We start from the raw sequence: 288,358 nt of genomic DNA on the forward strand, positions 1-288,358 counted from the left end.
TATAGTTAAAATAGATAACCAAACATGACCTACTGTATAGCACAGGAAACTCAGCTCAATATTCTGTAATAACCTAAATGGGAAAATAATTTGAAAAAAGAAAGGATACTTATATGGGTATAACCAAACCATTTTGCTCTACACCTGTGACAAACACACATAAAATTATACAAAAATTTTAAAATTAATGATTTTTTTAAATTTAAGGAGTTATTGCTACATTCAAAATTCTCTTTTAGGCAGATTTTCTCCACATCAGGCCTTCCATGTGGCTGTTAATAGGGCAATATTTTTTTTTTAAGATTTTTTGTTTATATGGACCATTCTTAAAGTCTTTATTGAATATCTTACGATATTGCTTGTGTTTATTTTTTGGTTTTTTGGCAGCAAGTTATGTGGGATTTTAGCTCCCTGACCAAAGATCAAACCCACACCTCCTGAATCGGAAGGCAAACACTCAACCATTGGACCATCAGGGAAACCCTAGGGCACTATTCTTCAGTGACTTAAATCCCTGTTGTGTTTTAAAATTTTAAAAGGTATTCTAAAATACATTTGGAATGAGAAACATCAATAGATATTTAAAAGGCATTTTTCCTCTTTAAAATAGTCCATGAGGTCCTAATTAAGATTTTGGAGTCATAACCATGACTTTCTCTTCTGTCTGAAACATTCTTTGGACAGTTTTTATATTTGATCTTTTTCTTGAAGGTCTTTCTGATTTTTAGAACGTTCTGCTGTGAAAGACCTGAGATGAGAACTAGTTTCAATTTTGTGCCTAGAAAGTCCTGGCCCATGACCGATGTTCATAAAACCCTTAGGATACCTTTTGTGTAGCTGAGAGCTTCAGTGGAGCGCTGCCTTAAATCTTTCTAAGTTCTTAATAGAATGTCTTACTGTGATACCCTTAGGATTTTTACACCGAGATCTTGAAGTACCATAAAATTTATATTTGCCTTGAGGACCTCACTCCTTTTTTTGTTTGAACCTCTTTTTCTATGTGGAGAGCATAGGGAATAAGATAGTTTAGATTTGATCCACATCTTGAGCTGGAAATATGTCATCCATATTCTCATTGAAAAGTGAACATTTTCTTTTCTAGCTTATATTTATCTTCTTGTGTTTTCTCATAGGAAGCATGAAGAAGTCAATTTGTACTTTCTATACTCTGTGTAGAAATATATCCATGCAAATATACTACTCTGTTAGGTACGCTGTCTATTTTCTGTATTATCACGAGCAATCATCTTACCAAAATTTTGACCATGACGTGTAACCGAGGTTCCTTTTCTCAATCTCCAGTAACATTTCTTTAGTGTCCTTCAAGCTCTCATTAACTTCTCTCAAGCTGTTTCCAACCTTTTAGGATGCATTTCCTCAAGACCTTTATGCTTGCGCCAACTACAAAGTCCCAAAGCCAGAGCTACATGAGAGATTTCTATTATGGTATCACACAGATTCCAGCACTAAATCCTACTTTGGCTCATCTCTACTCCATGACGCCTGTGGCCTTTGCTGAAATGGCTCTAAAGGCTGGGGGCTGAGCCAGTTGAACTCCATCCTGTACCTGTTTCTACTGTCCCATAAAGTCTCCCAGTACGGCTAGTTGTGCTTCCTCGCAGCTTGGCAAGGGAGTCAGCTTTCCACTATGACTTGGTGCTCTAAAAGGAATCTAATAGAAATTCTCAGTCCCCTTAAAGGACAGATGCAAAACAGGTTTGAAATCACTTTTGCCACATTAGTTGTAGAAGCCACAGGTCACCCCAGATTCAAGTGGAGAAAATACAAATTGTGCCATTTGGAATAAGATTTGTCAGAGAACCTTATCTGCTATTTATAATGGAAAGCTATGACAAACCCAGACAACATATTAAAAAGCAGAAGGATCACTTTACCGGCAAAGGCCTGTATAGTCAAAGCTATGGTTTTCTGAGTAGTCATACATGGATGTGGGAGTTGGATCACAAAGAAAGCTGAGCAGCAAAGAATTGATGCATTCAAACTGTGGTGCTAGAGAAGACTTTTGAGAATACCTTAGACTGCAAGGAGATCGAACTAGTCAATCCTAAAGGAAATCAACTATGAATATTCATTGGAAGGACTGAGCTGAAGCTCCAATACTTTGGCCACCTGATGTGAAATGTTAACTCATTGGGAAAGACCCTGATGCTGGGATGATTGAAGGGAAAAGAAGAAGAGGGTGGAGAGGATGAGATGGTTAGATAGAATCACCAACTCAGTGGACATGAATTTGAACAAACTCCAGGAGATAGTGGAGGATGAGGAGCCTGACATGTTGCAGCCCATGGTGTCACAAAGAGTCGGACATGACTTAGAGGCTGAACAACAACAACACATTTATCGTGCCTCATTTCATAGATGAGTAAGCCATTGTTTCAGTTTTCACCTTTACAAATACAGCCATGTAACAGCCATCAACCCAGAATATTAAGTCTGGCTACTGTGGATAATTGGCATAATTAAGAAGTCTGGGACAGCTCCTGAGTGTCTGTTATAGGCAAGGGATTAAATGACATTTATTAGCATTTATCAGCTTCCCTGGTGTTTTAGAAGATAAATAATCCATTTGCAATGTGGGAGACCTGGGTTCAATCCCTGGGTTAGGAGGATCCCCTGGAGGAGGGCATGGCAACCCACTGCGGTATTCTTGCCTGGAGAATCCCCAAGGACAGAGGAGCCTGGTGGGCTACAGTCCATGGGGTTGCAAAGAGTTGAACACAACTGAGTGACTAAGCACAGCACAAAATTTATGGGATACTTGGGAGAATAAATTTTAATTTTATAGATAAACTGAAATACCACACACACACACAGACACATACACACACACACAAATATCACCAGGTTTATGTGCACTTATATATATAATAATAAAATTAAGAATAGGTTACTTTCAGTCATCTCTTTTATGGAATTTGTATTTTCCAAAATCATTCATTTGGCAAATATTCATTGACTGTCTACTCCCAGGAAGATACTTCTTCCTGGCATTAGGAATATGTCACTGATCAGAAAATAGCCAGCTCCTACCCTTGTAGATTCTATTCTAATAGGAGAAACGTGTGTGTGTTCAGTTCCTCAGATGTGCTGACTCTTTGTGACCCCATGGAATGCAGCCCACCAGGCTCCTCTGTCCATGACATTCTCCAGGCCAGAATACTAGAGTGGGTGCCCTTTCCCTTCTCCAGTGGATCTTTCCAACTCAGGGATCAAACCCAGGTGTCCGGCACTACGGGCAGATTCTTTACCAGCTGAGCTATCAGGGAAGCCCAAGAGTCCTGTAGACAAAGTTAAATCTAGACACTTTTTCAGGAGTTTGTTATTTTCTAATACTAGAAAAATACTCTAAATTGGAGAAAACTTTTACTTGAAAACAAAAGTTGCATAAAGCACATATAAAATTTCCTGTTCTTTTCCTCAGTAAAAGTAAAAACCTTATTTAAAAACAAAAGCCAAAACATTATTACCTTTCACATAAAGCTGTAAACCTGGATCTAGTTATATTTTCTTCTGCTTATTTCACAGTAAATACAATCCTTTAAAATAATGATTATAGCGTAAGTCATTATACTTCTCAGTTTCAAAATTTCAATAAAATGCACTGTTTTACTCTGTGACTCCTCAGTATGCTGATACATACAACTTTCTTTATAAGCATAGGATAATAAAGCAGGACTGTACTTTCAAGAATGTGGTAGAAAATTTATAAAGTAAGTTATATGTGAGGAAATATTGTCTCAGTATCTATTTAGGAATGTATTAATAAAGTATCATGTCAACTCTATGTTCTTCCAAGAAGTATTTCAAACAGAGTATAGGTATTAAAAATGCAAAGAAAGAAAAGAATACATATACAAAGACTTTTTTTTTTTTTTAATTGGGGTATAGTTGCTTTTGGGCTTTCCTGTTGGCTCAGATGCTAAGGAATCTACCCTCAATGGAGGAGACCCAGGTTTGATCCCTGGGTTAGGAAGATGCCCTGGAGAAGGGAATTACAACCCACTCCAGCATTATTGCCTGGACAATCCCATGGACAGAGGGTCCTGGTGGGCTGTAATCTATGGGGTCTCAAAGAGTCAGACACGACTGAGCGACCAACACTTTCACGTTCATATTTGCTTTACAATGTTCTGTTAATTTCTGCTGTACAATGTAGTGAATCCACTATATGACTCTTGGTTTTTAATTTCTTTGTGTACATGCACAGATGCACTCGTTTTAGAGAATATAATATTTCAGGCACTTGAGTGAATTTGAAAAATAAGATACTATTTGTATAATTTTTCATTGCTGATGTAGCAAATTACTACAACCTTAGTGACTTAAAGCAACAGAAGTTAATTTTCTTACAGTTTTGGAGGCCAGAGGTTCAGAATCAGTCTCAGTGGAGTAAAATGAAGACCTGAGCTTCTTTCCTTTTGGAGGCTTTGGGTATAATCCCTTTACATGCTTTTCCCAGCTTATGGAAGCAGCTGCCATTTCATAACTCACAGTCCCTTCCAGCATTTGCATCCCTTTTGCCTCTGCTTTTGTTATCATATCTCCCTCTCTAACTGTGACAGTCTAGCCTCTTTTTTATAGGAACCCTGATGAGTAACTTCAGCCTACTCAGGTAACCTGGCCATCTCAAGGTCTTTAAATTATTCCTATTAGCAAAGTCCCTTTTGTCATGTAAGGTAACATACTCACAGGTAAGGTAGCATATTCACAGGTTCTGGGGATTCCAACAGGGATATCTTTATGAGGCCATTGTTCAGCCTACCACCTAATATTATTATTGCAAATGTAAATATCTCCTTCCAAGTATTTCTGCTGGTTACTAGAAATTTTAAAAATATCACTACATGCTTTCTAAGAGGAAAACATAGGCAGTGCACTCTTTGACATACATCACAGCAAGATCCTCTTTGAACCACCTCCTAGAGCAATGGAAATAAAAACAAAAATAAACAAATGGAACTTAATTAAACTTAAAAGCTTTTGCACAGCAAAGGAAACAATGGTGAAAAGGGTGTACATGCTTGATCTATTGTACTTTTTTCAACCCCAGGGGCTGTAGTCTGCCAGACTCCTCTGTCCATGGGATTCTCTAGGCAAGGATACTAGAGTGGGTTGCCATTGCCTCCTCCAGGGGATCTTCCTGATCCAGGGATTGAGCTGCAGCTCCTGCATTGGAAAGCAGACTCTTTACCACTGAGTCACCTGGGAAGCCCAAAGGAAACAATAAAGAAAACATAAGATTAGAAGACAGTCCTCAGAATGGGAAAAAATAATACAAAGGAAACAACTGACAAAGGATTCATCTCCAGAACATCAAGGCAGCTCATAAATCTCAATTTAAGAAAACAAACAGCCCAATCAAAAAATGGGCAGACGACTTAAACAGACATTGCTCCAAAGAAGACATACAGTTGGTCAATAAACACCTGAATAGATAATCAACATCACTAATTAATGGCCATTGTAAAAAAAAATCTACAAACAATAAATGCTGGAGAGGATGTGGAGAAAAGGGAACCTTTCTACACTGTTGGTGGGAATATAAACTGATACAGTCTTTAGGGAGAACAGTGTGGAGATTCGTTTAAAAAACTAACAATAAATCTACCATATGACCCATCAAGCCCACTACTGGGCATATACCCTGAGAAAACCACTATTCTAAAAGATACCTGTGCCCAAATGTTCATTGCAGCACTATTTACAATAGCCAGGACATGAAAACAAGCTATATGTCCATCAACAAATGAACATAAAGAAGTTGTGGTAAGCAATGGAATATTACTCAGCCATAAAAAGAACAAATTTGATTCTGTTGTAGTGAGGTGGATGAAACTAAATCCTGTTACACAGAATGAAATAAGTCAGGAAGAGAAAAACTAATACAGTATATTGATACACACACAAAAATATGGAATCTAGAAAAATGATATCGATGAAACTATTTGCAGGGAAGGAATGGAGGTTCAGATGTAGAGAACAGACTTGTGAACACAGTGGAGGAAGCAGAGAGTAGGATGAATGGAGAAAGTGGCAGCAACACATACACTCTATCATGTGTAAGATAGATAGCTGGTAAGAAGTCGCCGCACAGCACGGGTAGCATAATCTGGTGCTCTGTGATAACCTGGAGGGCTGAGATGGGGAGAGGAGAAGGAGGCACTGGAAGGAGGGGATATATGTATAATTATGGTTGATTTGCATTGTTGTATTGCAGAAATCAGCACAATATTGTAAAAATTAACAAAACAAAGCAAAGTAAACAATGAGATAATTTAAAAAAAAAACCTACCTAAATGTGGGTATTTTGTGCAATTGTATGCACACTTGTGTACAATTGTATGCAAATGTGTTTTGCAAATGTCCTATATATTGCATATAAATACGAGACAGCATTGCTTTTACCTAGCTGTAAGGGAGCAGTAGGATTTTTCAATGACTGTTTGAAGTGGTTCAGAAAAGGAAAGTAAACCAGTAGGCTTTTTCCAAGGCATTCATCACTGGCAAAGCATTAAGAGATCCTTATGGGAAATGTTTACTTTTATATACCAACACTCAAGAGACAATACTTATGCTAGAATTCAAAATCAAATATAGTTCCTCACATTCATTTTTTATTTGAAATAAAAAGCCCATGTTAGTTCATTCTTCTCTTCCTACTAGTGATAAATTGGTTGTGAAAAAGCACATTTTTAAAAAGAACACAGAATATAATAAAAATAATTATGGCTCAGTGGAGTATAAACCACATTTAATTGTATAGTCACAAATATAACAGTACTATATTTTATTTGGAAATCAAGAGAGACTAAAATTTCATTCATTTCATAACTTTCCTTGAAAGACTTTGCAGAATAAAAATGAAGAGAGAAATTCTTAGTTTCTGCGGAAATAGCAACTCTAGCACTGTCAGTCTAACTTCAGGTATCATTATTTGTAAAGCTGTATTTATTCGGATACTGTCTTAATAAGTCCAGGCACTATGACAAAATACCATAGATTGGGTGGCTTTGACAGCAAATACTTATTTCTCACAGTTCTGGAGGCTGGGAAGTGCAAGATCAAGGTGCCAGCAGACCTGGCAACCGCTTGGTTTACAATTTTCTTTGTTGTGTTCTTGACACATCCTTACATGGTGGAAAGTTGAGAGAGTGGTCCCCTCTCTTGTGTCTCTTCTTATACGGGCACTAATCCCATTCATAAGGACTGCATCCCCATGGTCTAATTACCTCCCAAAGACCCCAACTCTAAATCCCATTGAGGATTTAAGCTTCAACATATGAATTTGGGGAGATCCCAAACATTAAGTCCGTAGCAGATGACAGTTTCCACAAACTTTACATCTATCCAGGAAGAGAAAAACAACCTGAAATCATTGAGAATTTTACAATATTAATTTCAGCCACAGATTAGACTATACTATATTTATTTCTGATAGGTCAAAAACAGTTGAATGTTGAAGCTTCCTAAAATTCGTTTGAATGCAATAGGAAAGTAGAAGAAAGAGACAGTGAGCAAAGATCCCAGTTAGACTATAACTTCCCAGTTCAACAGACTGGTTCCAAATTGGGAAAAGAATACATCAAGGCCGTATATAACCATCCTGCTTATATAATTTATATGCAGAGTACATCATGTGAAATTCAGGGCTGGATGAAGCACAAGCTGGAATCAAGATTGCTGGGAGAAGTATCAATAACCTCAGATGCACAGATGGCATGACCCTTATGACAGAAAGTGAAGAAGAACTGATTCCTACAATGTCAATGTTCACTCTTGCCATCTCCTGTTTGACCACTTCCAATTTGCCTTGATTCATGGACCGAATATTCTAGATTCCTAAACAATATTGCTTTTTACAGCATTGAACCTTGCTTCTATCACCAGTCCCATCCACAACTGGGTGTTGTTTTTGCCTTGGCTCCATCCCTTCATTCTTTCTGGAGATATTTCTCCACTGATCTCCAGTAGCATATTGGGCACCTACTGAGCTGGGGAGTTCATCTTTCAGTGTCTTTTCTTTTTGCCTTTTCATACTGTTCATGGGGTTCTCAAGGCAAGAATACTGAAGTGGTTTGCCATTCCCTTCTCCAGTGGACCACATTCTGTCAGACATCTCCACCATGACCCGTCCGTCTTGGGTGGCCCCACATGGCATGGCTTTGTTTCATTGAGTTAGACAAGACTGTAGTCCATGTGATGGGTTGGCTGAAAGTGAAAGTGAAAATGAAGTTGCTCAGTCGAGTCCGACTCTTTGTAACCCCATGGATGGTAGCCTACAAGGTTCCTCCGTCCATGGAATTTTCCAGGCAAGAGTACTAGAGTGAGTTCCCATTTCCTTCTCCAGGGGATCTTCCAAACTGGGGATCGAACCCAGGTCTCCCACACTGCAGGAAGACACTTTACCATCTGAGCCATGAGGGAAGCCTGATCAGATTGGCTAGTTGTCTGTAATTGTAGTTATATCTACTACTGTGGGAAGAAATCCCTTAGAAGAAATGGGATAGCCATCTTAGTCAACAAAAGAGTCCAAAATGCAGTACTTGGATGCAATCTCAAAAACGACAGAATGATCTCTGTTCGTTTCCAAGGCAAACCACTCAATAATATCACAGTAATCCAAGTCTATGCCCCAACCAGTAACATTTGAAGAAGTTGAAGTTGAATGGTTCTGTGAAGACCTATAAGACCTTCTAGAACTAACATCCAAAAAGGACATCCTTTTCATTATAGGGGACTGGAATGCAAAAGTAGGAAGTCAAGAAACACCTGGAGTAACAGGCAAATTTGGCCTTGGAGTACGGAATGAAGCAGGGCAAAGGCTAATAGAGTTCTGCCAAGAGAATGCACTGGTCATAGAAAACACCCTCTTCCAACAACACAAGAGAAGACTCTACACATGGACATCACCAGATGGTCAAACCAAAATCAGATTGATTATATTCTTTGAAGCCAGAGATGGAGAAGCTCTATACAGTCAGCAAAAACAAGACCTGGAACTGACTGTGGCTCAGATCAGGAACTTCTTATTGCCAAATTCAGACTTAAACTGAAGAGAGTAGGGATAACCACTAGACCATTCAGGTATGACCTATATCAAATGCCATATGACTATACAGGGAAGTGAGAAATAGATTTAAGGGACTAGATCTGAAAGACAGAGTGCCTGATGAACTATGGATGGAGGTTCATGACGCTTTACAAGAGATAGGAATCGGGACCATCCCCAAGAAAAAGAAATGCAAGAAAGCAAAATGGCTGTCTGAGGAGGCCTTACAAATACCTGTGAAAAGAAGAGAAGTAAAAAGTAAAGGAGAAAAGGAAAGATATACCCATTTGAATGCAGAGTTCCAACGAATAGCAAGGAGAGATAAGAAAGCCTTCCTCAGTGAACAATGCAAAGAAACAGAGGAAAACAATAGAATAGGAAAGACTAGAGACCTCTTCTTCACTAAGAAAATTAGTGATACCAAGGGAATATTTCATGCAAAGATGGGATCAATAAAGGACAGAAATGGCAGGGACCTAACAGAAGCAGAAGATACTAAGAAGAGGTGGCAAGAATACACAGAAAAACTGTATAAAAAAGTTCTTCATGACCCAGATAACCACAATGGTGTGATCACTCACCTACAGCCAGACATCCTGGAATGTGAGGTCAAGTGGGCCTTAGGAAGCATCATTATGAACCAGGTAGTGGAGGTGAGCTATTTCAAATACTGAAAAATGATGCTGTGAAAGTGCTGCTCTCAATATGCCAGCAAATTTGGAAAACTCAGTAGAGGCCACAGGATTGGAAAAGGTCAATTTCATTCCAATCCCAAAGAAAGGCAATTTCAAAGAATGCTCAAACTACTGCACAATTGCACTCATCTCACACGCTAGTAATAAAGTAATGCTTAAAATTCTCCAAGCCAGGCTTCAACAATATGTGAACGGTGAAATTCCAGATGTTCAAGCTGGTTTTAGAAAAGGCAGAGGAACCAGAGATCAAATTGCCAACATCCGCTGGATCATTGAAAAAGCAAGAGAGTTCCAGAAAAATATCTATTCCTGCTTTATTGACTATGCCAAAGCCTTTGACTGCAAGGGTCACAATAAACTGTGGAAAATTCTGAAAGAGATGGGAATACCAGACCATCTGACGTGCTTCTTCAGAAACCTGTATGCAGGTCAGGAGGCAACAGTTAGAACTTGATATGGAACAACAGACTGGTTCCAAATAGGAAAGGAGTACATCAAGGCTGAATATTGTCACCCTGGTTATTTAACTTATACGCAGAGTACATCATGAGAAACGCTGGGCTGGAGGAAGCACAAGCTGGAGTCAAGATTGCTGGGAGAAATATCAATGAACTCAGATATGCAGATGACACCACCCTTATGGCAGAAAGTGAAGAAGAACTAAAGAGCCTCTTAATGAAAGTGAAAGAGGAGAGTGATAAACTTGGCTTAAAATTTAGCATTCAAAATACTAAGAAAATGGCATTCTGTCTCATTACTTCACGGCAAATAGATGGGGAAACAGTGGGTGACTTTATTTTTCTGGGCTCCAAAATCACTGCATATGGTGATTACAGCCATGAAATTAAAAGAAGCTTACTCCTTGGAAGGAAAGTTATGACCAACCTAGACAGCATATTAAAAAGCAGAGACATTATTTATCCACAAAGGTCCATGTAGTCAAGGCTATGGTTTTTCCAGTGGTCATGTATGGATGTGAGAGTTGGACTATAAAGAAAGTTGAGCATCGAAGAATTGTTGCTTTTGAATTGTCGTGTTGGAGAAGACTCTTGAGAGTCCCTTGGACTGCAAGGAGATCCAACCAGTCCGTCCTAAAGCAGATCAGTCCTGGGTGTTCATTGGAAGGACTGATGCTGAAGCTGAAACTCCAATACTCTGGCCACTTGATGGGAAGAATTGACTCATTGGAAAAGACCCTGATGCTGGGAAAGATTGAGGGCAAAAGGAGAAGGGGACGACAGATGATGAGATAGTTGCATGGCATCACTGACTCAATGGACATGTGTTTTGGTGGATTCCAGGAGTTGGTGATGGACAGGGATGCCTGGAGCACTGCGGTTCATGGGGTTGCAAAGAATCGGACACGTCTGAGTGACATAACTGAACTGAACTGAACTGTAGAACTAAAGAGCATTTTGTTGAAAGTGAAGGAGGAGAATGAGTAAGTTGGCTTAAAACTCAGCATTCAGAAAACTAAGATCATTGTGTCTGGTCCCATCACTTCATGGCAAATTGATGGGGAAACAATGGAAACAGTGAGAGACTTTATTTTTTGGGAGGGCTCCAAAATCACTGCAATTGGTGACTGCAGCTATGAAATTAAAGGACGCTTCCACCTTGGAAGAAAAGTTGTGACCAACATAGATAGCATATTGAAAAGCAGAGACACTACTTTTCCAACAAACATCCATCTTCAATGCGATCGTTTCTCCAGGAGTTATGTATGAATGCAAGAGTTGAGCTATAAAGAAAGCTGAGTGCTAAAGAATTGATGCTTTTGAACTGTGGTGTTGGAGAAAACTCTTGAGGGTCCCTTGAACTGCAAGGATATCCAACCAGTCCATCCTAAAGGAAATCAGTCTTGAATATTCATTGGAAGGACTGATGATGAAGCTAAAACTCCAATATTTTGGCCACTGATGCAAAGAACTGACTCATTAGAAAAGACCCTGATCCTGGGAAAGTTTGGAGGCAGGAGGAGAAGAGGACGACAGAAGATGAGATGGTTGGATGGCATCACTGACATGATGGACATGAGTTTGAGTAGGCCGTGGGAGTTGGTAATGGACAGGGAAGCCTGGCATGCTGCAGTCTATAGGTTTGCAAAGAGTCAGACAAGACTGAGCAACTGAACTAAACTTCTCAAGTCTTTCTATTCCTCATAAAGTGTATAAGAAATTTTGATAATGTAAAACTCAATAATAAAAACATACAATACTGCTGAAAGAATTAAAGAATCATAAATACTGCTGGGGAAATTATTAATTTCTTGTGAAAGAAAATGAAGTTATATATTATGCAGCATATTTTTTTCCAAATGGATCAAAGGGCAAATTTGAAAAAATTAAAAAGCATAAAATTTGTAGGAATGATTTATTTATTACAAAAGTAAAAACTTTGATTGAAAAATCTACATATACAACCACAGAAAGCATACATTAAAATGTCATAAGCAGTATTAAAAGAAAAATAGCATATAATGTGCAAAAAGATGACACCAAAAGTTAATAAAATTAATCATTAAAAACATGGATATCAATAAGGAAATGCTAATAATCACATAGACAAATGAAATGTCTTATATCTGTTGAGTAACAGGTTGGTGTTTAATTTTTTTTTTTCAAATTTGCCAAAACTTAATTAATAGATAACACACACATTAAAATGCAAATAACTGACCATAAGAAAAGAATTCTTAATATTAAAAAGCACAAATTAAGCACAAATATATAATGATTTAAAAATATTCAATGCATAACATTGTTTGATTTAACTTTCATAAAGTTTATACTATAGTTAAGAAGGAAAGAATAAAATTTGCTCATAATAGAACTATAATATTCCAAATAGAGTATCAGCCTTGTTTCTGACAGAATGTACTCAAGACAGCACCACAGCTCCAAAATAATTGCCTGTGCTTTCTCCACAGTTATTGCTGATTTCTTACTAAAGATATATAAAATCATACATCATTTTGCCCACTTCCTTAGCAAAAATAAGACAATCAACCAGTGAGCTGTTCCCACTTCCTTATAGCGTCTAAATAACCCTCATATCCTTGATAATTCCCTAGAATTATTCAGCTCATACGCAGACTTTACAAAAGTCCTTTCTTTAATAGTCTTTTCAGAGATGCCACAGACTTCCTCTACTTGGGTTAGCCCCTAGTGCCACAAGCTAAATTCATTTTAGTTCAAGTATGAAAATGTTTCCGTGTTTTTGACTGGTGTGCTTCTGTTAGGTGTTCTTTCTGTACTTTTATATTCAGGAGATGACTACCTGGTGATTTTAAATTATTAAAATATTCAGGGAGAAATATGAACAGGATAAAATTTTAAGGATTTAAATCTGTCTTTTTTTTTCTTGTTGAATAATATATATTTCTGAAATAATTAAGACAAAAAAGACATTGTTGAATGTATGAAATCTGGATAAAGAAGCTAATAATTTGTCACAGTGTTCTTTATATTTTTAAATTAATCCTTAAGCATACACAGACATGTATAGTTAGATAAATATGATATAGCCAACATAACATCAGGAAACAAAGGAAAATGTGTGAAAATTTTGTAGGTCACTGAAAGAAACTGGGAAATTAAAATGCCATATTCTGACGAATTTGCTGTAGAAAACCAAGTTCATACCCCACATGAGCCTTAAACCTTAGTTTTGAAGTTTGTTTTTGAATAAATTTATAGTAAATCTATTCTAATTATCTTTCATCAGCATTTATGCTGCTTTTAGATTTTGAGCATACTTTGCTTTGGCTATGTCTTAATAACATGATTTTCGGTTCATTTTGAATATTAATGCTAAATAATGGGGAAAATTAATTCTGTGAAGCACTAAATTATTTAATTAAAATTTTACTCAATATATGATTGAGTTATAACGTCCTATGGTACAGTACCGGAGAAGGTAATGGCACCCCACTCCAGTACTCTTGCCTGGAAAATCCCATGGACGGAGGAGCCTGGTAGGCTGCGGTCCGTGGGGTCACTACGAGTCAGACAGGAATGAGCGACTTCACTTTCACTTTTCACTGTCATGCATTGGAGAAGGAAATGGCAACCCACTCCAGTGTTCTCGCCTGCAGAATCCCAGGGACGGCGGAGCCTGGTGGGCTGCCGTCTATGGGGTCGCACAGAGTCGGACAGACTGAAGCGACTTAGCAGCAGCAGCATAGTACAGTGCAAAAGACTAGTATCTTAGAAAAATTAAATTTAAATATTTATTATATATTTAATTATACAATCAAGATATAAATATTATTGAGATATTAACACAAGTTTCAAAAAATAAAGATGAAGACAATTTCCTTCTATCATCTTTGTTGCCAATCCCCATATTCGCAGTACCTACCCTTGTAGTTTGGTTAGGTATCTTTCCAAACATTTGCTTATATAAATCATGTATGTCCAGGAGATATGTTAGAACATATTCATGTATAGTTATGCAGTGTAATTGTATTACAAACTAAGATCATTCTTATAATGTGAGTACTATGTAACTCTAAGCCTTGACACGACTTTCTTGCCTAAGATAATGAAGTTTCAAATAACTATTGTTTGTTTCAAGAACTTCTTCAAACTCTCTTTATCTGAAGAGAAGATCATCATCTAGCTCTTATGCAGGTTATATCCCCTTCTCCAAACAGCAGAGTGTCTATTTAGCTTTATCAAATGAATTATCATTCTTCAAGTCTTACTTCAAAAGACTCATCTTGCTAGGTCTGCCCATATAAAATATACATTATATATATATTTTATATATTGAAGTATATATTGTATTTGCCCAATCCCAATCCATCACTGTTTTGGAAAGTCTTCTTTATAGACGATTCTGGAAACTTTAAGATTTTCTCAATCTTGGCCTGTGACATCCAACACCAAACTAAGAATCTGTCATGGTACTCATCTCATTTACTATAGGTAGCAATAAGCTTGACTTTAACAGGGTTTTTTGTGTTTTGTACTTTTTTTCTCAGGGAAGTGAGGAGGTCCTTTTCAGCGAGTCAGCAGTTCACAGTCCACAGTGATATACAGTGAAAACCTCTGTCCTCATGGCATGAGATGTTCACCTCAGAAGAATATACTACCCAGGTTTTTGAACCTACCACTCAGGGATTTCCCCAATCACTGCATATAAATATGTCTTTTTTAAAATGTTTTTTTTGTTTGTTTGTTTTATACACAACTTTCAAATGTCTTTTTTATTTTGTATACAATTTCTAAAGGTTATTTTCAATTTACAGTTACTGCAAAATAATGACTGCATTCCCCATTTGTACAATACATCCTTGAACCTGTCTTACACCCAGTAGTTTGAACTTTCCATTCCTCTACCCCTATATTGACCCTCCACACTCACTAGCTACCACTAGTTTATTCTTTATATCTGTGAGTTTGCTTCTTTTTAATTTCATTCACTAGTTTGTTGTGTATTTTAGATTCCACATCACTGATACCATACAGTATTTGTCTTTCTCTGACTTACTTCACTTAGCATAATATCCCCCAAGTCCATCCATGTTGCTGTATGTGACAAAATTTCATTCTTTCTATGGCTGAATAGTAGTCCACTGTAAGTGTTGTGTGTGTGTGTGTGTGTGTGTCTTTATCCGTTCTTTATCCATTCGTCTGTTGATGGACACTTAGGTTACTTTCATGGTTACTTTCATATCCTTTTTTTTTTAAATTTGAGGATAACTGCTTTACAATATTGTGTTAGTTTCTGCCATACATCAACATGAATCAGCATATGTATACATATGTCCCCCCCTCTTGGCAATTGTAAATAATGTTGCTGTGAACATTGGGGTGCATGTATCTTTTCAAATTAGTGTTTTTGTTTTTCTTCAACTACATACCCAGAAATAGAACTGCTTGGTCATATGGTAGTTCTATTTTTAGTTTTTTGAGAACCCTCTGTACTGTTTTCCACAATGACTACACCAATTTACATTCAGGAGAGTATGCTTTGCACTGGTTCTGCTCTCTAATTTGTTTTTGTCAGTAGCTTCCACTGTGAATCCATTTGCACTTTTAGGAATAAATAATAGTTTTCTTAGAAATTCTTTGATTACCTACACAAAATTTTTAATTCCTGGTGGAAACCTGCTAATTATTAACAACCCTATATTTTGTGCTTGTCTGTCCTTATCATCTTTGTTGTGAATGTAAATAAAAACAAGTTTCATAGAAAGTAGGATAAGCGGAGACAAGAAATTTATCTGCAATACAGGTCCAAGGACCAGGGTGTCCAGGAGGTCCTCTCATATAAGCATCACTATAGCATTTTGCTTTGAAACTCATATCAAAAGCTTTTGAGACCATTCCTAAATTTTGTGTCATTTTGATGCTGGGTGTCTGGTTCTAGCAGAGCTCTCTTCTGTACACTTTCTATCTTCTGGAATTCAGAGATGGTAACATTTAGAATTACGACAACTATCCTCTAATTAAAGAGCCCAAGACATGAGGTCACAAATGAAACTTTGAGTCAACTATTGCCAAACTCCAGGGGTCTGGTTTAGTATAAGTGTGTATTCCCTGTCAACTAGACTTGTGCTCATTACAAAGCCTACATTTTTCTATACTTCATAATTAACCAAAGCTATAATAACTTCCTAGTGACTATTTTGAAGAATTTTAGTTATAAACATTGTTTACCCATTTAAAGATATTTTAGAACAAAAAGGGGGCGGAATATCCAATTGTCCTTCTATTTGCCTTGGTATGAAAAAAGTTAAAAAAAAAAAAATTGCAGATTCTAAAATTTTTAAATTAAAAGACTTATTGGCCAAAATAAAAAATTTAAATGTGAAAAGCTTACAGCCTTTATCTTACAATCCCTTTGCCCGCATCAGTTGTTTAGTTAGTAAGTCATATCCAACTCTTTGTAACTCAACGGACTGCCATAGGCCAGGCTCCACTGTTCATCACTATCTACAAGAGATAGTGTCCACTGAACCACCTCATCCTCTGCAGCCCCTTTCTTCTTTTGTCTTCAATCATTCCCAGAATCAGGATCTTTTCCAATGAGTTAGCTCTTCACATCAGGTGGTCAAAGTACTGGAGCTTCCGCTTCAACATCAGTCCTTTCAATGAATAATTAGGGTTGATTTCCTTTAGGATTAACTGATTTGATCTTGCTGTCCAAGGGACTCTCAAGAGTTTTCTCTAGCACCACAACTTGAAAGCATCAATTCTTAGGCCCAAAGCCTTTTTTGTGGTCCAAATCTCATATTCATATATGACTACTAGAAAAATCATAGTTTTGACTATGTAGACCTTTGCTGGCAAAGTGATGCCTTTGCTTTTCAATATGCTGTCTAGGTTTGTCATAGCTTTCCTTCCAAGGAGCAAGCATCTTTCCATTTCATGGCTGCAGTCACCATCCTCAGTTATTTCGGAGCCCAAGAAAAGAATATCTGTCACTGCTTCCACTTTCCCCCATATATTTGCCATGAAGTGATGGTACCAGTTGCCATGATCTTAATTGTTTGAAAGTTGTTTCAAACCAGCTTTTAGCCTCTCCCATCTAATGATTTTTTATTTCATTCTGCTCCTACTCTTTATTTTGACCAGCTTACATTCCCTCCTAGGTGCCCAGGAAACCTCAAATCTCAATTTTCTATTGAAGAAAACCACACCAGAACAGGACAATCAGCAAAAAATTATTATAAGCTCTGTTCTCAACTTGCAGCCCCTGTAAAAAACTTTCTAAAGCTTAAATAAGACAGAAATTTAGAGTAGTTCTAGGAATACAATCCTAGGTATCCCAGTTCTATATTTATTAATTTTTGTATAAGTGGGGAGCACAGATGTAAATAGATGAGGAAAAAGAGAATGGGAAAAGCTTGACTGTGTTAAGAGACCTCACATTGCATTGTACAGAAACTTAGAGGACATCAGGAAAAGTTTTATATGTTATACAAAGTTTTGTTTTGTTTTGTTCTTTTCTGGAGCCTATCATCCCTGAAGTCTTTTCTGTGAAACTAGATTAGTCTATGATTCAGTTCTATATATCAGTGATCATCAAACTTTTTCTGTAAAGGGCTAGATGGTAAATAATTTAGGTTTTTGTTTGCCATCTGGTGCCTGTTACAGCTACTAAACTCTGCTATTTTAAAGTGAAGACAGACACAGACAAAACAAATGTAGGCGTATGGCTGAATTCCAATAAAACTCTGTTTACAAAAAAAAGTAGAAGGTATAGTTGGAAGATGCCTGTGATAAGCAAAGAAAAGATGTACACATTGGAGACTTCTGGGATAAGCTAAGTAGACAGTATTCATTAGTATATTTTGAAGCAAGTGTGACCCATTATCTCCTCACTTTTTATGTATGTATATGGAGCAACAGAGGATTTAATAGGCAAACAAATACTAAAATGGAAAACAGGATGATTGCTAAATTTTCATTCCTTGGCTGACCATTTTGAAGAAACCTTAGGAAAAAAGGAACATAAAAAATAAATAAATAAATAAGTTGACAACCTTATAGATAATGTAACTGGATGTTCCCACTCCAGTCCTAGAACACCATAGTAGGGAATCTCTTGGTAAAGACACTTGGAGATGCTGGAAGCCAAACAGATATTGAAAAATCAGCTATCCTGCAATACCCAAGAAACTGAAGAATAAAGGATAGAAGTGTCCAATGTCCCATTTTACCCTTAAGTTCACAGGGATAATTGTTTTCCTAACTATAAAGGACAACCTTGAAAATTTAAACTGATACAGGCACATTCAATGTTAAACCTCACCATGGTTGCAACTTCTTTCTTGTAGTCAACAAGTTAATTCAGCACTGAGAATCTCTAAAACTGCCCAGAATTCTTTTCCTCCTTGCTCATCAACTAGATCTTTACCCAAGAAACATTCTTTCTCGTTTTTGACACACAAGGTCTAATTTAATAATAAAGAATCTATTATACAACTGTGCAAAGAAAATTCCCATATTAAATCTCCACTGATAATTTCTTTCCTTAAATCTCTGAGGAGTCTATATTCAAAATGAGATCATGGACAACTGGGATATTGACTTATTAGTACTACTGGTCCAAAATAATACTAAAAACAAAGATTTCAATGAGTTTCTGGGTTCTTGTTCACACAATTTCTACTAATCTTGGTACAATTATTGGAGTTAAAACCATAAAGATTCTGATGACTCCAAATATAATATGCACAATATTTCTCCTAAACCACATAACCAAACAGATAAAAGATTTCTCATACCTCAGATTAGCTCTTGGCATATAACAATTATTAAGTCAAAAGTCCAATGAATGTTGATGGGAAGATCTCATGGGGAAGGATGTGGCTACCCACTCCAGTATTCTTGCTTGTGGAATCCCATGGACAGAGGAGCCTGGTGGGCTACAGTCCATGGGGTTGCAAAGAGTCGGACACCACTGAACAATTAACACTCTCTTTTCATAGATTTGTTCAGGATTTGAAGCCCATAAATAGAAGGGTCATTTTCTCTTTCCCTTAAGTACCAAATCCAAATATTCTCTTTTGTTTTCAGTGTTTCATGAGGCTACATGCTTTACAGTGTATATATGTTGTCTTTTTAATGTTCCTTAAAATTGAAGTTATTTGATTATTTTTTTCCTGTAAAAAATTAGCGATATACCTGGACAGTTAGTTCCCAGGAATTTGTCGAGTCATCTTTCTGACTGCAGTCTCCGTCAGACATTAAGAACCAACAGGATTTAATGTGAGTCAGACATGTAGAAAAGCAATTGATATGTTTCTTGTTTGTCTTTATCTTAAATTAGATATATTATAAAAACTACTTCATTTGAAAATTAGAGAAAAAAGGTTTGTTTGTCAATTCCTCCCAGTTGAAGATATAGATGAGTACATTCCTGGACATCTCATTATTTGGAAAGGGTTTATGTTATCTTAGAAAATCTTGCTCACAGGAAATTAGGTGTCCATACAATATCAGAAGGGAATGCAAGACTGAGATTTTCTCCCCACAGCACAAGAGGAAACACCACAAGAGGGCATGGGAGAAATGCAGGTCTAGATCGTTGGTTTACAGCAGTTAGTGTGTACATATGTCCAAGCCAGCTTATAGAAGATAACCTGTAGTCTAGGGAACTGTTATGTGTGCACAGAAATCAGATTTATTTTTAATTGCAGGGGTGAGGGAAAGTAGATTATGATTTTATATGAGAAAATAGACATCCCTTCCACAATGGTGCAGACCAGAAGAAGGAAGACAGCAGGACTTCTTCTCCCTGAAGATAAAAGGCAAGTGGTCTTGGACTGTGTTGCTTAATGGAGATCAGTGGGTCCTTCACACTAAGGAGTTTAGCAAATCACTCTGGTATCAGTAATGGGCTGATGGTGCTAACAATGACAACTTATTCTCAAGATGTCAATTTATCATTTCTTCCTAATTTTATCTGGCTGTTTGTTCCTCTGTTTTTAAGTTGCAATCCAGTGCTAGCTCAGTTTTTAGGCATTGAGGGATGAGAGAGACAGATTATGACTAGTCTTAAGAAAATCAGCATGGAGGTAAGTGGTGTAGAATTTAAAAGATAGCAAGAAGTGATCAGCAGAAGATGGGCCTACTCCTAGTGTGGAGTACACTGTTGCATGATTGATGTGAATCAGTAAGGAAATAGACAAGGATTATTACAGACAAGTAAACACTGGAGAAAGGTAACAGGAAAATACTGGACTTCTCAAAGTGGATGGATGATTTCCACCCACTCAGTTGTTCCTCATGTATGCAAACTTTGTAATGTGACTTATTACAAATGAAAGAAATGAAAACTGATAATTCAGAAATATTTGTGTGGCATCATTGATAATTAGCTTAATGACAAAATCAAGAAATTGGCTTTCATTTGAACAGAACTTATTTTTCTTCTCTCCCCTCAGTGTAGATGATAAGATGAATGTTGAATGGCCCTGAATAGTATCATTATAGGTTTAATTTTGAAATTTTCAGGTAGTTTTGTATTGTATGAAATGTTTAGTAGCACACTGAATAATATATTCTGCATCCTCCTTTGGATATGTCAAATATATTTTACAAATATACTGTAGCATAATTACATATTTTATAATGTATTCTTACTTTGTTTATGTATGCTATTTAAACAGGTCCACAGATTGACACATTCACAATCTGAATATTTAAGCACAGCTACACAGATATATAAAACAGAATTCAAACAATGATTAGGACTTTATGGAAGAAAATTATATGAACAGAAATTTACTATGAAATCTTTATTACCTCAGCGAATTTCTTTCATAATGAACAAAAATGATGATGTGCATTTCTTACATATTAGACTTAGGATACAATTTTCATTATAATTCAAAAATTACTATTTGTATGAAACATTTCATTCTAATTATTTTTGTATTTATACTTCTTAAGTGACTGATTTGCTCTATATTTTAGCATATAATTTTTAGAAGTTTAGGTTTCCTGCATGGCAGTTAAATATTTTGACTGAGAAAAAGTAACCTATGATGTGATCAAAAGCTTTTAGTTATTTTTTCAATTAATTTTTCATCTTGCAAGTTGGATTTTATCTTTCAGAACTTTTATTTCATCTGAATTATTATTTCACTTAAGGTCCTATTTGTATAACATGGAGTGATTCTATTTGTAGTTTTCTCTTACTCCTGGAATTTAATTTTATGGGATTTTAATTAAAGCCTGGAATATGTAATGGAGTTTTCCTCCTAAGTAGTACCTGAAATGTAATATTTTTACCCCAAGATTTTCAGTTGGATAATATACCTGCTCAGGTTTTCACTTTCTTGGCTGTTTATTTGGAGTATTGACTTGAAATTAAAATGGTGCCAGACATTAAACTCAACTCTTCGGAGCATCCCTTCTCCTCAGAATCTTGGTCCTATAATTCTTCAATGACTTGAAATTTCTCCAGTGCCTTCAAAAGATTTTGTTTTGAATATTTTTGATTTGGATTTCTAATAGTTTTCAATTATATTGTTAATCTGAAACAAACTGGTTGTGGGAGGCTTCCTATAAAACAACTCTTGAAGGTTGCTCCAAACAAGGAGAATATATCAAAAGTGATAGGATGTAACTTCTGAGGTTAGTTTATCAAATATTGTGACTTCCTTCACAATTTTACTCATTCTCTCTTGCTGATAATTTCTCTTAGGTGCTCCATGCTTGACCTTTCTGATCAACCAAGCTGTCATGCTGGAAAGAGCCTTGTGACTGGGTCTGCTCCCCAGACATGTAGCAAAGTCAATCTACTGACACCAGGTTATGGTGAAGGAAAATGCAGCATTTATAACAGGGTGCCAGGCGAGGAGAACAGATTGCTTATGTTCAAAAGACCCATTTTCTCCAAGGCTTTCAAGGAAGAATTTTTAAAGTATGAGGGAGAGAGAGGGTCATGCACTGTGATCAGAGTGTGCAAAATTCTCTGAATGGTTGATGGTAAGATGTCATGGTAATATTTTGAGAATTTCTATTGTCAACTTTCTGGTTTCAGTCCGTTTGGGTTCTGTGTGCTGTAGTCAGCATTTTCTACCTGGTGAGATTCTGGTTTCTGTTCCTAAAAATGTCTTAGGAATGTGCCTTAGACACTGAGGATATCAGTTTCTTTAGGGAAATGCTAAAGGTGCTGTGACTCTGCTATATGGCTGATTTATATTTAAAACTGTTACCAGTTCTCTTGCTTGAATACACTTCTTTGTCTCTGCATGTTCTCATTTCTCTGATCATTAACACTTGAGCCAGACTTTTTGAAACTCAGAAAGTTCAGTAAACAAAAGTTTTTTCTGTAAGCAAGAGGTGGAAACCCAAAGAGAAAAGTCTTTCTGAGGATTGCTCAGTTTCATGACAGAGAATTGAAGATAAACTAATCAAGAGGGAGGAGCTGGGTGTCTTAATCCAACAGAACCATGAGAAACTGAATCTTGCCAAAGCTCATGTGAGTGAGCTTGGAAATGGATCTATCCCCAGTCAAGGATTAAGAAGATAACAACGCTGGCCAAACCTTGATTTCAACCTGTTAGAAACTCTGAAACAAAGGGCCCAAATCAATGACACCCAGTTTCTTGACACACAGAAATTGTGAGAACATACATATTTGATATTTTAAGGTATTAAACTGTTGAGTAATTTGTTATGCAGCAATGAATAAGTAATATATAATAACTCAATTCTGGAAGGAAAAAAAAGACAATTTCTAATTTCAGTACCCATCTTAATTTGTTAAGTCTTGCCCAATATCTCATGATTATGTTTTTCTTTTTTTTTTTTCCCATGTCTGATGATGTTTGCTTTTTCTTCAATTATTTAAACATTAGCTGAGAATAGTCTTGTTTCATGGATTTTTTTCCCCTCTCTTAGAATTTTGTGTTCATTCTCATGTTCTCGTGTGACTTTGAAAACTGTTAAGAAGAAATCTGAGGCCATGCTTAGTTTTGGTTTTACCAGTCATCAAATTACATAAAATTGTTTCTTTATCTACATTACTAAATAATGTCCTCTTTGTAAGAACTCTACAGAACAAGTCTTACCATTGAAAGCTTATCTATCTATCCCTCTATCAATAAATGTTGAATGTTCAAACTGCACCTTCAGTTCTCTTGTCCAGGACATTTCATACATTAAAATTCAGGATAGTTCTCTATTTGTTTAGTCCACTCTACTTTTAATTTTCCTTTGAATTAATTGAGATTATTATAAGCATCTCATTTATGTAAAGCTTCCAGCTCTTTCTCATTGATTTAATTTCCTATAATGGCAGTGTTTTTGGTTCCCTATTTGTTTTGTAAAACCAGCTCTAAAACCATGTCTTTTTCATGTCAATCAGCTGTTTATTATATAATTACTAACTCTTACTGAGGGCTGCGAGGTGCTGCAGCAACTTTGAAGAGATACCCCACATCCAAGGGCAGAGAAGCCCCAGCAAGACTGTAGGAAGGGTGAAATTAGATTGAGAATCAAACTCCATACCCACCAGAGATGCTCAGAGGGTTCAAACAAACTTTGTGCACCAGGACCCAGAGACCCCACAGAGACTAGGACAGAACTGTGTTTGAGTGCCTCCTGTGGATGCATGGGTGAGCAGTGGACTGCTGCAGGGGCAGGGGCTCTGGGTGCAGTAGGCCTGGGTATGGCATAAGACCTATAGGAGGACGTCGCCATTAACTCCATCATCAAGCCACCAAACTTACACAGGACTGAGGAAACAGACTCTTGGAAGGCACAAACAAAACCTTGTGCCCACCAGGACCCAGGAGAAAGGAGCACTGACACCACAAGAGACTGACGCAGACTTGCTGATGAGTGTCCAGAAGTCTCTGGTGGAGGCGTGGGTCGGTGGTGGCCTGTTTCAGGGTTGGAGGCACTGCGTGCAGCAGAGCATGCATTGGACCTTTTGAAGGAGGTCAACGTTGTCTTCATCACCTCCACCATAGTTCGGCCTCAGGTCAAACAACAGGGAGGGAACACAGCTCCACCCATCAACAGAAAACTGGATTACAGATTTACTGAGCATGCCCCCACCTATCAGAGCAAGACCCAGTTTCCCACTCAGTCAGTCTCTACCATCAGGACAGTATGAAAAGGGGAAAAGATAGAAAACTTAAAGATGAACTCCCCAGGTTGGAAGGTGCCCAAAAAGCTACTGGAGATCAGTGGAGAAATAACTACACAAAGAATGAAGAGACAGAGTCAAAGCAAAAACAACATCCAGTTGTGGATGTGACTGGTGATGGAAGTAAAGTCTGATGCTGGAACAGCGATATTGCATAGAAACTTGGAATACTGGTCCATGAATCAAGGCAAGTTGGAAGTGGTCAAACAGGAGACGGCAAGAGTGAACATCAACATTTTAGGAATCAGTGAACTAAAATGGTCTGGAATGGGTGAATTTAACTCAGATAACCATTATATATACTACTGTGGGCAAGAATCCCTTAGAAGAAACAGAGTAGCCAACATAGTCAACAAAAGAGTCTGAAATGCAGGACTTGGATGCAATCTCAAAAATGACAAATCTCTTTTTGTTTCTAAGGCAAACCATTCAATATCACAGTACTCCAAGTCTATGCCCCATCCAGTAATGCTAAATAAGCTGAATTTGAATGGTTCTATGAAGATCTACAAGACCTTCTAGAAATAACACTCCAAAAAGATGTCCTTTTCATTATAGGGGACTCTAATGCAACAGTAGGAAGTCAAGAAATAACTGGCATAACAGGCAAATTTGGCCTTGGAGAACAGAATGAAGCAGGGCAATGGCTAATAGAGTTTTACCAACAGAACACACTGGTCATAGCAAACATCCTCTTCCAACAACACAAGAGAAGACTACAGATGTACATTACCATATGGTCAATACCAAAATCAGGCTGATTATGTTGCTAGCAGCCAAAGATTGAGAAGTTCTATACAGTTAGCAAAAACAAGATCAGGAGCTGCCTGCAGCTCAGATCATGAACTCCTTATTGCCAAACTCAGACTTAAATTGAAGAAAGTAAGGAAAACTACTAGGCCATTCAGATATGGCCTAAATCAAGCCCTTATGATTATACAGTGGAAGTGACAAAAAGATTAAAGGGATTAGATCTGACAGAGTGCCTGAAGAACTATGGACAGAATTTCATGACATTGACAGGAGGCAGTGATCAAGACCATCTCCAAGAAAAAGAAATGCAAAAAGGCAAAATGGTTCTCTGAGGAGGCCTTACAAGCAGCTGTGGAAAAAAAAAAAAAAGAAGTGAAAGCCAAAGGAGAAAAGGAAAGATATACCCATTTGAATGAAAAGTTCCAAAAAATAGCAAGGAGAGATAGGAAAACCTTCTTCAGTGATCAATGCAAAGAAATAGGGGAAAACAGCAGAATGGGAAAGACTACAGATCTCTTCAAGAAAATTAGAGATACCAAGGGAACATTTCATGCAAAGATGGGCTCAATAAAGGACAGAAATGGTAGGGACCTAAAAGATGCAGAAGATATTAAGAAGAGGTGGCAAGAATACACAGAAGAACTGTCCAGAAAAGATCTTCATGACCCAGATAATCACGATGGTGTGATCACTCACCTAGAGCCAGACATCCTGGAATGTGAAGTCAGGTGGGCCTTAGGAAGCATCACTATGAACAAAGCTAGTGGAGGTGATGGAATTCCAGTTGAGCTATTTCAAATCCTGAAAGATGATGCTGTGAAAGCGTTGCACTCAATATGCCAGCAAATTTGGAAAACTCAGCAGTGGCCACAGGACTGGAAAAGGTCCGTTTTCATTCCAATCCCAAAGAAAGGCAATGCCAAAGAATGGACAAACTACCACACAATTGCACTCATCTCACACGCTAGCAAAGTAATGCTCAAGATTTTCCAAGCCAGGCTTCAACAATAAATGAACTGTGAACTTCCAATTGCTCAAGCTGGTTTTAGAAAAGGCAGAGGAAGGATAGATCAAATGGCCAATATCTGCTGGATCATTGAAAAAGCAAGAGAGTTCCAGAAAAACATCTATTTCTGCTTTATTGACTATGCCAAAGCTTTTGACTGTATGAATCAGAATAAGCTGTGGAAAATTCTTACAGCGATGGAAGCATCAGACCACCTAACCTGCCTGCTGACAAATCTGTATGTACATCAAGAAGCAATGGTTAGAACTGGACATGGAACAGCAGACTGGTTCCAAATCAGGAAAGGAGTACGTCAAGGCTGTATATTGTCACCCTGCTTATTTAACTTATATGCACAGTACATCATGAGACATCTTGCTGAAATAAAGATTGCCGGGAGAAATATCAATAACCTGATATGCAGATGACACCACCCTTATGGCAGAAAGTGAAGAAGAACTAAAGAGCCTCTTGATGAAAATGGAAGAGGAGAGTAAAAATTTGGCTTAAAGCTCAACATTCAGAAAACTAAGATCATGGCATCCGGTCCCATCACTTCATGGCAAATGATGGGAAACAATGGAGACAATGAGAGACTTTAACTTTTTGGGTTTCAAAATCACTGCAGATGGTGACTGCAGCCATGAAATTAAAAGATGCCTTCTTCTTGGAAGAAAAGCTATGACTAACCTAGACAGCATATTAAAAAACAGACACATTACTTTGCCGGCAAATGTCTGTCTAGTCACAGCTATATTTTTTCCAGTAGTCATGCATAGATGTGAGAGTTGGACTGTAAGGAAAGCTGAGTGCTGAAGAATTAATGCTTTTGAACTGTGATGTTGAAGAGTCTTGAGAGTCCCTTGGACAGCAAGGAGTTCCAACCAGTTTATCCTAAGGGAAGTCAGTACTGAAACTCCAATACTTTGGCCACCTAATGGGAAGAACTGACTTATTTAAAAAGACCCTTATGCCGGGAAAGATTGAAGGCAGGAGGAGAAGAGGATGACAGAGGATGAGATGGTTGGATGGCATCACCAGCTCAGTGGACATGAGTTTGAGTGGGCTCAGGGAGGTGGTGATGGACAGGGAAGGCTGGCGTGCTGCAGTCCCTGGGGTCACAAAAAGCAGACAGGACTGAGCAACTGAACTGAACTGAATTCTCCTTGAATTGAATTTCTGTTTATTTGAAATCTTTCCAGGTTTAAATCTTTTTCAGAGAATGCTATTATCTTCCTTCCCCCCAGACTGTATTCTTTGCATGTGTTCTATATTCTAGACAATTTAAAAATCTTATTTTTGTTAGTGTTTTTAAATCTTTATTAAACTTATCATCAGATTTTACCAAATAGTTTATTACTAGTGAATTAATTTTTCTTTACTTCCATTTCATCATATTTAATGCAATTTGATTCTCTCAGCTACATTTTGAGATCTATTCACTGTCATGAAGTTTGATGGGGATAAGCAACTAAACTAAATTTTTCTGATTCTTTCTTGTAATATTTTGTTTCTGCTATTACATTTGTGATTTGTTAAATTCTTTCCACAACTTGTTTTTTTCTAGATAACAGAGAATAACTAGCTTTTTTTTTTTTCTGGCTTCAAGTTTTTATCAGTCTAGACAAAGTCTCAGTGTTTGTCACTTTTGCATAGAGTTCATGCCAAATATATCTTGTTTTGCCGGTCTTTTTCCAGCAGTTGTTTCTGCCACCCAGTTAACAAAAGCAGAAAAAGACACAAGAAAATGTTTTCAGACATTAAAGATTTGGGTATGATAGGGATTACTTGAAATCTTTTAAACTCAGCACTAAATCACACTTTAATGTCATATATGCTATCTTGTTATTGTTCAGTTGTTAAGTCGTGTCCAAATATTTAGTCATTTTTAACACCCATTCAGGACTTATTTCTCTTTTACCCTCTTACCAAAGTTTTTTACTTTGTCAATATTAAACTTGTTGGGCTTTGGTTTGTCATTTTTTCTTTTAATTTTGTTTAGTTTAATTCATTTAAACTTTATCTGGTAAACTATGTATTACTTTTGAGATTAAGGAAGAATAAAACTAAAAGCACAGCTAACCACAGTATCTATGATAAGCACTTAAAAAGTCTTCCCTGGTGTCTCAGCCATAAAGAATCTCCCTACAGTGCAGGAGACACAGGAGATATGAGTTCAACCCCTGGGTTGGGACAATCCTCTGGATGAGGAAATGGCAAACCATTCCAGTATTCTTGCCTGGAGAATCCCATGGACCACAAAACCTGGTAGGATACAGTTCATGTGGTTGCAAAAGAGTCGGACATAACTGAGCAAGTGCACACACACATATACAGAAAAGGGATAAATGGCCAATTTTTAGTGAAAATGCATAGAAGGAAGAATTATCACCCTCATTATTGTGTTTACCTATCTATCTTAGGGATAGAATTTCCTCAGGAAAACTAAAAAAATAATGCATTATTTCTGCATTATTGAATATTCCATATGGTAGACTCTAGATTTAAATGTCAATCTTAATCCATAGAAACTCTGGAATCTAAAAAATAGTCCATATAAATTAAAATTTTCAAAATTTTATTATTATTAAAATATGCATGCACAGTGCATATATAAATTAACTTCACATGAAAACTTCATTCCAGAGCATAACTGTAAGTTTCTTCTATCAAAATATGGTGATTGATTGTAATTAGATGGGTGTTCAACAAAAGCTACTTGAACAAATTATGAAAGAAAAGGAAATCATGTCAGAATTAACTTGAAACAAAATTGTAATAAAATGAAGCTCACCTTTTAATTCAAATTTTATAATTGACTGAGTTATTTCATTTGGTAACCTTGATCCTTTCCCATTAATCAGAATAGCTTTTCACAGAAAGAGCCAATGAAACTTCAAACACTTAATAACAGTGACTTATTCAAATAGCAAACTGCAAGAGATGGTTTTAGATCAAAACACACTCACCAATGTACCATGGCTTATTTTTATAACAAAATAAAAGCTAGAAGTCCATAATAATAGCCTAACACATTATCGCATAATCGGATCGGAATGTCGGATTCGTACATTCGTACATTCGTACACGTGTCGGAATCTAACTCAAATCTATATACTCCAAATCTGTGTTCTCTATGGGTACCATGTTGTATTTATTTCTAATTGCCATTTCCTGCTCCTTTGAATTATTAGTTGAACTTATTTTTTCTTTATGTGCCCACTTGTGAGTCGTTTCAGTTAAATTTTTAAGATATGTGCTATCTGAAAATTATAAAAAATGAGAAGTCCAATTTCTGATGGAGTTAAAATATAAATATGTACACACACTCACACACATATGGATGTATATATAATAGTGCTGAGTAACTTTGGGTGAATATTCTCTTCAATTTTAGACACTGGATTATAAAAATACCACTCTAGTTAGATTGTTGTTGTTTTTCGGTTGTTAAGTTGTGTCTGACTCTTTGAAACCCCCTGTAGCACTCCAGGCTCCTCAGTTCTCCCTATATCTCTCATAGTTTGTTAAAAACTCATGTCCACTGACTAGTTAGATTAGAATTTGGATATAAAGTAAAACTCAACCCTATAGCTCAATTTTTAAAGACATAGCATTACTACAAAATGCCATATTGAAAATGATATCTAAACTTTAGGCAATTCAACCTATTGGTACTAAACTACATGAACTTTCTTGTTGCTGAACATATACTCAGTTAAAATAATAAAACAATGAAAATTTCACAGTAGCAAAAATCTCCATGTTGGCATTTAAATACAAAAATTTTTTTCTTATTAAAGGTTTTTCTTTAAGACTGTATGTGCAGAAATTTTAGTGGACTAAGTCTATGACATTTAAATATTGCATCCTTGTAGCAATTCATAAAGTGGAAATAGGACTTGTCCACTGAAGGCTTAGGAAAGTGAAAGCTGCTCAGTCATGTCCAACTCTTTGTGACTTCATGGACTATACAGTCCATGGAATTCTCCAGGCCAGAATCCTGGAGTGGGTAGCCATTCCCCCAGGGGATTTTCCCAACCCAGAGATCAAACCCAAATATCCCTCATTACAGGTGTGTTCTTTACCATCTGAGCCACCAGGGAAGTCTGAAGGTTTAGGAAAGTCAATTTTAAAAAGGTGGCTTATGGGATTATTATTGGCATTCTTGGTTCTTTTTTTTTTTCCCAAATAATTAATTTATTTTGACTAGAGGATAATTACTTTACAATATTGTGATGGTTCCTGACATATAACATGAATTGGCCACAAATATACATGTGCGCCCCCCAATGCTGAACCACCCTCCCACCTCCCTTCCCACCGTATCCCTCTGGTTTGTCCCAGAGTGCCCGCTTTGGATGCCTGGCTTCATGCATCAAACTTGTACTGTTAATCTATTTATCATATGGTAATGTACATGATTCAATCCTATTCTTGCAAATCATCCCACCATAGCCTTCTCCCACTGAGTCCAAAAGTCTTCTTTACATCTATGTCTCCTTTGCTGCCCTGCATTAGCATCATTGGTACCATCTTTCTAAATTCCATACATATGCGTTCATATACAGTATTTGTCTTTCTCTTTCTGACTTACTTCACTCTGCATAACAGGCTCCAGATTCATCCACCTTATTTAGAACTGACTCAAATGTGTTCCTTTTCATAGCTGAGTAATATCTCATTGTGTATATGTACCACAACCTCCATATCCATTCATCTGCCAATGGACATCTAGTTTGCTTCCATATCCTAGCTATTGTAACTAGTGGTGCAAAGAAGATTGGAGTACATGTATCTCTTTCAAGTCTGATTTCCTCAGGGTGATTGCTGGGCCATCTGGCAGTTCTAGTCCCAGCTTTTTAAGGAAACTTCACACTGTTCTCCACAGTGGCTATACAAGTTTGCATTCCCACCAACAGTGTAAGAGGTTTCCCTTTTCTCCACACCCACTGCAGCATTTATTGTCTGTAGACTTTTTGATGATGGCTCTTCTGACTGGTGTGAGTTGATACCTCATTTTGTAAACCCAAATTCTTGATTAGGTTTTTTAATATCTTAGAAGTAAAAATGTCAACATGTTGATTTATATATATATACATTTACAAACTATATATTATTTTTGCATGCACACATATATATACACATTTGGTGTTTCTTCAAAAGCCTATGTGTGTTTATTTTCTTTCAAAAGGTAAGGTCTATTGAATGCTCAAAAATATAATAATGAGTTGGATAGAGCACCATTTCATTTCAAATTACATTTTCAGGAAAACATGACTAAAAACAAATCAAATTGGAGGACAGCATGCTTGTATTATACAAAGAAACAATATTATTTTTATGCTGAATATATAATTCCTAAATATTGATTTAGAAAGTCAATAACATAGTCAAAATATCAAATATTAAATTTTTCTTTCATATATCAAATATTTATTGAACACACATAATATAATATGCACAGTATTAAGTACTGTATATTTATCAATAACAAATTGCCCTGCCCTTCTTTATTCTAGTGGGAAATGATAAATGGTCTTGCAAGTTGTATTAAAGAAAATTTATGAGTAGTAGAATTGATAATTGAGACCCAACTAAAAAGTAATCTCATTTACAAAAATATCTTGTCTTCTTGGTCAGTGAAATTAACCTGTATTTTGGAAACATATCCTCAGTTCTAAGTATTTGCTATTTATATATAATACCAGTTGAAAACCTTTCAACTATAATTATTATTCAAACAAGCCATTCATCTTACACACAATAATAAAAGTAGAGGATGACATGAAAACAAATGTCCTTCTTGGTTAACAGACATTAGATTAGAAAGACTGATAATATATTTTTATACAGGAAAACATGGTATCTATAAAACAATTATAAAGCTAACAACAACACTACATTTGTAGTTGGTATAAAAGATCTAAGAGCTTCCTGGATAGTTCAGTTGTTAAAGAATCTGCCTGTGATGCAGGAGACCCTGGTTCAATTCCTGGGTTGGGAAGATCCCCTGGAGAAGGGAAAGACTACTCACTCCAGTATTTTGGCCTGGAGAACTCCATGAACTACAGTCCATGGGGTCACAAAGAGTAGGACACGACTGAGTGACTTTCACTTTCATGAAAGATCCATGAGGAAAACACCCATTTCATCACCTTTCCAAATTAACCCCAACCTCCAACCTCCTACCAATTAAACTGTCTTTCCCTCTTAAAGGAATAGAGAAGATTAAAAGCAAGATAATTCTGGGTAAATTATTCGGGTAGAACTCCCTGCTTCTTTCTCATAAGATTTTGGTGTCATGTATATATATACAACATTGTCAAGAACAGCCTGAAATACTCCAGTTCTCATGGGGATGGAATTTCTTGATAATGACCACTTTCCTTTGATTTGCCATCCATCTGCAGACACATTCAGACTGTTACATTGTTTATTATATATAGTTTTTCTTGGAACGTTCATAAATTTTTGAGGTAATAAACATATTGTTGGAAACTTTCCTAGGAATGAATGTAAAATATGTTTGTTTGAATGTTATAAATATTCTTTCAATAAGTACATTAAATAATAAATGATAATAATAGATTTCACCTGCAGCTTCCCATTAATCTGGATTTGTTTGGTAGGTAACGATTCATATTAATTATAGATTTTGAGGCACTTTGAAACAAAGGTTAAATCTCAGTATAATAAATATCTTTAAAATACAGATCATTGGATAATTCAGTATTTCTAGTTATCCATATTTCATGTGATAGAATAATACTTGATAAAACTTTAATATTTGAATGAGATATGAATTGCATTCTACTGACTTAGTCATGTATTGCTATCTTTTCTGAATACAGCTTTGTGCTGGCGCTAGTAGTAAAGAACCTGCCAGTCAATGCAGGAAGACTAAGAGACGTGAGTTCAATCCCTGGGTGGGGAAGATCCCCTGGAGGAGGTCATGGCAACCCACTTCAGTATTCTTGCCTGCAAAATACCATGGGCAGTGGAGCCTGACAGGCTACAGTCTATAGGATCACAAAGAGTTGAATACAAATGAAAAAACTTCACAGACACACCACACATGTCCAAGTCCAAGCCTACTGATTGTAATTGTTTTTTGAGTAAATTCATATATTTGTGGACTCGATGTTTCCTGCACTTTCCCTGGCACTTCTGTTATAAAATGTTATCAAGGTATTTTGTCATGTTGTGGTCAAAATCAGAGTGTAACTCTTCATGTGTGGGGCTAACAATAAATAATACAACCTAAAATAGAGTAACTGGTCCAACTGTTTTCTGAAGTGAGGGCCATATTGACTTCGATAACATCTTCAAATTACTTTGTGCCCATTATTAGACTTTTTGACAATAACGTTTGAAATCCAAAGAAAATGGATACATAGAAAACCAATTTGTTTGTACCTTTTAGAAACTGTTAAATAACAGAGTGTCAAACAGATAGGGACCTCCTATTTCCTACTTCTCCTCCATCTGGGTTTCCATCAAGGATAATGACTGGAGTATGACTCATATCCAAGCATCTCAACTAACTCTAACACTCGTACTGTTACATAATTTAAAATTTTTCATAAAATACTTACATGCAAAGAGTTACAACTAAATGATTATATATAATTTCTCAGAAAATATATTTTAAACAAAATAAGTCATATCTACTCAAATATTTTCTTTGTGCTTTGTAAGTGAAATGAGAAAAGGAAAGGAAATGATACCTTTTTCCTATTTCCTGCAAAATTCCTTTCCAGAGTAACTAAATGCACACATTAGGCAGTGTCCAGAGAACCATCAGGTAGGTCTGAATCCCACAGGAAATAAATGTGAGAAAAGAGGAGAGAAGGCAATTTAGTGGACAGGACAGAAAAGTGTCCATACCATTCCAAAGCAGTTTTTAACTCTCTTCAAAACACGGGAAGGAAATCAAGGCTTCCACAAGAGAATTAAAATGTTTGTTCCCCATATTCCACTCCACATCAAACCCTGATTTCATTCATCATTCTCTTTGTCCACCATTCCTCAGCCAGCTGCTGTTTTCACTCCAAAGCAGAATTCTAGGTCTGTAACTTTCAGATATCCAGCCAGCTCTATAATGTAATATTTTCAGCAGCACATGGATGTCAGCTCTTCACTTTGTTTGTTCTTTCCCCTTTTATCATCCGTAGAGCTCAGATGCTGACTTTACTAGCAGAAATGCATATACCATGTGTTTAGTCCTGATAATGACTATCAATGTTTAATTATATTTTAAAATCATAATGGAAATAAATTATTAATGAATTGTGGTAACCGTACTAGGTGAAATCTGTAACAATGTGGTGCTGACATTGTCACTGAATTTTATGACAAAGTTACCAGATTGAAAATCAGTCATGTGTGCCCAGAAAATTTACACAGCTCTTTGCCCAACACAAAAGAGGCGAGTCATTTTTTAACACTTGGATATGATTTCTTGCTCTGCCTTGGACTGGTTTTCTGACCTTTGGCATACCAGTTATGATCTCTATAAACTCAGTTTTTCCGTTCAAAAAATTAACACGAAACAGATTGCATAATATCTAAAGTTTCATTCAGGTTTATTATCCTATTTCTCTAGCTGGATAAAGACATCTTTCAGAAGGGTTCTACAAAATAAACATACTTTTCACATGTCATTTTTTGACATGAATGTGTTTGCTTCATTGCCATTTATAAGTGATATTTATAAATTTGCAAAAGTGGTAATTTTGAGGGTTACAGATGACAGTTATGGGAGATTTATACATAGCACAACGTGAGATAAAATATATCCTTTTATTATTGACAGTTATATTTTAATAAAGAATGGTGAGGAAATTTCCTCTGTCTTTACTGTTTCTTCAAGTCTTCATTTTAATTAAAAAATAACTGACCTCAAAAATTCTTTTATCTTATTGCCACTAATTAAGTTTTAAGATCTGATTTATCTCTAATATCAAAGAGTGGAAAGTTTAATACACCACATAGACTGTAATTTAATTCTTCATGGCTATAATGCAATTCATAAAATGAAATGTTGCTACTCCATGAAGATTCTTTAAAAAAATAAAATTGAGAGAGTTTAGTGTATTTTTCAAATATCTTATACATTTGTTTAATCCAATGTATAAACTAATATCTTCTTAAATTAGTGATATCACAGATATTTGAATGATAGTTAACACTAATAAAATCATACATTCTGAATTTTTAATATAAACATTGATAAAGCAGATTTATTTAAGCCACAGATGCTTACTGAACAGCTATAAGACTTTTACTAAGAAAAAAAAATCACTTTCTACCTAGCAAGGTATTAAAAATTAATATGCAATGATTTTACTTTCCAATGCCTGGGATAATAAAAGGAATCATGATGAAATTCTAGAATCAAAATGTTGATTTAAATATAAAATTCATTCATTAATGAATTTGTATATCTTTATACATGATTTATATACCCTCTTTTATTGATTCCCTGGTTGTTGTTGCTTTAATGTACATTTCAAATCAAGCTGAGAAGCTTGGTAAATTCCATCATATACTTTCTTTTTATTTGTTTATTTTAATTGGAGGCTAATTACAACACTGTAGTGCTTTTTGCCATACACTGATTATCATGAGCTGTGACAATCATTTAACATAAAAGCAGTTCTAATCATTCTACCTCCAATTCATGCAACTTCTCAGCCCTCATTGTTAGAGATCATTTCCATAACCTTTTATTAATGTATTATTACACACTCACATCAACTTTTCTAAAAATCTCAAATATGTTCTCCCATCAGCTTCAGTAACTGTGATCACTTCACTTTACACTGTGCTTTACCCATGTCAAGGTTTTCTGACACAATTTCTTAATATAATTCTAAATTTAACTTCATTTTTCCAACAAACTTGAAATGTTATATCTTTACTAGGAGAATACTTGAAACTCAAGACGTCTAGAGTTTCATAGCACACCTTTACCCTCATTCTTTCTGTTCAGTTCAGTTCAGTCACTCAGTCATGTCTAACTTTTTGCAACCCCATGAACCACAGCACACCAGGCCTCTCTGTCCATCACCAACTGCCAGAGTCTACCAAAACCCATGTCCATTGAGTCAGTGATGCCATCCAACCATCTCATCCTCTGTCGTCCCCTTCTCCTCCTGCCCTCAATCTTTCCCAGCATCAGGGTCTTTTCAAATGAGTCAGCTTGTTGCATCAGGAGGCCAAAGTATTAGAGTTTCAGCTTCAACTTCAGTCCTTCCAATGAACACCCAGGACTGATCTCCTTTAGGGTGGACTGGTTGGATCTCCTTGCAGTCCACGGGACTCTCAACAGTCTTCTCCAACACCACAGTTCAAAAGCATCAATTCTTCAACGCTCAGCTTTCTTTATAGTCCAACTCTCACATCCATACATTACTAATGGAAAAACCATAGCCTTGACTAGATGGACCTTTGTGGACAAAGTAATGTCTCTGCTTTTTAATATGTTGTCTAGGTTGGTCATAACTTTCTTTTCAAGGATTAAGTGTCTTTTAATTTCATGGCTGCAATCACCATCTCCAGTGACTTTGGAGCCCTCCAAAATAAAGCCAGTCACTGTTTCCACTGTTTCTCCATCTATTTGCCATGAAGTGATGGGACTGGATGCCATGATCTTAGTTTTCTGAATGTTAAGCTTTAAGCCAAGTTTTTCACTCTCCTCTTTCACTTTCATCAAGAGGCTCTTTAGTTCTTCTTCACTTTCTACCATAAGGGTGGTGTCATCTGCATATCTGAGGTTATTGATATTTCTCCTGGCAATCTTGATTCCATCTGTGCTTCCTCCAGCTCAGCGCTTCTCTTGAAGTGACAGGGTGGCAATATATAGCCTTGATGTACTCCTTTTCTGTAGTCCCCTATTATTCCATATGTTCTAAGTGTTCTCCCACTTAAGAAAGACTCATTTTCTTCTTTAGTTGGGTACAGTCTTCTGTATATGTTCTGTACGTTATGTTGATTGATAGAAGTATTCACATCTTCCATATCCTTACCTACTTTGTTTTCATTTTATCAGTTCATTTCAGAGAGGCAGTATTAGAAGCTGCCGACTTCGCTTTATGTATTTGGAATCTTTTTTAATGAGTGTATATGCATGTGCTATTTTTGTATTCTCTTGATCAATTGACATCATGAGATGTCCTTTTTTTAATTTTCTAGTGATATTCTTGTCTTGAGACCTATTTTCTCTAATATTAGAATGGTCATGTCAGTGTTCTTTCATATAGTTTTTGCAAGTAATTTTTTTTCTGTGTTTTCTCTCAATCTATGTGTGTTATTAAGAGTCAATTGCTGTTTTTTTTAGTAAATAATGCATACAGAGTTATTATCTAATTAAATATAACAAGTTTGCCTTTATTTGGGATTTTATTTATATTTGATGTAGTTATTGATATGTTTGGATTTAAATTCACTTCTTGTTATTTGATTTCTATGTGTCCCATTTGCTCTTTCTTCATTACTTCTCTTCTGTCTTTGTAACTTGAATCAAATACTACTTTTTGTTCTATTTTATATCTTCTAATGAATTTTTAAGTTAAGCTTCTTTGAGTTTTTTTAAGGATTTTAGTGTACCTGTAACTCGTTTGGTCTGTGTTCAAGAGAACTCTATTACTTCATGACTATTCTAAGAACTTTATGATAGTCCCTCAATGATTATATTGTCTTTCTACCCCATGTGTTCTTATGTTTATATTTGTAGCTCTAGAAATGCACATTTATTTAAAGAACCTTATATATATACACATGTGTAAATAAATGTATAGACAGATAGATACATAGATATAGACGGATGGTGGTGGTGGTTTAGTCACTAAGTCACGACCAACTCCTGTGACCTCAAGGACTTTATTTAGCTCACCAGGCTCCTCCGTCCATGGGATTTCCCAGGCAAGAATACTAGAGTGGGTTGCCATTTCCTTCTCCAGGATCTTCCCCACCCAGGGATCGAACCCAGGGTTCGATCTCTTGCATTGAAGGTAATTCTTTACTGCTGAGCCACCAAGGAAGCCTAGATAGATAAATAGATCAATAGATAAAACATATATCTTACTTCACATCTTTGAAAAAAGATATCATCTTCTCTAAAAAGAAAAAGAACTTTTTTTTTGTTGTGCTGGTAGCCAGAGCATCATGCTATATAATATAACTACACCGCTGAATTTGACTGCATGCATTATATGTAGAACACTGGAAGTGAATCTAACCTTACCTTACCTTACTAAAGTAAGGCTAATTGTAAAGAGACAGCATTACCAAATGTCAGAAATATTCTTATAATTTTTAATCTCAAATCCTTTGATATCACATTAGAAAATGAATGAAGGTAAAAGTCTTGGTTTGAGTGATGTTACTGCCTGCTGAATGTATCTGAACCAGGTGCCTCCACTAGGGGAAGAAAAAAAAAAAGGGTGAAAATAGTTAGAATATAAAATGGAAGGAATATGATAGAAAAGGGAAAGAAGATGCAAAGGAGGATCATGATGCCAGGGAAAGATGTAGTAGCTCTTTACCCAAAAGCATATCAAGAAAAAAATAGCAATATTCCAACTTTTGTCTCAGATGTAGAACCAACAAACAACTGATGCTAGGAGAGTCTACTTGACCTGTTTTGTCTGGAGAAGGGAAATTAAATTCTGCTGATTTTATGTTCTGCCTAAAGACTGTATCCTGATGATCTTGAGTATAGATGTGAAATAGAACCCCTTTGTGACTTAAATGGCAGGTGGTAAGTTGTACCTTTCATTGCCCTTGTGATTAACTAATCTTTATTTATTACTTTTGAATCTCACAGGATGGATGATGCTGACCAGTTGGAGGTGTAGCTATGAATAAAGGTGTCCCAAACCTGATGCAGTTATCTAGGTGTGATGGGGAAACAGATTGCTGTCATCCACAAAGTACATTAGAGATTGTTTTTGACTATGACAAATGAAAGAGTGTGCATGCACTGGCTCTACATGGCAGGAAGTTTGAGTAGTATCAAAAAGTTTGGATAGAGCGGTATTAAGGGGTCATATATCTTCTGGGATTTGTAAGGAGCTACATCTTTGAAGCCCTATGGCACTCTAAGACTGAGTTGTACTGGGGAGTATACTATATTGATTAACACTTTCATTGGACAAGCAATACTTTTAGGAGAAACAATGTACCCAAATTGTATCCAAGTTATGAACATATGTGGTGTCCAAAACTGGCAGCAATAAATGTATTGACATAATCAGCAATGACTCTACTAGGCCATTCATAAGTAGGATAGATTGTTGCATTCATGAAATCAAACTCTTCACAATAAATTTTGTTATTCAAGTCACTTTGGGTTTTTCTAATTATGCAAATAGAAACATTGACAGATGAGTTTTATTCATGGATCTGGTCTTCTCCAAGAGGACAGTTTTGATACAATTTTTCCACTGGTCTCAATGTGAATAGGATACTTTAGTATTATTGTTTTATTTCAGTCTAAACCAATAAACTACAATAAAGAGGAATTAAGTTCTTAAGGAAGTACATTAAGTTCATGCTTAAAACATGTTTGAGTCACTCAGCCTATAGGAAAGTAATCATGGGAGGCAATCTACATTCTTATTCCTGTCCTCGAATGCTAGATTAGAATGCAAAAGAATGGCAATTAGATGAGGGAGATCATCTTTAAATAGAAAACTAGAAAGAGCAAAAGATGGCTTTTATGAGAAGTCAGTTTTAGTCTATTGGAATGGGAAAGGGTGCTTTCAGAATGCTGAAGTCACTAGGTATTCACAAGCTCCTTATTGGAAGGAACTGCCCTGGGCTAATTGCCAGATGCTGTGTTAGAGCTAATAGAGTTTTATACTAAGTGCCTGATGGAGCTTGTTTAAGTAATGGATTTTCCTTTAGGCCAGAAGAAATCCCGAGATACTTTTCCCTAAATAGGAGAAAGGGTGATGAAGAGATGGAAAAGAAGGAGAACAGGACTGTAAAATTTGTGAGTAAGAAAAAAAGTAAAGGCTTGATAAATGGAAGGAGATTGAAACATTACTTTGGTTTTCCATATCTATAACCTGGAGTAGCTTTACTTATGTTGTAAAAGGCTAACTGAATAAGTAATTTTTTTTAGAATTTTAATACCATGTGACACAATTTTATAATTATGCTCCAGTCAAAACAGTAGTTTTTATAAAGTTACCTAAGAACACTTTTTATTAAAAGTGTTGCTACTCTTTTTTAAATGGTTTAAGGTTCTACTTTTATTCTATTAAAGCAATCATTCAACCTTAATATTAGACACATTTAAAAATAGTATCGATTATTGTTTTTAAAACATAATTATGGATTTCCCTGGTGGCTCAAATGGCAAAGAATCTGCCTGCAATGCAGGGGACCTGACATGCTATATTAATTTACTGTACATATAAATTCAAATGTTTATATCTAGATTAACAAATATTTTCTTTAAAATATCTGATTAGAGGACGTTAACTACTTTCCTATTCATTAAAGCCTAGGTGTTTGAACTCAAATTTCACTTAGGATAGTGATCAGCTTTGGGCGAGGTAGAAAATAGAAGGATACCATGGGTGCTTTGCAGATACTGATGCTAGTGACTTTGCGATGTGTCATTTGAGCTACGTTTCTCAGAATTCCCTTTTCTCTGTTTCTGGTAGAGTGGACCCACAAGAGATCCTCGGAGTTGAAAAAGAAGGAACAATCGTTTGATTTTTACTTTACCATGATTCAATCAGGCACTTTTACATCTCATACATATCATTCCTCATCTCTTGGCTTGCCTGACTGCTGTGGGGCATTAACTGGTCTGAAATTGCTCCAGCTTCCGCGTTCCTCGGGGCTTCCCCACCTCCTGGGCTGGTTTAAGGCAGACAGGGAAATCCGCAGTGTGAAGGCTGGAGAGACTGGACTTGACATAGATCCCTGTGCCCCTGTGTGGGCTCCAGACTGCCACAGCTCTCAGCCACTTCATATCTATCTTCCCTTCCTGACAACTTGCCCTGTGGTCTTCAGTCCTCAGCATCACACATAAAGACAAGAACCTTACAGAGACTGTTTAATCAGCTCACACAATTGAGCAAGTTCAGTCACTATACTGAATCACGTGCTGGTGTGTGTTCATTCACTTCTGTTGTATGCGACTCTTTGCGATCCCATGGACTGTAGCCCACCAGGCTCTTCTGTCCATGGGATTCCAGGCAAGAATACTGGAGTGGGTTGCCATTCCCTTCTCCAGGGGGTCTTCCCAACCCAGGGATTGAACCCAAGTCTCTTATGTCTCCTGCTTTGGCAGGTAGGTTCTTTATCACTAACCCACTTGGGAAGACCTAATGAATCTTAATATATTTAATTGATCACTGTCAGATGCATTGGTCAGATGTGTTTCTTGATCAGCTTGTATATTATGCAAGTATATTCAGTTTCTGAAAATACACCCACCTGTACATTTTTGATGCATATATTCTATGAATATCATAAGTTAATAATGAATTATTTGGAAGTTCTGAAGATTTATTCAGGATAAGGTACCAGTCTTCATAATCATTTATGTGTTTGAGAAGTGGAAAATATGTCTGAAAAATTGTTGTCATCCAATATGCTTTAGTTAATTGTGAGCACTATGTAAGAGTCTTTATAAGAGACAAAGTACACTTTCTCTCTCTACACACACACACACACACACACACACACACACACACACACAGTATTTCTTGTTAGGGGCTTTTCTGGTTGGCTCAGTTGACAAAGAATCTGCTTGCAGTGCAGGAGACCTGGGTTCGATCCCTGGGCCAGGAAGATCCCCTGGAGAAGGAAATGGCAACCCTCTCCAGTATTCTTGCCTGGGAAATCCTATGGAGAGAGAAGCCTGGCAGGCTATGTATGGTCCATGGGGTTGTAAATTGTCAGATACATCTTAAGGAATAAACCTCCACCACCAGTCTTTATAGTTACATGCATATTCATTGGGCTAAATAATTACTGAAATCATGGTAACTTATCTATATGTATTGTAACTTAATGTATATTTTTAAAATTAACAATTACAATATATCAAATGGAGTTGGTTTGCAATTATTAAATACACAATTAAAACAGATTAGGAAGCCAAGTTCTCAATAGGACCTTTAGGTTAGCAATAGAAGATGTGAATGCTTTGAGGTCATCATGATCATTCCAGCAGCCTTGGTGCTAAGAGGCTACCTCGGTAGGAATGAACAGAGAAAGAAGCATGAAAGAGGAGGAATGGGGTTGTGAGAAGAAACTGACAATTGGGCAGAGCTCGCCCTTGAAGTGAGCTGTAAATTTCCAAAATGTCCTGATGCTAAGAGGTTTCCTATAGGAAATAATACTCATGAAGATCCAAACTCAGTTTTGTAGATGATTTCGGGGGAGGGTAGTAAAGGCTTTAAATCATATAAATAAGTTGGAAAGGGAGTCAGATAGAAACTGATGATGAATAGAGGAGGTGAGAAGAAAAGGATTCATGAGATCACTAGAGAGCACTTTGTTGATTCAGAGACTGGTCAACCAGAGAATAGCACATGTGGCAACCAGGCTTCCAGTTAACCTGTCTCTGAACAGAAGCATGACCTCATCTGCTGGACAAAAAGATTCTAACCAGAAGCTAATGGTTTATGGAGACACTGCTATGTGCTGCGTAGTGTGTAAGTTTATAGAGGTTAACTCTTTAATGCTTCCCATTTTTTCTTTCTACCCACCTCTTTACACCTCTACACACACACTTTACATCTATGGAAACACAGGCTCTGATACACTGAATACCAGTCCAAATGTCTCTGGGTCAAAAATGGAGCAAGCCCCCAAATGCAGTTTAATGTGATTTCAACGATCCTGTTCGTTTCTATAGCACACAGAACCTGTGACTCCAGGCAAGTTTAAAAGCCAATACCCACAGGGAGTATAAAAAGGAAAATCCTGGCAAAGTATGCTCATATGCCCTGGATCAGCTGCTTCATCTTTAGAAAAAAAAAAAAAAAAATTCCACGTTCTGTTTCAAAGCCAGAAAATTCTCAGCCCCTGAGGCTTCTGCTGTGCTTCTTGATCTGGTCATCATATTGCTGCACTGAATCAGGAAAGAACCTCAGCCATTGACAACAAGGTGTGTGATATTTTTCTATAATTTAAAAATCTTCATACATCTCAATAGATGTATGAAAAATAGATGAAAATAGAAACTAGATGAAAGTTAGAAAGTATATATTGTCTATAGTAAAAATTTATCATCTGATATTAAAGCATGCTTCAATTTTAAAAGTTGATTTTTCATCAGGTCAGGGCACAAAAGTAATCACTTAATTTCCAGTGCTTCAGTTGACTTTCCCTTAACTACCTTGATTATGTAACCTTCAATACTTGTTCAGAGCTGAAATTTCAGGGTAAATCTTTTTTTTTTTTTTTTAAAGGCTAAGAGTTAATTTTCTGATAAACTTTCACTGATATTTTTAACTTTGTTTTTAAGCCATTTTCCCTCTGTTAATTTTGGAAGTGTGTGAATTACAAGTTGAACTCGGAATGAAATAATGAACAGAGTCCTAATTAAGAACTTGTGCTCAGGAGTCAGAATAAATTGAAATTCAAGCTCCACCGATCATTAACTGTGTAATTTTTAATTTGTTACTTGAGAGTCACAATAAAATGAGGTTCTTATCACAGTGCTGTATGGGAATTAAATGAGCAAGCATGTATGATCAGCCTACATGTTTGACATACTATAACTATTAACAATTATTTTGGTAAGAGAAGTTTGGTTGTTTTATTTATTTATTTTTAATTTCCTTTTTATTATGATTCTTTAGGGCTTCCCAGGTGGCTCAGTGGTAAAGAATCCCCTGCTAATGCAGGAGACCCAGATTTGATCCCTGGGTTAGAAAAATCCCCTGGAGGAGGAAAGGGCAACCCATTCCAGTATTCTTGCTGGGGAAATCACATGGACAGAGAAAACTTTTGGGCTACAGTCCATTGTTGTTGTTCAGTCACCCAGTCATGTCCAACTCTTTGAAACCCCATGGACTGCAGTTCACCAGGCCTCCCTGTCCCTCACCAACTCCCAAAGTTTGCCCAAGTTCATGTCCATTGCATTGGTGATGCCATCCAGGCATCTCATCCTTCTCCTTCTGTCCTCAATCTTTCCCATAAACTTGGATTTTTCCAATGAGTTGGCATTTGCATCATTTGATCAAAATGCTGGAGCTTCAGCTTCAGCATCAGTTCTTCCAAAGAGTATTCAGTGTTGATTTCCCTTAAGATTGACTGGTTTGATCTCATTGCTGTCCAAGGGACATTCGAGAGTCTTCTCCTGCACCACAGTTCAAAGGCATCAATTCTTTGGTGTTCTGCCTTCTTTATGGTCCAGCTCTCACAACTGTATGTGACCACTGGGAAGACCATAGCCTTTACTATATGGACCTTTGTCAGCAGAGTAATGTCTCTGCTTTTCAATACACTGTCTAGGTTTGTTATAGCTTTCCTGCCAAGAAGCAGTCATCTTCTGATTTCATGGCTGCAGTCACCACCTGCAGTGATTTTAAAGCCCAAGAAGAGAAAAACTCTCACTATTTCCATCCATCTTTTCCCCTTCTACTTACCATTAAGTAATGGGGCTGGTTGCCAGGATCTTAGTTTTTTTTTTTTTTTTTTTCATTTATTTGTATTAGTTGGAGTCTAATTACTTTACAATCGGAGAAAGCAATGGCACCCCACTCCAGTACTCTTACCTGGAAAATCCCATGGATGGAGGAGCCTGGTAGGCTGCAGTCCCTGGGGTTGCAAAGAGTCAGACATGACTAAGCGACTTCACTTTCACTTTTCAATTTTATGCATTGGAGAAGGAAATGGCAACCCACTCCAGTGTTCTTGCCTGGAGAATCCCAGGGATGGGGTCGCACAGAGTCAGACACGACTGAAGTGACTTAGCAATTACTTTACAATATTGTATGTTGTATGTATGTTTTTGCCATACATTGACATGAATCACCCATGGATTTACATGTGTTCCCCATCCTGATCCCCCCTCCCACCTCCTGATCCCATCCATCTGGGTCTTCCCAGTGCACCAGCCCTGAGCACTTGTCTCATGCATCCAACCTGGGCTGGCGATCTGTTTCACACTTGATAATATACATGTTTTGATGCTATTCTCTCAGATCATCCCACCCTCGCCTTCTCCCACAGAGTCCAAAAGTCTGTTCTGTACATCTGTGTCTCTTTTTCTGTCCTGCTGGCAAGGAAATGCAAGAAAAAGCATACATGTGGAATTATGGAAGAAACAGGATCCTCCCTGATAAAGGAGAAACTTAAAGGAAGAGAAATCTCTGTACTTTCCTTCACTTCCTTTCTTGCTTTGCCTAATGTTCAAGCCTCTAAGTATGTCAGAGAAGCTGGATTAAAGGCCTAAATCCTTGATGACACTGTTGAGTCACCAGGACAGTAGCAAGAGAATATACCTTTGGACATCTTGGTAAATGGATTATACATGCCTATGGCTTCAGGTAGGACATTTTTATATGTGCCTGCTTCCCTGGTGGCTCAGCGGCAAAGAATCCACCTGCAATGCAGGATACCATCTGAAATGCAGGAGTCTCAGGTTTGATCCCTGAGTCGAGAAGATTCCCTGGAGAAAGAAATGGCAACCCACTCCAATATTCTTGCCTGGAAAATCCCATGGACAGAGAAGCTTGGCAGGCTACAGTCCATGCAGTTGCAAGAGTAGGACACAAATTAGCAACTATACCACCACCACCACCATTTTTAGATTCATTACTTATTGAATGTTTGTACTGATTTCATCAAAAGCAGCCCAATGGACCCAGTTTTCAAACCTGTATTTACAAAATGTATTTTAAAAGTCTTAGAATGTTTTAAAAATCTACTCAATATCTCAGTTAACTGGCTAAAATTTTGAGGAAATAGCAGCAATAAAAATCTACAAGATCAGATACCGTGCACATAATTTCAGAGAAGATTCCATAGTATTATACATGGTAGGGGATTTCTACCATAATGTAATAGATCTGCAGCATCCAAACCACTCATTTCTTAAGACAAAGTTCACTAGTATGACTATTATATATTTTGCATGTTATTTTAAAACAGAGCTGTTCATATTTGGGTTTGGCACATCGATACCATTAAAAGTAGTTTGTGTATGTGTTGTTGTTGTTGTTGTCAGAATGTGACATTCAGATTGAAATCCAAGTTTCTCTTTGGAAAAGTGTCAATGGTACTTTCCTCTAGTTCTCCTAACTTCTATTCAACTTATACCATGTGCCAGTAGATGCTAAATTATTTTGGATACATTATGTCATTTAAATCACATAACACTAGGAAACATATTTTTGCCTTTTCCATTTTTATAGATGAGGAAACTGAAGTTGAAAGATGATAGGTAACTTACCCAAGCTCACAAAGCTGAATAACGAGCAATGCATTAAGAAGTGTAGCTTTCTGAACTGACCACAAGGTCTGAGATCCCAATCAACATAATTTACTGTGATATTGCTAGATCAAATTAATTCTTTCTATTATGCCATGAAGTACTGATACATTTGAAGATCAGAAAGCAAAAGGGATGCACTAGGCTTAAAAAAAAAAAAAAAAAAAAAAAACTAACAATGAATGAACAATTATTCCAAAAAGAAGAAATACAAATAACCAGTATGTGTAATGTGTGTTAAGATACATTCACTGTTCTCAGAATCCAAAAAAAATAGAATCGTGGGTGTGTGTTGTGTGTTAGTTGCTCAGTCATGTCCAACTCTTTGCAACCCTATGAACTGTAGCACACCAGGCTTCTCTGTCCATGGAATTCTCTAGGCAGGAATACTGGAGTGAATTGTCATTCCCAACTCCAAAGGATCTTCCTGACCCAGGGACTGAAGCTTGGTCTCCTGCATCACAGGCAGATTCTTTACCATTTGAGCTATAGGGAAGTCCTAAAAATGAAATTTATAGGAATCAATATCAATACCATATCTTGTTCTTTCTACCACAAATTTTAATAATTCTAATGAGAAGTTGCTGTAAAACAAGACTCCTAATACGGCAAACCACTTCAGTATTCTTGCCTTGAGAACCCCATGAACAGCATGAGAAGGTAAAATGATAGGATACTGAAAGAGAAATTCCCCAGGTCGGTAGGTTCCCAATATGCTACTGGAGATCAGTGGAGAAATAACTCCAGAAAGAATGAAGTGATGGAGCCAAAGCAAAAACAACACCCACTTGTGGATGGGGCTGGTGATAGAAGCACGGTCCAATGCTGTAAAGAGCAATATTGCATAGGAAACTGGAATGTTAGGTCCATGAATCAAGGCAAATTGGAAGTGGACAAATAGGAGATGGCAAGAGTGAATGTCGGCATTCTAGGAATCAGCAAACTAAAATGGACTGGAATGGGTGAATTTAACTCAGATGACCATTATATCTATGACTGTGGGCAGGAATCCCTTAAAAGAAATGGAGTAGCCATCATGGTCAACAAAAGAGTCCAAATTGTGGTACTTGGATGCAATCTCAAAAACGACAGAATGATCTCTGTTCGTTTCCAAGGCAAATCGTTGAGTATCACGGTAATCCAAGCCTATGCCCCAACCAGTAATGCTGAAGAAGCCAAAGTTTAACGGTTCTATGAAGACCTACCAGGCCTTTTAGAACTAACACCCCAAAAAAGATGTCCTTTTCACTATAGGGGATGGAATGCAAAAGTTGGAAGTCAAGAAACATCTGGAGTAACAGGCAAATTTGGCCTTGGAGTACGGAATGAAGCAGGGCAAAGGCTAATAGAGTTCTGCCAAGAGAATGCACTGGTCATAGCAAACACCCTCTTCCAACAACACAAGAGAAGACTCTACACATGGACATCACCAGATGGCCACCACCAAAATCAGATTGATTATATTCTTTGCAGCCAAAGATGGGGAAGCTCTATACAGTCAGCAAAAACAAGACCTGGAACTGACTGTGGCTCAGATCATGAACTCCTTATTGCCAAATTCAGACTTAAACTGAAGAGAATAGGGAAAACCACTAGACCATTCAATATGACCTAAATCAAAGCCCTTATGAATATATAGTGGAAGTGAGAAATAGATCTAAGGGACTAGATCTGATAGACATAGAGGCTGATGAACTATGGACGGAGACTTATTACATTGTACAGGGGACTGGGATCAAGACCATCCCCATGGAAAAGAAATGTTAAAAGGCAAAATGGTTGTCTGAGGAGGCCTTACAAATAGCTGTGAAAAGAAGAGAAGCAAAAAGCAAAGGAGAAAAGGAAAGATATTCCCATTTGAATGCAGAGTTCCAAAGAATAGCCAGGAGAGACAAGAAAGCCTTTCTCAGTGATCAATGCAAAGAAATAGAGCAAAACAACAGAATGGGAAAGACTAGAGATCTCTTCAAGAAAATTAGAGATACCAAGGGAACATTTCATGCAAGATGGGCTCAATAAAGGACAGAAATGGTATGGACCTAAAGAAGCAGAAGATATTCATGAGAGGTGGCAAGAATACACAGAAGAACTGTACAAAAAAGATCTTCATGACCCAGACAATCATGATGGTGTGATCACTCACCTAGAGCCAGACATCCTGGAATGTGAAGTCAAGTGGGCCTTAGGAAGCATCACTATGGACAAAGCTAGTGAATGTGATGGAATTCCAGCTGAGCTATTTCAAATCCTGAAAGATGATGCTGAGAAAGTGCTGCACTCAATATGCCAGCAAATTTGGAAAACTCAGCAATGGCCACAGGACTGGAAAAGGTCCATTTTCATTCCAATCCCTAAGAAAGGCAATCCCAAAGAATGCTCAAACTACCGTACAATTGCAGTCATCTCACACGCTAGTAAAGTAATGCTCAAAGTTCTCCAAGCCAGGCTTCAGCAATACATGAACCGAGAACTCCTGATGTTCAAGCTGGTTTTCAAAAAGGCAGAGGAACCAGAGATCAAATTGCCAACATCTGCTGGATCATCAAAAAAGCAAGAGAGTTCCAGAAAAACGTCTATTTCTGCTTTATTGACTACGCCAATGCCTTTGACTGTGTGGATCACAGTAAACTGTGGAAAATTCTGAAAGAGATGGGAATACCAGACCACCTGACCTGCCTCTTGAGAAACCTGTACGCAGGTCAGGAAGCAACAGTTAGAACTGGACATGGAACAACAGACTGGTTCCAAATAGGAAAAGGAGTACGTCAAGGCTGTATATTGTCACCCTGCTTATTTAACTTATATGCAGAGTCCATCATGAGAAATGCTGGGCTGGAAGAAGCACAAGCTGGAATCAAGATTGCCCGGAGAAATATCAATAACCTCAGATATGCAGAGGACACCACCCTTATGGCAGAAAGTGAAGAGGAGCTAAAAAGCCTCTTGATGAAAGTGAAAGAGGAGAGTGAAAAAGTTGGCTTAAAGCTCAACATTCAGAAAACTAAGATCATGGCATCTGGTCCCATGACCTCATGGGAAATAGATGGGGAAACAGTGTCAGACTTTACTTTTTTGGGCTCCAAAATCACTGCAGATGGTGACTGCAGCTATGAAATTAAAAGACACTTACTCCTTGGAAGGAAAGTTATGACCAACCTAGACAGCATATTAAAAAGCAGAGACATTACTTTGCCAACAAAGGTCCGTCTAGTCAAAGCTATGGTGTTTCCAGTGGTCATGTATGGATGTGAGAGTTGGACTGTGAAGAAAGCTGAACGCCAAAAAATTGATGCTTGTGAACTGCGTTGTTGGAGAAGACTCTTGAGAATCCCTTGGACTGCAAGGAGATCCAAGCAGTCCATCCTGAAGGAGATCAGTCCTGGGGGTTCACTGGAAGGACTGATGCTGAAGCTGAAACTCCAATACTTTGGCCACTTCATGTGAAAAGTTGACTCATTGGGAAAGACCCTGATGCTGGGAGGGATTGGGGGCAGGAGGAGAAGGGGACGACAGAGGATGAGATGGCTGGATGGCATCACTGACTCGATGGGCATGAGTTTGAGTAAACTCCGGGAGTTTGTGATGGACAGGGAGGCCTGGCATGCTGCAATTCATGTGGTCGCAGAGTCGGACACAACTGAGCAACTGAACTGAACTGAACTGAATGCACTGCTATAGTAATTGTAAATTGGAGTGAATTTCCCGAGGGAGGTTTCCAATATTCCAAGAGTCTTTAAAAATGCTCAAGTAATAGTTTTTCTAGAAATGTTTCTTTTTTGAGTAATCAGACTTGTCTCAGAGTTTATATAACAAGATTTTCACCAATAGAAGTACAAATAAGTGCCACGTGGCACGTTTACTTAATATACTACTGAAATGTCTTTGTATATAATTAGTGACATTGGAAAATAAAGCACAATTACTAAATAAAGCAAAATTTTAAAAAATGATATATGTTTGCATTTATGATGTATTACAATATTCTAAGTAATTAGCTCTTCACTCAAATACTTACATTGCCAGACTGACAGAAAGACTGACTTCGTATGTTCTTAGTTCTCTTCTCAAGTATTTCTGTATTTCTCACTGTATTTCTGGGCTTTGACCATTCTTGTTGTTTCTTTGCTGGATCAATTCTTTTGATGGCTCCCCTTGTACCCACAGTCTTAAAGTTGTCAAGGCAACTGACTTTACCACTGCCTGAGAATGATCTCACCCATTCTTACATCCCCTGATAAAGAGGGACAGCCAATAAGGAAAGCTGTTGATGGTTTTACTTGTCTTCCATGGCTGCTTGCAAATCCTACAAGATGATGCTGTGAAAGTGCTGCATACAATATGCCAGCAAATCTGGAAAACTCGGCCATGGCCACAGGGCTGGAAAAGGTCAGTTTTCATTCCAATCCCAAAGAAAGGCAATGCCAAAGAATGTTCAAACTACCTCACAATTGCACTCATTTCACAGGCTAGCAAAATAATGCTCAAAATTCTCCAAGCCAGGCTTCAATAGGAAGTGAACCATGAATTTCCAGATGTCCAAGATGGATTTAGAAAAGGCAGAGGAACTAGAGACTTGGAAGTGGATATGGAAAAACAGACTAGTTCCAAATTGGGAAAGGAGTACGTCAAGGCTGTATATTGTCACCCTGCTTACTTAACTTAAATTGCCAACATCTGTTGGATCATCAAAAAAGCAAGAGAGTTCCAGAAAAATATCTGCTTCTGTTTTACTGACTATGCCAAAGCCTTTGACTGTGTGGTTCTCAACAAACTGTGGGAAATTCTTAAAGAGATGGGAAATCCAGACCACCTGACCTGCCTCCTGAGAAATCTGTATGCAGGTCAAGAAGCAACAGTTAGAACTGGGCATGGAACAACAGACTGGTTCCAAATTGGGAAAGGAGTACATCAAGGTTGTATATCGTCACCCTGCTTATTTAACTTATATGTAGAGTACATCATGAGAGATGCTGGGCTGGATGAAGCACAAACTGGATTCAAAATTGCCAGGAGAAATATCAATAACCTCAGATATGCAGATGACACCACCCTTATGGCAGAAAGTGAAGAACTAAAGAGCCTCTTGAAGAAAGTGAAAGAGGAGAGTGAAAAAGTTGGCTTAAAACTCAACATTTTGAAAACTAAAATTGTGGCATCTGGTCCCATCACTTCATGGCAATTAGATGGGGAAACAGTGGAAACAGTGAGAGACTTTAATTTTTGGGTCTCCAAAATCACTGCAGATGGTGACTGCAGTCATGAAATTAAAAGATGCTTGCTCCTTGGAAGGAAAATTATGACCAACCTAGACAGCATATTAAAAAGCAGAGACATTACTTTGCCAACAAAGGTCTGTCTCGTCAAAGTCATGGTTTTTCCAGTAGTCACGCACTGATGTGAGAGATGGACTATAAAAAAAGCTGATCACCAAAGAATTGACGCTTTTGAACTGTGGTGTGGGAGAAGACTCTTGAGAGTCCTTTGGACTGCAAGGAGATCCAACCAGTCCATCCTAAGGGAAATCAGTCCTGAATATTCATTGGAAGGACTGATGCTGAAGCTGAAACTCCAATACTTTGGCCACCTGATGCAAAGGACTGACTCATTTGAAAAGATACCGATGGTGAGAAAGATTGAAGGTGGGAGGAGAAGGGGATGACAGAGGATGAGATGGCTGGATGGCATCACTGACTCGATGGACATGAGTTTGAGTAGGCTCCAGGAGTTGGTTATGGACAGGGAAGCCTGGCATGCTGCAGTCCATGGGGTGACAAAGAGTCAGACACGACTAAGGGACTGACAAGAACCGAACTGCTGCTTAAAAAAGCTGAAAAACACTACCCAGAACTGTGTGATTGTGGGGGCCCACAGGGTTACACCCCTGAGTTCAGTGAGATAAAGGACAAGAAAGAGATGGCAGATTAACTGCTCAATCCTCATTTACTCTCTTCCACAATCATTGAACTGTTTTGAAAGGCAGTAGTTCTAAGCAGTCTCTTGGGAGACACCCCCCCCCCCCAAAGTGTCACAGGAACCAGTTGCGTTTTGATGTTAAGCTGTCACCAGCTTGGTGATGCATCACTTTGCATTTGCTTTCCCTCCTTCCCCATCTCTCTCCCTATACCCCTTATTCTTATTTCCTTGGCGATGCACCCTGTCAAATAATTGTTAGCAAACAGGCTGTCTGCCTCAGGCATTTGTGTGTGCATGTGAAACCCAGATAGTCGTGTTTATTCTTCATGAATTTATCTGCTTCTTTATATACATACCTAGAGGTAGGGTGTGGTTATCACTGCTGTTAAGATACACAAATCTTCCTCTTTTCTCCCTTTCCCAGACACTTGCTCTATCTTTCTGCTTTGACTTTTTACTCTGGAACCTGGGCCTCTTCTTCAAAAGACAGAACTTCTGTTATCAACTTATTCACGGAACAAACTTTTATAATAAAGAAAAGAAAAGGAAGAGAAGCAATGAAGATTATATCAACATTTCACCCAGCTACTAACGTATGCAAACAAATAGACATAGGGCACAGAAGTAGAATTTAAAAACTAAGAAAATATAATAAAGTAGTTCCTTTAGTTAGTAGGATAGAAGTTAATATCTTTTCCTCTTTTTTTTTTTTTTTACAATTAGCTCTTAACTATAGCGATAAAATTATGTTACTGATTTTGCTATATTATTTTGCTATGTTATGGGAAGGGAACTGATGAGGAAAGGAAATCAGTCATAGGGTCCTAATCATAAAGAAAATTTTGATGAAATGGGAGGAACACATAGAATTATACACAAAAAAACATAAATGAATAAAGAGGGTTAAGGAGAATAAAGGCAAGTACTGGAGTGTAGAATGCTAAATCTCTTCCTGAAATACCCTCACATACACACCCTAAAATAACATTTTTTCAGTTTTCTGACTATTCCTTAACCTGTAAAGAAGGCACATAAATTAACCATCACATTGTCTACTGCTGCATTCCATGGGGTCACAAAGAGTCATACACGACTTAGCAACGAACAACAACAATTCATTTGTAACACACAATTGATAGTTTTATGTGCAGAGAACCAAATTAATTAGCAATCTGCTAGTTATCTGTATTTTCTTGTAAAGTTCTTATAACTTGCCATAAATTTTACTTATGAGCAGGTCGCAAGCTTATGCTCAACCTGGTCCAATCTGAATATTTTAGTTTGCTAGGGCTACAGTTGCTAGATGGTTTAAGCAGTGGAAACTTATTTCCTCCCAATTCAAGAGGCTAGAATTTTAAGATCAAGATGTTGATGATGTGTTTGTTCTGAGACTTCTTTTTTATTTTCATTTATTTGTATTAGTTGGAGGCTAATTATTTTAACTTAATTACTGTCTCTGAGATGCTGGAGGTTAAAACTTTGAGATATAAATTTGAGGGGGCACACAATTCACTTGAAACACTGGAATAAACTGGCTTCACTATTAATGAGCTATGTGTCACTTCATCTCCTTGATCCTCATTATGTACATATTTGAAATAAGCAAATGTGATAGCATGTTGTAAGGAGGAAAGGATAAAATATAAACCACTTTGTAAAGTGAAATAGTCTAGGTGTTAGAGAGATGTGCTCTTTTCCGATAAGTGCACATTTCAGAGAAATGGTAGCTTTAATCAGCATCGGTCAGTTCAGTTAGTTCAGTTCAGTTGCTCAGTCGTGTCCAACTCTTTGAGACCCCATGGACATGCCAGGCTTCCCTGTCCATCACCAACTTCCGGCACTTTCTCAGACTCATGCCCCTCAAGTCGGTGATGCTATCCAACCATCTCATCCTCTGTGGTCCCCTTCTCAGCATAGTATGTCAGTGATAGTTCAGATACCATGTAGCAGGGGTATTTTAACATGGGTAAGTGTACATATCATTATACTCATTTATTTTCTCTTACTGTCACCTTTAATCAGGATTTCCACATTACTGACAAGTTATGATTATAGATTGATATATAGTTTCTAGTCTGTGATCACCATAGAATTAGGTAGTTTATCTGACTTGTCTACGATTATAATTGGAGCATCTGGTATGGTGCTCAAATAACAATTGAGTTAATAAGTTACCTTGTTTCATACCCTTAATGAATCAGAATAAATGCATATAAATATTTTTAAAGATATTTAAAGTGCTTATCACTGTAAATGTTTGTATTCTACTAGATATTTACATAACCATGAAACAAAATCTTCTTCAAAATAGAGTTTGCATAATCTTAAAAACATACAGTAGATGTATGCATACAAATTTGTTGATGCCCATGTAAGAATTCTCCTTTCGAGGACAGAAACTTAATGATATGAGTATTTGAGTATTCAGGACCTATGTCCAAAGTTACCTCTAATGTGAGACTGATGGAGACAGTGAAAAATAATTTAGAATAATGGTAATAAAAATGATCCCAAATCTTGAAAACAAAATGGAGTTACAGATAAATAGCCCGGAGACAAGGATTGAGAAGATGCAAAAAACGTTTAACAAGGACCAAGAAGAAATAAAAAAGTCAATTTAAAATGAATAATGCAATAAATGAGATCAAAAACACTCTGGAGGGAACCAACAGTGGAATAATGGAGGCAGAAGATAGGATAAGTGAGGTAGAAGATAAAATCTGGCAAAGTTTTAACAACGTTATGTTTTGTCTGGCTAAACTGTATAAATATTTTTGATAAAATTTTCCATTGGATAAATAAATTTCCTACCCCAGAGAATTTCCTGTTACTGTGCTTCAGAGACAATTTGGAACATCTGCTTCCAGTGCCATTGATTGCATTCACATTGTAATATTGAAAAATGTTTTTATTATTCCTATGCCATTATTGAAGTTCTCCAGAGATTTGAAATTATCTGAACAGTTTGATATACAAAACTCAGTACATTCATTTACCACTATCTTTCCCTAAAATCCAAAGTACACAAACTAAATCAAATGCAGTTCTTAGACTTTTGTGAGAAATGGAACAATAATGAAACAGGGACTTTGGCTCATTTCTGAAAGGTCTGAGGTAGTTAAGTTCCTGTTGAATGATATGCCAGAGTATAATTGGCCACAATAGGAACCAGAAATTGGAGAAATCAATGGAAGTGAAGTTATTTGTTCCCTGTTGAACCCTGGAAACACTCTAATTTTTGAAGTCAGTCTAACAAATGGAAATGGGCTGGTTAAATTCCTTACTAGTAACGAAGCTGGTGGTGATTTGATCGCTGTCGTGTCTGACTCTTGTGACTCCATGGACTCTAGCCCGCCAGGTTCCTCTATCCATAGGATTTGCTAGGCAAGAATACTGGAGTGGGATGCCATTCTCCTCTCCAGGGAATTTTCCTGACCCAGGGATCAAACCCCCATCTCCTGCATTGCAGGCAGTCTCCTGAGTTGAACTAGGATTCTTTACTGCTGAGACACCAGGGATGCCACTAATAACAAAGAATGGTATCAATAACTCTGGCCTGCAGCTTAAAGCTGATATTTCCTTTCTAAAGAGCTTGTGCATGATTGAATTCCTAACATGCATACAGGCACTTTAGAGTTAAGTCATGTTTATTTGGGGAACACATGCTGGGAAGTGGAGGGAGCATAAATATGTATGTCCAGTCCATATATCCTTAAGTGAAACCAATCAATCAATATGTCTCACAGAGGCAAAAGTCAAGCTGTACTTTCAGGGGAGAGGCCACATGAGTAGCAGAATTTTGCAAGGTAAGACCAATCTAATCAAGCCCTTAGAATGAACAAGCAGTGGTTTTGTTTTTAAATAGGGAGAGAAAATAATTTTAATTTATGTATATGAGGAAATTTAGTAACATGAAAGATAACTAACTTTAGAGAAACCTGAACTCATCCAGGGAAGAGATAAAACCTAGAAAGTACTAGTTAGAATTTTGGAAGATTGTGAAAGGTAACATGGGGCTTCCCAGGTGGTGCTAGTGGCAAATAACACACCTGCCAATGCAGGAGACATATGGGTGCAGGTTTGATCCCCAGGTTGGGAAGATCCCCTGGAGGAGGGCATGACGACCTCCTCCAGTTTTCTTGCCTGGAAAATCCCATGGCAGAGGAGCCTAGGGGACTACAGTCCATAGGGTCACAACTGAAGCAACTTAGCATACAGACAGGCACATATGTAATATCTGTAAAATAAGAACAGTCTTCTCAGGGAGGCGGGGGTGGGGGGAATCAAAAACAGTCAAAGACTGTGATACCATTTGTGGAATTTAGGGTTGTTACAGTAAAATATCTGGAAGAAGGACATCTAGGAAATCGAAGGTGGGAAAAGAATGCTAGGAAATATCTCATTATGTAGAGCAAAGGGTGGGAAAAAAGAAAAAAAAAAAAAAAAAGAAGAAAAACCCAAGACAATATTTGAAAAGAAATTTTAAGATGAAGCTACATGGAAGAATAACTATGAAGTTTTCAAATTTTCTAATAGATGATCCAGAGAGAGAAATTAATAGGAAAATGGGAGAAATAATCAAGGGAAGGAAAAAAAAAATCCTAGATGGAAAAAAAAAGCAAGAAACTTCCGATTGAAAAATCTCACTCCTAAACAACATCCATCATAATAAGTGATAAGTGTTTTAGCACATTTTTTTCTGAAAATTTAAAGCACCAAATTAATTTTTTAACTAACAGTTTATCTGTAAAAGATAAAGCAAGTATTCTAGGAGAATTTTCATTAGTAATATTAGCTTTTAGAAAATAATGGAATTTGATATTTAAATTTTTTTTGAAAACACAATATAATAACTAAAATCAAGATCCTGAAAAGCAAATATTCAAAATATTAAAAATAAATGAAGATATTTGCAGAGATAAGCAATTAGAACATTGATGTATGGTGTGATCTGAATGTTTGTATGAAATGATTGTATTAAGAGACAGGGCCTTTGGGAGGGTGGAGCCCTCATGAATGGGATTAGTATTTTTATAGAAGAGGCTCCATAGAGACTCATAGTCTCTTGAATCACCTGAGGGCACAGAGAGCAGAGAGAAGTTTCCAGCTATGGGCCAGGAAGAAGGTCCTTAAAAAAAAAAAAGTAACCATGCAGGCACCTTGATCTTAAACCTTCTAGACTTCAGACCTGTGAGAAATAAATTTCTATTGTTTATAAGCTACCCGTAGTGAGTGTTAGTCACTCAGTCATGTCCAACTCTTTGTGACCACATAGACTATAGCCCACCAGAATCCTCTGTCCATGGGATTCTCCAGGCAAGAATACTGGCATGGGTAGCCATACTAAAATACTGATGTGGGTAACCATATTCCCTTCTCCAGGGGATCTTCCTGATGCAGGGATCGAACCCGGGTCTCCAGAATTGCAGGCAGGTTTCTTTTCCATCTCAGCCACCAGGGAAGCCCTTTGAAGCTACTAGTCTGCAGTATTTTGTTATAACAGCCTGAACCGACTAAGACAATGTACCATTTGCACTTTCTGATACAAAGAGGTGGGAAAGAAAAAAGAATGTATTCAGTCAAACAGAAAATAAATTCAAGAAAGAAAAACATAAAAAGTGATATGACACAGGAATATGAGGAAAAGGAGCCTTGAGAAGAATGGCTCTCATTCTACATCAGTGAGTCTCAGATTTAGAATGAAATATCAAGGAAAAAAATGACTATGTTGCTGTTGTTTTTAATTAATAATTTAATTAATAGAATATGTCAAAGTCTTTCCTATAGTCCCTCTCAATGCCTTCTCTTTTCTCCAATAATAAAAGTTTTACCTGAGCACATGGTGGTGAAGCAAAAAATATGTTAATTTCTTTGCAACAAACTCTGGTCATGCAATTAATTTCTGGACAGTAAATGACAAAGTTAACACAGTAGTATTAAAGAATTTTATCATGCCAATTATTTTACTGTGTCAGGTACTATTCCAAATGCATTATAAGTGTTAACTCATTTAATTCTCAATCCATCCATATGAAGTAGGTGCCAGCGTACATGCTAAGTTGCTTCAGTCACGTCCAACTCTTTTTGACCCTATGGATTGTAGCCCACCAGTCTCCTCTGTCCATAGAATTCCCCAGGAAATAATACTGGAGTGGATTGCCATTTCCATCTCTAGGGGATCTTCCCAACCCAAGGATTGAACCCATGTCTCTTATGTCTCCTGCATTAGCAGGTGGGTTCTTTACCACTAATGCCACCTGGGATTTGCATATGAGAAGGGCTTTAACATCTTTCACAAGTTAACACTAAATGTCTTAATTTATAATATATGTGCAGCATGAAAGGCAAGTCTCCTACCCTCCTCTTCTTCCTGGCTCTTCCTCTCCCATGGGATGGAATGTAGATATTATACTAATAGTTTGTGCAGGTCTCTTAGATTTGAAGATGCAAACCTAATCATGAAGGTGGAAGAGGATTAAAACCAGCAAACCTGAGTCCTTAAAACATGGAGGTGACCTACTCACCTTTGTTTCTTAAGAGTAAACTATTAAAGAGATTAAAAAAATTTTCTTTAATTACTGTTATTTTGATTATTGTCACAACAACTTAAACCTGCATCAAAATGTTAAGTAGTTAGAATAAGAAAAATGAGTCCAAAATGGTGTTGGCTAAAAGACAAAGAAGGGAAAAGCCTACAAAAGTAGAACAAAGGAATGTCCGAAGATCTGAGTGAGGACCTCAGGTAAAACAAACAGTCCTCCAGGCTAGCCCAATTTACATAGGTCAGGCTCAGGGGGAGGAGAAAAAAACATTGAAAAAGGAGCCAAAATTGAGCGGGGGTCTTCTCTTCTCTTGAGTCTTTTGGGTGAGCCCGCCCTGCCCTCACTTCTTTAGAATGTATTTTCCTTTGCTTGCCAATAAAACTGAGCTATAACACTGTCCGTCAGTCTCTTCAAATTTTTGCTGTGGTGAGACAGAACCAAGGAAACGACACACTCCCCTGACAAAAACTAGCACAATATTAAGAAAATAGGTGTTAGCAATATGACAATGACATATGATTCTTTGGTCAATAAGAAAGCAAAACAATTGCAAATTTCAGAAAAAAAAATGTTCAAGTGTCATGGGGCAAACATAAAGTAAACTAAAATGAAATGCTGATTTTTAACAACATACAGAATGTAACAGTTAGGGAGGGGGATTTGTCCTTGACATTTAGAGTCTATTCCTATTTGCATCAAAGAGCACATCTGAATAACAAGGAATTACATAATGTTTATTTCTCTACTGGTTCAATCACATTAGTGGTTTTCAGTAATACAGAAGATGTTCATAATAATTTATGCTCTTCTTGAATGTCTAGACTTAACCTATAAAGACAGCTTCTGACCAACTTGTTATACTTTTTATGTAAAATTATACACCTTGGCAAAGTAAAAACAAACAAAAATGGCTTGAAAATTTTGAAAAGTAAAGGAACATACTAGAAACTAAGAAATTTTAGTGTGCAAATGTCTGCATTTTACTTAAAAAGAAGCCAAGACACACTGCTTGCAGTTGATTTAACAAGAGAAAAAAGCATGAGTATCTTACATAAAAGACTAATTAATGAGAGAAATTAAGAAAAATATTACTAATCGATTTAAGAAGGGGAAATGGGATTTATTTAGAATTATTTTTCCATAGTAAGGGATTAATTAAATCTAAGCTGACAAGAAATGGAGTTAATGTATTTAATATATTGTGATGCAGGGAATGAAGAGATGAACCAATAAGCTGAGAAAGCTAAAATGTGTTTTTTCTGGGCAGTGACATAAGACATCTTTAATATTTCTTTTTTATTATGTACATATATTTATGTTATAATAAAATAGTTCATGAGGTAGAAATCTCGTGTTTTTAGTTGTCCCAGTCAGTAAGAGGTCTCTGCCAACATAAAGTGCACTGTACTTACCAGGGATCTGTTTTCCTGATTTCGAACAATTGTGATAATTCACCTTCAATTGTTCAATCAAAAGAAGCCAAAGTAATCAAGACTTCTCTTTATACTCCAGAAAGCGCTCTTTACATGTCAGCTACAGAGTTTCTTAAACTTAAGCTAAGATAAATAGCTCAGCTGTAAAATGAGCAGTAATGCCCTTGGAATGCTTTCAATTTCTCCACAAATCTTGTTGGGGTGAATTCTGGAGACTAATGTATTTAAGAAACTGTTTCTGGATAAAAAGAATTGCCACTGTTACATTTAAACAATTGGCATCCATAACATAGAATATAATTAGATTAATGCTTTTGGTATTTCAACCAAGCTTTATGTTCTTAATCATTAATTAGATATTAAAAAAAATTAGAAGTCAAGTGTCAATTTAGAGAGAACAGGGACTTTTGCCTTTTTGTTGTACATTTATAAAGTAATTGTTTTTTTCTTAAAGGTTTCCCTGAAGATGTTGGTATCCTTACAATAAGCTGGTGTAGTAAATTGGTATTTAGAAAATATCATATCAATGTGAGAGACCTTGGTTCGATCCCTGGGTTAAGAAGATACCCTGGAGAAGGGCATGTCATCCCACTCCAGTATTCTTGCCTAGAGAGTTCTTATGGGTAGAGGAGCCTGGCAGGCTCCAATCCGTGGGTTCGCAAAGAGTTGGACACAGGACTGTGACTAAGCCCACACATTTGATACTTGCACAATCATCAGTGATAAAAGGTGAGCTGTGCCTCTGTAACCCATATATGTGTGTGCCAAGTGGCTTTGGTCATGTCCTATTGTGTGTGGCCTTAGGGACTGCAGCCCACCAGGCTCCTCTATCCACGGAATTCTCAAGGCAAGAATACTGGAGTGGGTTACCATGCCCTCCTCCAGGGGATCTCCTGACCCAGGGATCGAACTCATGTCTCTTAAGTCTCCTGCATCAGCAGGAGGGTTCTTTACCACTAGCGCCACCTGGGCAGCCCCAACCAATACGTAGCACTTATACAAAGCATTTATAAAGTGGTTAAACTTGGACAATTATACAACACTTAAGGTGAATAGTGTCTTTTTTTTTTCCCCCTGTATTCTAGGAGATAATTTTTACTTAGGCCTAAACTACTGTCATAAATTTTAAAATTTGTTGTTGAGGAACAATGTGCCTGTGGAAAAACTCATGTACACTAAATATATAACTTGATGAATTTCAGTCAATATTTTAAAAGTAGAGTGCTAAGACATTTGTGGTTGAACTCCGTAACAGCTGAAAACTCTCTAATGAGAGAAAGTATTTAGAAAAAAATTGAGATCCCTAAAATCACAAGTGGGTTTCCCTGGTGGCTCAGATGGTAAAGAAACTACCTGCAATGCAGGAGACCTGGGTTCGATCCCTGGGTTGGGAAGATCCTCTGGAGAAGAAAATGGCAATCCACTCTGGTATTCTTGTCTGGAGAATCCCATGAACAGAGAAGTGTGGAGGGCTACAGATCATTTGGTTGCAAAGAATCAGATATGACTGAGCAAGTAACACACAAAATCACAAGTAGCTTCAACATATGATGGTAAAGATGAAAAAATGTGTGTTATATACAAGTACCATGGAAAATTACTTGACGAATTATTATATGCTGTGAAACTGAGCTTTTCAAACTTTAATTTAATATAGAATTTTATGTTAAAAATAAGTGTTTATTTTTCTATTTGACATGGAAGAGTTGAGAATGTGAATGAATTATAACCTCTTCTATTTGTGAACCTTTTAATATAATGACATTTCAGGATGAAAAAAATGAAAAGACAGTTTTAAGAAATATCACAACTTTTTCAAGATATGTATTTTTCAATATTATAAGAATGGAGGGAAAGAAGAAAGATAAATTTCATGCAAATGCCAAGAAAAAAGGAATAATAATCAATATGAGCAAGGGAGTAGGTAAAGAAAGCCAACACTTATCACCAGCAACTCTTGAAATTTTTGGTAGGATTGCCATTTTATCTATTAATTAAAAAGTTTATTTTCACCAAGAGAGTATGTTCAAGTCAGACATAAAGCAGACACTTTTGATAATTGTTCCTTAGTTGTTCAGTGACTCAGCTGTGTCTGACTCTTTGTCACCCCATGAACAACAGGCTTTCCTGTCCACTCTCTCTCAGAGTTTGCTCAAACTTATATCCATTGAGAAGATGAAGCCATCCAATCATCTCTTTCTATGTCATCCCCTTCTCCTCTTGCCCTCGATCTTTCCCAGCATCAGCGTCATTTCCAATTAGTCAGCTCTTCACATCAGGTAGCCAAACTATTGGAGCTTCAGCTTTAGCATCAGTCCTTCCAATGAATATTCAGGGTTGATTTCATTTAGGATTGACTGGTTTGGTCTCCTTGATGTCCAAGGGACTCTCAAGAGTTCTCCAGCACCATAGTTTGAAAGCATCAATTCTTCATCGTTCAGTCTTCCCGATGGTCCAACCTCTCAAATCTGTCCATGACTACTGGAAAAACCATAGCTTTTTATTATATGGACCTTTGTTGGCAAGGTGATGTCTCTGCTTTTTAATTCACTATGTTTGTTATATTGTTTTTTTCTAAGAAGCAAGCATCTTTTAATTTCATGGCTGCAGCCACAGTCTGCAGTGATTTTTGCAGCCCAAGATAATAAAATCTGTCACTGTTTCCATTTGCAAACACAAAAAGTAAATCAGTATTTTCAAGTTTAAAAGAGATAAAGGTGTTGCGATAGATAAAAACACAAGATTTTTATAAATATTTTCCATATGTTATTGGAAATAGAAAAATATTTTCCTAAAAATCTCTGTCTCCTTAAAGGGTAATATTTTCTCTCTCTTTTTAAACTGTTTTTGTCCTGAGTTATATTATGAAAATGTATTTCTTTATGGCTAAAGCCCTGAAGGAGCTGTAACTCTTGATGTCAAAAAACCTTTACCCCTAAGCAAGCTAATCTTCAAATTCCATATTCATAAAATGACATTTATCAGAACTTTCAGCAACTTTTAAAGTATGAATAAACATAAATTCAAACTAATTTTGGAGCTACTGATACATACTAAAACTGTGACAAACATTTTAGCGTCCTGAAGACCCCTGGAGTATGGAAGGGGCAACCCGGTCCAGTATTTTTGCAGGGCGGACAGGAGCCTGGGGGGCTACAGTCCATGGGGTTGCAAAGAGTTGGACATGGCTGAGTGACTGAGTGCATACACACACACAACATGAATATGCATAAAATTATAGAATTTTAAATTTCATTCTTAAAAATTTGATTAGTTTCATGTGATTTATTTACTTCTCAAAGTGAGAAAGTTTGCCATGTTATCACAAGGAACACGTTGTGTACATTAAATGAAATTAATGATGTTTTATTCAATTTTTAAAAGTGAAGACAAAGACTCGTGTAAATTAAACACATTGAAGAAACAATCTAAAAGGTTCAAAATTATCATTTGACTATTGAAATGTTTAATATTTTCCCATCAAGTACATATTCAAGTAAGTTGAATTGTGTTAGTTTTTCTAAATGCACTCTGTGTCTGTAAAGAAATCCCTATTTTTACTACTTTTTAGGTACATAAAGTGCAAATATCATAAAAGTAGAAATTTTGAAAATTTTGTAGATTGACACTTTTATTAATAAGTTTGGACATTGTTGGTTATTATTTACTTGAATATTGCCTTTTTTGAAATATCTCTTTTCTTATGGAAATGTATTATATCTATTGTAGAATTTTCATATTTTGGTCCTCAGGTGGTGCTTAGGCTCACGAATCACAAAGACAATTTGGTATATGTAAAAAATGGACTATTAAATCAGCCATAAGTAAAGAATGAAATCTTTCCATTTGCTACAACATGGATGCATCTAGATCATATTATACTAAGTCATTTATATCAGGCAAAGACAAATACTACATGATTTTACTTACATGTGGAATCAAAACAACAAAGCAAATATACAAAAAAAAAATTGAAAATAGACTCATAGGTGTGAGAATAAACTGGTGATTACCAGAGGGGAGTGGAGTGGGGGATGGGAAAAACAATCAAAAATAATAAAGAGGTACAGACTTCCAGCTATAAAATATCAATAAATGAGTCTCAAGGATATAATGTACAGCATAAGAAATATGGTCAATAATACTTTAAAAGAGTTTGAGAACAGATGTTTACTAGGCATTGTGGTAATCGTTCTGTAATGCATTTAAATGTTGAACTACTATATTGTACACCTGAAACAAACACAATATAGTATATAAAGTATATTTCAATTAAAAAAAAAAAGACTCAAGTCATATAGCTTCAGAAACTGCCAAATAACTTAAGGGTAATATTGTGGTTTTCTTTCTAATATAAAAACAAATTCACAGGGAAGTTATAAGTACAGTACTATCAAGAATTATTTTTCCCTAAAGCAGTTGATAATGAGTTGCAGATCTGATGACTCAAATAGATTAGTACTGATTTTGCTAATAATTATATAATATTATATAGGACATTTGCTTGTATAATACAATCACCTCTACAGTATGATCATCAAAAAATACTCAATATTAATACATTAGTACTATATAATACAGAGACTCCAATCTAATTTGACAACTGTGACAATGTTGTCATGATAACAAAGGGCTCAGTTTTGAGTTCCTTAATCTTATCTTGATTTTCTTGACTTTGACCCAAGATGGTTACATGTGCTTGTTTTTTTCAGAATTTTAGAAGTGCTTCTTTATGAATAATTCAGGTTATATATATTTTTTCATGAACATCTTAGAAACGATGTTTAATTTTTCTGAATGTATTCTTTCAGATGGCATATAGTTTTAATTTGTTCTATTGCTGAGAATATTCACTTATGTCACTGGATTATGGTAATATCTGCTGGGGTTTTTTTCAGTGTGAAGTTACTATTTGTTTCCTTTTGTAAGTAGTAATTATTTTTATTTAGAAACACTTTTTGAAACTGTATAAATATCCATTTTATCATACATGTTTTTATTTATTTATTTTTCTTTGTATATTCATGGACATTTTGTTCTGTTTTAGCCATATGTTATAATATATTATCTTACATTGTCTTCAGTCTGACCAGTGATACCTTTCTCAAGCTGATTTCTGCATCCTTTCAACTTACCCCCAACTTTATTTTTATTTTTAGCACATTCTTAGCTTCTGATACAAAATATTCCCATTATCTTCTTGTACTTTTTGTACCAGACTTACAATCAGTCATTTCTCCAAGGAGCTTTCCCTTTAGTGGAAAATGACATAGAGAATCCAAGATATAGACACTAAATAGGCTCAATGCTTTTAGACTATTACTGCTCTTAGGCCCTCTCAAGAGACAAAGCTAGAAATCAAATGAATTTGGGTATCTATATATGAACACATAAATTTTAATCTCTGTGTGTGTATTTACAAATCTACACTGATACCACAATTCCATAGTTATGGCATATAATATATCACTATTCAGAAATCTCACATATACATCAGTCAGATCCTGCCATCATTTAGCAAAATATTTGGATTGATTTTATTCAGATGGAAAAATAAAAATTGCTACAAACATTGATTCAAAGCACACAAATTTCAATGTGAAGGTACATAATAGTTCATACTCATAACCATTTCTCTAAATATCACTCCAATATATGTGTAAAAATGTGAATAGCTATTAGTTTATTGCATTCAATTTGTCTATGTAAGTTCACAAAGAATCAGTAAAGGATGTGATGCTTGACTAATTTTCTACTGAGTTAGTCTAACAAGCCTCAAAATCTAAACATATGTAATGATAGAAAATTATAGCATTTATTGTTTTTATATCTTCATCATTGAAAGTTTCTCACATTTTGCTTGTTGGAAAGAAAATACACAATTTTACAAGATGTTTGTTTCAATTTACATAGATCTTGTGTTCAGCAGAGGAACAGATTGTTATTTTCTTCTACTTTTTCTAATTCTTTAACAACAAACCTAGTGTTTTAAAACTATAATTACATTATAATTTGATTTAAATAAAGCAATCTGAATGCAGTTTTCATTTCCTTTCCTAGGGAAAAAAAAAACACAGAGTATTCAGTAATGGTATAATTCCAGTGCTATTGTATTCGATGTTTGGGCTTGACACTGTGACTCATTATGCTTTTATATGTCATGGTATTTTCAGATATGAGAAAGAATATTGATAAATATGTTATGTATTTTGTTTTAATTACCCACTTAAAATTTCACTTTAAGAAAAAGAAAATATATCATCTTAAACTACAATAAAAAATCAAATACTAAAATAAACTGTTAAATTTGGAAGAAGAACTAAAGAACCTCTTGATGAAAGTAAAACAGGAGAGTGAAAAGTTGGCTTAAAGCTCAACATTCAGAAAACTAAGATCATGGCATCCGGTCCCATCACTTCATGGCAAATAGATGGGGAAACAGTGGAAACAGTAACAGACTTTATTTGTGGGTGCTCCAAAATCACTGCAGATGGTGATTGCAGCCATGAAATTAAAAGATGCTTATTCCTTGGAAGGAAAGTTATGACCAACCTAGACAACATATTAAAAAACAGAGACATAACTTTGCCAAAAAGGTCTGTCTAGTCAAGCCTATGGTTTTTCCAGTGGTCATGTATGGATGTGAGAGTTGGACTGTAAAGAAAGCTGAGCTCTGAAGAATTGATGCTTTTGAACTGTGGTGTTGGAGAAGACTCTTGAGAGTCCCTTAGACTGCAAGGAGATCAAACCAGTCCATCCTAAAGGAGATCAGTCCTGGATGTTCATTGGAAGGACTGATGTTGAAGCTGAAACTCCAATACTTTGGCCACCAGATGCGAAGAGTTGACTCATTGGAAACAACCCTGATGCTGCGAAAGATTGAAGGCAGGAGGAGAAGGGGACGACAGAGGATGAGATGGTTGGATGGCAACACTGACTCAATGGACATAGGTTTGGGTGGACTCCAGCAGTTGGTGATGGACAGGGAGGCCTGGCGTGCTGTGGTTCATGGGGTCTCAAAGAGTCAGACACGACTGAGTGACTGAACTGAACTTAACTGATGTAAACTTTCAAAGCTTAGAAATAACTTTTATTTCTAAAATAACAATAATAGTGCATCTCTTAAGTTGTGATATTTTTGATTGAAAGTGAAGTCGCTCAGTTGTGTCCGACTCTTTGTGACCCCATGGACTGTAGCCTACCAGGCTCCTCCATCCATGGGATTTTCCCAGGCAAGAATACTGGAGTGGGTTGCCATTTCCTTCTCCAGGGGATCTTCCCAACCCAGGGATCAGACTCGGGTATCCCGCACTGCAGACAGATGCTTTAACCTCTGAGTCACCAGGGAAGCCTGATGTTGTTGATTACATATGTCTAATTTCCAAGGGTGTTTTAAATTTGCACTTTGTTTTCAGATATTTAGGCAATTTTCAGAATTATTGAAAATATTCTACTCCTGTCAGGAAAAAAAAAATCTATTTTAATTTATACATTTATTCAGCTCTTTGCTTATTTCTTCATTCACCCCTTCATTGTTCATATTTACTGACTACATAATTTTTTCCAGACATTATGCTTTGTTGTGTATGAAGGTGGAAAGAGGTTATTTGTTCCCAACAAGACCTCAGTTCAGTGAAAAAAGCAATAATTAGCTATTTTATTCAAAGGCTACTTTCTGATTATCATCACTCATAAAATAGTTACAGCTTTCATGCTAATTTCATATTAGGTCTTTCATAATAACTCCCAATATTTTTACTCAATAAGACATTCTAGTCTTGTCAAGGAGAGATCTTAATCTTCCCTCTTTATATCATACTCATACTATTTTCTGGACTTTGCTTATTTGTTTCTTAACCTGGTACACCCAGCTTCCTCATCTCTATCTGCAAAACTCTTAGTACTTCTTCATGAAAGCCCTTCCCAAATTTCACTTACTTTGAAAATTCTTAATTATCTCTCTTATTTGATCTCATTCTCAATGGCTCACCATTTAGCAATTAGTTATTATCTATTGAGATGGATAATTATTATGTATTATCTTTGCCATCTTCCATTACTAGAGGATTTTCTATCTTATTATTCCTTTTCTAAACTGAGTGTCATAACTTGGATTTTCAGAAAGTTTCATCTGCTCTAAAATTGCCTAATATTAAGGAAAGTAATGCATAATTTAATGGACATTTTATAAGAATTTTCTTGACCAGAAGTTAAAATAAGGCATTATGAAGTCTCTGTAAGCCTGATTATTCCACTGGTCTCCCATCTATCGACGGTAACTTCTGCAAAGCAACCGAGATTGCTATTCCACAGTATTTATACCAACCTCAAACAGACACCTTGAAAAGGCAAAACACACTCAGACGGTGGTTTAAATAATTCTAGATCACATCACACTGTAATTATAAGAATTCTCAAATTTATGGCTTCTTTGAAACTATGGAAAATAGAAAGAAATTAATTAAAAACCCAAATAGGATAACTAGAGGATATAGCAAGGAATTGTATGTAAAAGGAACTTACTTTTCTACTCTATTTTTGATGTTCAAAAGAACTAGAGGCTAAGTTTCATGAATGTAAATGGAACTTAATAAGCATATCAGTTCAGTCAGTCACTCAGTCATATCTGACTGTTTGTGACCCCATGGGCTGCAGCATGCCAGGCAGTCACCAACTCCCAGAGCTTACTCAAATTCATGTTCATGGAGTTGGTGATGCCATCCAAATATGCATACTCTTAAAATAGGATAGAAAGTTTTCACCAATAGACAAATATTAAAATATGTCAGAGAGAGCTATATTGTACTCAGAGAACATAATTGCATTTTAAAAGCAGCAAAAATTGTTACAATGTAAACTGTGTTTATGTTCCATGTTTTATAATCGTTATGTAAAATTCTGGGATGTGTGTGTGTTTGTGAGAGACAGAGAGAGAGATTGTCTTTGTGTAATTTATTTTCTAAGTGATACTTGATGTTTCTAACCCCAACTTTAAGAGGAATTCAACTTCTGTTATTTATAAGGCAATTGAAAAAGAATTACCATGATAGCCTAAAAATGTGAGCCTTCATTTATTTCCCATTTTCTCTTCATCCACTTGGAACTTCAGTGCAAACTAGATGTCATTTTAAAACCCATTATTGTAAAGCTAAATTGCCAGCCAACTCGGTATGACGTCTGAGTACACATGAAGAAAATGTAATTAAGAAACATATTTTTGTCAATATTTCCTACACTTCTAATATCTGTGTATAATTTTATATTTAATATGACATCTTATTGATGTGGTATAGAAACTGGTATAAACTTTCAGCATATATTCACCAGCTTTTTCAATTAAAATGATCAAATATGTAGACAATTGAATGTTTTCATTCATTACTACTTAGTTTGCATTATTATGGATAATGAAGTCAAATAAACACCAATGTTTAATATCATTAGTAAAATGTGTCAATACTGATTCAAATTTAGTTAATAAGTTTTGATTAGGTAACTTTAAGAATTTTAAGTTTTTACCCTGGAACTTATTTAACAGTTCATTAAAAATGCATTGATAGTATTCAAAAGTTTCTCAGGCCAGGATGGTAAAAAGGTAACTGTGTTCCCTCACTATGATTTGTAAATATTTGAAACTGACAAATATTTTAAGGTTCAGATGACTAGAAGAAATAAAATACAAAATAAAAGAAATAAAATCAAAATGAAAGGCAAATATATTAAGCATTTATTGAGTACATCATTATTTTTAAAACTACTTATTAAGCCTTGTTTTCAAATAAATGAAAAAGTGAATTTCTTGCTATAGAATCACTGTACTTTTATTCTTTATTATATTCTTGATAAATCTGACTTTAGCATATATTTCAAGAGTAAAAATAAAAGTATATAAAGCATACTTTTTCTAAATTTTAGCTCTTACAATAACTGGAATATTTCAACTTTCATATGTAACCATGATCACTCTGGGAAATTATTATTGTATTTTCAAATGTTTAAAGTAACAGAAAGTTTAAAGAATAGTACAACAAACTCTAGTAGTCCCTTACTTAGAGTATTAATATTTTGTTACTGCTCATCTCTTTTTATGGAAATATCTTTTTTTCTCCTGTACTATTTAAATACAAACAAATATCCCCAGGTCATTCACCTTAAAACCTAAATAAAGAAACAAGCAATTGGCCAATCAGAGGTGTAGAATCGGTACAGAATTCAAAGACTCAAGAGACAGTTTTCTATAACAGGTTAACCTGGGGTATCCTGTAATGCACATTAATGAAGTCTCCTTTGTGTACAGTTGGGAAGGTCCCCTGGAGGAGGAAATGGCAACCCACTCCAGTATTTTTGCCTAGAGAATCCCATGGACAGAGGAGCCTGGTGGGCTACAGTCCATGGGCTCGCAAAGAGTCGGACACAACTGAGAGACTAATACTAATACTAATACAGATATCTAAATCTTTATCCCTAAATATTTCAATGTGTGTTTCCTAAGGAAAATTACATTTTTCTGTATAACCACAAAATGTTACCATATTTAACACCAATTTAAGAAAATCATCAATTGTATATGTCTGATCTCTAAACCATTACAAAATATGTTATTCAAAATATTTTTAAGGATTCAAATAAAATTCTTGCATTACAATAGTTTTTTTTTTCTTTCTTTTTTTCTTTGTCATTTTTCTCCCCAAATCTAGAACAATTGCACATTTCTGTATTTTCTTAATGCCCTTGGATTTTTGAAGGGTCTCAGGCCAAACATCCTGTTGGGTGTCTCACATTCTGCACTTTTCTGATGATTTACTCATGTATATATTTAACACAGAGATTTCTCAGCAGCTGCACTACACAAGGGCATAATAGGAAAACGGTTCTTGAATTCAGGGCTAAGGAGAATTCTGTAGCTCCAGCCACATAAGACTCAAAAACATTACCTGGGATTGCTTTACTCTGTTACATGACTCTATTTTTTCCATCAGCTACGGCAAGTAATGCCACTGCTTTATACCCAGGCCTGTTTCTGACAGCTGAACAGTAAGGGAGAATATGCCAACTGGTTTTAGACTTCAAAGGTCTGGATTTGCTGTAAGAAATTTAGAGGAACAAAAGGGATTATGTTGAGGAGTGGAAAAGGAAAACATTGCATTTATATAAAATTTAATTACAGTTAAACGTTGATTTTTCTGACAATTATTTTGATAAATAGCCATGATATTTAGAAAGTGTCAGTCATATCTGACTCTTTCCGACCCTATGGACTGTAGCCTACCAGGCTCCTCTGTCCATGGACTTCTCCAGGCAGGAATACCGAAGTGGGTTACCATTCCCTTCTCCAGGGGATCTTTCTAACCCAGAGATCAAACCCTGGTATCCTTCACTGCAGGCAGATTCTTTACTGTCTGAGTCATCAGGGGAAGTCCTGTACTGAGGTTATATATTTAAAAACTGTTGTTATAGTATTTTAATTTGTCTTATGAACCCTAAAGGGAACTAGAAACTATCAAATTCTTATAAATGTATGTATGTGCATGCCAATGAACATTTGAAACTATATTTTTATTTGTCTCATGCACATCACAATTTCAATAAAAACTATATTGTTTTCATAATGCTTTCAAATAAAATTAATTTATAGATATATTTATTTTTATAATTTATTTTTTATATTTATATTTGTATTATATATTTATATTATATATTATATTATAATTCAGTTTATTTTTATAACTAAAGAAATAGAAACTATTTAATCCTATGATTTGTGAGTCAGTGATCATAAATCATGATTTATGATTAGTTTTATGAATTAATTAAAAAAAATTACCTTGTCTCAAATATCTTTGAAATAATAGTACTAAAATCAAATGGTATGATGTAGATGAATTGAGCAAATTAGATATAATATTGTTTTATATTTCTCATAATTACAGTCTATATAGTTGCAAAGTTCATTGTGGTTCAACATTTAAAAATCACTTAGATGAATAAATCTAACTGATTTTAGATTCAACAGGATTATTTTTTAATATAATAAGGTTGCTAAAACTGGAAATTTTCCACTGTAATATATTGGCCTGATTTATCCTAATAGAATGCTCATTTCAGTAATACTTTGAATATTTGTATATTTATTTTGCCAGATTAAGTTATTTTTTTCATGAACTGCTTTTTTTTTTTAACACACTTTTCATACGATAGTATTTTAGAGTCAGGCATGCTACATAATGATTTGATATTTGCATGTATTATGAAGTCATCACCACCATAAATCTTACAACAATGTTAAACTTCTTGTGCACAGTCTTGTGGGACTGTTTGTGACCCCATGGACTGTAGCCTGCCAGGGTCTTCTGACTATGAGATTTTCTAGGCAAAAATACTGGAATGCGTTTCCATTTCCTCCTCCAGGGGATCTTCCTGACCCAGGGTTTAAACCCATGTCTCCTGTATCTCCTGCATTGGCAGACAAATTATTTACCACTGAATAATACTATTGAATATATTTATTATGCTGTGTATTATATCTTCATGGCTTAAAAGAAGTGGCAAAGTGGGATCCTTGTCTCGCTCCTGATCTTAAAGGAAATATTCTTAGCTTTTTATCAAATGTGATGTTGGTTAAAATTTTGTTGTACATGTTCTTTATTATGTTGAGGTGTGGTTCATCTGTACCCACAATTTGAGAGTTTCTTTTCATAAATATATGTTGAATTTTCTCAAAAGCATTTTGGCATAAAATTCATATGATTTTTATTCTTTAATTTGTGAATATGATGTATCACATTTACTACCTTGCAAAACCATCCTTGAATCCCTGGGCTAAATCCCACTTGACACTTTTAATGTGTTCTTAAATTTCATTTGCTAATGTATTTTTAAGAGACTTGCATCTAAGTTTAACAGCAATATTTGCCAGTAACTCTAAAAAGAACTCTAACCCAGTTATAGTTGCTCTACAATGGTAACAATGAAAAATGTTTAATGTGCTTTAAAAATTAAATACTCAATACTAAAATTTTATAGTGCTGTTTAATATAGTTCATTTATTGCTGCCATACACCAACCCACCATAGTTGATTTACTGATAAAATAGAACTATAGCTTACTGAGAAAATTAAAGAAAATTTATCTAAATATTAAATAATTACACCAGAGTGAAAGTTCAGCTCAGTTCAGTCACTCAGTAGTGTCCGACTCTTTGCGACCCATGGACTGCAGCATGCCAGGCCTCCCTGTCCATCACCAGCTCCCAAAGTTTACTCAAACTCACATCCATTAAGTTGGTGATGCCGTCCAACCAACTCATCCTCTGTCGTCCCCTTCTCCCACCTTCAATCTTTCCCAGTATCAGGGTCTTTTCAAATGAGTCAGTTCTTGGCATCAGGTGGCCAAAGTCTTGGAGTTTCAGCTTCAGAATCTGTCCTTCCAATGAACATTCAAGACTGATTTCCTTTAGGATGGATTGGTTGGATCTCCTTGCAGTCCAAAGGACTCTCAAGAGTCTTCTCCAACATCTCATTTCAAAAGCATCAATTCTTTGGTGCTCAGCTTTCTTTATAGTTCAACTCTCACATCCATACATGACTATTAGAAAAACCATAGCATGGACTAGATGGACCTTTGTTGGCAAAGTAATGTCTCTGCTTTTTAATAAGCTGTCTAGGTTGGTCATAACTTTTCTTCCAAGGAGCAAGCGTCTTTTAATTTCATGGCTGCAGTCACCAATATAAAAATAAAGTCTATCACTGTTCCCCCATCTATTTGCCATGAGGTGATGGAACCAGATGCCATGATCTTAATTTTCTGAGTGAAAACTAAGAGTGAACGTATATCTCACTAATTCTTATATTTTAAGAATTACTGTAATCTCAGATATGCAGATGACACCACCCTTATGGCAGAAAGTGAAGAGGAACTAAAAAGCCTCTTGATGAAAGTGAAAGAGGAGAGTGAAGAAATTGGCTTAAAGCTCAACATTCAAAAAACTAAGATGATGGCATCTGGTCCTATCACTTCATGGGAAATAGATGGGGAGACAGTGGAAACAGTGTCAGACTTTATTTTTTTGGGCTCCAAAATCACTGCAGATGGTCATTGCAGCCATGAAATTAAAAGACAGTTACTTCTTGGAAGGAAAGTTATGACCAACCTAGATAGCATACTGAAAAACAGAGACATTACTTTGCCAACAAAGGTCTGTCTAGTCAAGGCTATGGTGTTTCCAGTGGTCATGTATGGATGTGACAGTTGGACTACAAAGAAAGCTGAGTGCCAAAGAATTGATGCTTTTGAACTGTGGTGTTGGAGAAGACTCTTGAGAGTCCCTTGGACTGCAAGGAGATCCAACCAGTCCATCCTAAAGCAAATCAGTCCTGGGTGTTCACTGGAAGGATTGATGCTGAAGGTGAAACTCCAATACTTTGACCATCTCATGTGAAGAGCTGACTCATTGGAAAAGACCCTGATGCTGGGAGAGATTGGGGGCAGGAGGAGAAGGAGACGACAGAGGATGAGATGGCTGGATGGCATCACCGACTCGATGGACATGAGTTTGAGTAAACTCCAGGAGTTGGTGATGGACAGGGAGGCCTGGCATGCTGCTATTCATGGGGTCGCAAAGAGTCAGACATGACTGAGCGACTGAACTGAACTGAACTGAAGAATTACTGACAAATATCAACTTTAATATACAATTATTTTGGCCATAGGAGAATTAAATTTTAAGATACTATTCAATTAGACATTTTTCTTTAATATGTATTTACTATTTTATTGAAATAAGTGACAATAGGCTGACACAAGGATTTGAGAATTAGTGTATATTTAATTTTATCCCTTAAGTCATAGTTACGGAAATGTAGATATGAAAAAGATTATAAAGATCATCAATACAAATAAGAAAGATGAGAAGAGGGAAGGAGATCAGTAACAAATTAATCTGAAACCAGTCTCTTATACATTCATTTATTATATTTTCTGAAATACATTTCTATTTGAATACACAATAAATTCCTATTTAAACAAAATGAAGAAGAACTTGTTTTCTATTTTAAAATCAAAGGTGCTGATTATTTTAGAGTCACCATCAGAGAAGAATATACCAAGAAACCAAAGAAGTTTATGTTTCTCAATCTTTTATGTGAATAGGTCTCCATGATTACAGTACCCCCTCCCCAACCTTATTTGCAGAGAATTCATTCTAAGACCTCTCCTGGACACCTGAAACATCATGAATAGCACCAAACCTTGTATATACTACAACATTTTTTTCTATAGATGCATGAAAAGTGAAAGTGAAAGTCACTCAGTGGTGTCCAACTCTGAGACCCCATGGACTGTAAAGTCCATGGAATTCTCCAGGCCAGAATACTGGCTGGAATGGGTAACCTTTCCCTTCTCCAGGGGATCTTTCCAGCCCAGGGATTGAACCCAGGTATCCCACATTACAAGCAGATGCTGGGCCACAAGGGAAGCCCATAGATGCATACTTATGACAAAATTTGATTTATAAATTAGGCACAATAAGATACTAACAACAACAAATGATAAAATAGAACAATTACAGCAACATACTGTAATAAATGTTGCATAAATGTGGTATTTCTCTCTCAAAATATTTTATTTTAATTGAATGCCTTTTCCACCTTAACTAAACACATCTTGCACTACAGTTGTAAATTTTGCAGCTTGAGGTGTGATAGCAAAATTAGCACATTGTTTTTTTTTTTTTTTTTCTCCCCTTTTTGCAATTTAACAGATTTGTTCTTACTGTAAATATTAGTAACTTCTGTATGTGATTTTTTCTTTCTTTATTAAAGTTGAGAACTTCCTCCTTTTCACTTAACGGAAGCACTTTACGACTTCTCTTTGGCATATCTGAATGGCCAGCATCACTATTGCATTTGGGGGCTATTATTAGTACAGATGTATTTCTTTCATTTTGTGTTTTAGCTATGGTGGGTCTTCCTTGCTGCATTCAGTCTTTCTCAGGTTGCAGAAGGCGGATGCTACTCTTCATTGTGGTGTGCGGGCTTCTCCTTGTGGCGGCTTCTGCTGTGGAGGGTGGGCTCCAGGACCTGGGCTTCGGTAGGTCCAGTTTGTGGGCCCAGGGGTTGTGACTTCCAGGCTCTAGAGCACTGACTCAGGGGTTGTGGTGCAGGGGCGTGGTTGCTCCGTGGCGTGTGGGATCTTCCCAGAGCAGGGATTGAACCCTTGTCCCTTGCATTACAAGGAAGATTCCTAACCACTGGACAAACAGGGAACCTCTGAGGCCACTATTAAGCAAACTAAAAGTTATTTGAACATGAGTATTATATACTACAAATGTCTATCCTATAACCAAGAGGGCCATTAAGTTACTAACAACCTATATACACTGAATAATGGGTTGATTCATATCCCAGGTGGAATGCAGTGTGGCTTCTCAAGATTTCACACTACTCAAAACGACACATGGTTTAAAAATTATAAATTGTTTATTTATGGAATTTTCCATTTAATGTTTTTGGGCTGTGATTTACTATGGGTAAACTGGGGTCGCTGGGAGTCGGAGGCAAATGAGCAACTTCACTTTCACTTTTCACTTTCATGCATTGGAGAAGGACATGGCAACCCACTCCAGTGTTCTTGCTTGGAGAATCCCAGGGATGGGGAGCCTGGTGGGCTACCGTCTATGGGGTCACACAGAGTCGGACATGACTGAAGTGACTTAGCAGCAGCAGCAGCAGCAGTAACTGATATCATAGAAAGTGAAACTGTGGTAAGGGGTAACTAGTGCACTAGGTTTTGTTTATAATTGTGGAATATTCTAGATGAATTGATTGTAGTCAAAGGATTTCTTTGCAAGCTTCTCTGGTAGATTATAGTAATTTTTTGTAGTTTTCATTTGTTATTCTATATAAATATTTGCTATTTTATTTTTTATTCTATATAAATATCTTTTTTCTTTAAAGAAGGCCTCCCCAAAGTATATAAGCTTCAGGTTCCACTAATCCAGACCTGCCCTATATTACCTGATAGCTCCATATTTTGAAAAATATTTTGATACTTAAATTGCTTAACTAGAAAACAAAATTTAATTCTTTACAATTATTTATAACATATTTTACACTTTTCTATAGAAATATTTGGGCTTCCCAGGTGGCTCAGTGTTTAAGAATCTGTCTGTCCCTGCAAGACTTTCAGATGTGTGTTCAACCCTGGGTTGGGAAGATCCTCTGGAGGAGGAAATGGGAACCCACTCCTGTATTCTTGCCTGGGAAATCCTATAGACAGAGGAAACTGCTAGGCTATAGTCCATGGGGTCACAAAGAGCTGGACATTACTGAGCATGTGCACATATACTATTATTTAAATATTCACAACTTGGCCATTATTGTGAATTTAAGTAGTTATAGAAATACACTAAAAGTATAAAAGATATGGCAAAAACCACTACAATATTGTAAAGTAATTAGCCTCCAACTAAAATAAATAAATAAAATTTTAAAAAAGATATAAACACTTTGGGATCTGTGATGAATTCACAAACTCAAGAACTTTAAAAAAATGCTTACAAACAACAGAAAATTTAACTCAGCTTTTTATAGTTTGATATAAAATAGAAATGTGAAATTATTAAATGCTAAGATTATAATTGAAGGAAATATATATCATGGAAAAGAAATAATAGGACAAACTGCAGTTATCATATTAGGAATTCTGTTTAAACAAAATTGTTCTGTTATCTGTCATTGAAAGTGATGTAACTATGTATTTTAATGGTTATTACCAACATCAATTAAAACAATAATAATAGATGTGCAGTGCTAAAATCCATCACTTGGACCACAGAGGAAGACATGTAAAATAAGAGCCCTATAAATTTGTTATTTTCTTAATAAATCAGTGCATCAGGCTTCTCAATGAGCAAGGAATCTTCCCCTACTTTTTCAGATTCTGTGATTAAGTTAAGTGAAGTCACTCAGTCGCGTCCAGTTCTTTGTGACACCATGGGCTGTGGACTGCCAGGCTCCTCCATCAGTGGGATTTTCCGGCAAGAATACTGGAGTGAGTTGCCATTTTCTTCTCCAAGGCATCTTTCTGACCTAGGAATCGAACCCGGGTCTCCTGCACTGCAGGCAGACTCTTCCATCTGAGACACCAGGGAAGCCCCAAATTAGGGTGGTAGCATGTGCTATGGTTTACCTAATAAGTCTTATTTTAATTACAAGTACTTGGGTCAATTACAGTTTCTTTTTATTCACAGCTCAGATGCTAGCTATAAATAAGTATAAACTGGTAGTTGGCAGTTGTTAGATAATTAAATGTCCATGAGTCATCATGTATGTTTGTTTGTATGTATGTGTGTTTTTGTGAATTTACCTACATGTACACTGTGTACCCTTTTTCATGTAGGCAGATACCTGGTGAATTACAGATTTTCTCTCTAGCTAACATTTAAAAAGAGAGCAGAATTATGAGTACATTACCATGTATTTATTTTTAGTTTTCATTTGCCAAGGCAAATTGCTTTGATTATAGCAGTAGTAAATTTAAACGTGGTTCTCTTTCATAATTCTTGTACTTTTTATTCCAAGAGCTTTGGTCACCAAGAAACTATCAGTGGCAATAGCATGCAGAGGAGATATATATGATTTACTCATTAGTTATAGGTAAATTGTCATATATTTTTGTGTGGCAGCTATGCCTTCCTCTTACCTTACTGGTAAAGTCTGAATTTGTTCCAGTATCCACATTTACCTGATTCATAGGCAACTTCTCATTAAGTCAAACTTAGTTCTATCCCTTAGAAGGTAACCGGTTTTGGGGATAGTGATGTTACCAGTTTCTGTCCAATGAGATGTGGTAGAAGTCTGCTAGAGAATGGTGTGTCTTCTACAAAAGATCTCCTAGCTCTTGAAAACATACAAAGGATGTCTAGCCTTTTATCTGACTCCTAAAATTCTAAGGTCTTGATGTGGCATCTTGTACAACAACTTAAAGATCAAAGCAGTGCATTGAATATGAGACTCATAAAAGATGAAAAGCATTTCTGCTAATGACATGATGTTGACAAGATGTCTAATCAATATGCTGAATAATATAAATATCTTGGAACTTCTTGTTATATGTGACAATGAGTGTTGTCATCATTTAAACCACTTTGATGTGCACATTCTCCTGCATGCAGATGAGTGTCCCCTATTAAAATATATCTTAAGTGTGCTCAAATGCATTTGTGAACACACATATATAGCTCACATACTATGCCACATACTTTTTTTGTTTTTGCCCCTAGCTTTTGCCTTGTTTTTTTTAATAAATACTAAATTATCTAGATGATTACTTAAAATACAAATATAAAAATATATATTTTTATATCAGAAAAAATATAGTTTGCTTTATGAATCTTTGGGCCAAAAAGTAACAAAAGGATTGCTGAACAAGCCCATGCTATTACTTCCAAAAATCAACATATTCTTTTATAATTTATCTTATGTGTCCTCCTTAGCTCTAAGGCAAGACATCTCACAGAGTTTTATGATCTATGCATTTTTCATAACTTAATAGTAATTCCCTAAAGTTTGTTTCTAATTTTTCTTGTCACTGCTGGATTAATATCCCCTTAATCATTGCCACACTATTATGGTTATCTTTTTTAACAAAATTTAGTTTCTTTCACTTGTGACTGTAATATCAAGAATGAAATACTTAACTTACTCCTAAGACTTCTACACTTTGACTTATCATAGTGAATTTACTGGTAAAATATTAGATTCTTTAGAGAAGGCATCCTAGATGCTATCTAAAATAATGTAGAATAAATCATGTTTACTTCTATAGCATCATTGTCTAAAGATAATTTATCCTCTAAGTACAATTAATAATGAGGCATTTCCTTATTATTAAGCCATCTCTAATACTTGACTCCATGGGAACTATTTATTATTTTACTAGATCCCAGATTGCTTGTAATTCTTACCTAGTTGGTTTGGCATCATACATAATCATCCACTGTTTCTTTTAAATGACAGCCATCACATATTAACTGGCAAATTTTATATGTTTTCTCAACCTTATCTTTCCATGAAAGCCATCAGTAGTATAATTAAAAGTTAATGTATAAAAACAACTGGCAAATATAACTTCAAAAATAGTTTTCACAAACATCACCTCATTTTCTAGTCATTCCTCAAGTAACATAATTTCTAGACTTCCATCACTATTCTGTGTACAAAATATAGGAGCTTGCATTTTCTAGTAAGGCTTCACATAGGAAGCTACACAGTTGGCAAAAGGTGTAACCCAGCGGTACCATGTCTCAGACTAGTCTTCCTATCAGCAAGGTAACCTTCATGTCTATGCTCCATTTCTACCTCTTGAAATTTACTTATACTGTTTACTAAATTAGAAACATTTTCTGTTTCCTCTCTAAGTAAGTAAATCCTACATGTCATTAAACACTGAGATCAAGTCAAATTTCCTCTTCTAGCTTTTCTTCTTTCCTGTATCTATGTGAATATTTTCCTTTTCTGATGACTCATTGTTTTTAAGCCCAAGTTGCACACTTTTAAGTACCTACAATCTATCTTTCTTTCTTTCTTCACCCTCTTTCCTCTCTATCCCTCTGTCTTTTTCTCTGTGTTACACTCTCATTCATTGTTTCTCCTTCTCTCTTTGCCATTATCTCTCTTCTTTTGTTGAAAGAATTTTGATAAAAGGGAAGTTTCTTCACGTTTCTTTCACCGCCTCCATTTCGAAGGACCTTGCGGGAGCCTCCAGTGTGTGCTCAAGAATATCAGTAACTGTAACAATAGCTGAAAACTATCTGCACTTATGGATCAAAGACGGTGTGATTCAGAAACAAGAAATTTTGATGAAAAAAAAATTTTTTTAAAGGTCCTAGTCTATTAGTGCTAAAGCCTTGACATTTAAGGAATCCATTTATTAAAAGAGAATTACCTAATGCTTTGTAGCAGTGATTAAACTTCCAGGGTCTCTACAAACTGTAAGGTAAGCCTGTTCTTCTTGACCTAAATGTAGGGCAATCAATAAACATGATGCCCAGGGACAAAGATCACTAGACTTAAGTACCCTTTCCCATTTATGCTGTCATTTATGCAAGGAAATCTACTCTAATTTGCTAGATGGATCCAGTTAACTCTGTCTTTAAGTATAGTTGAAGAGCCAATTTTACTAACCATGGGGAAAATCAATTTATATTCATAGAACAGGATCAGCTAATAAAACATTTTTCTGCCTGGTAGATGTCATGAGTTAAGTACTGTATTGCATGTACCTCATTAAGTGCCACCACCTTGAATGTCATTTAGGTAAGTAGTGATATTGGAAATCCTCCAAAATGTAAAGTACCTGTATGCAACTCATAAGCTGAATCTGGTAAATGCTAGCATCTTTGCTGAATCTACAAAAATGCTGCTATATTTTATTTAAATTTAAAGAAAAGATGTTGTATATCTATGTTTTAGGAGTAGTTCTACAAAACAGGATGATGTGTTCAATGACTATAAAACATTCTTTGATTTTTTAAAAAATTTGCCTCATTGTTTGTAAAATGCATGTTTATGATAGAATTCCAGTATATGAGACAGTGATGAAGTTTTATCCTTGCTGAAATGAGACGTATATAGAAATTATCTAAGACAATTGTTCATAGAGATGATAACTTGGAATATTAAGCTTTCTTCTTTTCCAGATCACATAGAGTTGTAAGCAGATTCCTTCTGATTCACTACAGGTTGAGGCCAAAAAAGGGAGCTTGGCATGATGGGAAGTGCAGGGACACCTAAGTTAGATAAAATCAGTCTAAAATGTTCACAAATCCGAAGAAGTATCCCTCAAGATGGAACTGAGAGAAAAAAAAAAAAAAAATTAATTACTATTCAGAATTTTAACTTGCAAGAGATACTCCTGATAATAAAAAAGGACAAACTGAAGGAAATAAGCATTGAGTTTATGTCATAATAGAACTCAAATTGAAATATAAAATGAACTAGACTTTCCTGGTTTCAGGAAGATACAAGAAGAGTTCCTTGGGTATAGGTAGGGAGGAGGGGATAGCAGCTGTCCCCTGAGGTGGAGCCAAAGACAAGAGGACCATATTTAGAAACACTATAAGCTTCCCCTCTGGACAGAGCCCTGAAATATAAGTAATGCTCTGTCATTAAACCTCTATTAGCGATGGGGTGTGTGCCTTCATAGACAGTTTCCAGTAATGTGATTTTAAATTTTCTACCAGAATAATGTCTATCAATGCCCCAGATTGGCTAAAACTCATCTGAACTTTTTAAAGTATATGTACATTTTTAGTAACCCATTCATTCAAATCCTCATGCTTACCAAATTAAATGCTTAGGTACTTGATACACAAGAGCAAAGACAAGGTAGAAGGGAAGGTCTTGGCATTAATACTGAGCAGAATTCCATAGTGGCAAATCCCTCCCCCAAACAAACATTTTACCAATATATTTGCATATGAACTTTTTACATTAAATTATATTTATTTTTCATTCATCTAAAATATATTTTATACTGGATAAAATAAACCATGTCAAACTTGAAATATTGAGCTCTTTTATCTATATTATTTTGGAGAGTTCATAAGAAATTTAGCATATTAGCCATGCATTTATAATTCAGAATGAATATTGTGATTTCATGTTTTTAACTTCATCACTCTCTCCAAATACATTACAATAATAGACAGAAAAGGAAACATATCTGCCTGGAAAACCAAATTTTAACTTCTTACAAAACAAGAAACAAAAATTAGGAGCTCAAATTACTGAATTATGGTTCATAAATTGTTCTAATTTGATTTGCTAGTTAATTACTGAAATTTGTCTGGAAGCAGTATCCTAGAGAAAACGTGCATTCTCAAATTTAAAAAAAATTAAATCTAGATGTGTTATAAGAGTGTAACAAACATTAGTAATGAGAAAATATCAAAACCTGGAAGTGATAAAAGACATATTATTAAAATGAACCCCAACACAAAAACAGTAAGAAATGTACCATCCAGAGCACTCATTGAAGAAACTACTGAAGAATATGTATCAGCAAGAAGAAAAGTGTGTACACTGGAAAAAAGTACAAAAATAAAAGAGATAAGCATAGAAATGGACACATGGATACTGGAAATATTTGTGGGAATAGATTTTAAATATCCTAGGACATGGATACCTGAGAATTGTGGGCAATTATGAATGTATCAGTATAAAAACAGAAATGGCTGACAGTGTTGGCTATCTGTCCTGTTATAATAAGAAATATAAAGGTATCTAGGTATCTGTAGGATCCTTGATATCATTCTAGGCCCCAGATTTAAAAGAAAAAAAAAAAAATAGGCCAAAACTTGCATGACCAAATTCCTAATAGCAGAGGACATGTTATTCCTCCCTTAGGGATGAATAAGATGGACCATTTGTTAACTTGTATATTTGTAATTTAGTTTTGGATTTTCTACCATAATAACAATAGATTATTTTCTTACTTTTCTTGACTTTTATTCCCCAATTTTTCTGAGCTTCACTTTTTTTTTTTTCAGTTTCATCTTTCTTCAAAGGACCCATGAAGATCAGATTTAAAACCCACAATTACATCTGTTGAGAAAATGTAGTTTATGTCATTGTACATTATGCCCTTCATTGTCATGGATGTAGAGCCCACAGCAGGGGGGTGGGGGGGGGGGCAGAAATAATTCCAGAAATGTTTAGGTTCTCCAAAGGAACATACTGTACTAACGCTATAAGCAATGACAATATGGTTAAAGCTTTTCTTAAACTTTTAATTTTGTCTGCCTATGATCTAAAATTCAAATATGCAACTCAACCATGTGTATCCCAATCCCTGTCTCTATCTCTCTGGGTGTGTAATTTCTAATCTGTGCTTTGTCATTGCTCTGATGTTCCATTCTTTTGCACTTTTTATTTATATAAACTCTTCAAATAATTTGGGGTAGTAATTGGTTGATGTATTTTTCAATTCATATAATCAAGTGAATGAGAGTTGATTAAAATCTCCTCTCAAAATAGAGGTTTTGAGGAGGAGGTCAGATATTTGGCAACAGTTGCAGGTGGTTGAAATTAGCAGGCACTAAAGTTCTGAATTAGGTGCTGCAACTGCTTCTATCTGAAGCAAGCCGAGGAGAACATGGATGCAAGCAAGAATCCAAGGCATCCATAAGTGGTTTCAGATAAAATGTGCTAACAGTAACATAAGATATATTTTAAACCGAAGTAAGTTTTCTCTCACCAAAATGAATCTGCTGTCCTAACTTACTTCCATTTACCTAAGTTTGGAAATTCTTTACCAAATTTTATTCTTTTCTGTCTCCTCTCAATAGTTCTTTGCAGCATCTTACTTCCTATTTGACTTAGACACTGTCAATACACCATTTGCAAGTGCAACTGTGCTTCTCTACCAGATCATTGTCATACCCCCTATCTGTCTCCTGCCCCTGATCCATTTCACTTCAGTGTTACACGGTATACTGTTTTCAGTCATGTTTTTCAAAAACAGCTTCAAATTATTTCCATGTAACTAGTGGGAGCCCAGTTTATGAAACTAATCAGTATTCTTCAGTCTTTCAAGCAGGGTCCTCCATTGCAAGGCTATGACTGCTTCTCCTTCCACGCCTCTCCAACACATGGTCTTCCTTTTCTTGTAAGATGAGCCTTTCTTCTGTTTTTCTTTCTTCAATAAATTCAACTGCTTCCTGGCTTATCTCATCTCAGATCCTTCTGCATTCAGTTTCTTCCCCTAGAGATCTATTCCTCCCAAGACCAATGTGGCTCAGGATTTATTTCTGTATAACTGATAGATGATATATGTTTGTATTTGTTTATATTCATATCTACCCATTGGAACTTTGTATTTCTTCTCTATTATGTTATGTACCCAAATGAAGGGTTCATGTTCTTCACTGATACTAATAAATTGATGTTGTTAATGTAATTGTTTCCAGACTCTTGTCTGGCTATCTCATTCATATCATTTATTTTCAGAAAAAAATCACACATCTTGCTTGTTCTTGCTCAAACATGCTCTGTATTTTCTTACTTCTACACTCTTATTATATTTTACTCTGATTAGGGGTGTCTTTTCCCCCAAGCACCACATCCTTTGAAATTATTTTAATTCTTCAAGTCATATTTCTTAAAGAAACTACTCCTTATTCTTCCCGCCATTATGACCACATATTCTCATAATATTAAAAAAGGCATAAATCCCTTCATGACATATAATATCATTTATTGTTTTATAGTTATTTCTGACTTTTCTTTTTGCCTTTTAGTAAATGATAAATTCCTTGGTAACAATGCCAAGCACTAAATTTCTGTTATAATTCTTAGAACTTCTGAGACAAATGATAGTATTAAAATGAATCTAAAATATTTGAGCAATAAGTTAGAAAGAATGTAGCAGTTTAATTTGAAATGTTATTTTATGCACTACTAGAATATGTGAAATTGATATTTCAACGTTAAACTGGAGATCTTTTGAGTTTGCTAATAAAATTTATTAAATGCATATTAATTTGCATTGCCTCTCAACCAGGTAAGGTGGGAAAAAAATACATGCACACATTACAAATCAATAAATTTCATGGTAAGCAGAAGAATGTTCTCAAATATGTCCAGGGCCTAATCCCTGAAGCTTCTTAATGTGTTACACTACATGGCCCAAAGAACTTTGTAGATATAAGTAAAGGTTACGGATCTTAATATAAAGAGATGATCCTAGATTATTGGAATGGGCACAGTCTAAATACATGAGCCATCAAAGGCAGAATTTTCTCTGGCTGGAAGTGGTAGAGAGGAAGGAGGCAAAAGGAGAGGTCAGAAAGAACAAAAACATGATAAAATGTCAACAAACCAGTGCTGACTTCGAAAATGAAAGTGGCCAGAATACGAGGGTGTCTTCTAGGAGTAAAGAATCATCCTCATCTGACAACCAACAAAGACGAAGAACCTCAGTCCGACAACTACTTGGAACTTAAATCTGCCAACATCCTGAATGTGTTTGAAGCAGATCCAATCCCAGAGCTTCCAAAAAATAATGCAGTTCTGCTGATGTCAGGCTGGTAAGACTCCAAGCAGAGAATTCACGTGAGCGATGCAGAATCTGGACTTCCGACCTACAGAAACTGAAATAACATTTGTTTTATTCTCTGTTGATAGCTTTGTGGCAGTTTTGTTTAGGCAGCAATAGAAGAACTATTATACCTGATAGACTATATTCTAATGAGAGAGGGCAAAATATACAACTTATGAAAAAGAAGCAAATGATTAATATTAATAATAATTTGGTTTTAATATTTTAATTGTTATTTATTTGTATTTTTAGTTGGAGGATAATTGCTTTACAGTATTGTATTGGTGTCTGCAATATATCAACATGGATCATCCATCGGTGTACATATGTCCACTCCTTCTTGAGCATCCTTCCCACCTCCCACCCCATCTCACCCCCTCTAGGTTATTACAGAGCACTGGATTTGAGCTCCCTGCACCATGCAGGAAAGTTCCACTGGCTATCTAATGTTACATATGGTAATGGGCATGATACGATGTTACCCTCTCAAGTGGGCCCATCCTCTCCTTCCCCTGCTGTGTCCACAAATCTGTTCTCTATGTCTGTGTCTCCATGGCTGCCCTGCAGACAGGTACAGTAATTTACATGGGAGTAAGGACTATGAAGGAAAAGAAAGCTTAGGAAAAACAACAGTGAGTGTAGGAAGAGGTCAAAGTGAACTAGAGGTCAGGGAACAGCTGAGGTACACAGTGTAATCTGAGTACAGAATGAGGGAAGCGGGTTGAGGGAGAGTCCATATGGATATATTCCGGAAGATTCCCAGAAAAGGCACAGCTGGTGCAAAAGCATGATGTAGGAAGACAGTTGGCGTGTTCCAGGTTCTATTATAGGATCAGTGTGACTACAACTGTATGAGGGATGGAACGAGTAATAGTATATGAGTTACGAGAAGTAAGAGAAGGCCAAATCATTTTAAGCAATTTGGCTCACCATCTACTTTGAAGGCAACAGTGGATTATGAGCAAGAATGACTCCCAGTTTTAAATATAGCAGTGTGTATATGTCAGTCCCAAACTCCCTGAAGTATAGCACGTGGAACTCTGCTCAATATTACGTAACAATCTAAATGGGAACAGAATTTGAAAAAAAGATAGATATATGTGATATGCATAAGTGAATCACTTTGCTATGCACCTGAAACTAACACAAAATTACTAACTGACTATATTCCAATACAAAATAAAAATGTTAAATAAAAGAATGACTTCCAATTGAGAGGCTCACCCTGGATGCTATGGTGAAACTTAACTGAAGGGAAGAAGGACAGAAAGAAGAGGCCAGCTGTGAGATAGTTTCAATTACATAGGCAAGATAATGGTGGCTTGGAGGAGGCTGAAGGCAGAGAAAGACATGATAGGTGGTGGGGCTCTGTAAAAGATAGTGCCTTTGTCTGCTTGAACTGTCATTAAAAAAAAAAAAAAAAACATATCACAGAACTAGGCACTGTTAACAATAAACATTTGTTTTCTCACAGTTCTGAAGGATAGGAGTCCAAGATCAAAGGACCAGAGTTAGTTTCTGGTGAGACTCTTTTCCTAGCTTGTAGATGGCTGCCTTCCTGTGATAACACATCACCTCTCATCTGTATCTGCACAAAGTAAAAGAGAAAGATACTGCCACTCTTCTCTCATATTTCTGATGTCTCTTTCTCTTCTTATATAGACATCAGTCCTATCAGATTAGAACCCTGTGTTTCTGACCTTCCTTAACTTTAACTACATCCCTAAAGGTCCTATTGCCAAATATAGTCACATTGGAGGTTAAGACTTCACCATATTAATTTGGGGGTGTGGGGGGAGCAACTCTGTACATAACAGATAATATGAACAGGACTGCTGGAGCCATTGCATTTTATAACAGCTTTATTCATAATTTCCAAAACTTGAAAGAGTGTTCCTCCATGTCTTTTCATGGCTTGATAGCTCATCTTTTTTTAGATCTGAATAGCATTTCATTGTCTGAAGGTATTGTTATTTGCTTATCTATTCATCTACTGAAGAACACTTGGCATTTTAGATGGGAGAGAAAGGAGTCCACGGTGACTCTAATATTTTTGGTTTAATAAACTGGAAAATTTAAATTTGATTAGCTAAGAAAACTATAGGAAAAGAATTACTTGTGAGAATGTGAGTTGGACTCTCTGAGTTGGCTATTTGTAGTATTGAAATTGAGATACTGAATAAGTATTAAGATACAGGAGCAGAATACAGTAGAGATGTCTGAGTAGTAGAGGTAAATTTGCAAATTTTCACGTGTGAAGAATAGTTAAACCTCTGTGTTTGTGTTTAGTCACTCAGTTATTTCTGACTCTTTTGCGACCCCATGGGATTTTCCAGGCAAGAATACTGGAGTGGGTTGCCAGTCCTTTCTCCAGGGGATCTTCCCAAACCAGGGTCCAAACCTGGGTCTCCTGCATTGCAGGCAGTTTAGTACCATCTGAGACATCAGACAATCTTAAACCTCTAGATGTAGTAAAATCATCAGTAGAGTGAGACTAGGTAGAAACAGGAGAAGTTGGCAGACTGTTCTTTGGAGCACTTTGTTTGATGTGACAGAGGCAGGAATATGAGGAAGAATCTCTAGAGAGACAAAGCAGCAAAGGTCCAAATGATGAAGGTCCAGCGAGTTGAGTACAATTTAGTGTCCTAGAAGTCCTTGGAAGGAAATATTTCAAGGGAAGAAAATTATCAACTGTGCTAAATTTTTCCCTTTCATATTTATGCATCTTTATAAATGTTTCTAGATTATTCCTCACATATTTAAAGATCATTATTAATGTAATTAAGAGTGCAAATATATATTTATTACCCAAACAAATGTAATACATTTTTTATCACTGCTCTAGATCTTTTACTTCAGTGGAAAACTTTGCAGATGCTATAGGACTTCTCAAAATTTTGTTGACTACTTTATAGAAAAGTTATGTGTTTGAGGGAAAAAAAGCATCAAAACAAGATATCTATTAAACATGCAGTAAATATCCTGTCAGTACTAATATCGATGTGTTATATATTCTTTAATTGTCAATCTGATTCTAACTTTTTGTTGGGTTTTTCAAATATTGAAAATATCAGAACTTGATATTTATGGTGGTAATAAAATTGAAAAAAAATCTTGCTAATGAATATCTAGTATATATTAGCAACTTTTGATCCAATACATACTAAAATTGTGTTAATTCTATTAGTATTTCATCTCTTCCCAAACATTGTTCAATAACTAAGTGTAGTACAAACAATTTAAGCATTGGATATTATATATCTGTGTTAGAAATTGTTTTTAAAACTCTTCAGGAGTTCATGTGAATTCGTAATTGAATCAGTTGGTATTTCATGGCAAAATAACATATTCTGAGAAATATTTATATGTTCCTATGTTATATGTTCCTGCGGAGAAGGCAATGGCAACCCACTCCAGTACTCTTGCCTGGAAAATCCCATGGGCAGAGGAACCTGGTGGGCTACAGTCCATGGGGTCACGAAGAGTCGGACACGACTGAGCAACTTCATTTTCACTTCTCACTTTCATGCATTGGAAAGGGACATGGCAACCCACTCCAGAGTTCTTGCCTGGAGAATCCCAGGGACGGGGGAGCCTGGTGGGCTGCCGTCTATGGGGTCGCACAGAGTCGGACACGACTGAAGTGACTTAGCAGCAGCGGCAGCATGTTATATGTTCCCACTAAAAATAGTCCTATCTGTGCCTCCATTTATAAAATTATTGTATATTCAAAACAACTTATCATATAAAAATGGAAACGACTTAGAGAGCAGTTACTCATCATACTTGTGTCACTGTTGTAGGAAGAATTCTGGGTTTACCAAACTGTATTCAGTTTGGTTTCTTGTAAAGCCTTAGGCTAAAACTGCCTGGATGAATGAAATTTTTTTTTTTTTTTTTTTTTTTAAGTTAGGAAAGCAAAACTTGTACGTCAGGCTTATGGAGTAGTAGAAGAAAATGCCCTATTTTTGTGTGTGTTTAACCTGTAATGTTCTTTACTCGTTAAACACTGGCTCTGTATTCCTATTCATTATGTGAGCATGTATTTGCATACAGAAAACAAAAAAGATTTTTATAACTTTTAACCCTAGTTAGTGAAGAAACATTTCCCCAAAATTTCCCAGCTAACTTCACTTGGTTTGAATCAGGAAGTCATGTGCCTATTTCTATGCTGACCACTGGAAAAAGAATCACCTTTGAACACATGGCCTTGAAGAGTTGACCACATCTCACAATTGTGTCTCTCCTTTCAGCTGCTTCAATTCTTATTAAGGAGACTTCTTCTCAGGCCACTTAGAGGCACTCTGGTTAATTATACATAAGGAGGTTTTTAACTCCACAAGTTGTTACTCTTTGAGTTTAAAATACTGGAAGCACTATTTATTTATTTTTTTAAGTCAAGTATCAAGATACAAATATTAATTTCTCAACTTTATTTTTAAACATCCTGAAACTTATATAAATAAAGCCCATTTTTTATGCTTTCCTTGAAACTGAATTTAGGAAATTTTAGACTCATTTTTTTCAAATATTTGTAGAATAATTCTCTCAATTTTTAATGCCACTATTCAGAAGATAATTTCAATAGAAAAACACCAGAATTATTTACCTAAATCAAATATTGAATAACACAGTGTTTTAATGATAATTGAAACTGTGTTATCAGTGGTTCCTCCAGTTAATCACAGAAAAAGCAGAATAGATAATTACACTATTTTTTAGCATCTCAATAAAGATAAATGGTTATTTGTCATGTATACTTGACCAAAAGCAAAAACAGAAGGTAGAAATATCCTTCTTCAGAGGAAGGAAAAAATATATTATTTTCATGTGCTAATTATGAAGAGGAAAATTGCTTCATCTAACTGAATATTCTACTAGTTTGCATTTTGTGTTTCAAAGCATGTGATATTTCATTTTTGGAGCAGCACTTTCATTAGAACAAAAATAATGTTTGGGAAGAGATGAAATATTAAGTCTTTGAAGAAAAAATATGTGCCCCCAATTTTTCAAAATGATTTTTTCTCTTGTTTTCTTTTTTTTTTGTTAAACATACACACACACACATCTCAAGTCATAATCATAAAGAGAGCATCAAGTATCTCACATATGAGACTCGTATCATGCCCTGATGTTTATTTCAGTTTTACAAAGTGGAATCACTTTTTGATTCATTAATCATGGAAGTTAGGATATATTTAGGAACCCAGTTTTCTGGAGCAAAATGTACTTAAACATTCCAAAAATCCTATGAAGGAGAGATTTGGCAATTGATTTATGACTGTTGGAACATGGAAATGTCTTTCTAAATTGCTCCTTTTTAAGAATCTAACAGAAACAGTGTCACTGCACATAGATAATGTATTTGCTATTTTTAAGCAATAAAACAACATAAAGAAGCTAATTATCAATAGTGGAATTTCTAGATATGAAAGTAAACACTAAATGGGTCTACTTATGTAAATCTGCACGAGTATTCTCGTAGCTGATGAACAGGAACAGAATTAGAATGTGGCACAGCCTGTGCTGAGACTAATTGAAATGGTGATATGTTTTGTGTTCATTTTAAGTGGCACTTTAAAGGCAAACATAAGAAGTGCTATTTTTCTCTTTCTTTTTCTAATGGTCTTCTGTTGATTTGCCTCTCTTTCAATCTTATTGAGCATTTCAGATTTTTTCTGTGTATGTGTGTGCATTGCTGATTTGCATGTGTCCCAAATGATATTTGGATAGACATCAACCACACACAGGCCCTTTTTCCTCACTCTCCTCATGTTCTTTGTAGCTGCTTAGGAAAGTGAAAGTGAAGTCGCTCAGTCGTGTCCGACTCTTTGCGACCCCATGGACTGTAGCCTACCAGACTCCTCAGTCCATGGAATTTCCCAGGCAAGAGTACTGGAGTGGATTGCCATTTCCTTCTCCAGGGGATCTTCCGAACTCAGGCATCGAACCCAGGTCTCCCCCATTGCAGGCAGACGCTTTGCCATTTGAGCCACCAGGGAAGCCTGGAATCTAAATGATACTTTTCTGGGCATTGTCTCTGAGCTCAGGCTCTGGCCCTGTTCCTCCCTTAAAGCTTTGTATGATGTGTATCTCAGGTGATGACATATTCCGGCATTCAATTTATACTGAAGCCTATAGTCACAGTGATCATGGAGATATCATGCTTCAGCAACGTTAGTTCTTGTGATTAATTTTGTGTATGTGTGTTTCATTGGAAATTGGAAAATGACATAGAAATAAAAAACTGTTAAAGCTTTTGCTGCATACAATACAAAATAAATAAGCTCTCTCTGGTGTTTAATTTTTCACCATCACCTTCTGATGCAGCAACTGAAAATTTGGTATCTGACAGCCTATTTATAAAAAGATTTCCCCCGTTTGAAAAATTATTTTTTATTGAAATATAGTTGATTTACAATTTTATATGTTATAAGTGTACAGTATAGTGACACATTTTAAAGGTTATACTCCATTTATAGCTATTATAAAATATTGATTACATTCTTTATATTGTATAATATATCGCTGCAGCTTACTTTATATATAATTGCTTATACCACTTAATTGCACACCCATATATTGCCCATTCACCCTTCCCCTCTCCCCAGTGGGAACTGCTAGTTTGTTCTCTAAATCTGTGATTCAGAGTTCCTGCTTTTTAGCTGCAACCTTGTACATATTACATACTTTTCACACTATAATTAGTAAGCATGCTAACAAATCACTAGGTTATTTTGAAAATTGTTACATTTATTTAAACCTTGTCATGATACATAAAATAGAATCGTTAAATTGAAATAATTATTTTACTGCAATGAGTCATTTTTCAGCACAACAGAAATTATACCAAACCGGTATTTATATAGAGTAAAATCTTTCAAATGTGTTCTTTCAAAAAACAATATTTTCACACAGTGGGCTTTCAACAATTCTTTTGTAAATTCTTAATAACCTACTGAAGACACTAGCATGTGGAGAAAATAATAAAAAGCATGACATTGAACAGCAAATGAACTTTCTTTGTATAAAGTACAATTCAGACCATTAAACCTGGCGCTGTGATATGGTTATATTTAATAAAGTCAAACTGTCAAGTTATCTAGGAAAGCTAACGCATTATACATTTGTATAGAATTCAGGGTCACTAATGAACCACAAGCAGTAACAAGACATTTCAAATAGGAAAAATGACCAACAGTAGAAATATATTAAATTATTTGTGAGTAGTGAAAAGAAAGAATAAGAATACGGCAACAATAAAATAGTTTACATCAGGTACTATTTTTCTTTGCCCAAATAAACTAAGTGCATTTTGATGTTTGCTTATTTTGGAATTCTGTTACTTTTGCTAAGAGAATCTGAAGCTTACCCTTAATTCATACACAATAGTTGCCAGATTTTTAGACATTCCTACCATAGACATTCCTGCTACTTTGTCATATATAAATGTGGTTACTTTGAAATATACTTTCTTAGAAATTTTTGTTTAGATTAGTCACAGCAGAGAAACTTTCAAACAAGTTTGTTAATAAGAAACATTTGTGCATTATCAATTGTGGTTTAATTAGGTGATATTTCTGACCCAATTATTATGAACTATATTAACACACCTAGACTGAAGACTGCTCTGCTGTGTGCTCAGGCGTGTCTGAATCTCTTGACCCTACAGACTGTAGCCCACCAGGCTCCTCTGTCCATGGGCTTTTCCAGGCTAGAGTACTGGAGTGGGTTGACTTTTCTTCCTCCAGGGGATCACCAGACCTAGGTATTCAGCCAGAGCTTCCTGCATTTTCTGCATTGCAAGCAGATTCTTTACCATTGAGCCACCAGGAAAGCCCAATTGAAGACTGCTATTTATACTAAAAAGTAAAATTTGCTTGTATACAAAAATTTTGTGAACTTTGATATCTGATAGCATCAGATGGTATCTTCACATATCATAAAAAGCACCCATGTTATAGATTTTAAAAGATTGAATTTATGTTATGTAAATTATACCTCAGCTCTGTAAAGAAAGCTGAGCATTGAAGAATTAATGCTTTTGAACTCTGGTGTCAGAGACTGCAAGGAGTTCAAACCAGTCAATCCTAAAGGAAATTAGTCCTGAATATCCATTGGAAGAACTGATGCTGAAGCTGAAACCCCAATAATTTGACCACCTGATGAGAAAAACTGACACAATGGAAAAGACCCTAATGCTGGGAAAGATGGAAGGCAGGAGGGGAAGGGGACAACAGAGGATCAGCTGGTTGGATGGCATCATTGATTCAATGGACATAAGTTTGAAAAGCTCTTGGAGTTGGTGAAGGACAGTGAAGCCTGGCATACTGCAGATCATGGGATTGCAAATACTTGGGCACCACTGAGTGACTGAACTGAAATTATATCTCAATAAAGCTGATACTTAGAAAAATAATTTAGACTACTGGTAAGAAACTTGGTTGGTAGTGGGCCAAAGCATAAGGTTTCAGGCTTTTTGGGCAAGTAGTCTCTGTCACATACTCTTCTATTTATTTATTTTTTGCAGGAAAGAGATGCGAATACCAGAACACCTGACCTGCCTCCTGAGAAATCTGTCTGCAGGTCAAGAAGGAACAGTTAACTGGACACGGAACAACAGACTGGTTCCAAATCAGAAAGGAGTACGTCAAGGCTGCATATTGTCATCTGCTTATTTAACTTAAATGCAGAGTACATCATGCAAAAGCACAAGCTGGAATTAAAATTGCCAAGAAAAATATCAATAACCTCAGATATGCAGATGACACTATCATTATGCCAGAAAGGGAAGAAGAATGAAAGAGCCTCTTGGCATGCTGCAGCCCATGGGGTCGCAAAGAGTCCAGATACCAAGTGACTGAGCTGTTATGAAGTTAACTATGGAAACCATTCCAGCCCAAACAGGCTATGGGCCAGGTGTGACCCATTTGCTGTAATTTTCCTACTCTTCATCTAGAACATTAGTTCTGAGACTTTATCACTGAAATCACCTAGAGCTTGAACATTCAGGTGCCATAATTCCACCCTTTTGTTCCTAAGCAAACTGTGAGAATCTTTAAACGCTTTCCTTTGAGCATCTTAAGCATATACGTACATAAAAAAGACACAAAAACCTAAACTAGTATATATATTGTACTTAATTTATTCCTGATGACACAAATTATCTTTCAGTCTGGCTCACAATTCCTTCCATAAATCATGATACCAATGATATCAGAACCAGAGCCTTCTATTTTCTATCCATGTTTTGCAGTAGAAAATAATTGCTCTTTACATTAAAATATGTCAGCATACTTATTTTTACCTTTTTACCTATTTATTATCAATTAACACCATATTTTCCTAAAAAAAAATTGCCCTTACATTCAATTCAGTTAGTTCAGTCGCTCAAGTTGTGTCCAACTCTTTGAGACCCCATGAACTGCAGCACGTCAGGCCTCCCTGCCCATCACCAACTCCCACAGTCCACCCAAACCTATGTCCATTGAGTCAATGATGCCATCCAACCACCTCATCCTCTGTCATCCCCTTCTCCTCTTGCCTTCAATCTTTCCCAGCAACAGCGTCTTTTCAAATGAGTCAGCTCTTCACATTAGGTGGCCAAAGTGTTGGAATTTCAGCTCTATATCAGTCCTTCCAGTAAACACCCAGGACTGATCTGCTTTAGGATGGACTGGTTGGATCTCCTTGCAGTCCAAGGGACTCTCAAGAGTCTTCTCCAACACCACAGTTCAAAAGCATCAATTCTTAGGTGCTCAGCTTTCTTTATAGTCCAACTCTCACATCCATACATGACTCCTGGAAAAATCATAGCCTTTACTAGATGGAATTTTGTTGACAAAGTGATGTCTCTGCTTTTTAATATGCTGTCTAAGTTGGTCATAACTTTCCTTCCAAGGAGTAAGCGTCTTCTAGTTTCATGGCTGCAGTCACCATCTGCAGTGATTTTGCAGTCCAGAAAAATAAATTCAGCCACTGTTTCCACTGTTTCCCCATCTATTTGCCATAAAGTGATAGGACCGGATGCCATAATCTTAGTTTTCTTGTTGTTGAGCTTTAAGTCAACTTTTTCACTCTCCTGTTTGACTTTCATCAAGCAGCTCTTTAGTTCTTCACTTTCTGCCATGAGGGTGGTGTCATCTGCATATCTAAACTTTATTGATATTTCTCCGGGCAATCTTGATTCCAGCTTGTGCTTCCCCCAGCCCAGCATTTCTCATGATGTACTCTGCATATAAGTTAAATAAGCAGGGTGACAATATACAGCCTTGATGTACTCCTTTTCCTGTTTGGAACCAGTCTGTTGTTCCATGTCCAGTTCTAACTGTGCTTTCTGACCTGCTACAAGACCTTCTAGAACCAACAACCAGAAAAGATGTCATTTTCATTATGAGGGACTGGAATGCAAAAGTAGGAAGTCAAGAAACACCTGAAGTAACCGGCAAATTTGGCCTTGGAGTACAGAATGAAGCAAAGTTCTGCCAAGAGAACGCACTGGTCATAGCAAACACCCTCTTCCAACAACACAAGAGAATCACTTGGACATCACCAGATGGTCAACACCGAAATCAGGTTGATTATATTGTTTGCTGCCAAAGATGGAGAAGCTCTATACAGTCAGCAAAAACAAGACCAGGAGCTGACTGTGGCTCAGATCATAAACTCCGTATTGCCAAATTAAGACTGAAATTGAAGAAGGTGGAGGAAACCACTAGACCATTCAGGTATGACCTAAATCAAATCCTTTATGACTATACAGTGGAAGTGAGAAATATATTTAAGGGGCTAGATCTGATAGACCGAGTGCCTGATGAACTATGGATGGAGGTTCATGACATTGTACAGGAGACAGGGATGAAGACCATCCCCAAGAAAAAGGAATGCAAAAAAGCAAAATGGCTGTCAGAGGAGGCCTTACAGATAGCTGTGAAAAGAACAGAAGCGAAAAGCAAAGGAGAAGAGGAATGATATACCCATTTGAATGCAAAGTTTGAAAGAATAGCAAGGAGAGATAAGAAAGCCTTCCTCAGCAATCAATGCAAAGAAATGGAGGAAAACAATAGAATGGGGAAAACTAGAGATCTCTTCAAGAAAATTAGAGATACCAAGGGAACATTGCATGCAAAAATGGGCTCAATAAAGGACAGAAATTGCATGGACCTAACAGAAGCAGAAGATACTAAGAAGAGGTGGCAAGAATACACAGAAGAACTGTACAAAAACGATCTTCACGACCAAGATAATCACGTTGGTGTGATCACTCACCTAGAGCCAGACATCCTGGAATGTGAAGTCAAGTGGGCCTTAGGAAGCATCACTATGAGCAAAGCTAGTAGAGGTGATGGAATTCCAATTGAACTATTTCAAATCCTAAAAGATGATGCTGTGAAATTGTTGCACTCAATATGCCAGCAAATTTGGAAAATGCAACAGTGGCCACAGGACTGGAAAGGTTAGTTTTCATCCCAATCCCAAAGAAAGACAACGCCAAAGAATGGACAAACTACCACACAATTGCACTTGTCTCACACGCTAGTAAAGTAATGCTTAAAATCCTCCAAGCCAGACTTCAGCAATATATGAACCGTGAACTTCACTTGTTCAAGCTGGTTTTAGAAAAGTAAAGGAACCAGAAATCAAATTGTCGACATCTGCTGGATTATCGAAAAAGCAAGAGAGTTCCAGGAAAATATCTATTTCTGCTTTATTGCCTATGCCAAAGCCTTTGACTGTGTGGATCACAATAAACTGTGAAAAATTCTGAAAGAGATGGGAATACCAGACAACCTGACCTGCCCTTACATTAGCATTTCCCAAAATATTTGCTAGAGCTAGACCTAGACCTATGAAACATTGCAAATAAGTTTAGGAAAGTATTATATAGTGCATTTCCTATTGGAAATGTTCCATATCTGTTAAACAATTAGAATGTCTTTGCTCTCTTGGAAAAATCTACTTTATTTTAACACATTATGTCTTTCACTTTTCCTCGTTATTCACCAGCATCTCCCTTTAAAAAGCATGCTTATTAGTGTCTTGGTCACATATTTTAAGAACTCCTTTCTTAGGTATTTTTTAGGGATATTTAGCCTGACCTGAGATTAGAGACTATAAATACTATTAAGATAGAATTTATCCACTTCATATTCATACACGTATCTGCTGAAAACTAAGACAGGGCTAAAAAATAAACAGCACATTTATTAAAAATGAAAATATGAGCATTAATCTTCTAAGACTAGAACCAATTCATTTATATCTCAATAAGAATCTATGAATTTAAGAGGAAACTAAACATTTTCTGCATCATTGAATAAGGAGTTTCTTCATCAAGAAAATAATATGGAACTGAAATCTCAGTATTTCTCATCTTTTTAAAACAAAACACAATCAGTAACATTCTCTCAGGGTTCATTCTCTGTAAAGAGGGCTGCTGCTTGAATACTTCCAATTTCAGACAAAAATAATAGATAATTATATTTGAACTTGGAAATATGCAAACCATGAAATAATCTGTGAACACTGCTTTAATCTTAAATAAGTGTTTTAAATAATTTATTTATTTCTTAATTTATGTTTTTGGCTGCACAGCATGTGGGATATTAGTTCCCTGACCAAAGGTAAAATCTGTGCCCCTTGCATTGTAAACATGTAGTCTTAAACACTGGACCACCAGATAAGTCCCAAAGAAGCCCCCGAATATCTTAAGATATTAAATTTTTATTTAAATCTCCAGAATAACTCTAAATGAATAAAGAATGTACTCAGACATTTATTTTAAGATATGGAAGACATAAAGAAAAGTCTCTGTCATTATTGTGTAGAGTTATTACTTCACTGAATTTTCTTACATTTAACAAATTATAGAAAAAGATACCTTTGATATTTGTTAATTAAACTAACAACTATTTCAAATCCAGTGTTTTGCTATGTATAATTTACTAGAGTTAAATTATTATTTAATAATGTAATTGATGTGAAAGTACATATAAAGTTAACATGATGAAGTACATATGAAGAATCATATACAAATGTAATCCCTAGTGACATATATTTTAGATGCATTATGGCTCAGATGGTAAAGAATCTGCCTGCAGTGAGAAAGACCTGGGTTCAATCCCTAGATTGGGAAGATCCCCTGGAGAAGGGAATGGCAACCCACTCCAGTATTCTTGCCTGGAGAATTCCGTGGACAGAGGAGCCTGGCCGGCTATAGTCCATGGGGTCACAAAAAGTCAGACATGACTGAGCAACCAACACTTCACTTTCATTCATTTATAAAAAGTACAGACGTCGTGAAATGGATATCATATATTCTTTGCACATTTACACTGTAATTATCCCTTTCTGCAATTGAAGTCATTGAAGACCTAGATTTTTCATTAACTGATTTTCATTACTTATTTAAAGAATGGTAAAGCATAAAGGAGTTTCTAAAATAAAATTTTTTCTCCTCTAGTTTTCACAAGTATCTGTTGATTCGTTAAGATATGAAATCAAAGCATATTTATAGTACCATAACTGATTTTCTGTTTTTCATTGTCTATGGTAAGTAGCATATAATTTGCTAGATAAATATGAATTTAAAATTTCTAACAATGTGGCACAGTGACATGGGCTACTGCTTTCTCCTTTTTCAATATACGTCTGGAAAACCAAAATAAGGACAAAGTCCTAAAAATAACTCAAAAAATTCCTATGACTTTCTTATGGCTAGTTAATATGAATGACACTAGGCTGGTGGGAAGGTGGTTTTATAAAAACTCTGGGAATGAGAGGAGTTGAAATCCAGGGAGCAAGCATAGGCTGTAAAAATATTTGCCTGCCCTAAGCCTGGTTGAAGGAAGAATTTAATGAACACCCACCAAGCTCTAGGAACCTGGACCCTCACTAGAATGAAGGGTACACAAAAGGGAAAGCGATTGCTGGTAAAACTAAACCCTTTCTTCCCCTATTTCTGACTTCAAACCTTGAAGATCAGAATATTACATTAATCACAGCTAAAATGTAAACTCAATTTCATATGAGGATGAGTAAACAGTTCTTTAGAAAGTTCAAATGTAAAAATAAAGATATGACCTAAACTGATTGAGACAAGGAGATAGGAATATAAATGTGAGCTTTTAGGGGGTTTGGTGAGAAAGTCTAACATTTATTTGCTTGGATCTAAGAGAAGAAAGAGCCTAAATAATTCTGATCCCTAACATGCATCACTAAAAGAGAGAGAAAGATTTAAAGAATAGTCACAGTTAGAAGGAAAAGAACTCCAGCAAATATAGCACATAAAGAATTAACAGCAAAGTAATTCATACAGTCAAAAAGAAGGAAAGCACAGGAGAAAATAGACTAAATGTCTGAAGAGATATCTGACAAACAGATTGCATAAATGATCTATAAATGTATGAAAAGTTGTCAAAATGTGTCAGTGATCAGGGCACTTGAAAATTAAAGTCCACCCATTAGATTATCAGAAAAAAATATTAAAAATTTAATGGGGCAACTTTGATTTTGATAATAAGTTTGAATTCTTGAAACATTTATCCATTGTTGGTGGGAGTACAAACTGGCATTACTTGGCATAGTTTGACCATTCCATATATCATGGCTGAGCAATTTAACTATAACACAGGATATATAACTTAAGTAAGTATTGCACTGGAAGGTTTTCACATATACTCAAAGACATGTGCTGCTTGTAAAGGCATAAAACCAAAAATAGTCTATATATCATAAAATGGAAATAACAAAAATAAAGAAATACACTGTAATATGCTCATGCAACAAATTTCAGCAGATGCCTGAATGCATGGAATGAGAAGGCTGTACATATATCTTAGGTTAAAAGCCTTTCAAGCAGAAGGAATAGCTGCAGCAAAGGTACAAAAGTGCAACTGCACCTGGCTTATAATAAAGGATCTATTAAATAGCCAGAGAATTACAGGAGAGTGGGAGGTGCAGAAAGGTGGAAGGACAGGTCAAAGTGGTAATGAGAGAGAGGCAATTTCTATAAATCTCTGTGGCTTATTTTGAGAAGAGAATCTACTGCATAGTTTTGAGCAGAAGCGTGACATTGTCTGATTGAAGTTTTAACAGGATCATATCAAAACAAAACCACAGTGTATAAGGATGTAAATGTATGTCCAAGGGAAGTAGCTCTGCAGTTACTGAAATAAACCTGTTGGGAGACAACAGGGATTTAAGATAGTAGCTTATAAAAAAGAAGCTGAAAAGATGGTCAAATGAATATAGTTGATGAATGGAAATGCAATATGAAGAGTTTGGATGTTTGAGATAGTTGGACCTACTGTGACTCTGTATTCTAAAACCAGTAAACTTTGAAGGGTCTAGGATTTAGCATTTGTACATTTCTTGCACACATATCAATCGTCTATGTACTTTTTGGGGGGGGGGCAGAAGTATCTCATCCAAGCAGTAAAGTAGGGATCCCCGCTCCTCCACTCTATAGCTCTGCCTTTGTCAGACACACTCTGGAGTTGTCTCTATACCACCCATCAGAGCACAAAGGAGCAGAGAGGATTCCGAGTGTTGTTTATTTCAAGCTAGAAGTTGAAGTGGCATAATTCAATTCTGCACACATTCTGATGACTATAATTAGTAACACTGTCTCATCTACCACAGTGGAAATTGGAACATACTGTCTATAAAGAGGCAGTAAGTTTTGTTGGTCTGTTAGGCACACTTCTACCTCAGCTTAAGTAACTGACTGGATGAAAGTGCAGTTTACTGAGAAGAGTGCAGATGGAGCTGCTTCTTGTAGGGAAAGATTGAACTTTCGCTTTGGAATGTGGAGCTGTAGAAGCATTTTAGATGTCTTGTGTTGAGTGGAGATTTTGATGAGGGACCTGGATGTGTGTATCTGCAGGAGAGGGAAAAGCCTTGGCAACTCATTAAGTTGGCAAACGTATCATGTAAATGATACTGAAAATCACTGATAGAGTGAGCATTGAAAGGAAGTTGAAGATGGTACTATGATGCACTCCATTATTTGAGTCCGGAGAAATGAGGGTCAGTTCAGTTCAGTTCATTTCAGTCGCTCAGTCGTGTCTGACTCTTTGCGACCCCATGAATTACAGCATGCCAGGCCTCCCTGTTCATCATAAACTCCCGGAGTTTACTCAAACACATGTCCATCTAGTCAGTGATGTCATCCAGCCATTTCATCCTCTGTCGTCCCCTTCTCCTCCTGTCCCCAATCTCTCCCAGCATCAGGGTCTTTTCCAATGAGTCAACTCTTCACATGAGGTGGCCAAAGTATTGGAGCTTCAGCTTCAGCATCAGTCCTTCCATGAACACCCAGGACTGATCTGCCTTAGGATGGACTAGTTGGATCTCCTTGCAGTCCAAGGGACTCTTGAAATGAGGGTAAATTAACTCAAATGTCTGTGGTAATGGAAGATTGAGATCACGTGCAAGCTTTTTTTTTTTTTTTTCTTTTATTCATTGTTTTAAAATCCATCAGTGAAAAAGAAATCAAGGTTATTAGTTGAAATGAGACTAAAGAGGTATCTGAAAAGGGGAGATAAGTATAAATTAAGAAAATGAAAGAGTAAATGGACTTGCCGAAATACAGTAGGATTGGCATCAGCAAGAGCATAATTGACGTTATAGTTTCTGGATTCAAAGTGAGAGTACCCCACAAGATTTTGTATCTTCTGAGCCACCCACTTTTGCTAGTCCTACTGTGGACGTATATTGGGCTTTTCCCACATTATGAAAATAGTGGTTGGTTGCCAGGTAATTGTGGTTGTGTGTAAATGGGGTTTATGACGGTGAAATATGGAATCTGAGCAGCCCTAAGACAGATGCTGAAGGGGCTAAACTATTAAAAAGAAAATTAAGATGTTGGAAGAATGTATGTGTAGGGCAATACAAAGTTGACAGAATTTGAAACTTCATTGCTATAAAGATGATAAAATGATGAGTAAATGAAAAATTTGCTTTCTTCATTGATAAAACAATTTCAGATCATATTTTTTATTTCATACTGATCTACAGACTAAATGTAATCCCTGCAATAATAATAGCAGGACTTCACTGATGACCTCAAACATCTTACTCTACTAATTTTTGAGTGTATAATGATCCATGCATAGTTGATTGCCACAAAATCATATAGACCAAACAAGATAATCCTGACAGTGAAATTAATAAATGATGATACAGTATTGGAAGCTTAGTACTAGATGCACACACATATGGGAAAGGGTGACATGATAGATGGGATACCACATATCAGTAGGAAAAGGATGAATTTCTAATGAATCATCTGAAGAAAAACTTGCCATTTAAAGAAAACTAGAGCTATACATGGACAGAGGAGCCTGGCAGGCTGCAGTCCATGAGGTTGCTAAGAGTCGGACATGACTGATTGACTTCACTTCCACTTTTCACTTTCATGCATTGGAGAAGGAAATGGCAACCCACTCCAGTGTTCTTGCCTGGAGAATCCCAGGGATGGGGGAGCCTGGTGGGCTGCCGTCTATGGGGTCGCACAGAGTCAGACATGACTGAAGCAGCAGCAGCAGAGCTATACATTTATGCTAAGGTACATAGAAAACAAACTCCAATACTGCAATGATGAAAATGTAAAAGGGAAAAATGCTTGTTTAATCAAAGAAAATTCAGAGAACTTATTTATTAAGGGTAGAGGTGGATATATTAAACAAATCCCAAGATAAGATATCATAAGCAAGACTATCAATTTGACTAATATATAAAAATTAAGAATTTCTGTTCAATGAACAACTATCCTGAATAAGAGACACGTAACAGACAGGTAAGAGAAGATATTTGCATCATCTAACTGAACAGGGATTAATCTCTAGAATACCAAAGTATTCCTTTGTACATTCAGCTTTATTATTAGAAAATTAGGGATAGTGAATAAACAGGAAATCTGTAGAGTGTTAACTCCACTGATACTTTGGGAAATAATTGTCATATATTGCTTGTGTGTCTGTGGAGCAATATAATCATTCTGGAGATCAACCTTGGAAAAATGTAATGAAATTAGGCAAATATTCACCCTACAAGCCAGCATTCCATCTTACATATATACAAATGGAAATGTTTGCCTTGGTCCACAAGAACACTTTTGGAGGTTTTCCTTTCAGTGTAATTTTGCCTAATTGGTTATTGAAAGTCATACGTGTTTCTTCAGTAGGGGAAAGAATAGTTAAAATGTGATGAGTGCATACAAAGCAACATTCTCAGCAATTATAAGCAATGATTTTATAAGTAACGACGTGGCTGGAGAACGTAATGGTACACACATCACCTGATGTTGAATAGATTACATAATGTTATGTACATAACCCCGACTGATAAACTAAAACAGAAGAACAACAAAAAAAGAATGGTAAGTATTTTCCAACATCATACATTAAAATTAAAAACATACACACAAAAATCATACTCTGTTTTTTAATGGTAGAGATGTATTCTAAGATGTTTACCCAACACATTGAAGTAGTATATATTTTGAAGAAGAGGGAAACAGTAATGTGGATAACTGAAATAAGATAAAAAAGAAAAGAAAACTAGGGTATACTTGCACAGACAGCAGTTTACTTGTTGCTGTTTTGTTGCTAAGTCGTCCGTGTTCGACTCTTTTCTGATCCACAGACAACGGGTGTATGACATAAATTGAGAAAAAGAATTATCAAGCTGTACATATCTAACATCCAACTAAAGACATACTTAACATATACATAAATTTTACTGCTTTTTTTCTTATTTTCCAGACAAAACCATATTTTCTATACTTAACTCATTTGGAGAATATTTTATTTCTAGATTACTGTACAATGATTTATGTACATTTGAACTAAAATTATAGGTTCTTTTAAGAGCAGGATATTTATCAAAATTGGCATAATTTACAAGTCTGCCTGTTGTTCAAGTAAGTCATTTTTCTTGCATCATAACTGCATTAGATTTCTTGTTTTGCTCTTTGTGACTTTTAAATAGTATAAATAAAATTAACACTATTTCAAAAGATTTTTAATATTTTCTCCTTTTAGATTGCATCCAGTTATCTCAAATGTGCTTTAAAAAGAGAACATTTTCCCTCTGATTTTCTTTTTTTTAAACAATGAGTGTCTGAGGCAGCAGGTGATATAAGTACATCTTATGATTTCAAATTTAAATTTGAATTTCTTTAATCCCCAGCCTTTAACAATTCTAGAACTATTTCCTGAGAAAACCGAATTTAATATGAGTTCTGCAGCTCAGTATCTTTGCAACCACCAGCTTATCTTGTATTCCTGGTAGTTGAAAAATGTTTCTAATGTGAGAAATATGGTTTTAATAATACGTGAACGGTATTTTCTTCTACAGAATAAATTAAAATTTAGCTATGCTTATATTGGTAGATTCAACCATATAGTTAATATTTGGAAATATTTCAATATGTTTTTCACTTAGAATTACCCCAAATAATGAAAGTTAACTATTAATAGAACTTTTCTTTTTGACTTTCAAATTGCTTTTTCTCTTGTCTTGAATTTAGAAATGTCAGATTCTCAGTAGAGGTAAAGGGTAATTTCCCACAAGACCTGGCTAATTTATAGCTTTCAACACACCAATGACCCCTGCAATTTGGCAGTTGTTTCATTAATTCCTTTACACCTGCCCCATTTATCTTGCCAAAAAAAAGACAGATAAAGGCAGGATACTCTCTCATCGAAGCTATTGTGAAGGAAAAGTCCTTCTTGTCTTCCTGAAGTGAACTGTAACCAGCTCTGTGGAGAACAAAAAGACAATAATTTCAGATGAATGTTCCCAGTTTGTCACTGGAATGGAGAAGGAACGTTTGAAAGGCCATATAGTTGGGGAAGAAGTTTTTTCTACTCTTTGAAGTGCTATGCCTGTTCAAAGGAGACTTCAGCTTTCACAAGGGACTGCCACTTGCTTTACATAGTTTTAGAACTAAAGAAAAGTAAATATAAGAATAGTCTGAGAGATTTTTTAAAATAATGTATCCTCATACTTTATGTTAAATTATATAGGCACCCTGATCACCTATTATCTACCTACCCTGCTACTTATCATCTATATATTTTTAAAAAGTAGACACAGTTTTAGGTTACATATATTTTATGTTTTTAAAATACCAAACAATTTATTCCCATGAGATATAAATTATAACATGGTTGCTTCTAGCATTATAGAAAATGTACAAGGATTTACATTAATTAAAAGTGAAACATCTTAATGTAATATTTAGAAACTCATTTAGTTAGCTAATAATCTAAGCACTTTTTTTTGTACTATAGTTTTTTGTTATTATTTATTTTTTTCATAGACTGTAGACTCCATGAAAACACGTGTGATATTTGTTTTTGTCACTATTTTAAGGTAAACAGATTGTATTCTTGGGCTCTAGTAGGTGCAGTACATTTTAAAAAAATAATTAGGAGAATTAATAAAAATATATTAATAAGAGCTCTTAATAACTTGTATTATTGATAGATAATATATAGATATTATATAGAAAATATATAGATATTAAAAGAGGATATAAATACAAGTTAAGTATAGGAATAAGTTTCTACCTCAATTTCATTATTATTTTATTAAATATAGTTGATGATTGATAACTACTGCAGACTGTGAGTGTTTAATTATTTGGTAAGATCTTCATGCCAGTATTGCCAAGACAAAGGTTTAATTTACACAGAAGCAGTTTCCATTCTTCTATTACCTGGCTATCATATCACTGATATCAACGAAAACTGAACAAGAAAATACTACTAAATCACATCACCTCCATAACCGTTAAAATGGGAAAAACTGAAAAATCACACATACTTATTCAGCACTAGAGCTTTTTTATAGCTCAATCTATATTATTTAGTTATAAGATCACAAAATACGTAATCAATATTTCAGGTACTAGAAAATATTTGTAGCATATAAGATTTTAAAAATAACTCATAAACAAGATTACTTTGTTTAGAGTAACAGGAAAAAGAGAATAACAGGAAAAGACAAACATAATACATATGCATGTCTTGACTTTTCATTTCTCTCTATTCTTTACTGATTCAAAATTGTTTCCTAATTTATTTGTTTATTTATTTTAATAAATGTATTGATTTAGTTTTGCCTGTGCAGGATGCATGGGTGCTTTGTTGGTGCATGGGTTTTTCTCTAGTTGCGGCAGGCTTCTCAGATCAGTGGCTTATTTTGTCAGGCAGTAAGGACTCTAGGGCATATGGGCTTTAGTAATTTCAGCAGACGGGATCAGTAGTTGCAGCTCCCAGGCTCTGGAGCACAGGCTCTGTAGTTGTGGCATATGGGCTTAGTTGCGGCGTGTGGGATATTTCTGGACCAGGCATTGAACCCCTGTCTCCTGCATTGACAGGTGAATTTACCACTGAGCCTCCAGGGAAGTCCTCCTAACATAAATTAAGACACTCTGTTAATTGAAATAGAAAGAAAGACAGAAATCTAATTCTTTTATAAGCAGAGTATGAAAAGACTGATACAGCTATTAGCAAGATGATGTTGTAGCTATGACTTAAATAAATTACATCATTTATAAAATTGTGATTTTTATAAATGGAAACTAGTTGATGGAAAGATTGTTCTTTTCAGTGTGAGACCAGAGTGCTTCTTTAGAAATAATTTCAACTAGATGACTTCTTATGAAAGAAGTAACATTTCATATAATTATTTCAAAATGCCATTCACTCTTTAAGTTAGACTCTATTAAAATGTTCATAAAAGACTTTTCAGTCACAATAAATCATGCAGTTATGGTAAAAGATTCCATTTTTATACCCAGAAGTTACTTAAATATAACAATTGTACATAAAGAAATAAAATCTAAAACAGATACTTATCTCATCTGGAAACAGTAAGCTACCAATGGACCAGAATGATGACTAGAATCTATAGTCTAGAACAAGGAGTAGGATCTTGGTATATAAGTTACCTATTGCTGTGTAAAAAACTAAACCTAACGTTGTGACTTGATATCTGGAAGACAATGCCAATTAACTTCACTACTTCCTCAATTCTTCCTTTTTAGAATTGTCTAGACACTTCTTGACCCTTTGCAATTCTATATAGAATTTAGAATGTTTTCACTTTTCTAGGAAAACCTATTTTTTAATTTCTTCATTATTTTTTTGACTTTCTTTCACTTAATTTTTGAGGTGCTTGTCTTGCTTGCGTGTTTTTAATTTTTTATATGACAGTTCTCTGTCTGCTAGAATTCTCTTCCAGAAAGGATTGTCCATGAGGTATATGAACAATGTCTATGAGTTAGCTTTTCATTGTTCACAGACCTTATAAAACTAATCTCACATTAGCAGTTAATCTCTGGACTCCTAATCACAAAAAGCTCATTTTCAGAGTTGCACCAACAAGGGACCAATATCCAGTCTTGGATTTTGTAGTGATTGGTTTTACCTTAAGTTATGGGCCAGCTCTTTGCCAGATTCACACATCGGCAAGTAGATTTATCCCAAATGGTCTATAAACCCTGTTCATCAGGATTAATGAATTATACTGCAGTAACTTTCTACTCTGTAGGCTGTAAAATTTTAGGAGATATTGCTATGGACTTTCCCTTTATGGATCACAAAAATGTATTTTTCTTATATTCACCTATATTTTTCTATCTATCATATTTTCTATCTTCTTTTCAATGTATTTGAGCCAAGTAAAGTTTCATTCTGCACTCCAACATCTGCTCATGGTGGATTTACAGCAGGCTAGATGGGGTGTTACAAATATTAGAAAATCACTTGCCTATCTTGCTCTAAAATTCTTATTAAAATATTATAAAATCAGATACCAATTTATGAAACAACTCAACTAATAAGATGGCAAAGTATCTTTTAAATATCTATAAAAGTATTTTATCTATAGATACATATATAATATCTATATATAGATACATATATAATATATAGATACATATATAATATCTATATAATACATATATAATATCTATAAAAGTATCTATTAAATATCTATAAGATATTTAATAACAATAAACGTACAATATGGGTTGGAAAATGCTAATAATCCAAATAAAAAGAGAAAAAAAGGAGTCATTTTTTCATACAAAATAGAAAAATAGAGATAATTAAACATGTAAGTAGAACCCAGCCTCACTAGTAAACTAAGAATTAGAGAATTTGAATTATAATGAAATAATAAGTTTTAGGAGTTTCAGGCTACCTTGTATAAGAAGTACCCCTACTCTTCTTATAGTTTCTGAATATTTGATGAAGTAAATGGAATACTCATCATTTCCAAAATGCTAACTTCAGTACTGTTGAAATAAAGCTGTTTATACACTGTTGCTGCTGTTTGGTTGCTAAGTCATGTCTGGCTCTTTTGAGACTCTTTTGGCCTGTAGCCAACCAGGCTCTGTCCATGGGATCTCCCGGGCAAGAATACTGGTGTGGGTTGTTCCCTTCCCCAGGCGATCTTCCTGACCCAAGGGTCAAACCCGTGTCTCCTGCATTGGCAGGCAGATTCTTAACCATTCAACCACCTGGGAAGCCATATATATTACGGGTTGCAATAAATGTCAAATAGACCAGGTAGCTCCACTCTCCTCAGTGCTATCCTTGGGAAAGCGCTTTCAAGACAGATGTGAGTCTACACTGTAGACAAATTCATTCAAATCTTTGTCTCCTACTGTTTTGGCAAAGGAATACATAGAAATGCATGGAATGTTTGCAAACTAGTCTCCCTAAAGTAGGGGGCCTAACATCAACATGAATACCCTTGGGATAAATTGCTCCTCAAGAAATCTAGTGAAGTAAATATATCACTGCCATATTTGTAAAAATAATAATGCATGATGTAAGAGGGAAGGAAATTACTAGAATATACTTCGGATAAATGTGTTACTTCTTTGAAAGTAATTTTAATAGTATGAAACTCAAATATGAATATATTCAATGACACTGACTATCTTCGCCACATATTTTAGATAGTATTTAGCTGTGTGTGCATTCTTCATTATGTATATAATTGTTATATGCAATAAACTTGAGTTTGCTTTCTAAAGAAACCAAATATTTATAAAACACTCTAGTTTAACAGAAAAAAAATATCTTTAAGTGTAAATTTTTACCTGTTACCATTGGTTTGAGATTGGTGAACATATTATGAGAGTTAGTTTTTTAAAAAAGCCCTTCATGAAATTATTTGCCTATTTCATTTTTTTCTCAGTTTTACGTATAGCTAAATTGTCAGATACATAACTATTTTTTACACTTTGACTAGTCAATATATTAAATTTTGATTTAAATAAATTCCAGGACTTCACATTTGTAGCTACTTTTGAAAATCAAAATAAGAAAATGAAGCTAACCAAGTAAGATCCAATAAAGACTCCTCTAGAAGGTTCAGAATCAATGCAAAATTCAGTCCTCTGAAGCAAAGCGTGAATACTGAAAGTTTGACACTAACTTGTGCTACATTCTTATCTTTATAGGTTTCCAACTGAGCTGATCAGAGCATAAACTTTAAAGATAGCTATACATTCTGATAAACTCCACAGGGAATAAAGAATGATGAAAAGTGATTCCCTCATGTTCCAGCATTCAAAGAGACATAAATATAAAATTGTACCAAAAGATATTAGCCAGAATATAAAAAATATTTTTAATTCTATACATCACTTTTGCCTTTTTATGACAAATGCAAATATATACGGCTACATAAGAGACAAAAATATATTTAACCTTAAGAAAAGTGTTTCATGAATATTCAGGAATTCTTCTTCTGTGAACACAAAAGTGCAAAACTGTATGCAGAAGATGCAAAAGAATAGAGTTTGAATTAAAAATGAAAAATGCCAAGTGCTCCATACTGTTATTTATCTGGAAAAATTAATGCTTAAAAGTACTAATAAAAATAATAATACTTTCTCCTTGGAAGAAAAGCTATGACAAACATAGACAGCATATTAAAAAGCAGAGACATTACTTTACCAGTAAAAGTCCATCTAGTCAAAGCTATGGTTTTTTCAGTCATCATGTATGGATATGAGAGTTGGACCATAAAGAAAGCTGAGCGTCTAAGAATTGATGCTTTTGGGCTGTAGTATTGAAGAAGATTCTTGGACTGCAAGGAGATCAAACCAGTCAATTCTAAAAGAAATCAGTCCTGACTGATTATTGGAAGTACTGATGCTGAAGCTGCAATACTTTGGCCGCTGGATGCGAAGAACTGATTCATTGGAAAAGACCCTGATGCTGGGAAAGACTGAAGGCAGCAGGAGAAGGGGATGACAGAGGATGAGATATTTGGATGGCATCACTGACTTAATGGCTATGAGTTTGAACAAGCTCCAGAAGTTGGTGATAGGGAATCCTGACGTGCTGCAGCCCATGGGATCACAAAGAGTTGGACACGCCTGAGTGACTGAACTGAACTCAACCATATTCAGTTATTTAGCTGGAAAAAATTAATGCTTAAAAGTAACTAATTCATATTAGTTCTCTTTAAGGTAGATAATGATGGGGGAAAAAATTGCCCTTATTTATTCTCAGTCATCTACTCACTTATATTGTCACTTCTTCCACTATTCCCAACACTACCATTTCTTCTCCAGATATTACACAAACCCCTTGATACCCTTCAACTCACCAGTAATCTTTAAATACAATGTACATAGTTACTTATGTTTATATTATTCTATTTTTCTATTTAGATTGTATAAGCTTTCAAACATTTACAGCCTTTCTCTTGGTGGAAATTTACATCTGCAAGCCATAGACATAAGGTGTAGTCATTTGATTTACAATAACAGACTTTATTCAGGACACCGAAGTTGAAGCTATATCACATTTTGTACCTCTGTTTTAATTTATTTGAATTGAGTGAATTATTTGCTTTTGAAACTAAGAAGATAAGAAATTTTCTTTAAAGACAGCAAAGGCACAGGAAAAAAAAAATCTAGGGAAAATACAGGTTTTAAACCTATACAATACATATTTTTAAAATTAAAGCAACTCAAATAAAGATTAAATTAATTACCTAAGGAGCTGTCTATTTGAAGACATTGATTATGGAACAGAAAGAAACTGTACAAACAGGGCCAAAAATTGGTTGAGTTAAACTAAAACCTGGTCCTGTGCCAATTTTATATTAATAACAATATAGCATCAATAATAACAAATAAAACCACTAAATGACAAGATACAGCTGTAAATTGTGAAAGACCAGGTTAGAAGGCAGGAACTACATTTAGTGAGCATCTACTATAAACAAGGATCTTAATGTATATCTTCCTACTACATTATGTGATTTAATCCCACAGAGATGATTCTTGTTGTACCATTTCAATATGAACAAAGTGATGCTCAGACTTCCCTTGTGGCTCAGTGGTAACGAATCTGCCTGTCAATGGAGGAAATTTGGGTTTTATCCCTGGGTTGGGAAGATCTCCTTGAGAAGTGAATGACAAACCACTCCAGTATTCTTTCCTGGAAAATTCCACAGACAGACGAGTCTGGAGGGCTACAGTTCATGGAGACTCAAAGAGTCGGATAGGACTTAGCGATTAAACAACAACAAAATCGATGATCAGAGAAGATAAACCTGAAGATTCTGCCTACCTTTAAAATTTATATTCTTTATGCCAAATATCCTCATCTTTAATTTTACAAAAGACTGACTAGCAAACAGATTTTTAAGCTTAAAACATTTTCACTTGTGTGTTATAAAAACACATAAAAATAAATTCAAGCAGGTAATGAAATCAATGTTTTGTCAAAGCAACCCATCCTGCTAAATTCTTTATTCTAGAATTTAGTAGGAAATTCAAGTTTAGGGTGCTTCACCCTTTGTTAAAACAGAATTCTTTATGATTTTGGAATAGAGTATAAAAACCATGTCTAGGAAGTGAATTCTCTATGACCTTGGGGGAAAAAATCAATGTTTTTATTTGTTCCTCAATTTCATCCTTAAAAAGAATATGTTGACCTATGTAAGACTGTCACTTAGCAGATGGTCACTCAAGGGGGACAAAAGGAGCACAGGCTAAAAGCTTATAAAGTGGGAGTTTTGCTAGATAATCTTTCCAGTGTTGTGATTTCTTGTTTGCTTATTTTACTTATATTTTATATAAGTCTACTACTAAAATAAACACTATATTTAATAGTCTCCTCATTTTTGAAATAGGTTAAAGTATAAATAAACTAAACAAAACTGAAATTTATAAGTGGATGGGCTTAAAAGTAACTTGGAAAATTAAATTTGTTGCTTGTCAATTTAATAAAATCAATCCTTAGCAAACCCAGGCAGAAAATTATGAATACTAAATTGAAGCATGTAACAACAATCTTAGGAAGTCAAATAACCGTATACCACTATTACCTAAGCAGATGCATATTGAATCCAAGATTGTTACTACTTTTTGCCCAACATTTAATATAAATAAAAATGTCCACACAAGCATGCTCTCAGTTACACTTCAAAACACAAGGTCAGGTTTCCTGAGTACTAAATGAGACCCAACAGTGACAGCAAATGTGGTTTAGATACGGAGGCAAATTTTAACAGATTGTAATTTAACTAAAAATATAAAATTATCATATTTTATGGAGTCTCATTTAGAATGTCTGCAGGTCACTATGTAAGAAGGTGTGGATGATGATGGTGACATATATAAAGAAGAGATTCTGCAAATACCAATACCCCAAAACTATATTTCTGAAATAAAACTTACAAATTTATAATGTCTTAACTTAAAAAAAATATTATTTTTTTCAGAGATTGCTTTTTGCACTCGATGCCTTGATTTACTGATAATTTTTTTTTTTTTTACTTTTGATTTACTTTTCTGGATCTAGAAGAAAAGACAGAAGAAGATAATTTAATCAAAATATAAAATATTAAAAAATATTGTTGGTGCTTAGTAGAAAAAGAAATCACATAGAAAATTATTTTCTAAAGCCAGAATAAGCAGCTTATTTCAACTTTCCTTTTTTTTTTTTTGGTCAGTACTTAGAATGAGGACAACAAATTATTTACAAATAAATCTGTAGGGAACTGCTGGATAATTTTTGATATCTTTCTCTTCCAATTAAACCCCAACTATCAAACAAAATCAAAATACAAATGCTCCAGTGACTTTTATTCATATGCATATGTAATGAATGAATATATAGCTTAGTGACTAAAATAGTGGTCATAGAATTAAAAGACTAACTACACTAGTTTTTGAAAGATAATTGAGATCTACTTTGACTATTGATAATAATTTAAATTGGCTTTAACAAATATACAACATACTTTAAAATGAATTATTTATTGTGAGTACAAAAATACACAATATACTTAACTATTAGTATTTATTATTTTGTTCAATGTCAGGTTTTTACAAGAGTGGCCAGTAATAGTGCTGTCCTATGAAAGGCTTGGGTATCCCTGGTGGTTCAGATGGTAAAGAATCTGCCTGCCAATGCAGGAGATGTAAGAGCCAAGGGTTTGATCCCTGGGTCATGAAGTTCCCCTGGAGGAGGGCATGGCAACCCAGTCCAGGATTCTTGCCTGAAGAATCCTATGGACAGAGGAGTCAGGCAGGCTAAAGTCCATACGGTTGCAAAGAGTTGGACATGACTCTTTTAGCATGCACACATGCATAAAAGGCTTTGTTTAAATCCTATTCTCTTATAGTAGTGGTTGGTTGATATTATTTATTGAATAACTATAAATCCTTCAGCAAAGTCTGAGTAATCAGAGAAAATTAACTAGCCTTTGCAAAATGTACTCATCCACCCCCTGCCTGCAATCTCCCAGCATTTTCATCATCTCTTTCTTTGATTTACTCTGATGAATAAAATTTGGAAAGTACAGTCAGAGTTTGCAAGCTCAGTTTCCAGAAGAAAATTAATATGGAGGTATGTGGCCTGCAAGACAGATGAAGTGCAATGAAATTTGACACATTCCTCATAGAATAAATGACAATAAAACTCACAGAATAAAGAACAATAAAAGTGGACTAACTGAAGATGCTAACTAGAGAAAATTCTTTCATTCTCAGCCTGTTTGGTGTACAACCAGTATAGGAAAGTATGCCATACAAGAAATAAAAGGTATGTTCTTAATGTTTTATATATATTTTTCCTTTAATATTTACTCCTGTCTTAGAGTAGGAATGCAATTATTGTCTTCATTTTACAAATGAGGAAACTGACAGATGAATGATTAACTAATAGGTAGAACTAGTAATGAAAATTCTTGGGTTTAAAATTAATAAATATAATTGCCAAGTCCCTGTTGTTAACTGCCATACTAAGGATTATAGGTATAATTGGAGTTCAAGGAAGGGAAGGTAGATAATCTGACAGAATACGAACAACTGAAGAGAAAAGGCTAAGAATTTTCAAAAACTGATCCACAACCATAAATAACAGGTTTTAGGGGCTCCTTTATAGGAAATTTGAGTAAATAAAAAGAAAAACTCCCCAAGGCACATAACAGTAAATATGATGAAAATATATCTTATAATGAAAGCTAAAAAAATAAAATCACATTATTTTCAAAGAAGAAATAATAAAACTGATGGTTGATTACCAGATATAGAACTAAAGGCAGAAGGTAATGGTACCCTGTAAAGTGCTGAAAAAAAAGAACTGCCCACTTAGAACACTATGTGACTTTCCCTAAAAATAAATCTTTCAGAGGTGAAGGGAAATTAAGAATATTTTTCCAACCCAAAATGGAGAGAATTAATCACAAGCAGCTCTGCAGTCAAGAAAAATGAGATAAAAGAAATATTAAATGGAAGCGTGGATGTATAGAGAGCAAAAAGAGAGTGCTATATGGAAATTATAAACTATAGTAGACTATATGAAATAAGACTTCGTAGAGGCTATATATGTATAAAAATAAAATATACATAAAATGTCATGCAAGTTTAGTGCAAAATATCAGTGTTCCATGATCACTCAATTTTCAATAAGTGATGGGAGTACTAATTGATATAAGACTTTAGCAGCTAAATGGGGCATGTCATAATTTCTAGATAATCACTAAATGAGCCATGAATAATGCATTAATTAATATGCTATAGAAGGAAAAATGAATAGTAAAAACAAGTAATCCCAAAGAAGGCAAGGGAGATTAAAAAAAATAACATGAAATAAGTAGAATAAAAAAGTAAATTTGTAAATATATTAAAAATGTGTGTCAATAATATCCAATTTAAAATACACAGAATAAATAATCTAGTTAAGATATGCACAATGTATATAAAGACCTAGAAATGTTGAAAGTAATAGAATGGGAAGAGGGGGACCATGCATAACTAACTGTGTAGGCTGAATAATGCCTCTCCTTGAAATGGCCATGCCCTAGTCTCTAGAACACGTACATTTTACTTTACATGGCAAAACAGACTTAGCAGATTTAGAGATGTGAAGATAATGGAATTTCCAGGTGACCCTGTAATAATCAAAGGCGTCTTTATATAAAGGAGCCTGACAGATCAGAAGAACAATAGGGAATGTAATGACAGAAGCAAGAAGATATAGTAAGGTCAAGAAAGGACCATGAGCCAATGTTCACCCAGGTGGACATTAGAATCTTCGAAAGGGAAGGAAACAGTAGTTGTCTTAAATGTTCCTCGCCAACACCTTGACTTTAACACACCAAAGATGACTTTTGTATATCCAACCTTCAGTACTATTAGAGAAATGAATGTGTGTTTTAGTTACTAAGTGTATGGCACTTTGTCACAGCGTGTGTGCTAAGTCACTGCAGCGTGTCCAACTCTGTGTGACCCTGTGGACTGAAGCCCACCAGGCTCCTCCGTCCATGGGATTCTCCAGGCAAGAATACTGGAACGGGTTGCCATTTCCTCCTCCAGGGCATCTTCCCAACCCTGGGATTGAACCCAAGTCTCTTAAATCTCCCGCATTTGCAGGTGGGTTCTTGATCACTACTGCCCCTTTGTCCCAGCAGTAATAGATAGCTAGGACACTAACCAAAAAAAAAGTAGATGCTGTCTGGTGGTTCAGACAGCCAACAATCTGCCTGCAATGCAGGAGACCTGGGTTTGATCCCTGAGTCAGAAAGGTCCCCTGGAGAAGAGAATGACTACCCACTCCAGTATTCTTGCCTGAAGAATCCCACGGACAGAGGAGCCTGGTGGGTACAGTCCATGGGGTCACAGAGAGTCAGACACGGCTGAGCATTAACACTTCCACTTTTATACACTAACCAAAACAAAGTGAAAGTTGCCATAATAGAAGAAAGAGTAGTCTTCAGACTTAGAAAAATTACTAGATATATAAATGGATATTTCTTTAAATTAAATGTCAGTCCACCAGAAGTACACAAATTTAAATCTGCATTCCCCTATAGCATAACTTCCAAATAAACAAAGAAAAATGGAGAAAACAAAAAGAATAGACAAATTTGGATTCACAGGTTTTTTTTTTAAACTTCTCACAATAGCTGATAGACAAAGAAAAAAAAAATCATCAAATATAATATGCCATGAACATGATTCACAGAATGTACATAATGGTATAAATATAAAACATTACTTGTGACATGGGATAGTAACAAAATGTTTTATATAGTGGGTCAAAAAGCAAGTTAAAATAAGTTTTAAAAATTGAAGATATATAAAATATGAAAATGTAGATGCAAGTGACAAATTAGAGTAACAAAACAACAAAGCTGACTAAAAATTATGAAATCTAAATAGATGTGCACTATTAAATAAATTAAAAATATAAAATCTTACAAAGTAATGTCCAGGACCTAAAGTGGAGAATTCTTATAAAACTGAGTAGAACAATTAAGCTAATACTTTTTAAAAACAGAGAAAATAAATGTCAGAAAATCTATTTCTTTAAATGAGGCCAACATATAATACAAAAGGATATTGCACATAATACATAGCAATTATTAGAGGCTAATGTCTCTTATGAGCATGGGTTCAAAATGGTGAATAAAAGATTAATAGAGCAAATTCAATGTCATTAATTATTCATGTTGATGTCAAGTTTATTTCAAGAATGTAAGGGTCATTTAACAATTGAAATTCAATCAACATGATTCATTATATGATAGTCATAAGGATAAAAATTATATTAGAATAAAATTTTAAATTAAATTAAGGATAACATTCTGATAATATTGGCTAATATTGGACAAAAAGCAAATAATTTATAAAATTCAACAGCTAGTCAAGGTAAAAAAAGCCATGAAAGCAAGGAATAGAAATAATTTAGGAATATCCTTAATGTAATACAGAGTAACTACACAAAATCAAAGCACATCTTGCCTAATTATGAATTATTGACAGTTTTACCTCTAATGTTACAAACACATAAAACATTTATAATTAGCATATTTATTCAGTATTATATTCTGACTTTACCAAGTAGAATAAAGCAAGCAAATAAATAAAAATTCAAGGATTGGTATGGGTGTGTTAAAACTACTATGATGTAAGACAACATGATTGTGAATGTCTTTATGCAAAATAATAATAATAATTAGAAATAGAATATAGAAAGATTAAACCTACTTATTTATAGCAGTAAAATTTAAATTAAAATGTAAAAATTATTCCATTTGTGATCCATAGGCATAAATATAATGAAAATTGTGCAATAATACTACTAAGAAGATATCAACATATTAAAAAAATTAAAAGAGACATAAACAGCAGAAGAATATACAATGGTAATGAATTAAAGAAATTCAATTTTGTAAAAATTTTCCCAAATAGACATATAGGTTTAATACAATTCTATTCAAAACCCCAGCTGTTCTTCTGAGGAAATTTACAGACTTATTCAAAAGTGAATATAGAAATGCAAGAGATATAATAGCCAAACAATCTTAAAGTAGGACAAATTTAGAAGATTTAAAAAGCTAGATGAAAATAGTATGAAACTGTAGTTATTACGACATTAGTTCAAATATAGTTGGTAAACCAATGGAAAAATAATAGAATTTAGAAAGAAAACTACATATTCAGGGATACTTGATTTATAACAAAATGGACATTGCCTATCAGTGAACAAAGAGTCAGTTGAATACCTAAATTAGGGGAAAAAGGTGACAAATCAGTTCCAAATTTCATTACTATGAAAATATAGTACATTTTCTAGAATGGGCTTCCCTGGTGGTTCAGACTGGAAAGAATCTGCCTGCAATATGGGAAACCTGGGTTCAATCTCCGGGTTGGGAAGGTTCCCTGGAGAAGGGCATGACAACCCACTCCAGTAATCTTGCCTGGAGAATTACTCAGACAAAGGAGCTAGAATAAAACCTAGAATATCCTTTAAAATAAGTTAAAAAAATTTAAAACAAGACTATAATATCAGTTACCATAAAGAAGGTAACTGATGAACAGAACTATATTAAATTTAAGAATGCATATTTATTAAAGGCATTTTTTAAGAAGTGAAATGACTGTCTACAAAGTGGTAGAAGATAGCAATATAAAAGCAACTATCTACTATCCAGTGTCCCCTGGTGGCTCAATAGTGAAGAATCCTCCTGCCACCGTAGGAGGCAGGGGTTCAGTCCCTGGGTTGGGAAAATTCCCTGGAATAGGAAGTTGCAACCCACTCCAATATTCTTGTCTGGTTAATCCCATGGACAGAGGAGCCTGACAGGCTACAGACCATGAAGTCACAAAAGAGTCAGACACAACTGAGTTACTGAACAAGAACATTCTAGTATCCAGAATACATAATAGCTCTTGAAACCAGGAAGGAAGATGGATAAATTTTAAAAACTAGGTAGAAGTCTTGAGTGGTACTCTTCCTCCCAAAATAGAAATATAAAAAAGACAATAAGCGTATGAAAAATTCTCAATCTCATTAATCACTAGGGAAATGACAAAGAAAACCTCAATGAGTGTAATTGTACACCTACTAGATTTATGTAAAAAAAATGTCAATACCTAGTATTGACAAGGATGTGGGCAGGAAGAGAACACTTCACAATCATGTCTTAACCTGAATTTAAGTGGCGTTTTGTGGATACTGTCCCTGTCATCTCCTTTTGTTGGATTATCTTCTATAGGTTTCAAGATTTCGAGTTTTAGATAATTGTTTGATTTTCATTGCACAAGCTTCTGTGAAATCCAGGCTTTTTTTTTTTTTCCCCCACAACACCACACCATTAACATTCAATCCACTTCACTATTTAGACCAGCAAAATATATCAGAGCTACAGAGGTATCAATACCTGCTAGCCATTTTTTCTAACTGTACATTTTTGTTTTAAAGTAATCTTCTACATTTTTTTCCAATTGTGCGTGTATAGTAGAAATTGTAGTTGCACTTTTGTGACGGACTAGGTGTATATAAGTACATCATTATTCCACTCCTCACTGGCCAAGCTGTTTTTTGTGCATCTGTTGATTGCTCAGCCGTGTCTGACTCTGCAACGCCAAGGATTGTAACCCACCAGGCTTCTCTGTCCATGGAGTTTTCCAGGCAAGAATACTGGAGTGAGTTGCTGTTTCCTTCTCCAGGGGATCCTCCCAATCCAGGAATTGAACCCAGGCCTCCTGCATTGCAGATGGATTCTTTAGCATCTGAGCTACCAGGGAAGTCCTTCGTGATCTTAGGGCTGGTGTATATATCTTGTGTGCTGACTGCTTTTGTAAAGACTGCTTAAAGCTGTGGCTGAGGTTAAAGGTAGATCAGTCCAGTCAGGGAAGAGAATAGTGCATGAAAAGAGGTTCCTGAAAGCAATTTGTCCACCAGGCTCAAGCAGCCGAGTGTGTAAATACTGCAAGAGAGGAGAAGGGTGCCCAGGATGTAGCCTCTTGCTTTGCTTGTCTTCCACAGCCAGCGGATCCACTCCAATGCCAAGGTAGGTAAAGAAGCTGCACATGCCTCGTTCTGTGCCACAGTTAAATACTTCAGTCTCTCTCCTTTAATGTCAGAAATACAGAGCAAGGCATGCCTGAGGGCCAAACGAATCACAAGCTTAAGCCTCAGAATAGAGGAGTACGCATCCAGTCTAGGACAGGGCAAGATGCTCACACAGCGGAAACTAACACAGCATTGTAAAGCTCTATACTCCAATTAAAAAAAAAAAAAATGATGAGCCCAGCTCAGGCTGTGAGGGCTCCCTTTCTCTTGGTAAAGATGTGTTCCAAGTTCAAGGCTCATTCTTAAAAGCCTTGGCAGAAAGACTGTGCTGACCATCTTTTCAGTAATCATGATCGCCCTGGTCATACTACAGACAAGGGTCCGATAAAGGTCTGTATAGTCGAGCCATGGTTTTTCCAGTAGTCATGTATGGTTGTTAGAGTTGGACCATAAGGAAGGCTGAGCACTGAAGAATTGATGCTTTCAAACTATGGTGTTGGAAAAGACTCTTGAGAGTTTCTTGGAGTGATCAAACCAGTCAATTCTAAAGGAAATCAATCCTGAATATTTGTTAGAAGGACTGAAGTTGAAGGTCCTATACTTTGGCCACCTGATGTGAAGAACTGACTCATGGTAAAAGACCCTGATGCTGAGAAAGGTTGAAGGCAGGAGGAGAAGGGGATGACAAGAGCATGAGATGGTTGGATGGCCTCACTGACTCAATGAACATGAATTTGAGCAAACTCTGGGAGATGGTGAAGGACAGGGAAGCCTGGCATGCTGCAGTCCATGGGATCACAAAGAATCGGACACAATGAATGACTGAACAACAATACTAGTGACAGGACTGTAAGGAAGTCTCACAAGTAATGTTCATTATTTTGGCAAACTTACCAAATGCTGTGTTCTTGCCATCGATTCTAACTTTCTTCACAGCACCAAAAATGTCACATCTTTACAAAGAAAGAAGATCATATTAATAAATTTCAAGAGAAAACTTTAAAAATACCATTTCTTAAATATGAGAAGCAATTCCTACTTGCACAGAAATACTCACATGTGTTATGACTAACCCTTTTTTTCCCTGGAAGAAACAGCATCTTGCTTGGCACATATGGATATAAGCAAATTGACATAGATTTTTTTCTCTGTATTTAATGTCAAGAGGTGAAGCATCTATCTCCTCAGTAGGGTTGGGCCAGGTAATGAGGCAGTCACTTAAATCTATAAGTCAAGTTCTTCTTTTAACAATGTCTCTTGCTTCTTCAATTTTTCCCCCCTATGATTTTCTGTTTGAATGAGTCCCTCTCAATGGAGCATTTATTTTTTATATATGTTAATTACTTCAAACAGTTAAGAATCTAGATCAATTGCTTGAAAGATGTTTCAGTTTAAAACATATATTTCTAATTGATATAAAAGTGCATTAGCTTAAAAGTTCAACTCTTAGAAAACATCTTTTGTATTATTCATATTTTCTTCTGAATTCTAAGGAATATACAATATAAAGCATAATTTTCTTGCCAAAAAATGAGAAGTCCTAATCCTTCTTACTGTCTGCAGGTGCTGAAGAAAAGGTAACTAGAACTAATTTAATACTTCTTCTTTACTGCATAGCAATATTATTTCACAGTATCTCATTTAATCATTACTATGACATGAAGGTTTGTTTATTATTTTCACTTAAGAAATTAAAGGTCATTCCCCAAAGTCAAAAGTCTCATATGATCAAATCAGCATATGAACACAGGAAGTAGCACTTATGCATGCAGAACACTAAGCAGGGTGTAGATTTCATAAATTTAAACACACACACACACACACACACACACACACTTTAAGTGTCTATAATAGCAGCTGTACTATTCAGAGCTATCAACAGTGGAATTGGCTTTCCCACTTAGTAAGAAACTATCAATTTACTGGAAACCCTTACCCTGGAAATGACTTTGTCATTACTTTCATAGATGTATTTTACTTGGAACATGCATTGTCTCTGGACACCTGGAAGAAATATGATTTCTCTTACTGTATCACCATGTTTTATAAGACATGTGACATTGTGGGATAAAATGAATGTCTTTGGGGTCAGACTATATTGTTTCAAATTAATATTTACCTACCTAAACAGCAGGAATAGATAACGAGAATAAAATTTCTGTCATTAAAAATTAATTCCAGCTTTTAATTACGATTTACACTGCACTATGGGAAACTTGAAGTTAAAGGGTTGCAATTTTTCTTCTTTAACAAGAGAGGTGACCTCAACCTCCACTAAGTGCTTAGTGGAAGCATTTAGCACAGCAAAATTGTAAGAGCATCCCAGGAGAAAATGAACTGCCATTGATACCAATGCCCTTTATAGAAAAGGAACTTCAAAACACATTTTACCTAAGTAAAAGAATGGAGATAGAGCTGATTAATTCCAAAGTAATCAGAAGAGTTGTCCAAAACTCTAAGTGGGATATTCTCAAAGCTTTTTTTAAACAAAAGTAATCAGGAATCTGTATCATGGTAACGACTTTTATTACAAAGTTCTGAAATCTCTGTACATTTAGTCAAAGGAGTTATTTAAAGATATAGGCTGCCCTTAGCTTGTTCTACTATGCACTTGCCTTTCACAGTAATACCAACACAGAGTTCTAATTTCAGAGTGTACAAAGAACTTGGTTAAAAAACTGCAGAATAGAAAAATATTAAAGCTATACATGAACATCTGTGTGTATCTATGTATTTATTGATATATTTATGTGTGTGATTTGACAAATGATCACAGGAAAAAATAAAAATTAGTCAAAGTTGGAACCAAGAAATAAGTTGAAACTGTTTAGTGCTATAAAACCTCTTGAATACTCAATGGAGATCTTATCTTTAATATAGACCACTGGAATTCCAGTGAATTATTTCCCTGAATATCACTAGTATAAGTTAATGGTTATCTCATAATAAATCTACAAAAGTAAATGTATTTGATCCATATTATCCTTTTAATAACCTCACAGCAGTTACAAATGTACCCAAATCTAAGTTCCTACTTTTCAACTTAAAGGTGTTTTCCAAGAGATATGAATATTCAGTTCAAAATTGTGATGCTAAATAGCCCAAATCCATTCATAACCTCTGGCTATTATAAGGAAAAAAATGACAGGGCTGAAGATTCTTTTTATTAATGACTTTGCTGCTTAGCTTGTGTCTTAGTTATTCCACTTCTTGCTTACAATTAATAAAAATGAAATTAATTAAGTAAAATTACACGAGGTTCCTCAAAGGAATCTCCTTGAATCCAAGAGGAGGTACATAGTAGGGCCTCAAAAAGGGGTTAAACTAGAGTAAGCTGTCAAAATAAGTGTCACATCCTGAGGCACTTTTCATCTTTTACCTGACGTGTGTGGTTTTCCATGCACATGCTATGAACTATACTTTTTCTCTATCTCTCTTAGCCAGAGGACAATCAAAAGTGTCCGACTCTTAGCCTCCAACTAATAAAAATAAATGAAAAAAAAGAAAAAAAAAAAGTGTCCGACTCTCCTAGACACAGTTTCCATATTGTGAGAAGCTTCATTGTACTAGAAAGGTTTACCACTTTTTAGCTTTCTAATAATAACTTTTTGCTATTATTTTTCTTCCGCTTCTTGACAGTATCTTGCTCTTCTTTCTTCAGTTTCTCAAATAAGAAACTTAGATGATTGAGTTTAGATCCTTTATCTTTTTTGAGCACTACTTTTGCTGCATCCTGCGGATTTTGATAAGTTCTATTTTCAATTAGTTCAAAATATTTTAAAGTTTATCTTCTTTTGTCCATTTGTTATTTAGAAGTGCCTTCTTTAATCGCCAAATATTTGTGGATTTTTGAATGTTGCCTGTGAGTTTGAGAATTTGTATTCTGCAGTTGTTGGACAAAGTAGTTGATCAACATCAGTTGGATAAGGTTGATTGATGAGACTACTCAAATCAACTACATTCTAAGTGGTTTTCTACCTGCTTAGCCTATCAATTATTGAGAGAGGTATCAAAGTCTTAAACAATAGTAATGGATTTGTCAATTTCTTCTTGTAGTCTTATCAATGTTTGTCACATGGATTTTCACATTCTCTTAGATACAGATACTCCTTTATAATTTGTATTTATTCTTGGAGAATCGACCACTTTATCATGGTATAATGCCCCTATTTATCACTGATCATTTTTTTTACTCTAGAATCTACTTTGTCAGAAATTAATACAGTAACTCCAACTTTCTTTTAGTTAGTATTTACAGAATACATATTTCTCCATATTTTTAGTTTCAACCAACCTGAACCTTACTTTAAAGTGGTGTCCCTGTGACAACGTATAGTTGGTTCTTGGTTTTTTTGATTTCCTATTATTTCTCTGTGTTATAATTGCTATATTTAGATTATTCATATTTTAGTGATATTAATATTGTTGAATACTGTAACAATTTTCCCTTAGTTGCATTTTTTTTTCTTTTCCTTTTTGTTCCCTCTTTTAGATTTTCTTTGATTTCAACTGAACATGTTATATATGTATGAGTGCATGCATATGCTCAGCTCTGTCTGACTGGAACCCCATGGACTGTAGCCCTCCAGAATCCTCTGTCAATGGAATTTTCTAGGCAAGAATACTGGAGTGCCTTGCCACTTCCTACTCCAGGGGATCTTTCCAACCCAGAATTCAAATCCTCCTCTCTTGTCTCCTCCATTGACAGGCAGATTCTTTACTACTGGGCCACCTGGGAAGCCCTCATGTTATTTAAATGATTCCACTTTTTCTCTTCTCTGTAATCTGTTTTAAAAATAATTTTAGTTGTTGTCCTAGGGTTTGTAATATATCTGTATACATATGTGCAATCTTTTTTAGATTTCTTTCCATTTTAGGTCACCACAGAGCATTGAGTAGAGTTTCTTATGTTATAGAGTATGTTCTCACTAGTTATTTAGTTTATGCATAACAGTGTACATATGTCAATCCCAGTCCACCATTTCATCCCATCCCCCACCCCCTCCTTGGTAACCATAAGTTTAGAGAACAAACTTAATAGGCATTTGTTTGAGACAAACTTCTGGTCATACTTCACAAGGTTTATTCTTTTTTTCCCTTTACCAGTGCCATGAGGGATCACATGAGGACCTACCGGTAAACCCATAAAGTTGTGAGGAGTGTTTATACACGGTGGGCCCCAGAAATTTCTCCTTCTCGTTAGTCCATACTCAGATTTCAGCAATTGGTCAAAATTACTGTATAAGTTTTTCTACAGTTCATGCCTTCAGGTAAGCAACTTTTTGCTGTAATTCTCAGTATTTATCTCTCTCTACCAATTTCAAGGTGGGGATTTGTCCTACAATTCCAGTTCTTGAATAGAATAAAGAAAATTCATTGACCTCTCATTTGCTTTGCTTTTTCTTATTGTAAGAGAGTGGTGACTTCTCTGCATCTTCTCTCTCTTCTCTTTCTTATTTCCAGTGTTTCTACTTAGCTCACTTGGCCATCTGCTCTCAGCAGACTTTTTTCTGTAGAAGTCTCTATCCCCTCAAAACAGAGTTTTTGTTGGATGCCTTGAGATTTTTAGCCATACGTGACCCCAGGATTTTCAGATATTCCACAGTAATTTTTTACTCCTTGTTGCTTATCTATTTTATTTATTTATTTGGCCACCCCCGAGGCACGTAGGATCCTAGTTCCCCAACGAGGGATCAAACCTGGGCCCCACACTTTGGAAGCACAGAGCCCCACGAGACTACCAAAAATGTCTCTCCACGGTAATTTTGACATAATTTATAGATTGGAACTGTGAAATCTTTTCCTTAGTTTTGATTGTCTCTTTCTGATCCACTTACTGAATTGTCTACTTGCAATTTTATGAGGGAGAATGAATAAGTACCATAGGAAACTTCTGGGTTCTCTGGGTTAAGTTTAAGACCATCATATTAACTTTTCCCCTTCCCTCTAGACTCTCCTATACTGCTGTGCAACTTGACCTTGTCAATATCTTGACATCATACCCCCCCACCCCCATATTTATATTCTGGCTTCACCATGTTTTGGCTTGGGGTTCTTTTTTTATTTTGGTTCTACTTGCTATATAATTGCTTTGCCAGTGTCCATGAGGGAATTTATGTATTAAAAGATAATTCCATCATAATCATTTAATTGTACACAGAATCTAACCATTGTTTTATGGTTATTTTATTTTTGTAAAATGAAAATTTAGTATATTGATTTAGTTGGGAATTGTTTATTCCTGTGAATATATTACAGACCAATCCTTTTTACTTTCAAGTTATTTTAGACTTGCAGAATATTTTAAAAAAGATAATACAGAACTCATACCCTTCATTTAGCCTCCTCTAAAGTTAACATAATCACAATCTAATTATCATTGATGATAGTGGTATTGATTATATTAACTAAACATAAGACCGTGTTTAAAATCTCAGTCTTTTTTTCCTAATGTTCTTCTGAGGTTCCCAAATTTAATTTATTGTTGTATCTCCTTATTTTCCTCCAGTTTATACCCATCCCACAGTCTTTCCTTGACTTTCACCATCTTGATTCTTTTGAAAAGTAGCTGTATGCATTTTCCTTCAGAATACCTCCTGATTTTTGTTTTTTCTAGTATTTTCTCATGATTAGATGGAGGTTATATACATATTTAACAAGAATATCACAGTATAATGTGGTGTCCTTCTTAGTACACCTTATCAGAGGTTATTTGATGTTAATACGTCATTAATAATGATGTCGCTTGGTCTTCTGAGTTTCTTCATTTCAACATCAATGTTCTCATTATAATTGGTATCATGTCAGTATACCTTGAGGCCATCATATTATGTTTGTTCCAAATCTTTAGTCCATTGATTTTTAACATCTCCTAAAGGAGCTTTGTCTGTAACAATTATTATTGTAATGACCATTGTATTTTAGTAATGATAAGGATTTTTAGTTCTAATTGAATTAGTTTATTTTTTTTTCCTTTTCTCAAAAGATCATTTTGGGTTGTTTAAATCAAATTACTGTGTATGCTTCAGTCCTTTATCTTTTTAGGAATTTTAAATTTCTTTTATTTTCTTATATGCTTTTGCTGTTTTTGACCTCCTTAAAAATTCCTCTTCTTAAACAGATGCAATATCAAATAAATTATTAAGTAATATTAAGTAGTTTAATATCATAAAAATATATAAAGCATATAAAAATTGATGATAACAATAGAAATAGGAAGCCAAACAGATTTATGGAACAGTTTTTGTGTAATGGTGTTGGAAAAAAGAAAAAAAAATAAATGATAAACAATGGATCAAAATCAAGGTGACCAGCCTCATGAAGAAATAGTATACCTCAACCAATCCCCTCAGCCCTAGTTATCAATAATAAAATGCTTTTTGAGCTACAGTAGTTTTCTGTTCTCAGTTTGATGTGACTACACAATAAATTCTTCTAGATTATTTGAAAACTCAAGATATCAGACCATTTAATTCTTTGGATAAATAATTGCAATCTTTCTCACATGCATACACAAAAACCACAGAAAAGTGATATTGTTCTGACAGAACTTGCACAAACTTTAGCATTTATTTTTTGTGAATACAAACTTTCAAAATGTTTACTTGTAAATCCTGAAATCCACCTGCTAATCTGAGAAAAATCACTGTTTACCATAAGACTTTGCCTAATCCTGCTATCTTACTATGTAACCTCAGGTATACACAGAAATCTCTGTATATAAGAAACAGCTTTGAGTAAATATTTAAAATAAATGAAATAAAAGTTTCTGAGTGCCAAATATTTTTGAGAAAAAAATGGTTTATATGCTATTAATTTTTAAACTGTATCATCTATTCTTCTGGGGAATGAAAATGATCAACATCTTATAGGCTCGAAGCTTTCTCCCAAGTTTGACGTGGACATGGTGGCATATCATTACAATTATTTAGTCATCTTTGTTTTGTTTCATTATCATTTTGTAACTTTCATTATATAAGCCTTGTACATCTTTTATTATATTTAAACCTAAGAATTTAATCTTTTGGGCAATTGTAACTGTTATTAAGTTTTTAATTTTAGTTTCCATATGCTCATTGCTAGTATGTAGAAGTACAATTGATTATTATATGTTGACTTTACCTCAATTATTAGTTTTGGAAGTTTTGTGTACATGCCTTGAAATTTTCTCTGTATATAATCATCTCATTTATGATTAAACACAGCTTTATTTATTCTTTTTCCAATCTGTGTACCTTTCATTTCCTTTTAGCCTATTGCTCTGACTAGGACTTCCAGACTATGTAGAGGTGACAAAGAATATTTTTCTTTGTTCTTGATCTAAGAAGAAACATTTATTCATTAAACATTTAGTCACCTAGTCATTATTAAATATGTTAGCTTTAGTTTTTTCATATATGTCCTTACCAAGTTGAAGAAGTTTCTATTTTTAATTTATTCAGAATTTTTGTCACTAGGGGTTACTGATTTTTGTCAGGTACTTTTTCTTTATATTTGTGTGATTTTTATACTGTAACTTATTAACATGAGAAATTATATTGATGGATTTTAGAATACTGAGCCAAGTTTGTGTCTCTGGAATAAAATCCCCTTGGTCATATGTTATAATTAATTTTTCATATTGCTAAATTTGATTTGCTATACATTTTTGAGGACTGATCATGAGAGATACTGATTTACTGTTTTATTTTGTTTTTGAACTGTCCCTGTCTGATTTTGGAATTGGGATGTATGGATTTATAAAACAAATTGGGAGTATCTCCTCCTTTTTTCCAGGAGAGATTGTGTAAAATTGGTGTTAATTATTTGGTAATCTTTTAGTAGTCTTCTTTGGTGCAACCATCTGTATTTGGAGTTCTTTTGGGGAGAATTTTCTAACTAAAAAAATTCATTTTTAAAAATAGATACAGACAATTTAATATTGGTTGAATTTTAGTAGTTAACACCTTTTAAGAAATTGATTTTTGACCACCTGAATAGGTTTCTGTTTTATTTGAACCTCAGTTTCTCTTTTATGTAATTTCCAAATGATTCTATAACCTTTCATGATAAACATGGTATTCGCATCTATGTTTTTTGTTTACATTTTGCTTTGCTTTGCATTTCTCATTATAGTTTGAATTCTTGCCTTATTGAGACTCCATATTTTCAACCTGCTATCCACTTACAAAAAAGACAAAAATTTATTTTCCCCGTCATGTTATCAGAAAACTATATTTCATACTGATGTCTCATAACAGAAACACACTTTCAAACTGATTTTAAGAAAAACCTTATGGCATGTTTGTTCCGTTTAAAAGAAAGGAAAGTACAGAAATGAAACAGGAGCCATAATTGGTGGTTGATTTCCTTTATGAAGCCAACATTTCTCTGTGGTGTTTATCCCAAATTTTACACAATAACATGAAAGTCAGAAAGCCTTTGCCATCAGGAGAAACAGCAAAATACTAAATCAAAACAGAAAAAAAAAAACCAACAAAAAACTTTTCTCTTTTTGAACGTATGTAGTTTTAATGTTTAAAGGGTATTTGGCTCTTTAATATCCTTGCTTTAAAATTGAAAGTGAAAGTTGCTCAGTCATGTCTGACTCTTTGTGACCCCATGGACTGTATAATCCATGGAATTCTTCAGGACAGAATACTGGAATGGGTTGCCTTTCCCTTCTCCAGGGGATCTTCCCAACCCAGGGACCAAACTCAGGTCTCTTGCATTGCAGGGGGATTCTTTACCAGCTAAGCCCCACAGGAAGCCCAAGAATACTGGAGTGGGTAGTCTATCCCTTCTCCAGGGGATCTTCCTAACCCAAGAATTGAACTGGGGTCTCCTGCATTGCAGGCAGGTTCTTTACCAACTGAGCTATCAGGGAAAATATACATTATTTTTTATTACAATGTTACTTAGAAAATTTTACTGAGTTTGTTCAACTGGAATTTACAAATAGAGGGAAAAAAGTCTATGTAAATATCGTTAATATTATATCCAGCACCTATTTGTTAAATAAAAAAAAAAATGCAATATATAAACGCAATCAAAACAAACTCAAAAAATTCTAATGCTAGAACGATAGGTAATCTACACAAAGTTGAAGTTTCTAACTACAGAGTTTTTTGTTTAGAGAATGAAAATCAAAGTCTTAGATTTATACAAATGTGTGAACATATAAAAAGATGCAAGTTGGAATTCCTTAATAAAATCAGATTTAGTGAAGGGCAACTTTATTTAATTGCACCCATATTTAACCAAAAAAAAAAAAAAATTAAATGTTCCACCTACTTTGGCATTATTTTTCTACTTCTTAAATAAGCATATGTGAAAAAGTAAAACGAAAGTAATAATTTAGATATGTATCTGTTTATTTTTTCTTTAAATTGAGTATGCCTGGTAACTGGACCTAAGTCTTTGTAGTAGTTTGCACTAGTCATAGCGTCACCGACTCAATAGATATGAGTTTGAGCAAACTCCAGGAGATGGTGAAGGACAGGGAAATCTGGAGTGCTGCAGTTCATGGGGTTGCAAAGAGTTGCACATGACTTAGTAAATGAACAAACAGCAACAAAAGTCACAAAAATTCAGTGACCAAAAAACAAACAAAATTAACCATCCCCAAATTCAGTACTTACAACAATCATCATTTATCCTCATAGATTTTCAGATCAGCAGAAGGTAAGGTGGTCTAATCTGGGTTTAATTTGATAGTTCTATTGAGCTTTGTGTTCCTACGTATGCCCAAGGGTTCAGTGGAAATTAGTTATGGTTTGGCCGATCTAGATTCCCCTCTTGAGAAAAACAAATTACATCAGGCATGTTTTTCTCATGACAATTTCAGATGCCCTGAAGTGTGTGCATGCTAAGTCCCTTCAGTTGGTGTCTGACTCTTTGCAACCCTTGTATTGTAACCCATCAGGCTCCTTTGTCCATGGGATTCTCCAGGCAAGAATATTGGAGTGGGTTGCCATGCCCTCCTCCAGGGTAACTTCCCAACTCAGGGATCGAACCCAAGTTTCCCGCATTGCAGGTGGATTCTTTACCATCTGAGCCACCAGGGAAGCCCAAGAATACTGGACTGGGTGGCCTACCCCTTCTCCAGGGGATCTTCTTGACCCAGGAATTGAACCATGGTCTCCTGCACTGCAGATGGATTTTTTTACCAGTTGAGTTGAAACCCTCTGTTTCTCTGGAGAACCCCAAATAATACAAATGCATTGGCCACTGCAGAAGTTTGCCATTAAGTCAAGCCACTAAGAGAAGAGCCTCTGCAGAAACTGGATCATAGAAATGAGAGGTGTGAAGAGGTGAACAGGCGAAGCTAGAGTAATTAAGGACCCATGAAATGGGGAGGTCTCTCATGTGGGGATTTTCAAAGAACTCATACAGGTGTGTAATAGGAAGCTACATATTGAGCCATTTGATACCTGGAGGATTGCCTCAGGTCAGCAATAACAAGCAAGAGGAGATGACTTCACTCCTAGTTAGGTAAAAATTTTGCCTCACTTTTAAAATCCTTCTCATGAATCCCCAGTGCTGTAAAGGTTGAAGCATCCTGAAGAGAAAATTGTGGTTAAAGGAAAATGCATAATTCATGCCCTCTAACTGAGTGTTTCCTAAGGTTTGAGGCCTCCCTGAACTTTGAAGAAAGAGGAGAGGGGATGAGTATTGAATTGAGTGAGCAATTTCTATTTTAAAGTGGTTAATTTTGTTGTAACTTTTTTCTATCCAGTTTATTTAAATTAAACAAACAAAAAATATTTCACTCACCTCTCCTACCCCAAACCCCCTGCCTCTGCATGTACGTGTGTTTAGTTGCATTCAGCTCTTTGAGACCCCTTGGACTGTAGCTCACCAGGCTCCTCCGTCCATGGAATTTTCAGGCAAGAATCCTGGAGCAGGGGGGGTCTTCCCAATCCAAGGATCAAACTCACATCTCCTACATTGGCTGCTGCTAAGTTGCATCAGTCGTGTCTGACTGTGTGCGACCCCATAGACAACAGCCCACCAGGTTCCTCTGTCCCTGGGATTCTCCAGGAAAGAACACTGGAGTGGGTTCCTACATTGGCAGGGAGGTTCTTTATCAGCAAAGCCACCATGAAATACCCTGCCCTGCCTTCGACAACCACAAATTTGTTCTTTGGATTTTTGAGTCTTTTTTTTTTATTATAACTTATAAAAAAGTTTAATTGAACAAAATTTTAGTGTTTTAAAACAAAAAGTTTTCCATAAAGGGTTTCTTTTTTCTGTAACTGATATAACTTGTAAAACTAAAAGTTTCCAGAAAGTTATAGAAGCCACCCAAGAAATAGGAAAGGAGATATTAATAAGTATGATCAAAAGCAATAATTGGACAAAATTAAAACATTATGGTTATACCCCCCTTGAGAGGGAAGAGTCTACAATCCCCAATACTGGCTTGACTGAAGAGCTTTGTGAAAAACTGCTGCAACCAAATTGTAAGGCAGTCAATTTACTAGAGAACTGAATGTAACAAATCAAGTCACTTATCTATCATTATATTAGCTACAAGCCAAGGCTGAGGCTTTGGTGCCTGACAATGTTAGAAGAGGGACCAATGTTCTTTCAACTATGAATATTCATCTGGCAAATAAGACTGAAGCCAAGGTTCTGTCATTTCATTAACTATTGAAACTAGCCCCAGACGATGACGGGGAAGTGACTTGTGTTTCACCAATCATAAACCTTAAAGTCAATAGTTTAAAAGGAGGAACCTCTTCCCTAGACACCGGTGTCCTTTTCTGCTACCCAAGTATGCAGACTGAAAACAGAAAGTGGTTCTGAGAAACAGAAACTGCTTCTGTCTCTCATTGTAATCCTATTTGTATTTTTTTCCTGGAAAATCCAATATATGCCCCCCCCTTTACTGACGACTCATATTTTAAAAATAAATTATTCCACCACTGTATTCACTCCAATGTGAATCCTGCTTGCCTTCCATCCTTTCAATCAAATTCATGACTAATGATCTTTTATTTGCCTTCATTCCAGTATGGATTTTCATCTATCAGAGCATCTGTAATGTTAATTTGTAAGACTGTTCACTTGTTTGCGTGCTTTATTTATGTACTGTGTTTTCTGACTCTTCTGTAATTAGATATTTGATTTTAGCAAATGTGTTCAGTATATTCATATTCTGAATGACTTGCTTGATAATTGAAATGTAGAAGTCCAATATATTTGGGTGGAATGCAGTGGTTTGAGTTTCCTTTTTTTTTCTTTTGGGGCACTTACCTTTTGTCAGTCAGTGTGTTGAGGAACTTACATATCCTCACATTATAGTGTGGGCTTCCCAGGTGATGCAGTGGTAAACAACTGGCCTGCCAATGCAGGGGGCCCAAGAGATGCAGCTTTGATCCCTGGGTGGGAAAGATCTCCCGTTGAAGGAAATGGTAACCCACTCCATTGGGTTGCATAGAACATTCTATGGATAGAGGAGGGATGTAACCATTTTGGGTTTACCCAAGAAAGGGTTAAATAAGAGATGCATGGTGCAATTTTGTATAGAGAGTAATCAAGTAGAAGCTTTCTATAAGGCTTCCAGGAAGAGTTTGATGTTATAAAGCAGTAAAGTAAAAGCCTGACTCCTAGAATTGCTCCACCATCTTGAATTGCTATGAAATCAAGAAAAAAGTCCCATGGACAGAGGAGCCTAGCGGGCTACAGTCCATGGGTCACAAAGAGTCAGACGACTGAGCCACTAAGTACAGTAACAGCATGACAGACTAAGGGTCAGTTGGAGCACTAAAGCAGTAGAACAAAAAAAGCAAACTGGGTCCCTGGTAAAGAAACAGAATTAAATTCTGGAGGCACATTTATGTCATGTCTTATAATATTTATAATGGCAATATTTTTTAAAATTTTTCTTTCTATTTAAAAAACATTATTTATTTATTTTTTAGTCGTGGCTTTGCATGGGCCTTCTCTAGTTATGTAGAATGGGGGCTCTCTCTCTCTCTCTCTCTCTCGTTGCAGTCCAAGAGCTTCTCAATGTGGTGCTTCTCTTGTTGCAGTGCACAGGCTTCAGGACTTGCAGCACATGGACTCAATAGTTGGCAGTGGGCTCCAGAGCGCTGGCTTAATAGTTGTGGTACTCAGGGTTAGTTGCTCTGTGGCATGTGGGATATTCCTGGGCCAGGAATCAAACCATTGTCCCCTGCTTTGCAAGGCAGATTCTTAACCACTGGACCACCAGGGAAGCCCCTCTTTTTTTTTTTTTTAAACCAGTGAAGGCAAAATTCATTACTACATTATTTTTACCAGCACTCTGAATGTAAGGATATTAAAGTACAAGGTTGAAGTTAGCCATCTATTCGGACAAGTTCAGAACAAGAATTCAAATCCAAGTCTCTCTCTCCAAGGCCATTGTTTTCCCAGGGTACCATAGCATTTGTAAGAAATCTCAGCATTCTAGTGAGTGGCTGCTCTAATTCCAGTGCAATGTTCTCTGCTTTTCTAAGCATAGCTACACAAGCATAAGTAAAATAAATAGCACATCTCACATATTTTTAGAAATTTTGACTCGTTATTCCATCAAATTGATACCAATGTTAAACCCAAACCTTTCATTAGTGTTACTAATTTTTAACCATCTCTATTTTTAAATTAATACAAGTTACACTTTTCATTCTTGGCTAGCCTGGGTATAGATTTTTTTTTTTTTTTTAGTGATAACATTCAAAAGAAGTAATGACCTCCTAACATGTGAATAATGTGATTAATCATTTACTCTGTAGTATATAGCAAGATTCCCAAAGTAGATTTAATGATAGCAGAGATATGATAAACAGATTTAATGATAAATTCACTGAAGAGAAATGCGGAGAGGATCATTCAGACTGTGTATATCTGAATATACATAGTCTTGAAGTGTACATTTCTCCCTTTAGATAATAAAAATTGTCCCCTACACAGCTGAGTAGATGAACCTTATAAGAGTACATATATGGAGGGAAAAAAAAAGATAAAATACTTCATATCTTAGAAAGGTACACAGCATTTAAAAAAATTTAAAACTAGAAATTTCATCAGCATTAGAAAACAGCAAAATACTTCAAGAAGATATATGCAAATAAAGCATCTTTGCCATCCCTCTTTTTCAAGTGATCAAGAATTAAGTGCTAAAATGAAGACCAGATTCTTTAGCGGAGGTACGTGGCAGATGATTATAAATTTGAGATATACGTCAAGGAAGAAAGAAGAAAGACAATTTTACACATAGTTAACTGTATGAAAAAGTCTGCTTCTGAGAAATGATATTAACTGCACAGCAGTGCTTATCACAGTGTAAAGGGCTCAACGGAAGGCAAAAGGTTTCTGTTAGACTGTGGCTGGTTCTCCAGTTCCAAGGAAGAAGCAACGACCGCACTTGCGGTATTCCCCAGAGCATGTCTTACTTCTATCACTTTGATCTTGGCTGCACTGATGGCAGAGCTTCGCACAATTCTTTGCTTTATGAAAAGTGCAGAGGGTAATTGGGTGCAAGGAAATAAAGAATTCACTTCAAGGCTACGCTCAAACTACTTAACATTGAGTTCCACCAATGAGAAATCTGCTAGTTGAAAGCAAAATTGCACTCAGCAAAATGGATGAGCTCTTTATGGTCCATGGTAGAATTAAATATTGGCACTGGAATTTCATTAAAAAAAAAAATTATATTTCAGGCAAGTCAGGGGAACTGTTCTATTTAGCCTAAACAATATGCAGTAAAATTATAACAGCCAGAATCAAAACATGAGAACAGTATATGTCAACTTGTCAATAATCAATATGTAATAACTACATATGGATCATCTTTTATGTGTATGAATTGGCTGTGGGAGATTATTTATCCTTCCTCTAAGATAATGAACAGAAGCTCAATGCAACAAGCAGCAGTTCCTGTTTAGCTAATTGCTTTCCTATCACAAACATACTATTAATACCAGTAGAGGGGCAAGTCAATCTAAGAAAGAAGAAAACCTCATAATTAAGGGAAGGATATAGTGCTAAATTGTTTTAATTTATTTGAAAGAAAGGTACTAATTGCCTTTTTTGAACAGTCATCAAATGTCTCTGCTTGTCATAGACTAAAGATGTTATGGACTAAAGTTAATTTCCTGAGCATTAAACCAAAAGATTTAATGTCATTTGTTCCATATCACCTATTAAAATAATTCAGTTTTTAAAGAATCTCATCTTAAACTGAAATCCAAATGAAGACAACATCTAGTAGGTCACATAATGAATGGATGGTGCAAGTTTACATTTTCAGAAGTAACACAAATAGACCTACACTTGAGAATTTTATACAGTTAGAAAAGGGTAACTGTTAGAACTCAATGACATTTCATTTTCTAAGAAATGAATAATTGTCTGCACCAACAGTACATGTGGTGGAACCCTTGGAAGAAACAGACATGGGGCAGTTTTAATGAGACATTATCAATGGGTTCAGAGAAGACAGGATACTCTTGAGTACTGGTGCCAAAGTCAGCACTGAAGTAACAAGACTGACATGAGTAACTTGTCCATTATACTGAAATCATTAGAGTTGAGAGTAAAAAGAGCCTGATATTTTTATTTAATCACAACATTAAAAGAATCAAGTAAAATTCAATAAACAAACATGCTAGCACTGCAAAAGTTTGTGACTTCCCAGTTACATTGTTGTATATTTTTTCATCCCTGATGCAAACCAGGAGATCAGTGCCATGTTTGTTTCCTCACATGTGCATATGTGAGTGTATTGTGTAGGTTTGTAAGTCGTCATTAATAAGCATTCAATGACTACAGTTTGAGAGTTTAAAACACTGCAAGGAAAAAAGTAAAATTCCCTAATGAGAAAGCATTTTCAATTTAATTTAAGGGAAGGAGAGGAAGACTAAGATTTGGCATATCCTATCATTCTATTAAAAGCATTCAACTTTCAACTAGAGAGCAGGCAAATTTTTGTGCTTATAGATATTTAAAAGACCTAAATATAATAAAGTTTGAATTGTTAGTTTGCATGGGCAGTCTTTATTTTACACTAAGAAAAGATATTTAAATTACTGACATAATTTGATGACAGTGGTAGGAAGTCTAAGGTAAGTAAAGACTCAGATTATCATTGACTGTCAACCTGTCCCATCTCACCTGCAACAAAACATATTGACTCAGTGGTAGATTTATAGGAATATTATTTTAAGGTGAGAACTACTTTTGTGAGAAAATGGGTATTAAAGGAGGAAAGATCCTTCATTTGTTTGTATTCATCATGATCTGAATGTTCCATTAATCATGAAACTACATTTTTCCACCAATGAAGGGAGCTGACTATTCATCTGTTAAAAATACACATTTCATGTTCTTAAGAAGTGAAACACTGACAGTTCGATAACATTTCCAAATAACCCTACTAAATGTTCTACACATAACTATTAAGAATTGAAGGAGAAAATGGAGGGAAAGAAAGGATCACTGTTTAATTCTCTTTTTCTTCTCACCACAGTATTGATACTTCATCACAGCAGTGTTAGTGTTTAATGGGAATATTTTTGTGATAATTATTAAACCTTTAATATTTCCTAATTTCTATCATAGCAAACCGGTGATAGGGCCACCCAAGATGGACGGATCATGGAGGAGAGTTCTCACAAAATGTGGTGCACTGGAGAAGGGAATGGCAAACTCCTTACGTATTCATGCCTTGAGGACCCCATGAAGAGCATGAAAAGGAAAAAAGTAATGACATTGAAAGATGAACTCCCCAAATTGGTAGGTGCATAGTATGCTACTGGAGATAAGTGGAGAAATAACTTCCAAAAGAATGAAGAGATGGCACCAAAGCCAAAACAACACCCAGTTGTGGATGTGACTGGTGATGGAAGTCTAAGTCTAATGCTTTAAAGAGCAATATTGCATAGGAACTTGGAATGTTGGGTCTATGAACCAAGGCAAATTGAAAGGGGTGAAACAGGAGTTGTCAAGAGTGAATCGACATTTTAGGAATCAGTGAACTAAAGTGGACTGGAATGGGTGAATTTAACTCAGATGACTGTTATATCTACTACTGTGGGCAAGAATCCCCTAGAAGAAATGGAGTAGCCCTCATAGTACACAAAAGAGTCTGAAATGAAGTACTTAGATGCAATCTCAAAGACGACAGAATGATCTCTGTTCGTTTCCAAGCAAACCATTCAATATCACAGTAATCCAAGTCGATGACCTGACCAGTAATGCTGAAGAAGTTGAACGGTTCTATGAAGACCCACGAGGCCATCTAGAAAGAACACCCCAGGAAATTGTCCTTTTCACTATAGGGGACTAGAATGCAAAAGTAAGAAGTCAAGAGATACCTGAAGCAACAGGCAAATTAGGCCTTGGAGTACAAAATGAAGCAGGTCAAAGGCTAACATAGTTTAGCCAAGAGAACACACTGGTCATAGCAAACACCCTCTTCCAACAACACAAGAAAACACTATACATGGATATCACCAGATGCTCAATACTGAGATCAGATTGATTACATTCTTTGCAGCCAAGGATGAAGAAGCTCTATACAGTCAGCACAAACAAGACCAGGAGCTGATTGTGGCTCAGATAATGAAGTCTTTATTGCCAAATCCAGACTTAAATTGAAGAAAGTAGGGAAAACCTCAAGACCACTCAGGTATTAACTAAATCAAATCCTTTATGATTATACAGTGGAGTTGACAAATAGATTCTAGTGATTAGATCTGATAGACAGAGTACCTGAAGAACTATGGATGGAGGTTCATGACATTGTAGTTCAGTTCAGTTCAGTTGCTCAGTCATATCTGACTCTTTGTGATCCCATGATCTGTAGCAAGTCAGGCCTCCCTGTCCATCACCAACTCCCGGAGTTTACCGAAACTCATGTCCATTGAGTTGGTGATGCCATCCAACCATCTCATCCTCTGTCGTCCCCTTCTCCTCCTGCCTTCAATCTTTCCCAGCATCAGGGTCTTTTCAAATAAGTCAGCTCAATATGCACTCAATATGCCAGCAAATTTGGAAAGCTTGTCAGTGGCCACAGGATTGGAAAAGGTCAGTTTTCATTCCAATCCCTAAGAAAGGCAATGCCAAAGAATCCTCAAACTACTGCACAATTGTACTCATCTCACACACTAGTAAAGTGATGCTCAAAATTCTCCAAGTCAGGCTTCAGGAATACGTGAAGTTCAGATGTTCAAGCTAGTTTTAGGAAAGGCAGAGGAACCAGAGATCTAATTGCCAACATCCATTGCATCATTGAAAAAGCAAGAGAGTTCCAGAAAAAAACATCTACTTCTGCTTTATTGACTATCCCAAAGCCTTTGACTGTGTGGATCACCACAATCTGTTGACAGTTCTGAAAGAGATGAGAATACCAGACTACTTGACCTGCCTCCTGAGAAATCTGTATGGAGGTCAAGAAGCAACAGTTAGAACTGGACATGGAACAACAGACTGGTTCCAAACTGGGAAAAGAGTATGCTAAGTTTGTATATGTGAAGAAAAAAAAAAAAAAAACTGGCTTAAAACTCAACAGTCAGAAAACTAGGATCATGGCATCTGGTCCCATTACTTCATAGCAAATAGATGGAGAAACAATTGAAACAGTGACCCAGTTTATTTTGGGGGGGCTCCATAATTACTGCAGATGGCAACTGCAGCCATGAAATTAAAAGATGCTTGCTCCTTGGGAGAGAAGTCATGACACAATTAAGCATCATATTAAAAAGCAGAGATGTCACTTTTTCAATAAAAGTCTGTCTAGGCAAAGCTATGGTTTTTCAGTACTCATGTATGGATGTTTGAGTTGGACTATAAAGAAAGCTGAGTGCCAAAGAATTGATGTTTTTGAACTGTAGTGTTGGAGAGGACTCTTGAGAGTCCTTTGGACAGCAAGGAGATCCAACCAGTCCATCCTAAAGGAAATCAGTGGAGAATATTCATTGGAAGGACTGATGCTGAAGCTGAAACTCCAATACTTTGGCCACCTGATGCAAAGAACTGACCCATTTGAAAATGCCCTGATGCTGGAAAAGATTAAAGGAGGGAGGAGAAGGGGATGACAGTATGAGATGGTTTAATGGCGTTCCTAATTCTATGGAAAACCATTTGTGTAAGCTCTGGACCTTGGTGATGGACAGGGAAGCCTGGTGTGCTGTAGTCTTTGGGGTTGCAGATTCGGACACGACTGAGTGACTGAACTGAACTGATAATATACTTATGATTCCATAACAATACATATTAAATTCTAGAATTAAGCACTGTATACAGTTGGCTAAGTGATTCAATGTGACGTTTGACATAACCTTGCAAAATCAACCAAACTTAATTGAAACCTGTAATAATAGTGTATTTTCATATTGAACAAAATGAGAATACATGCCACAATGCTTCTAGAATTGACATAAGTTTTTCAGAAAATATCTGGGTATTGAGTTTTCACCCTTAAATTCAAAGAAATAAAATATAGAAGAAAATTCCCCCAAAAGATCTTTTTAGATTTGCAGAGTTTTCTATCACTGCCTTCTTTTAGGAAATTAATATTTCTCTCTTTCTTTCAGAACAAAATTCTAATGACTTACCAAACTTGTTTTTCTGGCAAATTTTCCAAACCAGCTAAAGAGAATCAAGATACATTATTTACTTGCAAGGATTTCTTATATTAAGAATCAAAATGTGGGACTTCCATATAGTTTTCTAGTTATGTGAAATATCAAAGTGTCACAGTCTCTAGACCTCCATGTCTGCACTTGTAAATAGTGAAGTGCCTATTCCTGTAACATATATTTGAAGCACATTTTAAAACTCATAAGTATTTTCCAAAGGGAAGTTTCCTCATTGTTACAGGGAGCAACATGAGAGAGGAAAATTAATGGTAGGGTGTATTGAAGGACACAGGTTGTGATCTGGCTTCCATTGATTAGAATTCAAGTTCACATTCATAAAATGGATGTGTTCTCTCTAAAAGAAAGCTATGTTGTAGTCAAATGACAAAAGATTTCAACATTGAAATCACAAACACAATTACTGTTTTCTTCTTTTATATTTTAAATTTTATCTGTTAGCTGTTTGCCTGAAGGGAGAGATTGATGTCAGCAAAACCTGCTTTTCTTCTCCCAAGGTCAGGATATGTAATAAGAATTAACACAAAGAAAGGTCTTACAAATTCTATGGATTGTTACTGCTAAGTGTTCCTTTGGGAGCTTTAAGACAAAGAAATCAATTAACATCAAAGTAGTATTGTAGGATTGCCAAAGAGAAGGCAGTTCAAATTTCTATTTGGAATTAAGAATATAAGGCAAGATTTTGGCCTAACCTATAATATTATGATTTGTATAATCAAAATAGAGTTCAAATAAATTAAAATGTTACTTTATTGCTAGGAAAAAAGTTACTTCTCAATAGAAAAATAATAAATCATTACCATAAACCTTATATTCACATTTCTTTCAACCTACAGAAATGTTTATTTATACTTTAACATTAAAAATTGTAACCATTGGGTTTATTTATAGTGTTATATTCTTAACTTGGTGCTTCTGTTTCACTTTCAAAAAAGCACTTTGTGTCAGGTACAATAAATAGTGTTAATAAAAAATAAAAACAAAATTATTAGAAAATAAAAGAGAAAAAAGGATAATATGTCACCTTAGCGATTGAACTGTGGATACTGTTCAAACAGAGGAAAGATAAGCTGTCTTTAGACTAAGTAGAATTATAAAGCTTGTTTTTATGAGTCATGGTAAATATTTACAATTAATGCACTAACAGAAAAAGCTTTTTGACAGAGGGTGGGAGTTCCTTTATGTGTTAATTTTACCAAAGCAAAAAAAAAAAAAAAAAAAAATTCATCTGTCTTGAATAGCAATCAGTAAATGGTTTTAAAAGAATCCTGCCATAGAGGAAAGTCTATAGGATATTATAATTGCTGCTGAGATTCTACAAATAGTTTTCTTTTGATATTACAGTGTTTCTAATTATGTTGGAAATTATCTTATTACATGCTACAGAGGTTCTGAATAATTAAATGTAATAGGATGTAATATCTGACTTTAATAATTGGTGTCAGGAGCTAATATGTTTTCCACATGGTGTATGAACTGTATAGCCATTGAAAGCCATTAACCAAAGTTAAACATCTAATATTACTTTTGAAATTAAAACATATTTTGTCATGTAGGAATTTGAAAGCTTCAGCAAATATATGATGGGAATGTTTCTATATTTTAAAGAAGAAACTTGTATCCATCTTCAAAAATATTATTTAAGTCAGTTTCTGGTCATCAGTTCTGTTGAATCTTTCTATAAGCCTAATGAGTCTACCACAAGCAATAGGAGAGTGAAAGTACCTAGTTATACACAACAGATAAACTACAGAACGTTTTAAATATATTGATATTTCATGGGACCTTCTAAAAAATAGCTAAACTTTTACATCATACTGTTTTCTGAATCGACAAAATCAAGGAAATACAAACATCTCTTCCATCAGTACCTAATCAGAAGGAGGCTCATACACAATTTTATTTTGACATGTTTCTCAAAGTTTACTAGATTAATAACATAGTATGCATTTCTAAATACACAAGCTTTTAATTCTTTATATTATTACATTTTTATTATAAACATAGTTTTAGGGTATATAGATATCATGGTGAAATAAATCACATACAATATATATTACAGTAATTTGTCAATGAGTAGACCTAATAAAATTAGTAATTGCTTGTTTAGAGACTAATTATGATGAAAAATATTTACTCAATAACATCATTCAGAATTGCACAGATTGAAACAATAACTTATTTAGACCCTTCCACACTCCCTAATAATTTATATTCTTCCTTGACTTCCAAACATGCAAGTTTGGGGTTTTCTATAAATTGCTTGCCACTTAGTTTTCCTCTCATCTATAGCTGAAGAAACAGCCCATTCTAAACCCTGGAACAACCACACTAGGAAAACATTATTAATTCTCCCATACCATTAGATGATATTTAAATTATGTCATAACTCTTTTATATGTCAAGCTCTTAATCAGATCTTATGCCTGCACCCTCTGAGCTGCGATCTTAAGCCCAGTTTTTACACCTTTTTTTTACTATACTTCTGCTTCAATGAATGATTAACCCTCTACTTTTCTTGCTAGGGCCAGAGCTTTGTTTCAGACCCCAGTTACTCATCTGAAATATTCCTAACTAATCAACAGACTTCTAACAGCTGCTTGGAGGTCTGCTCTATAAAATATAGTCTTGCAATCAAATATTAACCCTCTTCACACCTTGAGTACAATTTGTGCAGAACAATTTGTTTCAGTACAGAAACCCACCACTGAAATCCACTGGGTTGCTGGGTTGTATTATACACGTTTGTCTTGCAGTCTCGTGATTTCTACCATTTCCAATCAAATCATTCCTATTTTCCTCACCTTTTCTTATTTATTTAAAACAGAGGATTGAACAAACCCAAAAGAGCTTTAGCATAGACATTGCTGAAATATCTCATCTCTCTTTTCTTCTTACCTTTTCCTACTCTTATCTATACAAATTTATATTCACTTATCAATCACACAGCAGAGGCTCCCTGATCTTTGCTCATGCTAAAGATATTGGAAATTAAATTTTTTTCAAATGATTTAATGTGTCCATGAATAATGGCTAGAGAAAGGTAGCATCTGTTGTTGATGGAGGCAGATTATTAGTTAATTTTAATGGCAATTTAATACATTATATTAAAAGCAGTCTCTTTAAGCTGAATAGGAGACATCAGGATCAACTTTTAAAAATGAATTCTTGTGTCCTGCAGAATTTTTTTTAAATACCTTAATTTTTGTCTTGTCTTTCAGGACACAAATTGAGCAAATCAAATCAACATAATAATTGCCTAATCACACACTTAAATCAAGTAGAAGCATATGTGCACTTCTGTAACTGTCACTTAAGTGTACATATATATTTTAGCAGCAACTCCTTCCACCCTTTTTAATTGATTCATAAATTTGCTGTACTTAATTATGCTAGAGGTTGTAGTTTATGACCTCTCTACCATAATGGGGGCTGTCTAAGCATCAATTTAGATCTTAAGTTATGTCTTCAGATGGAAATGTGCACCTATTAGAAGGGAATCCTTCTTTCTTTATCCTTCTTACTAAGTCAATCTTTATCACCAACCAAGCATCTGATTTTTCTTCAAAATGGACAGTGATCCCTATATTCTCATTCAGTTTTATTGTTAAGGAGAATGATGAGGAAGAGTAGGGTAATAGCAAAAGAAAGCTGTAAATTTTTGGCTTGTTTCAGCATGGGAAGAGTTTAGAAGATATCATTCCTATCCTTACAAAAACAGAAAGCTAAACAAAGTGAGAATAAATAACTTTTTGAACTCATCAGAGGACTGAGGTGACAGGGCAGATAGTCACCTTGAAATCTGGAGAAACTGATGAATCCACTTTGTCATATACAAGGTCTGCTAAAATCCAATTTTGATAAATTGTGGCAAGCTGAGAATGGACTGTCCTCAGAATGCCAAACTCCTGGAATTCAGCTTACAAAATCTTGGCCACTCCTTCATGGGTTTTAACTTCAGATATCCCATCAAATTCTTCCTGGGAAGCGCTGAGAAAGATACCCTGTTGCTCTGGCAGAAAAACAGCCCTTGTGAATCACCCACCTAAAATGCAACCCATAATAAATGCACCTGAGGATATTTAACCAGATCTCATCCTTCCTAGGAAAGAAGCATTTCTCCCATTCCAGTCCTTTTTAGAGTTCCTATCTTGAAGAAGAAAAATAACTATGAAACATTTGTGAAGGTCACAGGTGACAGACCAAAGGCAAAAGGCACAAAAGACTGAGATTTAAGAAGACATGGTAGCAAGTTTCCCTACTGCACAAATTAGCTCTACTCATCAGGGCTCCAGGACAATAATGGGAGCTACAGATGAACGAGCTGGAAGACACACACTTAAAGTTGTAGTATTAATACTTAGGAAACTACACATTCAACAAATGAGATGAAAAGAACCTTGAGAAATCTGAAGCATCTGGCAATTGCAACTAGAGCAGACATTTGTGAATTTGAAACAACAACACAAGTAGAAGCTGTGAGATGAGTTTATTCAGTGTTTTACTGAGGACTGTAGCCTTGTAGACAGATAGATGAGATTTGTTCTCATTTACCTTACATTCAGTGAGAGACAGATAATTACAGTAAATGAGATTGGTTATGAGATGACAAGTTAATCAATTAATTTGAAAAAGAGAACAGTTAACAACATAGAGTTACATGTAGGGAACAAGGCTCTACCTGGCTTGGAAGGGCCTCTCCAAAGAAGTAAAAGAGAGGGGAAAAAAAAAAAAATGACAAGTGCAAATGTGCAGAGACTGTAAGAAAAACAAACAAATAAACAAACAGAAAAGCAAAAACAGTTCAATGTGACTGCAGGGTAGAGACATTCTGTCATCTTGGTACCAACTGTGAAATCAACAAACTGGCATTATCAAAATCTAATTCAAGTGTTAAATTGAAAACTAACAAAGAAAGTAAAAAGGGTTTTCAGCCAACCTGAAGTAGGAAAGAGCAAATAATAATTACTGACAAGCCTTACAGTTCATGTTTCCTAAAATAATTAGACCAGATGGCTTAGATCTTCATTTACACTTTTGTGGCTATGGCCATTGCAAATGAAACCATGACAAATAGTAAACACAATAACAAAGGCAAAACTACATAGTTCATTTAATGGATGTTTTGCCCATTTAAAACTGAAAAAAAATAGAAAGAAATAGTGATAAAAAAAATCGGCAAACATATCCCTGGGAACTAGGAGAGAGAGCAGGTGAAACCCTGAAGAAAAGACATTGTGCAGGGAAGTGGCAGTTCGATGGGTAGAATTCCAGTCATTCATGAAATGTTTCTCCATGATCAGAAGAGTGGCCTGAAGGAAATTTCCATGGCTAATTGCCATGAACTATGTTTAATTTAATAAAGTCACAGCTGTAGGATATTTCAACAGTGAAATCTCTAAGTCTGTATTGCTGAAGGGAGTTGATAGCCATAAAATGACAGCATTTCCTTGCCTGAACATTAACTTAAAGTATCTAGAAAAATAACAGGTTTCATGAATTTAGGTACTGAATGCAGTAAATTTGATTTAGGATTAGCATATAATAGCTATGTGACTTACTCTATTTCCTTGGCTCAAGGCTAATATAAAAGTTTGAAAAGAACAAAATATTAGCATATTGAGCAGATAATATTTATAGTATTACAGAAGCATCTATGTTCTAAATGTATTTATTTAGATACAGAATAGATTGCGTACAGGAATGAATGTTCTAAAACACACATGCTTCTTTCCTCTGAAAATAAAGTTCAGATTATTCGCTCAGTCGTCTCTGACTATTTCCTATCCCATTGACTTCAGCACGCCAGGCTTCCTTCTCCATCACAAACTCCCGGAGCTTACTCAAACTCATGTCCATCAAGTTGGTGATGCCCTCCAACGAACTCATCCTCTGTCATCCCCTTCTCCTCTTGCCTTCAATCTTTCCAAATATCAGGGACTTTTCAAATAAGTCAGTGCTTTGCATCAGGTGGCCTAAGTATTGGAGTTTCAGCTTCAGCATCAGTCCTTCCAATGAATGTTCAGGACTGATTTCCTTTAGGATGGACTGGTTGGATCTCCTTGTTGTCCAAAGGACTCTCAAGTGTCTTCTCCAACACCACAGTTCAAAAGCATCAATTCTTCAACACTCAGATTTTTTTATTGTCCAACTCTCACAGCCATACATGACTACTGGAAAAACCACATCTTTGACTAGACGGACTTTTGTTGGAAAAGTAATGTTCCTGCTTTTTAATATGCTGTCTAGGTTGGTCATGATTTTTCTTCCAAGCAGCAAGCATCTTTTAATTGCATGCCTCTAATATCTGTAGTGATATTGGAGACCCTCCCCTCCTCAAAAAAATGAAGTCTCACACTGTTTCCATTGTTTCCCCATCTATTTGCCATTAAGTGATGGGACTAGATGCCATGATCTTAGTTTTCTGAATGCTGAGTTTTAAGCCAACTTTTTCACTCTCCTATTTCACTTTCATCAAGAGGCTTTTTAGTTCTTCTTCGCTTTCTGCCATAAGAGTGGTATTATCGGTGTTTCTAAGGTTACTGATATTTCTCCCAGCAATCTTTATTCCAGCTTGTGCTTCTTCCAGCCCAGTGTTTCTCATGATGTACTCTGCATATAAGTTAAATAAGCAGGGTGACAATATACAGTTTTGACGTACTCTTTTCCTGATTTCAAACAAGTCTATTGTTCCATGTCCAGTTCTAACTGGTGCTTCTGGACCTGCATACAGATTTCTCAAGAGGCAGGTCAGGTGGTCTGGTATCCCCATCTCTTTCAGAATTTTCCATAGTTTGTTGTGATCCACATAGTCAAAGGCTTTCACATAGTCAATAGAGCAGGTGTTTTTCTGGAACTCTCTTGCTTTTTCAATGATCCAACAGATGTTGGCAATTTGTTCTCTTGTTCCTCTGCCTTTTTAAAATCCACCTTGAACATCTGGAAGTTTCTTAGTCCACATACTGTTAAAGTCTTGCTTGGAGAATTTTGCCAGCATGTGAGATGAGTGAAATTGTGGTAGTTTGAACATTCTTTGGGATTCCCTTTCTTAGGGATTGTGATGAAAACTGACCTTCCCCAGTCTTGTGGCCACTGCTGAGTTTTCCAGATTTGCTGTCATATTGAGTGCAGCACTTTCACAGCATCATCTTTTAGGATTTGAAATAGCTACTTTCTTTGTCCGTAGTGATGCTTCCTAAGGCCCAATTGACTTCGCATTCCATGATGTCTGGCTCTGGGTGAGTGATCACACCATTGTTGTTGTCTGGACCATGAAGATCTTTTTGTATAGTTCTTCTGTGTATTCTTGTCACCTCTTCTTAATATCTTATGCTTCTGTTAGGTCCATACAATTTCTGTCTTTTATTGTGCTCATCTTTGCATGAAATTTTCCCATGGTATCTCAAATTTTCTTGAAGAGCTATCTAGTCTTTCCCATTCTATTATTTTCCCTTATTTTTTGCTTTGATTGCTGAGGAAGGCTTTCTTATCTCTTCTTACTATTCTTTGGAACTCTGCATTAAAATGAGTGTATCTTTCCTTTTTTTCCTTTCCCTTTTGCATCTTTTCTTTTTTTTTTTTTTTTTTCAGCTATTTGTAAGGCCTCCTCAGGCAACCATTTTGCCTTTTTCCATTTCTTTTTCTTGGGGAGTCCTGATCCCTGCCTCTTGCACAATATCATGAACCTCCATCCATAGTTCTTATGGCACTCTGTCTCTCAGATCTAATCCCTTGAATCTATTTGTAACTTCCACTGTATAATCATGAAGGATTTGATTTAGGTCATACCTGTATGGTCTAGAGGTTTTCCCTACTTTCTTCAATTTAAGTCTGGATTTAGCAATAAGGACTTCATTATCTGAGCCACAGTCAGCTCCCCGTCTTGTTTTTGCTGACTGTATAGAGCTTCTCCATCTTTGGCTGCAAAGAATATAATCAATCTGATTTCAGTGTTGAGCATCTGGTGATGTCCATGTGTAGAGTCTTTTCTTGTGTTGTTGGAAGAGGGTGTTTGCTATGACCAGTGTGTTCTCTTGGCTAAACTATGCTAGTCTTTCACCTGCTTCATTTTGTACTCCAAGGCCTAATTTGCTTCTTACTCCAGGTATTTCTTGACTTCCTACTTTTGCATTCTAGTCTCCTGTAGTGAAAAGAACATCTTTTTTGGGTGTTTGTTCTAGAAGGTCTTGTGGATCTTCATAGAACCATTCAACTTCTTCAGCATTACTGGTCAGATCATCGACTTGGATTACTGTGATATTGAATGGTTTGCCTTGAAAACGAGCAGAGATCATTCTGTCGTCTTTGAGATTGCATCTAAGTACTGCATTTCAGACTCTTTCGTGTACTATGAGGGCTACTCCTTTTCTTCTAGGGGATTCTTGCCCACAGTAGTAGATGTAACAGTCATCTGAGTTAAATTCACCCATTCCAGTACACTTTAGTTCGCTGATTCCTAAAATGTCGATTCACTCTTGCCATCTCCTGTTTGACCACTTTCAATTTGCCTTGGTTCATAGACCCAATATTCCAGGTTCCTATGCAATATTACTCTTCACAGCATCAGAATTAGACTTCCATCACCAGTCACATCCACAACTGGGTGTTGTTTTGGCTTTGGCTCCATCCCTTCATTCTTTCTGGAGTTATTTCTCCACTGATCTCCAGTAGTATATTGGGCACCTACCAATCTGGGGAGTTCATCTTTCAATGCCATTACTTTTTCCCTTTTCATGCTCCTCATGGGGTCCTCAAGGCATGAATATGTAAGTGGTTTGCCATTCCCTTCTCCAGTGGACCACATTTTGTCAGAACTCTCCACTATGACCCAGCCATCTTGGGTGGCCCTACACTCCATGGCTCATAGTTTCATTGAGTTAGACAATGCTGTCGTGCATGTCATCAATTTGGTTAGTTTTCTGTGATTGTTTTTAATTCTGTCTGCCCTCTGATGAATAAGGACAAGAGGCTTATGGAAGCTTCTTGATGGGAGAGACTGACTTAGTCTATCAGAACAGACTGACTTGTTCTGATGGGCAGGGCCATGTTCAGTAAATCTTTAATTCAATTTTCTGTTGATCAGTGGGGCTGTGTTCCCTCCCTCTTGTTTGACCTGAGGCCAAACTATGGTGGAGGTAATGAAGATAATGGTGACCTCCTTCAAAATTTCCCATGCAAGCACTGTGGCACTCAGTGCCCCTGACCCTATTGCAGGCCAACAGTGATCCACGTCTTCATTGGAGACTCCTGGACACTCACGGGCAAGTCTGGGTCAGTCTCTTGTGGGGTCACTTCTTTCTCCTGGGTCCTGGTGAGCACAAGGTTTTGTTTGTGCCTTCCAAGAGTCTGTTTCCCCAGTCCTGTGTAAGTTCTGGCGGCTCTATGGTGGTTAACGGTGACCTCCTCCAAAAGGGCTTATGTCATACCCAGGTCTGCTGCGCCCAGAGCCCCTGACCCCTCCCCTGCCCCTGTGGCAGGCTACTGCTGACCTGTACCTTTGCAGGAGACATCCAAGCACAGTTATGGCTCAGCCTCTGTGGGATCTTTGGGTCCTGGTGCACACGTGGTTTGTTTGAGCCCTCTGAGCGTCTCTGGTGGGTAAGATGTTTGATTCTAAACACAATTTCACCCCTCCTACTGTCTTGTGGGGATTCTCCTTTGCTCTTCCACATGGGGTATCTTTTTTTTTTTTTTTTGGTGGGATCTAACATTCATCATTGATGGTTCAGTAATGAGGTGTAGTTTTGGAGTTCTCAAGGGAGAAGATGTGCGTATGTCCTTCTACTCCACCATTTTCCATTTCTCCAGCACCTAAAACTGTATCTTGAACAGAGTAGGCATGGAATAGTGTTATTTAAATGAACAAACATAAGAACTGTATAGAGATTCAACTATATTCTCATAAAGAGGTGTCACATTCGTTCATGCTTATTCAGTAATAATTACTGACAGTCATTAAAAGATTACTGAGAAATAATGATATTTAAAGTGATAACATACATATTTAGATGCAATAAAAAATTAAATTTTGAAAAATCACAATATGATAGAAATTCATTGAGTAAGTTTGCTTAATAGAAAAGACAGATTTTGAAACATGAGTGGAAGACTCAATATATTCTGCCTGTGAGATTTGGATTTTTCTTCTTCAATAAGATTATATTCTTTTGCTGTGTATTTTTATGAAATTTGTCAAAGAAATTTGAATAGTAGATAATTTAGGAAACTAAGGCTTCTTTGCAAAAAAGAAAGTTGGCAGAGGCATTTTATCCATTGCAAGCATCATATTATCATCAGATCTAGTCAAAAGCACTTCTTTCCAAAATTGCCTAAGAATTGCAACCAGCTATTGTCTCCCACAGTCATTGATTTCAATAGAGAGAAAAAGGGAGTAAGGCATTCCAGCATGGAACAATTGAGAGAAAAGAGGAGGTAAAAATGAAGGACCCAGTGCACAGAAAAAAGTACTAGCTAATATCGACTGCAGTTATCTATATGAAGAGCATCTGCAGGAAGAATTGTATATGAGGCATGCAGGAGAGATAGTAAGATCATAGAGAGAGAGGTTTTTGGTTAATTCAACAGCCCATAGAAGTTTAGGCAGCAGGAGACACTGATGGCCGATTCTATGCTACTTCCCTACTAAAGTAAGCCCCCTACATGTGAAGCTGCAGGTTGCAAGCTTTCAAAGATGTGAATGTGCCCAGAGAAAGAACAAAGAGTGACAAGAGGAAGAAAAAGTAACCGAAGGACTGAAAGGATTCACAATGCAGGAGATGGCAAGGGGATTTTCTTTATTTGAGGAAGCACTATTAGTTTTTGAGCCATAGGGCCAAAACATAGAAAGGTACATGAAAGTTTCGGCATCCATTCAGAATACAGTCCAGTGCTACCATATCACGTATGATGAGCAAAAAATGAGCTACTACCCAGACATCACCTCAAGAGGGCAGGTAGAATTGAATCTAGCAAGGAATCTTTCTGACCCAGGGGTTGAACTGACATCTTATATCTTCGGCATTGACAGGCAGGTTCTCTAACAAAACACCTATAATTTTTTACATCTATCATGCAGCATCTTAGCAAAGTTAATGTTTGACACAAAATGACTAATATTTATAAAAAGCATATTTATACACATAACATAAATGTAAATGAGTCAATTGCACCTTGTAAAAAAAATCATTCATCGCATAAGTTTACATTTTAATAATCAATCTTATAAAATGCCTGCATGATCACCATTTGAATAGTGTCTATCAATTCTGTTGGAATGAATACATGGGAATATCTGGCATAAATAGATTTTGAACAGACAGGTAAAACCTGAAATTTTAATAATTAAGTTAGAAGGTTTTTGACATGTGATAACCCTGCCAATGTAAGTGGCCATTATGTTTCAATTCTAATTAATGGCCTGCTGCAGGGGCTCTGGGTGCCATAGACCTGGGTATGACATAAGCCCTCTTGAAGGAGGTCACCATTAACCCCACCATAGACCCAGCAGAACTTACACAGGACTGGGAAAACAGACTCTTGGAGGGCACAAACAAAACCTGCTGCACAACAAGACCCAGGAGAAATGTACAGTGACCGCACAAGAAACTGATCCGTACTTGCCCATGAGTGCCCAGGAGTCTCCGGCAGAGGCGTGGGTCGGCGGTGGCTGCTGCAGGGTCGGGGGCACTGAGTGAGGCAGTGCGTGCATGGGACCTTTTGAAGGAGGTCACCATTATCTTCATTACCCCCACCATAGTTTGGCCTCAGGTCAAATAACTGGGAGGGAACACAGCCCCACCCATCAACAGAAAATTGGATTAAAGATTTATTGAACATGGCCCCACCCATCAGAACAAGACCCAGTTGCCCCTTCAGTCAGCCTCTCCCATCAGGAAGCTGCCATAAGCCCTTTATCCTTATTCATCAGAGGGCAGACAGAATGAAAACCACAATCACAGAAAACTAACCAAACTGATCTGATGGACCACAGCCTTGTCTACCTCAATGAAACTATAAGCCATGCCATCTAGGGCCACCCAAGACAGAACTATAAAAAAAAGATTGTCATGACCCAGGTAACCACGATGGTATGATCATTCATCCAGAGCCAGACACTGTGGAATGTAAAGTTAAATGGGCCCTCGAAAGCATCACAAAGCTAATGGAGATGATGGAATTCCAGTTGAGCTATTTCAAATCCTAAAACATGATGCAGTGAAAGTGTTGCACTCAATATGCCAGCAAATCTGGAAAACTCAGCAGTGGCCACAGGACTGGGAAAGGTCAGTTTTCATTCCAATCCCAAGAAAGGAAATGCCAAAGAATGCTCAACCTACTACACAATTGCACTCATCTCACATGCTAGCAAAATGATGCTCAAAATTCTCCAAGCCAGATCTCAACAGTACATGGACTGTGAATTTCCAGATGTTTAAGCTGGAGTTAGAAAAGGCAGAGGAACCAAAGATCAAATTGCCAACATCTGCTGGATCATTGAAAAAGCAAGGGAGTTCCACAAAACATATATCTATCTCTGCTTTATTGACTATGCCAAAGCCTTTGACTGTGTGGCTCACAAAAAATTATGCAAAATTCTGAAAGAGATGGGAATATCAGACCACCTGACCTGACTCTTGAAAAATCTGTATGCAGGTCAGGAAGCAACAATTAGAACTGGACATGGAACAACAGACTGTTTCCAAATCAGGAAAAGAGTATGTCAAGGCTGTATAATGTCACACTGCTTGTTTAACTTATATGCAGAGTCCATCATTTGAAGTGCAGAACTGGTTGAAACACAAGCTGGAATCACAGTATCTGGGAGGAATATCAATAACCTCAGAAACACCAATGACACCACCCTTATGGCAGAAATCGAGGAACTAAAGAGCCTCTTGATGAAAGTGAAAGAGGAGAGTGAAAAAGCTGGCTTAATACTCAACATTCAGAAAACTAAGATCATGGCATCTGGTCCCATCACTTCCTGGCAAATAGATGGGGAAATAGTGGAAACCACGAGAGACTTTATTCTTTTGGGCTCCAATGTCACTACATATGGTGACTGCAGCCATGAAATTAAAATATGCTTGTTGCTTGGAAGAAAAGTTATGACCAACCTAGACAACATATTAAAAAGCAGGGAAATTACTTTGCCAACAAAATTCCATCTAGTCAAAGCTATGGTTTTTCCAGTAGTCATGTATGGCTGTGAAAGTTGGACTATAAAGAAAGCTGAGCACCAAATAATTGATTCTTTTGAACTGTGGTGTTGAAGAAGACTCTTGAGAGTCCCTTAGATGGAGAGGAGATCCAACCAGTCCATCCTAAAGGAAATCAGTGCTGAATATTCATTGGAAGGACTGATGCTGAAGCTGAAACTCCAATACTTTGGCCACCTGATGTGAAGAACCAACTTGTTGGAAAAGACTCGGATGGAAAGACCCTTTCTTATTGGAAAAGACTGAAGGCAAGAGGAGAAGGGGATGACAGAGGGTGAGATGGTTGGATGGCATCAGTGATGCCATGGACATGTTTTTCAGTAGGCTCGGTGAGTTGGTGATCAATAAGGAAGGAAGCCTGGCATGCTGCAGTCCATGGGGTCGCAAAGAGTTGGACATGACTGAGAGACTGAAGTGAATTGACGATTGTTATATATGGCCTGTGGTTAAGAACTCAGTTTCATTCACACCATATTTATAAAATATTCCTCAATGTTTTAAGACACTTTCTCCTCTTTACCTATCAAGTGAATTCTAAAATATCTCAGTAAAGTAGTAATCTGTCACGTCCTGCTCTCACAAAGTATAGATTAGTTGAAGATTTCTTGATTTATCAGTGTATCCTGAATCTAATTTAACACTTTTCATTTTCCAATGATTTTTATAATATATGAGGCAAAAGACAAAGTGCTGTTGCAGTTCACCACAATCATTTAATCTCACAATTGGCATGGAACCAAGTTGTGAGTGAATTTGGAAAAGAATCTTATAGATAAATGAATTATATGTAAGATTATGTTTGAGATTCCGGTATCACTCTCTCTGTCAAAGAGCAGTGGTCTTCTTGACAAATTACCTGAAATCAAATCATGAAAATGAGACATGCTTTTTGTCTTAATTTTTTTTTTAATAAATAAATCTCATTTGGAAATATTTCTCCAGTTAAATAAGCACACAATCATTTTCTTTATGATTGTCTTTGGTTTACTTTTTAATATTAGGCACATCCATTTGGAAGTCTTTGAATTTTGCACACATAAATATTCAATAAGATGTATTTTACATTTAAAAATTTTACAAATGATTTTGCATGCATTTTTTCTAGCAACAGCAATCCAGCATCAAATAACTTCAGGTAATGCAATTGCAACAGAAATCATAAACATTTTGCAATTTTAATGTAGAAAATGCTCTTTTAAAAGGATTTATCAAAAATTTAGATTTTTTTTTCCAAGTTAATCAACAGTGCCACCAGGTGGTTACATTAATGCAGGAAAAGGACAATTGTTAAAATGATTTAGTATTTTAAAAACATTTAAGGTTACTTGGGCTTATATTTTACAACAAATTAACAGAACTAACTGTCCATGAATAGTTTAATGGAAATAATCTAAAGTTTTCCTTAGCTAACTTCTATTTCTCTTTAGAAAGCTATTAATTACCCAGCTTCATTAAGACTTCGTGAACCATATTAATACTAATCTGTTGCAGGTAATCCCTTGCTTGTTAGTAAGTGTGATTTCCTTCAATTCTGTTAGTTTGAGTTAATACATAGATTTCAAAAGTTTGAAGAAGATAAAGGAGAAATGCATAAAATGTGTTAGACTAATGTAATATAAATTGTTGCTTTCACTGAGGTTTCTCTAACACTGGTGATCTTTTAATTTAGATGGCATTCTGGTTTCATCAAAATCAATAGCTCCTTTATCATATATTTTATCACTATTCATAACTGTTTATAAGCTATACTTAGTGCAACATTTAAACGTATCCATCTACCTTCATTAAATGCTTATCTTTTTTTTCCCTCTGTTTCCTTATGTGTGTTCCTACAGCCTTTGGCTGATGATCCTCCACCATCTCACCCACTGGAAGTGTGATTCAGCTAATTTCTGTATTTGGGGTGAGGAGGGAACTGGGCTTGCATATTTTAGCCCCTTACTACTCTGCTTTTGATCTCTCCTAGGTGCACAAACTCTGTATCCTAAATTTCTTTTTGCTATGAGTAAACTTTACTTGAATCTATCTTCTTCCAGCTCTGCTTTTGGCTAAATCATCATGATTGCCTAACTTTAGAGAAATTAAAAGATACTCAAGAGCATGAATGCAAACTACAGTTTATCCTATCAATACTTTCAATAATAATTATCACATTTTGTTATGTTCAGCTCAGTTCAGTCACTCAGTTGTGTCCGACTCTTTGCAACCCCGTGGACTGCAGCATGCCAGGCTTCCCTGTCCATCACCAACTCCTGGAGTTTACTCAAACTCATATTCATTGAGTTGGTGATGCCATCCAGCCATCTCATCCTCTGTTGTCCCCTTCCTCTGCCTTCAATCTTTTCCAGCATCAGGGTCTTTTCCAATGAGTCAGCTCTTCACATCAGGTGGCCAAAGTTTTGTAGTTTCAGCTTCAGCATCAGTCCTTCCAATGAATATTCAGGACTGATTTCCTTTAGGATGGACTGGATGGATCTCCTTGGAGTCCATGGGATTCTCAAGAGTCTTCTCCAACACCACAGTTGAAAAACATCAATTCTTTGGTGCTCAGCTTTCCTTATGGTCCACATCTCACGTCCATACATGAGTACTGGAAAAGACCACATCTTTAACTACTTTGCTGGCAAAGTGATGTCTCTGCTTTGTAATATGCTGTCCAGGTTGGTCATAATTTCTCATTTTCATTTCTCAATTGAAACACCACTTGAGTGGGGGAAAAGTGCTTTTAATTAGCCTATTTCAAAAATCAACACACTATCATCATAATGGTGAATGTTAATGACTGATCAAGAACAAATAACTTACTGAACTTGGAAAAAAGAAAGAGATTTGGAACTTGAGGAAACTGAGCCAATTTTTTTTTTTTTCTTTAATCCCAATCAGAAAAATGCAACCTGTCACAAATATGGTAACACAGCTTTTTGTTGTTTTCTCTATATTTTAGATATTCAATGACAAGTAATATTCTCAAACAATATAAACAGAATTATTGATGAATTTCAGCTTTGAGGAAACTTTTAAAGAATGAGGTAATTTAAGTTTTCACATCATGGAAATATTCATTCAAAATCTCAACATCTTTCATATTGAAAAGAATGTGTTAACCATATGTAAATCCATTGAAAAAATAAAAATTTAGAAACCAAGAGATTTGAATATTGAAAAATAACATGCTTAAGGGAAAGTTTTGCCATAACTGCAATTCTCACTAGCTTCTGAATAAAACATTAAACTTCTTCCACGCCTTTTGCACCATGCTATCACTTCCATATAAATGCAAAATAATTTATATATTTTCCTGTTGCTATCACTGAATTTCTCTCCTTTCCAGAGTAGTACAGAGGCTCCTAATATGAATTGAAGAACCTCCACAATGTGACCTTAGTCCTTTTTTCCTTCATTACCAGAATCTCTTGTTCCTGAAGCTACAGAGAAGAAAATACAGTACAAGAAAAGGAATAACAGATGCATTTAATGAGGGTAAATAAATACATTCAAATGTTACTTTAGGTATAGCCCACATTATTAATATTGATTCAGTTCAGTTCAGTTGCTCAGTCTTGTCTGACTTTGCAATCCCATGAACTGCAGCATGCCAGGCCTCCCTGTCCATCACCAACTCCTGGAGTCTACCCAAACTCATATCCACTGAGTCAGTGATACCATCCAACCATCTCATCCTCTGTTGTCCCCTTCTCCTCCTGCCCTCAATCTTTCCCAGCATCAGGGTCTTTTCAAATGAGGCAGCTCTTCACATCAGGTGACCAAAGTATTGGAGTTTCATCTTCAACATCAGTCCTTCCAATGAACACCCAGGACTGATCTCCTTTAGGATGGACTAGTTGGATCTCCTTGCAGGCCAAGGGATTCTCAAGAGTCTTCTCCAACACTGCAGTTCAAAAGCATCTGTTCTTTGGTGTTCAGCTTTCTTTATAGTCCAACTCTCATATCCATACATGACTACTGGAAAAACCATTGCCTTGACTAGAGAGACCTTTGTTGACAAAGTAATGTCTCTGCTTTTTAATATGCTGTCTAGGTTGGTCATAACTTTCCTTGCAAGGAGTAAGTGTCTTTTAATTTCATGGCTGCAGTCACCATCTGCAGTGATTTTGGAGCCCCCCATAATAAAGTCAACCACTGTTGCCACTGTTTCCACATCTATTTGCCTTGAATGAAATATATATAATAAAATAGCTTCCACAGTAATCACAATGATGTCCACAACCTGGTATCATGCCCCCACCCCTTTTTTTCCCCTCCCCTGAACTGTGTATTGAACCTGATAGAATATAACAAAAGTGGCGGGATGTCATTTCCAAGATTAGGTTAAAGAAAGACTCTGGCTTTGTTGGGATTTCTCTGTGGAAAGCTACCAGACATGTTGTGAATCACTTCATCACTCTGTGGACAAAGGCACGTGGCCAGAAACGTCCATCTCTGGCCAACAGCCAGGGAGGACCTATGATCTGCCAAAGCCATGTGAGTGAGCTTGGAGATGGCTCCTCCCCCAGCCCTGACCAATAGATGAACTGCAACTTGTGAGTGACTCTGACCTATACATGCTCAAGTAAAGTTGTTTACATGTTCCTGACCCCAGGAGCTAAGATAATAAATAATTGTGGTTTTAAACCTATAAGTCTGGTGTTATAACACAGTTGTTAACTAATACTCCCATATACTGATGACTGACATGGAAAGAGGTCACTGTGAATTCACACTTGTCAGAGGAGTTGGCTAAGGTTCTAGCTTCTTCCTGAGGTCACCTGGTGGATTCATTTACCACAGGTCAGAATTGCAGGAGTAAAAAGGTTTATACATTCAACTTTGACCAGTGAGGGGTGGAGGAAGGAAGGATCAATAAGTAAATGTCTTTAAACTTGCTGCAATCCCCCCTCCAACACAAAAATGAAGAATCCAAGATATGATCATTCCATTTGGCCTCCCTTAAGAAGTCCCCAGATGGAGCAGTCAGTTGTGTTTTTGAGAACCACGGCTGACTTGGTAACATACATTATGGTGTTTGCTCTCTTTATTAGCTCTTTCTAAAATGGAGCAGGACATCCTTGCCCCTCCCATGTCCTCCACCTGACTTTTGTCTGTGGAAAAACTTTAGCCGGAGAATAGGTTTAATCAGAGAAGTGAGAAAATGAAGAAACAATAGAAAACAGTCCAAAAAGATTAATAACAGTTTAGTCATTAACCTAAGTCAAGGACATTTATTTCCTCTTCAAGGGCTATAGATGATATTCTGATCCATAGCCTGTGAGCTGTCTTGTAGATACTAAAACCCCACAGGTGGAAAAAGATGACCAGACTGTGGCCATGACTACATGATGACCATGCTCTGATATAAGCTGCTGCGATTCTGAAAATTGGCCTCAATGAAATGGGAATGAGCAGGCCCTAAAACTGAAGATTAACTGGACTTAAAACAGCCACAATGATGCTGGTCAGACCACCAGTGACCTGAAGATGATTGCCAATCAATTGTCAAACCAATTTCAGGTGATGGTGTTGTTTTCAGATGTAACCCCCCTCTCTGTCTATAAAAGCTCTTACTCCCTGAATGGGACGGGGTGGGGGTGGCCTTTGGATAGGAGTCCACCATACCCCCAGGGTTGCTGGCATCTGAAATAAAGCAAACTTTCCTTTTCAACAATTTTGTGTCTTTACTGGCTTTTGAGCAGTCAGAATGTCAGCTTAGATAGGATTACACTCCCAAATAAAACTCTAACCCATAAGCTTTTTTCCTCAGCTACTCTTTCTCAGAAAACCTGTCTGTAACAAATATATTCCTTAATGATATTTCTGAAACTAAAAGTTCACATGGCAATCTATCAAAACCTAATTTTAATTATCTTTAGACATACTATAAAATTATATTTAACTCATATATATTTAAAACATTTTGGCCAAAAGAGAATTATAAGGAGCATTACCATTCTAATTTTTTCCCCCTAAATATTCAGAAGCATAGCTTCAAAAATTTAGAGTTATATGACATTGCTGGTGTAAGGTTACTATGAGTTTCTCAGTTATTTTTGAGAAAAACACAATATAGTCTGAACACCAAAGTTAGGTTTTTTAAAAAAATCATGTACCAGATAGATATCTATATACACATAATGAGCTAGAATATCTACTAAGATTTTGAAAATGAAGTCTTTAAGAAATATTGTGTCAGGTTCTGGGTTTAAACTTGAAAATTGTTAAGGCTTGGTAGCATCTCTGACAGGACAAGTTTATATGAAAAGACACGTTGTTGTTTTTCTTTATTTCTGTAACATAAATTGACTTCATTCACTATAAAATTGGAATTGCTAAATAATATGAGAAATTAGGGACTTCCCTGGTGGTCTAGTGGTTAAGACTCGGTGCTCCCACTTTTAAGGGAGCCTGGATTTAACCCCTGGTCAGAGATCCTGCATGCTGCAACTAAAGACCCCACATGCTACAAGTAAGACCTGGTGCAGTCAAACAGATAAATTAATAACTTAAAAAGAAATAAACATTTAAAAAAAATAGTATGAGAAATTATATGAATAAAAGTGTCAATAGCAAGAGCAATCACACCTTGTTTCAAAACACGAGAGAATGCTAGATAAAATTATTAAATTTCTTCCCAGCAGCTACTTAGGTACCTTGGATCATGAAAATTTATTGGCTATGTACAAATTAGAGAGGAGTCAAAGGAGAAAGAGGAAGGATAACCTGAAATGTTAAACCTGTGCCAGATGTGGATAATAGAGGTGAAATATCTATGGTCTTGATCTAGAGGAGGCTGGGAGATTCAGCATGTAATAAATTATCACTAATGAGAACAGAATGTAAGAATACTCAGTAAAATGACTTTGAGAAAATTAACACTTTGAATATGTGAATAGGAGGCAATGTGGAAGAGATTATACTAAACTTAATCATGGTTCTGATAACACAGGCAGTTATAAGCATATATTTACACAAATAATAGACTTCTATGCCATATTCTTAAGGAGATCTTAAAAGTTTCTGAGCAAATTTTGTTGATAGTTATAAAACAATCCAAAAGCAGTGTTCGTATACAAGAAAAAATATTCAAAACTACAATTTATTGTTGAGATTGGTAATTATCTTGCCATTGTTCCTTAGAGGTTAAAACATATTTTGAACCATTTATAGCTACTCCTAAAACACTGGCTTTAAAAACACATCTGTATAATTATATAGCCAATATTAAAAATTTTGGGTAAACATCCAATTCTACTAGTTAATTGCTATTGAATATATATATTTTAAAATTTCTTTCTTAAATATGACTGTATATTTATCTTGTAAAAATAACTTTCCTGGTATTGCTGATTCAAATTGTATAATTGATTGTATTTCCAATAAAGAATATTTTCTATTGATTAAACAATAATTATTGAGTTAATTTTTAAAACTTTTATGAACAACTTCAAGTTATATTCATATTATGTCAATGTTCTATTACTAAAAAAAAAAGCATTTAATTTGTAGTGACTTTTTCAAGTAATGTGCGTCATTGACAAAAATAATAACCCTGCTGGCTTCATAAATTTAAAGGGTTCCAAGTCATTAACATACAAAATTAATAATAAACTATTTAACATAGACCCTTGAGGGAGACCAGATGTTTCTGCTTAATTAGAGAAGACCTGACCCTAGATGACAGTATATTTCAATCACCTTTTAAAATAAGCATAAAGCCACCCTCTAGAGCTTTCACACAGCTAACAGTGACATGTCTAGGATTAAGGAAGACTCAGTGAAATGTCAAAACCATGCAAAGGTTAAAAGAAAAATAAAGTCACACTACCATAAATATAAAAATCAACCTTTTTTTTGGTCCACATGGAAATACAGAGTCCACTTTTTCTGTTGTACATATTATTGAATAATAAATTAAAAAAAAAATAAAAATTTGAGCAATGTAGTAAGGAAAGTGTTGTGAAGTGATACTTTTGTTTTATGTAAGCAAGTCACTAGGACAGGGAAATTAGATTACACTTTTTGAGGAAGAGGTGTTGAAGGATTAGTGAATATACTTTAAAACTATCACAGAGGAGCATACAGTGAAATTCCACATTTGAATATCACAAATGGATGAAGTACTTAAAGCTGAAGTATGGACAGTGAGAGGCATCGATGATATGCTTTGAGTGATAAATGGTTGCTGAACTACTTTCTCAGACAATGTAATAGGCAAAGCTAGCTGTTGCTCTTCTGGCTTTGCTGTATAATAGTCTTTAAGAACCAAGGTTGAATTATTTTGAAAAATAAGACACTGGAGAAGCTATTAACATAATTTCAGAAAGCAGGAACACAAAGAACTTTGTGATCAAAGTAGAGGTGTTCAAAAGGGAGGCTAGTTAATTTTAGAAATCCTTCACAGTAGTTCTATTTAAAGCATCTCTTGTGATATTTATATTTCAGTGAAACATTGGGGTTGAATTTTTTTTGCATTGTGTGATCAACAGCATATGAACTCTTGATAAATTCAAGTCAAGAGTTATCTGCCCACCATTAACCCTTCACATCTAGGTTATATTAAGCATATTTATTGAAGTTATAAAATCTTTCTCACAAATAATTAAGAAAACTGAACAATCAGGCAGAATCCATGAAAGATATTTAAAATATATTTTTATTTGTCTTTAGTAAATTGTTATATGTTAGTTACTTTGAGGAAAAATGTCAGCAAAACAACAGCTTTCATAAGGAGCTTCAGTTCAGTTCAGTCATTCAGTCCTGTCTGACTCTTTGCGACTCCATTGACTGCAGCACACCAGGCTTCCCTGTCCTAAACAGAAAATAAAACCACATTTTTCTATATGATAATGCAAAATCTTTCCTTTAATACTGTGGACAGTTTAATCATGTGTTAAGGCAGATCATGTAAATAGTAAGTGTATTAGGATAAAATCTGGGTTATTCTAACAATAGTCTAAAAACTGAATGGATTTTATGAGATGAAAATTTACTTTGCTGTCACATAGCAGTCTACCCTGTCCAAGCTGTAGGCAAGCTTTGTTTCATGTATTCCCATTAGAATCTGAGTTTGTCATGTTACTCTGCTATCCCCAAATGTTTCTTTCATGCCTAAATGGCAGAAAAAGAAGCATTGTCCCTGCTCAGGTATTCTGTTATTCAGTCTTTTCCCACCAGCTTGTATTATGTAGGGAGTCTAGTTCCAGATTTCCTATCCAGAGTATCTGTGGGCTTATATCTTGTCTGTAAGGGATTACAAATCTCCAGCACCAAGATAGTTAATAGATCTGAGATAGTTACCTCCTGGAAGTAAACAAGTGTATCTCTTACTGTTTACTGTGGGATTCCTTTTTATTACTGGTCCCTGGATAATTTTTCTACTTTAAAATTCATCAATGTGCTTATCATTTTTTAAATGAAGTTTTCCTTTTGCTTTCTGAATTTTGCAATGTGATTTTGGGTATAAATTTTTACTTGTTCAACATCTCAGGTATAAATATTTTATTTGTCATGATTTTGATTGTGTCATTTTTCTTCATGTTTTTCACATCAAATATGATCTAGCTGATATTATAAGTATTAAACAGTGATCTCTATCACATTATTAAATGACAAATTGATTAATTAGGAGTTAGGACATAAAGTGTTATTTTTAAAATTATGGTGCATTCACAGGTCAAGTTATCATACAATCATGAAACACTGAATTTTCAAAGAATATTTAATGACTTGGAAAGTGTTCACAATAAAATAATAAAAAGAAAAAGAAAAAAACAGCATATTAAACGTATGTGATAAATAAGAGAATTGAAATATATTATTTCTGTTCTTTTAAAGAAATGGGATATGGAAGATTCTTTGCATTTTTGCTCTGTAATGAATTTTATGACCATTATATTGAAACAACTAATTGGAAAATCTATTGGCAATTTTTAATTGCATTCATATAGAAGACATTTTTATTCTCATATGAAACAATATAATTCAGAATCTATAGTTTTCTCTAAGAAACAGGGCTCATTCCAACAGAAATTGTACAAAGAAAGTTGTATATAGAGAATACCGTAATTCTATAACATTTTAAACAAATAATGAAGGTAAAAAGAATCCCAAATCATTGAATAAATTTTCAAAGGGCCAAATTCTTTACAAAAGCAAGATACTCTCAAGATTAATAATATCTTAGCAGAATCAAGATTCTGTCTTATCCTAAATATCAGCATTACTCATGTCTATTAAATTTACAGTTCTGATCAGTTAAATCAAATGCTCTAATCCTTGGTAAAAAATTATTTTCTATCATTTGCTTTTTATATTTTCAATATCCAGAATTTTCTTCAATATATTTCTTTTTTCGTTGTTTCTTTATATCTGTATGTGTAAAGTAATGAGCACAGCTGTGTGAAAGTGAACTCAGGACACATTCTGAGTTGCTTGAACAACCAGCCAGCTGGGAGGTGGACTGAGATTTTTAGCCTCCGTCTCTCTCATTTTTTTGTATAGAAACTCCTGGGAAGTGGAAGAATTTTGATGATTTCATAAGGATATTCTGAGAAAAAAAATGGTGATGCTCAGGCTTTAAGTTAAAAAGAATTTTAATTGTTAGTTTCATATTTGCAGATATGATAGTGTTTCATTTTTCAAAAAGAGAATACAGTCTTTGTCTCTAAGGTGCTAAGGGGCAGGTGAGGCTCATGTTTACTTGCTAAACAAGTAGCAGTTTATGTGGGAGGAAGGCAAATTTACCTCCTCCTCTCTTCTCTCTTCCAGAAGTTTAAGTTACTGGTCATCTGAATTTTCTGCTTGGCTATTCCTTTACTCGAAAGATTGAAGGCAGAAGGAGAAGGGGGAGACAGAAGATAAGATGGTTGGATGACATCATTAACTCAATGGACATGAGTTTGAGCAAACCCCAGGAGGTAGTGAAGGACAGGGAAGCCTGGCGTGCTGCAGTCCATGGGGTCCCAAGGAGCAGGATAGGACTTAACAACTGAACCACAACAAAGCATGCGAAACTCCAACTATGTTCATCAAAGCAAAATGACCAGTCAGATGATAATCTCTCAAGACTTTTTCCAGAACTGATTGCGAATGATGAGATTAAGAGGAAAAAAAAAAAGCACAGGAGAAAGTCTTATGAAAACTAGGGCAGTTTTTTGGTTAAAATCCTAACAAATATGAAGTGTACAGGTTCCAAAATTTAAGTTAAAAATAATGTCCCCCATTTTACAGTGTTTTGATTGTGTGTGTGTGTATATATATATGTGTGTGTATATATATATGTGTGTGTATATATATATATTAAGTTTAAGGCTGCAAGAAGTAAAAAGTATTGTTGAGAATTATGTAAGTGATCATACCTTTGTTTGTCTTCTTTGAAGTTCTAATAAGAAAGTTGAATTCACTGAGAATATGATTTTTCTCAAAAACCTCAAAGTATTTCATTCATTATTTTGATAGATATTTATTGAAAACTTAGTAATCTTATGGGGGGAGGTGCTTGGAGTAGAACAGTTATGAAAATAAAGCATTTCTGCCCCTTTGAAGTTAACATTTTTATGGATGAATTCAGTTGTTAGTGATGTTATTAGGTGACCAGGAGGTAACATATACAATGTCAGCTTTTCTTGTAGTTCTTTGGGCTCACATGTTACATAACACCTAATGACCATATAATTTTTCCATATCATGTTATTATTATCCTTTTATTTGTTTCTTTCCTCCCCCACAAACATATTAGAATGATATCAAATGATGTCAGGTTAGAATATTATTTTTTGCTTACCCTTATTTCCTGAGGTAAGATTGTGGCAAGTATATAATTAGTGTTTGTTCAGAATTGAAGGGTTAAAACCCAACTTAGCTGGAAAGATAATCACTCCTAGTTAATCTCAGTTTTGCACAATGTTAATCCTCCATATTCAGTTCAGTTCAGTTGTTCAGTCGTGAACCGCAGCACACCAAGCCTTCCTGTCCATCACCAACTGCTGGAGTCCACCCAAACCCATGTCCATCGAGTCGGTGATGCCATCCAACCATTTCATCTTCTGTCCTCCCCTTCTCCTCCTGCCCTCAATCTTTCCCAGCATCAGGGTCTTTTCCAATTAATCAGCTCTTCGCATCAGATGGCCAAAGTATTGGAGTTTCAGCTTCAACATCAGTCCTACCAATGAACACCCAGAACTGACCTCCTTTAGGATGGACTGGTTGGATCTCCTTGCAGTCCAGGGGATTCTCAAGAGTCTTCTCCAACACCACAGTTCAAAGCATCTATTTTTCTGCACTCATCTTTCTTTATCGTCCAACTCTCACATCCATACATGACCACTGGAAAAACCATAGCCTTGACTAGACGGACCTTTGTTGGCAAAGTAATGTCTCTGCTTTTCAATATTCTGTCTAGGTTGGTCATAACTTTCCTTCCAAGGAGTAAGCGTCTTTTAATTTCATGGCTGCAATCACCATCTGCAGTGATTTTGGTGCCCAGTAAAATAAAGTCAGTCACTGTCCTCTATATTAATCCTCCATATTCATGCAGTCAAGAAATTAAAAGACGCTTACTCTTTGGAAGGAAAGTTATGACCAATCTAGACAGAATATTGAAAAGCAGAGACATTATTTTGTCAACAAAGGTCCGTCTAGTCAAGGCTGTGGTTTTTCCAGTAGTCATGTATAGATGTGAGATTTGGACTATAAAGAAAGCTGAGCACTGAAGAATTGTTGCTTATGAACTGTGGTGTTGGAGAAGACTCTTGAAAGTCCCTTGGACTGCAAGGAGATCCAACCAGTCCATCCTAAAGGAGATCAGTTCTGGGTGTTCATTGGTAGGACTGATGTTGAAGCTGAAACTCCAATACTTTGGCCATCTGATGCAAAGAGCTGATTCATTGGAAAAGACCCTGATGCTGGGAAAGATTGAGGGCAGGAGGAGAAGGAGACGACAGAGGATGAGATGGTTGGATGGCATCACCGACTTGATGAACATGGGTTTGGGTGGACTCCAGGAGTTGGTGATGGACAGGGATGCCTGGCCTGCTGTGGTTCATGGGGTCGCTGAGAGTAGGACATGAGTGAGCGACTGAACTGAATTGAATCCTCTGTATTTCTAACTTTCCTGTTGTTTCAAGTTTAAAAGGCCAAATGAATGTGCCAGCAGTGTTCAGTGCAAAGAGAACCATGGCCAGAGCATCAGCCAAGCTGAGACAGATGTAATGGATTGTGGCCTTGAGGAAGCAAAATCATTCAGGGTGCAGAGAATCTGCAGAGTGCAAAGCCAGGATCTTCAACTGGATACAAGTTGTGAGAAATGAGAAAATGGTAACAAACACTAGGAAAAAAACAAAACAAAACACCTCTTTACAGCACTTCTGTGGTAACTTCAGTCTTAATTCATATTAAACCTTGAATGGTATATCTTTAATAAGAACTGACTGCAAACAATATTGTCTGTTGACATTTATTCCTAAGAATCATTCCTAACTGAAATTCTTGAAGAATCATTCTTTTCATGCAGGTTATAAAATTTGATCTCCTGACAGGTTTTCTTTCTGGTTAGCTTCAGAAAGTTAATTTGGAGAACATTAAATGGTAGAGGAACTTAGACAACTACTCATTAAATTTTATTTTCTGTCTCTTTCTCCTAAAGCATAACGTATGATAAGATATATTCAAGATGATGTTTACTAATCTACATTTTCATTTCTCTATTCTTTTGCTTTTAACAGTTATATTTCTTGTGGTGGTTAACTCTATGAATAGAATTACAGCTTATGTCTTAAAGTTATAGTTTCTAAAATTATTTTAATTTTATTTTTAAGTAAATTACTCTATCTGTTGAGTAGATAAATTTTCTGCAAACTAGCCAAAAAATATACAGTATTATGTAAGTTAATGTACCAGCATTTTTCTTTATGAGATATTAAACTTAATTTATTTTTAAGACCCTTGAATAAAAAGTGCTATTAAATTCCTATGATAAAGGAAAAGAATTGGCTTTAATTCTGTGTCTTTATCAAGTAAGAGGAATGGAAGAGTACATTATGTGGAGAAGAAAAGTCAGGTAATGAATGTATGTAAAAAAATACAAACAACCAAACACACAAATAGAATATTTGATAACTAGATATATAAATTAATATAAAAAATATATGAAGTTAAAGAAGGAAAAAAGTTTTGAAATAAAAAGAAAAGAAGGAAAGAAAAAAAACTACAATTGTAAATAGTCTCCATCATGGTCAAATTCCAGCACATTCCTCACTTGAAACTGTGCTATTAATACTTGACTTTGGGGATAATTTTATCTCTTCTTAATATTTTGAATGTACTTGAAAGTGAACATGTTAGTTGCTCAGTCGTGTCTGACTCCTTGCTACCCCATAGACTATACCTGTAAGGTTCCTCTGTCCTTGTAATTCTTAGGGCAAGAATACTGGAGTGGGTTGCCATGCCCTTCTCCAGGGGATCTTCCTGATGCAGGGATCAAACCCAAGTCTCCTGCACTGACGATAGGTTCTTTACCATCTGAGCCACCGGATCTGCCCTGGCTAATATAAAGCCATTCACTTGCATTTCAAAATAGCATTTCTCTCTTTGTCAATTTCTGGGCTTCCACCAGTCCTGTCACATTAGTTTTACTGTACTTCTCTGACCACTCTGCGTAATTTCTGGATAATAACATCTTGGTCGTCCATGAAAATAAATCCAGGAGCAATTCCAAAACTGACGTCTGCAGCTCTTGAAGCTGAATCTGGCCTCTGTAACCTGACATCAAATTAATATTTGGAAACAGTTCTGGGTGAAGTAGAAAAGAAGAATAGTTTTAGAAAAAGAGAGCCAGAGCAGGCTAAAGGCCTCATGACTGTATGTCCCAAACTGAAGTGGATTGTGAGGTTTTATAATTATAGTACAAAGAGAGTGTGATCAGCTCCTGGATATTCTTCTGACTGGTTGATGAGGTAATTGGGAGTCAGTATCATCAACCTTCTGGTTCTAGCTAATCTAGGGTCTACAGTATTTATGGGTATCTACCTGTGGGCAGCATACCATTATGTTCTCCCTCCTAATGGAAGTTTCATTATCTGCAAACACTCAAAGATATTGTTTTGTATATTCCTTGATGGGACCCTCTGCCTGAGGCTGCACTATTGTTTCTCTTAACTATTCATCCCTTGTCTGCAACCCCTCCCTTCTCTAATTAGCAAGTGTTTAAACCTGATCTTTGGAATTCAGGGAAGGACAAGGAGGCTCAATGAAGCCTATTTCCTGTAATCAAGAAACTAGGGACACAAGAAGGCTTTTGTGCCCAAGAGCCCTACAGGGTCGTGTATGGTGTCACTCTGACATCACACGAGCAGTTCTTAGTAGACATCATCATCTGCAAGTCACTTAGTGCTCATTTTAACTCCTGCACACACAGTCTCATGTTCCTGATTTAAATTCAGACACTCACCTTTCCTTCCTTGCAATCTCACATCATGATTCACCTGAATCTCTTACGGGGTTGGTGGTGACATGTCAGAGAGCTTTAACCAAGGAGATCAACAGGAGACAGACCAGCAATCTCAATCCTTGTAATAGCAAGCAAAAATTTGCAAACTACTACTTCAGACTTAAGCACAAAGCAAAGTTCATTAAAGCATAGATGGCTGGACAGCATCACCAATGGAATGAACATGAACTTGGGGAAACTCTGGGAAATGGTGAGGGACAAGGAGGCCTGGCATTCTGCAGTCCATGGGGTCACAAAGAGTTGGGCACGACTGGATAACTGAAGAACAATAGCACTCTCAAAGGAAGAGTGGGCTGTTTCTGTGAGATTAAACCAGCCCTCCCATACAGGTACAGGCTTAAAGATGTTTACAAGGAGTTATTCTGTGATGAGTTGTGGTGATCATGTGTGACAGGGGATCGCTATTTGACTGACTGTCCTAAGGCCATAAAAAGTTATTATTGCGCATGCCCTCACCTTTCCTTTGTTAAGAAATGCCCATGGTGGTGGTGGTGGAGGGAACTACGTGCAGATTTTATAATACTGTTGTTATTATGAATTTGAGTTTTTTAGAGGTGTTAGAGGTTTTTCAGACAGACTATATATCTGTCTAGTCTGGGCATGAGCTACTTAGTATAAAATTCAGGCTTCAATTGAAGAATATAGAGAAAGTCAGTAGGCCATTCACATATAACTGCTAGGTAGTTAGAACAGGAAAAAGGAGTCCAAAATGGAGGTGGCTAAAAGACAAAGAAAGGAAAAAGGCAATGAAAATGGAACAAAAGAATATCAGTGGACCTGAGTGAGAACTTCAGGTGAAGCAAACACACCCCTTTCTTGGCTAGCCCAATTTGCATAGGACAGACTCAGGGGAAGGAGATAAAACATAAACAGAGGCAGCTGACTCCTTTGGGGTCAGCCCACCCTCTTACCTCAAGGGTGTATCTCCTTTGCTTGCCTAATAAAACTCTGAGTTGTAACACTGGTCTGCCTTTTCAAATCTTTGCTGTGGTGAGACAGAATTTAGGAAATTACATACTCCCTAGACATAACCTAAATCAAATCCCTTATGATTATATACTAGAAGTCACAAATAAATTTAAGGGATAAGATCTGATAAAGAGTGTGCCTGAAGAACGATGGGCAGGGGTTTGTCACATTGTACAAGAGGCAGTAACCAAAACCATCCCCAAGAACAAGAAATGCAAGAAAGCAAAATGGTTGTCTGAGGAGGCCTTACAAATAGCTGAGAAAAGAAATGAAAGGCAAAGGAGAAAAGGAAAGATATACCCAACTGAATGCAGAGTTTCAAAGAAGAGCAAAGAGAGTTAAGAAAGCCTTTTTTAAGTGAACACTGCAAAAAAAAAAAAAGAGGGAAAAATTAGAATAAGAAAGACTAGAGAGCTCTTCAAGAAAATTGGAGATACCAAGGGAATATATAATGCAAATATGGACACAATAAAGGACAGAAATGGCAAGGATCTATCAGAAGCAGAAGAGATTAAAAAGAGATGGCAAGAAAAACTGTACATGGAAAAACTGTACAAAAAATGTCTTAAGGACCCAGATAACCATGATGGTGTCACTCATCTAGAGCCAGATATCTTGGAGTATGAAGTTAAATGGGCTTTAGGAAGCACTACTACAAAGCTAGTGGAGGTGATGGAATTCCAGTTGAGCTATTTTAAGTTCTAAAAGGTGACACTGTTAAAGTGCTGCACTCAATATGCCAGCAAATTTGGAAAACCCAGCAGTGGCCACAGGACTGGAAAATGTCAGTTTTCATTCAAATCTCAAAGAAGGGCAATGCCAAAAAATGTTCAAACTATCACACAATTGCACTCATGTCACACGCTAGCAAAGTAATGCTCAAAATTCTCCAAGCCAGGCTTCAACGTGAACTGTGAACTTCCAGATGTTCAAACTGGATTTAGAAAAGGCAGAGGAACCAGAGATCAAATTGAACAACAAAGTCTGGGCATGCGCAGCCCAAGGAAGTTCTCTCATGTCACTCTGCTCCTTGTTTATCAAGTTCAGCTGCCCACCCCCTGACCATAGTTTCCCCCATCATGGGTGAGGTAAGGGGAAGGTCCATAGGTGGCTGGGTTCTGACTGGACTTATCCCTCTTATCTTTAGCCAGCATCACTTCTTTTCTGCTATTATCCAGGAAGGATCACCAAATGTTTGGGTCTTACCTGCTTATTCCTCTCTTGTCTTTTCACCTCTGTCCTTTCCTTGCTGCTAATGCAGCAAATTAGTTCTGATTATCAAAGAACTCTACTATTTTTCCAATTAAAAAATTTTTTTTCAATCATTGTTCTCCATCTATTTTTTGACCACCCTCAATGTCATGATGTATCTTCATTATTTCCAGAATAAACTTAGATTTTTTAACCTTGTATACGAAAGCTCCCTGAAAAATGCCTGACTTTCTTTCCAACCTCAGTTCCTACCATCTCTCTTATTAGTCTCTTCTTTTCTACTCAGGTATTTGGTTGAAACTACTTAAAATTTTCCAAAATAATTAATGTTCTTTCACATAGTTAAGGAATTTTGCTCTTCAGAACTTCCACATAGTAGTTTATATAACCATTGATGTTCAACAATTTGTCATTTTTAAGGACTGTAATTTAATGTAATCCTACACTTTGAATCTACTTAATGATTCAGATGCTAATGAAAAAGCACACTTAGAAAGCAATCAAGTGTATCAGAGAAATTAAGGAAATTTGTATGTCTCTGTTAGCATAGATTAGCGATATTATTTATTTCCTCATATTGGAGACTGCAGAGAACACAAACCATGACCTCTCTTTTAATGCAGACTCTGGTTCAGGTCATTAATATTTTAGAACATAAGGTAATAGAGAAGACTTGTATTTAATTAAAAAGAATCTCTGCTGAGATACATGCAAAATTTTAATCTCAAGATATTAAATGCTATTTCATAAACATTTACATATAAATATTTTTACCGTAAAGAGGTCAGTCTTTATCCACTATTTTTCTATAATTACATTCATCAAAAAATAAAATAAAATATTGATTCTTCATATAAATATTTGCTTCAGTTTATAGCATAACCCCTCAAATTATTCATAACCCCTCAAATTATCAATGACATGGAATAAAAATGTTAAGAAATTTTCCTGAAAACATAATTATTTTTCATTTCTCAATTGTATTATAAATTTTACAAGGTATTTCTCATTCATATGTAAATAAAATATTATGAAATAGCTAAAGAAAATACAGCAGAGTAGCATTAAGTAAAAACATAGACTTGCCTCAGACAGTGAATACTCTGATGAAAACATCTATTTATCATCTGTTTCTTAAGGTCCTTATTTCCTTTGAAATAGTCTATCATTTTTCCATCTTCTTTAATGTTTTCACATTTAACTTGTCATTTAACTGAGCTTAAGGGCCTGGGTACTCTTTTCTTTGTACTAATACTCATGAGGAATCAAATATGTTTACTAATGTTCCCTGGAGAAAACAAAAACAAGAGAGAAACTTGTTTCACTTACCATATCCAAAAATCCATAACTCATAGTGACTGTTTCTTTTTTCTTTTTATTCTCCAATACTAACTCCCAAGAAAAGCAACACTAAACTAAAAAACAAATTATATCTATCTATCTATCTATCTATATATATATCTGTTACACATAAAAAGACTTTCAAACATTATCTCTCAGAATATAGTGAATGCTGAATATTTTAAATGGTAAGTTTGTTTAAGGTGTAGCAAGCAGAGTTAGAGATTTCTAAAGAGATCTCTACTTTCATTTGTTAGTACAAAATATGTGCTAAATCACAGAAATAGAATATATTCTGAGTTGAGCAGTTATTTTGCATTTAAAGAAATCTCTGACCTTAAGGATTTAGATGATTGAAACTTTAAAGATTTCATTTACAATTAGGCCAAACATTTTTGAACAAAGCATGCAATTCCATTTTTATAACTGAAAAAAAAGCTTTTGAACATATTGTGAGTTTATCAACAATTTAAAACATTAAAGCTTTAAATATTGAGCTTTAAATATCTCTAAAAATAGAAGCTTGTTAGTATTATGGATATAATAATATATAAGAAGGGGCTAATTTTTCATGTATCTGGCATTTGAAAGATACAGAAAAGAGGAAAAGCATAATAAATATTTTTTATATATTAAAATATATATATAATAGTGGTAATTTTCTGCTGAAAATATATGGTTTTAAAAAATTTTAGCTGTCATTTACCCTATTATAGAAAAGATAAAAGGAAAGTGGAAGACATGATGCAATTAAAAATAAAGTTTATAATTTTTGGATGAAATGTTTTATATATTTCACATGTTAATTCCTTTTTTGTTACAGAAATAATTATCAAAAATAATTTGTTTCATTGACTATTAAATTTATTTTTACTATATACTAAATATAAACACTATACAGAAAACATCTTAATAACCCAGATAACCACAATGGTGAGATCACTCACCTAGAGTCAGACATACTGGAGTCTGAAGTCAAGTGGGCCTTAAGAAGCATCACTATGAACAAAGATTGTGGAAGTAATGGAATTCCAGCTGAGCTATAACAAGTTCTAAAAGACAATGCAGTTAAAGGGCTGTACTCAATATGCCAGCAAACTTTGAAAACTCAGCAGTGGCCCCAGGACTGAAAGTCAGTTTTCACTCTAATCCCAAAGAAAGACAATGCCAAAGAATGTTCAAACTACTGCACAACTGCCCTCATCTCAGACACTAACAAAGTAAGGCTCAAAATTCTCCATGGAAGACTTCAAAAGTATGTGAACCAAGAATTTCCAGATGTTCAAGCTGGATTTAGAAAAGGCAGAAGATTCAGAGATCAAATTGCCAACATCCATTGGATCATCACAAAAGCAAGAGAGTTGCAGAAAATCATCTACTTCAGCACTATTGACCACACCAAAGCCTTTGACTGTGTGGACCACAACAAACTGGAAAATCCTGAAAGAGATGGGAATACCAGACAACCTTACTTGCCTCCTGAGAAATATGTACACAGATCAAGAAGCAACAGTAAGCACTGGACATGGAAAATTGTTCCAAATTGGGAAAGGAGTACGTCAAGGCTATATATTGTCACCTTGCTTATTTAACTTATATGCAGAGTACATCATGAGAAATGCTGGGCTGGATGAAGCACAAGCTGGAATCAAGATTATAGGGAGAAATATCAATAACCTCAGATAAGCAGCTGACACCACACTTATGGCAGAAAGTGAAGAGGAACTGAAGAGCCTCTTGATGAAAATGAAAGAGGAGAGTGAAAAAGCTGGCTTAAAACTCATTTAAAAAATGAAGGTCATGGCATCTTGTCCCATCACTTCTTGGCTAATAGATGGGGAAACAATGGGAGCAATAACAGACTTTTTTTTCTTGGGCTCCAGAATCACTGCAGATGGTGACTGCAGTGAAATTAAAATGAAATTAAATGACACTTTCTCCTTGGATGAAAAGCTATGACCAACCTTCAGTTGAGTTCAGCTCAGTCATGTCCGACTCTTTGTGACCCCATGGACTGCAGCACGCCAAGCCTCCCTGTCCATCACCAACTCCTGGAGTTTACTAAAACTCATGTACATTGAGTCGGTGATGCCCTCCAACCATCTCATCCTCTTTCATCCCCGTCTCCTCCTGCCCTCAATCTTTCCCAGCATCAGGGTCTTTTCAAATGAGTCAGCTCTCTGTATCAGGTGGCCAAAGTATTGGAGGCTCAACCTCAACATCAGTCCTTCCAATGAACTCCCGGGACTGATCTCCTTTAGGATGGACAGTTTGGATCTCCTTGCAGTCCAAGGGACTCTCAAGAGTCTTCTCCAAAACCACGGTCAAAAACATCAATTCTTGGGCACTCAGCTTTCTTTATAGTTTAACTCTCCCATCCATGACCAACCTAGATAGCATATTAAAAAGCAGAGACATTACTTTGCCAACAAGGATCCATCTAGTCAAACCTATGTTTTTCCCAGTAGTCATATATGTATGTGAGAGTTGGACTGTAAAGAAACCTGAGCACTGTAGAATTGATCCTTTGAACTGTGGTGTTGGAGAAGACTCTTGAGAGTCCTTTGGACTGCAAGGAGATCAAACCAGCCAATCCTAAAGGAAACTAGTCCTGAATATTCATTGGAAGGACTGGTGCTGAAGCTGAAGCTCCAATACCCCGGTCACCTGATGTAAAGTATTGACTCATTGGGAAAAACCCTGGTGCTCAAAAAAGATTGATGCCAGGAAGAGAAGTGGATGACAGAGGATAAGATGGTTGGATGGCCTCCCTGACTAGAGGGACACAAGTTTGAACAAGCTCTGGGAGTTGGTGATAGACAGGGAGCTGGCGTGTTGCAGTCCATGGAGTTGCAAAGAGTTGGACAGGACTGAGCCACTGAACTGAAATATGGACACAAATAATTAACACTGATTTGTTACTAAATTTTCTGAAAAATAATTGTATGAGGCTTCCCTAGTGCCTCAGTGTTAAAGAATACGCAATACAGGAGACAACGATTTGATCTCTGATCCCTGAAAATCCCAGCTGACAAGGAGCTACCAAGTGCATACACCACAACTACTGAACCTGTGCTCTAGATTCTCGGGGAGCCCCACCCACTGAGCCCATATGCTGCAGCTACTCAAGCCCAGGTGGCCAGAGCCCTGCGATCTGCAGCAAATGAAAAGTCTGCTCTCTGCAGCGCAGGAAAAGCCCATGAAGCAGCGAAGTCCCAGAGTAACCAAAAATAAATAAATAAATATTTTTAAATTTTATGAAACAGTTTTATCAAAAGAGAAGTGTTAGATTATAGATGAAACAGGGTCCTTCCAGAATTACAATATTTAGAATGATTTTTAAGAATCATTAAAGTTAAAATGCCATATTTAACTATTTTGCTAGTTTGATTTTTCGAGGCAAATGTCGATGCTCTAATTTTCCAAAATTTGTCATCTGTGTGTCCTTTTAAGCTGGTTCTTCTTTCGTTTTAATGTGACTATATTGAAAGACGACACTGATGGATAACATTTCTTTCTTGGTTCAAGTCCCAGGCTCACCATACAATGTCCAAGCCCCAGAATAGGAATCAACCACACTCCTCCAAACAAACTTGCTTTATGTAGGAATAGTACATAGAAGTTAAATTATTGCAATTGTTCTGCATTTGCTCATTACTCATTCTGTGGGTAGGAAAAGAGTTAAATTAAACACACACACATTTTGTCGTAAAAAATTTGGAGTTTGAAAATGAGATGATGGATGGAATTTAAGTAATGAATATTTTATCAGCAGTTTCCAGCGTATCTACTATTTAAAAATTTATGAAGTAAAAACACATTCTGCATTCATGTTTAAATATCAATAAACCCAAGAAAAAGTAATTCATTTTTCAGTTACACTGTACTTCATAAACAACTCACGATCACCTTTCAAGATGTATGTCAGTCCAGCTTAAAAGTGAAATACAACCTAATATCCCAAGGGGACCCATGTGTAATCTAAAGGGTTTCTTAAAATTTCTGATTGATAGCGCACCTTGAATTCATAGTTCAATGTTCACTGCTTATATTTTAATCAGTTTGTAGATACTAAGTATCAAATGAGTGATGTATAATGAAGTGAAAACTTTTGAAGGAACTTGTGAGTATAGCAAAAAATTTCAAGCACATGTATGTACCATATATTGTATGAAGGACTTGTATATACATATCTTATTTAAAGCTCTTAAGAATTCCCACTACTAAAGTATTTTCCCATTTTATACATGAGGAAACATAAATGTTTAGCAGATAAAAGCATATTGAGAATCTGATTCAATAGAAATGGGTGAGTTGTGAGGTTATGTAAAACACTAAAGTTTGAGAACAACTGACTTTGAAAGTCTTATTGCTCAAAAGTAGCATCTGATGCAAACCTGCACAGCAAAATATTATACTATATTGTAGGCATAAACAAGATTATCAAGAAATTAGTCTCTTCACAGTTTCAGTTTATATGAAAATAGCAATAGGAAATGACCTTTAATTGATTTTCCCTTTAAAACATAAAGTATATATTTGAAAGTATAAATGAAGCAGTTAAGTCTTTTTTAATACTGTGTTTTATGGAGGAACAGAAGTAAGCTTTGGCACCAAATTCAAAGTCTAACTGATCTCTCTGTGATCCTGAAGAATGATTTTCATTCATTTACCCAAGATTCATTAATTTTATTCACAACTCTATGCACAGAGAAAAAGGCAATATACAAGATGGGTGATGAACTTGATTATCACACTTGCATGTTGATAGGCAAATAGCAATGCATAAATAAATGCATTAATAAAACAATTCCAGGGCATGAATGCTATGGAAAAAAAAATATGGTGATATTATTCAGAGAAAAGGGCTTCCCAGGTGGCACTAGTGGAAAAGAACCCATCTGCCAATCCAAGAGATATAAGGGAGGTGGGTTCAATCTCTGGGTCAGGAAGATGCCCAGGACTGAAGTGACTTGGCATGCATGCACACATTAAGACAAAAAGGATAGTGCTGTTTATTTTCACAAAGATGCAGAGGTAATAGACTTGATATAGTTAAGGTAGCAAAAGAAAATTTGGGATAGATTTTAAATGCGGGTTTGCAGAAACTAGCACCATTTTATTTACTGACATGGAGAAGATTGGGAGGTGTTCTGATTTGGATATTTTAAATTTGAGGATGCCTATTAAACATTCAAATGAGTTACCAAGAAGACAGTTGGCAGTTTAGTCTAGAGTTCAGATTCACTCAAAGTATAAACATGTAAATCTCCAGGTAACACAGAAGTATAAACATGTGAACTCTATCCATAGGTTTCCTGTCACCACAGTACAGAGAATTCACACTGATACATATTTCCCTCCAAACAAACAGCACTGTTAGATAAATAGTAAGTAGAAAACAACAACTAAACAAATGCTGTTGAATCCTATAGGGATTGAAAACAATTTCCTTCTCTTCTAAGTTCTTTGGCTGGTCTAGTAATTAAAATGGCATAAGACAGATTAACAGCAGATAAACAAATTTTGTTTGTGCCTGAGCCCTATAAAAATATGAGATTCCCTGATAATCAGGTAATGGAGGTTTACATATCAACCTGAGCTAAGGAGACAGGGACTGGGGTTTGGAACTTCAAAGAGGAAGAGAACAATCATTAGGAAAATGTGAAGAGCAAAGATTTGGTACACAAATATTTGTCACATCCTGTAGCTATATATTTTGGATACAAAAGTTATCTTTGGTAATAGCACTCTTCCTGGTAAGGAATTCCTATCTAAATTTTCTTAGATAATTAAGAGGGAGGGAAAAAGCACTTCCTGAGTTTGCTGGGCTCTTGCTTTTTTCAAATCAAAATAATCCAAAAGCCAAATTGGCACTTTCTAGGGTGGCTCATTCTGCTTCCCCAGCCCTAAAACAACACAAATTTCTTTGTGTTCCAGAGATGAATTGAAAACACAGTGGTAGTGGTTGTGAAAGATGAAGGTTTTTGTGTTTGACTACACTTCCTAGGGAAGTCTAGGTGGCATAGTGCTAAAGAATCTTCTGGCCAATGCAAGGGTTGCAAGAGACACAGTTCAACCCCTGGGTTAGGAAGATCTCCTGGAGTAGGAAATGGCAACCCACTCCATGGACAGAAAATCCTGGTTAGTTACAGTCCACAGGGTTGCAAAGAGTCAGAAGGGACTGAGCCACCGAGCATGAGCGTGCGCGCGCACACACACACACACACACACACACATTTTCTAAAGCAAGAAATGGGTAAAGGGGAATAAAAACGGATCCAAAGAGACAAAGGGTCTTAGCCTCCATTATAAATGGAAGCCAGACTTCCCGATCTTGAAAGGTGAGTGGAAAAAAAAAAAAAAATGCTGTGACACTCCTTGAGGATAAAGAAATGGGGACTTTATTGCATGATCTTTCTGTTTATAAATATTATCTACTGGATTTTTGCTTGGGTGTGAAAAAAACCCAATACACACATGTGCACAAGAAATGGCAGGAAGGATGGAAAGAAGGAATCAGTGCAATTAACTTTTGAAATGTGAATTCATTTCAAACAAAATTTACTTTGAGGTCTGCTGAAGTTATTGAATTAATTATATAAATGATAATGATATGTTTGAAAGATCAGTAAAGCAACTTAACAGCTAGATTGGGGAGGGCAACATGTTACCAGCAAGGAAAAGAAAAAATAGAATGGGGGAAAGACAATAGCTGAGAGAAATATTAGTGATAATTTGCAGAATTAATAAAAAGTATAACTTCACATTGAAGAAGCATCATAAAATTAATACACAAATATAAGCATAGAAATCTGGGATATGGCAAATTTTGTCAGGGAAAAGTTGGCCTAGATAAGTTGAACAGGCAAAGCAGAGCTTTTTCAAGGCTATTGAAATATATGTGATCAAACCCAACTCCAATGAAACAAAATAAGAATTTAAGCTTTGAAGTGAACTAGTGGAAGACTTAAGGGTGAAGTGTTTAATGTGATTAGGTCTTCTGTATTTGCTAAACACAACTTATCAAAGTCAGGCTCCTCCCCTCCCAGAGAGACCAGAAGGTAGGAGCTCTATCTTTCTGGACATTTCAAAGTGATGGCTCCCAGCTCCTTGAGAAAGACATTCCTTGATTGTACAACTGGCAAGAGGCTAGATTTATCCTTCAAAGAGGAAAAGTTTTATAGTTCCAAGTTGCCTTAAACAAATGTTCTAAGAAAAGAAAGGTCAGGGGCCTATGGTCAGGAAAAAATTTCTCTCAAGTTTATTCAAGCAGAGGGTGTAATCAAGCAGGACCCAGAATAGACCCCCTAACCATGTCCTCCACCTGCCTTTGTCTGTAGAAAATTTCAATTGAAGAGTAAATTTAATCAGAAGAGTGAGAAAATGCAGAAAGAAAGGAATACAGTCAAGACAAAATAATATTACTTTAACCATTAAACAAAGTCAAGGACCTTTAGTTTTTCTTCAGGGACTATAGAAAATATTCTGAACCATGCCCTTTGGGGTATCTTACAGATACTGAAAATCCCTGCCAGGGGGAAGAAGTTAGCAAAATACTGTCCACAAGCATGCAGACCCCAGACTGGTTTAAACCAGAAGGTTGATGATGCTATCTCCCAACTCCCTCACCACCAACCAATCAGAAGAATGTTCATGAGCTGATCATGCTCTGCTCATTAAATACTGTAAATACTCCTCATGCCAGCCCCCGACCCCCCACCATGGAAGGGATACAGTCTTGAGGGCATTAACCTGTTGTGGTCCCCTTTGCCTGGTAAAGCATTAGTTATTTCTTTCTACTTCATTCAAAACTCTTGTCTCTGAGATTTATTTCATACCAGTATACAGAAGTTGCACTTTGGCAACAAGGGGAACACTAAGGCCATACTGGGTAAATTCAAACAATAATTTTAACAACAATAGAATGAAAAGCATTTCAGACCAATTACAGTCAAGAATTTACCATTACGTACACTTGACAAAAGAAACACCCAAAGGTGTACTTCAGCAAGAGGAAATGTAATCTTTAAAGGAGAATCACGGTGCAGGGAGAAGTAGTGAACCAAAAAACTGGTAACCACATGGATAAATCAAAGGAAGTATGCCTTAGGAAACTAAAGCAATCATTTATAATTTGCAGCAGGTTAAAACACTTTGAATTAATGTATGTAACAACTAACATGAAATACATTAGAGGGATGAACTCAAGTATTATAATGTTCTTGTCTTTTTCTCATGGGTAGCTTTTTATTTTAAACACAGTTCTATATTAACATTCTAAAGACAAGAAAATAAATGTTTATCTTCCAAAGAATAGTGTTTACTTATAAAACAAATGCAAAGTGTAAGAGCTCCAAATTGAGATTATTCAATGTTTTAATGAGGACTTTATCCCAGGAAATAGCCTCTCAGGTGGCTCAGAGAAACTGGTCAGAAGAGAGAAAGGAAGGGACAGAATATATGTGAATTTTTTGCTGGGAGAAAACATGTAGTCAAGCATCAAAAGATTACTGCTAACCACAAAGGACTGACATCTCAAGTTAATAATGTGTGTGGGGAAATGCAAGAATCCAGGATCACTGAAGTGTTTCCTTATATATGTATCTTAACGGTCTAGGTGCCATATTGAAAGCACAGAATGCTTCCTGTTTTTTGTCCATCCTGAATTCCCTGCAGGCACAGTGTCAGTGGGCAATTGCAGTAGCTAATGGCTTATAGAAGTGGATAGCAATCAACATTCTTTTTTTTTTTCTTTATAAAAGAAAAATGCAGTTTAAGAGAAAAAAAATAAAGCAGCAAAGAGAAAAATTGCTGTTGTTTAGTCACTAAGGCATGTCCCACTCTGTGACCCCATGGACTATAACCCTCTAGGCTCCTCTGGGCATGGGATTTCCCAGGCGAGAATGCAAGAGTGAGTTGCCATTTCTTCTCCAGGGAATCTTCCCAACCCAGGTCTCAAACCCATGTCTCCTGCACCCGCAAGTGAACTCTTTACTGCTGAGACACCAGGGAAGCCCGAAGAGCAAAATAGTAGCAAATAAAAAGAACAAGAGAGAAAAACTATGCAATTCAAACTGTTTTACACATTACTTATTGTACAGACTTGTGTGATGAATGCAAAGTAATACATTAATTTAAATATAGTCACATTCCCCCAAAGGGCAGTGATAGAAACTTTTGTTTTTCATATGAATCAAAAACACAAATATGTGTCACATTTGGAAGGTAAGTACATGAGTATCTTTTAGAATATACCAATTTTTAAAAATTTTTCAATATTTTATTTTTGTAATAATTAAAAGATCAAATGGGAGGTTAAAAGATATTGTAAAAGTGATAACTGGGGAAATATTTCAGTGAAAAATGTTGGAGAGATGGCAAATCAGCTGGGAAGCCTTGACAGAGTAAGGAGTTTCACTGCTCAGCAGAACCCTCTGTGATGATGTAGAACATGATTTAGAGCACTGTTCAATATAGCAGTGGCCAGACATATGTGGCTTCTGGACATTTGTAATGTGGCTTGTGTGACTGAGGAACTGAATTTCCCACGTTAATTTATTTTAATTAATTTAATTTTAACTAACTTTATGTGACTAGAGTCTACTTTGTTGGATAATTCAGTGCTGAAACATACCTTGTATAATGAAGAAAATGATCTAAAAAGATAATGTGGCATAAGACAATAAGTGAAAGTGTGAAGTTGTTTAGAAGGCAGAAGTAGAAGATATACATACATATACATACATGGTTTATGTGTGGTTGGGAGTTTAGTTGCTAAGTAGTGTCTGACTCTTGTGACCCCATGGACTGTAGCCTGCCAGGGTCCTCTGTCCCTGGGATTTTCCAGGCAAGAATATTGAAGTGGATTGCTATTTCCTTCTCCAGGGGATCTTTCCAACCCAGGTATTGAACCCAAGTCTCCTGCACTGCAGGCAGATTTTTTACCGACTGAGCTACCAGGGAAGCCCTATACATACATATGAATATATAAGCATAAGGTGGCAAGTAGAAGGACTGGATTTTTGTAACAAAAATGAAGAGATTAATTATGTCAATCTGCAAATTGTTGTTAAACACCTACAGGCTGTGATCTCAGTGATATGCTACCTAATGAAGAAGAAAAATAAATATTTCAAAAATATGAACCTATCAAAGATAATTCCCATGAACAGGTCAATCTCAGGATAGCTAGCAATGTCATTTCAGAGAAAGAGATGAGAACAAAAGCTTGAATGACACCAGGGAAATAGGTAAGCTTATACATGAGTGAAGACCATTATGGTACAGAAAACGAAATTGGCAAGCCCTTGGGAGAGAACACAAATTGGCGGGTTTGACTTAGCTGTAAGGACTGTGTAAGCAATGGGCTAAGTGAATAGACTGGACAGGTAGATTGTAGAGAGACATTCTAGGGCATTCATTGGCTTGCAGGCCATAAAGTATTGAGAAACCATTCATGATTTTTCAATATAAAGATGACGTGATTCTGGTTCAGTAACCATTTTCAACAAGTGTTTTAGGAGAAAATACTGTATGTTCTGATGTAAGATATGTTTCAAAAATAATTTTCTAACTTGTTGGGTAGAATTTAGAGGGGCAAGTATAGAAACAGGTAGGAAGTATAGAAACAATTAATTCACCCAGAGAGTATATATGGAGCTATTGCTGTAAGCCAAGCACTATTCAAGACATTGGGCATACAGAGGACACACAGGCTGATATTTAACACTTGCTTCCAATTTTTAAAGCTTTTTACCCAAACTAAATGCTATAAATGCATGTTAAACTTAATTCCAAGGAATAAATAATGATGTCTATTGTATATAAGATTAACATGCAAATAAAGGGAGAAGAAAAAGGAAGAGAAGGAGAAAGATGACGAGGAAATATTAAACAAAACACACAAAAGTTAATTCCAAAGACTAGATGAGAATACTTAGTGCCTATTTGCTGTGTGCTGCTGTTTGTACATATGCATATGGTGTTTGAATAACTGGATATATTTAGTATGTTCTAGTACTTTGTCTAAAATTCACTAATTCCATGATGAAGTTTTTCCTAATCTTTCTCCCATCCTGCTTCCTCTGTTCATCTTCCTTTTATCATCTATTCAGTTTCCTTAATACAGCCCTTGGTATCTTTTTGACTCCATTCTATCTAGAAAGTGTTTCATTTTTATTAACCTACTGCCTTGAGAGTACCTGTGAATGACTCCAGGGGCCATGACATTTGCCTCAAAATTTCTGAGTCATTTTGCCCCTCTTTGAGAGGCAAAATAATAAATATAATGCTAAAGAACTCACAAAACTTAATTCATAGAAATGTGTATTTCTATTAAGATTAATATAAAATTAAAAGTGATTAACATTTAATTAAAACAAAAAAGCAATAAATCAAAAATGTACATTATAAAAAAAATGAATTTAGAAAATCAGTTCCTCACATTTAAATCCCATTTATTTCTGCCAATGTTACTAAAGTGGTTTTTTTGATATACATTGTATATTTGCAAGTTTTGTCTTGTTATTGAGGAGGATATTTATCATGTTCCATATTAAGAATGACCACTTCTGATTTTGAATTACTATGTGGACAGAATTGAAATGGATACACAGAGCTTAAGAGAATTCCTCTACTGTCAACTTCTATCTTTATCCCAAGAATTGTGTGCATTTTCTGTACCCATTACATCAAATTTTAAGGGATTTCAATATTGTAAGGAGGAAAGAGAATGTAGAAAGTGGCATATATGTAATTAAAACAGATATTGATTTGCTTGGTAAAGTAGATGCATTTTCATATAGATTTAAGATGTCAACCCATTGTCTTTACAATTCATATTGCCTTGAAATTATATCTCCTCCCTCAGTTTTCTTTCCTAATTCCAAAAACAACTACATCATTCAAAATGCCAAAATCCATTTGAAAATAACCACTATTTCTCTGGATTATTTTCTCATAGGTTGGATTTATTCTTTTGTAAATTCAGTCAACTATTCTACACTGAAAAACAGGGGGAAAGACACACATGATCTTAACTAGAATTGGATTTACTGCAATTGCTTTCTAAGGGCATATTGAGGAATCATTGTTTAACATGAAATATAGTCTTTAATAATTAATATTGATGTGCACTGGATCCAGGTTGATAGCCGAAAGTGAATGAATTGTTTTTTTTCCTTTTTAAAAATAAGTCAGTAGTGTATTTGAATTAGAATATTTCTCAAATGCACTCTACTGACCTTGAATGCTCAGAGAAAAATATGAGCAATTTAATCATTTGTAAAAGACTGTCCATTACAATGTCAGGATAAAAGCCACAAAGAACTTTATGTGAAGATAATGCATGTCTTAAATTGAACATGAACATCCTGAAAGTAAGTACAGTCAATGGAGTAATTATGTAATGTTCTCAGTTGAAATGATAATCAGGTCTCCATTTATATTCTCTAACAGCCAGCATAAAATATGCACAGTATTTACCAGTGTCCTTAATTGGTCTCAACAAGTCTCTCGGTATTTTGCCTCTATTTGAATCACATGCTTTTAAGAATATATCTTCCTTAATCTGTTGTAACAGTATCAGTTATATATATATATATATATATATATATATATATATATACACATATATATACAAAAACATCTTATTTAAAATATTATTTATGTTAATAGATTATTTATATAAACAATCTATTAAAAACAAGTAAACTATTTAATTCATGTTATTCTCTCTAAAGGATTGAAGCAGAGCTTAATTAACATCCATTTTTAAAGCATTTTATGCATATGACATGAAGGATTAGTTTTAGACAGTAAGTAATTTGAAATTCATCTTATCAGTTATCAAGAATGAGATCTCTTCTTCCTAACTGGAAACCTTTTATTAAACCTTTGATAAAATTGAGGCTTTTTGTCTATTTCTTCAGTCTTACCTTAGGACCCAGAAGAGTACCTTGAGATCCTAGATTCTTCATAAATATTTATTCATTTAATTAGAAAGACCCAATCTAACATAGGTATTAAATTAATTTTAGGAGAATGATAGCAATTTGTCATGTCAAAAATAAAGAATTTTTCCACAGTCTTACACATTACAAGCATTCAGACTATAAAAATGATTATTGTATGTACAAATCATTGATTCTAGAAATAGGACATTTTCATTCAATAAGTGGTAGATCTTTTCTACCTGTTTTTTGTTGAGATATGAAAACATAATAAAAAACTAACCTATATAAATCCTTTTAGCTCTGTTCAATATATTTCCCAAAACTAACAAACAAAAGGCAAAATTATAACATCTACATTCCAATAACACATAAACAAAAAATACCTCAGGTGATAATGTTAACATTGCGTTAGAAATATGTAAATAAACTGAGCTCAGCTAAGATTTTGGTTTTGTGCATAATTTTGCTTCTCATTCTCAATTTATTCTTGATTTCCTCTTTCATGGTATTATTCTATATCTTTTCCATTCTATGGAAGTAGATGCTTTTATGCTCTCTGGAAACATTTACCTCTTGATTTGTAAGGTAAATCAGGACAGGAATTTCAAGATTTTCAGTTTATTCTTCTATTTAGAGCTTATGGACTTATAATGACCCTTCTTTCTGCTGAGTTCAGATTAAAAACACAGCTTCTATTTGACAAAAAATTAATAATAGCAATACCTAGATCATAGGGTTTTCATGTAGACTAAATGAAAGGATTAGCATGCAGACCTCAATCAAGTTTAACTTTTAGATGCAGAAGCTTTTCACACTTTTCACAGTTAAGACTAATGCACATTTATATCTCCATTAGCCCAAGTGAGTCTCAGTTTACACCACTTATTCTGGAGTCCTGACCAGTAAGCATCCTTTATCATTCTCAAAAGCGTTCCAGTTGTCATAGTAACTGAACAAATCAAGTTTCACGTCACCTGGAACTGCACTTTGTGCGAAGTGATTATACATATTGGGTTATCTAATTTTCTATGTGAATAACCAGCTGTTTTAGCACAAAGTGTATTGTTTTCTCAATGCTTTACAATATCACCTCTGTTGAATGTCTCATTTTTATACATAAGTTTCTAGGCTATATTTTCTACTATACTAGATCTATTGTTCATTTTGCACTCACATCATATCTTTTTAATTATTAAAGCATTATTAGCAATCTGCAGGGATAAGGCAATGGCAACCCACTCCAGTATTCTTGCCTGGAAAATCCCATGGATGGAGGAGACTGGTAGGCTGCAGTCCATGGGGTCGCACAGAGTTGGACAGGACTGAGCGATTTCCCTTTCACTTTTCACTTTCCTGCATTGGAGAAGGAAATGGCAACCCACTCCAGTGTTCTTGCCTGGAGAATCCCAGGGACGGGGGAGCCTGGTGGGCTGCCATCTATGGGGTCGCACAGAGTCGGACACGACTGAAGCGACTTAGCAGCAGCAGCAGCAATCTGCAGTTAGATCAGTTCACCCACCCAATTTTTCTACCTAAAATATTCTTGGCAATTATTAGACCTTGGCTTTTCCATGTGATTTAGAATTAACTTTGCAATTTCCCCTTTGAGTGTAAACTGAAATTTCTTGTGTGTGTGAGTGTGCTTGTACTCAGTCGTCTCTGACTCTGCAACACCATGGACTGGGTCCCACCAGGCTCCTCTGTCCATGGGATTCTCAGGCAAGAATACTGGAGTGGTTGCTATGTCCTCCTCCTGGGGATCTTCCTGACCCAGGGGTCAAACCCGTGTCTCTTATGTCTCCTGCATTGACAGGTGGGTTCTTTACTACTGGAGACACCTGGGAAACCTGGAATTCATTAAACTTTGCAAATTAATTTGGAGATGATTAAAGTATTTTCTCCTCTCCATGAACGTATTAATTTCAATTACTGTAGCCTTGTAAGATATTTATAAATATTATATTTTTCTTTTAATGGGTTTATACACTTCAAAATAGATGTATTGCTGGCTATATTGTAGTTTGGTTGATATTACAAATGACCTCTTTTAAAACTTTTATTTTCTAATTGTTTCTGGTATATTAAAATGCAATTGACTTTTGTGTATTGATTTTACAAGGAGTAAAATTAATAAACTTTCTTATTGATTAAAACATTTTAAGTGTAGTCTGCATTGAATTATCTAAGTATAGATTCTCTTTAACCATGAATGATGACAGTTTTGCTTCTTTCTTTGTAACCCTCACACTTTTATTTCTTTTGAATAAGACCAGCAGGATATCAGAGAGACTTAGAGTATAAAAAAGCTGAGCGCCGAAGAATTGATGCTTTTGAACTGTGGTGTTGGATAAGACTCTTGAAAGTCCCTTGGACTCCAAGGAGATCAAACCAGTCAAGCCTAGAGGAAATCAATCCCGAATATTCATTGGAAGAACTCATGCTGAAGCTGAAGCTCCAGTACTTTGGCCACTTGATGCGAAGAGTGCACTCATTAGAAAAGACCTTGATATTGGGTAGGATTGGAGGCAGAAGGAGAATGGGATGACAGAGGATGAGATGGTTGGATGGCATCACCAACTCAATGGGCATGAATTTGAGCAAGCTCTGAGAGATGGTGAGGGATAGGGAAGCCTGGAGTGATACAGTCCTTGGGGTCACAAGTAGTCAGACATGACTGAGTAGCTGAAAAACAAGAGGATATTGTTGAATATAGGCATTATGTTGTCATTTTAAAAGAAATTCTGATGTTTCAACATTAAGAATTAGATTGCTGTAGGATTTGGTGTATATATTCTAACCATTTCAGAAGTCACTTTTTCTGACTTTGGTAAGAGATTTTCTTTTTTTTAATTATTTTTTTTTTATTTTATCAATTTTTCCTGCAACTATTGACTTTTAATCTAACATACGTTTTAGTACTAAAATCTAGTACTAGTGTTTGTTTGTATGTGTGGTAATGTACAATTTTAATAAACTAAGAATCTGAGTTCTAGAGTGCACGCTTAGTCTCTCAGTCGTGGCCAACTCTTTGCAACCCTATGGACTGTAGTCTGCCAGGCTCCTCTGTCCATTGAAATTTCTATGCAAGAATACTGGAGTGGTTGCTTTTTCCTACTGCAGATCTTCCCAACCCAGGGATCAAACCTGCACCTCCAGTGGTTCCTGCACTGCAGGTGGACTCTTTACCACTGAGCCACCTGGGAAGCCCCTAAAGTTTGTTTTTACTAAAAAAAATAATAATATAAAATAAAATAATATTCCATAATCTGTGAAATGTACTTGTTATAAAACTGAAACTGTTCAACCAGAAACAGAAATATTCAGAATGTTAACTACAATATACATGTGTGTGTTTCCTTTGAATCAGATCAAACCTTTATAACTCATAGCAATAACAGCATCCACAGTATCATCATAATGCCACTTCCTCACACGTTGTACTGTTCAGAATGACACTCCTAACGTCTAAATGTCTATACAACAGGCTAACACTCCAAGGAGGGCAACTCTGAAGTTACGAATCTTGGAGTTTACTGTATAAATTTATATGGGAGTGTGCTTAGTCATTTCAGTGGTGTCCAACTCTGGGCGACCTCATGGACCAGAGCCTGCAAGTCTCCTCTGTCCATGGGATTCTCCAAGTAAGAATACTGGTGTGGGTTGCCATACCCTCCTCCAGGGGATCTTTCCAACCCAGGAATCGAACCCAGGTCTCCGGCATTGCAGATGGATTTTTTACCATCTGATCCACCAAGGAAGCCCTCTATATATACATACCTCTATGTACATATATATATATATATATATATATATATATATATATACACACCTCTATCACATATACATATACACATATATATTCAGCCCCAATACATATTGAAGTTGAAACATCTGCCCCTCTTCCTCTCTGGAGAAAGAGGGAGAGAGCTTATCTTCTATTACAGAGTGAAAGCAAATCATTTCTTGGGGGAAGAAGAGAGTTGTCTCTGTTTCAGATGTGAGCATTTGGCACCAGGAGGAATGAGAAAGTTTTATACCTTTGAATGAGACCAAGGCTCTACCATAAAAGAGGCAATGGATCCAGAGTTAATAGCTATCAAATTTGAAAAGCAAGTGGTTCCAGGGAAGAAAAAAAGGGAGATATTTTATACAATTATAGCATGCTAATATGGAGATTCATGACATTGTACAGGAGACAGGGATCAAGACCATCCCCATGGAAAAGAAATGCAAAAGGCAAAATGGCTGTCTGAGGAGGCCTTACAAATAGCTGTGAAAAGAAGAGAAGCAAAAAGCAAAGGAGAAAAGGAAAGATATTCCCATTTGAATGCAGAGTTCCAAAGAATAGCCAGGAGAGATAAGAAAGCCTTCCTCAGCAATCAATGCAAAGAAATTGAGGAAAACAACAGAATGGGAAAGACTAGAGATCTCTTCAAGAAAATTAGATATACCAAGGGAACATTTCACGCAAAGATGGGTTTGATAAAGGACAGAAATGGTATGGACCTAACAGAAGCAGAAGATATTAAGAAGAGGTGGCAAGAATACACAGAAGAACTGTACAAAAAAGATCTTCACGACCCAGATAATCATGATGGTGTGATCACTCACCTAGAGCCAGACATCCTGGAACGTGAAGTCAAGTGGGCCTTAGAAAGCATCACTACGAACAAAGCTAGTGGATGTGATGGAATTCCAGTTGAGCTAATTCAAATCCTGAAAGATGATACTGTGAAAGTGCTGTACTCAATCTGTCAGCAAATTTGGAAAACTCAGCAGTGGCCACAGGACTGGAAAAGGTCAGTTTTCATTCCAATGCCTAAGAAAGGCAATCCCAAAGAGTGCTCAAACTACCACACAATTGCACTGATCTCACACACTAGTGAAGTAATGCTCAAAATTCTCCAAGCCAGCCTTCAGCAATACATGAACTGAGAACTCCAGACATTCAAGCTGGTTTTAGAAAAGGCAGAGGAGCCAGAGATCAAATTGCCAATATCTGCTGGATCATCAAAAAAGCAAGAGAGTTCCAGAAAAACATCTATTTCTGCTTTATTGACTACACCAAAGCCTTCGACTGTGTGGATCACAATAAACTGTGGAAAATTCTGAAAGAGATGGGAATACCAGACCACCTGACCTGCCTCTTGAGAAACCTGTGTGCAGGTCAGGAAGCAACAGTTAGAACTGGACATGGAACAACAGAGTGGTTCCAAATAGGAAAAGGAGTACGTCAAGGCTGTATGTTGTCACCCTGCTTATTTAACATATATGCAGAGTATATCATGAGAAACGCTGGGCTGGAGGAAGCACAGGCTGGAATCAAGACTGCTGGGAGAAATATCAATAACCTCAGATATGCAGATGGCACCATCCTTATGGCAGAAAGTGAAGAGGAACTAAAGAGCCTCTTGATGAAAGTGAAAGAAGAGAGTGAAAAAGTTGGCTTAAAGCTCAACATTCAGAAAACTAAGATCATGGCATCTGGTCCCATCACCTCACGGGAAATAGATGGGGAGACAGTGGAAACAGTGTCAGACTATTCTTTTGGGTTCCAAAATCACTGCAGATGGTGACTGCAGCCATGAAATTAAAAGACGCTTACTCCTTGGAAGGAAAGTTATGACCAACTTAGACAGCATATTAAAAAGCAGAGACATTACTTTGTCAACAAAGGTACGTCTGGTCAAGGCTATTGTTTTTCCAGTGGTCATGTTTGGATGTGAGAATTGGACTGTGAAGAAAGCTGAGTGCCGAAAAATTGACACTTTTGAACTGTGGTGTTGGAGAAGACTCTTGAGAGTCCCTTGGACTGCAAGGATATCCAACCAGTCCATCCTAAAGGAGATCAGTCCTGGGTGTTCATTGGAAGGACTGATGCTGAAGCTGAAACTCCAGTACTTTGGCCACCTTATGCGAAGAGTTGATTCATTGGAAAAAACCCTGATGCTGGGAGGACTTGGGGGCAGGAGGAGAAGGGGATGACAGAGGATGAGATGGCTGGATGGCATCACTGACTCGATGGACATGTTTGAGTAAACTCCGGGAATTGGTGATGGACAGGGATGCCTGGTGTGCTGCGATTCATGGGGTCGCAAAGAGTCAGACACGACTGAGCGACTGAACTGAACTGAACTGAAGTGTTTTTTTGCTTAGGATGCTGAAGCCCAGAAGAAACACCAAAAATCCAGAAAGTAGTAGCTTTCAGTGGATGCCTGCCTCCAGAAGGCTGAAGCTAGAACCTCATGTTAGTAAAGGTACAGGAATGCAATCAGTCTCTGCCAATCACTCACCCAGATGATAGTTTATGTGGGGAGAAAGAAAATGAAGAATTAAATGCTACTTTTTATTGATACCTGGCATAGGAGGTTGGCAAGTTATATTCCATGGGGTTGCAAAGAGTTTGACATGACTGATTGACTAACAGATAGCTGGTATAGCTTTGTAGGGAGACCTCCAACTTTTAGAGACTACAGACTGGGGCCTTATGTTCAGTACTCACTGTACACAGTGATCAGAGCAGCAGGTGAGCTGATCCCCATATCCAGTTTTCTAGTCTGCTTGCATGGTCTGTCAGCCACTCATTATACTACTAAAAGCTTAACTGTTTAGGGGCAGTCTTATCAATATACATTAGCTGTTTAGTCACTCAGTGATATCCAACTCTTTGTGAGCACATGAACTGCAGCACCTCAGGCTTCTCTATCCTTCAATATTTCCCAGAGCTTGCTCAAACTCATGTCCATTGAGTCAATGATGCCATCCAACCATCTCATCCTCTGTCCTCCCCTTTTCCTCCTGCCTTCAATCTTTCCCAGCATCAGGGTCTTTTTCCAATGAGTTGGCTCCTTACATCAAGTGGCTGAAGTATTGGAACTTCAGCATCAGTCCTTCCAGTGAATATTCAGGACTGATTTCCTTTAGGATTGGCTGATTTGATCTCCTTTCCATCCAAGGGACACTTTCAAGATTCTTCTTCAGCATCAATTCATCAATGCTTAGCTTTCTTTATGGTCCAAATCTCATATCCGAACATGATTAGTAGAAAAACTGTAGCTTTAATTAGACAGACTTTTGTTGACAAAATGATGTCCCTACTTTTTAATATGCTATCTAGTTTTGTCATAGTCCCTCCCACCCCCAAGGAGCAAGCATCTTTTAATTTCATGGCTACAGTCACCAACCACAGTGAAAATAGTATGTCATTGTTTCTGATTTTTCCCCATATATTTGCCATGAAATGATGGGCCTGGATGCCATGTTCTTAGTTTTTTGAATGTTTAGTTTTAAGCCAGCTTTTTCACTCTCCTCTTTCATCCTCATCAAGATGCTCTTTTGGTTCTCTTCTCTTTCTGCCATTAGTGTGGTATCATCTACATATCTGAGGTTGTTGACATTTCTCCTGGCAATCTTGATTCCATATGTAATTCATCCAGTAAATTTTGATTTCTAACTAATTTCTATTCTTATTGATTTGCTTGCTTAATATATAGCTGACTGGGCAAATGTGTTGAAATACTCCAAAGATATAGTGGTTTTGTCAGTTTATCTAATATGTAAATAATATTTAACATTTATATTTTTAAAATATTTGTTGAGATCCCATAAATAGATTAAAATCATTTAGACTCTCTATGGGTTTTTGATAAATTATTCTTGTGCAGTATTTTCCTGTATCTTTTATACATTTTGCAGAGTTTGATAGCATTTAGGCTCCACCAGATCAGGAAGAACCTCTGGATGAGGGCATGGCAACGGAATCCAGTATTCTTGCCTGGAGAATCCCATGGACAGAAGAGCCTGATTGGTTGCAGTCTATATGTTGCAGAGTCACAAGTGAGGCAAGTTAGCACACAGCATGCACACAGTCTTTTCTTAGATTATGCTTACTTTTTATTTACGCTGTTTTAAAGAAATCTTGCTATGCCTCTATATATCTTTTATTCAGTGATCTTCAGACTTATCCTTTTGTCTTAGTAAGTGTGTGTTCAGTTGCTGAGTCACGTCTGACTCTGACACCCCATGAACTATAGCCAGCAAAGCTCCTCTTTCCATGAGATTTCCCAGGCAAGAATACCGGAGTGGGTTGCCATTTCTTTCTACAGGGGATCTTCCTGACCCAGGGAAGAAACCTGCATCTACTGCATTGGCAGGCAGGTTTTTTTACCTCTGAGCCACCCCGGAAGCCCTATTAATAAGTACATAAATGTTGTTTTAGGTGTGAAGATATGACTGGTTTGATTTAATCATGCTTGAACTTGCTGTGCTCCTAAATGAATCCATGTCTTTTACAAATTCTGGAAATTTTTGAATCTCTTGAAATATTTCCTGGTAAGCCATTACCATTTCTCTAGTGTTTTCTTTCCTCTTTTAGACTTTCTATTGGAAAAGTGATAGACATGTTTTTAACCTCTATGTTTCTTAACTTTTATTTCATATATTCCATTTCCTTTTCTGTGTAAATTTCAACTCTGTTTTACCATTTAATAATTCTTCCACTGCATGTAATTTCTACTGAACCCATCTACTAAGTACTATTTTTTTTTTTTTACCACAGTGTTTTCAATTTCTGTTCTAAATATTTTTTAATTTTGTTTTTTATTCTTAAACCATGCTTGTAGCCAGTCATATTTAAAATTTCTTTTAACACTTGTGTTTATTTTAAAAATCTACATATGAAATAATTTTCTGACAAAAGTATTTTGAATATACTTCCACTAATTTTTTTCTTCTTATTCTTTGTCATAGTGAATGGGTACTACAAGTCCTTCTCAATTTGTTAAAAAAATTGGTTTTTCTTTTAAAAATTTATGCATTTATTTATTTATTTTGGTTGAGCTGGGTCATCATTTCTGCATGCAGGCTTTCTCTAGTTGCTGTGAGTGAGCTACTTTCTAGTTGCGGTGCCTGGACTTCTCATTGAAGTGGCTTCTCTGATTGCAGAATTCAGGCTGTAATAGCACGGGCTTACTCTGTGGCACGTGGGATCTTCTAAGACCAGAGATTGAAACCGCATCTTCTGCACTCTCAGGCAGATTCTTAACCACTGGATTCCCAGGGAAGTCCAAAGTTTACCTTTGTATAGTTTTGGTCATGGAAAAGTATTGAAGCCTGTAATGTGGGGGTGTCTCACAGAAGTTATTTTGCCTTTATGCCACACATGAGTTACCATATTGGGGTCATATTAACATAAATGTCTTGACTTACAACATCAATGAAGATAATGTGGATTTTAACTTAAATTAAAAATTTTGTGATATATGATAGTCCCAAATTAATGAATTATCACAAGGCCTGCTACAGATTGAATGCTTGCACACTCTCAAAATGCATAGGTTACAATCTAATCTGTGCCTGAGGTGCATGTGTGTATGTTCAGTTGTGTCAAACTCTTTGTGATCCTGTGGACTATAGCCCACTAGGCTCCTCGTCTGTGTAATTTTCCAGGCAAGAAAATGAGTGCGTTGCCATTTCCTTTTCCAGGGGATCTTCCTGACCCAGAAAGTGAGTCAGGGTCTTCTGCATTAAGTCCCATCTAATCTGTAATGTGATTGTATTTGGACGTGGGATCTTTGATGAGGAGATTAGGTTATAAGTGTGGAGCCCTCATGAATGGGATTAGTGCCCTAATAAAAGAGACTCCAAAGAGCCACTCAAAGACACAGCAAACTAGGAAGAGGGCTCTGGGTTTACCAGAACTTTGATTTTGGATTTCCAAGCCTCAGGAACCAAGAGAAATAAATTTTCCTTGCTTAAGACACTCAGTCCATAGTAGCCAAAATGGTCTAAGACAAGGCCTTACTATTATTATTGCGTGCATGCTCAATCACTTCAGTTATGTCTGATGTTGCGAATCCATGGGCTGTAGGCCACCAGGCTCCACTGTCCATGGGATTCTCTACGCAAAAATACTGGTGTAGGTTGCCATTTTTTCGTCCAGGAGATCTTCCTGACCCCAAGATTGAACCTGTGCATCCTACATCTCCTGCATTGTCAGGCAGGTTCTTTACCACTTTAGTGGGAAGCCACACTATTATTATATTTTCATGTAATTTCCAACCAAGTTTTTGAGAGATAGTTTTCTCCATCCTCCATACTTGCTAGTGGATGGAATCATTGTAGCCACTCTTCCCTGTGTGAAACCGAGTCCCAGCATTATGCAGGAGTCTTATTTATAGACCTCTGTTACGCAGATACCAAGGTCCCATCTCCTATCACACAGCTGCTAAAATATATCCGCTTACCACCCTGGTTTTCAGGTTTTTCCTTCCTTGTAAGTACCTGAGTAATACCTCCTTCACTTTTGAAGACAGGACTTATATATGGATAGATAGGTACAGTCAATTCACATTATTTACAGTCTTTTTATGTTCTGTAAAGGTGCCATGAACACTGAATTAGCAAATACTTAGCCAGTGCTTACAGGGGAAATATAGGGTTTGTTGGCTATGATCCTCAGGTCACAAAATTTTTATCAACTGATCAATATGTAATCTTATTTTACGTGTTTCTTTTTTAAAGACACCTTATTTAACATATGTGGTCGATTCATTAACATCGAACTCACAACTAATGGGGATGTAACTCATGCCTGAACTAATCCACTCTAACTCAGGCATTTTCTCTGTAAGGCACATCACAGCCTTCTTGTGCTTAGGAACCAGCACTATGCCTGGGGTCATTTTAAACAGCCAAATCACCAATAAAAAACACAAAAGTGTAGATAGCACTAAATAGACTGCAAAAAGGATACTGTATGAAAGCTGAAAGAAGGCCAGCATTACCTTATTTGATCTCAGCTGGGCATGTACACATTGAGAAAATCAAAATTTTCACTCTGTGTATGTCCACAAATGAACAGGAAAATCATCAGGGAGTATTGATCTAGGGATTACAAGGACATTTTAGTAAGTAGGCAAGTACACAGTGTGTGAATATGGAACTCGCAAATAGCAAGATTCAAGGTAGATGGACATATATAGACATAGATGTAGATACAGGGTATAGTGACATTTCAAAGCAGCTGTAATATGGTAGTGTCAGAAGGAAAAGCATGTATTTTATATTTTTAACAAAAATATGCAATCCCTATAAAGGGATTATAACTTTCACAATATACTGTGGTAGTAAATGGATATAATTTTCTGGAAGTGATTTGGCAACATATATTAAGAAATTTTAAACTATTTAAGCAGATTAATTTAGTCATTACCCTTCAGGGAAAGCAATTCTACCATATTCTAAGAAATATGAACCTAGATTAATATACAGATATATTCACTGTAGCATTATGTTTGCTGTATAAAATTTTGGGGAAAAAAAAAACCAAAGTGCTCTGTCACAGGGTAATGCTTACATGAATTAGATTTATTCATATAAAAATTACTGAGAAACTATCATAGAGTGTTTGAAAGCAACTTAAATTCATCATATGGAAAGCTTATTCTGATAAAAATAATGTAAAATAGCATGGATATACTACTTTATCTCAGCTATGTAAATAATTGCAAAAGCTAAATATGAAATCTCTATAAAAGTTGCTTTATACAGACATATTTTCTGTATTATGTTTTATTGTTTTTTATCATGAATATAAGCTTCCCAAGTGTATCAGTAAAGAATCTGCCTGCTAATGCAGGAGACATGTGTTTGATCCCTGGGTCAGGATCCATGGTGGAGGAAATGGCAACCCACTCCAGTATTATTGCCTGAGAAATCCCACGGACAGAGAAGCCTGGTGGGCTACAGACCATGGGATCACAAAGAGTCAGACACAGCTTAGCAACTGAAAAACAATAGCAGCAACAATCATGAATATATTTCTTTCCTAACTGGACAAAATTAGTGGACAAAGATAATGTAGAATTCCTGCCAGATGAATGATGCCTAAGTATCTAAGTATCTAGGCATCACTGAATATAATAAATTTTTGGTGATAGTAGATATGTGCTTGTCAAAATCCAAGGGCATGATTTTGGAACCACCTATGACTTTAACACAGTAAATATAATGTGGAAAGACTAGCATATGAGAATATTTCCTCTCTCACTTTATCTTATTCATACTATAACTTGGAATACTTTCAAAATCTTGGAATACTTTCACAGAAACATAATGTAGTAAAGTTGTACAAAGACTTTTTAAAATAAATTCTTATTGCTCAGATCAAAAGATTGTGTTTGGAATCTTTATATACTAACATTGCTTAGTACATTTTACAAGGGACAATTATGACATACTGTGTGCATGCAAGAAAATGCCCATTTTAGGAAAGAGGCTCAAATGTTATTATTGAGGAATTTGGAAAAGAATTACAAAATCGTACTTGAATTGATAGAACAATGGATAAAACAGAGCTGTCTTTCATTTCTGACAGTTTTGCTTTAAATAGGCACCACTCACAAAACTGATGGGAGATGATCTATTATTTTAAATGATATAAGAAAGACTTTATGGAGAAAATGGAAGTTTTATATTTTCATCATTTTATTACTTTCATAGTTTATAGATAAAAAAAATGTATTTACTTGGCATGCTATTATATTCTTTAATAAATGATGGTTTATTCAAATGTCTTAGATACAACAGATAGCCATTAAATATTTTATTTCTTGGATAGCCTGCCAAGTGAAAAACATATTTCCCTCTACTGAAAGCTAATTCCTTGAGGAAACTTCTCTGCCTGCAGTTGTGAAACTAATTAATGCTTAATTTCACTCCTACAGCATGTTTGCTGTTATAGAGCAGAAAAAAAAGGTTGCCAAAATTTATGCAGAAATGTATTTTTAAGACTTTTTTCCTCAAAAAAAATTGTAAGAAAAAAATGTACATGAAAATTTAAAGTTAACATAGAATTTAAGAATTAAAATGTACTTAATGCAAACATGAGGGCTTCTCACTTGGTGCTAGTGTTAAAGAACCTGCCTGCCAATGCAGGACACATGAGACACATTTGATCCCTGGTTCAAGAAGATCCCCTGGGGGAGGGCATGGCAGCCCATTCCAATATTCTTGCCTACAGAGTCTCATGGACAGAGGAACCTGGTGGGCTACTGTCCATAGGGTTGCAAAGGGTCAGACACAACTGAAATGACTTAGTACATGTACAATAAAAGATGACAGCTTTTATTTGAACATTTCTAATTATTTCTACATATTTATATGTAATTTTATTAATTTGATGTCTTACTTTTTTTTTAACCAGCATCAAAATAATGTTCTTGACTTTGGTAAAAGAAACAATAATTTCTGCAATTTGCATACACAATTTGATGTCTGGAGTGGATGATTCTCTGCCATTTAATCAGCCATAGTCCTCATATAAAAATTCCACTGATCTTCTCTAGAATATATTTAATTCCAAAATTATATTTTTCAACATTCTCAATTAAAAAGCTGTCTTATAAGAAATATAATAACCTTAAATCTGCATCTCCATGGAATGAACTTACTGTTTTGCTTTGTTAAATTAAGCTATTTCTTCCTTGTTTTCTATTTCCTGAAATTGTGATCTTGCCCTAAAGGCACTGCAAAATTATTCTTAAGATTTTCAAGAGACATTGGCCATTTACCACTCTATCTATAACTTGGGATGTTGTCAATTTATCTTGGCTGAAGAATATTATTATGTGATGGAGCAGGACCCGATGAGGACTTCCTGGTATAGATCCCTCGCCTACATCCTATTTTAGCTTTTTTCTGAAGCACTTAGATACTAACATCCAATGAACAGTTCCTGAGTTGTTACAGATGATAAAGCCACCATAGAAGAGATTAACTCCTTGATGACCATGAGCCCTCAGACCTATTGGAGTGTCAGTATTCATAATGTTAACACTGGTAACAGAACCCTGTTTCCTCACCATCAACCAATCAGAGAACTTTGCATGAGTGATCACATACCCCGGGGCTCCCTTTTCTCACCTTGCCTCTAAGAACGCTTTGTTGAAACTGACTAGGGAGTTTGGACTTTCTGAGCATTAACTGTCCCAATCTCCTTGTAGTGGAGCCTTGCAGTCAACGCTGCACTTTCCTTCACCACAACCCAGTGTCAGAACCAAATCTGAATTCAGTAACAATTTTGGTACCATCTGAGCCACCAGGGAAGTCTGAATAAAAGCCACTAGTAGCTAATGCTCAAAGTCTTCAGACTGCACTTTATGTCTGCCACATTTTGGTTTGAGTTTTCCAAGCATCAGCTATTATTTCTTGTCATTCCAATTTATTTATCTTTCAGTATAAATTGTATTCAAACTACAATAAAAGTATTGTAGAGTTAGTGTAGTCTTTTCAGTGGGGTGTTTTATTTGACTTGTCACATCAGTTATCCGAGGCACAGATTTTCTATCAACTATTCCAAATCCTGATACTGTGTTAAAGATTCTATGGTTATAAAAATGTAAGCTCAGTTAACTTCTTGCTTCACTGCTGACCACGTTAACAATGCCAGATGAATCCTCTGTCCAGAACACTGAGCAACTCCATAGATTTGCCCAAGACAAATGCTCTATGTAATTTGAAGGTCAGGGAAAGTAAAATAATTGTTGCCAAGAATCATTGAGTTTCACTTTACCCTTAATAATCTTTTTTCAGAGACAAAACTTAAAGGAATTCATTAAGAAACTTTAAGGTATTGGTAAGAGAGATAAGAATGGGAGTAACTGTGTTTTAGGGAAAGGCACAACAGTGTTACATTTAACATGACACTAACTTGTGTTGTGTTGAGATGGAGCCACTGGGAGAAGGAAATAACCTATAACATCCTCTATGGATAAGTTTTACTGTTGTTAAGGAAATAAAGCATATCTATTTCTGAAATTTTCTGTTATAGTAATCTGGCAAGTAGTATTCTTAACAGACCTTAGAATACTATGACTATCTAATGACAATTTTCTATGTCAAAAAAGAACAATCATAATTATTTCTAATATTCCTTTTCTTCTACTATCAGTTTGTCTTTTATATCTTTGATTATAAATCAGTATTGATGAATTGGCATGATCCTTGATTATAACAATGTAAAATACTCAACAGTTTTCATGGATTTAAAATATACAGGTTTAAAGTAGCTCAGTATTTCACTCTTTCATTCAATATGCTGATTAATATTTAGTCTGATAGTTACAATATTCTCCATGGTATGAAATAGTAAATCTTTTTGAATAAGAAAAAAATGAGCAAGCTGTCACGACCTGTGTAACTTAGGGAAATAAGAGTAGAATGCAAGTATTATAATACAGAGAACTATATTGAATGCCATGTAATAATAATAACAGAAAACAAACAGAAAAAATATATGTATATAGATAGATATATAGGTAGATAGATACATGTGGGTCTTCCCAGGTGATGTTAGTGGTAAAGAACACCCCTGCAATGCAGGGGACATAAGAGATGTGTTTTTGATCCCTGGGTCTGGATGATCCCCTAGAGAAGGACATAGCAACCTACTCCTGTATCCTTGCCTGGAGAATCACATGGACAGAAGAACCTGGCAGGCTACAGCCCATGGGGTCTCACCTAGTCAAACACAACTGGAGCAACGTAACATACACATGATACATACATGTATATCAATTTATAATGTAAATTAATTGCTTCAATTAAAAAAACAAAAGACTAAATGGCACTACCAAAAGCAAGTAAGCCTTGTTGAGGCTTTGTTAAATAAGACCATTTCATAATCCATCCTCCTGTTTTAGGCTCTGGCACTGTAGTGATAAAAATAACTAGATGTTTTATTTTATTTAAAATATGTAAAATGATTCTTTGTATATCAAGCAGACAGAAACCAATGGATGAATGAAATACACACACAAACTAGAAATAATACCAGGAATTCCCTACCTTGCAATAGAGGTGATCTTTGTCAATTTTTTTCCCTGAAATAAATGTGTGTCCAATCCCTTCTTTTTTCTTTATGTTGTTTCTAATTGATATGTGCCTGTCCATGATAGTTCACTATGAATTTCTAACACAGATAATATTAAAACCTTCTTTGATTATCTAATAGGAGAACAATGTGATGTTGAGTGTTACATAAATTATTTTTTATTACTTAAAGGCTTCTTTTCTATGGACTTCCCATGTCATACTAGCAAGTCTAATTTCTAACATGTTGGCTTCTATTGTTAAACTTGACCATATGCATGGCCACTTGCAGCTTTTTCAGAGCTTTGTGACCTAGCCCTTCAAGCACTTTTATAGTTGAAGTATATTGGATGGAAATGTTAATGTTTTAGCAACTCATGAGGCTTCTATGAGCAAATCCTCTGCCAAGAAAACAGTACTATATTTGCTCTTCTTGTACTCTCTCTGTCATTAAATATAACTGAGATGTGTGTTGCTCACTCAGATAAAAATAAACCACCTTCAAGAATTTTTAAAGGTAAAACAGGGAAAAGAATCTTGTAAATAATAGACAGGATGTGACTAGTTTCTATGTTCTTACAATAATGATGGTAGTGCTAGCTTTTTGACTTAGAACTTGAAGAAAAGAAATGTAGGCTTAGTTGAAAACAATCCCCATAAATATCAGTATACGTTTATATTACAGTTGAGTTAAAGCATATCTTTCCTATTCATGTCATAGAATTCTAGAGTTTGCCAAATATGGCTAAGTAAAGAGTCATTGCTCTAGATCCTCCAACCTTTTAACTGGTATTTTATGTACATTTAAGGTGGTACTGTGCTGAACTCCGTCACTCAGTCATGATCAACTCTATTTGACCCCATGGAGCCTGCCAGGCTCCTCCGTCCATGGAATTTTCTAGGCAAGAATACTGGAGTGGGTTGCCATTCCCTTCTCCAGAGGATTTTCCCAATGCAGGGATCCAACTTGTGTCTCCTTTGTCTCCTGTATTGGCGGGTGGATTCTTTACCACTGAACTATCTGGGAAGCCTGTGCATTCATGCTCAATTATCTGGCAGGATTATCTGCCACCTTCTTTAACTCTGATTTGGATAAATTTGGGGGTCTGGGATGACACTGACACAAAATAGCAAGATCTGAACCTCTGAACTACTGATTAAGAATTCCCATTTGAGCTATATGTCAATGAGTCATTGAGGTTTTTTATTATTTACTTTCTCAGGTATAAGAGTTGCACACCTAATATGGAAAGTTTTCCAGGATTGTAACTATTTTTCAATCAATTCCTGAAATATAGGACATTGTCTAGCTTTAGAACAAGAAGGAAGCTGACTTTTGACCCTTTCCATCTAAGGGGAATGGCTTAAGAGTGGTAGTATCATTTTTAATTTATTTTAGGAAGATGTCATGTGGGACAGATGAGTTAAAGAAATAATTAGTTATCTTGCTGGCATAAGTGAGAAAGTCATGAGGAGTATCCAGAGTTTTAGCAATGAAATATTAGGGAAAAAATAAAGCTTTTATATATCAAACAATAAGAGATACCACTGAGAAAGAACTTGCTGGGGGATGGATCATTAAGACATAGCTCTGTGACAAAGACCAGATTAACAACATGGTTATCCCCAAACTAATATTACAGAGAGTTTTAAGATATCTACCATTAAAATGTAAGACCAGGAGATGTGATTTAAGAAATAAAATTCTAGATATATCACTGGCACATGTAACTTAGTAGCAAAAATCAGAATCCTATTGATAATCAAAGAAAGCAAATGTCTAAAATTACACAAACTTAATCCATAAATGCATTTGGACCTTAGGCTCTCAAACAGTCACTGCAGGTGCAGCCACAGATGCATATGGACCAAAATACAAGATCTATGAGTGAAAAGAAGACATTAAACTTTTATTCAAACAGTCCAAGAGCACTCTTCTGCAGGGAGTAAATAGCATAAAAGATTTGCATGTTAGATTATGGAAGATCAGACAGTTTTATTCCTAAAATGGCTCACTCTTCACATTTTTGGCAGAGGTGAGGGACTTAGATTGTATTAGACATGGGACAGGACTGAGGAGCTGTAAGACTGGGGCCACTGTTTTAGCAGATCTTGGTGGGTCAGCTTGGGTTTAACAAGAGAAGTGAGGAGGAATTGCTCAGAGTCAGCGGAAGATTTTGTAAGAGAGGCTAAAGAGTAGATTGTGGTGGACTGCAATTTCTTTTTTTTTTTTTTTTTCCTTTTTTTACCTATACTCATAATCTCCTCTTTCAGGAAACAGACCCATACCACATTTCCAAACTCTTTTTGGTATTTATGAACATAGGATGGGCTCTGAGGCAATGTGCACCATCCTGAGGTCTGGCCCACAGAAACCTCTCACCAAACTTTTGATGAGGATAAACACAGTATTCTTAACACACAGGGGAAAGGACACTGGAACCACAGGTGAGAAGAGTCTAGGATGCCTGAATTACTGCTTGGATCATAACTTCTTACCCATCAGAAATACCCATTTAAATTTCATGTGACAAATAGCTAAACCTCTACTGAGTTACGCCATTGAGACTGTGTAGATTATTTCAGCAGGCAGCTGTTGAATGAAGCTCAATGCCTGTTATTTTGTCCTGCATTCTGGTTCAGTGGCAGCTTCTGCTCTGCTTTTCTGTTCCCTGGCATGCTATCACTTTGAAAAGTGTTATATTGCACTATATTGGGCAGAAAAAAAATAGATTTATGACTGGAGAGCTTGCAACACAACCTTTATTTTCATCAATGGAAAGAATCACCGGTACTGTGCTCTATTGCATGTGAGCTTCTCTCTATTTGTAACATTTCTGTAAGCCCATGCAAGAAAGTATATATTGTTTCTGGGGACTCCTGTTAGTCAGGGATACCTGTTAGTATCCTTGTTAGATACCTCTTAGATACATGTTAGTAATCTCCAGTTAGTCAAGTTACCCTTGATATACACTGATCAGAAATATTCCCATTGTAGATTCAGACCAAAATTTCCTTTCATTATTTCCTTTCTCCAGGCTGCTGGCTGATGAAGTTGGCCCATGTGGAAGTTGAAGGTCAGTTTAAAAATGCACTCCATCAATTTTTTAAAATCTCATCCTTTATTACTCACCTCCCCCATTATCCACTATTCTAATCATGGTGACATTCCATCCCTTCTTTTAGCATGCCGAGTACCCTTTAATCTCAAAGTTTGGGGCATTATTTTCTCTGCCTGAAGTATTCTTTCACCTCATTGTATGACTGTTATTTTTTGTTTGTTTTGTTTTACTATACAAGCTTATTTGTTTTACCATAGAAACTTCAATTCAAATGTTAACTCAGAAATTTTCTCTCCATCTTTTGTAAAAAAAAAAAAAAAAACAGTTATTTTAAATTCCACTAAGCTACTTTGTCTTTCCTGGTGGCTCAGACGATAAAGCATCTGTCTGCAGTGGAGGAGACCAAGGTTCAATCCCTGGGTTGGGAAGACTCCCTGGAGAAGGAAATGGCAGCCCACTCCAGTACCCTTGCCTGGAAAATCCCATGGACAGAGGAGCCTGGTAGGTTACAGTTCATGGGGTCGCAAAGAATCGGACACGATTGAGTGATTTCACTTTCACTTTCAAGCTACTTTACTATGTTTATCACTTATCATTCTCTGAAATGATTTATTTTACCCATTTTATACTTTATTTCCTGAATCAGTCTCATAAAACCAATCCAATCTGTACCCTCAATATTATACTCACAACATTACAATTTGTCACAATGTCACATTATTAAACCACTAATGGTGGTTGATGAAAACTTGAAATAGATTAACTAATATATTATAGATAAAGAGCAATTAGAGACTATAGTTTGGGTCCAAAACTGAAACTGGGTTTTCTCACTGTTATTCTGCATTGTCCGGTTACTTGTAGATACAGTTGCTGGAAAACCATAGGACACTACATCAGGCCAAGATTCATATTTTTCACTTCTTAAAGTCCAGTCCTTTCTGCTAATCTGAATGGCCAACATGGAAAGAGAAAGAGGGAGCCAGAACCAAATGATTCTGCTGAATATCAGCTGTGTGTGCTCAGTCACTCGGTTGTGTCTGCCTCTTTGTGACCCTACGGACTGTAGCTTAGCAGGCTCCTCACTCCATGGGATTTTCCAAGCAAGAATACTGGATGGGTTGCCATTCCCTTCTCCAGAGGCTATTCCCAACCCAGGGATGGAGCCCGTATCTCCTGAGTCCCCATCAGTTGTAACCACTCCCAAATATTACCTTGGGTAAGTCAATAGGGGAGAGCTGTGAGTGGGTAAGGGGCCTGGAGATAAATTGCAAAAAACGTTTTCTCCTAGGTAGTTCTCTTCAGTGAGGTTGTATTAATTAGGACTTAGAAAAATCTAAAGCAGACATATGAAAACAAAACAGAATATAAGGCCTGATATGGCTGACAAGCCCAGGAATTGAATTAGCGTCAGAATTAAACTTGACAAGACTTCATATTAATAGTACAATAATTCAGTTTCTCTTTACCTCTTAACATTGCATCATTTTTTTTTTTTAATGGGCTGCTCTTACAGGTTCCTTAGGGTGACCTCAGTCGTTGTGATCATTAGTTTTAGTTCTACTGTCATATTAGGAAGAAGAGGACAATGACTGACTTAAAGTCCTAGCAAAATCTCATTGCATATTCTTGGCTCTGACTGAGTCCCTTGGGCATCCTTGAAGCAATCTCTAATGCAAGGAAACAGCCTGGTAACTAGCCGTTTATGAGCACAACCCAACTTCAACAGCTATGGTTCTGAGAGGAGCAGTGGTTCCCAAAGTAGATTGTGACACTATTATTTAAAATGAAGTAATAAATTATTGTCATTCTAATCCTTATTTTTAACTGCCAAAGGAATGCAACATAAGATTTTAATGAAAATATAAAGAGAAAGGAAATTCACATTCACCCCCCCATCATGAAATAAAATGTGCTATATTTTCATAAGTTGAATAATCTGGTCAGGGTCAGACCCTCTTAACACATTCAAGGCTCAGGGCAAGAGCATGGAGGCTCATAAAGAATTTTTGTAAATAAGAATAAATTAATCTATGTTATACAATCATCCAGCCATGTCGATTCTTCATGACCCCATGGACTGCAGCACTCCAGGCCACCCTATGCCTCACCATCTCCTCAAGTTGGCCCAAGTTCATGTCCATTGTATTGGTGATGCCATCCATCCATTCTCATCCTCTGACATCCTCTTCTTCTGCCCTCAATCTTTCACAGTATTAGGGACTTTTCTAATAACTCAGCTGTTCACATCAGATGACTAATACACTGGAGTTTCAACTTCAGCATCAGTCCTTCTGAGTATTCAGGGTTGATTTCCCATAAGATTGACTGGTTTGATCTCCTTGCTGTCCAAGGGACTCTCAGAAATCTTCTCCAGCACCATAGTTTGAAGACATCAACTGTTTGATACTCAGTCTTCTTTATAGTCCAGCTCTTACAAATACATGACCACTGGGAAGACCATAGACTTGACTATATGGACCTTTGTCTGCAGAGTAATGTCTCTGCTTTTCAACACACTGTCTAGGTTTATCATAGCTTTCTTGCCAAGAAGCAAACTTCTTCTGATTTCATGGCTGCAGTCACCATCCATAATGATTTTAGAGCCCAAGAAGGGGAAATCTGTCACTATTTCCACCATTTCTCCCCTTTATTTGCCATGAAGAATTGGGGCTGGATGGTATAATCTTAGTTTTTTTAATATTTAGTCTTAAGCTGGCTCTTTCACTCTCCTCCTTCACCCTTATCAAGAGGCTTTTTAGTTCCTCTTTGCTTTCTGTCATTGGGGTGGTATCATCCACATATCTGAGGTTGCTGATGTTTTTCCTGCCTATCTTGATTTCATATAAGTTCTGTTCTATTGAAAGTCATGAATTAAATAATCATAAAATAAATGAATTTTTATTCTAATTATACAAAATTTGTACAATTTATCAAAATACAAACTGTGATAAATGTAAGGGATAAATTGTGATTATATTTTCCTGTAAAATATTTATAGTTATAAAGTAATGTTAAAAGCAAAATACCAACTACAGGGAATGATAAACAAAACTTGTAATCATGCTTAGGTATAACTTAGTGATTTGATTTATTAACTTATATGATGTATTTTCTAAAACAAAACTATAGCAATAGTTTAACATTTAATGTATATTTTATTGCTTTAATGTAAAGATTTAATATCATGCTTTATGTGTTGTTTCTAAAATTCCATGTACAACTTTGAGCACTATGCATTTTACCATATTGAAAATGTTCCTCACTTACTATGTCCAACTCATGCACTTATCGAAGTATCTTTTAAAATCTAGTATATGCAAAACTATGTTAGATTCATAAAATACTAACATTTTAATGCCATGTCAGAAGTTGTTTCCACATTTGACATGTGCTTTTCAAAAAGTTTATTTTTTATTGGTGGAGAATTTCTTTACAATGTTATGTTGGCTTCTGCCATTTATCAGCATGAATCAGTCAGAGGTACACACGTGTCCCTTCCCTCTTAACCCTTCCTCCCACCTCCCACCCTGTCCGAACCCATCTAGGTTATCACAGAGGAACAGGCTGAGCTCCCTGCACTATACAGCAACTTCCCATTAGCTATCTACTTTTACTTACTTTCAAGTGAAACTGTTCAGAAAAATGACCCTCCAAGATCTCCCTTCGACAGGCACAGTCAGGACTCTGAACCACAGCCTTCAGGCTTTCTGAACTCGCCCAAGTAATCACTTTAAACTTGCTTTCCGTATCACTTATGTGAGCACCGTGGGTTGTGTTTTGCTCAGATCACTGTTCATAACAGATGCTTTTTAAAATGCCAGTGCAGTTTTCAACCACAATCACTGAGTCAGGCTTTAAATACAACATCTGGCACTATATGTCAGCACCTGAGGTAAATAACACGCTTAGTGATGTACTTGTCTGGCCCAATAAACGTGTTTATTTGAAACTGTCATGGGTAGATGCTATGATTTATTATAGCTCTTGCTTCTTGAAAATACTCTACCCCCTAGTTCAATAGAATATTTAGACAAGCAGCAGTGCTGGTTTTCCCAACATCTTCTGTAATCCAGGTACTCAAATAGGAAGCCTGGAGAACAGGATTTGAGTAATAGAGAATTCAGTGAGAATGGTAGTTATTTAGTGAGACAAACATAGAATGACAGCCAATGGCCACTTCCACAGCACCTGGACTTCCTCTTTGTTTTAGTACAGACCAAACCATTGGAGCTTACCTAAAGATTACTAAAAGATAACCATAAGATTCCTAAACCAGCAATGCTCATGTGAAATACGTATCTTTGAGTTTCTATGAAAAATGATTTTCAGAAGCAACTGAAAAAAAAAATGACTACTTTTAACAACAAAATTGATAGAACAGAATGTATTCAAATAGATGAGTAGATCAGGGTATATAAAATGAAACTTACTTTCAGAATAGCCAAATACATATTACTTATAATAATCTAAGTATTAACAGAATATAGACATCCTTTCTGTGTTTTGCAAAGTGCACCAGATTTAAGATAAATAAAAATGGTAGGCAATATTGTGTATTGTGTCATAAGGAAGAAATAAAGCTACAACCTTGTAAAAGTCATGAGATCAAAATGTTAAATAATGAAAATTTACCTTTAATGGTACAAATTTTTATAACTCACATACTTTTATATGAGATTTTCTTAGTATCATAATTTCTTTGCTACTATTAAAATATTACATATTAATTCTTTTTATTGATTATTGACTTGTAGATAGCTTTTAAAGCTATTTAAGAAACTAAATATTCTTCTTGGTTAAATATTTCCTAGTACAAAATATCTTGTAACAAACAACTTGTCTATGATGACTATACTTCCAGGTTTGCCAATGCAGGAAATTTGTCAAATATGCTAAAAAAAAGGTTTCTCACATAAAATATATTTTACCTACAAAGAATTTTGGTCATAAAATTCAGATATGATCATTGGATTGGCAGAATTTGTACTACTAATAACAAGTTCATAAAAATGTTAACATGTACCATGCCTTTATGGGGCTAACTGGTGAAGAATCATCCTACCAGTGCAAGAGAACCAGTTTGATTTTTGGGTCAGAAAGATCCCCTGGAGAAGGAAATGACAACCCACTCCAATATCCTTGCCTGGGAAATCCCATGGGCAAGGAAGCCTTCCCAGAGGATCACAAAGAGTTGGACACAATTTAACGACTGAGCATGCATGCACACAATCACTTTATAGTATGCTCAATGAAAAACAAAACGTGTTTTTCATTTATATGTCATATACTGTTATATACACCAAATGAGCAGAAGGTTGGTATGATGGCATGAAAATATTTGATAACACACATGAATATAGGCTCATGTTATATTATCAGTCAACTGCCAAATTTTCCTGTTTTTTTTTTTTTTTTTTGACGGTTTGAGCACCGACAAAGCACGTTATAGGCTTAATCAGAAACAGCCTCCTTCTGATATATTGATTTAAACATGCTTAGTTATTATGACTGTTCTGCTTTATTTTACACACAATTTTATCTTATGTGAGTGGTGTGTGGGTGTGTACATGTGTGTGCTAGGACTATGTGTAACTGTAAGTAAATGTGTGCCCAGATCTATTTTAAGATTCATGCATGCAGCTGGAATACTGATTTTATTAGTGCTTGCCTTAATGGAAAAATAATATTTTTACTACTCCCTGGCCCCAGTTCTTCACATTTACATCATTTAAAATCGTTTTTATAGTCTTGATAAGTATCATGGTGCAGGCATTACATTAGTCAATGATTATCCATTAACATTATTACTGTATATGATTACATATATTTTGTTGGAAAGGGCTGGCTAAAATATTGATTACAGCAAGGTGCTACAAGGTTTTCTGAAGTGTCAGAAAGTCTCTTTAAATGTATTCAATCCTTTTAATGTCAGAAGTCAGTAAAGAAAAACCAGGAGTTATATAAAGACTTTTGTTACGCTATGCATGCTGTCACTTCAGTTGTGTCCAACTTTTTGCGACCCTGTGGACCGTAGCCTGCCAAAGTCTTCTGTCAATGGGATTCTCCAGGCAAGAATACTGGAGTGGATTCTCATGACCTCTTCCATGGGGTCTTCCCGACCCAGGGATCTAATCAGCATCTCTTACATCTCCTGTATTCGCAGACAAACTCTTTACTACTAGTGCTGCCTGAGAAGCTCTCATTACTCTATGATCTTGTAAAAATACCCAATCTCTGTACCAAATCATGCATTCCTCAAGAAGCCACGCATAAAAATGCACACTGGGTTTTCAAAAGAGCCGATTGTAAACTGCAGATTTAAACTTAGTGTTAGACTTCAATTTCTGAGAAAAACACTCCCTTGTGTAATCAAGTTTATGATCAGATTATGATTAATTACTTTTTTTTAAACCAATGAAATTATTTTAAGTCATGTAGCTAAAGGTAAGTGGTCAGGAAATACAAAAAGCATAAACCACCTCCATAACTATTTATCTTTTTGTGAGCTACAAGCCCTAGTATCTTAAAATATATACCATTAAATCATAGAAATAATCTTAAGGGGATATAATACTTTTTTTTCTCTTTTAACTCATCTTTCTATAGTGGAACGGCTAAGAAACCATTTGAAGTTAGCAATGTAATGATATGTAGAAGACTAGAGGGACTTACCTGGTGGATCAGCAGTAAAGAGTCTGCCTACAATGCGGGAGACCCAGATTCGATTCCTAGGTTGGGATGATCCCCTGGGGTAGGCCATAGCAACCCACTCTAGCACTCTTGCCTAGAGAATCCCATGGACAGAGGATCCTGGCAGGCTCCAGTTCATAGGGTTGCACAGAATTGGACATGACTGAAGTGACTAAGCAGCAGCAGCAGAAGACTGGAGATCTCTTCAAGAAAATTAGAGATACCAAGGGGACATTTCATGCAAGGATGGGTGTCATCAAGGACAGACACAGTAAGGACCTAACAAAAGCAGAATAGACTAAGAGATGGAAAAGATACATTGAAGAACTACACAAAAAAGGTCTTAGTGATCCACATAACCATGATGGTGTGGTCACTCACCTAGAGTCAGACATCCTGGAGTGTGAAGTCAAGGGGGCCTTAGGAACCATTACTATGAACAAAGCTAGTGGAGGTGATGGAATTCCAGCTGAGCTATTTCAAATCCTGAAAGATGATTCTATGAAAGTTCTGCACTCTATATGCCAGCAAATTTGGAAAACTCATCAGTGGTCACTGGACTGGAAAAGGTCAATTTTCATTCCAGTCCCAAAGAAGGCAATGCTAAAGTATATTCAAACTACCATATACTTGTGCTCATTTCACATGTTAGCAAGTTCATGCTCAAAATTCTTCAAGCTCTGCTTCAGCAATACATGAATCAAGAACTTGCAAATGTACAAGCTGAGTTTCAGAGAAAACAGATCAAATTGCCAACATTGTTGGATCATGGAAAGGGTAAGGGAATTCCAGAAAAGCATCTATTTCTGCTTCATTGACTATGCTAAAACCTTTCACTGTGTGGGTCACAACAAATCAGAAAATTCTTAAAGAGATGGGAGTACCAAAGGACCTTAACTGTTTCCTAGGAAACCTGTATGTTGGTCAAGAAGCAAAGTTGGAACCAGATATGAAAAACTGACTAGTTTAAAATTGGGAAAGAAGTGCATCAAGGCTATACGTTGTCACCCTGCCTATTTAGCTTCTATGCAGAGTTCATTGAGCTTCCCTGGTAGTTCAGAAGGTAAAGAATCTGCCTGTAATGCAAGAGACCTGGGTTTAATCCCTGTGTAAGGAAGATCTCCTGGAGTAGGAAATAGCAACCCACTCCAGGACACTTGCCTGGAAAATTCCACAGATGGAGGAGCCTGGTGGGCCAAAGAGCAAGGGGGTGCAAAGAGTTGGACACAACTGAGAATCTAACACTTTCACTTTCACTTTCAGAGTAGTTGTTGTTATTCAGTCACTCAGTCATATCCAACTCTTTGAGATTCCATAGCCTGCAGCTCGCCAGACTTCCCTATCCTTCACAGTCTCCTGGAGCTTGCTCACACTCACGTCCATTGAGTCGGTGATGCCATCCAGCCATCCTGCCCTCAATCTTTTCCAGCACCAGGGCCTTTTCTAATAAGCTGGGTTTTCACATCAGGTGGCTAAGGTATTGGAGCTTCTGCTTCAGCATCATTCCCTCCAAGACTTTTCAGGATAGATTTCCTTTACGACTGACTGGTTTGATCTCCTTGCAGTGGAAGGAACTCTCAAGAATCTTCTGCAACATCACAGCACTTTCAGAGTACATTATGGCAAATGCCAGGCTGGATGAATAACAAACTAGAATCAAGATTTCTGAGAGAAATATCAACAATCTTATATATGCAAATAAAATCACTCTAATGGCAAGACCCATTTTTCCCTAAGTCAGTACATCCCATCAGGAAGCTTGCATAAGCCTCATATCCTTCTTCATCAGAGGGCAGACAGACTGAAAACCACAATCACAGAAAACTAACCAATCTAATCACATGGACCACAGCCTTTTCTAACTCAATGACACTATGAATCATGCCGTGAAGGGCCACCCAAGATGGATGGGTCATGGTGGAGAGTTCTGACTAAATATGGTCCACTGGAGAAGGTAATGGCAAACCACTGGAGAAGGGAATGGCAAACCACTTCAGTATTCTTGCCTTGAGAAGCCCATGAACAGTATGAAAAGGCAAAAAGATAGGACACTGAAAGATGAACTCCCCAGACTGGTAGATGCCCAATATGCTAATGGAGATCAGTGGAGAAATAATGTCAAAAAGAATGAAGATGCGAAGACAAAGCAGCAACAAGACCGAGTTGTGGATGTGCCTGGAGATGGAAGCAATGTCTGAAGCTATAACGAGCAATATTGAGTAGGAACCTGGAATGTTAGGTCCATGAATCAAGGCAAATTGGAAGTGGTCAAACAGGAGATGGCAAGAATGAACATTGACATATTAGGAATCAGCCAACTAAAATGAACTGGAATAGGTGAATTTAACTCATATGACCATCACATCTACTACTATGGGCAGGAATCCCTTAGAAGAAATGGAGTAGCAAACATAGTCAACAACAGAGTTTGAAATGCAGTCGTTGGGTGCAATCTCAAAAGTGGCAGAATGATCTCTGTTCGTTTCCAAGGCAAACCATTCACTACCACGGTAATCCAACTCTACGCCCTGACTAGTAATGCTGAAGAAGCTGAAGTTGAATGGTTCTATGAACACCTACAAAACCTAGAACCAACGCCCCCAAAAGATATTCTTTTCACTATAGGGGACTGGAATGCAAAAATAAGAAGTCAAGAAACACCTGGAGTACAGGCAAATTTGGCCTTGGAGTACAGAAGGAAGCAGAGCAAAGACTAACAGAGTTTTGCCAAGAGAACGCACTGATGATAGCAAACACCCTCTTCCAACAACACAAGGAAAGAGTCTACACATGAACATCACCAGATGGTCAACACCAAAATCAAACGGATTATATTCCTTGCAGCCAAAAGTAGAGACACTCTATAGAATCAGCAAAAACTAGACCAGAAGCAGACTGTGGCTCAGATCATGAACTCCTTATTGCCAAATTCAGATTTAAATCGAAGAAAGTAGGGAAAACCACTAGACCATTCAGGTATGACCTAAATCAAATCCCTTATGATTATACAATGGAAGTGAGAAATAGATTTAAGGGACTAGATCTGATAGACAGAGAGCCTGATGAACTATGGACAGAGATTTGTGACATTGTACAGGAGACAGGAATCAAGACCATCCCCAAGAAAATGTAAAAAAGCAAAATGGTTGTCTGAGGAGGCCTTAGAAATAGCTGTGAAAAGAAGAGAAGTAAAAAGCAAAGGAGAAAAGGAAAGATATACCCATTTAAATGCAGAGTTTCAAAGAATAACAAGGAGAGATAAGAAAGTCTTCCTCAGTGATCAATGCAAAGAAATAGAGGGGAAAAAAAAAAACAGAATGGGAAAGACTAGAGAACTCCTCAAGAAAATTAGGGAGAAGGCATGGCAACCCACTCCAGTACTCTTGCCTGGAAAATCCCATGGATGGAGGAGCCTGGTAGGCTGCAGTCCATGGGGTCACTGAGAGTCGGACATGACTGAGCGACTTCACTTTCACTGTCCACTTTCAGGCGTTGGAGAAGGAAATGGCAACCCACTCCAGTGTTTTTTGCCTGGAGAATCCGAGGGATGGGGGAGCCTGGTGGGCTGCCGTCTATGGGGTCGCACAGAGTCGGACACAACTGAAGAGACTTAGCAGGAGCAGCAGCAAGAAAATTAGAGACACCAAGGGAACATTTCATGCAAAGATGGGCACAATAAAGGACAGAAATGCTGTGGACATAAGGAAGCAGAAGATATTAAAAAGAGATGGTAGAAAGATGGTAATGATAACCCTATATGCAAAACAGAAAAAGAGACACAGATATACAGAACAGACTTTTGGACTCTGTGGGAGAAGGCAAGGGTGGGATGTTTTGAGAGAATAGCATTGAAACATGTATATTATCAAGGGTGAAACAGATCACCAGCCCAGGTTGGATGCATGAGACAAATGCTCAGGGCTGGTGCACTGGGAAGACCCAGAGGGATGGGGTGGGGAGGGAGGTGGGAGGGGGGATCGGGATGAGGAATACATGTAAATCCATGGCTTATTCATGTCAATGTATGGCAAAAACCACTACAATATTGTAAAGTAATTAGCCTCCAACTAATAAAAATAAATGGGAAAGAAATAAATAAAAAGAGGTGGCAAGAATACATAGAACTGTACTAAAAAGATCTTCACGACCCAGATAATCATGATGGTGTGATCACTCACCTAGAGCCAGACATCCTGGAATGTGAAGTCAAGTGGGCCTTAGAAAGCATCACTACAAACAAAGTTAGTGGGTGTGATGGAATTCCAGTTGAGTTACTTAAAATCCTAAAAGATGATGCCGTGAAATTGCTGCACTCAACATGCCAGAAAATTTGGAAAACTCAGCAGTGGCCACAGGACTGGAAAAGGTCAGTTTTCATTCCAATGCCAAAGAAAGGCAAAGCCAAAGAATGCTCAAACTGCTGCACAATTGCACTCATCTCACAGGATAGTAAAGTAATGCTCAAAATTCTCTAAGCCAGGCTTCAACAATACGTGAACTATGAAGTTACATATGTTCAAGCTGGTTTTAGAAAAGGCAAAAGAACCAGAGATCAAATTGCCAACATCAGCCGGACCATTGAAAAAGTGCCAGAAAGACATCTATTTCTGCTTTATTGACTATACCAAAGTCTTTGGCTGTGTAGATCGTAATAAACTGTGGAAAATTCTGAAAGAGATGGGAATACCAGACCACCTGACCTACCTCTTGAGAAATCTGTATGCAGGTCAGGAAGCAAAAGTTAGAACTGGACATGGAACAACAGACTGGTTCCAAATAGGAAAAGGAATACATCAAGACTGTATACTGTCACCCTGCTTATTTAATATATGTGCAGATTACATCATGAGAAAAGTTGGGCTGGAGGAAGCACAAGCTGGAATCAAGATTGCTGGGAGAAATATAAATAACCTCAGATATGCAGATGACAACCACCCTTGTGGCAGAAAGTGAAGAAGAACCAAAGAGCCTCCTGATGAAAGTGAAAGAGGAGAGTGAAATAGTTGGCTTAAAGCTCAACATTCAGAAAACTAAGATAATGGCATCCGGTCCCATCACTTCATGGCAAACAAATGGGGAAACTGTAGAAATGGTGACAGACTTTATTTTGGGGGGCTCCAAAATCACTGCAGATGGTGATTGCAGCTCTGAAATTAAAAGACACTTACTCCTTGGAAGGAAAGTTATGACCAACCTAGACAGCATATTAAAAAGCAGAGATATTACTTCATCAACAGAGGTCTGTCTGCTCAAGGCTATGGTTTTTCCAGAGGTCATGCATGGATATGAGAGTTGAATTACAAAGAAAACTGAGCGCCTAAGAATTGATGCTCTAGAACTGTAGTTTTGGAGAAGACTCTTGAGAGTCCCCTGGACTGCAAGGAGATCCAGCCAGCCCATCCTAAAGGAGATCAGTCCTGAATATTAATTGGAAGGACTGACATTGAAGCTGAAACTTCAATACTTTGGCCATCTGATGCTAAGTGCTAACTCATTGGAAAAGACCCTGATGTTGGGAAAGGTTGAAGGCAAGAGGAGAAGGGGTCGACAGAGGCTGAGATGGCTGGATGGCATCACCGACTCAATGGAAATGAGTTTGAGTAAACTCCAGGAGTTGGTGATGGACAGGGTGGCCTGACATGCTGTAGTCCACGGGGTCGCAAAGAGTTGGACACTACCGAGTGAGTGAACTGAGCTGAATGGCAGACATAAGATGAACTAAAAAGCCTCTTTATGAGGGTGAAAAACGAGAGTGAAAAAAACTGGCTTAAAACTAAACTTTCAAAAAACTAAGATCATGATATCTAATTCCATCACTTCATGGCAAATAAGAGGGGGACATTGGAAGCAGTGACATATTTCATTTTCTGGGTCTCTGAAAGCGTTTACAGCATGATTTCAGCCATGAAATTAAAAGACATTTGATCCTTGGAAAGAAAGTTATAACAAACCTAGAAGGTTATTAAAAAGCTACTTTGCTCATAAGGGCCCATAGAGTCAAAGCTATGTTTCTTCCATTAGTCTTGTATGGATGTGAGCATTGGACCATAAAGAAGGCTGAGCATGGAGGATCTGTTGCTTCCATATTGTGGTGTGGGGAAGACTCTTGAGAATTCCTTGGACAGCAAGGAGATAAAGCCAGTCAATCCTAAAGGAAATCAACCTTAAGTAGTCATTGGAAGGACAGAGGCCAAGCTTAAACTCCAATATTTTGGCCACTTGATGTGAAGGGCTGACTCATTGGAAAAGACCCTGATGCTGGGAAAGATTGAAGGCAAAAGGAGAAGGGAGTGGCAGAGGAGACGGTTAGATAGCATCACTGAATCAATGAACATGAATATAAGCAAATCTGGGAAACAGTGAAGAACAGAGGAGCCCAGTGTGGTGCAGTCCATAGGTCACAAATAGTTGGACATTACTTCATGACTAAACAATGACAACAATAGAAATTTAGAGTATATAGCAAGAAAAATCAAAGTGTTTGTGATGAATACTAAGAAAAGTTAAACAGTTCTCCAAATACCTATTCTTGGAGATTTTTCACAAGTTTCTGCTAATTCTTAAGTATTAATCTAGGGCTGCCCTCGTGACTTAGCAGTAAAGGATCTGCCTGCTAATGTAGGAGATTGGAGTTTGATCTCTGGGTCAGGAAGATCCCCTGGTGAAGGAAACGGCAACTCATTCCAGTATTCTTGCCTGGGAGTTACCATGAACAGAGGAGCCTGGTGTGCTATAGTCCACCTGGTCTCAAAGATTCAGATATGGCTTAGTGACTAAATAAGAAAACAACAAAATATCTTAATCATAAAAAATATTTCCTCTGTAATGAAACAGAATTCTTTATTATTGTCATATTTTCTTAATTCTAAAATGTACACTTCTTCACATTTAACATTTCTGAAATCACGGTGGTTTAGATCAATGTGTATAAAATATCTGTTATTTTGTCAATGAATTTTCTTCCTGTTCTAAAGACAAGAAAAGATCAATTTGGCTAGCAATTAATTCTATTAACCTTTATAAGTAAGTGATATAAAGCTTAATGGTATTCATAATTATGATATAAAATTATAGATTTAATTGTCAATATAAACATGCACATAAATTAAAATCCCCAAGTGTAAATTGTAGTCTTCCATGCCATCAAATGTTAAGGATGGTGTCTCTACTTAAAATTGTAATATAATGATGGCACTATTTCAATTTTGCTTTACTGAAGTCTTTATTCACAAGAACAAGCCCTTTCCTATATTTGCTGTTATCTTTATAGCTTTATTTTCCAATTTTTCTTTCATTTTCTACATTAAAAAACAGAATTTTAAAAATCCCATATTTATTCACAAATTTGCTACAAATATTCATCTTACTTCATTTAACTGACATAGTTCAGATGCCAGAGTCTAAACACAATTTTTACCAGAAAGAAGTTGGTTTTGGACTGGGCTATCTGGCTAGATTTGAAATTAAAATAATATTTCTAGTAATTTTCATTGTTGTTTTTATTGTTACTAAACATTCCATATTTCAGATTAAAAACAAATAACCCTCTTTAGTTAATAATGTAACTTTAGACCCAGAATGTTAATATATCATGCTTCATTTATGCACTACATCCCTGCTTATTCCCCTTAAGTGTATTACACTAATCTTATTAATTCAATTCATACTTACACTGTAGATTTGCTCTTTATATTCAATTATTTCCACATCATTCTTAGTAAAATGTAATGGTGTGGCATACTAGATTTAGTTTTACTATGTTCAGATCACTTAGCTTTCTGGTCCCATGGGATACCATGCATGAGTGGCACAGAGGTTTGTGTGATTATCAGCTGTTGGTCAGTCACTCAGTCATTTCTGACTCTTCTTGAACCCATGGAGTGCAGCATGCCAGGCTTCCCTGTCCTTCACCATTTCTCACAGTTGGTTCAACTCATATCCTCTGAGTCAGTGATGCCATCCAACCATCTCACCCTCTGTCACCCACTTCTCCTCATGCCTTCAGTCTTTCCCAGCATCAGGGTCTTTTCTGATGAGTCAGCTGTTTGCATCAGATGGCCAAAATATTGGAGCTTCAGCTTCGGCATCAGTCCTTCCAATGAATATTCAGGGCTGATTTTCTTTAGGATTGACTGGTTTGATCTTGCAGTCCAAGGGACTCTCAAGAATCTTCTCCAACACCACAGTTCAAAAGCATCAATTCTTTGGTGCTCAGCCTTCATTATGGTCCAGTTCTTACAACCATACCTGACTACTGGACTATCAGTGATTATCATCAAATCATCAGAAGAGAAACTGTCCGCCTACATCTGACAGAGACAGATGACCTTTTCAATGGTACACCTTGCATTAGTGTTCTGGGGTTGCTGTAACAAAGTGCCACTTTGTGGTACTGACTATGTTAAACAACATAAATGTACTGTCTCATGCATCAAGGTATTGTCAAAAATATACTCACTCTAAAGGTGCTGGGGGAAAAGCTGTCCCAGGTCTCTCTCCTAGCTTCTACTATTTTGCAGATAATGTTTGGCGTTTCTTGCATTACAGATACAGAGCCCCCATTATCTGTCTTCATGTTCGTGTGCCATTATCTTGGTGTGCTTCTATGAACCTAATTGTGCTGGATATAGGTCAATACCAATAACATCATCTTAGTTTTTCAATGACTGTATATTCAAGTATAGTCAAGTATATTCAATGACCGTATATTCAAGTAAGGTCACATCCAGATGTCCTTTGGATTAGGACTTTGTATGAAGTCCTAATGAAGGACACACTTCCATTTTTAACACACCTCCAGAAGGCAGAGGCTTCCCTGATAGCTCAGCTGGTTAAAAAAATCTGCTTGATATGTAGGAGACCCCGGTTTGATTCTTGGGTTGGGAAGATCCCCTGGAGAAGGGAATGGCTACCCATTGCAGTATTCTGGCCTGGAGAATTCCATGGACTGTATAGTCCATGGGGTCACCAAGAGTTGGACACGACTGAGCAACTTTCACTTTATGGAAAGTAGTCTGTGACACTTTATTTATTCTATTGATTGCCCCATGATCTCTTAGCCTCCTTAGAAATTGTATTTGTTTGTAAAATGACTGAGGTTTTAAATAACATATGACAAAGTCTTACTTATACTTTTTTAATATAAAAGAATTAAGAAAATAACTTTATAATAAAAATTATTCCTAATAATTTTAATTTCTTAATATCATTCTTTAGGCCTGTTTTTTGAGCCCTAGAGGTAGGATTGAGGAGCAGTGGGAAGACCATGACATTAGAAATAGCACAGATAATTGATGAAAATTGATTTGAAAATTATTTGCATGTCAAAGGATTCTTATTGGTTTTGATAGAAAATAATCTTATTGCTAAAATTCTTGTTATTGTTAAAGCATTTTAGGTATTTCTGACTTTTCATTGTCAGTTAACACCCTTTGTTTCTATACCTTCTGAAATTTAAAACTCAATTGTATTCTCTACCTGAAAGAAAAGGAAATAAATCCTCAAAAGATTTCATGTTGTATATTTTTGTTGTCTTTATCATAATTGAAACTTTATCAAAGTAAGGGTTATGTTATTTTTTAAGTTCAAAAAGTGGAAATGAAAGTTTTTCCGTCAGTTGAGACTTTTTGTGACCCCATGGACTCTAATCCACGGAATTTTCCAGGCCAGAATACTGAAGTGGATAGACTTTCCCTTCTCCAGGGTAACTTCCCAACCCAGGGATCGAACCCAGGTCTCTAACATTGAAGGTGGATTCTTTACCAGCTGAGCCACAAGGGTAGCCCAAGAATACTGGAGTGGGTAGCCTATCCCTTCCCCATGACCCATAAATTAAACTGGGGTCTCCTGCATTGCAAGTGGATTCTTTACCAATTGACCTATCAGGGTATAATTTTAGTACTCATTTTAAATGACTTTTACAATGAACTACTACTGAGCTTTTAGAAAACGTAGAAACAATTGTCTAACTCTTTCAGAGAGGATACTTTTTCTTCTGAAGATATTGTGCCCAGAAAACGCTTCTGTGGAGCACCTAAAGTACTACATCTCATGTTACGTAGATTGAAAAGGTCATGCTCAAGCATCTCTTTCATTACGCAGACCATTAATCAGGAAATCGCTGTCTAGTTTTACTTGAAGGCTTTTGGTGTAAGGATCATTTTTTGTAGTTGGAGACTTTTTTTTTCTTTACAATCACTTCAATTTTTGATGGTCCCAACAAAATATGCTTGTGTCTTTGTTGGATGTAATTTTTGATGGAACTGTGTTGCTGAATTTTTATATTCAATAAACTCTGGAGTTTGATCACTGCCTGTGTATGGATACATATTTATCTCTGCCATTTCCATGTGTCTTCTGAAGATAGAAAGCAATGAGGGTAAAACCATTGAAAAACTAGCATATCACCTGATCAGAAATCTATCTAGTTCTGAATTTAGTATTCAGTATACTGGGAAAAATGGTTTGCACTTCACTCCACTGAGCCAAATCATTCCCCTAATCCTGATGTAAATTTTTACTTTTACCTTATGCCTCTTTTTCACTTTTTAAATCATCTGCTCACTTTTCTTTCCCTCTATCATGAATCAGGATAGGACCTTAGATGATAAGCCAATCTCTTCTACAATATCAATGGATACATACAGCTGTGTTGGTTAAAAAAAAAAATTTCATTGTTTTCATTTATACACATTGTTTGGAATGTGAAGAAAACATGAAACCCACTCTTAAAACATTTCAAGTAAAGAACACATTTGCATATTAATTCTATGGCTTTGATTCTTACATTGATTCTCATCAGTCTGATACTCTACCAATAATTTGTTTATATTGCTACATATAAAGTTTTTTTATAAAATGACTATCTCTTCAAGTAGCTTGTTTAATTGTGTTATTCTTTATATTAAAAAAGACTACAAACCACAAAATCATTGGATTCATTCTCATTATAGTGCAAAGGCTAAAGAAAATTATTTTTATACCTAATAAAATGTATGTAATTCCATTTAACTTGACACAGGTGAACATAAAATCTTAATTTCCAGCATAAAAAGTTAGTTAATAGATGATATTCAGATAGTTTGAATTTTATTTTAGTCACTCTATGAATTATCTATGTCATCTTTACAAATTGTGTTCTTTCTTTCTTTGGAATATGACATTTAAGAGATGTTCTTTTGGCATCATTTGCTGATTTTCTTGCATGTTGTCTGCCTTATAGCATGAAAGGTTCTGAAAACACACCAGGTTCTTCTTGTATGGGTCTAAATTATTCCGTGACAAGTGTCAATTATTGTCTAGTTACATAATGAAAACAAAAACACACTCTCAACCATAGCACAGATATGATAGGGAATCCAAATGAAACTAACACAACTAAATAACTAAATCAAAAATGTTAATGAAATTAACATTGTTAATCAACTATACTGTGATATAAAATAGTTAAAAAATTACAACCCATAGTCATGTAAATGTTACAGATACACATATACACATACATATACAAATATCTGTAGGTATATTCAGTTAGAATATAAAACTAAGAGTTGATGGAATGTGTCAAGGAATAAAACTCATATTAACAAAATATATTTCCATTTGCCCCACATGTTGCTGAACATCAGCACCATGGAGACTGTTCGTATGGATCTGGGGTTCTTATTCTAAGCCAGTGGGTACTGTCCAGACTTCTGAAGAGGTGTGATGAGGCTGGAATTGAAAAGATGGAAATGAGCTAGATTAAAACCAGCTGCAACTGCCAGTGGATGCTACTGGGGAGCTACTGACAGAAACAGCAAGCAAAAGAATAAAGAGTGAGTCCATGTTCCTCTTTGTGATTTCCAATCTCCCTCTATTGTCCTCTATTAGTGTAATGTAACAAGAAGCCAGCTGGCAAAAAAGAAATGCATGTAGCTTGCAGATTCTCATCCACAGCATCACAAAGTAGGACATAGATCATTGGGTTTAGAGTTGAAAGAAAATAGTTTAACAACTGGAAGACTAATAATCAGCCAAGAGCTTTATTGATGCAGCAGCCTTCTCTCTTTGTCTGTGCACTTGTTCTTGTCAAGTCTGTCAATATCGTTTTGGCAGTAATGCAAGAACAGTGTGCTTTGGGCCCTGGCCATGGGTCTCAGGGCCCATTTACCCCATCTCATCTCTGGAAATGTCCCTGGCTAAGACTTCAACTCCTGATTCAGCTCCAATTCTGGAACTTGAGACAGTGTTTGTAAGATATCAATTTTTGCTACATTAATCTTTAAATTGATGACATGTTAGTTAAATTTTCAACTAGGTATATTTTTGAATGGAAAAGATGATATAGCTGGACAGACAAAATAATTTTAATTGCAAAAATTAGGAGAATCTATCATTTTATGAAATAACTATCCTGCCTAATATTGTCCAAGAAATAGACAAATTAATAAGTGAAGAAAATTGCAAGTTCAAAAATATAGGGACCACTTCAGTGGTGCAGATTTGTTGCATTTTAAAATAAGATTGCTGTTTCTATAAATGTTTGGGTTTATATAAGTTTGAAATATAAGTTTGATTCAACTTCTGTATCCAACAATAGCCAGTTAGTAATTTTCTGACTTTGGGGGATTTCATATAACTTTTCACAGGCTAATGAAAAAAGGGAATTGTAAGCAGTAACATAGAGTTATTTGAATTACAGTTATTAAAAAACTCAAACTGATTAAATGTACAGAGACAATTTCAATTTAAAAAGGGAAAATCAGTAGATTAGATAGACTTCAGTTAAATTTAATAAGAAATTAGGGCTTTTTTCTCTGTGCTTCTTTGAGCTCCTCATTCTTTTTTCTTTTATCATTTAGTTGTTGTTGTTTTTCAGTCACTCAGTCATGTCTGACTCTTTGTGACCCCAAAGACTGCAGAATGCCAGGAATTCCCTGTCCTTCATCATCTCCCCAAGTTTGCCCAAACTCAAGTCCACTGAATCAGTGATGTTATCCAACCTTCTCATCTTCTGTTGTCCCCTTCTCTTCCTGACTTCAACCTTTCCCAGCACTAGAGTCTTTTCCAATGAGTCGGCTCTTCAATTCAGGTGGCCAACGTATTGGAGTTTCAACTTCAGCATCAGTCCTTCCAATGAACATTAAGGATTAATTTACTTTAGAATTGACTGGTTTGATCTCCTTGCAGTCCAAGAGATTCTCAAGAGTCTTTTCCAATGCCACATTTTAAAAGCATCAATTCTTCAGTGCTCAGCTTTATTTATGGTTCTTTAGCAAAATTTCTTCAGTAGTCCTGGTCTTACCTACCACACTTACCATGGGTACTTTACCATCATGTAGAATAAAAAAGATACCTCTTCTTTCCCAAACAAAAAGTAAGTCTTGATATCATATCTAATTTAGACATTCTAATGCACATGTGCACTTGAACCAGTAAACAAAACAAAAGACTATCATAGTTGACTGGCTGAAAATCTCAGAGGAAGTACGAGTTTCAAATTGGGTTTTACCACCTATTTGTATGCAGTCTTTTAACCTACCTCTTGTTCTTTTGGCCTCTGTTTCTTCCACAGGTTTTCCTCAAGTTAGTGGTATATCTACCAGTTACCCAGGGTTCATATCATTACATGACAACTCTGAAAGCAAAAAGAGCTGATTTTCCACAACCACTTATTGAAAGTACAGGATTTCATTCTTATCAACAAACTTGTTTCATCTGAAATAATTGCACTGCAGTGGGGATAATGGAATGTTCCTGATTGGATTGGACCAATCACAGACCAGTTCTGAATCTGACAGTGAATCATCTACATAAATTTTAGCCTGTGAAGAAATAGACTGGAGGGAGGATGTAGTATACTTTCTTCTTGTGGTGGTGGTTTTGTTTGCTTGTTTTTTACTTTTATTTATTTTACTTTTTACAGTTGATTTTGCCATGAATTTAAATTAGTTATCCTTGGTTGTAAAAAATTCTAACTATAATATCAACATAGACTTGTTTTATCTAGAAAAAACTGTGAAGTGAAATAATAACTTCTAAAGATTACTTACATAAATTATTAAGCCACCTAGCACTCTCAGGTCACTCTACCACTTAACAGACTTAAGAATTTTGGTATCATTTTATTTGGGTGTGTTAGTTTCAGGTAGGTGTACATCAAAATGAATCAGTTTTACATATAATATATAATATATATCCACTCATAGTGTACTCATATGAGAACAGTGATGACAAAAATGATCAACTGATGCAAAACTTGTCCAAAGAATCCCAGCATTGACTAGGAGATAAATCCCTCTTTATTAGACATTAGAATCATCATAAAAGCAAAACCATTCACTGATTTTTTTCTTAAAATAAACCCAACCTTGGTTTTTTGCTTCATATGAGACATAGAAATGCATTTATTCAAAGTTCAGTGAATGTGTTATGTTATCTCTGTTTTATTTGTTTTGCTATGTGGATAACATAAATGCTATGATCAAATCTTAGTAATTTCAGGAAGTCCCACTCAAAAATGAGCCTGTAATCCAAGCTGGGAATAAAAAGAGAATGAACAGAAGTAATATACCTATGAGTAAGATTATAGGTTCAGTGGAGATATGTACATTTAACTTATTAGATATAATCAATCAGGATTCCAAAATTATTGCATCTAAATTTTCCCTCTTGATAAACTGCAAGACATTAAGTAGGTACAATGTATACAGATTGGTCTTATAAGAACTTAAGTATTTATAGCAGGGTAAAGACATGGAGTTTGTAGAGAGGAGGTAGGGACAAGTTGAGTGTTTCATGGAAAGCTGATCATTTTCATATGGTAGGGAACACGCCAGTAAAGAAAGAAGTAAAGATATAGACAGTTCAGTTCAGTTCAGTCACTCAGTCGTGTCCGACTCTTTGTGACCCCATGAATCTTAGCACGCCAGGCCTCCTTGTCCATCACCAACTCCCAGAGTTTACTCAAACTCATGCCCACTGAGTCAGTGATGCCATCCAGCCATCTCATCCTCTGTTGTCCCCTTCTCCTCCTGCCCCCAATCAAGATACAGGCAAAGAGAGATTAAATATAAAGCAATGACACAAAACAAGAACAAAGTCATTTGATATTCATTTTTATAACTTTTTACATATTACAAACATGAATGAACTATTCTTGATAGTACAGAAATTTCAACTATAATATCAATATAGCCCAGTTTTATATAGAAAAACTGTGAAATAATATTTTTCAAAGATTACATACATATATTATTAAGCCAGCTATAACTCTTAAGTAACTATACCATTTCAGTTCAGGTCAGTAGCTCAGTCATGTCCAACTCTTTGCAACCTCATGGACTGCAGCACCAGAAGCTTCCCTGTCCATCACCAACTCCTGGAGCTTGCCCATACTCATGTCCATCGAATCAGTGCTGCCGTCTAACCATCTTATCCTGTCGTTCCCTTCTCTATCATTTAACAGACTCAAAATTTTTGACATCTTTTTATGTGGGTTTATTGTTGTTGTTCAGTCGTTAAGTCATGGCCCACTCTGTAACTCCATGAACTGCAGCAAGCCAGGCTTCCCAGGTGGTGCTAGTGGTAAAAGCCTGCCTGCCAATGCAGGAGACATAAGAGACTAGGGTTCAATCCTTGGGTCAGGAAGATCCCCTGCAGGAGGAAATGGCAACCTACTCCAGTACTCTTGCCTGGAGAATCCCACCGACAGAGGAGCCTGGCAGGCTGCAGTCCATAGGGTCCCACAGGGTGGGACATGACTGAAGCGACTTAGCACACAGGCTTCACTGTTCTTCATTATCTCCTGGAGTTTGCTTGTTCATGTCCATTGAGTTGATGATGCCATCCAACTGTCTCATCCTCTGTTGCCTCCTTCTCCTCCTGCCCTCAATTTTTCCCTGCATCAGGGTCCTTTCCAAAGAGTAGAGTCTTCACATCAGGTGCCCACAGTATTGGAGCTTCAGTTTCAGCATCTTCCAGTGAATATTCAGGGTTAAGTTTCTGTAGGATTAACTAGTTTGATCTTGCCATCCATGGGACTGTCAAGAGTCTTCTCCAGCACCACAATTTGAAAGCATCAGTTCATCTGTGCTCAGCCTTCTTTATGGTCCAATTTTCACACCCATAAGTGACTACTGTAAAAACCACAGCTTTGACTATAGGGACCTTTGTCAGTCAGCAAAGTGATGTCTCTGCTTTTTAATACACTCTCTAGGTTTGTCATAGCTTTTCTTCTAAAGATTAAGCATCTTTTCATTTCATGGGTCACAGGCACCATTCACAATGATGTTAGAGGTCAAGAAAATAAAATTTGTCACTGTTTTCCATTTTCCCTGCCTAGTTGCCAAGAAGTGATGGGATTAGATGCCATGATCATTTTTTGGAGGTTGAGTTTTAAGTCAGCTTTTTCACTCTCCTCTTTCACCTCATTAAGAGGTTCCTTAGTTACTCTTCACTTTCTGCCATTAGAGTGGTATCATCTGCATATCTGAGATTCTTGATTATACTCCCAGCAATCTTGTTTCCAGGTTGTGATTCATCCACCCTGGCATTTAGCATGATGCACTCCGCATGGTTGCTGTTGTTTTTTCACTCAGTCGTGTCTGACTCTTTGCGACCCCATGTACTGCAGCAACCCAGGCTTCCTGTCCTCCACCATCTCCCAGAGCTTGCTCAAATGCATGTCCACTGAGTTGGTGATGCCATCAAACCATCTCATCCTATCGTCCCCTTCTCCTCTTGCCTTCAATCTTTCCAAGCCTCAGGGTTTTTTCAAATGAGTCAGTGCTTCACATTAGGTGGCAAAAGTCTTGGAGTTTCAGCTTCAGCATCAGTCTTTCCAATGAATATTCAAGACTAATTTCCTTTAGGATGGACTTGTTGGTCTCCTTGCAGTCCAACGGACTCTCAGGAATCTTCCCCAACACCACAGTTCAAAAGCATCAATTCTTTGGTGCTCAGCCTTCTTTATATAGTCCAACTCTCACATTCATACATAACTACTGGAAAAGCCTTAGCGGTGACTAGATGGACCTTTGTTGGCAAAGTTATGTCTCTGCTTTTTAATATGCTATCTAGGTTGGTCATAAGGGCTGCAGTCACCGTCTGCAGTGATTTTGGAGCCCAAGAAAATGAAGTCTATCACTGTTTCCATTTTTTCCCCATTTATCTGCCATGAAGTGATGGAATTGGATGCCACGACCTTAGTTTTTTGAATGTTGAGTTTTAAGCCAGCTTTTTCACTCTCCTTTTTCACCTTCATCAAGAAGCTCTAGTTCCTTTTCATTTTCTGCCATAAGGGTAGTGTCATCTGCATGTCTGAGGTTGTTAATACTTCCCCAACAATTTGATTCTGGCTTGTGCTTCTTCCACTCTGGAATGTTGCATAATGTACTCTGCATAGAAGTTAAATAAGCAAGCTGACAATATACAGTCTTGATGTACTCCTTTTCCAATTTTGAATCAGTCAGTTTTTCCATGTCCAATTCTAACTATTGCTTCTTGACCTGCATACAGGTATCACAAGAGTCAGGTAAGGTGATTAGGTATTCTCATCTCTTGAATAATTTTCCACAGTTTATTTTGATACACACAGTCAAAGGCTTTAGTGAATTCAATAAAGCAGAAGTAGATGTTTTCTGGAATTGTCTTGCTTTTTCTACAATCTACAGGATTTTGACAATTTCATCTCTAGTTCTTCTTCCTTTTGGAAAAGTAAATGGCAACCCACTCGAGTATACTTGCCTGGGGTTCCATGGACAGAGGAGCCTGGCAGGCTACAGTCCATGGGGTCGCAAGAGTCGGGCATGACTTAGTGACTAAATCACCCACTGACCTTTCCAATTCCAACTTGAACATCTGGAAGATCACGGTTCATGTACTGCTGAAGCATAGCTTGGAGAACTTTGAGCATTACTTTGCTAGCATGTGAAATGAGTGCAATTGTGCAGTAGTTTGAGCATTCTTTGTCATTGATTTTCCTTGCGATTAGAATGAAAACTGACCTTCTCCAGTCCTGTGGCCACTGCTGAGTTTTTCAAATTCGCTGGCATATTGAGTGCAGCACTTTAACTGCACAATCTTTTAAGATTTGAAATACCTCAGCTGGAATTGCATCACCTCCATTAGCTTTGTTCTTAGTGGTATTTCCTAAGGTCAACTTTACTTCACACTCCAGGGTGTTTGGTTCTAGGTGAATTATCACACCATGTTGGTTATCTGGGTCATTAAGATCTTTTTTGTATAATTCTGTGAATTTTTACCATCTCTTCTTAATATCTTCTGCTTCTGTTAGGTCCATAGCATTTCTGTCCTTTATTGTGCCCATCTTTGCATGAAATGTTCCCTTGCTATCTCTAATGTTCTTGAAGAGATCTCCAGTCTTTCCTATTCTATCATTTGCTCTATTTCTTTGCATTATTCACTTGGGAAGGCTTTCTTATCTCTCCTTGCTATTTTCTGGAACTCTGCATTCAGATTGGTATATCTTTCCTTTTCCTCCTTTTTCTTTAGCTTCTCTTCTTTTCTCAGCTATTTGTAAGGCCTCTTCAGACAACCATTTTGCCTTTAAAGTTAAATAAGCAGGGTGACAATATACAGCTTTAGCATACTCCTTTCCCAAATTTGAGCCAGTCTGTTTTTCTATGTCTGGTTCTAACTGTTTCTTCCTGTCTTGCATACAGATTTCTCAGGAGACAGATAAGGTGGTCTGATATTTCTATCTCTTTAAGAATATCCCACAGTTTGTTGTGGTCCAGACAGTCAAAAGCATTAGCATAGTCAAAGAAGCAGAAGCAGATTTTTCATTGGAATTGTCTTTCTTTTTCTATGATCCAGTGAATGTTGGCAATTTGATCTCTGGTTTCTCTGCCTTTTCCAACTCCAGCTTGTACATCTGGGAGTTCTCAGTTCACGTACTGCTGAAGCCTAACTTGAAGGATTTTGAGCATTACTTTCATAGCATGTGAAATGAGCGCAATTGTGAAGTAGCTTGAAAATTCTTTGTCACTGCCATTCTTTGGGATTGGAATGAAAACTGACCTTTTCAAGTCCTGTGACCACTGCTGAATTTTCCAAGTTTGCTGACATATTAAGTGCAGCACTTTCACAGCATTTCTTTTAGGATTTGAGATAGCTCAGCTGGAATGCAATCCCCTCCACTAGCTTTGTTTTTATGATGCTTCCCAAGGCCCACTTGACTTCACACTCCAGGACGTCTGTCTCTAGCTTGGTGACTACGCAAAGGGGGTTATCCTGGTCTTTAAGACTTTTTTTTTTTTTTTTTGGTACAGTTTACCTTTTTGCTCTTGCCACTTCTGCATAATATCTGCTTCTATTAGGTCCTTGTCATTTATATCCTTTATTGTCCCCATTTTACATGAAATGTTCCCTTGGTATCTGATTTTCTTGAATAGCTCTCCAGTCTTTCCCATGCTATTGTTTTCCTCCATTTCTTTGTGTTGATCACTCAGGAAGGCTTTCTTATTGCTCTTTGCCTTTCTTTGGTACTCTGCATTCAGTTAGGTATATCTTTCCTTTTCTCCTTTGCCTTTTGCTTCTCTTCTTTTCTCGGCTACTTGTAAGGCCTCCTCAGACAGCCACTTTGCTTTCTTGCATTTCTTTTTCTTACAAACCTCTCTCCATAGTTCTTCAGGCACCCTGTCTACCAGATATAATTCCTTGAATCTATTCATCACCTCCAATGTATAATCATAGGGATTTGACTTAGATCATGCCTGAATTTTATAGTGGTTTTCCCTACTTTCTTCAGTTTAAGCCTGAATTTTGCAATAAGAGGCTCATGATCTGAGCCACAGTCAGCTTCTGGTCTTGTTTTTGCTGGCTGTATAGAGCTTCTCCATCTTCAGCTCCAGAGAATATAATCAATCTTATTTGACCATCTAGTGATGCCCATTTAAGTCTATTAGATATTGATTAATAAAAACTAATAAATGAAACATATATTTAATCTTCCATTATCTGACATTTTCCCCTTATTAAAGATAATATGTACGACTGCTTTAGTACTGTAATGTATTAAATTTGGACACCCTCTAACATAAAGTTTAAAGACGGCAATTTGCTTATTCTCAACAATAAAATCTTAATGGAAAATTAAATGAAACAAAATTGAACTTTAACCTTAGAAATATATTCATATTCTTTGCATTATTCAAATCTAGAGAAGAATATTGATTATGATCAGTTCAGCTCAGTTCAGTTGCTCACTCTTGTCTGACTCTTGGCAACCCCATGACTGCAGCACATCAGGCCTCCCTGTCCACCAACTCCGGGGGCCTGCTCAAACTCATGTTCATCAAGTAGGTGATGTGATCCAACCATCTCATCCTCTGTCATCCCCTTTCCCTCCTGCCTTCAATCTTTCCAACAGAAGGGTCTTTTCAAATGAGTCAGTTCTTCACACCAGGTGGCCAAAGTATCGGAACTTCAGCTTTAGCATCAGCCTTCCAATGAATATTCAGAACTGATTTCCTTTAGGATTGACTGGTTTGAACTGTTGCAGCCCAAGGGACTCTCAAGAATCTTTTCCAACACCACAGTTCAAAAGCATCAATTCTTCAGTCCTCAGTTTCTTTATAGTCCAACTCTCACACCCATAAATGACACCTGGAAAACCATAGCTTTGACTCATTGGACCACTTGACTTAGTTGGATCATTTGACTTAGTTTGGACCATTTTTGGCAAAGTAATGTCTCTGCTGTCTAGGTTGGTCATAGCTTTTCTTCCAAGGAGTAAACGTCTTTTAATTTCATGGCTGCAATCACTGTCTGCAGTGATTTGGAGCCCCAAAAAATAAAGCTGACACTGTTTCCATTTTTAAAGTGTTTCTCCATTTGCCATGAAGTGATGGGACTAGATGCCACGATCTTAGTTTTCTGAATGTTGAGTTTTAAGACAACTTTTCCACTCTTCTCTTTCACTTTCATCAAGAGGCTTTTTAGTTCTTTGCTTTCTGCCATAAGGGTTGTGTCTTCTGCATATCTGAGGTTATTGATATTTCTCCCTGCAATCTTGACTCCACCGTGTGCTTCATCCAGCCTGGCATTTCACATGATTTACTTTGCATGTAAGTAAAATAAGAAGGGTGACAATATAAAGTCTTGACATACTCCTTTCTTGATTTAGAACTAGTCTGTTGTTCCATGTCCAGTTCTAACTGTTGCTTCTGGACCTGCATACATATTTCTTAAGAGGCAGGAAAGGTGGTCTGGTATTCCCATCTCTTTATTAATTTTCCAGTTTGTTTTGATCCACACAGTCAAAGGCTTTGGCATAGTCAATAAAGCAGAAGTAGATGTTTTCTGGAACTCTTTGCTTTCTTGATGATCCAACGGATGTTGTCAATTTGATCTCTGGTTCTTCTGGGTTTTCTAATCCAACTTGAACATCTGGAAGTTCACGGTTCAGATTCTTAATATTTACTACTTTTTATTTGATGTTTATAAATTAAATAATTCTTACTTTCAAATATCATTTAATAATATAATTACTTAAAACAATGGTCTCAGTATTGTTCATGGACAATTATGTAACTGCTGTCATATACTATTAATAAATTTGGAATGTGATTTTTATTACCACAATGAACCATATGTTCAGTATTACATTTAATTTCTCCAACTTTGCATCACACTTTATCTTACATTCATATTGTATAATATCACTTATTTGGAAAATCTATCAAAGTTATTTTGGTTACTTGACTGTGAGTATATGTAGGCATATCTACAAGTGATTCCATTTATTTAATTTTTTTCAAACGAAATAATTATATCATTGTTAAATTATGCATAGTATAATATACATGCATATCTGTGTGTATAACACAACATTTGAAGAAAATGATGAAATTTTGAATTTCAAGGATGGATAAACATTTCAAGAAACAGAGGTATATCTAACCCTGCACACTATTTTGAGAAATGGTCAAATTCTAAATCATAGATATCAGGAATAGTAATAATTAAAAGTGCTTACTGAGGTTTCTTTTGAAGGGTATTAAATGCCTGTCTTTTTCATACTAAAATACTGCTTTCATGACTTCAGTGTCTCACACTTTTCCTGAATTTGAATTATGTTATGAATAATGAAGTAATGTATGAGTTTTCCTTTAACCTGGACAGAGAAGTGTAACAGCCAGATGAATTTATTTATAAAGTACAAGAGTATGTGTAGTCATTACTTAATTATAAATTTCTAAAGGTTTTTGTCTGCACATTTTGTCTACACTTAAGTAGCAAATTTTGATGTACCCAGAGAGAAATATAAGATAAACGAAAGGAATCTCAACTATCCCAGGGTAATCCGGATAGTCTTATGTACCAAACACCACATAAAGTTGTAACAAAATTTTGAAGCCAAAATGAAAACTGAAGAGGAAATAAGTTCAAGATACAGGTGCCCCTAGGGCAGTATGGATCTATATGCTTTTTTTCATATGTGCTTTTTTCAATGTTATACTGCTATTAAAATCAGAAAACATTTTTTTCTTGTATGATCTCTTCATTCTTATAAAGGCACAGTATGTATGTGCAGTCTGTAAAATTTTCTTTAACTGCTGCCAAATACTTGAGCTTGACTTTATCAGCTACTTCTTTGTGCTTTTTTCATTATGTTTAACTTAGTATTGAAAAACCAGGGGAAATGTGGTGGCATATGGCAAGCAGTAGATGTAGATAATATTCTGTTTCTCTGTTTCCAAGAGCAGTGATATACACTGTATTTATCTGCTTAGATTCAAGTACCAGTCTCCTTTAATACTATGACATAAGAATTATTTGATGTCAGTTAATTTGCCTTTTCTTTCAAATCACAAGAATGGATTCTTTACCTTATTTTTACTGTTCTTTTTTGTTTTTAATATGATACTGGCAGTTTTACAATAAATGCTTTTTCTATTGAAAGCCTGTCACAGACAAGTACAAACAATTAAGAAATATAGCCATGCACAGAAATTCCAAAAATTATTTTTCCTGTCTTACATAAACTAGACTCATGCCATTTTAACAAGAGAGAAAAATATCTTATATGTTGAAAGAAAGTCAAAATCATAGACTCTGACAAATATTATTACTATATGCATGTACCATTATCCATTATCTTCTACCAGTTGTTAGTTTTGGAAACTTCTTTTAATGAATTCCGTCTCAATTCCTCAAATGATTTCAAAAGCAAATATGGGTATATATATCCCTTCTTAACAGTCTCTTCTAGAAAACTTACTATTGAACATCAGTGATTTATAACACAATAATATAGAATTGATGCTATTAATTCTCCCTTTGAAGTTTCAAATATATGAAAGTATGACACAGAAAGCAATTATCTCCAATATAGCAAGACTTATATAATTAAGAATTTGGCCACTTTTGTGCATATAATTAGCCACAACTGGAAGAAAAATGATAATGTTAATGATTAGAACTGGAGATGTCTCCCTCACCATAAACATGTATTCATTCTCTCAAGATGGATTAATGTGTACTGGCTACTTCTTATGTGCTAGATAGTGATATATTTGATATCCTAAAAAAAAAAAATGGGAAAGTCATATATGAAAATCACTTAGGGTGCAATGCTGTACATGTAACAATAAATGCAGGAACAAAAAGCTAAGGTCAAAGAAGTAACAACTAGTCCAGAGACAAGAGAGTTTCAAACAAGAGGTGGCATCTCATATTCATGTTTATTTAATTGTTTTTATTTAGTATAAAACTAAATAGATTTTAACCTAATATTTATTGCTCAATCTATTAATTTTGCAAAAGAAGTAGTGTCTCTTTGGCTATAATATGATTCTCCTGAGGCCTGGCATGGTGCTGGTGGGTGTAGCATTTAGCATGTTAATTTACTACAATAAGTGTATGAGATTCGAGGTCTACTGGAAGTCAACTTGTCCACCATCTTGGATCTATTTAGTTCTAATCAGTTTATGTCCTGTTCTTGTGCTATGTCATCTTTTAAAGATTGTGTCATGCCCCCTTCTCTCCTGTTTCAGGTTCAGTATTGGAGCATCAGCCCAACTGAACACAGGTCCTAGGTCACTTCACTCTGACACTTTGGTACCTTGTTGATAGTTGATTGTAGCAGTAACCAACAGGCTTCCCTGGTGGCTTGGATGGTAAGGAATCACCTGCAATGAGGAAGACCTGGGTTTGATTCCTGGGTTGGGAAGAGTCCCTGGAGGAGGGCATGGTGACCCTCCCCAATATTCTTACATGGAGAGTCCCTATGGACAGAGGAGCCTGGCAGGCTACAGTCCACAGGGTCACAAAGAGTCGGAATGGCTGAGCTCCAAACACACCCAGCAGTAACCAGGAACTCCTCCCAAATCCATAACCAACAGACGATGAGGGTTTTTCACCCATAGCTTTCCCTTTCTTATTTCAAGGATGAACACTGTTCATAGAAATGTCCTCCAGATATTTTTCAGATCCCATAGAACCAGGTCATTGCATACATCCTAGCAGCAAGGAAGACTGGGAAACTGAGTATTTGGAATTTTTAGGCTTTACAGGAGAAAAAAAATTCTGCTAAAAAGGCAGAGAATGGGGGAAGAATTGTAACCAATATTATTTATGCTAGGAGCTTAAATTTCCACTTGTCATTAAAAAAAAACATAACATAAGGTATAATGTTATTGATTTCTGAGAGGATAGTGAACAAATTTTTGAGGTGTATGTAAGTATGTTCAAAACTGCTAAAAATCTGGGAAGAAAGTGTCCCAGGGGAAAGTAGACAATACTCATGTATTGCTCTTTTTGATTACATGATATATATTTATTCAGATGTGTGTGTGTGTGTGCACATGTGTGTGTAAGATCTTAAATCTCTTCCAAAGATGAACTGAGCTACATCATTTTAGAGTACTACTGTGAGCTGATATTTGCTATCAAATTTATTCTTTTCCATCAAATTTATTTTTAATATCAAAGGAATTTCGGAGCAGGGAATGTGCTATACCCTAAGGAATACCATTCATTCCACTATCTTTCTTATCTGAGTAAGTCAAGTTTACTTCAGTAATCATTTCTCATAAGCCTATAGCCTGTGGGACCCTGACCTCAGAATGGATCAGTGAGACACCATGTCACATCCAGGCAATACAAGGAATTCAGCTCACTCTTGTGGGAGTGTGTATTTATGGAGCAGTCATTTAATAGAAAAGCCAAATACTACCCTAACATAGTTCTGTGCATTGGATTTCCCTGGGGTCACCTCGAATAAGAAAATGTTTATAAAAAGTGGGAGGGAAAGGATAGAAAATAACTATATTAAGAACAGCCAGAGGACAGTTGGTTATTAAAAAAAATTATTAAATATCATGAAATCTTGGAGCCTTGTCCTTATATATCCAATTCATGCATCCCTTAGTATTCTCAAATTGCTACATTTTCCTAAAATTTCTCAAGTGAGATAACGAGAAATGATCAAAGTAGGGAAGGAATTCATGGGTTACGTCTTTTGTTTTTAAAAAATGTGTGTATGTAGATAATATCTTGTTTATATTGGTGGATATTTAAAATTTAAATATTTTAAAAGTTGTAAGCCACTGAATATTTTAATACCATCATCATTATGGAACACTGAAAACTACTGAGATATATACCTGCTCCTGAGAAAATCTGAATATTTTTCAGGATAAAAATATAGACATACATGTCTTGAGAATCCCCAAATATCCAATAAAATTATAATTTCTGGGGGTTTTGAGGTTTATGTTAAGAAGTTAAATTTACTTTTTCTCACACACAAGAGCTCAAAGAACCAACAAACTTAGATTTACTTGAATTCATGGTCACTGTAATATTTTTTTTTTTTTTCATAGTATAACTTACACATTTAACTGCTTCTTCATCCAGCAGTAGCTTACTGACCTAGTGGCTCAACTTAAGACTGAATCTATTTCACCTGGATGTAGATATGGTATACTGTTGATTCTGATTCATTAAGTGTGGAGTACTCTATTCTCTACTGAGGGCATGCAGAGTTGGTCAGTTGAGGTCACCTTGCACAAGACCAAACACCATAACTGCTCCCCATTTGCTCCAAATTAATTTTTAACATAGAATCCCGGACATACCCAAGCCCTGCTTGGAATACATGCTTACTTCCACACAGCAACTGAACAGTTACAGTAACTGTCTTTGTCAGTAGTTCACTGGATGACTTCTTATCTTATTGGTTTCCTTCTCCATTCTTGCAAAAGATTGCAAATAGCCTAAAAACTCAGTTGGATTAACACCATTTAGTTAGATAACTTAATTTTGCATCTCATCTTAAGTATGCAAAACAAACTTTCTCACTTTGTTTTGTTTCTCCAGTTTATACCCCCGTTGCTTTCTATCATCCCTAAATGTTTATTTAAGAATTTTTGAACAAATTCTGTATTATTCTAGATATTTGGGAATACTACATCCATTGTATGCTCAGTTGTGTCTGACTCTTTGCTACCTCACAAATTGTAGCCCTCCAGGATTCTCTGTTCATGGGATTCTCCAGGCAAGAATACTGGATTGGGTTGCCATTTTTTCTCCAGGGGATCGTCTCAATCCAAGCATCAACCTGCATATCCTGCTTGGCCTTGGCTGGCAGATTCTTTACCACTTAACCCCCTTGGAAACAATATAGTGAAGAATTATCTAGAAGAACTTAAGGGCTTCCATTACAAATGATGACTTTCCTACAGTTTATCTGTCTTTTTTATTTTACTTCTCCCAAAGATTTGTCTTTATAAATGTCCCTTTAGAGATATTTAGGTGCTAAAGTCCAGCAAAGATTAAAAGATCCCACCCTAGGATAGGCACAATAGCTTCTACTAGTTAGGACAAGTAGATTGGACAGATACTCCTTTCCATGTTTCTCCACTCTTCTCTGTTCCCTCAGCCCTGCCCTTATCCAGACTATTGACCATACAGCTACAATTTATCCTGGATATTGCACGAGATTAATTTTTCTTATTTTATTTATTTCCAGACATGTAATCAAAATAAAATATATTGTATTGCTCATATAAGTTACAAACAATTCCTGAAGTTTCAGGTTAGGGGAAAGCTAACTCAGTCTATTTTTACTAGTCCACCTCTTGCCTCCTATTCTCCAACTAAATTGAGTTACTAGGTACTCGATGAGATTGAGCTGTTTTCAGATTTCATGCCTCTGAAAATACATTTTGGTCGAAATAAAATGGCTTTCCCCTCATTCTTTTCACATTTCCAAGCATTCTTTTAGGTTAATACATTTCTTTTTCCCCGTTTAGGCTTCTTCAGTTCTCTAAGTTTAAACATGACTACTTTCTGTGAACTTCTGCAGGATTTTACCTGATTTGTTTTTCTTAAAACATATCCTTTTCTACCTTATGTGTTACAGATATTTACACCTATTTTACATTCTTTACTTGACTCAAGGCTTTCAGAAAATAGGTGCCAGAAGACTAAGGAAAGTATGACCTCTTGCTATTCTTATTAGAAATCAGAAAAAAAAAAAATTGATACAATGTAATAGCATCATGGAAGGAAGAAACAAGGATTTTAATTTTTTTCTTCATTTGTCTTGATGGGAAAATAGGATATACAAATAGTCAGTAGCAAATAAAGGAATCATATTCTACATAACCAGTTGATTGAATCAGTGTGAGGAAAACAGGTGATGACGATGACGACAATAATGATAGAGATTATGATACTGAGGCCTAGTCTTTACCCAACATTGATTATTCTACTGAATGAGAATTTTTATAGCATTTATCTCAATTGCTCTCTACAACACACTTAGGAGGTTGTGTAATCCTCATTTTTTTAAATGGACTAAAGTCATTTAAGTACATTTTATAAGTCAGAATCAAAATTTAATCCCGTTTCTGGCTAGCTCTGAAATCTTTGGTTCATAATGTTTGTTCAAGGGGTTTCTTATGTAGCAGGGCAGTGGTCTTGCTGTGATCTATTGAAATTCAGTCCCCAACACAAGGGTTTATTAAAAAAGAAGAGCTTGTTCACTTTTCAAGAGATAAACTAAAAGATACAGTCTACATTCAATATGCAAAATGTGGTTTAAAAAAGATAAATATTCTGAATTGGCTGAATATACCAATCTATGTAAATCCTAGGTTTTTCAAGGGAATATAAACAAGGATAACTTTGTGGGATGAAGATTTTGTATCATTGAGATTTCCTGGGAATTCTCAAGGTTAAAATGCATTCCTTGATTTAAAGCTCAACATATATGTAATATAATACATTTCCTTCAACGATATCAACTTGTGCAATTTGGAGACACGAGTCATTTTTCGGTTTCAAATATCCATACCAAAACAAGTAAAGTAGAAAATGCAGCTGGGTAATATTTTGCAAAGAAGAAAAACCCCTAAGGAAGTGAAGGCAATATAACAATATTCATAGACAAAATGTTTTTACCTACTGCAAGCCAAATGTGATGTTTATTTTCTCATTGTCATCATCATCTTACTTAATAAGTTGGCAGCACTGGATACCATTGACTTCTTTCTTTGCTTGTCTTTGCTTCCATTACATTCTCCTTATGACTTTTTGTTTGTTTCTATTTATCTTTTAAAGTATTATTTATAACCAACACTTGAGGGGGTAGAAGATTTTGAATGTTTGAACCTGTTTTGGGTTCCCTTCTCACTTTATATTTCCTCCTAAGTTACCCATTCCCTAAGTGCAGCTGTCTTCAAAATTTTCTTTTGATTTCTTCCAAATATACATATATATGTGTATATATGTATATCTGTGGGATTCCATGGTAGCTCAGCTGGTAAAGAATCTACCTGCAATGCAGGGGACCCGGGTTCAATTCCTGGGTAGGGAAGATCCACTGGAGAAGGGATAGGCTACCCAGTGCAGTATTCTTGGGCTTCTCTGGTAGCTCAGATCCTCTGGAGAATGGAATGGCTACCCACTCCAGTTGCACTGCAGGCAGATTCTTTACCGATTGAGCTACAAGGGACCCGGGTTCAATTCCTGGGTTGGAAGGATCCCCTGGAGAAAGAAATGGCAACCTACTCCAGTATTCTTGCCTGGAAAATCCCCATGGACAGAAGAGCCTGGAAGGCTATACTTCATGGGGTCACAAGAGTCAGACATGACTAAGTGGCTAAACCACTACTACCCATTCCAGTAATCTGGCCTGGAGAATTCCATAGAGTGCAGAGTCCATGAGGTCGTAAAGAGTTGGACACGACTGAACAGCTTTCACTGAATATACATCTCTGTATTTAATGTATTTATTTGAAATTTCCCAGAACTGAACTAGGCAAATTTGGCATTTTCCACTTCACACTGTTTTAAGTAGTTTAATACATCTTTAAAGGGTACCATTACCTCCTGAATTACTCAAACCAAATACTTAATACTTACCTTTGAATCACTGTCCTTCTCACCAAGTTGGGCCAATTCTAGTATCTAAATATCTCAAATCCTCCACATCTCCCGTTCTCCAAAATGCTAAGCCCTGAATCAAAATCTCCATCATCACTCCTAATCTGTCTCATAGGATGCACTCTTTCTCAACAACCCATTCATTTTTCTCTGTAATAGCATGTGTGTGCGTGTGCGTGTGTGTGTGTGTGTGTGTGCATGCGTGCACCCTAAGTCACTTTAGTTGTGTCTGACTCTTTGTGACCCTATGGACTGTAGCCTGCCGTGCTCCTCTGTGAGCGAACTTTAAAATTAAAATAAAATTATGTCATATCCTTCCTTAAAGCATTTTAGAGGTTGTCTATATGAAGTGTGATCTTTACATTTTGTCTGGAAAGGGCATGACTAGTTTTCTTTCCAGTCTGTATATCTCACTTTTTCTTCATTGTTTTCTATGCTCTGGTTGTAATTTTCTTTCATTTCCTCAAAAATCCTGTGTTTTTCTCCTGCTTCATAGGCTCACTGGTTGTTTTCATTTGAAGCATACCTCCTCTTCATATTCAGCTGCCTATCCAACCACTACTGTCCCTTCTCTTCACACATAAGCCATCTTACTGAAATCCTTATTCATCACGAGGTCAGAGAGTTCATGCATGTTTGGAAAGAATTTCCTAATTCCAATCTAGTTAAGTGTCTCAGCTACATGTTTCCTTGCTTGATTTCATAACACTTAATCATATGTTCAATATCCCTATTTTTGGCAAAATTGTAATTAAAAAGAAAAATTATTTAGGCAGTGGCATGTGGGACCTTTAGTTGCCGCATGTGAACACTTATTTCCCTGGGATCTAGTTCCCTGACTAGGAATCAAACCTGGGGGCGCTGCTTTGGGAGCATGGAGTCTTAGCCACTAGCCCACTGGGGAAGTCTCAAGATTGTGATTTTGTGATTTTTATGTGAGGATGGACTGTACCTTCCGCACAAAGTATAGAACCTAATATATCTCAGTGTTCATTGGACGGAGAAATTACTCTACTATATCTTGTAGTAAACAGGAATATAGTAAAGACTCAACTAAGTGTATAGAAAGATTTTTGACTTATGCCTGAATAATAATTCAAAAAAAAGGAAAGAATCTGTAGGTGCTTATAAAATTTTTTCTTTCCTAGAGAAAGTTCAAACTAATAAATAATAATGATTTATTGACATTAGCACTAATATTTATTTTGTGGTATTTTGTGAAAATGTACTTTTATTATGAAACATAGAGTGAAATGTTAAAGAAGAATTAGCATGTTTCAGCTATAAATTAAAATCAAATCTTAATAGTAATTTGTCATTGAAAACAAATATAAATTTTGAGAAAAATATACTTTACTAGGGTTATTTCAAATATGAATGATTATGAAAAAATGCAGATTGTCTAACAGTCTAATAACAGTACATATGCTGCTTATATTTGTAAGAGCAATTTGTTGAAATGTGTAACTATATATTAAGATCTAGAATTTCTAACAAAGCTATATTATAAGGGATTAAGACCTGTGGTATTATTTTCTTTTACATATTTAGAGTTTTTAGAATAAAGTAAAAGATAGCCACCTGGATAGTAAAATGGTTTTCCACACTCTGAATTAACTTGAGAAGAAGAAGAACATTAGGATTAATAAAGAGAATTAGCAAGTTTATACATCTCAAATTTCCAATGAGGCTTACTAAAATTTAAATTAAATTAAAGTAACTCTTCTTCTACCTAAGACCCTCACATGGTTCCATTTATTGTTTTTCTTTAGTGTGACATAGTTCAGATTTTTCTAAAGTCAAAGAGGTATATTATTTCCATTTTCTCTTTGGGAATGAAAAAGAAGTTCATCAACTTCTTTCTCCTTTTCCACAAACTCTCTTTAGCTTGTATTCAGGCTTTATATTTGATTTTATGACTTAGATTTTGGAGTTTTTTTTTTTTTTTTTTTTTATTGACATCAAATGATTAATCACACCTATTGAGCCTGGTAATTTTTAAAAAGGTTAAACATCACTTGAAAAAAAACATGCAGCCTACTTTTCCCATTTTTCCACATGCTAATGCTTGAAAGAATTTTGTTTTTAATTCTTGTAAGTTAAAAATTTTAAAATTGAAAACTAAATCTAAGCTTATTCCTCAAAGTTATAAAAACTGCCAAAAAAACATTACCAGTACAGAGTGCCTAACAGAGTATGGTTGGCAAAGAACTAACAGGGTGGCAAAGAATTGGGAGCCAAATAGGATTTGAAGGTGTCAAGTGAGTTTATGTTAGTTTATGTTAACAATGACATAGAAATTTTAAAGTTTCTTTTGCATATAGGGAGATTTTGTTTAGTTTTTTTGGAATATAAGGACAGCATCTCTGGTTTTAATGTTAACAAAAATTCTAGACATAGACATCACATGTCAGGTTCTGTACTGGACATTGAACTATTAGTATCAACTACAGATTGTCTAATTGGTTGACCGTCTCATTTCTTTGAAGAGTACGGCTTATATAACTGCTTATTATTTTGCATCAACTCTTGTTTCTTATAAAATTTCCTTTCAATGTTACTTTTAATAGATATTTCTCTAGAAAGGCTTTGAAACCTATAGTAATAATTAGAACCCAGTTCTTGTTCCAGCTGGAAGCTGTCATAGAGTTTTGCAGAAGAGTCTGACATTAAAAAAATTCATAACATTGTTTATTTAGTAGTGAAAGAATCGCTTGAAAGATTATATCACTGGTACCAAGATGCAAAGAGAAAAATATTCAAGATCAGAAATCACATCCTGAATGAGAATTAGAGCAAAAATAAAGGATAAATATAGAAGGGCAAGTAGAATATATTACTTAAGCTATAAACTATTATCTTAAGCCACATTTAAATGAAACAAACAAACAAACATTTGTAGCAGCAGACCTCTGAAGAAAGAATATTGTCATATTTGTTAAAAGACCTGAAATATATTATCACTGAAATAAATTTAAAAAATTTCTCCCTGCTGTTCTGAGAATGAAATAGAATAATAAAGTGTCTTAAAGTATTTGGGAAAGGAGATAGAATAATTGAGTTCTCAAGTTCTTTCCCAAACCTATAATTTTATGAATACTTTATTAGCTTTAGTCATATTAAATAAAAACTGTCATAAAACAAAGCTTTATTTCCATGATCATAAAAGTTATATTTTTACCCATAGTATCCTCCCTTTCTGACAAATTCAGAACAACAGTTAATAACACAATCACATGAAAAATTATTACACAGTTAAAGAAATTAGGTTTAAGATTCACCTCCAAATATTTAACAAAGAAACAAAACTTGGCCAGTTCTATTTAAAATGCAATCTCTGAATGCATTGGAATATAATATAGAAAAGCGAAAGCTGTATTTATGAGTGATATTAAATTTTACAGAAATTCTTATTTGTCCAGAAATAATTCTTATCAATAATGTTTTAGCAAATATTTTATAGCATTTTACAATTGAGCAAAATAATTTCACATGTTTGCATATGCAATTTCATGTAAATGATCTCTAAACCTGCCTTCCAAAGAGCCTGGGGGTCCAAATGGAATGCAGTAGGAGTCACCAAAAATCCTTACCCCACTTAACTAAGAACAACTCCATTTACTTCTGTAGTGTTTTAATTCTGTATTACATATAAAACTTTATTTTCAAAATGTCTAACTGCATCTGAAAACTTATTGGACACACACTTCTTTAAAATGATTTGTGCAAATCCCAAAAGAGACTGAAAAATGCAAATATGGTACCTAACAAGTACATTTGCAACTATGGGGATTGTAAACCCCTTGAATAAAATCTTTAATATTGCATTTTGCATAACCTGTTTATTTAATATGATTTGCTTTAAGTGCAGAAAGTTAGCTATGGATTATAGAAATTTTGGTTTAAATAAGCAAATTGTCCTAAATTCTAACTTTTAATTTTTAGAAAAATTATTTATAGAAGATGAATATTTAATTGTAGGTTTTTCAAATCAGTGGCAATGTTTTCTACTTTCAATTATTTTAATATTTTCAAGAAACTAAAGCCATTCTATTTGGAAAAGGTTTAATTTTTTAACATTTAGGGCTTATCTGGTGACTCATAAGGTAAAGAATCTGCCTATATTGTGGGAGACCTGGGTTCAATCCCTGGTTTGGGAAGATTCCCTGGAGAAGAGAATGACTATGCACTGCAGTATTCTGGATTGGAGAATTCCAGTATTTTAGCCTGAAAAGTTCCATGCACCGAGGAGCCTGGCAGGTTGCAGTCTATGGGGTCTAAAGAGTCAGACATGACTAAGCGACTTTCACTTTTTTGAACATTTATGAAAATACAATCATCATCATTGATTTGAAGCATTATAAATATCTAATAAGATAAGTGAAACAAGTCTAAACAGAGGAAAACCACAAACTGTTCCATTTCCTGGTCAATAAATAAGAATTTATCCTGAACTAAAGTTGGATGACTTCTGAAAATGTGATCTTCTTGGTAATTATATTGATGTTAATACAGGTAGACAATCTGAATTTAATTTGACTTTAAGATGATATTAGGATTGAATATTAAAGACATTCGGTAAGAATTTAATAAAATGCTTTAGTATCTTCAACCTATCTTTTTAATCTAAACTCTTAAAATTCAGCTCTCTTTGTTCTCTAATGAAAATCAATAATTAAGTTTAAAAATACAATGAGGAAAGAAAGATAGGGTTAAGGAGAAGCAAGGAGTGATTTTTAAAGAAACATTTTTAACCTAGAAAATATGTATTTAAAAGATAAAAACTTGTGTTCTGTTGTGGTCAAGGGATTCATTACATTGGCATTTATATATTTGTATTTACATATTTGTATTTACTCTTTTATGAACACTCTCAGGTCAAGAACAAAATTGATTAATCATTTCATTTTATACTTCTTAAAGTGAAAGAAAAATTACTTTCAAATTTCAAATTCAATTTGTTTCAAAATTAAAACATAGCCTTCTTATTCTTAAGATAATTTAAATCATTAATCAGATAGTAAAGTCATTGGTTTTTAACCCTATCCATCTGATACCTTTCCTTAAATATTTTCATACATCAAACAGAAATGAAGATCTATTCTTAACATTATACATTTAATCTTAGAGGGAAAAATGAAATGGTCCTTTCATAACCATCTCCTCTAGGTGGGACATTACTTCTCTTAGTATAGTCAATTTCTTATATTTCTGTTATGAATGACATGATCATAACAAATACATCTTTTCTATTTTTCATTTTGGACTGGCTTTTATCTATCGTTCTATAGAAATATTTATGACATAGGAAATTGACTTGTCTTTATGATATTGATCAAGGCATCAATTCTGAAGGATATTCCTTAGGTTCAGTTTCTCCTCCATTTGAGATTTATAAACTACACTGTCAGGAAGGGAATGGTCTAAACCACGGTGCACCATGCTTTACTAATGAAAAATTTCCAAGTCTGCTTATTCTCAAAAGAAAGAAAGATTGGGGTAGCATTGCCCAAGAATTCTCTAGAATAGTTATACACAAGTTGACATATGGCAAGTACTCAGCATGGTGCACAGGCAAATAACTAATATTTCATCCTGCTAAGAACTTTTCTCTCCTCTCCTTTGGTGACTGAGATATACAAGCTAATTTGAGGTGAACGAGACATTATTCACATAAGCAAATTGGCAGACACATCATCTGTTGACAGATAATTACTTGGTGAAAAATATATAAGTATTAATGAGTGACATAAGGAAGCAACATGACTATTCAAACCTGAATGAATAAATGACAAAGTGATAGTCATTATAAAAGTGATTAAAATAAAATAGAATATAGTAAAAAAAAAAAAAAAACAAAAACAGGGCTATAAAGTCTATAAAAATAAAATTGAAATTACTGAAAAATACAACTATGTTAAAGATAAGGCAATGTTGATTCCTTTAAGATAATTTTGGGGAACATTATTCTGGTTGAATTTATAAATGCAAGATAAACTATATACCACACTACAATGTGTGAATATGAAATGCATATGTACCATAAATTTGTAGCTTTTAAAATCATTGTGTTTTTTCCTATTTGAGATAAGCAGATGGGACATCTAAAAATAGTATGGGAATAAATCAGGGATATGAAAATGAAGAGTATGAAACAGAAAAATATTTCTGCTAATGCTTCTTTTTCCTAATAAAGAAGCTTAGTTTTGTTTGTATGTTAGTTTGGGTTTGGTTTTGGTTTTTGGCTTTTTACTTATGTATCTGACTTATTTGGAAAGACCCTGATGCTGGGAAAGATTGAAAGCGGGAGGAGAAGGGGACGACAGAGGATGAGATGGTTGGATGCTATCACCGACTCTATGGACATGAGTTTGAACAAACTTCAGGAGCGGGTGATGGACAGGGAAGCCAGGCGTGCTGCAGTGCATGGGGTCGCAAAGAGTCAGACACGACTGAGTGACTGAACTGAACTGAACTGAACTGATGTATTAAATAACATGTGAGCTCTGGTTGGTATTTTTGGTACACTTTCCCTTTTGACTTGGTTTTAATGCCACTTAATAGTTTCTGGAAACATATCACTCATTTTGTATTGCACATATTCGGATGACTGCATTCAGTTAATCCATAGATCCATGTATGGTGTCCTTGACTGAGAATCTTTCCCTGTTTTGCAGATATTTGAAAAATTTACGTTTTGAGGAAAAAGGGGTAGAGGTTGAATGAATTAACTAATGTATCATATATTTTTTAAACTATCCTTACATGTATGTGTGACTGAGAATGTTTTCTTTTAAAGGGTCTTAGCAGCACAGTGATCCCATCTGCTTCTTGCATGTTTCTGTCTCCTTTATAAATTCAGAGCTGTGTTCTCTCACAAAGAATTGATTTCCACACGAGTAAACAGAATCAATGGATCAATTGTTACAAGTTTTACTACTTGTACTCTTGGTCAGAGCCTGTGATTTGTATTTACAATCCATGAGTACTTTCAGGCCCTTCAAAAAAAAATTATACTTAATGCAGCATAAGACTTTAAAGCTATACTTATCTCACTAACACTACCACTTATATCTCCATGTATTTTAACTGATTTAGAATAATAATATAAATTACAAATATATTTTTATCTTCAAAATATTATTTTCTAATTATTTTGACTTTCTATTCAAGGACATTCTAGAAATATATTGTTTGTGAAGAGTCTTGAGAAATGTGGTAATTCATAAGTTGACAAGAAAAAGAGAAAGCATATACAACATTGTTGTATTATTTTCCACCATTTTTCATTGGAAAAGTTTAGTGATATTAAATAAATGGTGAAGACATAGTGTTAGTCAAGGTTGGGAAAACAAGAAGTTTTTAGAGGGAAATTTGCAAGTCTGTACAAAAATGCTCCTTCTTCATATAAGAAATTATAGTCTTGAGCATTTTCCCCTCCAAAAACATTCATAAATTTCAAAATGTATACAATGAATATTCATTCCAATAAAATGCAGCCAATGGTATATCGAAAACAGCCTGAAGACTCATTTTGAGGCAGTTGCTTAATGAGATTATAGTGTACACATGTAGTTAAAAGATTAAATAACTCAAAGACAAACATGAGAAGGATAGATGAAGGAGGTTCTTATGCTTGGGCAGGTAAAGAAACCTATTAGATATTAGGCAAAAAATAAACATGAAAGAGTATTTGCAAAATCACTTTCTAACATATTATTTTTATTTAAAATAGGGGAATACATGTAACTCCATGGCTGATTCATGTCAATGTATGACAAAACCCACTGAAATGTTGTGAAGTAATTAGCCTCCAACTAATAAAAAAAATTAAATATTAACATATAAATGAATTCTGACAGCACTGTTTACAACAGCCAGGACATGGAAGCAACTTTGATGTCCATCAGCAGATGAATGGATGAGAAAGCTGTGGTACATATACACAGTGGAATATTACCCAGCTATTAAAAAGAATGCATTTGAATCAGTTCTAATGAGGTGGATGAAACTGGAACCTGTTATACAGAGTGAAGTAAGTCAGAAAGAAAAACACCAATACAGTATATTAATACATATATATGGAATTTAGAAAGAGGGTAACAATGACCCTATATGTGAGACACCAAAGGAGACACAGATGTAAATAACAGAATGTTGGACTCTGGGAGAAGGCGAGAGTGTAATGATTTGAGAGAATGGCATTGAAACATTTATATTATTGTATGTGAAGTGGATTGTCAATCCAGGTTTGATGCATGAGGCAGGGTGCTCGGAACTGGAGCACTGGGATGACCCTGAGGGATGGGATGGGGAGGAAGGTGGGAAGGGGTTTCAGGATGGGGAACACATGTACACTCGTGGCTGATTCATGTCAATGTATGGCAGAAACCACCACAATATTGTAAAGTAATTAGACTCCAACTAAAAAAAATGTTGCCATCTTAAAAAAAAAATGAATTCTGAGCAGTCAGACTTCTTAAATTTGCTATCCTTTAAGGATCAGATTGGTTGATGGTCTGGGTATATGGATGGACATTTAGTGAGTTTTCCCTTTTACAGAGCTTTGTATTATATGCTATTTTATATTTATAATCAGAAAAAGATATCAAGATTACTTAAAATTTGAAAGTGAAAGAAATACCCTTGTTATTTGTTTAATGCACATGCCATAGTTAATTAAAAGATCAAATGATAATAAACAGAAATGTGTATTTATTTACTATAAATATAAAGATCTATCTATATATATAAATATATAATATATATAAAGATCTTACTACATATATAAAGATCTGATTTTTATGTTTATGATTATTATGTTTACATCATTTTATTTCCTTTCTCTAAGAACCTAAATGAATACTTTCTGTAAAATTTTAATAGAGGGCATTTCTTATTTTTCTGAAGAGTTTTGTCTTGTTCTTTTTTTTTTTTTTCCCCTTTTGGGAACTCAGCCTTGTAACTGATCACATATTTCTTATTGCCAGAATAGTTGACTAAATATTGTTTCCTGATTCTAGCAGGTAAGTTAAAGTGCATGACATTTCTGTGCCAGACAAAACTTGGCTCCCTCTTATTGACTGACCTTGTTTTCCTTTCCCCTCAGCTTTAACTTGTTTTGCATAGACATATTGATGACAATTAGCTTGGTCTGAATGTTTGTACCCTTCCAAACTTCATATGTTGAAGTTCTAACCCCCACCCCACTCCAGATGATGGTAACAGGAGGTGAGATCTTTGAAAGGTGACTAGGTTATAAGGGTGGAGCCCTCAATAATGGAATTAATGCCTAAAAAATGTTTCAGAGAGATTCTCAGCATTTTCAATGATGTCACCTTGATCTTGGAAGTGCTAGGCTCTAGAACTGTAAGAAATAAATTTCTGTTGTTTATAAGTAACCCAATTAATGGTATTTTATTATAGCAGCATAAGTAGATTAAGACATCATTCATAGAGAAATTTAACAGTTAGTTAGGTGGATTAGTTAAATGGATGAAGGACGGTGGGAGCATAGTTGGAGTAGGAGCTTACAAATAAGCAAGGGGATAAGAAGAGGAAAACCTTGCAGCAATAAATCAGAAATTGATATATCATTATCCACTTTCTTACTTAATGGAGGTACAAATGGTTGGTTACATACGGACACATGAGTTTTATGTATAAGTCGTTTCAGTCATGTTTGACTCTGTGCAAAACTATGGACTGTAGACTGTCAGGCTCCTCTGTCCAGTGGGATTCTCCAAGCAAGAATACTGGAGTGGGTTGCTATGCCCTCCTCCTCTTTCTGACAAAGGGATCGAGTCCAAGTCTCTTATGTCTCCTGCATTGGTGGGTGGGTTCTTTACCAGTAGAGCCACCTGCATAGCCCTATATGTATTTACATGGGTTCATATACACATATAATTTGCTTGATGTCTGCTGAGAGGCCTAGAAACAATGACACCCCAGTAGTAGTGAGCACACCTTATACTCAGGTCTTGATTTTAAATACCACTCTAGCAAAGAAACAGGGCTCCATGAGAGATGAGTGACTCCTGGACTGGGGAAGGCAATATGTAAAGCAGCCTTGAACATTTTGTAGAAACTAAAAGTAAGAAAGTGCTTAAACATACACATACACATGTAAGTGAACTTTTCTTTAGCTGAGGCATGTATAAATGGTAAGATTTGAGCCATGATAATTATTGAGATTGATGTAAAGAGAACTAATATGGAAACATGAAGGAGATAGAGATCAAGTTTTGATTGATTTAAATGTGAAGATTAGGAAGAAGGAAAGTAATGAAAATTGCTGTTCTCCATCACAAACTTCCATGGTACATCCTATAAAGGATGATGTATTCTCTTATTATGGTGGTGATGGTTTAGTTGCTAAGTCATGTCTGGCTCTTGCCACCATACGGACTGCAACCCTCCATGGTCTTCTATGCATGGAATTTTCCAGTCAAGAATACTGGAATGGGTTGCCATTTCCTTCTCCAGGAGATCTGCCTTACTCAGAAATTGAATCTGGGCATTTTGGTCATCACAAGATGAGAGACATTGAGGTAGAGAGTGTTTAATACTGAGTATTTCTATACATTTTACCTCAAAAGTGAATAATTGAGCTTAAATAAACCAGGGGATTATTTTGTGATTAATCACTGCAGACGGTGATTGCAGCCATGAAATTAAAAGATGCTTACTCCTTGGAAGGAAAGTTATGAACAACACAGGCAGTATATTTCTGCTTCTGTTAGTTCCCTACCATTTCTGTCCTTTATTGAGCCCATGTTTGCATGGTATCTCTAATTTTCTTGAAGAGATCTCTAGTCTTTCCTGTTCTAATATTTTCCTCTAGTTCTTTGCATTGATCACTGAGGAAGGCTTTCTTACCTCTCCATACTATTCTTTGGAACTCTGCATTCAAATGGGAATATCTTTCCTTTTCTTCTTTGTTTTTTGCTTCCCTTCTTTTCACAGCTATTTGTAAGGCCGCCTCAAGTAGCCATTTTACATTTTTGCATTTCTTTTTGTTGGGGATGATCTTGTTTCCTGTCTCCTGTACAATGTCATGAACCTCTGTCCCTAGTTGATCACGCAGTCTGTCTATCAGATCTAGTCCCTTAAATCTATTTCTTACTTCCACTGCATAGTCATAAGAGATTTGATTTAGGTCATACCTGAATGGTCTAGTGGTTTTCTCCACTTTCATCAATTTCTGTCTGAATTTGGCAATAAGTTCATGATATGAGCCACAGTCAGCCCCTGATCTTGTTTTTGTTGACTGTATAGAGCTTCTCCATCTTTGGCTGCAAAGAATATAATAAATCTGATTTCGGTGTTGACCATCTTGTGATGTGCATGTGTAAAGTCTTCTCTTGTGTTGTCAGAAGAGGATGTTTGATATGACCAGTGTGTTCTCCTTGCAGAACTCTGCTAGCCTTTGCCCTGCTTCATTCCGTACGCCAAGGCCAAATTTGCCTGTTACTCCAGGTGTTTCTTGACTTCCTACTTTTGCATTCCAGTCCCCTATAATGAAAAGGGCACCTTTTATGGGTGTTAGTTCTAGAAGGTCTTGTAGGTCTTCATAGACCCATTCAACTTCAGCTTCTTCAGCATTACTCATCAGGGTATAGAGTTGGATTGCCATGGTAGTGAATGGTTTGCCTTGGAAACGAACAGAGATAATGCTGTTGTTTTTGAGACCGCATCCAAGTACTGCATTTTGAACTTTTTTGTTGACTATGATGGCTACTCCATTTCTTCTAAGGGATTCCTGCCCACAGTAGTAGATATAATGGTCATCTGAGTTAAATTCACCCATTCTAAGGCAAATAGACAGGGAAACCATGGAAACAGTGGCTGACTTTAATTTTCTGGACTCCAAAATCACTGCAGATGGTAATTGCAGCCATGAAATTAAAAGACACTTACTCCTTGAAAAGAAAGTTATGCCCAACCTAGGCAGCATATTACTTTGCAGAGACATTACTTTGCCAACAAAGGTCTGTCTAGTCAAGGTTATTGTTTTTCCAGTAGTCATGTATGGATGTGAGAGTTGGACTATAAAGAAAGCTGAGCACCAAAGAATTGATGCTTTTGAACTGTGGTGTTGGAGAAGACTCTTGAGAGTCCCTTGGACTGCATGGAGATCCAACCAGTCCATCCTGAGGAAAATCAGCCCTGGGTGTTCATTGGAAGGATTGATGCTGAAGCTGAAACTCCAATACTTTGGCCACCTGATACAAAGAACTGACTCATTTGCAAAGACCCTGATGTTGAGAAAGATTGAAGGCAGGAGGAGAAGGGGATGACAGAGGATGAGATGGTTGGATGGCATCACTGACTCAGTGGACAAGAGTTTGGGTAAACTCCAGGAGTTGGTGATGGACAGGGAGGTCTGGCATGCTGTGGTTCATGGGGTTGTAAAGAGTCGGTCACGACTGAGCAACTGAACTGAACTGAACTGAACTGAAACTTAATTTGAGTAAAGAGTTCAAGTGAGTTCAATGCTCATTATTGAGAAATACACACCTGTCTTCAAAGAGAAGGAAAGGATTTTTTTAATGAAAATATTTCTACCAGGCTATATTGGGGTGGGGTCAGTAAATAACACTCGCAAATGATCTTCAACATGTAGTTATTTATATTTATATTATTTCGTCTAGAAACAAAAAAAAGACATGTAGTCATTGTTTACTATGCAAATTATATATGAATTAACATGGGTTGAAATTTTAAAATATAAGCCCTCCTATCAAATGACTACTAAAACTGGGTTTTGAGCACAAGTCTATTTGACTTCATAGTTCCTGTAAGATATAACACCTCTAAGTAAACTATACTATCTATCTCATAAATTTATTTCCCCTGATTGCCCAGTCTTTGATCAGAATTTGGTTTTTAGAGATATGAATCAAAAATCATTATGAGGAATAATTAACTGTAAATAGAGAGAAATGCAATATTGGACAATAAAATAAGCAGAAGGAGAGAGTGAAAGAAAACTTTCTGAAACTGATCTATGTACTATATACCTAGACAAACATATAGCTTATGCAGGTGGTATGTGTGTGCAAACAGTTTCTTTTTTTTTTTTTTTAAGTATACTGTTGTAGAGGTTTAAAATATATGATAATTTTTGTGACTTTCATGAACATAAACCAAAGATTCGACATTGACATTTCCTTGGGTTTATGAGGGGAAGGGCATCTCAAAGACAAAAGCCCATCAGAGAATAAAAATTGCTTCTAAGTCTTCAAAGTTCAAATGTAATAACCATTTGCAAGAGCAGTTTAGGGGATATCAACTGCCATTGAGATTGCATTCACTTAAGAGGACAGCAAAGGAAACCAGACTTCTCACCACATCATAATTTATGGATTTGGCTAGGACACTTGTAATTACTTTCTTAGCACAAGAGGATGAGTACAGATGCATGAACTCCACCAGACTTGAATTCTGGGGAATACAAAGCACTTGATTCTTTTCTGCTGACAGTCTCAAAGGTATTATATCAATAGTAGCAAATAGGTCAAAAATGTTATTTTTACCTCTGGCCATAATTGACAAACCATATTAAGAAGGTTACTGTTTTGTTAACAAATTGTTAGCCTTTTGAAAATATTTCTGGTAAAATTTTTGAAAAAAAATATGCTAATGAATACATAATTTTACTGAGAATTTTTATTTGAACAAAGTAGTTGATTATATTGAAGTAAAAATTAACATAACAATTACAGATATACATAAAATATTCATAAGACTGGAGTATTTCCACTTTAATACAAATAGTAATCATCATTTTTTTTCCTACATGTGAAGTCTGCAAATTCAAATATTAAGAAATATCATCTTATTTACTTTCAAATGATGTGTCAGTTTTATTTCAATTTTCTGTCCAGTTAAAATAGTTAAATGTGGAGAATGCAGAGGTCAGTTCAACATACTAAGTACTAGGAATTTATCATCTACTGACCTCTTATTTAAATGATAACTGATTTATCTGTGGCTACCTTCTGCATTAAAACAATAAAATATGATGGAAAACCACTAGAAAAAAACATAGTAAATAAGCTTTTTGCCAAGAAGTGATGAATATATTTGAAATTTAAAAACTGTCTCATATATTCTCTATAATGTACAAGAGAAATAAAAGTAAAATGAATAATAAAGACAAAATCTTATAAAAACAAAACTAAATTTAGAAATTCTCAATGTATGAATGCCAATTACATAAAAAAGCCATTGTTTTCTTCCAACTACTTAATTGAAACCAGGACTATTTTACATCTGTGATAGCATTACTATTATGACTCTTTCTTTTCTATTTCCTGTATAAATCCTTGCCTCCACATTCGGTTCAACAGAGTTGGTTTGTTCATCAAAAAATATATCAACCTCAATTTCTGAGCACCTATCCACTATATATATATAAATAGTATATATGTGTATGCATATTTATGTAATTCATATGCAAATCCTCTATATCACTCACAAATGGATGAATATATTTATATAAATATATCAATGTTATATGATATGTAATATAAATGTATTACAAAATATCAAATTTATTATATCTAAATTAAGATTAGATACATGCTACAAGATATGAATACTTATTCTGGTTATTTTAAATAATTAAGAATTTATCTTATATCAGAAATATATCAAAATAATTTTAACATGATTCCACTAACTGAGTATTAAAAAGGGGACAAGATGCTCTACATAGTTTGTGATAAATAGTAATTACTGATTCTTTGTAGTGTAGAAATTTTTCTTATACTTCAATGGAAACACTTTAATGGTCCCAATAGTACAACTTAATCAATGTGCCACAGATAATAATGATAGAATATACTGTGTGGCTTGAAAACTTATTTCTATACTGCCCTGTGTTTCATACAAACATTTACATGAGAAGAGATATATTGAGCTTGCAAAGGGAGTTTTGGTTTTCATTTTATAAGCAACACACTTGGAATTAATAAAAATTTCATTCAAAATGGCTTTCTCCTCCAAAACAGTTAAGGATATATTAATCAAAACATAAATATTTTAACACTGAAAATTACAAAAATAAATGAAGAGCTATTTCAGGCATATGTACGGAAGACTCCCTAGTGGCTAGGTAAAGAATCTCTGTGTCAATGCAGGAGATGCGGGTTTGATCCCTGGGTCAGGAAGATCCACTGAAGAAGGAAATGGTAGCACACTCCAGTATTCCTGCCTGGCAAATCCCATGGACAGAGGAGCCTGGTGGGCTACAGTCCATAGGATTGCAAAAGAGTGGAACAAGTTTTCATGACTAAATAACAACAACTAAAGGAACACTCAATACTATTAGGTATCAATTTTTCTAAAATTGATACATAAATCCAACACAATCTTTGTCATATTCCCCATACAGGTTTTTGTAATAATTAACAAGCTTATCCTAAAATTTACATGAAAATGCAGAAAATCTAATTATACTCAAATAAACTAATCTTACTGAAGACCCAATATAGTGAAATAGTTAAGAGAGTGGGCCATGAAGAAATGTTTCCTTGCTTCTAATCCTAGCTCTTATTCCTGATAGAATATTTTACCTTAAACAAATCCTATCACTTCAACTATTTTTGTGCAGTGTGATAATTTTTTCTTATATAATTTTGTTAGAATAAATCTTCCTATCTTTTATCTATCTATCCATCCATCTACTGCAAATGATACTTGAAAAGCACTGTATAAATCTTTTCTGTCAGTGTTTATTGAGCTCCCAAAATCCCATTGTAATTCAGGGTGTTCATGGCGCTAATTTAGTAGAATGCCAAGTTTCTGACCATAAAATATTATCCATGTTTGTCTATCTATCTATCCACCTATCTATCTATCTGTCTGCCTATCTAGAACTTCTGTTTTCTCTGCTGAGATTCCACATATATTTTATAAAGGAATGCATTATTCAAATAGACAAATACATTGATAGAAAATTGATTTAAAAGATTTCCATTGTACAGCTATCTAAATTCTTTCTTTGATGAAAATAAGTCAGGAAGAAAACAGATATGTTGTCCTTTGTCACATAGTTCAAGGAAGATTTAGGTTTCCTGATTCTGCAGATGGAAAGACATGAATTGTAATTTAGGATAAATGAAACATTAGCTTAGTGATGAAGAGCTCCTAAGCCAGATATCTTAGGTTGAAACCTTGTTCTCATAGACAGTTGTGTCAGATCTTTGGCTTTCTGTGCCTCAGTTTTCTCTTTTGTAGAACGTATAATCATATCTAGCCCACATCTGTAAATGTGCATGTATGTGTGTAGTACGGTGAGAGAATGTGTGTGTGTGTGCGTTTATGAGCATATATGTATATTTATGAATATATGTATGTTTGTGTTGATGCTTTTAAACTGTGGTGTTGGAGAAGACTCGAGGGTCCCTTGGAGAGCAAGGAGATCAAACCAGTCAATACTAAAGGAAATCAACACTGAATATTCATTGGAAGAACTGATGCTGAAGCTGAAGCTCCAACATTTTGGCCACCTGTTGAGAAGAGCTGACTCATTAGAAAAGACCCTGATGCTGGGAAAGATTGAAGGCAGGATTAGAAGGGGATGACAGAAGGTGAGATGGTAGGATGGCATCAATGACTCAATGGACATGAGTTTGAGTAAGCTCCAGGAGATGGTGAAGGACAGGGAAGCCTGGTGTGCTGTAGTTCATGGCGTTGCAGAGTCAGACATGACTGAGAAACTGAACAAAATGTTTGTGTGTTTGTGTCTGTATACATATCATATTGCCAGGGGATGATGACTTTTATTTACCTAGGATAGAAAAATTAGAAATATAGAAAAATATTTTTGGAGCAGAAATAATTACAAAGCATGTTTATTCTGATTATTTTATACCTATAATACTCTTGACGTTTCAAATAGTATCACACTATTTACAAAGATTAAGCAGAACTGAGTTTTATATTTGGATAATACCTCCCCCAACTAATAATTATAAATGAATCCAATTACTGCTATGGAATATGTTGTAATTGAATTGAATTTAAATGTTTATATTTAACAGTTCCTTACATCCTCAGGTCCACTGAGAAATACATATCTCAATATGTAAAGTACTTCTTGAAACAGAGTTGGCTAATGAAGTCTTTATGAAGTTCACATAATTACTAGTCGGAAGCACAATATAAATTTTCTAATGACTTTTTCAGTCATAACTTAAAGTGATAGAAATATGACACTGAAATGGATGTACTGTCAGGGTATGTTCTGATGACTTGGTTATTTCCAGGAGATTATGGCATTGATGGTTTTTAATCATTTGGTTAAAAGGGGAAAAAAAAGAAAACCTTTCTCGTTCACCTTGACAATGCAATTGTGATTAAAAACTGATTATCTAACTATGACCATAGAATCAATCATTTCCTAACACACGCTCTCAGGAAAAATTAAATTAACATTGAAAAAGGGAAATAAGAAAATAGCTTGATGATATTTGTTGGACAGAAATGACTGGAGACCAGGCCAGGTTTCTCGTGATTTAGTCTCATGTGTCCTAGGATACATACAGTTGATGAACCGTGGTTGCTGAGTAGTGAGAATAATGCTTGTCTGGTAATGCAATACTTTGCTGCTTAAACAAATTATCTAAAATCGCAGTGGCATAAACAGCTCACCTATTTCTTGTTCAGTCAGAGGTCATATCATTTTGGGTGCCCTTCCTCGAGAGGTTCCAGCCAAGTAGTAACGCAAGATTAGCTTCTTTAACTGTATGGCTGCGTCATACTCTAGACCTTACTGTAAATCAATGAAGACTGTGGATGAAGAAACAGCCTCTGATCTCTAGGGATATTTATAGGGGACAGTGTTAGATTTAACCAGAATTGAGGTTCAAGACTCTACTCATATCTAAATGGTTAGAATTAATCAGTCTCCAACTCCCTTTGTACTGAGGTTGAAAAGTGTAGTCTTCCTATACCTTCTGTGAGATCTTTTTATAAGCCAAATAGAACTAGCAGGTTCAATAGGGATCTATTATTCTTGACCAATTGTACAATGAGGATAAGTGCCTGATATTTTTAATTATACGCTATTAAGTGATATTTGAAGGTGTAGCTATCTATCAAAATATCATGCCAGTATGTTTCATTTCTTCTTAAATATATTTATATACATTAATGTGCATGAACTCCTTACTGCCAAATTCAGACATAAATTGGAGAAAGTAGGGAAAACCACTAGATCATTCAGGTATGACCTAAATCAAATCCCTTATGGTTGTACAGTAGAAGGGTCAAATAGATTCAAGGGATTAGATGTGGTTGACAAGGTTTCTGAAGACCTATAGATGGAGGTACATGACATTGTAAAAGAGGCAGTGATCAAGATCATCCCCAAAAAACTAAATGCAAAAAGGCAAAATGTTTGTCTGAAGAGGCCTTACAAATAGCTATGGAAACAAGAGAAGCTAAAGGCAAAGGAGAAAAGGAAAGATATATCCATTTGAATGCAAAATTCCAAAGAATAGCACGGAGAGATAAGAAAGCCTTCCTCAGTGATCAATGCAAAGATATAGAGGAAAACAATAGAATGGGAAAGACTAGAGATCTCTCCAAGATAATTAGAGATACCAAGGGAAATTTTCATGCAAAGATGTGCACAATAAAGGAGAGAAATGGTATGGACCTAACAGAAGCAGGAAATATGAAGAAGAGATGGCAAGAATACACAGAAGAGCTATACAAAAATACCTTCACGGCCCAGATAACCATGATGGTGTGATCACTCACCTAGAGCCAGACATCCTGGAATGCAAAATCAAGTGGACCTTAGGCAGCATCACTATGAACAAAGCTAATGGAGGTGATGGAATTCCAGTTGAGCTATTTCAAATCCTGAAAGATGATGCTGTGAAAGTGCTGCACTCAATATCTCAGCAAATTTGGAAAACTCAGCAGTGGCCACAGGACTGGAAGAGGTCAGTTTTCATTCCAATCCCAAAGAAAGGCAATCCCAAAGAATGCTCAAACTACCACATGATTGCACTCATCTCACAAACTAGCATGGAGAAGGCACTGGCACCTACTCCAGTGCTCTTGCCTGGAAAATTCCATGGATGGAGGAGCCTGGGAGGCTACAGTCCATGGGATCGTGAAGAGTCGGACACGACTGAGCGACTTCACGCATTGGAGAAGGAAATGGCAACCCACTCCAGTGTTCTTGCCTGGAGAATCCCAGGGACGGGGGAGCCTGATGGGCTGCCGTCTATGGGGTCGCACAGAGTCGGACACGGCTGCAGCCACTTAGCAGCAGCAGCGGCACATGCTAGCAAAGCAATGCTCAAAATTCTCCAAGTCAGACATCAACAGTACATGAACCATGAACTTCCGGATGTTCAAGCTGGATTTAGAAAAAGCAGAGGAACCAGAGATCATCTTGCCAATATCCATTGGATCATCGGGAAAAAAAAGAGAGTCCAGAGAAACATCTACTTCTGCTTTATTGACTATGACAAATCTTTTGACTGTGTGGATCACAACAAACTGTGGAAAATTTTTAAAGAGATGGGAATACCAGACCCCTTGACCTGCCTCCTGAGATATCTGTATGCAGGCCAAAAAGCAACAGTTAGAAGTGGACATGGAACAACAGACTGGTTCCAAATCATGAAAGGAGTATGTCAAGACTGTATATTGTCACCCTGCTTATTTAACTTATATGCAGAGCACATCATGTGAAATGCTGGACTGGATGAAACACAAGCTGGAATCAAGCTTGCTAGGAGAAATATCAGTAACCTCAGATATGCAGATGACACCATTCTTATGGCAGAAAATGAAGAAGAACTAAAGAGCCTCTTGATGAAACTGAAAGAGGAGAGTGAAAAAGCTGGCTTGAAACTCAACATTCAGAAAACTAAGATCATGGCATCTGGTCCCATCACTTCATGGCAAATAGATGGGGAAACAGTGGAAACAGTGAGAGACTTTATTTTTGCAGACTCCAATATCACTGCAGATGGTGACTGAAGCCATGAAATTAAAAGACACTTGCTCCTTGGAAGAAAAGCTATGACCAACCTAGACAGCATATTAAAAAGCAGAGACATTACTTTGCCAACAAAGGTCCCTCTAGTCAAGGCTATGGTTTTTCCAGTGGTCATGTATGGATGTTAGAGTTGGACTGTGAAGAAAGCTGAGTGCTAAAGAATTGATACTTTTGAACTGTGGTGTTAGAGAAGACTCCTGAGAGTCCCCAGGACTTCAAGGAGATCCAACTAGTCCATCCCAAAGGAGATCAGTCCTGGGTGTTCATTGGAAGGACTGATGCTGAAGCTGAAACTCCAATACTTTGGCTACCTGATGTGAAGAGCTGACTCATTGGAAAAGACCCTGATGCTGGGAGGGATTGGGGGCAGGAAGCGAAGGGAACAACAGAGGATGAGATGGCTGGATGGCATCACAGACTCAATGGACATGAGTTTGAGTAAACTCTGGGAGTCTGTGATGGACAGGGATGCCTGACATGCTGCAGCCCATAGGGTCACAAAGAGTTGGATACGACTGAGATGCTGAACTGAACTGACTGATATATATCAACGTAAATATATATGTGTGTGTGTGTGTGTGTTCCCAGTCACTCAGTTGAGTCTGACTTAGCAACCCCATGGACTGCAGCCTGCCAGGCTCCTCTGCCCATGGAATTTTCTAGGTATGAAAAGTGGAGTGGGTTGCCATTTCCTACTTCAGGAAATAAATAAATAAATAAATAAATAAATAAATAAAGATATAGATATAGATTGATACAGATAGATAGATATACACATGTGTGTGTGTGTGTGTGTGTGTGTGTGTTTTCACTAATGTAAAATTGAAAGCTTTAAGGAGTTACAATCTCGGGAAACTCAATTTTTTCCTGACTTAAGGCCTTATATTTGTTTCTGTCCTCAGTGTCATTTTAGCCCTTCCTACTCAGTCCTTAATTTTTCCTTCTGAATTTCCATAATCATTTGAAACTTTTATCTTCAGTAACACTTTTTTAAGTAGCCAGTTCTTCTGTCATCACTTCTTTTGATAGCACTTGAAAAAAAATATTTTGCTTCTTAGAAAAGAATAGCTAAATTTGTATTGCTTCTGCGTTTTAGTGTTCCCATTAGAATCTTCTTTTATAATGAGAATGATAATGGAATTATGCCAAATATTTAAAATATTTCAATTTTTTTCTTTTCCCACAACTTATATGTGCTTTTAATAGTCCATTCTCGATTACAAAGTCTTTTAATTGTAGAATCCTTTTTATTAAACAGAGAGTACTTTTCTTGAGTTAAAAACTAGATAACAATAATTGCCATACTTTTCATTTCTGTACAAGAAAACTTTCAGTCTGAGTTTTTGACAAGAGGTTATTAGGTAACAGCTACTTTTCAAGTAACTTCACATTGATTTATTGTGCTTCAAATAAAACATTTTCTGAGAACACTGTTCTTGTGAAAGAGATTTGAAATTATATTACTTCTCTCATAAAGCAACTTGGTATGAACATTTGGAAACTATACATTTGCTCTTTCCTATCCAATAATGACTCCCCAAAGAACTCTTCAAGATTTTATCGAATTTTGTATTAATGGTAGCCATGAGGAAAGTTTTATAAGCACTACAGAAAAAATGTTCCATGACTGTAAGTAAACCACTTTTTTTCAATGTACACAAAATGTCTTCGTATTTCTGTACCGACAGTAAAAACCAGAGTTTGTTTCTTTCATCAAGGAATAGAAGTTTGTGTGTCTGTGTTGTTTTTGTTATATTTGTGTTCTTTTATGTAGCAATCAAGATGTAATTCAGTTCTCAGCATCACTTTCTGAATTTTTGAATACTTCAGTTAATATTGTCCTTCATTTAAGGACAATAAGTCCTTTAAGTCTTCCCTGATTCTGTATTCATTTCAAGCAATATGTTCAGTATTGATATAAAGGAGATTGACTCAAAGGATTCACTGATAAAAAGTATAAATGATGGAAATATTCTACAGGGAAATAGAATAATTAACCAAAAACCCAGGGATTCCAAGTATGAATCTAAGTGTCCATTTTCAGGAGCTCCAGAGCACTTTCAATTTCATTTAAAATAGGACTGGGTCCTTGGAATGAAGATCTATCAGATATAATGTACTTTAACCACTGTGCTCAGCAAATATCTAATCTCTTATGTAGCACAGGGCAAAGTTGAGTGCAAAATTCTGGGAATTTTATTCTTAAGGAGTCTCAAGTTCAAAACTCACACTCTTAGATTTAATCTGGAAAGTTAAATATATATGATATATTTTATATATATAAAAGAAAAAAAAAGGAATTTGAAAAAATGGAAATTTTTGTGGGAAAGGAAAATAAATGATTGCATCCAAAATGAGATATTCCAACAGGGAGATCTCTAACCAGAATAAAAGTGATTTTCAATGATATTGCAAAAATGACACCCTACGCTAACTTGGCAGATGAATGTTTTATGGTGGTGGTTTAGTCGCTAAGTTGTGTCCGAATCTTGTAACCATAAGGACTGTGGCCAGCCAGGCTCCTCTGTCCATGGGATTCTCCAGGCAAGAATACTGGAGTGGTTTTCCATTTATGGTGTTGTGCATATTATTAACACTTTTCTCATCCATGAGTGGGTAATCAGAAGAATTATGAAACTTTGAAAGATTCAAGGACACATGAAATGTATGTTCATCAGATGTGCTATTAATTTTCAGTTTTGCTCCAATGACAAATGATCAAAGAAGTAAAACAGTTAATTGAACATGTCTGTGTCTTAGTTTGGGGACCAGGCCCCTATGCAACTAACAACTGGCTTAAGGTATATGGACCACATACCTAAATAAGATACGATTTTGCTCAAAAATCTTACAAAATTTCCAAAATATAGTAGTCTGAGCTGCTAATTTAAAACCCAGGGACCAAAGATTTTTTAAATCAGTAACTCTCCCAGGTTTGAGTACATTTAAAAAAAAAACAAAACAGTTTAGGCAAGAGCAATTTATGTGGCCTTAAAGTCCCAACTTCCTGTTCATCCAGGTTTATTAAGCATTGACTATATACTTAGAAGTTGTAGTAGTAGTCAAAGAAATTCCTGTTCTCAAGGATCTCATGGCCCAAAAGATGAAATCAGACTTGTAAATATATAAGTGCATTAAATTATTACCAGCAACAGGCTATGAACTGAGAATATTAAGAGTTCTTTTTAAAGGAGAGAGTATTTCTACCTGGGGAACAGATGCGTAGGGGAAATTTTTTAAAGTTTGATGCTAATTTGTTAACCATTTTTGTTTACCTACATTTGTCAGAGAGGTTAACAAATTTCCACATAGAATAGCATACAAATTTCAATTTATGGGATATTAGCTTTCACATGGGCTTCCCAGGTGGCGCTAATGGTAAAGAGTCCACTTGCCAATGCAGAGATGTAAGAGATGCTATTTAGATCCCTGAGTCAGGAAGATCCCCTGGAGGAGGGCACAGAAATCCACTCCAGTGTTTTTGCCTGGAGAATCCCATGGATAGTGAAGCCTGGCAGACCACATTCCATGGGATCCTAAGACAGTCATACACAGCTGAAGTGACAGCACACTCATAGCTTCTCACATACATAGTCCTACATTTAGCAAACGTTCACTGAAAATTTATTTTGTGACTTATGGGACATGTATATTGGGACGTGGAAATTATTAAAACATGTTTTCTGACTTCAAATGCTCATGATTTTAAGAGAAAATACAGTATAGTGCAGTTTTTACAATGAATGAAAGACATCCTCATTTAAAGGCAATCCGTTTTGAATATTCTTTCTACACAACCCCAAAGGAGCCCTGATTTTGGCAACATACATCTGGAGTTTGCAGAGTGTATGACTCTTGGGGTCTATGCCCTTGAGAATGACGCTTGTGCTGGAAATGGGCCAAATGTTCTGATAGGCTTACTGGACCATTGTCAAATTGGAAGATACACACGTAAGGTAAGAAGAGGCTGCTACTGCATTGCTATTGAATTCAGGTTTTTCTTTCTTTCTTTCTTTCTTTATCCTCTTTTTAGCTTTTTTTTTCTGTGTCTGTATTTTTCACACAAGAGAGATTTAGCCGGGATGAGTCTGCCAGCACTCTTCCCAATGGAAAACACATAGAACTTCTCAGTTAATAGCACAAATACAGTCCTACATCACGAACTGAGTACAGGAAATGATGTACTGAATTTCTTCATGTATTTCACTTATTCATCAATAAATTGGACCATATGAAAATGTATATAGATTTATTAATAATAAAGGAAAAGTTTATTACATGATGAGCTCCAAACAAGACTATATAGTACAGTCTTTTCTTAATAATGTGCATTTCCAGATATATATGTGTGTGTAGAGTATATGTGTGTGTATGTTCAGTCACTCAGTCATGTCTGATTCTGCGATCCCATGGACTGTAGCCCATTGGGCTCCTCTCTTCACAGGATTCTCCAGGTAAGAATACTGAAGTATGTCACCATTTCATCATTCAGGGGATCTTCCTGACCCAGGGATCAAATCCATGTCTCCTGAACTGCAGGTGGGTTCTTTACCACTGAGCCACTGGGAAAGCCCATAGATTCCATACAGGTTGGTACATAGAAATTCTGCTCACTCTTTACAAAGAGTACTATTTTCAGAAAATATTAAGGCCATGACATGAAGTCCTAAAATTTAAACAGATTAGACTCTGTATCCTTTTAAGTCAAGGTTAAGCAAAAATGTTTATATGGTAAGGGTGCAAGAAATATCATGTGTGATGTGGAATCACTACTCATAGACTGATTATGAAAAAAATAAATCTTTATTCTTAAACAAATTTGTACTTAATGATTGAAATATGTGAAAGCTAAAGAATAACTTTTTAACGTACTAACATTTAATTTCATCTTGAAAAACAAGTATGTAGAAAAAAATGAATAGCTTGATAAGAAAGAACTGGTTCCTGAATTATAATAATCTGACTTACTATTTTTGGACTTTTCACTAGTGTGAAAGCAATACTAATTCATTAGGAACCATACTTCAAATTTTGAATTTTTACTGTTTTCCCAAGCTAGCAATATACCATATGATACTCTCTCCTGGTGCTGGGCAGCAGTAGCTGGTACCTAGTAAGCTATATGTTTGCCAGGATAAACAACCAATAATACACTAACAACCATTCTCTATTTTGCTATCAGCACATCAATAAATCCCATGAGATATTCAATACTTTGTATACAGTAGGTTTTGTTAGATAATTTTGCCTAATGATAGGCTAATGTAAATGTGCTGAAGAAGATTAAAGTAGGCTAGGCTAAGCTAAGATGTTTGGTAGGTTAGGAATATTAAGTACATTTTTAGCTTCTGTATTTTCAACTTAAGATGGATTTATTGAGTTCTAATCTCATGTATGGATGGGAGAGTTGGATCATAAAGAAGAGTGAGTGCAGAATTGATTCTTTTGAACTGAAGTGCTGGGGAAGACTCTTTAAGAATCCCTTGGACCGCAAGGAGGTCAAACTAGTTAGTCCTAAAGGAAATCAGCCCTGAATATTCATTGGAAAGACTGATGCTGAAGCTGCAACTCCAATACTTTGGCCACCTGATGTGAAGAGCCGACACATTGGAAAAGACCCTGATGCTGGAAAAGATTGAAAGCAAAGAGAGAAGGGGGAAACAGAGGATGAAGTGGTTAGATAGCATCACTGCCTCAATGGACATGAATTTGAGCAAACTCCTGGAGATAGTGGAGGACTGAGGAGCCTGGTGTGGTGCAGTTCATGGGGTTGCAAGTAGTCAGACAGGTTAGCAACAACAGTGACAACAATCTCATTATAAGCTGAGGAAGATTTGTAAAGCCAATCACACTAAGATGTATATAAATGCACATTAAAAACATTTAATTTTTATATACACATTTCTTACTTCTTTTTGATGACTATTAACATATAGATTTAAATTAACTTTGTAATTTTTCCCTCCAAAAGGCTTTCTTCTAACTGAAAGAATTATAAACAACATGAGTACTTATTAAATATAGAGATACAGAAAATCTCCAATTTGTCCAAATGCTGAACTGAAACATCATGAAGCATTTGACTTGTCTGATTCAACTCCTCAGATATAAATGAATATGCAAGTTGAATCTTCCATTGTTGTATCTAGGCTAATATTGCCTGATAAGATAGATTGATTGCAAATGTCTTCATTTTTTTAACTATTCTTTATACTGGTGATTTTTTAAATATGATTATAAAGCAATTCCTATTAAAAGGTTATTTTTTTTCCCCTTGCCTTTTAAATCTTTGCTGGCTTCCTCACTTACTTCAACCTATAGATGATAGGAATGGTGATATGCCAGCTCCAATCCCAGGCATCAGTATAGACATGCACACTTTTACTCAGTAATTAGAAAAGTGTTCCATTACCGTGGAAATGTTGCTGCTGTTGTTCAGACACTAAGTTCTGTCTGACTTTTTGTGAGAGTCATACACTACAGCAAGTTAGGCTTTCCTGTCCTTCACTATCTTTCATAGTTTGCTCAAACTTATGGCCATTGAGTCAGTGATGCCATATCATAGAAATCCTGACAAAGCTATGATAGGTTTTACCATGGAAATAGCAGAGTCTTGTTTACTCGAAACAGTGTGAGAACCACTTGGGTAGGAATAAGCAGTCCTATTTGAAGGCTATAAATCACCTTTCACTACTCATTCTTTTACAACAGTATATTTGAAGTCATTTTTTTCTTTTTTTATTATTATGATTATAAATAGCTGATATCAATCCTCTTATTTGACACTAGTATAATTATAATAAGCATACACTGAGGCCATAGGTGGCAAGCCATATGTTTTCATATAATAAAAATTAAATTTGAATGGAATATTGACTACACATCTTTTAAAAATTCAAAGCTGTTTGAAGTTATTTGAGATTTCCCATTTTGCAAAGATATGACAAGAAAATAGTCTAGGAGAGAGGGGAAAAAAAAAATATGGTAATCAAGAATTCACTACAGTCATGTTCAACAAACACCTCCCTGGGGAATAGATACTTTCTTTTGCTGGCTAATGATATTTTCCTGTCATTGAGCATCAATATCTCCACATTTTGGTTTCTACTGCCCAGAGCCAAATGAAAAATCCTAATTGTTCTGTTACATTTCTGTTATATCTGTTTGACTCTTGACTATTTTGCCAGAGGTCTAACTATGCCAACAAGCCATTTAATGTTTTTACACCTAAGTGGAATGATATGATAAACAAACAAGTCATTTTCTTTTAAGGGTTTCTCATGTGCATTTAATCAACAAAAGTTTATAGAGTATCTACTTTCTTTTGTACACTATATGTACTATGGTATACACTAGAGTTAAATAAATGTATATATATATAAGTATCATTTATTGGGTACTTAAATTGTTCAAGATACTGTGTATCTAAAGTTATTTATAGGCACAAAGGACAATAACCCTATGAAGCATATATCTCTGCATATGAGGAAATCAAGGTACAGCAACATTAAAATGACTTGTGTAGTGCCCATATACAAGTACGAAGCATCAAAGTTAAGATCTGAAGCCACATATCCTGTTTCCAAAGCTAATTACTTCATCATTTGGATATGTTATTTCTAAAGTCAATTAAACAACAACACCAAAAAAAACCCCTTTCCCTAAAAGTGTCAGAGACAATTAAATCACTCAAGAAAAAGAAGACTCCTGCTAACATCCTGAAACTTTCTAAATGGTGTAGATAATAAAGCACAGACACTAACTCAGACTCAGGAGGGAGAAGAATTAAGAAAGATTGTTTTGAAGATGTATAAACTAACCAGACATGAAGAGATGTGGAAGGCATGGGGCTCATTGAGGGAAGAAGCACCTTCTGCAGAATTGCATGCACAAGGACATCTCAGAGAATGAAGTGAGGTTGAGATATGGAGAGATGATGCTAAAGATGAGCTGGGTATCTCAGCAAAACTGGGTCACAGCGCAGCTTGTATGTTGTGCTGAAACTTTGTCTTATTTGGATCTGATCTTTATTTTCCTATTTTTTTTTAATTTGCCATTTCATCATTTTAAAATAATTTAATTAATTAATTTTGACTGTGCTTGGTCTTCATGGCTGCACTGTCTTTTTTACAGCTGTGGTGCATGGGTTTCCCATTGCAGTGGCTTCTCTCGTTGTGGAGCACGGGCTCTAGGGCAGGGAGTCTTCAGTAGTTGTGACATGTGGACTCACTAGTTGCAGCCCCCTGTCTCTAGAGCACAGGCTCAGAAGATATGGTGCATGGGCTTAGCTGCTCTGAGGCATATGGGATCTTCCCACACCAGGGACGGAGCTCATGTGACTACATTGGCAAGTGGATTCATTAACACTAAGCCACCAGGGAACCCCTATATTTGCATTTTATTAATACAAATCTATGAATGGTTTTACAACTAAAGAAGGTAAGTTTTAAGTGTTTTCAGTAATTGACACATGAACAGATGAGAAGCAGTGAGTAGCAGAAGCGGAAATGATAAGGAGTTAAATTTAAGACTTATGAAGATGCTAGAAAATGGGACCTGGTACCTAGCTGGATGTCAAGGCATGAAGAAAGGGTGATGCCTTAGTCCCTGGCTTGGACAGGTGCACATACTGTGTACACTGTTCACTACTTACAGGAAAAAAAAAAAATACAGTGACAAAACCTTGTGTACTGAATGAAAATTACTTCTGGGTCCAAATTCTAAGCTTTTGTTAGTTGTGTGACATTAGGCTGATATCTAATATTTCTGATCCACGGTTTCACAATCTTTTAAATAGAGATATTAGTAGTAATTTACTTATAGCATTGTGAAGATTAAATGGAATAATACACATAAAATAATTAATCCTGAGGGAATTATGTCTCATACATGACCCTTTGAGGATGCAAGTTCAGGATAAAGCTGTCATCAAGTTTGATATCTCCTGAAGCCTCTCTGCTTGATTTGCAAATGGATGCCTCCTTGCTGTGTCCTCACACAGTGTATTCTCTCTGTATGTAGGCCTCTGGTGTCTTTTTGTGTGTCCAACATTTTTCTTCTTATAAGGACATCAGTCAGATTGGATTCGTGCCTACACATATTACCCAGTTTTACCTTTTGTTGTTGTTCAGTCCTAAGTCGTGTCCATCTCTGTGACCCCATGGACTGCAGAGCATCCGGTTTCCCTGTCCTTCACCATCTCCCAGAGTTTGTTCAAACTCATGTCTATTGAGTCAGTGATGCAATCCAACAGTCTCATCCTCTGCTGCCCCCTTCTCCTCCTGCCTTCAATCTTTCCCAGCAACAGGGTCTTTTCCAATGAGTCAACTCTTCGCATCAAGTGGCTAAAATACTGGAGTTTCAGCTTCAGCATGAGTCCTTCCAATGAATGTTCAGGGCTGATTTCCTTTAGGATTGACTGGTAATTTTACCTTAACTACCTTTTAAAGGCTCTATGTCCAAGGGCAAATGCATCTGAAGTACTGGGGGGCTAGGATTTTAACATATAAATTCTGAGGATATGGTATTGAGTCTATAATACGAAGTACAATGGCAAAATGGAACATGTGTGTGAGCAGCTGAATATAGTGGGGGTGGCTGGTGAAGGAAGACCAGCCGGCCACAAGAGTACAGAGCAATTGACTTAGAGGCTGGGTGTGCGGTCCTATACCTCCAGGCGGCCTCCAGTGAGCCTCCAGGGAGCCTTAGACACAGAGAGGGCTGTGGCTGTTGGGACTACACTGGTGCCCAGGTTGGCTGCAGTGGCTTCTGGGAAATGGAGATATTCTGCAAGTGGGCAATGCTGAGACCCTCTGTCCCCTGATATCCTTGAAGTGTCTACATATATATTAAATTCAGGCTCAGTGAAAAAGGAGTAGGCCATGCTTAAGAAGTAAACACTGTCAGTAAATTCTTACTAAAAAAAAAAAAAAAAAAAATCATAGAACAAAGCCCCAAACAATATCAAGTATTTATTAAATTTCTTCAATAAATTTAGAAATTCTGGTTTTGAAAACTACTGCAGGATCACAAAGCAAACAGCCACACGTTTAGAGTGAACATCGACATTTTAGGAATCAGCGAACTAAAATGAATTGGAATGGGTGAATCTAACTCAGGTGACCATTATATCTACTACTGTGGGCAAGAACCCCTTAGAAGAAATTGAGTAGCCATCATACTCAACAAAAGAGTCTGAAATGCCATACTTGGATTAAATCTCAAAAATGACAGAAAGGTCTTTATTCATTTCCAAGAACCATTCAATATCACAGTAATCCAAGTCTATGCGCTGACCAATAAGCTGAAGTTGAATGGTTCTATGAAGACCTACAAGACCTTCTAGAACTAGTACATAAAAAAGACATCCTTTTCATTACAGGGGACTGGAATGCAAAAGCAGGAAGTCAAGAAATACCTGGAGTAAAAGGCAGATTTGACCTTGGTACTAGTACAGAATGAAGCAGGGCAAAGACTAAGAGAGTTTTCAAGAGAATGCACTGGTCATAGCAAAAACCCTCTTCCAACAACACAAGAGAAGACTCTACACATGGACATCACAAGATGATCAATACAGATATCAGATTGATAATATTCCTTGCAACCAAAGAGGGAGAAGCTGTATACAATCAGAAAAAAAACAAGACCAGGAGCTGACTGTGGCTCAGATCATGAAATCCTTATTGCCAAATTCAGACATAAACTGAAAAAAGTAGGGAAAACCACTAGACCATTCATGTATGACCTAAATCAAATGGTGTATGATTAGACAGTGGAAGTGAGAAATATATTCCAGGGATTAGATCTGATCGACAGAGTGCCTAAAGAACTACGGATGGAAGTTCCCGGCATTGTACAGGAAGCAGAGATCAAGACTAAACCCAAGAAAAAGAAATGCAAAAGTACTAGATGGTTGTCTGAAGAGGCCTTACAAATAGATATGAAAAGAAAAGAAGTAAAAGGCAAAGAAGAAAAGGAAAGATACCCCCAGTTGAATGCAGAGTTCCAAAGAATAGTAAGGAGAGATAAGCATTCTTCCTTAGTGATCAATGCAAAGAAATAGAGGAAAATAATAGAATGGGAAAGACTAGAGATCTCTTCAAGATAATTAGAGATACCTAGAGAATATTTCATGCAAAGATGGGCATAATAAAGAACAGAAATGATATGGGCTTAACAGAAGCAGAAGATATTAAGAAGAGGTGGCATGAATACACAGAAGAACCATACAAAAATATTTTCATGACCCAGATAACCAAGACGCTGTGATCACTCACCTAGAGCCAGACATCCTGGACTACAAAGTCAAGAGGGTCTTAGGAGAAATCACTTTGAACTAGGCCAGTGGAGGTGATGGAATTCCTGTTGAGCTATTTCAAATCCTGAAAGAAGATGCTATGAAAGTGCTGCACTCAGTATGCCAGCAAATTTGGAAAACTCAACAGTGGCCACAGAACTGGAAAAATCCATTTCATTCCAATCCCAAAGAAAGGCAATGCCAAAGAATGGTCAAACTACCACACAGTTGCATTTATCTCACATGCTAAAGAAGTAATGCTGAAAATTCTCCAAGCCAGGCTTCAACAGTATGTGAACTGTGTATCAAGCTGGATTCAAAAAAGGCAGAGGAACCGGAGATCAAATTGCAAACATCTGTTGAATCATCAAAAAAGCAGAATAGTTTCAGATTTTTTTTTCTACTTCTGCTTTATTGACTATGCCAAAACCTTTGACTGTGTGGATCACAACAAACTGCTGGAAATTCTTAAAGAGATGGGAACATCAGACCACCTGACCTGCGTCCTGAAAAATCTGTATGCAGGTCAAGAAGCAACAGTTAGAACTGGACATGGAACAACAGACTAATTCCAAATAGGAAAAGGAGTAAGTTAAGACTATGTATAGTCACCCTGCTTATTTAACATATGCAGAGTACATCATGTGAAATGCTGGGCTGGATGAAGCACAAGCTGAAATGAAGATTGCTGGGAGAAATATCAATAACCTCAGACATGCAGATGACACCACCCTTATGGCAGAAAGTGGAAAAGAACTAAAGAGCCTCTTGATGAGAGTGAAAGAGGAGAGTGAAACAGTTGGCTTAAAGTACAACATTCGGAAAACTAAGGTCATGGCATCCAGTCCCATCACTTCATGGCAAATAGATGGGGAATCGATAGAAACAGTAGCAGACTATTTTTTGGGCTCCAAAATCACTGCAGATTGTGACTGCAGCCAAGAAATTAAAAGACACTTGCTCCTTAGCAGGAACATTATGACATACCTAGACAGCGTATTAAAAAGCAGAGACTAATTACTTTGCCAATAAAGGTCCATTTAGTCAAGGCTATGGTTTTCCAGTAGTCATGGATGGAAGTGAGAGTTGGACTATAAAGAAAGCTGAGCACGGAAGAACTGATGCTTTTGAACTGTGGTGTTGGAGAGATTCTTGAGAGTCCCTTGGATTGCAAGGCAAGGCAATCCAACCAGTCCATCCTATAGAAAATCAGTCCTGAATATTCATTGGAAGGACTGATGCTGAAACTCCAATGCTTTGGCCCCCTGATACGAAGAGCTGACTCATTTGAAAGGACCCTGATATTGGGAAAGATTGAGGGCAGTAGGAGAAGGGGACGACAGAGGATGAGATTGTTGGATGGCATCACTGACTCAATGGACACGAGTTTGGGTAAACCCCGGGAGTTTTTGATGGACAGGGAACCCTGGCGTGCTTCAGTCCATGAGGTTGCAAAGAGTCAGACATGACTGAGCAACTGAACTGAACTAAACTGACACGTTTAGGGATAGGAACTTGAAAAAAAATTATTGGAATATATGTTTTACAATATTGTATTATTTTCTAATGTAAAAGTGAGTCATGTATATATACACATATATATTTTATATATCCATATATAAAATATCCTCTCCTTTGGGATTTCTTTGCCATTTAAATCACCACAGAGCATTGGGTAGAGTTCCCTGTGCTATACAGTAGGTTCTCATTAGTTAGCTTATTTATATGCAATAGTGTATATGTCGACCCTAATCTCCCAATTTAAGTTTAAAGTTCATCAAGTTAAATAGAAAAGAACTCTATTTTCATAAGTTGCTTTAGATGAACAAATAACTAATGAATAAGAGAGTGTTAAAACTGTTTTCTTTGTGGCTGAAGATACAATAATAAGATGTGTTAACTGGATTCTGAATTGTAGTCATGTTAGGAAGTCATTTTTGATTTTTTATGCAACCTCCACAGGTTACAGGACATGTCAGAGGAAACATTAAAATGCCATTGTATAAATTTACATCAAATATTAAATTCAGACTGACATGAAACTGGTATGTACAATAAATGAATTCTTTTAGAAAATTGTTCCACCAGAATCATCAGCTTTTGATATACTAAAACATATATTTCAAATGAATTATCTTAATTTATTTGAATGCTATCACCATGTATAAAATGCTCTAAACAGTTCTAGTAACAGTTGCATCAGCAGGAAGATCCTTCTCAAAATAAAAATTTATCAAATATTGTTTGCAGTCTTCTGTTTGCCAAAACAACTGATGTCACTTTGAATTATATCAGTTGAAAGCAAAATGCTGAATGGATAAATGTTGATGATCAGATAAATGAATTTGCAGAAGAGTGAGCCAGAAAAATCTTATGATCAGCCAAGATATAATATTAAAAGTGTTATCATTTCTCATATAAATTTATAAAACAAATTGCTATCTTTCAATTAGCAAGTTTATATTGCTACTCATGTATCACTATTTGCTCTATTATATTTTATAAATAAAACCACATTTTTAAAGAGAAGCTAAATATTTTTTGTAGGTTTTTTTTTTTTTTTTTTAAACAGACCCTACAGTTTCATTTTGCCCTGGGACCTGCAAATCATGCAGCCCAGTCCTGGTTGGAATAGTAGATTGGAATGAGTTCAAAGTGGAGGTAGGAGAGAAGCAGAGGAAAGGATTATAAATGATTATTTTATGGTGTTTCTATAACAGGTAGCATAGAAATGGGCAATGGAATGGGACAGAGAAATGAAGAAAATAAAATCATGAAAAGTTAGGACTAGAGGAGTGTTGTTTTAAGACAGGAACTAATAGATTAGGTCTGTGGTCTTATGAGAATGATCTAGTGGAGAAGGACACATCAATATTGTAAAATAGAAAGATAAGTGCAGTAGTGAAACCTATAGAAGGTGAGATATGCAGGGATCCAGATCACACATAAACGAGTCAGTCTTTGAGAGGTTCAGAGACACTTTCTTTTCTGTCACAGATAGGAAAAGAGAGATTACTGGAAACAAAGCTGGTGAGTTGGCAGTTTTGGCAACAGGCAGACAAAGAAAAGAATGCCTAGGCTTTTCCCGGAGATAATACACGAGGGGCTAAATCCAGAAATCAAAGGAGAGAACACATAGATGGAGAGAAATGTATTGAAAGTTTGAGTTGCTTTGTTCATGATAGTGTTGGAAGCAGATGACTGACAGAATATTAAAAGATTGAAATAGTTACAAGAAATGGGCAAAGATGTTACTGGGGATTCATAGGAATACTGGCTATATTTTGACATATATGGTTATAGAACACAATATTTTTTTTTAAATTTATTTAATTGGAGTTTAACTGCCTTACAATGTTGTGCTAGTTTCTGTGTGTTTGTGTTAGTCACTCAGTTTTGTTGACTCTTTGAGAACCCATGGTCTGTAGTCTTGCCAGGCTCCTCTGTCCATGGAATTCTCCAGGCAAGAATACTGGAGTGGGTTGCCATCTGATGTAACGCAACATGAATGAGCTATGTGTATACCTATATCCTCTTCCTTTTGAGCCTCCTTCCACCCCACCAGAACATGGATTTTTATTGCCATATTTCTGTGCAGTTGCATGATTTCATTTATCTATGTTTGTTGTCTTCCAATAGTGTCTGGGAGCCTAGATGAGGGGTAGGAACACTGGACAGTTACAATCCTTTGTGGCTGGAGTTAAAGTAGTGTGGGAGAAAGACAATAGGTCAAAGTTGCTGTCCACAAAAGGAGTTCTAAAATGTGCTTGAAATTCTGGATCATAGGTCAAGTATGAGCAGATTAAAAAAATGAAAAGATGTCAGAAGACTAATTAATTGCAAATAAAGGATGAAAAACCATGGAAGAGCTTGGATCTGGAGTGCCACACTTGAGTTTAAGATTTTAGAGGCAAGATAGATCTCAGAAAGGATCATGTTCTACCAAGCATAAGAATGGCTGACATAGAGGAAAAATCCCTAAAACCATATTTCCATAGGTAATAATTTTGTATAACTCTATTTTTTTGTACAGTTATACATTTTTTTACATTTGGTATGGGCTTCCCTCATGGTTCAGATGGTAAAGAATCTGCCTGCAATGCTGGAGACATGGGTTTAGTCCCTGGATCTGGAAGATTTCCAGGAGAAGGGAATGGCAACCCACTCCAGTATTCTTGCCTGGAGAATTCCATGGACAGAGGAGCCTGGTAGGCTACAGTCTATGGGGTCACAAAGAGTTGGACACAACTGAGTAACCAACATTTTCACATTTTGAACAAAGCAAAATACAACTATATTTACTTTCATGAATAAACCTAGAATTCATAAAGTTAATTACTTTGTTTCTCATTTCCATTATTTTTGGTGTCCCTATTTTATTTATCTATCACATGAGTATCCTGTGCTGTGCTGTGCTTGGCCACATCTGACTTTTGGATCCCATGGACTGTAGCCCACCAAGCTCCTCTGTCCATGGGGATTCTCCAGGCAATGACCTCCTCCAGGGGATCTTCCCAACCTGGGGATCGAACCCAGGTCTCCTGCACTGTGGGTGGATTCTTTAGCAGCTGAGCTACCAGGGAAGCCCCAGGTGTACCCTAGAAAGAACTTAAAGTTTTAATTATTTTCAACTATATCAGGTTACATTTCAGGTTGATTTTCCTAACTCAAAGAATAAATTATTGGGAGACTTTAAATTTATCTACATGTTCAAGAATTGAAAAATATTTAGCAAATGGTAGGTTCAAAAGTGACACAATTCTCAGGGATGGGGACACAAAATGATCCTCTACTTTGAAAGTGCATGCTTGGGAAATTTGGGGAATTTAGAATCTATGCTTGAGAATTTGTCAGCATTTCTAAGCCATGAAATTTTGAGTCTCAGGCAAAAAGGAGGTGATTGAGGGTGGAGTGGGGATCATAAAAACAATATTGTAGCTGCAGTTCTATATTGAATATTGATTGGCTTATCTCTTGGATCGAATTATCTAACCCAGGAAAGCAGTGGTGGAGGAGACTTGTTTGAACAGTGAATTCTATGTTAGCCCCAAAGATCTGTATAGAAATGTGTTAGAAAAAATCACAATGTGACTATTAGAAGTAGAAATATAAGGAAAATAAGGAATTCAGATTTAATAGCAAAGTTTCAGAATTTAAATAACTATGCTTGAAAATATAATCATTAGAGGAAAAAAAAATTGACCAAATGATAAAATACATTAATGGGATATAAACTTAGCTGATCTTTCCTGAAAGAAGAAAATAAACTGTTAGAGGAATATGCCACTACTGGTTAAAAGAGGCAGCAGGATATTTTACACAGAATATTTGTTTTATCCAGGAACTGAATAAAGATGCAATCTTGACAAGCACAGAGAGAAGTAATCAGTTCACTTAGGTTGTTAGCTTTTAAATCATCAGTGGGAGCTTCAGGCCAAGAAATTTCTGCAGCTAATTCTGCCACTGTAACAAATGGTGGGGAAAGAGAAAAACCTTTCCTCAGAAGCAGTTTTTACAGATGCTAATCAACCCTGCAGCAAGAAGCAGCCACTGCGTCCCAGAACTTAAAGCTCTAGATCAAAGCAGAGGGGAGAAGCTCCATCAGTTGACAGAGTCCACTACCAACGCAGTAATGTTGTTTTTCACTTGCTCAGTTGTCTCTGACTCTTTGTGATCCCATGAACTGCAGCACACCAGGCTTCCTTGTCCTTCACTGTCTCCCGGAGTTTGCCCAAACTCATGTCCATCGAGTCAGTGATGCCATCCAACCATCTCATCCTCTGTTATCCCTTCTCCTCCTGTCCTCAAACTTTCCCAGCATCAGGGTCTTCTCCAATAAGTCGGTTCTTCGTATCAGGTGGCCATTACGGTGGTATCATCTGTATATCATCTGCATATCTGAGGTATCATCTGAAAGCACTTGTATGAGATGGTCATAAATATGGGCTGAAAGGGAATAAGAAATGAAAGGATTCTGAGCATGCTGGAAGGAAAACAATGTTTCCTGTAAAAAGACCTCTTAGTGGAACTGTTTATCCCATACACTTCAAAATTTTGCAGAAAACAGAAGTGTGGCAAATGCCACTTTGAGAGAAAAGACAGAATGGCAAGGTATGACATGTGACCCCTGTGGACCAATAGTAATTATATTGTTGAATAAGGTGACTTCTTGATGGGAAATTGAGTTTCAGTTAAGAAAGTGGACTCTGGTCATCTGGCATAGACTGGCCTCATGGCAAGCTAAGCACCAGTCATTTCTGCATTATCTACCTTTGCTCGGATAAAATTCAGTCTCTGCTTTGGTCTTTCACAACAAGAAGTGCATGTGGCCTTTGAACAACATGGGTTTGAACTGCACAGGTCCACTTATAGGGATTTTTTTTTTTTAAGTAATTACTGCAGTACAACAGATCCTTAGTTGGATGAATTTAAGAATGTGGAAATGCGGCTATGGAGGATCGATTTTTGACTGAAGGGAAGTCAGTGCTTTTAACTTCTAAGTTGCTCCACGGTCAATTTTACTGACTTTTAGAAACAGATTTTTTTGGTTTGTTTGTTTTGTTTTTTTAAGGGTGAGCAGAAATAACTGCTTTAAATCCTAGTTGTGTGCAGGGTAAGATGCGTCTGTCAAGTCTAATTCTTTGCAACCCCATGGACTGTAGCCTGCCAGGATCCCCAGTCCATAGGATTTCCCGACAAGAATACTGGAGTGGGTTGCCATTTTCTCCTCTAGGGGTCTTCCTGACTCATAGATCGAACTCGTGTCTCTTGCTTCCTACATTGGCAGGTGATTTCTTTACCACTAGTGCCACCTTGTTTTCTCAATTTGGTGTGTATATAGCTAAAGCTTTGATAATCTTTTCCATCTAATTTTGCGGTCTATATTCTACAAAATGAGAATCATTAGATACTTTAAATCCTGAGGCCTCAAAAGAACTACTCCCAAACTTGTGGAAGACACACAGCTATTCAAGAAACCAGTGCCCCTCCATCACACTCCAGTGGAGACTGAACAGAGGAGGGATACATTTGGACTTTTCATTTTATTACTCTTTTAAATAATCGGGGCAGGGATTAGATTTTTATCTTTGATATCACGGGGTTTTAAAAATAACTTTGGACACTCACTTGTCAAAGAGTTTAATCTTTGGACTTACTATTTCCATAAAAAATGTATAATGAGAGGAGATTTATAGTAAAAGTTGGGGCATCCCTATGTAGCTAGCAGTTTACTATTGCAGTGTTTTTATGATGTCCTTTCATCTTTTTGAACAGCTCTTCAATTGACATCTTGGTCAGTGTGTCTGGACATAATTTACAATGGGACATGCAGTATGGTGTAAACTTTTGGCTTGACACTGATGCAATGGATCTCTGCTCTGTTGAATGTCAGAGCCATCTGCTGCCAAAAGATACACAGTCTACCTGTGATCCCAGGTGGATATATAAATAACTGGTCAGTGATTTGCTTCCATGTAGAGATGCCCACTAGCATCTTATTCCATTACTTTGTGTCCTTTTGTTCCAGACTGCAGGGTCATTTAATCTACTTTGGAAGGATAAATGGGGCCTGGCTCACCAGTCTGTTTCCGCTCTTCGTCTTGTCAGTGAGTTTCCCTAAGCGAGAAAAGATTTGCCGTGTTTTCTTTCCTCATACCACAAATGTTTTTCAGCTAAGGCTCAGCCCTCTAGCAGCAAAGCCTTGCTTTCTCAGTGCTACCAGTTGTGAGGTGAGCGATTCAGTCTGTCTGATATTTGGCTTAACAAACTTGACTTGTCCACAAATATGTCACATTCTTCAATATGAGAATTATCAGTAATAAAAGCAGTAATTCTTTTCTTATCTGGGCTGCTCTTTTCAATCATTTTTTCAATGAGCTCAGTACTCCAAGAGGGTAGACTCAAATCTCCAAAGCTTTTAATCATTAAAAAAAAATTGTTTTAACCACTGCCTTTTATGACAGAGGTTTTCCTGAGATGTATGGTAATTCTTAGTTCTCTGCTCATATTTAGAACAAGGCACTAAAAGCTTTGCTGACAAAAGTCCATATCATAAAGGCTATGATTTTTCTAGTAGTCATGTATGGATCTGAGAGTGGGACCATAAAGAAGGCTGAGCATCAAAGAACTGGTACTTTCAAATTGTGGTGCTAAAGAAGACTTAAGAGTTGCTTGGGCTGCAAGGAGAGCAAACCAATCAATCCTAAGGGAAATCGGTCCTTAATTTTCATTTGAGGGAATGATGCTGAAACTGAAGCTTCAATACTTTGGCCACCTGATGCCAAGAGCCAACTCACTGGAAAAGACCCTAATGATGGGAAAGATGGAAGGCAAAAGAAGAAGGGGGTGGCAGAGGATGAGATGGTTAGATAGCGTCAGTGACTCAATGGACACAAATTTGAACAAATTCCAGGAGATAGTGGAGGACAGAGGAGCTTGATGGGCTGCATTTCATGGGGTCTTAAAAAGTTCAACATGACTTAGAGATTGAACAACAACAACACTAAAATCAGACTGGAAATATGGAGGCTGCTTTAATACTTATGAGTTGATTGTCTGGGTAATCAACTCTCAGATGCCTATATCTATAGATCTTTTCTCTAAGGGCAGTTATTTCCAAATTCTTCCCTTGGGTTTTTAAGTCAGTATTTCAGCTCTTGGGATGGTAAATGAGATGGAATGTGTTTTACCATGCAAAGTATAGACTTTCGATCATTGTAAGAATAGTGCCCAACCTCTGGCCCATTGTTTCCAATTCCACAGCTTCTAGAATTCTTTGTTTCAGAAATAAGTCTTTACTCCCTTCAGCTTTTATATAACAATTTGCTTACATATCAGAAAGACTCTCTAGGTTGTAGAAAGTTAAGAAATATTCTATGTTCTGCCCTTGTCCCTGTCAACTACAAATTGGCACTTGCCATGGGCAACTGCCATCTACTTCTGTAAGGATTAAGTCATATGCTGCTGCAGCTGCTGACCTTCAATACCCCTTGAAAGGAGTTCAGGGTGGAGAGCAGGAATAAGGCACTCTGTGATGGGGAAAAAAATGACAGGAGAGGTCTTCAGATAGATATTCTCAGAAGCTGAATTTTGTGAGCCCAATTCTTGCATCTCTCCATATCTAAACAAGCACTAAAATCCTTCATGGTGATGACAGTTCTTTGTGACTAGCAAAGGTTTCATGAGATTAGTAGAAACCTTCTGGAAAAATAAGTACTTGATTACATGTATTTTGCCTTTCGGCAAAAATCAAATATATACTGACGTTCCCCCCAACTCCCACCTTACTTCTTTGGAGCATTTTCTCAGAGCTATCTGAGGTGTCCGATACTGGGCTACAGCCACTTTGCTTCCAATAAAACTTAACTCACAACTCTCACGTTGTGAAGTTTTTTTTTTAACTCAACAGCACTTGCTCCCAGATAAGAAAAAACAAAAATCTATTTCCAGAAAATTTTCCTAAAGGTTAAACTTCTTCACAATATATAATTCTGTATAAATATTTTGGGAACTTCTCAGCACACCTATCAGACTAATTTGTCTACTCATATGACACTCTTTTCTTACCATATTATGATAATTACTTCAGACTATTTCTAGCCCTGGCTTAATTTTATATTTTTCTTGAATATAGAATTTCTAAGAAAATAATACTCATCTTCCCCACCAACACAACCTCCATGTCTGTCAAATACTTGGCACAAAGTAAAAACTAATAATGTATTGAATAAATAGCCTATGTCTCTTCCATCTTGTGAGGATCACTGCTTCTTTCCCTGGGTCCTGGTGCCTACAAGGTTTTTTTTTTTTTAATTTTTTTATTAGTTGGAGGCTAATTACTTCACAACATTTCAGTGGGTTTTGTCATACATTGATATGAATCAGCCATGGATTTACACGTCTTCCCCATTCCAATCCACGCTCCCACCTCCCTCTCCACCAGATTCCTCTGGGTCTTCCCAGTGCACCAGGCCCGAGCACTTGTCTCATGCATCCCACCTGGGCTGGTGGTCTGTTTCACCATAGATAGTATACATGCTGTTCTTTTGAAACATCCCACCCTCACCTTCTCCCACAGAGTTCAAAAGTCTGTTCTGTATTTCTGTGTCTCTTTTTCTATTTTGCATATAGGGTTGTCGTTACCATCTTTCTAAATTCCATATATATGTGTTAGTATGCTGTAATGGTCTTTATCTTTCTGGCTTACTTCACTCTGTATAATGGGCTCCAGTTTCATCCATCTCATTAGGACTGATTCAAATGAATTCTTTTTAACGGCTGAGTAATATTCCATGGTGTATATGTACCACAGCTTCCTTATCCATTCATCTGCTGATGGGCATCTAGGTTGTTTCCATGTCCTGGCTATTATAAACAGTGCTGTGATGAACATTGGGGTGCACATGTCTCTTTCAGATCTGGTTTCCTCAGTGTGTATGCCCAGAAGTGGGATTTCTGGGTCATATGGCAGTTCTATTTCCAGTTTTTTAAGGAATCTCCACACTGTTTTCCATAGTGGCTGTACTAGTTTGCATTCCCACCAATAGTGTAAGAGGGTTCCCTTTTCTCCACACCCTCTCCAGCATTTATTGCTTGTAGACTTTTGGATAGCAGCCATCCTGACTGGCGTGTAACTACAAGGTTTTGTTTGTGCCCTCCAAGCATCCCTGGCAGGTATGAGGTTTGATTTTAAACATGATGTGACCCTCCTGACATCTTCCTGGGACTTCTCCTTTGCCCTTGGACATGGGGTATCCTCTTTGGGTGGGTTCCAACATTCTTCTGTCAGTTGTTCAGCAGCTAGTTGTGATTTTGGTGTTCTCACAGAATTAGATGAACACATGTACACATGTCCTTCTACTCTGCCATCTTCCATCTATTTACCAATTTATCCTTAAAAAAAAACTGACTTAATAATGAAAAAAATTGTAAATGTTAAGCTTCTGCACAACATATAAAACTACAAATTAAATATATTTTAATATATTGAATTAGTTAATTGGCTATGCTAATTTAACTGAGGGTTTTTTTTTGGAGTTTCATGGTAAATAATGATTAAATAAAGAAGTTTAAGTAAATAAAATATTCATGGTTCATTCACATTTTGTTGCCTGCATTGTTCTCATCTTTTGAAACATCATTGTTCCAAATGATGAGATAAAAACATCTCATCATTTGTTACACTATTGTGCCTTTTGGAAAGAGTGAAGTCAAGAATGGAAGCTATAATAAAACAGAACTGAGAGGCTTCAAGCAATTTCACTTACACAGGAATTTTATTTACATTCATATAGATTACATCAACCAATGTATTCATGAGATTCATTCTGGTATTGTTTTTGAAATAATATACAAAGTTCATTCCTTATGTCTGTAGAAATATAGATAATTTATGAATTTTATGCCAAAAGACATGTTCACTCAAACTATAGAATGGGTTTAAGTACATATGTTATATGTGTGTGTGTGTGCATGTGTGTATGTGTGTGTATAATATTGTGGCTGTGGTTGTTTAGTTGCCAAGTCAAGTCTGACACTTTTATGATCCCTTGGACTATAGCCCACCAGATTCCTCTGTTCACGCAATTCTCCAAGCCAGAATACTACAGTAAGTTGCCGTTTCCTTTTCTAGGGAATATTCCCAACCTAGGGATCCAACTCGCATCTCCTGTCTTGGCAGGTGGCTTCTTTATCACTGAGCCACCAGGGAAACTTCTATGTGTGTCTGTGTATGTTTACTATTGCTGATGACATGGTTTTTGGTTACCTTAGAACCTCATGAATGTTCTAAGAATAATTCAGATGTGAAAGAAAGCAGTTACAAAGGACAACATATTGTGTGACTCCTTTCACATGAAATATCCAGAGTAGGAAAATCCACTAAGATAGAAAGTACATTAGGGGATGCCTACAGAGTAAGGAAATGAAATGGAGGGGATAAAATTGATTGCTAATGAGTATTTCTTTTCAGGGTGACAAAAATGTTCTAAAATTAGATTGCAGTGCTAGTTGTACAACTCTGTGAACAGACAAATAATCAGTAAATTGTACACCATAAATGAGTGAATTTTATTGTACATGAATTATATCTTAGTAAAGATGTTTAAAGAAAGACTGAATCAGAGCTAAAATTTCCAATTATATTACTACACATTTATGTTTCCATTAATGTGAGAAATAATTGCTACTGTGTGGTTTGTCGCTCCTTTACACCTTGATTTGATGCTACCATTAATTGAAATGAATTCTACAATGTATAATACTGTCAAATATGTAATTGCTATTTTTAAACCTTCGATTGTTCCTAAAATGTAAATAAATTTGTCCTAAGATTTATTTAAATGATTAAAGATGGTTATGTGAAATAATAATGAGTATTTTGCTTTACTTTTTCAATGTAATATTTAACTACAAAACTTTTATTCTTAGCTGTATATCAGGAAATCTATAAAACATGAGTTTAATGCATACTACATACCTTGGGCTTCTGTGGTGGCTCAGACATTAAAGAATCTTCCTGCATTGCAGGAGACCTAGGTTTAATCTCTAGGTCGGAAAGATCCCCTGGAGAAGTCAGTGGCTACCCACTCCAGTATTCTTGCCTGGAGAATTCCACAAACAGAGGAGCCTGGTGGGCTAGAGCCCATGGAGTAGCAAAGAGTCCCAGGTGACTAAACGACTAACAATCTTCACTTTTACCACATATTGACTCCTTAAGGCAGAACTTTGTCTTTGCTGATTGGTGCATTGCCCAAACATGTAGCAGTCTATCACAAAGTAAACTCTAAATATATATGTATTAACTGACTGCTTACTGCTGCCGCTGCTAAGTCACTTCGGTCGTGTCCGACTCTGTGCGACCCCATAGACGGCAGCCCACCAGGCTCCGCCGTCCCTGGGATTCTTCAGGCAAGAACACTGGAGTGGGTTGCCATTTCCTTCTCCAATGCATGAAAGTGAAAAGTGAAAGTGAAGTCACTCAGTCGTGTCTGACTCTTAGCGACCCCATGGACTACAGCATACCAGGCTCCTCCGTCCATGGGATTCTCCAGGCAAGAGTACTGGAGTGGGTTGCCATTGCGTTCCCCAAACTGACTGTTTACTGACATTTTATTTTTTATAGCAGTTATTATTAGTTTTGTGGAACAACCAGAGAGGTCACTATATTTGATTTTTCCAAGGCATTTTCAGGTTTATTTTAAGTCACATTTGGAATTAGATGAATCATCTTCAAGTAAACATCTCATTAAAATTAAATACTGTTAGGAATGCTTTATAGAGTTTTCGAGAGATCAAATGCATGGATTAACATTATATTTGTAAGTAATGAGTAATACCCACAGGCATAAGAATCCCACTCCCCAAATCCCCACTCCAGGAAAAGAAACATTACTTGAATCTTTCTTTCCGGTCCTTCCATCTTTTCTTATACTATCAAGATGTAAGAAAAGAGGAGAGTATCAAAATAAAGTCAGGATAATTATTTAGCAGAAAAAGAAAGAATAGATGATAAATTCTCCATTTTCGTTCCTACTTTTGGCACTGAGGTAAAATTTGCTGACGGTGGTGTTTGATGCCAGGGATCTAATGGGGGAAGAGATTGACTTTGCCATGAAGCATACCAAGCAATCTGAGCAGAGTACAAACATATTTTCCTATTCAGGGGCTTGTCAACCACACAGTCAAAGTATACTTCTGTTTCCTATTTTATCAGCCTTTGTGACTTTACAATAAGGCAAGCACTAGAGTTGCCAGTCGTTAAAAAAAAACCTCTGTTACTTACATCTTGGGAACGAAAAGCAGTCGTTTTCCTCAGTGCTTGAGTCCTTCACAGGGCTGACAGCTCTGACACCTATGAATCCAGTTTTCACAGTGAAGAGAAGCCAATACATATTTGAAGTGTCTTATTGTATTCAGTGCCAGTCAGTGATTCTTCAATGGTAATTTTTCTTTTTTTTTTCTGGTCTGACTGCATACTGCTCACATCCTTAGTATAATTTTCATAGTTAGCTACTCATTACATGTAATGAGTGAGAATGCAAGCATAGTTTAGAAAATATGTTCCTTGTATAAACCCTAACAAAATTCTTCATCTCTGCTACTCTCTCAAGTTCTGGAGACTTATAGAGACCATAAATAGTGGATTTTATTTCTTTTTTCAAGTTAAATCTTTTCCATTGTATTCCCACCCATAACCCCTGGAGGAGGGCATGGCAACCCACTCCAGTATTCTTTACTGAAGAATCCCACGGACAGAGAATCCCGTGGCAGGCTGAAGTCCATAGCATTGCAAAGGAGTTGGACAAGGCTGAAATGACTTAGCACTCCCACATAATATTGTAATATTCATGAAATAATCAGATATATGTATTTTACTGTCACACTGATGTTCTTATCTCTCTATTAATATGTACCTACAATTTAGCATAATCAGATATTCAGCAAATCCTCCAGTGTCTTTAATTTCTCATTCATAATTTTGTCTGTACACAGTAAGACACAGGCTACCTAAGTACCGTAGGGAACACAAATATCTAAAGGATAAACAAATGCAAAAAATTAAGTAGTATTTGTAAGGACCACATTCTATGTATTTACCAGAATCCATTTCCTTTAATGCTAAAACCAGTAATTTTATAGAATTTATTTTTATTATAAAAATATTTGGTAAAGACTGATAATTATCTCTTAAAATTTCAGTATGCACAAAAATATGGATTCTCAGTTTGAAGTAGGAAA

The sequence above is a fragment of the Dama dama genome, chromosome 31 (genome assembly GCF_033118175.1).
Source record: "Dama dama isolate Ldn47 chromosome 31, ASM3311817v1, whole genome shotgun sequence".
Classification (NCBI taxonomy): domain Eukaryota; kingdom Metazoa; phylum Chordata; class Mammalia; order Artiodactyla; family Cervidae; genus Dama; species Dama dama.